The sequence below is a fragment of the Carlito syrichta genome, unplaced genomic scaffold, assembly GCF_000164805.1.
Source record: "Carlito syrichta isolate Samal-C Ts95f unplaced genomic scaffold, Tarsius_syrichta-2.0.1 Scaffold308855, whole genome shotgun sequence".
In the NCBI taxonomy this organism is placed as follows: Eukaryota; Metazoa; Chordata; class Mammalia; order Primates; family Tarsiidae; genus Carlito; species Carlito syrichta.
The window spans coordinates 1-222,576 of NW_007252951.1; the positions used below are offsets into that span (position 1 = coordinate 1).

At 36.6% G+C, this 222,576-nt stretch overlaps 1 protein-coding gene across 1 annotated transcript; it reads left to right on the forward strand.

The window, feature by feature from the left end:
- Positions 1–1,838: 1,838 nt before the first annotated feature.
- LOC103268612 (disintegrin and metalloproteinase domain-containing protein 22) lies at positions 1,839–219,510 on the forward strand (the record flags this gene model as incomplete). The annotated part of the gene is made up of 31 exons (XM_021716649.1): positions 1,839–1,915; positions 100,318–100,384; positions 127,289–127,371; positions 134,866–134,929; positions 136,564–136,633; positions 146,879–146,949; positions 150,264–150,338; positions 151,988–152,059; positions 152,863–153,029; positions 154,425–154,509; positions 155,527–155,617; positions 157,303–157,354; positions 162,573–162,672; positions 165,876–165,947; positions 166,165–166,257; positions 170,257–170,337; positions 173,749–173,799; positions 174,013–174,076; positions 176,069–176,174; positions 178,695–178,814; positions 182,195–182,363; positions 186,514–186,628; positions 189,070–189,160; positions 192,754–192,771; positions 199,756–199,863; positions 202,387–202,487; positions 202,827–202,893; positions 205,140–205,250; positions 207,443–207,529; positions 213,325–213,448; positions 217,014–219,510. Coding segments are annotated over 31 exons (2,673 nt in total), but the record flags the coding sequence as incomplete, so codon positions are not given.
- Between the last annotated feature and the right edge of the window lie 3,066 nt (positions 219,511–222,576).

Sequence of the window (222,576 nt, forward strand, 5' to 3'; positions counted from 1 at the left end):
AGGATTGACAGTGGTGGGAAACTATGGGGGGGGAGGGGAAGGGAGGTGGGATTAATGGTAGTAAATATCTGTCTGGGGATGGGGAGACACCCCTTATCATCAAGGGTGCCTGAACAAAACATATTTATATGCCTAACCCTTAACTGTACCCCACAATACCAAAATAAAAAATATTGATTAATTAAAAAAAAAAAAAAGGAGGAACTTAACCAAAGTCTTGAAGGATAGGTAGGACCATATCTGGGAAACAGCTTTGGTGAAGGGTCTGGTTCAGAAAGGGACTCAGTCAAAGTAGTGAATACAGGTCACAGAAAATGTTGGAATGAATATAGCTTTTGGATGAAAGAGTAGGGGTAAGATGTGAGTGGGTGCTTGGGAACTAGAGAGGTGGTTTGTATTTGATTCTGTAGAAAACGTGGGGCTTATATATGGGGTTTTGGTAAGGAGTCAACTTTAGAAAGATAGGGAGGCATATGATCAGTGACAGAGGTGGAAATAAAGACTAAGATGTGGCTCCAAGAACAAATGAAGAAGAAAAAAAAAAAAAAGGAAAAGAAAAGAACAAATGAAGTTTGGTTGGGCCTGGGTGTTAGCTGGGAAGAGTTAGGAGTTAGGGTTGAATGGTTAGTGAGGCTGACAGGTTTCCCGGTAGTTCTTCATCTTTGGGATTTTATGAGGGTTGAAATATGTTAGTAACTGAGTTATGACATTCTCTTACTTCCACTTCTTTCATAGATTGTTACAACAGAAGAATTATCCTTTCCCCAAAGCTTCATTATTATTACTCAAGCTCTCCCCTTTCACCTAACCTTGCAGTTCACTGTGTGTGAAATCCCAGGGATGGTTTATGCCCATAGCATTCTATGATGTTCCTTCCTGTGATGTGCTTGTTCTCAAGGAACACAGCATTGTTGTTCACAGACTATGTGCAGTTGCTCAGATGGTTTTTATCTCTACAATAATGTTTGTTGTTTTTTTTTCCTCATTGTAGGAATTATACATGCTTACTTGGATACTATAGAAATATACAAACGAAAATTTCAATAATTCATAGTCTTACTGTTTGGATATGGCTATTGATGGTATTTGAGGAGTCAAATGGAACGGACAGTTTTGCTTCCACCTTTCTTTTTAGTTAATGCACATGATTATTACATATCCTAGTATTAATATTATTGTTAACACTAATTTTTTTGTGATTCTCTCCAGAAGTTCCTAGGAGAGCATGGAAAATAGTGATATATATATTTTTAATCCTAGAAATTTTTGATAGGTGGTATTTCCCATAGATATGCAGAGATTCAGTTTTGCTTTTAGAAAGATGTGGAAGCCTCTATGAAATTAGGTTTGGTAAATTAGAACTGAAATATTATTTTTAGAGTACATATTTGAGATACATGTTAAAGTTTTTTTTAGAGGTTTAGGTATCTTTTTTGTAAATAGATCATATTCATCATATTATTTTACTCTTGAATTTAGCATATTTAATCTTTTTTTCTTTTTGAATGTTCAAAGCTTAATTTTAAAGGGACTGATTATTTAATATAGAAAAAGATGAATGAAATGCAGTATTCTTGGAATTGAAATGTTTAACAACTTGAGATGACCCAGAAAAGCACTTGTTCTCCTTCATTGGGTGGTAATTTACTTCGGATTGGTGAATGCTTGGCTTCTAAGGAGGTGCAAATTTTACTTTAATATATTTTCATGTATTCTCCTTGTGGAATTGATTTTTTCACTTATGATACTGTAAATCTTCTAGAATAATCATATGAAACACTTGTTGTCTGATTGCTCTGGCTGAGTAATAAATGCCTTTTATCTGTTTGGTATTGTAGTTGACTCACATTGACCGGGCAAGCTTCCAGGTTGATGCCTTTGGAACATCATTCATTCTTGATGTCGTGCTAAACCAGTAAGTGTTGAGCTGCACTTTTGTCACATACACATTGAATTCACTTTCTTATCCTTCTGAGAAGTTCTTACTGTATTTTACTTCATCTTCCCATACCTGTTAAATACTACATTTACAATTATACCTTTTGGTTATAAATTATAAAGTCTGACAGATAATAAGAGATAGATATTCATTAGAAATTGAACAGCTGTAACAGATTTAAGAATATAAAACGAAGGGCAAGAGTCACTCCAGAATTTTGCATAACAATATATGTGTACTAAGTTTCCTATGAATAACTATAAATTGTAAAAATAATGCTCTGGATACTGAAGCATCTCTCTTAAGAATAGCAGGAAAGAATAAGTTTTACCTTTTGATTAATGATTCAGATGACTGACTGCATGATATGTGATGCGAAATAATGAGATTTAAGGTACAGGGATTATTCTGCAAATACAGTATAATTTTGGAAATAGTCATTTGTCTACCTAGAATTTTGAGTTTGGAAAGATTTTTGATAAATCACTGGATTTCATCTCTTGTGTTTGTGTAAATGTAGTGTTTAATAAATCTGGTTAGTTATCTGTTCACTTTTTTTTTTTTTTTTTTAGAAAACTCTTCTATCCCATTTCTTATGGGAAAGTGGGAGAGATCAGGGTTCTGCTAAGCCCATGTTTCTGAACTGGGCAGCAATAGGCCATCGTTTGGCTGGATACATCCATACAACAGTTCAGGAAGAAAGATTGAGGCCAGAAGGTTAGATGAAATGACTGGCAGAATTTGAGTTGTCTATGCTGAGGAACCAGCTAGATGGAAGATAACTGCCAGTTAGTTTTCAAAAGGATGTAAGAGGCAGGATTTAAGACTGTGTTATCTGGCTGAATAGATAACTAGTAGCCACTTATGTCTGCTTAAGTTTAAATTATTTAATTTAAATAAAATTAAAAGTTCTGTTTCTCAGTTGCATTAGCCACATTTCAAATATTCTGTAACCCTCTCTGCCCTCACGCTCCCATCCAGCCTACTACTTGTCCTCCTTTTCTGCTTCATTTAAAAAATGATAGTCATTGTTACTTAATATATGGATTGACTCATATGACATCGCCTTTTTTGTAGGTCAAAAAGTTTGACTGCCTGCATTGACATCCAATACGTGAGGCTGTAATTATTTATTTTGTTTGCTGTCTTTTCTTCTCACTAGAAAGTAAGCTCCTTTAGGGCAGATATTTTCTTTCCTTTACTACTGTATCCTTAGCACAGCATAGAAGCTAGATTCCAAGCTGGGAGGCCATATTGATACAGAAACCAGAGAATAGGATTAACCAGGAGAAATGAGATGAGTTGACCAGATGAGAAAAACCAAAACAGCAAAAAGGAAAAAGAAAATAAATGTTTGGTACTAGCTTCTAAGCTAAGCATGTATATCTAAGTGTGATTTGGAAAGTCAGGTTCCTAGGTCTCTATTTAAATGACTCTTGTCCATCCTCTTTTAAATCATTGTTCCTGTTAGATAGTCCCCTGTGTTTTCTGGTCCCTGGCATTTGTAATTCCTTGACGTTCATTACTCAAAGAAAGGATGTCCATTCTGTCCAAACTGTTTCACTTCCTTTGAAGACATCTGAGTCTGTTCCTGAAGGAGAAACACATATGGCCATACTTATCAGACCATGAAACTTAGAATAGTGGGAGTGAGGTAGAATTTATTTTGCAATTTTGGCAGAAGCCTCTATTGGGCATTTTTATTTTTATTTCAATGAAAATTTTACGTTACATAAAGTATGAAGTATAAAATAATAGCATAAATGGAGGTTTCCTGGCTGAGAAACATGCAGTGTGCTCATTTTTGTTTTTACCTGGGAACTATATTAAACATGGTGGCAGGTGACTACTTCTTTATGCTGTAAAAACTACAATGATGTGGTACAAAATATTTAATCTTATTATTATGCAGAATGTTTTTATTTCATAATTTTAATTTGTATATTGTCTTGTAGTTCTGTTGGTTAAGGAGCAGGAAGGTGAAAAATTGAATATGCTTTTTAAATGCTTTTTTCTTATGAAGCAATTATGGGGCTGTAGAATATGTAGAATTTAGTTTTAACTGGAGAAAAATTAAATAAGTCAATATGGAGCTGGATTCCAGTTGTACATTGGATCCAGTAATGTGTATTTTTGGATCGGAAGGGATGGGAAAGTATCATTACATAATATTCTTTTTAATATTCAGTAAACAAAATGACCTATAATTAGATTATATACAGGAAGCAGATAAAAATATGGAAAGGTTAAAAATGAAAAAAGCACAGCCAATTTCTGTTTTGTCAAAGTTATGAAGGAAAGGGTGGGAAGCAGTTTTTTCTCATGAGGTCATAGTTGTGAAATTTCATTCTTAAGGCAGATGTATTTTTTTTTTTTTTTTGAGTTGGAGTCTCACTCTGTCGCCCAGACTGGAGTGCAGTGGCCGCTCCTGGCCACCGCAGCCTCGACCTGATGGGCTCCCGCGATCCTTCCGCCTCAGCCTTCCGAGTAGCCGGCATGCGCTACCACACCCGGTTGATTTTTTGATTTATTGCAGAGATGAGGTCTCGCTGCCCAGGCGGGTCTCGAAACCTTGGGCTCAGGCAATTCACTGACCTCAGCCTCCCAAAGGTGCGGGATTACTGGTTGAGCCACCGAACCCGGCTAGGACAGATGTATTAATAAAACCATACATATGGCCCAGACACACTAGTCCTGAGGCCACTTTGGATCTTTCCAGAGATCATCAACGGGTATTGCGTTATACTTTTTTGTGAAACATTTCTCAGAAAGAGTAGGCTCAATAAAGACATTTAACTCTATTAGCTGAGCAATTCAGGGCAAGTTTTTTCTTATGAATCTCTCTCCTGTTCTTCAAGAAATGGGTAAACTTCCAGCAATGCAAGAATATTGGAAAAAAATTTCCTTTCAATGTTATTCCTTGATCCTTTTACAAGTGACTTGACAAAAACCACACACTCATCCCACAAAGAAGCAAACACTGCATGTCAATTGTGGTTGGTTTTTTAATGATGTGAAATATATAATATAATTAGAAAGAAGCCATCTTGTATAGCCTACTTTTTTTGAAAGAATTCTCTTATAGAGCTCTCAGATCTTGGATGATCCAACTCCTAAAATTTGAGTGTATTTTACTGATATTTTAATGAGTTGGACTCTCACTCTGTCACTCGGGCTGGAGTGCAGTGGCACGATTGTAACTTACCATAGCCTCTAACTTCTGGGCTGAGGCGATCCTCCAGCCTCAGCCTCCTGAGTAGCTGGGACTACAGGTGTGTATCTGGTGAATGTTTTAATCTTTTGTAGAGAAGAGATCTCACAAAGCCTGGTCTCAGACTTCTAGACTCAAGCTATCCTCCTGCCTAGGCTGGTCTCAAACTTCTACACTCAAGCTATCATCCTGCCTTGGCCTCCCAAAGTGCTAGGATTATAGGTGTGAGCCACCTTGCTGGTCAGATTTCCATCTTCTTCTTATTTCAATAAAAACAAAATGGTTCTTCTCACTTTAAGATCCTTACAGCAGTTTCTTTCTTCCTATTTAGCAGTAAGAGAATGGGAGGACAACTAAACACTCAATTGTGACAGATGTCAACAGACAGGGTTGCCCATGCAGAGTGGGAGGTGGCGTGGACATGGGAGAGAGAGTGAGGGAGAAGTAGGAACAAGATGAGAAAAGAAACACCCAATTTCTGCTCAAATTTAGTGTCTTGTCTTCTCTCATTTAGGGGAATCATATCTTGATTGGTCACCTCTTGCTTCCTTTATGCTGAGGCTGCTGAATTTGTAGAGGAGGTAGGAATCACAGTGGGTTAAAGACAGGGTATGATTCAACTGGAATTGAAAGTTAGCTCTGGAAGAGTCTCATGTACTTAATGGTGCTCTGTTTACAGTGTGATTGATGATGATGATGATAAAAATAAGTGATGAGGATAAGAATATAATTTTAAAAATTATTTTATTTTAAAAATGTGGGGTACAAATTAGGGTTAGGTACATACGTGGTCATTGTACAGGTAAAGTGTGGGTACTCTTATTGATGTTATGTGCTCCCCCAGCTGTGTTGCACTACTGCCAATCCCTTTCTTATAGTATTATGATAAATGTCCAAGGTCCGCTTATGAGTGAGTACATGTGGTACTCACATCGTTGTTTCTGTGAGTATTATAGACTTGAATTCCATCCAGGTTGCTGCAAAGTTCATAATTTTGTTTTTCTTTATGGCTGCATAATATTCCATTGTGTAAATGTACCACATTTTCTTTATCCAGTCCACTTTCGGTAGGCAGCACGATTGGGTCCATGTTTTTGCTATTGTGAATAATGCTGCAATAAACATGCATGTGCAGGTATCTTTATTATGGAATGATTTGAGTTCCTCTGGGTATATTACCAGCGGGGGATTGCTGGGTTGTATGGAAGGTCAATTTTCAGATTTTTTAGAAATCGCTACAGAGGTTGTACTAGTTTACATTTCCACCAACAGTGTAGAAGTAATCCCTTTTCCTCACATCCTCTCCAGCATGTTGATTTTTGAGTTATTGATGATGGTCATCCTGACTGGAGTTAGGTGGTATCTCAGTGTGGTTTTAATTTGCATTTCTTTGATGATTAATAAGGCTGAGCACTTTTTCATGTATCTATTGGCTGTTCGTATGACTTTGGGAAGTGTCTATTCATATCTTTTGCCCATTTTTTAATAGAATTGTTCATTTTTTTCCCTTTTGGCATGTTTGAGTTCCTTGTAGATCCTGGATGTTAGGCCTTTGTCAGATTTACAGTTGGCAAATATTTTTTCCCATTCCGTGGGCTGTCTTCTCACTCTCTTGATAGTTTCTTTTGCTTTGCATAAGGTTTTTGGTTTGATGAAGTCCCACTTGTCTATCTTATCATTTATGGGCCTTTGCTTTTGGAGAATTAATCAGGATTGTTTGCCTATTCCAATTTCCATAAGGGTATTACCTACAATTTTTTCCTAGGATTCTTATAGTTTGAGGTTTTTACATTAAGGTCTTTGATCCATTTAGAGCTGATTTTTGTGTATGGTGATAGGTAGGGATCCTGTTTCGGTCTTCTGCATGTGGTCAGTCAGTTTTCAAAGCAACATTTACTGAATAGGTTCTCCTCTGCCTAGTGGTTGTTGGTGGAGGCTTTGTTGAAGATAACTTGGTTGAGAAATTGAGGTTTTGCTTCCAGAGTCTCTATCCTGTTCCATTGGTCTATATACCTGTTCTTATACCAATACCACACTGTTTTGATTAATGTAGTTTTATAGCAAAGTTTGAAGTCTGGAAGTGTGTTACCTCCTGCTTTGTTTCTTTTACTAAGGATTATTTTGGCTATTCATGGTCTTTTATGTTTCCATATGAATTTCTGTATTGTTATTTCTAGGTCTGAGGAGAATGACGTTGGTAATTTAATGGGTATTGTGTTAAATTTGTAAATTGCTTTTGGTAGGCTGGACATCTTAACAATGTTAATTCTTCCAATCCATGAACATGGAATATTTTTTCATTTGTTTGTGTCTTCTTGGATTTCTTTGAGCAGTGCTTTGTAGTTTTCATTGTAAAGGTCTTTTACTTCTTTGGTTAGGAAGATGCCAAGGTATTTCATTTTTTTGTGTGACTGTTGTGAATGGGTTATACTTTTTATTTGGGGTTCTGTCTGTTTATTGTTGGTATATAGGAATGTGACTGTCTTTGCACATTTATTTTATACCCTGAGACTTTGCCAAAGTCCTTTATCAGTGCAAGGAGGTTTTTGAAAGATTCTCTTGGGTTTTTAAGGTATAGGATCATGTCATCCACAAAGAGGAATGAGTTAAGTTTCTCTTTTCCTATTTGGATACACTTGATTTCCTTCTCTTGTCTAATCGCTTTAGCTAGGACTTCCAACACAATGTTCAACAGGAAGGGTGAGAGTGGGTAGCCTTGTCTTGTTCCGGTTTTCAGGTGAAATGTTTCCAATTTGTTCTTTCAGCAATATGTTGGCTGTGGGTTTATCATAGATGGGTCTTACTATTTTGAAGTATGTTCCATTTATGTCTAGGTGTTCAAGGGTTTTTATCAACAAGGGATGCTGGATTTTATCAAAAGCTTTTTCTGCATCTAATGATATACTGATTGCTATTTTTATATCTGCCGATGTATTTAATTATGTTTATGGGGTTGTGAATGTTTAACCAGTCCTACATCCTGGGAATGAAGCCTACTTGGTCATGGTGAATGATTTTTGAGATGAGTTGTTGGATCTGGTTTGCTAGAATCTTGTTGAGAATTTTTGCATCTATGTTTATTAAGGTTATTGGCTTGTAGTTTTCTTTCTTTGTTGAATCTTTGCCTGGTTTGGTATCAATGTGATGTTAGCTTCATAAGATGATTTGGGAAGAGTTTCATCTTTCTCAATTGTCTGGAATACTTTCAATAGGATTGGTATTAGCTCCTCCTTGTATGTTTTATAGAATTTTCTGCTGGAAAACCATCTGGTCCAGAGCTTTATTTTGTGGGTAGTTTTCTTATGACGAAGTCCATTTCCTGGATTGTTATTGGTCAATTTAGGTTCTCTATTTCTTCTTGTTTCAGCCTGGGGAAGTTGTGTGCTGTCAGAAAGTCCTCCATTTCACTTAGGTTTTCAAGTTTGTTTCCATACAAGTGTACATAGTAATCTCTGATAATCTTTTGTATTTCTTCAGGGTCAGTTGTGATTTCGTCCTTTGCATTTCTGATTGTGTTTATTTGAACTTTTTCTCTCCTTTTCTTGTTTAGTCATGCTAAGGGTCCATCAATCTTGTTTATCCTCTCAAAGAACCAGCTTTTTGTTTCGTTGACTTTTTTCTATGATATTTTTGTCTTCTGTATCCTGTACTTGACTTTTATTTTGGTGATCTGGATTCTCTTCTGCTGAAGTTAGGGTTTTAGTGGTCTTATTTTTCCAATGCCCTTAGGTGACTTGTTAGGCTGTTAACTTGTGATCCTACCATTTTCTTCATGTGTTTCTAGAGGTATGAATTCCCTTTTAGCACTACTTTCATGGCATCCCAGAGGTTTTGGTAAGATGTTTCTTCATTTTCATATTTTCCAGGAATCTTTTAATTTATTCTTTGATTTCCATGTTGATCCAGGAGTTGTTAAAGCATCATGCTGTCCATGTCTTTGTGGGTTTTGGGGGAACCTTGTTGGTGTTGATATTTATTTTTATTCCACTGTTTTCTCAGAAGGTGCATGACAGTATTTCGATCTTATGAAATTTGTTTATACTTGATTAATGGTCAAGGATGTGGTCGCTCTTGGAGTACATTCCATGAGGTGATGAGTAGAATGTATATTCTATGGTTGTTTGGTGTAGTGTTCTGTAGGTATCTTTTAGGTTCATTTGATCAGGTGTCAAGTTGAGGTTCTGGATCTGCCTTGATGATCTATCTAGGGTTGATATTGGGGTATTAAAGTCCCCAGCTATAATAGTGTTTTGGTCAATATCTTTTTAAAGCTTTCTTTATAAAAGCTTTTTCTCCTGTGTTTGTGCAAATATGTTTAGGGTGAATATTTCTTGTTGATGAATCAAACCTTTTTTTTTTTTTTGAGTTGGAGTCTCACTCGGTCATCCAGACTGGAGTGCAGTGGCCGCTCCCAGCCACCACAGCCTTGCCTACTGGGCTCCGGCAATCCTTCCACCTCAGCCTTCCGAGTAGCCGGAATTACAGGCATGCGCTACCATGCTCGACTGATTTTTTTGATTTATTGTAGAGATGAGGTCTCGCTACCCAGGCGGATCTCGAACCCGCGGTCTCAGGCAATCCACTCACCTCAGCCTCCCAAAGGCACGGGATTACAGGCTGAGTCACCGAGCCCGGCGAATCAAACCTTTTATCCTTATGTAGTATCTGTCTGTATCTTTTACATTTTTGATAACATAAAGGTTATTTTGTCTCATATTAAGATTGTGACTCCTGCTTTCTTTTATATTCTGTTCACCTGAAAATTTGTTTTCCATTCTTTAACTTTGAGTCTTCGTTGGATAAAGCCTCTGGACTAGTTCAATTTTTGGAGCCAGGTTGGAGCAGGGGAGCTATGTTACTCCCTTGCAGATTTGAGATTTGAATGAGGTGTGTTAGGGGCTGCTAAGATTCAAAAGTGATCACAAGGATTATAATTAAATGATGATGTTATATGATGATAAAAGAATAACAATAGAGCTGTCACTGTTATTACTAACTGTAACTAGAGATCTTGCTGTTCTACTAAACTCACTGTGGTGGATTTTTGTTTGTGTAAACATTTAATACAAAATTATTATATAGAAGACAAATCTTTGTTGAATGGTTTGCAATCCTTATCTTCATTTCATATATGTATACACACATACAAAGATACACATATATAAAGAGACATATACACACACACATATACATACACACACACACATACATATGAATTTTTAAACCCCTATAAGTGCTGAGAACTCTTCTAGACCCTGAGAACTCAGAAGAAACAAGAAAATAAGGGCTTCATTCTTTCACTCTTAGGGAATTTGTATCTAGTCAGAGAGATTAACAACGGACATGTTAAATAATGTAATTTTGGAGGTAGAGTGTCAGTGCCTTTAATAGAGAGTGCCTGGTATGAGGATGAGAATAGCACATTTGAGCAGTGGTTGTCGGAGACAGACCATTTCTAAGGAGGTGATATTTGAAAGTAAGGGGCCCCCATGCACAGGGAACAGAAAGGGTTAGATCCCTGAGATGAGAATAAGCTTAGCAGGTTTGAGAGACTGAAAGGTGGCTTAAGAAGCTGGAACAGGGCAAGCCAAGAGAGTTACTAGATATTGATTTGTGTTGCACCTTAGTGAACTTTTTTATTATTGCCAGTGGCTCTACATTGTTTCTCTTGGGTTTGACAATAACATTTTAGTCTGAAAATAACCTGAATGACAAATCATGAGAGTTTTTCTTTTCTTTTCAAAGTGATACTTCTTGTTACTATTTCCCACTTTAATGCTTTTTCTAAAAGTTTCTGAATTGTATAATTTGGTGATAATAGTATTTTTGTCTTGATTCTGTAGTATTAGGAATATCTCTAGTATTCACTATTAAGTAGAATGTTGATTATTGATTTGTGAGAGCTGGACTTTATCATGCTAAAGATGTATCCTATATCTTATTTATTATTTTTCTAAAGGAATGGGTATTAGATTTTGTTATTATTATTATTATTTTGAGTCAGAATTTCAATTCTGTCATCCAAGCTAGAGTGCAGTGACATGATCACAGACCTCACTGCAGCTTTGACCTCCTGGACTCAGACAATCCTTCAACTTCAGCCTTCTGAGTAGTAGGGACTACAGACGTGCATCAACATGCCTGGCTAATTTTTTTAATTTTTCAAAGAGACAAGGTTTTGCTATGTTGCTTAGACCAGTCTTGAACTCCTGGGCACAAGCAGTCCTTCCACCTTGACCTCCCAAAGTGCTGGGATTACAGGTGGGAGCTACCGCGCCTGGCCAAGACTTTATTGAAAGCCTTTCTAGTCGATCAAAGTTAACATATGCATTTTTTAATTTGACCTCTTATTGTGATTTATTATATTAGTATTTTCTATTATTAAAAATTACTCTTCACTGCAGAGAATAAACTCTACTTTCATATGTTGGATAATTCATCGTTGTGTCCTACATGTGGCTAACCTTTGTAGCTGTGACTTATAAAATGGAATTACAATTCCTGTTTTTTTTAGTTGGAGTCTCACTTCGTCACTCAGGCTGGAGTGCAGTGGCATGCTCACAGCCACCCCAACGTGGACCTGCTGGGCTCCAGTGATCCTTCTGCCTCAGCCTTTCAAGTAGTTGGAACTACAGGCACATGCTACCGTGCCTGGCTAATTTTTTGATTTATTGTAGAGATGAGGTCTCCCTGTGTTGCCCAGGTTGGTCTCAAACCTGTGGGCTCAGGCAGTCCTCTTGCTTTGGCCTCCCAAAGTGCTGGGATTACGGGCTTGAGCCACCGCATCTGGCCTTGTTTTTTTGGGGGGTTAAGGTCTCACTCTGTTGCCCAGGCTAGAGTATGGTGGCATGATCATGGCGATTGTAGCCTTGACCTGCTGGGCTCAGGGGAATCTTCCACCTTAGCCTCCCAAGTAGCTGGGGTTATAGGCATGAGCTACCACGCCTGGCTAATTTTTTGATTTATTATATAGACAGGGTCTCCCTATGTTGCCCAGGCTGGTCTCAAACTCCTGGGCTCAGGCCATCCTCTTACTGTGATCTCCCAAAGTGCTGGGATTACAGGCATGAGCCACCTTGTCTGTTCACAATTCCTGTTTTTTTAATCTCAATGATTATAACAAAAGCCCCTGCTGACCTTCCTGCTATATATTACCTCTATCCCCAAGTGTTTTCCTTGACTATTTCCGAAATTTGTTTTCTAGTCTTTTATCTTACCACTACATTTCTGCCCCTGATCGATCCCCTGAAGTGACCCTCATGACAGCTGCTCTGCTGGGCACAGTTGCCCTTCACCAGTGATGGCTGTTAACATTTGCCAGACTGGTTACTTCAAGAACTCACAAACCCAAACCCAAACCCAAACCCATCCACCTTCTGGTTTGTGTCACTGAGAGCACAAAGATATATCCTCTGCTCGGAGCCAGGCAGAGGAAAGGGCAACTCCTTTCTTTCCCTGGTTCAAGGCACCTTACATTCTTTCTCAGGGTGAAAAGCAGTGGGGACATCCACTCCAGAAAGTGAACTTGGACCCTACTCTAAGAGTTATGATCTGACTCCTACATCAGGACAGTACCTTTCCCAAAGTATGGCTTACTCAACTTTAAGAGATACTCAACTTTAAGTGTCACTGGCCTATAGCCCAGACCACCAAATACATTTTGGGTCAGTCTTTCTTCTATTGTGAGGTGAAGAATGGATCAGATTATACAACCTTCCTGCTTTACTCTCTGATTAATGGCAAGGACAGACAGTAGCTTTTAGGAAAGGGGAAAACTCATAAACAGCACACTTGGAGAAGCACAACTTTGCAACTAACATTTTGAAGCAGATTGCAGGTGCTTTTTTCTGCTGGTTCAAGCTTTCCCAAGGATTTGGAGAACTCTGAGGATTTAACTAGGGATTTGCCTCCAAAAAAAGTGAGGGCTGCCCAGTTGCAAATTCTAGTTTCTACTGTAGAATGCTGCAACTGATTGTATTTTAAGGCAGTTTCTGGCTTAAAATATTAAGATTCAGTTTCTCCAGGTACCCCACTACTAACTGTAGAAATACATTTACTGTTATATTATTTAGAGCTTTTGCATCTACAATAACGGAGATTAGTATTAGTCTTTTTTTGTATCAGAGTTAAAAAGCTGCATGAAATGAATTTTTTTACTTACAAAAAATTCCCTAAACATAGCCTTGTGTAGTATATCAAATATATATGTGTGTGTATATATATGTGTGTGTATGTATATATATATATATTTTTCTCATATATATAATTTAAAACACATATATACATACTGGTTCAAGTGGTAACATGCTCTCACAAATCAGTTATTAACATTCTACTTCACATGAGTGCTAGAGATATTCCTATTACCAAAAGAACCAAGACAAAAATGCTATTATCACCAAGTAATATTGTTCAGAACTAAATGTACATGTGTTTTATATATATATTTAAATATATACTTTATATACATATTATTTTAATGTTTAAAAGTCCTTATCTTTACCCTGACTAGTCCTGGGAACTTTTAAAGATATAAATCTTTGATAAATAATTTTTTAAATGATTATTGATGTTATTCAGATTTTCTACTTTTTAGCCCAATTTTGAGAAATTGTATTTTTACAAGGAATTGTCCACATCATGGAGTGTTTTACCCCCTTATCCATGTGTGTACTTTAAAAAAATTTTTTTTGAAAATTTCCCTTGTTCCTGTTGTTATATCTTTTTTCTAATCACTACTTTTATTTCTGGTTGTCTTATTAAATATCACCTGAAATATAACATATAGACTTTTAGGAACATATTTATTTCATAAAGTAAAATACTTTTACTTTTTAAGACAATTTTATTTATATGTCACAAAATTCACCCATTTCAACTGCATAATCCAGAGACTTTATAACTTTACTAAGTGATACAACAATCACTATAAGTAAGTTTAAAGCACTTTTCATTTCTCCTTTATCCCCAGCCCCAGACAATCACTTATCTACTTTCTGTCTTTATAAATTTGTCTTTTCTGGACATTTCTTATAAAGGAAATCATACAACATATGTTCCTGTGTCTAGCTTTTTTCACTTGGCATGTTTTGGAGTTCATCTGTGATGCAGCATGTATCAGTTGTTCTTTCCTTTTTAATTAGTGAATATTGTTTCATTGTATTGGTACATCATACTGTGTTTATGCATTTGCCTAGTGATAGGCATTTAGGTTTTTTCCAATTTTTGGCTATTATGAATAATTTTGCTATGGACATTCACATACAAGTCTTTGTGTGCATATGTGTTTTCATTTCTCTTGGATACATACTTATAAGTGGAATGGTTGGGTCATAGGGTAGTTTAATACTAAACTGTTTTCTGAAGTGGACTTTTGATTTTTTAATGGTGTGATAACAGCTGTTTTTCTAAAATTTAATTTTGTAGGAGGGATGTTGTTGAGTGTAAATAGTTACTAAAGCTTTGGGTTTTCAGTTTCATGTCCATTGCAAGTCTGGAAAGAGTTCTCATACTTCTCATGGCTATGATCTTATGATTTTGATTTATAATAAAACTCTACCTTTAAAATCTATTTTGAACTTTTGAAACTTTTTAAGGGGTAACATTCTACCATTGGTGGAATACCCCAAGGAACTTTATGTAGATCTCACTTTTTTTATGCCTTAACTGAAGTATATTTCATTTCCAGTTGTATGTTCCAAGTTGAAAAGTGGTAGTTTTAAATTGTGAATACCAAAATTAGACTTTTAGAGGTCCTCTCACAGGCAGAAAGTCTCCTGGGCTCAGCCCAGGGTGGCCTTGGTTATTAGTGGGACAACCTTTGGCTACAAATCCTGGAGCAAACGGGAAGTGGACTGAAAGGCACTGGAGGGTCCATGGATATGTCTGGCACAGAACTGAAGAATGATCCCAGAAGGGACCAACACTAAAGCCAAAACCCGGGAAATTGTTTCTGAAGGGGCATCTGGAGGAATCGAAGAGCCAACAGGAACCCAGGGCTGGAGCCTCTTGTGGTATTCAGAAGGCCAATTTTATGGTTGGGAAGGATACTGTGCAAGGCATGAGTTGAATTTTTTATAAGGATGGATCAGAGTTGACCAGAGTGGAGTCAGGCCCCTATACACCTGCATATTTCTGGTCTATTTACACTTTCTGCGTTCTCATTTGTTTTTAAAAATACAACCTTAGAGCAGACACATTGTCTTTCATATAATTGCTTAATATGACTTCAAGATGTATTTGGCATTACCTGTTCTTTTCCTTTAATAGAAAAATCTGGAGATTTTAGCACTCTTACAAGCATATTATTTAAATTATAAATACAATAATTGCAGAATTATTTAACAGAACCAAAACTATTTATGGTCCTTAGTTTTTCAAGGAAATACCATATAAATGCAATTTTTATACTTGAAATGATTGCTGTATATTTTTGTTACAGATCTATTAGATGAGTTTAATATGTAACACTTTTAATGTGAAACAATGAAACATGTAATATAATTAAATGTTTTTGCATAATGGGCATAGAAACTTTTAAAGCTTGATTAGGAGACATGTTGATGATTAACACATCAGAGCTCCCTGCTATTTTTCTCCCAGGTGTCAAATTATTGAACTCTGTTAAATTATCTAGTAGAGGTAGCAGTACAGCTCAACCATGGGGAACTTTGCTAAGTACAGAAAATTGGGTTCTCAGACATATTTAATATAATTTGATTTTTTGATATGGCTGTTAAAATACCAGGTGAGCAGAATCTTTCCAAAGTAAAAGATCCAATATGAGTCATTGGAAACTTGTTCTGTAATAGTTATATTTGCTTTATACTAAAGACTTTTAGAGTGAGGTATAAGGTGCGTGCTTACCCTGGGTGATGCAATCTGCACAGAGCTGACTTGTTGCTCTTATGTCTCTGAAATTTTTCTCTCTCTCTCTCTCTCTCTCTCTCTATATATATATATATATATATATATATATATGAGTCTGTTACTGCACACTATATATATATGAGTCTGTTACTGCACACTTTGAGTATTTGTATGTTTTCTTGTGATCACCCTGCTGGCATATCTTCTTAGGCCAATGAGACCTGGTGTGGCAGATGGTACTGAATGCCCTTGTCCCTTGAGCATTAACTATAACCTTTCTCAAAGAGGGAGTGTGGCTACCTTATTTTCAGCTGACTTTTTTTTTTTGAGTTGGAGTCTCACTCTGTCGCCCAGGCTGGACCTGCTGGGCTCCAGCTATCCTTCCGTCTCAGACTTCCAAGTAGCTGGATCTACAGGCACCTGCTACCATGCCCAGCTAATTTTTGGATTTATTGTAGAGATGAGGTCTCACCATGTTGCCCAGGCGGGTTGTGAACTCGTGGGCTCAGGCAGTCCTCTTACCTCAGCTTCCCAAAGTGCTGGGATTACAAGTCAGCTGACTTTTATTTTGCTTAAAATTGAACAGTTTTGACCTATATTGCTGTTGAAGTGATAATACTGATATTCTACAAAAAACAAAACAAAACAAAGAAAGATTAATGTCCCAGTTATGAAAATGAAAGCTTTAGAGAGACTCAAGGTTCTTCTTGAAAACTGGTAGAGGATAAGGATCAACTTGAACTTTCTTTGAGGAAATGGTTCCAGAAGATAGAATAAGAATCTACAAGCAACAAGGGGTGGCATCATGGTCCTTTGTTAACAAGGGTGTCCTACACATTGTTGTAGCATGTTAACTTGGTCACTGTCATATGGACAGTACCTGGGAGGACTTATAGCTAAGTGACAGGTATGAAGCTATGAGATTTTGCAGAGGAAGGCACTGTGATGCACCTCTGTGAGGAGTGTGTTATAGCAACCCCGTGTGGGACTCATTTGTTAGTGCATTCCCGTTTGCTAGCTCACATCCCTGGCTCTCAGGTGTAAAAAGTTAGAAACTTGTCTCATAGTAGGATACATGTTAAGTTAATGTTTTTTTAATTTAATTTTAATTTTTATTTTTGATTTGGAGTCTCACTCTGTCACCCAGGCTGGAGTACAGTGGCTGCTCCCGGCCACCGCAGCCTCGATCTGCTGGGCTCCGGCGATCCTTCCGCCTCAGCCTTCCAAGCAGCCGGAATTACAGGCGCGCGCTACCACGCCTGGCTAATTTTTTTGATTTATTGTAGAGATGAGGTCTCGCCTGCCCAGGCGGGTCTCGAACCCGCGGGCTCAGGCAATCCACTCACCTCAGCCTTCCAAAGGCGCGGGATTACAGGCTGAGCTACTGAGCCCGGCTTAAGTTAATGTTTTATGAATGTGTGCATATTTTGTTTTAAAAAATCTTGAGACGATTTAATGCAATAATTACCTTATCTTAACTTCATCTGTATCCAATCCAGAGATGTTGGAGAGGTAGGGACAGTAGAGACTTTAGGATTCTTCTTCACCCTCCCTTGCTCTTTTCTCTTACCCTGGTTCTCAGGGGGCTTCAAGTATCCTTTTCAGTACTGGTAGATGCAGCAGGGAGGCCTCTTAAATTCACAAACACACATATCCCTCTCCAGTAGACATGGTAAAATAACTCTGCTACAGGCAACTTCCCTTAAATCTTTGTCTTAGAGAATTAGCTTCCCACTGTATTCTTTTATGTATGTATTTATTTAAAATTTTTATTTTAAAGATGTGAGGTACAATTCAGGGATAGGTATACAAATGGTCACTGTATAGGCAAAATTTGGGTTTCACTTTGGTCCCCACTTCACCTGGCTTGAGATCAGGTACCCTTATTGATGATGTATGCTTCCCTCACCCCCTGGAAGTTTCTCACTACTACCAATCCCTTTCTTACAGTACTATAGTAAATGTTTAGGGTCTACTTATGAGTGAGAACATGTGGTACTTTGTTTCTGTGATACATTACTGAGTATTAGAGACTCTAAGTCTATCCAAGTTGCTGTGAAGTTCATAATTTTGTTTTTCTTTATGGCTGCATAATATTCCATCATGTATGTACCACTTTAAAAAAATCCAGTCCACTTTCAATGGGCAGCATAGTTGGTACCATATTTTTGCTATTGTGAATAATGCTGCAATAAACTTGCATGTGCAGGTATCCTTTTCACAGAGTGATTTGAGTTCCTCTGGGTATATTCCCAGAAGGGAGATTGCTGGGTTGTATGGAAGGTTGATTTTTAGATCTTTTAAGAATCACTGCACTGTTTTCCATGGAGGTTGTACTAGTTTGCATTTCCACCAAGAGTGTAGAAGTGTTCCCTTTTCCCCACATCCTCCTCTCCAGCATCTGTTGTTTTTTAGTTATTGATGATGGCTGTCCTGACTGAAGTTAGGTGGTATCCCAGTGTGGTTTTTGTTTGTTTTTGTTTTTTTCTTGAATCAGTGTCTTACTCTGTCGGCCAGACTGGAGTGCAGTGGCACGCTCATGGCCACCCCAGTATCGATCTGCTGGGCTCAGGTGATCCTTCTGTCTCAGCCTTCCCAGTAGTTGCAACTACAGGTGCATGCTACTATGCCAGGCTAATTTTTTTGACATATTATAGAGACAAGGTCTTATCAAGTTGCCCAGGCTGTTCTTGAACCCCTGGGCTCAGGAAATCCTCTCGCCTTGGCCTCCCAAAGTGCTGAGATTACAGGCTTCAGCCACCTTGCCCAGCCTTAATGTGGTTTTAGTTTGCATTTCTTTGATGATTAGTGAGGCTGAGCATTTTCATGTATCTGTTGGTTGCTCATATATCTTCTTTTGAGAATGTCTATTCATATCTTTTGCTCACTTTCTAATAGGGCTGTTTTTTTTTTCTTTTTTCTTTTCAGCATATTTGAGTTTCTTATAGATGCTAGATGTTAGGCCTTTGTTGGATATGCATTTGACAAATACTTTTTTCCCATTCTGAGGGCTGTCTCCCCGCTCTCTTGATGGTTTCTTTTGCTTTGCAGAAGCTTTTCAGTTTAATGAGGTCTCACTTGTCTATCTTATCTCTTATGGCATGGGCACTTGGGGTTTTGAACAGGAATTGGTTGCCAATTCCAATTTCCATAAGAGTGTCTCCTGCATTTTCTAGGGTTCTTATAGTTTGAGGTTTTAAGTTTAGGTCTTTGATCCATTTAGAGTTGATTTTTGTGTATGGTGGTAGGTAAGGATCCTGTTTTACTCTTCTGCATGTGGTCAGCCAGTTTTCCCATCACCATTTGCTAAATAAGTTCTCCAACCCACTGTCTTCTTTTAAAAGAGAAGCTGTAGTTGCAGAAACAAAAATGGAAGATTTTTCCTAAAAAATTGGTGTATTGTGTTTTCTCCATTAATATCCCCAAGAAATAATTAGCAAATGAATGGTTAATTCTGCTGTTTGCTTTTGCTTTATTTCTAGGGTCTAAAATTAAAAATAGTCAAGCCTTATGCTTTAATCATAGATGCTTCCACATAAAAGTTTAAGTTTGGTTCTTAAAGGTGAAATATAAGATATAGGATATTAGAATAAACTTAGGATATGCCATCATGCTTTCATTTTTGAACAGAGTCTTTAATTGAAACATACTTCCCTCCCTCCCTCCCTCCTTCCCTCCCTTCCTCCTTTCTTTCTCTGTCTCTCGTCTTTTATGAAAACCTCACTCTGTAGTCCAGACTGGAGTGCAGGGGCATGATCATAGCTACTGCAGCCTTGACTGTTGGGTCCAGGCGGAAAGATCCTTCCTCCTCAGCATTAGGACTACAAGTTGCTGGGACTACAGGCACATGCCACCAGGCCCAGCTGATTTTTATATTTATTGTAGAGATGAGGTCTCACCATGTTGCCCAGGCATGACCCAAATGTCTGGGCTCAGGCAGTCCTCTCGCCTCAGCCTTACAAAGTGTTGGGATTATGGACATGAGCCAACGTACCCAGCCAAAAACTTTATTTATTAGATAAAAACTGGCTATGATAAGTTTTGGTATGTATGGGATAGAAACAGATGGAAAGTTTAAATAACTGATTTTTATCCTGACTCATTTTTGCCAAGAGATTAACAAAAGGAAAATATAAAGAAAGCTAATATAAATAATTTAAATTAGTTGAAGTAACATCTACCATATAGTCAGAGGACTGTATAGACTGAGCCTAATCTTTCACACATTTTATATTTGTAGCATGGTACAGTCATAATTTCTATTCATAACTATTGACCTGGAACACCCTATGATCCTGAAATAGCTTCAGAAACAAAAATAAAACATTAGGCTATTTTGTGTACAAGTATGTTTTTATTGTATTCATAGACAGTATTTTTTGATATTTAAATTTTGTGGCTAAATTATTGTATGCCATTTATTTTTATTTATTTATGTTTTTAACAGATAGGGTCTTACTATGTTGCCCAGACTGGAGTGCAGTGGCTGTTCACAGACATGATCATCTGGCACTAAAGCGTGGAACTCCTGGACTCAAGTGATCTTTCCATATATAGTATTAACACTTATAACATGCTATATCCAGATTAATAGAAAACTACTGACATTTACTTTTCTTTGCTACTATTATCAAATCATTGTCAGAGATAATATGTAATTAAACAAAAATGAACTCTTGGATGGGTGCAGTGGCTCATGCCTTTAATTCTAGTACTTTGGGAGACTGAGATGGGGGATTACTTGAGCCCAGGAATTTCAGACCCAGCCTAGGTGACATAGTGGGACCTTGTCACTATAAAATAATCAGAAAATTATCCAGGCATGATGGTAAGTACCTAGAGTCCCAGCTACTTGGAAGGATGAGGCGGGAAATTCCTTGAGCCCAGGATTTCAAGGCTGCAGTGAGCTGTGATTATGTCCCTGCACCCCAGCATGGACAACAGAATGAGACTTGACTCAATAAATAAATAAAATAAAAAATGAACTCTTTATATCCTATTTAATGTATTAGTGCTGATTATTTCTTGAGTAAATAACTTGAAGCTTCAAAGAATCAGAAGAGTATTTGTTTAATACTACCAGCTCATTTGTTCATTTATTTGATCATTCATTTATTCACTCACTCATCTATCCATCTGTCAAGTGCTTATAGAGCACTTACCACATGCTGTACACTGTTGGGTTTTGGGGTTAGAAATATGAAAAGATAAGGTCCCTCCCTGTTCTCAAGGACATGACAGCTTAGACTGGGCAGAAATGCAAACAGCCATGGTTCAGTGTGTAAAGGGACATAACAGAGGTGTGGGCTGGTGGCAGTGGGAGTACGACAGAACTTTATTGAACAGAAGTATATCATCTGTTGGAGATATTTACTGTTAACTTTCCTGTAGACACAATCTTTATTTGCTAGTTCTATATTTTGACTGATTAAAACTCTCATTTGTTTTAAATACTTTTGAAATATTGAAGTATAACATACACATAAAGTAGTGTAATAACAAATATGAACAGTTTAAACATAATCATAAAGAGAACACCTGTATAATCCTCCCCAGGTAAAGAATATTCCCAGTATTCCACACACCAGCAGTATATTTTCTCCCTTCCTCACTGTTAGAAACAACCACCCTGACTTCTGTGATAATCATTTCAATTTTCTTTATAGTTTTTATCACCTATATATATCCATCCCCAAACACAAAGGCATATCTTTATCTTTTAAAAAATTTGAACTTGTGGTATATCTTTATCTTCTAAAAAACTTGAACTTGTTGGACTTGTGGATTTTTATTTATGCAGGATTTACATTCAATCACAGTCATTATTCTTTGTGATGCTCAAATTGTCCTAAAGTTGGCTTGTAGGATCCCTTTTGCTTCCAGTGCCCTTTGACATGACTCCATTAATTTTTAAGTGCTTCTTTGCATTCTGGGGCAGCAAGACAGCCTTCTTACTTTCTGGGACAACCAGGTTTTTTTACTTAAGACTTAATTTCTAGTTCTTTATAGTGACTAGTTTATAGACTGATCCTTGTCTTCATTTTGTTATTTCAATATATCATCTTTATCTTAACTTGTTACATTAAAAGTCAAAGATGGATAGCTACCCCTATTTCTTATTTTTAATCACATTTTGAACCAACACATGAATCAATGACAAAAGCATTTCAATTCTTTGACTTTTAGAAGATTGCCTTGCACATATTAATTAAATTGAGTGAAATGTAAGATCTAAGATATAGCACCTTTTAGAATGCAGTGTCAGATAACCATAAATGAGGTTTGAGGTGATAATCAGGACTTTAAAGAGACATTAAAATTTTAAGAGAGTAAGTTCTTACTATCCCTAAGATTGACACAGTCTTGAAACCCGCTAGTGAAATACTTAATGTCTTTTTTTCTCACAACCAAAAGACAGAGATATGTAAACCCTAATCAGATTCAATTCAGATCAGAGAAGTGATCTTTATAGCCAGGTGTGGTGGTTCTTGCCTTTAACCCCAGCACTTTGGGAGGCAGAGACAAGAGGACTGCATAAGCTCAGGGGTCTGAAACCAACCTGGGCAATATGGCAAGACCTTGTCTCTACAATAAATTAAAACAAAACAGAAAAATGAGCTGGACATGGTGGTGTGCACCTGTGGTCCTGGCTACTTGAAAGGCTGAGGTGGAAGAATTGCCTGGGCCCAGCAAGTTGAGGCTGTGGTAGCCTTGAGTATGCTACTGCAGCGTGGACAACAGAGTGAGATGCTGACTTAAAAACAAAAGAGAGAAGTGATCGCTGTGTTCAAGCCACTCTTAACCATGTAGAAGAAATGGATATTCATTCAGTGATCTATAGTGCAAGATGATACAAACTATTATTTTAGCGATACATTAGCCTAGGCGAAGAATAAGCAGTCTTGCCTGGTAAAGGGCTTCTGATAAAAGTCATAGTAGCTTTTTTTTTTTTCTGGATTTTATCTGTGTGAGATTCTGCTATGGCAGGGTTATCTAAAGCAGTGGGAAGAGACAAAATTATGATATGGTGTTATGAAAGAGCCCCTGAGGAGAATCATTTAAAGTTTGGACTGGGAGACCAAGATGCCTTCTTAAGCTGAGGCCTAAAAGAGGTCTTGAATGCTATACTAATGACTGTGAACTTTGGTAATGGAGGACTGTCACAGAGTTTTAAAGTGAGTTAAAATCAGTACTGTGTTCAGAAAAATAACTTTGATAGTGTTATGGAAGTTTGATTAATCATGAAAAGAAACACTGAGTATATTTTAAACTATTTCATAAGAAGCTTGCTTTGAGTAGTGGTTTTGATTCTCAAAATAATTTCTGATTTACACAGATATTATTAGTTTCCAAGTCTACTAAAAGTAGTGATTTTACTTATTCATATTATTTTTTGCTTAGTCATACATTATTTTCCTATAGCACATTTTGATAATACTTTGGGCTGAAAGTAACAGAAAAGTCTGACCAAAATGTTCTTTAAAAAAAAGGAGATTTGGTCAGACTTGGTGGCTCAGCCTGTAATCTCAGCACTTTGGGAGGCCGAGGCAAGTGGATTGCCTGAGCCCGCGGGTTCGAGATCCACCCAGGCAACTTGGCGAGACTTCGTCTCTACAATAAACCAAAACTTAGCCGGGCATGGTAGTGCGCACCTGTAGTTCCGGCTACTTGGAAGACTGGGGTTTCGGAAGGATTGCCGGAGTCTAGCAGGTTGAGGCTGTGGTGGCCAGGAGCATGCCACTGCACTCCAGTCTGGGTGACAGAATGAGACTCCAACTCAAAAAAAAAAAAAAAAAAGAGGGAGAGATTCATTATCTCATGTAAAGAGGCTGGGCAGTTCCACATGTGGTTCTAGCTGTGCTGCTTTGTCAGTCTTGGGTATAGAAAGACAAAAAGGCCACCTCTTCCTCTATCTCACTGTAGGGGACCAGGGAACATTTCTACCAAAACTTGGGAGGTCTTGTTGGACAGAACTGGGTCAAATCACCTCCTAAACCAATCCTTGATATAGGGAAAGGTACCTCTGTGGTTAGTTGATACTGATCAGGATCACCCTGGAGCTGGGTGAGTTCACCTTTCCCTGAGTCATATGGGAAAAGAGGGGATCTCTGACCAGTTCAGGATTCTGTTAGCTAGTGGCATATGGGGTAGATTTTGGAGAGATAGCCAACAAAGTCTTCCAAAGGGAGTATAAATAAAGGTGACCTTCATAGAATAAATAGACTTGGGTGCTATTATAATACTACTGCTGAGTTTATTCCACAGACTTACTGAAATGAGAACCCTCTATCTGCTAAATGTACCCCCCTTTACACTTGATTCAACAGTAGCTTACTTTGTTAAAAATATTGAGTCATGTAACAGTAAAACCTGGGAATTCTTACTGAATTTTATTCATTGGTAATCCATGCACATTGTTCATCTCCACTGAGAGCTTGTAATGAACTGCTTTAAATTTTTTCATTTTAGTAACTTTTGCTGTAAATAGAATAATCAGATTAAAAGTATTGAATGTCAGGCAACATAATAATAGCTCTGGTCACACTGTGAAATTCAGCCCTCTGGCTCCCTGATTCTGGAAACCACCTGAGCCAATAGCTTCCCTCTATGGGAAAGAGCGTACGCCTCAGGCCATTCTAGCCCTTGCTTGACTCCTTCCATCTCCTTATCCATCGTGTGCATTCTGTCCTGTTCTCTGCTGTCCAGATACCTTAGTCCTGTTGATCGCCTGTTCTCTGACACATTAATTAATCCATGCATTGGCTGGTTCTAGTCCCCTTCTTAGTTCATGCATACGACTTTTTAAGAGATATTCTTGCCTCTTTGGGATACCTCAAAGAATTAATACTAAAAAGTGGTGTTTCAGGACAGGAAGAAGGACAGAGTAGGATGTTGAGCACTGTGATATCTCTTAAACTTTACTGTTTAAAAAAAAGTATGATATACACAGAACTAGCCCTACTCAGAGGATGATTGAGCCCATGAATCCATATTTATACCAGACTTCTCAGAGAGATTCCAGACACTCAAGCAATAATGATTTAGAGCAAGAGAAAAGTCAAATGATCAATTAATAACTAATATTATTAATTAATAATCAATAGTTTGTGAAAGCTTCTGAAGTTTCTGATTATAAACAACATACTAAAACCCCATCTTTTTACAAAAATTATTTTGTAGTTTTGTATTAATTGAAGTCTCTTTCACAGTTGTGAAAATGGGTGATTGTGATTCTTCAGCCAAAGTTTGGGGAGATCTGGTATCTTTGTGGTAGCTTGAGTAATTTTTCCCCCCATATTTCCTTGCTTCTCTAGATCTAATTTTGATATGAGTCTAATGCATATCTCTTCTTTTAAAAATGTTCTTTTTCTGTCTCTGGTCCCATCCTGATTCTTCTTCTAAAGCTTGTTGCTCAGATTATAACAGACAACAAAGCTTAATAGAGGTCACAGAAAATTCCACTTCTCACTTTGCTTTATTTAAAGTGCATATTATACAGATTTCCTAATTAAAATTTATCATATGTATGAATAGATATTCTTCAAAGCTAATGTGGTGAAATGGCTTTGAAATGGCTTTCTGGCAATGACTTTTTTTTTTTAAAGGGCTCTTTAGTTAACTAGTAATACATGACTGTGGATATGAATACCAGAGAATTTTAGACAAATAACAGATGTTGATCTATCTTTCCCTCTCCAAAAATGATCTTAGGAATCACAGTGACTAGATGAGTGGGGTAGGGTTTTCCCTCATGTACAAGGAGAGACCCCCCCAAAAAAACCAGAATTATTTTTTGGAGGCTGGGCCCCTTTTATTATAGGTCTTTCCCACTAGGTAGATGTCCTAGGAACCCATAGGCAGGCATCAATGTACACAGTTGGCCTCTCACAGTTGTGAGAGACTGTGTTTGGCTTCAGTGAAAATTTTTTTTGAGATTCTTTCAATACATTTGCCCATTTCATGATTGGTGTTTTACAAGCACACCTGCCCACACCATGCTGAGTGTTCAGCAGCTTTTGATCAAAAACAGTGTGACCCCCCCTATGCCCCACCCTCTCTATTCACTCTATCTCACCTCTAGTGACTTTTTTTGGTTTGTTTCCATGGATGAAAAAAGTTATCAAAGGAAAACATTTTGCTGATGTGGAAGAGGTGAAACAAAAATGGCAGAAGCACTAAAAGGCATCAAAATTCATGAGTTAAAAAACTGTTTTGAACAGTTGAAAAAGCGTCTTGATAGGTATATTGCATCAAATGGGGAATATTTTGAAGATGACTGAAGTTTAAACACGTAAGAATAAATACACATTTTTAAAATAAATAAACTCCAGGGTTTTGGGGTTCCCCCTACACACCGTGATTACTGCTGGGCAGTACCTGAAAGGGCTTTAGATAACCTTTTGAGTCCAAACCTCTCACAGGTTATAAATTAGCTTGTGATCTGAAGGCCATCTTACCCTTTGTGACAAGTTATCCTAGCCATACAAAATCAGTTTCTACTGTGTCTGCCTTATTAACTGTTTTCCTAGCCCAGTGTAACCCTGGCTACATGTTACAATAACCTGAGAAGTTAAAAAAAACTGCCAATACCTGCCCCACACCTCTAGACCAAATAATGCAGTGATTTCCCAGTATGGTCCCTGGGAACACAGGCATCATCTTGGAAATTTGTTAGAAATGTACAGTCAAGTTCCTCACTCAGACCTGCTGACTCTTTGAAGGATGGGACCTAAAAAAAATTGTTTTAAGAAGCTCTCTGGGTGATTTGGCTCAAGTTTGAAAACCATTCATGCTTATTTGACCTAGTGTTTTACCCCATGTATACCCCAGGGTCTTACTCTGATTCCCAAGCTGGGAGGCAGTGGTACAATCATGGCTTACTGCAGCCTCCAGCTCTTGGGCTCAGGTCTCAGCCTCTCTACTAGCTTGGGCTACAGGTGCATGCTGCCATGCCTGGGTGATTTTTTTTTTAACTTTTTGTGGAGATGAGGGTCTTGTTATATTGTCCAGGCTGGTCTTGAACTTCTGGCCTCAAGCATTCCTCCTATCTTGGCATCCCAATGTTCTGGGATTACAAGCATGAGCCACCACACCCAGCTCTCTTCTCTGTATCCTGATATAGTTCAAATTTCAACCCTGCGTTTATATACCACATAAATTTTTGTAGGAACATTTTTAAATTTCAGCAACTAAAAACTGTTCTCACTCATATTCTAACAAAGATAGTATCTTCTGGATAAATCCTGTTGAAAACCATGAGCAGTTATTTGTTTGTTTTAAACATGTTTGGCCATTATGAATTAGATCAAAAAGATCCCTGCTGGGCCCTCTGTAACTTTTTCTGCCCTGAGGTGCTCTTGAGTTAGAAAATTGTGAATTACCCATTCAGCTGGTCACCATGAGTTTATTCCTCAATAATAGGGACATGGACTGGTACCAGGTTATTTGAGATTTTAGACCTAATAGGAGGCACAAATTTCTAGAGGTTTGTAATATAATCAGGGGGAAAAGGAAGCACAACAGGAAACCCTGGGTAGCAGATTATACAGGTTGGCTGACTGTGTACTGTGTGCCACCCCATGTCTTAGTCAGCTCAGGTTGCTGTAACAAAAATACTGTAAGGACTGGGTGGCTTAAACAACAGAAACTTATTGCTTACATAGCCAAAGTCTGAGGAATCCAGGATCAAGGGACAGGCCTATTTGGTTCTTCGTGAGGGCCCTCTTCCTGATTTGCAGATGGCTGCCACCTTGCTGTATTCTCATGTGTCAAAGAGAAAAAAACATTTTTCCTGTCTTTTCTTCTAAGGGCACTGATCCTAATACAAGCTTGTGACCTAATCACCTCCCAAAGACCCTATCTCCTCATACTGTCATCATATTGGAGATTTAGGATTTCAACATAGGAATTTGGGGGAAGCACAAACACTCAGTTCATAACACTGAAGGAAATGGTATTGGGATGTGGCCTTACAAAAAGTGATCAGTGTGAGTTTGTATAGAAAAAAATTTAACCTACAAATTCTGGGGAAGCAGATACCTTGTATTTGTTGTGCCAGTTGTAGATTTGGCTAATTGGTTAAATGGTGTCTGTATCAACAGAGAAGCTGTGGGAGCCAAAGCAACTCCATCTTGGTGTTAAGCTTCCATGTTGTCTCCTAATGAATTCCAGTTCTGGAAAGGCCTCTCAGATTTCTAGTTTATCTGTTGTTCCTTGTGTAAGAGCACCTACTTACCTAAATCTTTAGGTTAAAACAACTTTGATGATATCATGCTTACCATAAGTCCTGCCCTTAAACAATTGTCTTACACATCCCTCCTGAGTCGCATATACCCTTCCCATGCAGTATATAAGCTCTGTGTCTGAGGATTAATGGCGAGAGCCCACCATCTTTTCTCATCACTGCCCAATACACAGATATGACTTCTATACTAAGTCCCTATTTAATGTTTCTCTCTAAGAAATTGGATATGTCAGTCCCTTTCTTTGGCCTAGCATCTTCCTCAGACTTCTGGGGATAGGTCTGCATAGGCCTCTCCAACACAGAGCAGCAGCCATGTGGTTAGCAGCACAGACTTTGTAGTCAGACCGCCTGAGTTTAAATTCTATATCAGTTACAAGCTGTGTGGGTTTGGGCAAGTCAGTTAACTGCTCAGCGCCTGGATGTCTCCACCTGTAAAACAGGGATGGTAGAAGTACCTGTCTCACAGGATAGTTGGCAGATTTAGTGGGTTAATGCATGTGAAGCACCCAAATCAGTGCCTGGCCTATGAAGTTCCTCAATTACTATTTAATTATTATTAGTAAACAGAGGCTCTTTTCTTTAAAAAAGTTGCTATGAAGTGAGCTGTTTTGAAGGGGTGGCTAACTTTGAAATCTTTAGGTTTAAAAGGGAATTAGACACTGAGATAGTGCTGGAGTTTGTTTGTTTTTTAAAAGCATATCTAATAAGGTTTTAGTAAAAGTTCCAAAGCTTTATCAGTGTTTATTAATTTGGTAAGCTTACTGAACATATTTAAATAACAGAATTAAATAGTTCCAAATCCCTTCAGTGCAATTCTGAAACCCCAAAGCTCTGAAAACAGAAACATTTTGTGAATTTGGAGTAACTCATTTAGCATTAAAAAGAAAAAACAAAACCTCACTTAATATGCATACATTAGTTTTGTGTTGCTGCTGTTAAATGTAGCAGCTGACAACAACACACATTTATCATCTCACAATTTCCATGTATCAGATGTCTGGGTACAGTGTAACTCAGTAGGATTCTCTGCTTAGAGTTGAACAAGCCTAAATCAAGGTGTCCTTTGGGCTGTGTGCTCTTTTGTAGACACTCTGGAGGAGAAGCTAATTCCAGATAATTTTAGGTTGATGGCAAAATCCAATCCTTGAGATTATAGGACTGAGGTTTCCACTCCCTTGCTGGCTGTTGGCCATGGATAGTTCTTCTAGTGGCTGCCTGCATTCCTTGTCTAGTGGCCCCCTTCCTCCATCTTCAGAGGCAATAATAGCACGTCACTTCCCTCTCAGGCTTTGAATCTCTTGTATCCCCCCTTCTGCTCCATCTTTCCTCTGCCATCTTCTTCCACTATGTCTTTCTTACCAAGTCTTCTGCTTTCCTGTTCTGCTTTTAAGTGCTCATATGATACATTGGGCCCACTCAGACAATCTAGGATAATCTCCCTATTTTAAAGTCAGCTGGTTAGTATCCTTCATGCCATCTGCAGAGTCTCTTTATGCAGTACTTAGATTAGCATTTGATTGAATAATGGGAATGGGAATCTTGGAGAACATCTTACGAATTCTGCCTACCACAATACATTAGACTATTTATAGCCTTTATTTATTCCACTTAATGTGAACATCATTTGGCACAAAAATATCAGTATGTTTGATTATAGGTTGTTGTCCTTCATTCTGCTGGGGACATTATGTAATCTATGACATAGACATATTGTTACCTTTCTAAAATTAAACAGTTCTCGACTTTCAAAACACATCTGGCCTCAAGGGATATTGAAGGGATTATGGATGTGTTATAAAAAGTTACTGGTGAAAGATATTTTTGAAAGCGTTTATATTTATATTTTAAAATGCTGTGAAATGGTACATGTGTAGCACTCACTACTTGAGAGAGGTTGTTAATGTGCTGTCCAGATTTAAATTTAGAGAACTAAAAAGGACTTGGGAAACAGATTCATTAAAGATTCAGAAGGAAGTGTCAATATTATAGGTAGAAAGGGAAAGGATGGAAGATAATAATATTTATGAAACACTGTTCTATTCACCTTACACACAGCACAGGTGGGGTATATATATAATTTAATCCTTATAATCTATGTAGGTTATTATTTTCCCCATTTTTACAAGTACTGGAATTAAGAATCAGGGAGACTAATTTGCTCAAGGTCATGTGAGTAGTCAGCATGGGGAACTGGAATTTGAACTTCGTTCTGACTTTAAAGTCTGTTTTCTGTTCATCAAAGAATGGTGACAGATCTGGGATTTAAACTCAGCTTCCTGTTTCACTCTAAAAACACCCATATAGTTGTTTTTAATACATAATTACAGATTTACAAGTACTTTTTGAAGTATTTAAGACATTAAAAAATTTTTTACAGGGGAAACAGGATGCTTGACGTGTTTCCTAGATTAATTTGGATTTAGGATATTAGTTATATGAGATTAAAATTCTCCATTATTTTAGGATATTTTAAAAAATCAGTTAAACCTTAATATTAGATTATCAATTGAATATTTTATTTTCGGATAAATTATTTATTAAAAGTTGTTTACTAACTGGAGGCAGTGGTAGACACCTATAGTTCCTGCTATTCAGAGGCTTAGGTGGGAGGATCACTAGAGACCAAGAGTTTGAGCTGTAGTGCATGATGATTGTGCCTGTGAATAGCCCGGGCAACATAGTAAGACCCTGTCTCTTAAAAAAAAAAATCATTTACCATAAAATGCCATCTCTCAAAATGACACAGTTGATTACTTTAACAGTCATTGTTAAGTGCTGGAAGTAATACGTTTTCTAATACTGGAACATTTATCAACATTCAATGATAAGTAATCTCTTACTGTTCTTTAGATATCCAGTTTGTTATTCTTTCTATATAAATATTCTCTTTGAAAAATAAACAGCTCCCCTGCTGTTTTATGTTTAAACTCCTCTGTTTTGGTCTCTGTTTTCTTTATGTAGTAAAGTGTTGACAGTAACAGTACAGAGAGATAAAAATATGCATCAATTAGAACAGCAAATCACAGTGTAGTGTTCAAGCTAAGTATTTTAGTTAGGGCATAGGAAAGAAACATAGCTGTTATACATGTCTAAATAGAAATTTTTTTGAATTGTTGCTAAAATTATATTTTATGATTGTTATAATAGATTAAAAAAACTGGAATAGACGTGCATGTTCAGAATTGTGCATCATTTTGAAAAATAAATGTAAAGTATAGACTAGTGATTGTAACTAATGTCTTCATTCTGTTCTTACTATTTAGTTTTCATATCCACAGAGGAAATATTCTAGTTTTGCATTATTTGTTGCAATGTATTTTTAAAAAATATTGGTTTTTAAGGACCAACTTAATAATTCAACAAAATAAATTTCAGCTTACATAATATGCATGTCTTTTTTTTTTTTCTTTTAAAATATGGGGTACAATTCAGGGTCGGGTATACAAATAACACGTGTTTCTCAATAACAAAAATAACTTTACAAATGAAATTATGTGATGGATGCCCATACTGATGACGATAATTTGAATATTTGTCCATTTAGACTGAAGTTTAGGAAAATTCACATTTCTTTCAGCAGAAATAAATACAATTGTAATTGACTGTGGTATGCTGGGAAGTAAAGAAGTAGAATGACTGAGGAGAAGAGAACGAGGCTTTGATTTTAACCTGGTCTTGAGGAAGATTGTTCTCTGTCTCTTTTGTTTGCTGTTTATTGTTTGCTTCCGTTTTATGGACAAATTCCAGGTCAGGCACTGAAATTGTATTATGTTGCAATTGTTTCTATCTTTTGGGGCTCAGAAGAATTGAGACTGGTCAAATTTTATGTAATATCCTCCAAAGAAGGCTCGTCACACTCTGGCATGTGTATCTTTCAGCCAAAATGTATAGAAGCATATGCAGGAAAATAATGCACAGGCTGAGTATTCCTTATCCAAAATGCTTGGATTTTTGAATATTTGCATATACATAATGAGATATCTTGGAAGTGGCATGCAAGTCTACACATGAAATTCATTCATGTTTCATTTATACCTTATACACATAACCTGAAGTTCATTTATACAGTGTTTTAAGTAATTTTGTGCATGTGCATGTAACAGGCTTTGTGTTAAATACTTATGTGTGGACTTTTACACTTGTGGTGTAATGCTGATGCTCAAAAAGTTTTAGATTTTGCAGCATTTTGTGTTTTTGAATCAAGGATGCTCAGCCTGCATAAGCTTTTGGCCAAAATAGCACATGAAAGGCAGTAGAGATTGAAAAAATAATATGTGGAAATAAATAAATAAATAAATAAAACTTAGGAATAAATAATTACTTTTGTTTAGAGATCTAGTATGTCATTGTTTCTTGAGAGAGGGGCTGAGGCTGTCTGATTGTGTAGGTCTTCGTTTATACCTGGGGCATGTGCTTATTACAAAGTGGGAGGGTAGTATTTTGAGCTTTAAGGCCAGAATTGATGTGTGGTATGTAATAACTTTATTTTTAAGACCAAGCTTACAGTATTGTGGACAGTGATCCTTTCTCCTTGGCATGGTGGCCTAATAATGTCCTTAATTCTCTTAACTATCAGCAGGTGAACACTTGGGTGCAGAATGAGCAAGCAGGAGCAAGAACATTGGGAATTTCTATAATATGTCTATAGAAAAGTAAAAATTGTGATAGAGTAGGGACTTAAAAGATCCAGGTTTGAGCTGTAGCTCTGAGACTTACTAGTTAAGTAACCTTGGCCATGCTGTGTCATCTCTCTGGAGGTTGGTGTTTTTTCTTTTTTTTCTTTAAAATGGCAAATGTTCTTGTTCTGCTTGACCTGGCACGGTTGTTGTGAAAAGCTAATGTTATCAACTTTGCCAAGTATTCAAGCTGATGTGTATCATTTGGAAATCTTGCAGTTGCAAATAACAAAAATTTAACTCAAATTTGCAGAGAAAGATGGGGTGTATTGACTAATGTGACTGAAATCCGGGCTAGTTCTGGATTTCTCCAGGACACTGTTGCTCTCTATCCCTGGTGTCTGACTCAAGTTGTACCTCTGGCCAGTTACCTGATGGGTCTTCAGGTTCAGTCTAGTAGGGAGGACTGCTTGCTTCTGTCTCATTGTCTGATTGAGTCTCAGTTGTCTTGAACCAGCTTTGACTGAGTCACAGATCCAGTCCTAAACAGTGCACCTTAACCAGGAAATGTGGCATAAACCTTGGCTGAGACAAGTCTGCATCCACCCTGGGAATTGGATGTGGAATCCATCCCTCCCATACCACAAGAGTGGAGTGTGGGGAGGGGGAATTTCTGAAAGACTTTAGGGAATACTGTGCCACAAGAACAGCAGATCACTGAGCAAGATACTGTTATTTTCTTCTCTGTGAAGAAAATGTTTAATTGCTTAAAAGGAAAGTATAAAAATAATAGTTGGTGGGCATTTATAAAAGTCAAGACAGGATCGCATTTCAGAGACATTTTAGTTAACAAATCAGACAGTAAAAGGACCAGAAATTTAATGGGGACAGATCAGTATAATAATCTGTGTGAGGCAGAGCCTTTTTAAAAAATGCAACTTGAAAGACAGTCGTCATAGCTAGTGGTACTAACCTCCACCGTATTAGATGACTGTTTTATGAGACTTTTTACTTCCTTTTTGATCTTGACCCAAGACATAATTAATTTCTAAGGAGACTGTGTTTGGTCCAAAAGAGTAAGATTAGGAAAATTTCCTCCTTAAATGAAATAAGAGGATGTTATTTGTGGAGTGTTGGAAACTTTGGCAAAACTAACAATACTTTGTCAGAAATGTACTCATATGGCCAAAAAAGTAGCTACACAAATTGAGAAATTGATTAATTTTCAGTGACTAAGTGGGGTCAGAATGAAAAGAGTTGAAGCTGGGAAAATTATGAAAAGACTAATAAAATTTTATTTGGGAAAGGCTGACAGCTGCAGAAGGTGTGTTGTTGCTGTCCCTGAGGAGAACTGTGAGTCTTAGGAGATTTGGAATAAAAAAACTTAAGAGACTTAGAAAGGCAGAAAGTTAAACAGCTATAAACTCAGGAAATAAGTTGACAATTTAAAATTTTCTTCTTTGTTCCAGAAACTTTATATTCATTATCTCAGTTAAACCTCATGATAATTCTATTTTAGAAAGAGGAAACTCAAACTTCGAGGAGTTAAGTGATTTACGCAGGGTTCTACGACTCCTCAGTAGAAGTGGGACTTTCACAGAGAATCAGGTGGATCAGTGATGCTGCTGCTGTAACTCAGGTATTCCTTGGAACTTCTTGGAAATTAGAGTGAACTTTACACATCTGGGTTCATCCCTCAAATTTGATATATCATGAGAATCACTTTTTGAATTTTTCCAGAAGACAGAGTTATATGGCACAATTAAATAAGATTTTGTGAAATATTTAGCTATTTCAAATTTGGGAAGCAAAGAGAAGACAGATCACATTCTCCAAATGCAGGGAAATCTTGTTCTTTAAGACAAGGAAACTCTGAGTCAAAAGACAAGTATTTCCAGAAATCTTAAAAAAAAAATCAACAGACAAAAAACTTGTCACTGTTTAATGGCAACTGGTATTTCTTGAGATGATTTTAAATGTTCCTTAAAAAAGTTTCTAGGGCCAGAAAGTTTGAGGAAAGCACTGTGTTGTGTCTACCACTTGGGTTCGTACGTAGATGAGCATGTTGGACCTGGGAAGTTGCCCTTGCTCCACTGAGTCTCTAGTGATCGCTTGAGAGTGAACTGAGTTCTTACGGTTGCTTGCACCTGGTGAATGGTATGTGCAGGTGTGAGCCTGCAGAAAGTTAGGACGGTCTCAAAAGAAATCTAATAAAAAAGACTTGAAAATCTAAATGGATTTTTTTTAACTTTTAATTTTTTTATTTTAAAGACGTGGGGGCAATTCAGGGTTAGGTATACAAATGTTCATTATGCAGGTACCCTTGTTGATGAGGTGTGCTCCCCCTTCCCCAGGCAGATTCCTACTACTGCCAATTCATCTCCCTATCCCCCACACCCCCGCAGTTTCCCGCTTCTGCCAATCCTTTTCTTACAGTATTACGATAGTTGTTCAAGGTCCACTTATGAGTGAGAACATGTGATACTCAGTTCTTTGTTTCTGTGAAAGATCATTCAGTATTATAGACTCTAAGTCCATCCAGATTGCTATGAAGTTCACTAAGTCATTGTTGATAGTATCTTGCTGTTTACTCTAATACACAATTCCCTCTTATTTCTCTTACTTCTTTGAATATATCAAACATGCTAATTTAAAATTTTATATCCAGTAATTCCGATATCTACATTTTTTGTGGGTCTAATTTTGGAGTTTGCTACTTTTGCTAATTCTTACTCATAGTTTTTATTTCCTTATGTGTTTTAAAGTTTTATATTGTGAGCTCAAGTTTGGTGGAATGCCATATTAATTACATTGTGCCAGTCAAGAAGGACCTTTCCTGCTCCTTATTTGCCTTCCCTCGCTCCAAAATACCTTCACATATACTCAGAATTCGTTCCCAGAAGGCTCAAGAGGAATGACTGATTGAGTAAAGGAGTAGATATGCTGGGTAGAAAAAAAAAAGTAAAAAAACACATACGTGTATTTCTTGCTGATGGAAGCTCTAGACTGGAAAAAAATATCTTAAGATGGGGGACAAAAATCTGAAAATCTAAATGGATCTTTAGCCATTTAAGTAGAGACTTCAGTAGCTGGATTTGAAGTCCTGGGGAGCCAAATTCTCTTCCTGGAGTACTGCTGTGTCGCCCGCCCTAAGAGCCCTCTTCCTGCCATAAACACCTAGGATGATTTTTCTGTGCCTTGGTATCTATGAGTTTGTCAGATCAGTGACAAATGCCCACATGTTAAAGGCTCTGAGAACTTCCAAGGTGGAGAGGCTTGCTTAACTCAGTATTTCTCAAACTTTCTTGATCACGTGTTCTCTCTCTCTTTCTCTCTCTCTCTCTCTCTCTCTCTCTCTCTCTCTCTGTGTCTCTGTGTGTGTGTGTGTGTGTGTGTGTGTGTGTGTGAACATCTATTAACATCTTTGGGACCACAGTTAGGGGAGTGAAGGCCCAAGATGTGACCAGGGTCAGACTATGACATATGAGGCCCAAAGTACTGAAGAGAAAATGATGGTCTTGTCAGATGTAACTCAAAATAAGAGAGCACTAAACTATAAAATTAGGTGAGAATGTTCCAAAGAGTGTTCTAAATGATGAAAGCACCTTAGCCCTTACCAAGCTAGGCACCATTTTAAGCACTGCCGGTATATAAAACTCACATCAGTAAACTGAGGCACAGAGAGATTAAGTAAATCGTATAAGACCACCCCTGGCGTATATGGTAAAACTGAGATTCAAAATGAGGCAATTTGGTGTCAGAGTTTGTGATCTTAAACAATGCATAGTTTGCCTTTCAGATTAATGACTTTGATTCTTTTGAAAGAAATGATGAGGTTTTTTTTCCAGAAAACTTTTTCTTATTTTCTTGATGGGGGATATCTTGCTTTTCAAGAGCCCTAAGTTCAGTATAGTTTGACTTTTGGATAATCTAGCACTGAATGTGGGAATTTTGTGCTATTTTATTATAAAACCTTAGGTGTTTGGGGTGATGGAAGCTCTAGACTGGAAAAGTATGGCTGCATACTTTCTAATCATTTCTCTTAATATGACAGTCATTTTGAAATAGTATTTTCTATACTAAGATATGGTGATAACTTAGCCTTTCCAGAGCATAGTTGCTTGAAATTTATTTTCAGTTATTGATCAGAAAAACTTCTTTCAGTATATCACCTTATTATTAGTAATGTGTTATAAATTTTGTGGATTTTGGTCAAATTTGAGAAAACCTATATCATAGTGAACTCTAAAATGCTATGACATTTCATGCCTATAGTAGTCTCAGCTACTCGGGAAGCTGAGGCTAGAGGATTGCTTGACCGCAGAAGTTTGAGCCCAGCCTGGACAATGTAGCAAGGCCTCATCTCTAAAAGCAAACAAACAAACAAAACCCAGTATTGTGCCTTGTGTTCACCCACTCATCTCATCCCACATACTACGCAGCCATAAAAAAGAACAAAATCATGAATGTCGCAGTAACCTGGATGGAACTAGAGTCTATAATACTGAATGACCTCTCACAGAAACAGAGATCCGAATATCACATGTTCTCACTCATATAATGGACCTTGAACATCCAATGTAATACTATAAGAAAATGACTGACGGTACTGGGAAACTATGGGGGGGGGAGGGGGATGGGATTGACAGTAGCAAATATCTGTCTAGGGATAGGAAAACACCTCTTATCAACAGGGTGCCTGAATGAAACGTAATTGTACACCTAACCCTTAACTGTACCCCACAAAACCATAATAAAAAATATTGATTAATTAAAAAAAAAATTTTGTGTACTATAGGGATAGGAGACCGCCTGAGCTGATTGCCAGAAAAGAAATTTGGGAAGGTTGCAGCTCCTTAACTTTATTTACCAGGATACAATAAAAGGCTGTGATCTGGCTGTCAGGGTATAGGGAGGCAAGGAGCACTCTGGGCACTGCAGGGGTGGTGGAAGCTGTCTGGATAAGCAGATGGTTCCTATTGAGTAGGCAGATTTTAGAGGCTGCAGGCCCAGGGCTGGCACCATCACAGTAGTGGGATCTACTACCTTCAAACACTTGAGCTTTAGGGCAGCAGAAAAGTACTCTTTCCAGTTCCACCTTGTTCTTGTGAAAGTTTGTATCAGAACATTGGGCAGGTTTAGATCTTGGTTCTAGGACTGGGTAGATGTAAGTTCATAGGGTCTAGTGAGCACCTATAATACACAGACGCTAAAGGTGGGTGGGTGAAGGGATCAGGCAGAGAGAGAAAATCTGCTACAATAACTATATTAAGCTAATGTAGGCTTAACTTGCAATTTTGCTACTATGATATGAGGCTGGATCCAGGCTCTGTAAGACCTGAAAGTTATATAATTTTAAAGGCTCGTTTTAAGAAAGAAATGCAAATTTATAATTACAAAGTTGGGTAATGTGAATATTTATACCAAATAAGAGATGTTACATTTTGAAAAAGCAGACAAATATAACAAACATCCCAAAATCTAGAAATATATGACATTTTGAAAATTCGTTTCCTAATACACTACTTTAATATTTCGTTTCAATTTACATGTTGTGGTTGCATACTTTCTAATCATTTCTCTTAATATGACAATCATTTTGAAATAGTGTTTTCTATACGAAGATATGGTGATAACTTCGCCTTTCCAGAGCATAGTTGCTTGAAATTTATTTTCAGTTATTGATCAGAAAAATTTCTTTCAGTATATCACCTTATTATTAGTAATGTGTTGTAAATTTTGTGGATTTTGGTCAGATTTGAGAAAACCTATATCATAGTGAACTCTAAAATGTTATGGCTTTTCAAATTTTGGGGGGACAGTGACTAATCTTAAACTGTGAATTAATGACCCTTGTTAAATATTTGTTGTCAGTATCCTAATTTATAGTAGCTACTATGAGTTTTGCATTATATTAATTGATGTAGTATTTTATGAAAAACCAGAAGAAATTTACATTTTCTAGTGTGTTCATGTGATTAATTTCTCTTCATAATTAGATTGTTAAACAACCCAATAGCCTATTTATTAATTTTATTTATTCTTGATAGATTGTTGCTTTTGGTATAGTCTGAAAAAAGTTTATAACATTTACTTCTCATTGCCAAAATAATTTCAATTGGTTACATGACAATTCCTTGTCACTTTTGTTTTATATTTGATGAATTTTTAGTCTGAATTTTCTTTTAGTTGTTTAATAGATTTTAAAATGACAAAAGAAGGGCCCTTTGTATATATCTGAAGTATCACAATTTTTCAATAGTTCTATTGAAATGTCTTTTTAAATTGCAGTTAAAATGATTCTAGCTTTATCAAATATACTATTCTCATCAAAAAAGAAAAGTATTGTGCATTTTTATTGAGTACTTTAAATTTTGACAGGAGAGCACTTTAAATTTTGACTAAGCCTCAGTGATACTGGAATCTTCTGTTTATTATTTCAGGCATCTGGTGACTGGAAAAATTTCCTACAAACTAGCTTTTATTTCAGAACTTTATCTCTACTGCCTGTGTCCTTCGGTGTGAGACATCACAGGACACATCCCTGTGGTGTTAGGTCTTTGGTTCTGCACCTTTCTGTTGTATGGACTGTTGAGTCAGCACAGTAGGTTCCAGGAGTGTACCTAGAGGCCATTCCTATACCACTAAGGCTAGCAGTAACTTAGCTATACATGAAAGTGATGTGAACCACATTGGAACTTTCCTAACTCTACTTCTCCTTTTTCTGGATGCTAAAAATGCCCACAGCCTTTCCAGCCCAATATGGTTAAATCTCTGTCTCTCTTTTTTCTGCAAATGTAAATAATGGAAGACCATGTGAACATATTACTAAGGTTCTCTCATAGAACCTGGAAGGAAGCTGTGCTTGGAGAGGCTCTTAGACTCACGGCAAACCTACTTCTTGCTGTGCTTTACATGGAACAAAATCATTTAGGAGAGCCATGAAAGGACAGGCCACAGGACACTCTGGCTGGAGGGTACCAGAACTGACCTAATTTCAAATGTGTCTCATGAAATTATCAGAAGTTTCTCATCTGGTTTATGTGTATATATTTGTCTCCAGGCTTTTTTTGGTTGCAGATGACAGACACCCAATTTCAAGTAGTCATGGCTTTGGTAGAAAGAATTTATTGTTTCAGGTAGCAAACCTCTGGAAGGTAAGCAGGTTGGGGGATAGCTAAGGGTCACCTGGATTTAGAGAGTTGAACGGCATTATACCTGCTCATCTGTTTTTATTCCTATCTTCATTTCTCTATGTTAGTTTTATTTCCTATTTTTGAAAATAGCCTTTTTCTGAAAAAAAAAAAAAATGATTGCAGACGGTGTGGGGTTCTATTGCCAGAAAGGCAAAGTAACTTCCTTTTTAGCTCCTATATGGAAACTTTCTTTAGAGTGACCTCTGGCCCATCTTGGGTGATATGCCTACTTCTTAGATCAGTGACTTTTCTATACCACCCCATGAGTCTAACAAGGGTGACTGGCATGTGGTGGTTGGAAGGTGTGGTCCTCCAGAGAAGCAGGGTATCATTTTGGACAGACAAAACTGTAATTTTCACTACAGTAGCTAAGACTAAGGCTTGGTGTGGAGTTGGGCATGGAAGTCACCAACTGATGAAACCTGCTATGTGGAGTGTGCCACTCCTCACATGGACCAGTAACTTTTCCTCATTTTGAAGATAATTTAGCTCAGAAAGCATCTTCTATAGCTCAGAAAGTGTCTTCTCTGTGTGGTAAAATATGGTATGCTTTTAAAAGTGTGTCATGGAATATTGAGTTAATTCACATAATCCTTCATTAACATATGGGTAAAATGGAACTAAATTAGTTCCAAATCCATTTAAGGCTCTAACCCATTTAATTTGGAGCTCAAGAGAGCTGGTAGTTGTGAAACAAAGCGATGAGAAGGCCAGGAAACTTTCAGAAGCAACCTTGTTTATGTTTATACTAAAATGGTAAAAAAAAAGTGAATGTATAAATTAATCTATTATTGATTTAAACTCATCATATAAGACAACTGATATGGGACATTGAAATTAAAGATTCTGCATTTTTGTTCTTAAGTTGACTTTCTGGAGAACATTGAGAGTTGGATAATAAAGGGAAGATAGGTGGTGACCCCCCAAAATAACCATCTTTCTATATTAATGTGTTGTTTTTTTTCCCTCTTTCTCTCTAGCTTCTTTCATGATTTTCTCTTTGTCTTTGGTTTGCTGCAGTTTGAATATGATATTCCTAGGTGTAGACATTTTGATATTTATTCTCTTTGGTGTTTTCTGAGCTTTCTGGAACTGTAGTTTGACCATTAACTTTGGAAAATTCTTGACTATTATTATTTCAAATATTTCGTCTCTATTTTATCTTCCTTGCTTTTCTGTTATTCCAGTTTTATCCCTTTGGGAATTGTCTCATAGTTCTTGGATAGTCTGTGCTGGTTTTTTCATTATTTTTTGTCTTTACATTTTTATATTAGAAGTTTCTATGGACATAACTTCAAACTCGCTGATTCTTTTCTCATTGGTGTTCAGTCTACTGATCAGCCTATTAAAGACCTTCTTCTTTTCTGTTAACAATGTTTTTGATTGCTAACATTTCCTTTTCTTTCTTAGACTTTTAGTCTTTCTTAGACTTTTCATCTCTTTGCTTACATTACTTATCAGTTCTTGCATATTTTCTACTTATTCCATTAAAGCATTTAACCTCAGTCATAGTTATTTTAAATTTTCTGATAATTCCAAAATCTATGTCATATCTGAGTCTGGTTCTGATGCTTGCTTTGTCTCTTAGGACTGTTTTTTTTCTTCTCTTTTCTTTTATGCCTTTTAGCATGCCTTGTAATTTTTGTTAAAGCCAGAAATGAGGTATTAGGTAATAGGAACTGAGGTTGAATAGGCCTTGAAATATTTAGTTTGATGTTAATCTGGCTAGGAGTTGTGTAGTTTTAATGATTAAGCTTTAGTCCTTGTCTTGGTTTTGCTGTTTTCTTTGTAAAAACAGTAACTTTTTGAACAGAATCTATACCTTGCAGCTCATTCCACTGTAATTCACTGTTACTATACTAGAGCCCTGTTCGTATGGTGATAAGGTATGGGAGAAGAGGAAGTGTCCTGTAATCTTATGATTAGATCACAGTCTTTTAGTAGGCTCATGGCCCCCCCTCTGCTATGACCTTACTTCCTTAGGTAAGAGTAGAAGACTAGAGGAGTCTTTCCCCAGGTAGGTTAAAGTTCTTTCTCCTGAAGAGTAGTCCTTTATTATGGGGAATGCTGTGGGAATATTTCTCAATGTTTACTTTTCCCCTCTCCCTACCAGGGGGTCTTAGAGAAGTTCTCCACCATGAGAATCTGGTGAGGTTCCTAGAGGTAAAGCCCTCAAATGTGTGGGACTCCCCCACCCCCTGCAAGACGGTGACCCTCAGGTGTCTCTTACTGTCATGCTAGTCTATACTCAGCCCTTGGCAATTCATCAAAGTCACTACTCAAGTATTCTACCAGTTTATAGCTCCAGTGGTTTCTGCCCCACATAAGATGACCTTTCTGGCAGAAGGAGCTTTTGCAGAGGTAACATTTACCAAGCCAAGTTCTACTGAGATATGTGGTTTTCTAAGTAATTCCCAAATGCTGGTCTTTAGATTGGCTGCGGCAGAATGTCCTAAAGAACTTTTGAAGAAACAATTCCCAAGCCAAGCCCCACCCACAGAGATTCTGAGTAGATCTGATGGAGGAGAGCCTTGAAGTCTGCAGGTCTGTAGAGTCCCCACCCCCGCCCCCATGATTCTGATACAGAGCCATGGCTATGTATGCTGTAGTTTATGCAGACCATTGATATAGGGTAGAACTTTAAAGAGTTCAGCATACAATGTGACATCTTTTCTTCTCATTCTAAATAAAGTAACAAGAATTTAATTTTACATAGAGAAAGAAGTATATTATGGATACTGAATTCTTCTGAAGAGGATATCAGAAGAGCTTTAAAACCCAACTTGAAGGAGTTAGGGGTTAAATGTGGTTGAGTTTATTTGAACCCTAATAAATGTTATCTGTGAACTGGGAAGCATTTCATAAGTATTAATTGTGAAGTCGACAAATTTTATCTTGCTTTTACAGAGGTGGAAAGAGAATAGCAGAATGCCTAAATAATTTCTCCATATCATAGCAAAATAAAACAACTGTGGATTGTTTCTGCTCATTGTAATAGGCTATCTCCACCATCCCTGATGCCCTCAGATGTGCATTTGGAATCAATCATCACAGGCATGCATAGCTACAAGCATTTGGCAGGAAAGAGGTTCAGGAAAGCTAAGTGGTGAAAGGAATATGGTTGGCTCAAATAAAAAAGCTGCATTGATGAAACTGGAGGAGGAAATGGAAATAGACCGCCAACCATCACATTTCGCCTTAGTACATTAAATGTCTTTTTACCAAAGCCAAGCAAAGCCAGAAAACACTAAAAGCTTGGCTTCAGAAGCCAGGCAGCTTGGATTTTTCTTTAAGCACTATGTACCAACAGATGATGAAGTTTAAGATTCTCATGTATTGTTCTTTTATTACTAACCTAAGAACTTAGGATTCATTTTGCACCAGTGACCTTTGTGTGGCAGAGCAGAGGTGTTTATTGTATTTCCCCTTGGAGTTTTTATTTTGTTCAAAGTTATTTATGTACTTTTTTTAGTGAAGGTAATAATTGTTCACCTTTCCTATGAGGCAACTGCTTCCAAACTCTTTTTCTTTAAAAAAAATTCCCTCACATATAACATATGTAGAAAGAATAAGACTGGAAAATCCCCCTTTTTGCTTTTTCCTAAAACTGTATTTCTCAAGGTATGTTCCCTGAGTACTTTCATTGGAATTGGCTGGGATAATTGTTAAAAATGAGAAGTCTGGGTCATATTCCAGACTTACTGGGGTGTGGGACAGAGGCATCTGTATTTTAAATAGCCTCTAAGTGATCCTTATGCAAATTGAAGTTTGAAAGTCACTTTCCTAATACTTCTTGATTCTTGCCAGAGAATATGACATTTTCTAATTGCATTTCTGTCTTCCTATCCATTGTCCTGTGGTTCGAGTCCTGCTTGACAAAGATTATAACTTTTACCAATTACATTAATGCAAACAAGACAAAATAGTAAGTTCACCTTTCCTGAAATAGTGAAAAATGGTTCTAGAGACTGATATTTGGCTCCTAGATGTGCTTATTGCTACTGGAGTATTGATTCTAGACCCTTTTGTGGGCAGATTTGAAAATTGTGCTATTTTGAATTAGAATTATTAATAGGTACATTACCATTTATTAAATTGTCCTTTTTTCTTATATGAAAATTTATACTTCTTAAAAACAGTAATATAATTATTTCTGGTTAATCATAAAACTGCTGAATGATGTTTAAGATTACTTTGCATCTCCTTTGGATCTTAGAATATTTCCTCCTAAGGAAGTGCAAAGTAATATCTTCTGTGTTCTTATTAATGTGCGAGAGCTAAAAAAAGAAGTTGAGCTTGTAGAAGAAAGTAGAATTGTTATTAGAGACTGGGAAAAGCAGCAGGGTGGGGGGTAGAAAGATTGGTTAACAAATTCAAAATTACAGCTAGGTAGGAACAATAAGTTCTAGTGTTCTACAGCACTATAGGGTAAATATGGTTAACAATTATTTACCGTATATCTTCAAAAAGCTAGAAGAGAGGATTTTGAATGTTCCCAACACAAACAAATAATAGGTGATATGATTTATATGCTAGTTGAGATGATAGATATGCTAGTTACCCTTATTTGATTATTACACATTGTATACGTGTATCAAAATGTCACTGTGTATGCCAAAAATATGTACAATTATAGTGAATTTTGCTTGTGAGTGTTTGTATTCCAGTTACTTGGGAGGCTTAGGATTACTTGAGCCCAGGAGTTCGTGTCCAACCAGGGCAACCTAGCAAGACCTCCTCTTTTAAAAAACAAAAACAAACATGGGCACAGTGGTCTATGCCTCTAATACCAGCACTTTGTTAGGCTAAAGCAGGAGGCTCACTCAAGGCCAGGAGTTCGAGAATAGCCTGGGCAACATAGTGAGACCCTGTTTCTACAAAAAAAAAAAAATTATCCAGGCATGTGGTAGTATACACCCGTAGTTCCAGCTACTTAGGTGGCTGAGGTTGGAGAATCTTTTGAGCACTGGAGGTTGAACCTGCCGTGAGTATTGCTCATGCCACTGCACCCTAACCTGGGAGACAGAGAAAGATTTTGTCTCAAAACAAACTCCCCCACAGAACAATAAACATATACAATTATTGAATGTCAACTAAAAATAAAAGGAAAAAAAGTACTATGATCTGAAGTGACCTTAAATATTTTCTCTGTTTAGTTACATTATCATTTTGTTATATATGTAGGTTTATTTGTTTCAGTTTGTTTTCAAATAGGGCTGGCCTTTTTCTTTTTAATTTAATTTAATTAATGAAATATTTAATGAAATATATAAGGCATATATATGTTCAAAACTATATAAAATATATAAAATATGTACTCAGAAGTTTTATTTACACCTATTCCCTCCACCTAGTATCTACCCTGTCCTTTTTTATAAATAACCATTTTAATTAATTTCTGACTTTTCCATTTATAAATGCAAGGATATAGGTATACATATTCTGTTTCTCCTAATTTTTCACAAAAAAATGCAAAATATATTTGTTCTTCATTTTTCCTCCACATATATATCATGGAGATCAAGGAGAACCCTTGTAAACTACCCCTTTCTTCCAAACTCCCCAAAGACTCTGAGATGGTCTCATTGAGTCACTGGTTCATCTTTATCTTAGGTCCTCTCTTGTTTCAGTTCTCCAGACTGGAACCTTTAACAAAGATCTGTTGTCCAAAGTCAGTGTTTATTACCTGAGGTTAATGAAAAAGAATTGAGAAATCACACAGTTATCCTGGGTGTGTGCTAAGTCATTCATAGATTATCCAAACAATATTGATGTCCTGTGGCCAAGCAGAAAGTGATGTTGCCTTCCTTATTCTCTAAAAACAAAAGATCCAGATGCAGAACTAGGAAACCACCATTTATTTGTTGTTTCATTTTGTTTGAGATGCCACAGTATCCTCTTCTGTGCTTTTTCTTCCTTAAAACGTTGAGAACCATGACAGAGTGGTGTCATTATTAGACTTCTCTGTGAGGGACCTTTTATTTTGTAGGTAAAATATATGAGATAATCAAGATCCCCCCACCACATCACTGTTGTACCAAATTAGCATGTTTATACTAACTAGAGCAGAGATATACCAGTATGTATAAAAAATATGAAGAAGCCAAATCTAATAGAACAGTTGATATGATTGAGTAGAAATACAGAGCATCTACTTTTCTTCCTTATTTGCAACTTTCATTGACAAAAAGGTATATAGTGTGAAGAAAAAGCAATCTTTCCAAAGAAAGATTTTTCAGTCAAACTTACTCTGCAAGACTCCTGATGGTATTTTCATTTCCTGTTTTACTGTTTAAGGCACACAAAGTTGGAACAGGAAAATCCCTGGAGGTCAAATGTTATTTAAGTGGTTTATTAGCATTGAATAATGGCTCCTTTGTGATAAATATCTCTATTTTTACAAGGTAATCTATAAAAAAACAAATTACATAATTAATTTCCAAGAAATGATTGGATATAATGCTTATAAAGCTTGGGACAAAGGTGGTATCAGTACACATTCCTTTTGATAGATAACTTAGAGCTCCATGGCTTTTTTATATGAAAATTTTAGTTATGATATCATAAATATATATCTCATGACATATCATACGTAGTGCTTTTCTTTTCTGAAATCTATAGAAATGTGTAAACCTGAAAAAGATTAGCTTCAAAAGTATTTCATTTTTATTTGGTGCAATAAAGTTTCAAACAATTTAACATCAACTCAGGAAGAAGACACATAAGCCTTTTTGAAGTTTGGTATACTAATTTTGAAATTTTTAATGGTGTGAACTTCTAAATATATTTTGTTTTTAAAATAAGATTAAACCTTAAACCATGAAATCTATGTTAGTGTTCTATCATCTTCCATAACACTGATGAAAATGGAATAAGGGTTAAGTTCCTGAACCTTTATGAGAGTTTGCAAAAAATAGTGAAGTCATCTCTTATGTGGATAGTAAATTTTTTTTTTTTGTAAAATACTAATGATCTGGTGATACACCTGTGAGTTACTGCATTCTCATGAGTACTGGTATTTTGGTGTAAATGTGCAGGCATGGAATATTAGTCATGGTGAGGGACAAATGCATGCCCTCTAACTGCCAATGTAAAAGAAATTGACAATGAGAATGACAAGCTCTTTAGTATATTTTATTCCTAGGGCCTCATTCAGGTCAGAACCATAGTCTCCTTTCATTGGAAGTTGGGATTGGCTGGCTAAGGCCTGACATATTGGGTTTTTAAATGACTCTACCCATGCCAAGAAGGGAGGGCTGTGCCACAGTTACATGTGACAGCACTCATTAGGAGGATGCTGTCTTACACCAGGCGTCTCCATGCTTGGAGGAGGATACATGTCTACCAGGTGGGTGGATGTTGTGATTTGTATTTCCCGCTTCCCCTGGGAGAGCAAAGGCAGCACTGTTGTCCTGGTCTGTTTCTTCCCTACTTCTCCATTCCAGTCTACCCTGGCAGTACTGTTTCTGAAATTCCACAGGGTGAGTTCTTATTAAATCTTCGATGTCCCAATGAAATAGGCCCAGGTAATCACCAAGGTCTGCAGATTATTTGAGCCAAGATAACATATTTTTAAAATTTAAAATGTTGTTTATTTTATGTTCCCATTATATAATTCAAAACGTAAAAAACAGTGAATCAGGCAAGGGCCTAGCAGAGAATAAATAACATTCTAAATAGGATTATTTCAGGAAAGCTTATTTACAGTGAGACCATTTACAAAAGACTGGAGGTAAGGGAACCCCAATGGATAATGCAGTAACCTGGCTTTTAGTACCAGCTTACTTGGGAATGAGGAAAAGGGCTGGGTTCTGGAACTTAGGGGGTGAATTCTGGAATTTAGGAGGTGAATTCTGCCATGGAGTCGACAGCCCTTGAGAAGTGCCACAATCGTCTTTGGAAAGACAGCCAACTTCAGGGAACCTTGGTCAAGAGAGCTGAGGAATGCAGTCTTTGTCTTCACTCATTTTTCTCCTGATCTTCTGTCCTGCTTTCCATTGTCCAACCCTACCAGAAGGCAGAAGGCAGGAAACCCTTTACTATGAACCATAAAGGTCAGCCTTCTGAGGCATACGGCAGGGTGGCAAGTGGGTCACAAGGAGCAAATGAAAATACCTAGCATTAAAAAGTATGGTGAAAGTCTCTTTCTAGACTTGGCACCTTGTTCTCTGCAAGAACAGCCATTTTACCAGAGCCGTCTGGAGATCTCAATTCACTCTTGTTGTTTTGTAAGTAAACTGAGTAGTTGGGACTATTTATCATAGACTTTTAATTGCCTAGAGTGAGCTTGTTGCTTAGAAGGAGCCTCTGATGTATGCCAAAGATTTGCTGAGGGTCATTTAAGATAATACATATCCTGTTCCTGTATTCTGGGTGCTTTGTATAGTCCATTTCGGTCTTAAAAATACTGAATAGCTTAAATTTTGTATTATTGCCTTATGTTTTCTATTAGCGATCTGGCTCAGAAATAAAACATTTAAAATACATTGGCTCTTTTAGAAAAGTGATTATAGCATTTTTTCTTTCTTTCTTTCTTTCTTTCTTTTTTTTTTTTTTTTTTTGAGTTAGAGTCTCACTCTCTTGCCCAGGCTAGAGTGCAGTGGCACTCTCACGGCCATCACGGCCTCAACCTGCTGGGCTCAGGTGATCCTTCCACCTCAATCTTCCAAGTAGTTGGAACTACAGGTGCCCACCACCATGCCCAGCTAATTTTTTGATTTATTGTAGAAATGAGGTCTCACCAAGTTGCCCAGGCTGGTTTCAAACCCATAAGCTCAGGCAATTCTCTCATCTGGACCTCCCAAAGTGCTGGGATTACAGGCGTGAGCCACTGTGCCTGGTCCAGCATTTTTTTTTTCTTAAATGGACTTTTCAATGGTTCTAAAGCAGTTTCCTAACCTGCTAACCATGGATGAATACTGAATTTCAGGGATGACTGAAATTGCATTCAAAATGTTATGTATTGTGCACACATGCAATTTTCAGGAGAGTGAAGCTATGACTTTCATCAGATTCTCACAGAGATTTTTGACATATGAGACACAGAAACATTAGTATAAAGAAAGTTGGATTTATTTAGAGTTTCTTCTTCCTCTCATTACACATTTTTAATGTGAACTCTGCTATCTTAGGGTTCAGTAGGTTGGACAAAGGGAATGATACCAGACATTTAATGAAATTGAAATTTGAAAGTTCTAAGTAACTTGAAATGAAAATTCTTTAGTGTAGTGGATTAGTGTGTGCTAAATGATTCTTAAAATATAAAACAGTGTGATCTTGGTCAAGAAATCCTTTGGACTATGATTACTGCTCAGTGAGAATATTTCCATTGGATTTTATCAAGAGAAAAATGTTTTACTTAAGTGATAGGAAAGAGGATTTATGTTCATGAAAAAGTGCATACCGTTTTTTTTTCCCTGTGGAAAACTGTCCAGAAATTTTAGGTTTAGTTATGTAAAATTCACCTGATTTCTTGCCTATAAGTAGATTTGACAAATTAAGCTAAATATACTGACACCTTTCTTTGATTGTCTTTTTTTTAAAATAAAATTTCTTTTTCATATATGATTTTAAAGGCTTACCATATTTTTGATTCCTGCTTTATATACTGTGTCCTGTGGCCAAATATTTTTTCTGAGAAAATAATTATAATTTAATGTTAAAATCACTGAGTAAACTCAGCATATGGTATTCTAGCAGCATTTTTTAAAAAGTTTAATTTATTTTAAAGATTTGGAGTACAGTTCAGGATTAGATATACAAGTTGTCATTGTACAGGTAAAGTTTGGGCCTACTTTTGATCCCCATTTTGCCTAGTTTGAAATCAGGTACCCTTATTAATGTTATGTGCCTCTACCCCCAGCAATTTCTGGCTACTGCCAATCCCTTTTTTATAGTATTGTGGTAAATGATCAGGGTCTGCATATGAGTGAGAACATATGGTACTCAGTTCTTTTTTTCTGTGATAAATCAGAGTATTGTAGACTCTGAAACCATCCAAGTTGCTGTGAAGTCCATAATTTTGTTCTTCATTATGGCTTTGTAATATTTCATCATGTATATGTACCACTTTTAAAAAATCCAGTTCAGTTTCGATGGGCAGTAAGGTTCGTTCCATGTTTTTGCTATTGTAAATAGCAGTCCTTCAATAAATGTGCAAGTATCTTTATTGTAGACTGATTTAAGTTCCTCTGGGTATATTTCCAGAGGATCGGTGGGTCGTATGGAAGGTCATTTTCTAGTTCTTTTAGGGATTGTCACATTGTTTTCAATATATGTTGAACTAGTTTGCATTCCCACCAACAATGTAGAAGGTTTCCCTTTTCTCCACATCCTTACCAGCATCTTTTGCTTTTTGTTTTGTTAATGATGGCTATTCTTACTAGTGTTAAGTGGTGTGTCAGTGTAGTTTTGATTTGCATTTCTCTGGTGATTAGTGAGGCTGTACATTTTTTCATGTGTCTGTTGGCTAAGCATATGTCTTCTTTTGAGAAATGTCTATTCATGTCTTTTGCCCACTTTTTAATGGGGCTGTCTATTTTTTTTTCTTTTCAGCACGTTTGAGTTCCTTGTAGATCCTGGATGTTAGGCCTTTGTCAGATATACAGTTGGCAAATATTTTTTCTCATTCTGTGGTCTGCTTTGCAGAAGCTTTTCAATATGATGAAGTGCCACTTGCCTATCTTATCTCTTGTGGCATGGACACTTAGAGTTTTGATCAGGAATTCGTTGCCTATTCCAATTTCTGTAAAGATGTCTCCTGCATTTTATAAGATTCTCAAAGTTTAGGGTTTTATGTTTAGTATTTGATTCATTTAGAGTTGATTTTATGTATGGTGATTGATAGGGATCCTGTTTCATTCTTTTGCATATGGTCAGCCAGTTTTCCCAGCACCATTTACTGAATAGGTTCTCCTCTCCCCATTTGTTGTTGGTGGAGGCTTTGTCGAAGATGAGTTGGTTGAGAAATTGAGGTTTTGCTTCTGAAATATCTATCCTTTTCCATTGGTCTATATGCCTGTTCTTGCACCATACCAGGTTGTTTTGATTATTGTAGCCTTATAATAAAGTTTAAAGTCTGGAAGTGGATTACCTCCTGATTTGTTCCTTTTGCTAAGGATTGTTTTGGCTATTCATGGTCATTTATGTTTCCAAATGAATTTCTGTATTGTTGATCCCAGGTCTGAAAATAATGATGTTGGTAATTTAATGGGTATAACATTGAATCTGTTGATTGCCTTTGGTAGGATGTACATCTTCACAATGTTGATTTTTTTCTATCCTTGAGCATAGAATATTTTTCCATTTGTTTGTGTCATCTTTGAGCAGTGTTTTGTAGTTTTTGTTGTAAAGATCTTTCACTTTTCTGTTTAGGAAGATGCAGAAATATTCCATTTTTTGTGTTGCTATTGTGATTGGGATTGTGCTTTTTATTTGGTTCTCAGCCTGTTTGTTGTTGATGTATAAGAATGTGACTGTCTTTTGCATATTTATTTTGTATCCTGAGACTTTATCAAAGTCCTTTATCAGTGCAAGGAGATGTTTAACAAATTCTCTTGGATTTTTGAGGTATAGGATCAGATCGTTAGCAAAGAGGGATAACTTGACTTCTTTTTTTCCTATACCCTTAATTTCCTTCTCTTGTCTAATTGCTCTAGCTAGAAATTCCAACACTGTTGAATAGGAGTGGTGAGAGTGGGCAGCCTTGTCTTGTTCTGGTTTTCAGGGAAAATGCTTCCAATTTCTGTCCATTTAGCAATATGTTGGCTGTGGGTTTATCATAGATGGCTCTTACTGTTTTAAGGTACGTTCTCTCTATCCCTAGGTTTTCGAGCGTTTTTATCAAGAAGGGATGCTGAATTTTATCTAAAGCTTTTTCTGCATCTAATGATATAATCATTTGATTGTTGTTTTTACATCTGTCGAGGTATTTAACTACATTTATGGTCTTGTGGATGTTGAACCAGCCCTGCATCCCAGGGATGAAGCCTACTTGGTCATGTTGGATGATTTTTGAGATGTGTTGTTGGATCCAGTTTGCTAGAATCTTGTTGAGAGTTTTTGCACCTGTGTTCATCAGGGATATTGACCTGTAGTTTTCTTTCTTTGTTGGATCTTTACCCAGTTTGGGTATCAGTGTGATGTTAGCTTCATCAAATGATTTAAGTAGAGTTCTATCTTTCTCAATTGCTTGGAATACTTTCAATAGGATTGAAATTAACTTCTCCTTGTATGTTTTGTGGAATTCTGCTAGAAATCTGTCTGGTCCAAGGCTTTTTTTTTTTTTTTTTGTAGGTAGTTTTCTTATGATAGAGTCAATTTCCTTGTTGTTATTGGTCTATTTAGGATCTCAATCTCTTTTTGTTTCAACCATGGGAAGTTGTGTGATGTTAAAAAGTCCTCCATTTCATTTAATCACGTTTGTTTTCATACAGATGTGTATAGTAATCTCTGATAATCTTTTGTATAATCATATGATTGTATATTTGCTAGAGTCCAGCTCCAACAAGAGAGTCAGGGCCTGACTGGGGAGAATCAGGAAGCGGCAAAAAAGAAAAGACGTCTTTCAGGTCCCTTTTACCTTACTTTTACTAGTAATTGCGGCTCCCGGCATATATTCTTTTAGGAATTTGATGTCGGGGAAGGATTTTAATTCTCCATTGCTGATGAAGCTTATCTTGACTGGGTTGAAAATTCTTGGTTGAAATGGTTTATCTTTTAGAACATTAAAGATTGGCGTCCAATTCCTTCTGGCCTGTAGTGTTTCTGCAAATAAGTCTGTAGCAATTCTGATTAGTCTCCCCAGTAGGTAGTCTGACCTTTTTTCCTCTGCTGCTTTAGGATTTTTATATCTACTTTGTGTAGGCAAATTACTATGTGTCTAGGGGTTGGTCTTCTCATAAGATGTCTTGCAGGGGTTCTTTTGATCTCTTGTGCTAGTATTGTCATCTCTGTGACCAGATGAAGGAGGTTTTCTGGAATGAACTCATGGAATGTTTGTTCCAAGGTGTTTCCTGTTTCTCTTTTTATTTTAGATATTCCAAGCAGATGTAGGTTTGGCTTCTTGATAAAATTGTACATCTCTTGGAGAGTTTAATCTTTCTTCTTAATTTTTTTCTATACTTTTAATAGATTAGGTTAATTCCAAATTTTGGTCTTCTGGCTCTGAGATTCTTTCTTCTACTTGGTCAATTCTGCTTCCCTTACTTGTCAGTTTGTTGTTTTTTGGATGGAGTTCTTTATTTCTGTTTTTTCTAAGTACACTTTCTTGAGCCTGTCTAGTTCTGTTACAATTTCATTTAGTTTTAGTCCTTGCATTTCTTGATTTTTATTCATTCTATTCAACGACTCTCTGATCTCCATAAGTACCTTATAGGTACTGTTATTCTGGGAGATAGCCATTGTTTGTGTACTAGTAGCTGTTCTTTCTAGCACTGACTCTTTGCTGGGACTATGATGGTTACCAGCAGTATTTTGTTGGTTTTACTTCATTTGTAGCAGTTCTCCTACCTTTCTCTTTAATTCCATTGCTCAGTGGAAAATGGAGAGGCAGTCATGTCTTATATTTGCCCTACCTTTTGTCCTTCCTTAAGCTGGGGCTCTGGGTTTGTTCAACTATGAAGTAGGACTGGGGGTGGGGTGTTGTGCTATCTCTTTACAATTTTGAGTACCTACTAGAGGGTGGGGAGGGGGCTGCAAAGATTTTGAACCTATTGGCAGGTCATAATGTTTGCTATCTGGTGAATGGGCCAGCTGGGACTTGCACTTTGTCTCTGCTCAATATGACCATACAGTGGATATGCTTACATAGCCCATGAGTCCAAGACAGGGTATAAGAAGGAAAAGAAAGAATATGAGAAAGGAGGAGAAAGAGAGAAAAAGAGGAAAGAAAAATAGAAAAAGAAATAAAGAAAGAAGAAAACAGATAGAAAGAAAAATAGAAGAAGCAAAGAAAAGAGAAAACCAACCAACAAAAAAAGCAACCAAACAAGATAATCAAACAAGCAAACCAATACCCCTCCAAAACCAACAAGAACAATTACAACAACAACAATACCACCACACTGATAAAGAGTTCTCCACTTTAGTATGTCTTTTTGGGGATGGGGCCTCCCTCTTGTGATAGGTTCTGCGACTGCAGAGCTGTTACTGCAGGTTCCCTATTCACTGTTGGAACTTAAGATGTTAGAAGTCTTCACCCCCTGCTGCCTGCAATTGGTAGCTGTCACACGCCCATGTGAGGGAAGGGAGCTGAAATAACTTGACACAGCATCTGTTGGGATCTCACTCCTTTCTTTCCTTTCCCAGCTTTGTCACAGCTCCCAAGGCATCCAGTTCACAGCAGGGAAATGGGGCCTTATGTCTCTACTCTGCCCTCTCAATTTTTTTCATTGTTGCTAGTGGGGGTTGGCCAATTAGGTACTCATCAGCCTCCTTCTCAGGGGTTCTGCTGTCTGTGTCTATCGCCCAGCAACTGGTTCAGGGTGGAGGGTGGATCATCTGGGGTTCCTGCATCTGCCATTACCCACCAGGACTTGTGCACTGGGGCAATGTTCTCTGAGGTTACAAAGAGCAGCCCCAGCACAATACAGAGATGCCATCTGGTCTCAAGATGCAGTTCTGCTGTTCTGGAGAGGCTGCCCTGGAGCACCTCTCTGCCTAGGCGTTAAGAGTCTGGTCAGTTTCTCTGCTGGCTGCTGTTCCTGTCACCAGTGGGGTTGATAGCTCCCTCTCCAGCAGTTACCACAGTCTCTGGATCTCGGGACCCAGTGGCAAGGCTCTGGAGCCTAGTCTAGGCTTAGGGTGAATTCTGCTTGCTGTTTCCCTGGGACCCTACCTCAGATTCCCTTTCTGCATTCCCTTCATGGCCCTCACTACTAGCATTCAGCCGACGCTGTGGTTTGGGGTCGGCAATCCCTCCAGCCATTCTTCTCAGGAAAAACTCTGCTGATTTTAGAAAATGGCACTCAATTTCTGCACTCCAGAAAGTGCTAGGGTCCAAGCAGAGCAGCTGTGGCACCAGCGGTTTCACCAGGAGGGCCCTGGGTACTTGCTCTGGAGTCCCCACTTAATCAGCCTCTCACTCTCCCACTTACACACAGAAACACATGCAGAATTATCCATACAATCATTCTCACACACAGTCAGACTCATGAAGTCTGACTGGTTATGCCCTCATCTTCCTAGAAATCCCTCTGGCAGCATTTTAAAGGATTTTTTTTCTCTTTAATAAGGCACCCACAAACTATTGAAACTATTAGTGGAGCAGTATAATTCTTGTTACACTTGGTAAGATATTGCTAGGCTAGATGAGGTAAGTCAGCCCTTTTCCTCATCCTTACTTTTCTTTTGCGTGCATCCAGGACCCCTGTTATATCAGGTCTCTTGATCTTTATTTCATGACTCTACTGTGTCTGTGTTGGCCTTACTCTCTTTTAATATAGTTTTCTTTAAGCTGCGAAAGAGACTATGACCACATCTTATCACATTCCAGCCAGCAAACAATGTAGAAAAGAAAACTCTTCTTCCTACTTAATAATATATTAAAAACCCAAGGGAAAGCTGTTGATTGGCCTGGATTGGTCACATGTCCATTTGGGTCTATTGATACAGCTAGCAGCTTATCCCACATTCATGGTGGAGCCGTTTCCCAAAGGAAGGAGAGGAGTAGTATTACCAGAGTAAGGGGGTAAGGTTGCTGGGCTGGTATAACGGTGGATTTCCAGCACACTGTATTAAGTATACAGTCGACCCTCAGTCTTTGTGAATTCCACATCCGTGGATTCAACCAAGTATGGATCAAAAATATTTTTTAAAAATGGATGTTTACATCTATACTGAACATGTATGGTCTTTCTCCTGTTTTATTTCCCTAATAAAGTATAACAACTATTTTCATAGCATTTATGTTGTTTTAGGTATTTTAAGTAATCTACAGATGTTTTAAAGTACACGGAGGATGTGTATAGGGTATATGCAAATACTGTGCCACTTCATATAAAAAACTTAAGCATCCTCTTATATGTGGAGTTTGATATCTGTATGGGGTCTTGGAACCAATCCCTCCAGGATACTGAGGGACAAATGTAGTTGTCAGAAAATGCTGCTAAATAATTAGTAGTTTAGCTGGGCACAGTAGCTAATGTGTAATCCCAGTACTTTGGGAGGCCTGGAGGGTGGATTGCTTGAGCCCAGGGTTTCAAGACCTGCCTGAGCAACATAGTGAGGACTTGTCTCCAAAAAAAATTTTAAAAATTAGCAGGGTGTGGTAGCTCAAACCTGTAGTCCCAACTACTCCAGAGGCTGAGGCAGGAGGATTGCCTGAGCCCAGGAAGTCAAAGCTGTGGTGAGCTATGATTGTGCCACTGTACTCTAGCCTGGGCAACAGAGTGAGAAAAAAAAAGAAAAAGAAAAAGAAAAAGTACCCAGAATGCTGTCCTCTGGGCTTTATAAGCTAGAAATTAAACTGCTTGTTCTTTTTTAACTATAAAAAGCACAAAGTCTGGAAAAATATGAAACTGTTTGATCTCCACCTGTTCTTGTTCTTTCTGTATAAGAATGTCAAGTAGATAATACTTAAATATAATCATCACATAATCTTTATTGATGTAGAACGCTTTTAAGTTGCTAACTGTTAAAATTAAATATGAATTCAAATGAAAAATAAGTAGCACAGTACGTCTTATGCTTCTCACACATTTGGAAATAATTCTCGCATTCATATTTTGAATACAATAGACTTTACTGCTTATTTTTTCCATATAATCCCTCCTCTTTCTTTTGGAAATTGCTAAAACCTTCACTAAAGAAAGAAAAAAAATCCAAGAGTTGTAATTGATATGTTTATCTCCTTTCCCAGAGTCCAGATATCCTCCTGGGTGAATGTCTTTATTTCCTTAATTCTTTTGGTGGGAAAAATTAATAATACCTTTCTTCTGTTGCAGCATTCTAATTAGCGCTTGGACAGACCAAAAAAGAATAAAGATGTAAAATGTTTTTCACAATCTCAGTTTTTCACAATCTCAGTTTTAATATAGCAATCTATTTTTCTGCCATGTTATCATAATGTATTATTACATTTGCAAAAAATTAGCAATGCATTAACAGTACAATCAGCTGTACAAACAACCAACACAGCAAAGGTATGTGGCAGTTTCCTTACTTTAGCACTCTACTAGAATAGACAGTACTGTATCTGTTTCCCATTTGATATAAAACCTCTGGATGAATTGAGCCCATTGGTGGTTTCTTTTGATTTTAATGACTATTTCCCCCTATCTTTCCATACTACCTCGATATTAGTGAATTAAATAAAATGAAAAAGTTTCCTGATTTACTCACTTTTTGAGTATTATTTTGTAAAAATATGTCTGCAATGTTTAGTAACAATAACAGAAATAAAAAGAAAGAAAGAGTCTTCCATCTACTTTTACCATCCAAAGAAAAAGATTGGCTTTTTCTTCTTCATTTCTTTCTTTTCCTTTCCCAGTGAGAATATGCATACTTTACATCATTGTGATTATACTTAGGCTGAATTTGTATTCTGCTCTCTTAAGCATTCGTCTTAAGCATTTCCATATATTCCAACATTCAATTATGACTATGTAAGATCTTATTTGCTGATATCCCTTAATGTGAAAAATAATTCATATTTTATTGCACATTTATGTTATTTTCAGAACTTTATAAATGATGCTATTATGAACATATTTGTGCAGTAAAATTTCTCTTTTCTGTGATTCTTTCTTCAAGAAAAAGTCTAAATAATGGAGTGAATGGATCCAAGAGTAGAAGCATTCTTTTTTTTCCCCCCCAAAGCTATTTTCTCATTTCTTGCTTTAGGAGACTTCCAATGACTTGCTTCTGTGTTTGTGTATAGAGTAAACTGAAGGATTTGAGCATGCCAAAGCCAGACCACTAAGGCCTTTACTAAGGACACACATATATGTGTGCATATGTACATGCTTCTGCAGGCACAAGACTTATGCAACTTCAAATTAGATGCGGTCTCATATCATATATAAGAATAAACGAATACATTCCCCCTCTTCTTTATTGTTTCTTCCTTTCTTTAAAAAAAATTATTTCAGAATTGTGAGGTCCATGTGAGAATTTGCTACGTAAGTCAGTTGCGGGAAGATGAGGTTTGGGCTTCTAGCGAACCCTCTTGCCCCCTAGCAGTGGGCATGGTACTGAATGGGTGGTTGTATGTCCCTTATCCCTTCTTCCTCCTTTAGCAGTGCCCAGCATCTGTTATTCCTGCCTTTGTGCTCGTGTGCCCAATGTATAGGGCCCACTCATGAGTCATTCTTTATAACCCAATTTTACAATGAATTATAGATGTTTTTGAAATTTGGAAATATGTAGCTATAGTGTTATAGGTTTTTTCTTTTTTTATACATTTAAGTCTTTTAAAAATGTACGCTCTATTATTTATTGAACCTATCCTATCTACTCTACAAAATTATTTCCTTTCATTCTGTTTCATGAGGGAGGAAAAAACTGAAAGTTTAAAGCCTAGATTCATGTATGAAAGAAATAAAAGGGAGAGAAAGGTGAGAGGGCATATATTGATTTTTTTTTCATCCTGCTGTCTAATTTCCACTAGATTGGCTTGCTGTATAATTTCCATTAGGTCTGCCTCGATGTTTTTAATCCATTTTTTGCCTATGGATAAGAGCTTATTTTGTGCCTCCATCTATGTGTTAACCTTTAAACCTAGTCATGGTCAATAAAGAATGATGTTTGATATTTTCCTACCGTCTTCCTTTCATGAGAAGTTTTTGGATGATTATCCCTGCCCTCCACACCCGACATACATACTCTCTCTCTTTTCTGGGAATACTTTTATAAAACTGGGTCTCTTGAATTTTCTGTGACAACATAATCACATATACCAGCACTTTAAGCTTTGCGTTGGAAACTCTTGTGCCAATATTCAATGAAGTCTTAAGTACTCATGAAAAACCAAAGATAATGAGATGGGTCTGAATTTGTATCTCATACACAGTTTTTTGCACCCATGGACATTGTGACATATCCCAGTTGGCATGGAGTTGTGAGCTGCTTAATTATGAGTCTTGGGAGACTTCTTGTATTTTTTTTTTTTTTGGTGTGTTTATGTGTCCCTAGAGCCTACCTCAGTTCCTGGCAGGTAGGATTTTTCACATTTTCTGTGGCAAAAATGTAGATAAGGGACAAGTTCCATGAACAATTGGCTTATTTTGACTTAGAATAAAATATTATTAAAAATTAGCCAAGTCTGTCAATTTTTTTTTTTTTTTTGAGTTGGAGTCTCTCTCCATCGCCCAAACTAGAGTGCAATGGCCGCTCCCGGCCACCGCAGCCTCCACCTGCTGACCTCCGGCGATCCTCCACCTCAGCCTTCCAAGTAGCTGGAACTATAGGCGCACGCTACCACACCCGGCTAATTTTTTTGATTTACTGTAGAGATGAGGTCTCGCCAAGTTGCCCAGGTGGGTCTCGAGCCCGCAGGCTCAGGCAATCCACTCACCTCAGCCTCCCAAGTCGCGGATTACAGGCTGAGCCACCGAGCCCGGCTGTCTGTGAAATTTTTAACATCCAGTGCAGTTTTTAGAATGCATTGGCTTATGGTTGTCAGACTTATTCATTGCCTAATACACTACAGAATCTCTGGATGAAAACATACACTGGAGCTTCCATTTATCAGCATGTTCTAAAAAATGTCACAGAAACAGAAAAATACATGCTTGTTTTTCTACATAGTAATTGCATAATGAGTTTTATTTTGTATGTATGTATTTATTTATTTATTACAGAGTCCTGGGATAGAAGTGAGGATTAACTACATAAGTAGGCTGCATGCAGGTGAAGTTTGCACTCTAACTGGTCCTCACTTCCCCTAGTAGTGACCTAGGCACCCTTTGTGCTGTCATGTGCCCTTTCGCCTCCTCCCTCCCTCCCCTAGCAGTGCCTAGCAACTGCCAATCCCACTTTTGTGCTATTGTGACTAGTGTTCAGGGCCCACGTATGAGTGAGAACGTGCTGTATTTGGTTGTTTCTGTGATAGTTCACTTAGCATTTGATGACCTCCAACTTCAACCGAGTTGCTGCAAAGTCCATAATTTTGCTCTTCTTTATGGCTGCATAATACTTCATCATGTATATGTACCATTTTTCTTTATCCAGTCCACTTTTGACACGCAGCAGGGTTGGTTCCATGTTTTTACTATTGTGAAGAGTGTGGCAATAAACATGCGTGAGCAGGTGACTTTTTCTTAGACTGATTTATGTTCCTTTGGTTATGTTCCCAGGAGAGGGATTACTCATATGGAAGATCAATTTTTTAGTTCTTATAGGAATTGCTACACTGTTTTCCAGAAGTTGAACTAGCTTACCTTCCCATTAACAGTGTAGAAGTGTTTCCTTTTCTGTGCACCTGTGCCAGAACCTGTTGTTTCTTGACTCATTAATGATAGCCATCTTTACCAGAGTTAGGTGGTATCTCATTGTACTTTTGATTTGCGTTCTCTGATATGTCTGTTCATGTCCTTTGCCCACTTTTTAATGGGATTTTTTTTCTTTCACTTCATTTGAGTTTTTTGTATATCTGAATATGGTCTCCTTTTCCTAATGATTGTTATTAATTGCTTTGTTGAAGATGAGTTGGTTGAGAGACTGTGTTTTTACTTCTTGAGTCTGATTGCTCTGGCTGGAACTTCCAGGACTATGTTGAACAGGGAGAGTGAGAGTGGACATTCTTGTCTTGTTCTAGTTCTTAGGGGGAATGCTTCCATTAGCCTATGTGCCTATTCCTGTACCAATGCCATGCCGTCTTGGTTACTGTAGCTTTGTAATAAAGTTTGAAGTCTGAAAGTGTGATACCTCCTGCGTTGTTCCTTTTGCTGAGGATTGTTTTGGTTATTTGTGCTGTTTTTGTTTCCATATGAATTTCTTTATTGCCATTTACAGGTCTGTGAAAAATGATGTTGGCAATTTGATGGGTATTGCATTGAATCTATAGACTGCCTTGGGTAGGATGGACATCTTGACTCTCATCCACAAGCATGGAATTTTTTCCATTTGTTCGTGTCATCCTTGATTTCTTTGAGCAGTGTTTTGTAGTTCTCATTGAAAAGGCCTTTTTCTTCTCCAGTTAGGTGGATGCCAAGGTATTTCGTTTTTTGATGTGGCTATCGTGAATGGGGCTGTGCTTTTTATTTGGTTATCTGATTGCTTGTTGATGCTGTATAGAAATGCAGCTGTCTTTTGCATGTTGATTTTGTAAACTGAGACTTTACTAAAGTCATATAAGTGTGAGGAGCCTTTTGATAGACTCCCTAGAGTTTTCTAGGTGTAGAATCATGTTGTCCATAAAAAGGGATAAATTAACTTCCTCTTTTCCTATTTACATACTCCTTATTTCCTTCTTTTGGTTGATTGTTCTGGCTAGGACTTCCAGTACTATGTTGAATAGGGAGAGTGAGAGTGGGCATTCTTGTCTTGTTGTAGTTTTTAGGGGGAATGCTTCCAGCTTCTGCCCATTGGGTAAAATATTGGCTGTGGGTTTATCATAGATGGTTCTTAATTGTTTTGAGGAATATTCCTCCAGTGCCTAGGTGCCCAAGGGTTTTTTAAGTCAAGAATGGATGCTAGATTTTGTCAAATTCTTTTTCTGCATCGAATGAGATAATCATTTGGTTCTTGGTTTTACATCTGTTAATTTGCTGAGTTATGTTTATGGTCTTATAAATGTTGAACCAACCTTACATCCTGGAAGTGAAGCCCATATGGTCATGGTAAATGTCCTTGAGATGTGTTGTTGGGTCTGATTTGCCAGAATCTTGATGAAAGCTTTTGCATCTATGTTCATTAAGGACATTGACCTATAATTATCTTTCCCTGTGGGTCTTTACCAGACTTGGGTATCAGTATGATGTTAGTGTCATAAAATGAGTTGGGAAACTAACAATCTCAATTGCCTGGAATACTTTCAATAAGATTGGTATCTGTTCCTCCTTGCATGTCTTGTAGAATTCAACTGGGAAGCATTCTGCTCCAGGGCTTTTTTTTGGGTGGAGTTGTGTTATGGCTGAGTTGTGTTCCTGGATTGTTATTGAATTGTTTAGAATTTTAAGTTTCTTCTTGTTCTAACCTTGGGAGGTTGTGTAATGACATAAAGTCCTCCATCCCCTTTAGATTTTCTAGTTTATTTGCATAAAGGTGTTCATAGTAATCTCCAATAATCTTTTGAATTTCTTCAGGGTCAGTTGTGACTTTGCCTTTTTTGTTTCTAATTGTGTTTGTTTGGATTTTCTCTCTTTTTTAGTCATTCTGGCCAGGTGTCAATCATTCTTATTTATCCTTTCAAAGAATCAACTTTTTGTCTTGTTGATCATTTCTGTGGTATTTTTTTGTCTTCTATATCCTAGAATTGTGATTTTATCTTAGCAATCTGTATTTTTCTACTGAAATTAGGATTTAGATTATCTTACCTTTCCAGCTCCCTTGTGTGTGACATTAGGCTGTTTCTTGTGATCTTTCTGTTTTCTTGATGTGTGTGTGCAATGTTTTTAATTTTCCTTTTTAATGCTGTTTTCATGGCATCTCAGAGATTCAGATAAGGTGTGTCTTTGTTTTCATTTGTTTCCAGGAGTCTTTTGATTTCTGTGTTGATCCAGAAGTTGTTCAGCAGCATGTTGTTTAGTGTCCATGTCTTTGTGTGTTGTGAGGGGGATCTTTTGGTGGTGATATTTGCTTTTGTTTCACTGTGATCTGAGAAGATGCTTGGTATTATTTTAACCATTTGGAATTTTTTCATACTTGAGTTATGCCCAAGAATTTGATCAATCTTGTATATGTTCTATGTGCTGATTAGTAGAATATATACTCTGTAGTTGTTGGATTGGATGTTCTGTAGATGTCTATTAAAGCCATTGATCAAGTGTTGAGTTAAGGTTCTGGATCACCTTGTTGGTTTTTTGCCTCGATGATTTGTCTAGGGCTGTTAGTGAGATATTTAAGTCTCCAGTAATGATTGTGTGAGTGTCAGTGTCCTCTCTTTGTTTAGTTAGTAGTTGTTTTATAAAATCTGGTACTCCTGTGTTGGGTGCATATATGTTTCAGATGGATAAGTTCTTGCTGGTGGATTGAGTCTTTTATCATTGGGTAGTGTCCTTCCATGTCCTTTTTAACTTTTGATGGCTTGAGGTCTGCTTTGTCTGATATCAAAATAGCTACACCATTCTCTTCTGTTTTCCATTTGCCTGAAAGATCATTTTTCAGCCTTTAATTTTGAGACTGTGGGTGTCTTTTTCATTGAGATTAGTTTCCCGAAGGCAGCAGACCATTTGATCATGTTTTTGTTATCCAGTTTGCCACTCTATGTCTCTTCAGTGGCACATTTAAATTAATTATTGAAATGTGAGAATTTATCTTTGTCATAGGGCTCATAGGATGTTGCTTTCCTTCCCTTTTACTTTTATATTAATATATGTATTTTCATTTTTGTGACTACTCTGTTAACTCGCTGCTTACCTGTATTTTTTTTTTTTTGAGTTGGAGTCTCACTCTGTCGCCCAGACTGGAGTGCAGTGGCCACTCCCGGCCACCGCAGCCTCGACCTGCTGGGCTCTGGTGATCCTTCCACCTCAGCCTTCCAAGTAGCCGGAATTACAGGCATGCGCTACCACACCCAGCTGATTTTGTGATTTATTGTAGAGATGAGGTCTCACTGCCCAGGCAGGTCTTGAACCCACGGGCTCAGGCAATCCACTCACCTCAGCCTCCCAAAGGCATGGGATTACATGCTGAGCCACTGAGCCTGGCTGCCTGTATTTTTGTGAAGAGTATGACTGTTCTTTTTTTTCTGTGTTCAACACCTTCTTAATTATCTCTTCAAGGGCTAGTCTGGAGGTGGCATATTCTCTTAGAAACTGGATGTCTGAGAAGTATTTTAATTCTCCATCACTGATGAAGCTTAGTTTGGTAGAGTAGGAGATTCTTGACTGGAATTTCTTATCTTTAAGAATGTTTAAAATAGGACTCTAGTCCCTTTTGGCTTGTAGTGTTTCTGCAGATAAGTATGGAGTGTTTCTGATGGGTCTTCCCTGGTAGGTGGTCTGACCTCTCTCTCTCTCTCACTGCCTTTAGGATTTTTTCCTTCATGCTCACTTTGTAGAGGTGGATTACTGTGTGTCTTTGGAATGGTCTTCTCAAGTGATACCTTGCAGCAGTTTTCTGAATGTCTTGCACTTGAATGGTTGCCTCTCTCACAAGATGGGGAAAGTTTTCTTGGTTCACCTCATAAAATACTTGTTTCATGCTATTCTCAATTTCCCTTTTTGCTTCAGGGGTACCTACTAGGTGCAGATTTGGCTTCTTCACATAGTTCCACATTTCTTGGGGGCTTTGCTCATTTTTTTTTAGCCTTCTATATTTTTGACACACTGGGTTAGTTCCATATTTTTGTCTTCAAGTTCTGAGATTCTTTCCTCTGCCTGGTTGATCCTGCTCCCTGTGCTTGTTACTATGTTTTTAATTTCCGGGATGAAGTCATTATTTTTATTATTTCAGAATGGGTCTTTCCAAAATTAGCCAACTCTGCTTTTACTTCCTGTATGATTTTGGTGAGTTTTGCTTCTGGTTTCTTCTGGTTATCTTTATTCATTTTAGCCATCCAATCCCTGATTTCTGTGACTGTCATCTGGGACAAGTCATTTGGGGGCCTTCCATTGTTTGTGCTCTGATAGCTGCTTTTTTGGGTGCCATCTCTTTAAGACTCTGAGGATTGTATATATATTTTTTGTTGATTCTTCCTCATTTGTGATAAACCTCTCTTCCCTCTCTATTTTTCCTCTTTGGCTTTGTTTTTCTTAAGCTAGTCAATGAACTTCTGTTCTAGGGCCCTTTCTGTCATTTAATATAGGTCACTCAATGAGAGAGAGAGAGAGGCACTCACTTCTGCTCCATGCTCCACCCTGTGAAAAGCATCTCTGCTGCAGATTTTTTCTCCTGCAATTAATCCAGTCAGGTTGGTTTTCAGACCCTATTGAAAGTAGGACTTCATTTTTTGTATGAGCCTTGTGCACAGTGGGACATGGGGAACCTGGATTCCAGCATCTGCTGTCTTTTTCTGGTCTTTATGTTCAGATAGACCTTTGTTGGGTGAAGGGTGCTTCACCCATCCAAAACTTTTCACAATGTCTCTGTCTATTGGTGACAGGGTCCCTACTCTGCCTCACTTGGTGAGAGAGGCGCTGCGATGCTGCTCTGTAGTGGCTATCTTGGATGTCATTGATCTCACACCCTCAAAACTCTGAATAGTAATTATTTTCTATTCCATTTCACAGCTTCCGTGGTGTCTCAGAATCTTCCCTTCAAGTCTCCCAGTACCTGTGGTCACAGGGTAGACAGAGACTGTGGGAGCGTCACCTCTGCATGCTGGTTAGTAGGATATGGAGCAGTGGAGGTGGGACCAAGGAAGATGTCAGGCACCACATTTCTTAATCCAACTGGAAAGCTCCAGATTTTTGCAAGAGTGTGGATCTGCAAAGATGGTAGCCATAATCATCAAATTTATGAGGAATACTTTTCTTTTTAAAATTTTCTTTCCTTTTTTTTTTTAACCACAAGAGAATTCAGAAGATAATAAGAAGGAATTTTAAATTAGAAAACAGTTTGAACCTGATGTTGTTTTCTTATCTTTCCAGATACTGCAGATTTCATGGACTGAAACAAATAATAGAATTATAGTAGAAATGCATGCGTATGTGTGGAATGGTCAGTGCTGATTACTGTCAGGTATTTATTACCTGTCTTAAAAAAATAGAACCACTTTTCTTTTTCTCACTATTTTGTTTCTGCCAGTATTATTCTACTGAACATACTCTCACCCATGTTACCTGTAACATACTAGCCATTTAATAAAAATTTAATGACTTTTCTTTGTCTTTGTCTTCTCTATAGGTACTTGAAAAGGTTGATTCTCACACCCTCAAAACTCTGAATAGTAATCCATCCTTCCTTTTCTCATGCTTTTAAAATATAGCTTCATACTTCTTTTAAATGTGGGAATATCCAAGTCTGAGTCAATGTCATTTTCACTCCCAGACTCACCATCATAACTCAACCCTATTTCTGTAGATATATCCTAAACCTGACTATTTTCAGTAGTTTTCTCCCCACACCTCCATTTCCTATTGCATAACCCCCAAAGGTTCTCAGATATCACTTTAAGATCAGCTTACCACACCCTCCACCTAAGTCTTGCAGCTTTTCACATATCTGTAAGTGGTTCTACCTCCTCCCCAGTAATCCAGGCTTATTAAATATTTGTTGCAGATGATGTGATAAGAAGAAAATTAGAATTTTGGTTAGGATTAGTTTGCTGTTGCTGTGCAACAAACTATCACAAGCATAATGGCTTAAAATAACATGCATTTATTAATTATCTCACAGTATCTGTTTTCAGATTAGCTGGGTCCCTGCTCATGGCGGAAACAAGTGGTAGTTTGGGAGCTGATCACATTTGAAGTTTGGGGTTCTCTTCTGAACTCATTCAGGTTATTGGCAACATTTAGCATTCCTGGTGGTTGGAGGATTAAAGTTTCTGTTTTCTTGCTAGCTGTTGGCTGAGAACCTCTCCCACTCCTAAAAGTCACCCTTGGGTCTTGCCCCATGACCCTTGCCGTAGGCAGTTTATGATATGCTATTGTTTTTTCTAGGGTAGCAGGAGAGCTTTTGCTGTTGCTTCTGTCCTGATTAAGGGCTCACCTGATTCAGTTAGGTCTACTCAAGGTTATCTCCCTTTTCTTTACCTCAAAGTCAGCTAGTAAGGGACCTTAATTACATCTGCAGAATCCCCTCTTCTATATATTGCAACATAATCATGGGAGTGGTATCCCTTGTATTTACAGTCCCACATACACTCAAGGGAAAAGGATTATGTGGGGTGTATATAACATGTAGTGGGAATCTTGAGGGTTCTCTTAGAATTCTGCTTACCACAGGACAGATGGAAGCAAGAATGGTAGTGAATGCTATCATTAGTTATGTAAATGAAGACATTAAAATAGTTATACTAACATAGGTGGTGCTAATAGAGTGTCAACTTGGGATTATGTTTGTGTGTGTGTGTGTGTGTGTGAAAAATTATACTAATTGTACATCCATATTGCTATATATATATTAAAAATATCTACAAAATGTTTTAAAATACATTCATCTGCATGTATACACTAATTGTGTCTTAAATCAATCTTTGATTCCTCTTGGTAAATCTTTCCCACAACTCAACCATATTTGATTGTGGCATTTAAGATTAATTTTAGAAGTATTACGTTTTTATTGAGAGACACATGCCAGCACTTTTTGCCCTTATTCTTTGTTCTAAAATTCTGGATGATTTTGCATGTTTTTTTTCCTAGCTCAGGTAAAGTGTAATATCTAAAGTGACTGTCTTCATCTGTCTTCCCAGATAAGGATAATTGCCTTTGCTGAATAATCAAATTATGGCTTTCATCTATTTCATCCTCTGACCTTTGGAGAATAGCATTCCTCTTATTTTAAGTTGCTTTTGTGTGTATGTGTATGTGCCAAACCACATTTTGAAATGCTGTTTTTCTTAGAAGCCAATCTGTTGAGAAATGAAATAAAAATGTAGATTTTTTTACTTGAATAAAGAGAATAGTGTTTCTGCTCTGGTTTCTTAGAATGTATTTATAAATGGCATCTGTTTCTATGTAAATATAGAGATTTGTTGTTAATTCTTTTCTGGTGGTGTTGCTAAAACTGGTGATAGGGCTTTCTTTGAGTCATAACTCTTTTGATTGTTTGCTCTACTGTCTAAACCATTTCTCCAATCTAGGAAGAAAGTTTCTCTTCAGGGGAGTTCTTTCTCACTGATTTTCATTGATTTGGAATACATCAAGGCCTCTTGTTAGTTTTTGATTATAGTTCAGTAGTTTGTAAGAAAGGTTCAGTTTTCCATATCACAGAGGAGGATATTAAAAATTTATATAATTTTTCCATGTATGGCATATTAGCTGGAGTACCTTATAGGAAAAGAAAGGAAGGAGTGAACTTTGGTTTTATTTTCAAATTGGTGGATCCTGTTGACCTGGTATTTAGCTGATATGACACTTGAGGACTTGTTTTGTTTACTTGTTTGTTTAATTTGGAACTGTGTGAAGGTGTCATGACCATCATGTGGAATGGTATTTTGTATATATGCTCTTAGATTACTCTGCTATCGGCCCTCTAGCTTTATACTTGATATGAAGGCATTTAAAATGAAATTGGAAATTAACATTTTAAAATTTGCCCACATATACATTCAGTCCTTATTCTCTTGGTTGACTTAGCATTTCTCTTATCTTAGGGGAAAAAAAATAGGCTAATGGCTCAGTCAATAATTATACTCATCCTCCAATTCAAGTCTTTCCCCTTTTTTTTCTGGTCAAGGTTATATTTTGCCCTCAATTAAGGGAGACGTGATGGTATATATGAATCCACAATATCTTGTCTTGTTCTTGAGTGTGATTAAAATATGCTTTTAGGCTGGTCTCAGTGGCTCAGCCTGTAATCCCAGAACTCTGGGAAGCTGAGGCGAGTGGATTGCCTGAGACCACAGGTTTGAGACCAGCCAGGGCAACTTGACGAGACCTCGTCTCTACGATAAAAATAAAAAATAGCTGGGCGTGGTAGTGCACCTCTGTAGTTCCTGCTACTTGGAAGACTGAAGTGGAAGGATCACCAGAGCCCAGCAGGGCGACACTGGGGTCCCGTGAGTGTGCGTACCACTGTACTCCATCCAGCCTGGGCAAAGGAGTGAGACTCCAACTAAAAAAAAAAACAAAACACTTTTAATCCAATCTTAAGGTGTGCTAGTTGTCTTATTAATTCATTGATGCTTATTCCTGTTTCCTGGGTATACCAGATCACACTTTGTGTATATTAATAGCCTTCTAAGGAAAGCTATATACCATAGCTGTTAAATAAAATATTTTTTGCTTCCAGTAGCAAGAAGTTGGAGTACATAAACTTCCTTGCACAATGGTCACTTTTCAGGTAGCTTACCTGTTTAAGTTTCTAGTGCATTATGATTGTGTCTATAAATCACCAGTACACTACAGTCTATGCATCAAAGTGAGATTCCATTTATTTTATTTTTTTAAATTTTTATTTATTTATTTTTTGAGTTGGAGTCTCACTCTGTCACCCAAACTGGAGTGCAGTGGCTGCTCCTGGCCACCGCAGCCTCGACCTGCTGGGCTCCGGCGATCCTTCTGCCTCAACCTTCCAAGTAGCTGGAACTACAAGCGCACACTACCATGCCCGGCTAATTTTTTGATTTATTGTAGAGATGAGGTCTCGCCAAGTTGCCCAGGTGGGTCTCGAACCCGCGCACTCAGGCAATCCACTCACCTCAGCCTCCCAAAGGCGCGGGATTACAGACTGAGCCACTGAGCCCGGCTGAGATTCCATTTCTTAAAAAAGAAAATAAAATATATACTTAGGCATTTACAATTTTTTCCTATTTGAATCAGTGAAAAAGTTGAATAAAGGTATAGGCAAAATAAGAAGAAGAGCATTTGCATTATTTATTTCAGATACATTCATGCAAATCCACAAAAATCCATATGTGGGTGGAAATTGGGGGGAGTTTTTTCATCAGTGTTCATACCATATAACAGTTTAAACGATCATAGGGAAAATAATTTCCATCCTTAACATCAAAGATATTTCTCTTCATCTATTTTTATGTATGTGTGTATTATATAAATCAAATCTACCATTCTTCTTATTGCTACAATATGGTATACGTTAAATCCAAAGACAAGTACTCCTTTCTGAAGTTAAAACGGGCAAGCTAAACAACATGTCATTTATTAAAAAGCAGATATTTTAAAATGTTTTTCAAAATTGTAGTCATGTAATTGCCCTTTACAGCTTTCAAATATTATACCAAATTTCCATTCTTTTAAAAGTTGCCACACTGTTTTTCATAGAGGTTGGGCTAATTTGTACTCCAATAACAGTGTAGAAGTGTTCCCTTTCTCCACTCTCTCTCCAGCATCTGTTGTTTTTTGACTTATTAATGATAGCCATCCTTACTGGAGTTAGGTGGTATCTCAATGTGGTTTTAATTTACTTCTCTGATGGTAAGTAAGGCTGAAGCATTTTTTTCATGTGTCTGTTGGATGCTCTTATGTCTTCTCTTGAGAAGTGTCTACTCATGTATTTTGCCCACTTTTTAATAGGGTTTTTTTTTCTTTTGGTTCATTTGAGTTCCTTGTAGATCTTGGATGTCAAGAGCTTTATCTTTCACAAAAATTTGTTTTTAAAGTGCTATGCTTAGATTACATATATGCAGAACACTTAATAAATAAATGAGTCAAATAGATAAATGCAAAAAATGTACACATTAAAATAAAAGTATGTGTGTGCATATATATGAAAAGTTAAATACAGTTTTTTTAAAAAGAATAATATACATGGTGGACTATTATGCAGCCATAAAAAAGGACAGACTTATAGACTTTGCAGCAACTTGGATAGATTTAGAGTCTATAATACTCAGTGATCTAGAACAGAAACAAAGAATTGGGTACCACATGTTTTCACCTGAACATTTAACATAATACTATAAGAAAGGGACTGGCAGTAGCTGGAAACTGTCAGGGAAGGGGGTAGCATATGACATCAATAAGGGTACTTGATCTCAAATCAGGCAAATGTAGGGACCAAAGGGAGGTCCAAACTTTACCTGTACAATGACCACTTGTATACTTAATTCTAAATTATACCCCACATCTTTAAAATAAGAATAATAATTAAAAATAAATAAATAAAGTTAAAATGGAAGTTCCTTAAACATCTCTCCCACCTGGAATTCTTCTCTGGTCATGGTTTCTCCTTGTGCTCTACCCTATTTTTGGACTTCCACCAACATTTGAAAAAAAGTATTTTCTCTATTATATTTATGTAAGGGATAATATTTGTGCTGGTTTGTGTCCTGCTTTTTTTGCTAACTACATTTTATAAAAATTTTCATGTTAATAAGTAGATCCATGTGATTATTTTTAACAGTTTCATAGTATGCCAGTGTATGTACTGTAATTTGTTCTGTAATTTATTAAACAATTAACTCAGTAGATATTCAGTTTCTAGTATTTTGCTATTGTATTATGAATATCTTTGTTCATATATTTTAGTGTTTTTGGCTGGTTATTTTCTTTGTACTTTTTCTTAATTGTACTTTTTCTTAATTGAGGAATATATCCTTTATTTATGCTGTATATGGCCAAGTTGTCTTCTGTAAAGTTTATACCAATATATTCACTTAAGATTAACCTGTATTTCCTAGTTTTTATTAATCTTTTAACATCCTTACTTATGACATATAAAAAATTTCTTTACTCTTTTAATATTCTTTGTTTAATTTTTCAATTCTGGAAAGGCTGAACTGTTTTGAAATGTTTATTGGCCATTTTTTAGGCATTTTATGAATTGCTTCCTTATAGACTCTTTCCGTTTTCTATCAGAATGTTCACATTTTTCTTATTGATTTATAAGTATCCTTTATACCTTAAAGATAGTAACTATTTGTTTGATATGCAGGGTGGTTTCCAAGTCTAGAAACACAAGGAATATATAACAAATGATTTTTGGATATTTTATTAATAGCTCATGGTAAAATAATATCTGCTTCCAGATTTTTATAGCCACTCTGTACATTCTACAGATAGTTCTGTCTTCCCTCCTACCTCCCAGTATATCATTTGTCATAAACTGAGTTTAGAGTCATTTGTCAAGGGGAATGTTTAGATTTGCATGTAGCCAAGTCTGTAGAAATGTTTTATTTCAGCTTTGGCTTTGGTGTATGTATGTATGTATGTATTCATTCTTTATTTCAGTAACTTTAGGGGGTACAAATTTTTTTAGTTTGGAGTTTCAGTGAACCCACCATCCCCACCTGTACACCTGTGTATGTTGTACTTGATAGGTGATATTTTGTTCCTCCACTCCTTCTCCCCTCCTCCCCCGAGTCTCTAGTGTCCATTATACCATTCTCTGTGTCTTTGTAGATTCTTGGTTTTAGCTCCCACTTATAAATGAGAACATGCAGTGTTTGGTTTTCTGTTCCTATGTTAGTTCACTTAGGATGATGTTTTCCAATTCCATCCAAGTTTCTGCAAGACATTATTTCATTCTTTTTGATAGCTGAATAGTATTCCATAGTGTATATATACCACATTTTCTCTATCTGCTGATCAGTTGATAGGTTGATTCCATATCTTTGCAATTGTGAATTGTGCTGCACGGGATTCAGCTGGGTTTTTTTGTTTTTTTTTAATTAAATTTTTAGAGAAGTTGTCATTCAAGTCCCAAATAATTTTTTCAATTTCTTATGTTGATTTTCAATTTTCTTCTGAAGCTTGTTGAACAGTTTTATAACCAACCTTTTGAATTTTATATCTGGAATTTCAAAGATTTCATTTTGGGTAGTCCATTGCTGAAGAGTTAGTGTGATCTTTTAGGGGTATTGGATAACTCTGTTTCTCAATTTCCAGATGCTGGGTACCTGCATTAGCTCACAGCATCCTGTGTGGCTGAAGTGACTTGGAAAGTGGTGTTAGCTGGTATCTGGGATCAGGCCGTCCTCAAAGCTAAGGTTTTATATCTGATATATAGTGGGTTGTACTGTTGACCTTCATCCGGGAGGTGGTGCTTCTGGGAGAAAGCTAGCTACTATGGTGGCTGTGAGGTTTCTTCTTGGCAAGTCTTACTCCAAGGAAGTGCCCTGCCAACCTAGGCAGAGGTGGGGGCTCTGGGGATTACCCAAGTTCTCTATCCATTTTGAGCCTTTGAAGGGAGTTCAAGCACCCCACAAGAATGCACACTTGTCTACCCCAGTTCAAGCACCCCACAAGGAAAGGAGTTCAAGCACCCCACAAGAATGCACACTTGTCTACCCCAGTGGGGATTTAGAGGGAGTCCCAGGCCTCTGAAGTAATATTGTTATGGTGCAGGGCAGACATAGAAGAGCTTACTCGGGAAGAGGCTGCTATGGCAAAGCATCCCACCAGGCTTCCCATCTTGCCCTCAGGCAGTTTTTCTTGTGAATGTCTAAGTGCAGCCAGCCTCAGGGCGTTTCAGGGGTTCTCACAACAGCCTGTGGCAGATAGAAACTGCTGGCTAATGAGTAGTTTGCCCTTGGGGCTCATCCCCTCCTAGGCCTAGGAATTCAACACAGGGGTTGAATTCCTGGGATATGGCAGCTGGAGCTGCTCGGGGCTTTCTTTTTTCCTACACCAATCCATGTGGGACTTCAGCAGAGCACTGCTGATAATAAGGCAGTTTTCCATGAGGGTCTGAAGTCCTGGAAGGCTCAGGGCACCCTCCAAGTTCATGGCAGGAGCACAGAACTCCGAATTCCCCTCATTCACCTTTCCCGTTACATCTGGAGCCTGCTGCTTGTCACTGTTAGTCCAGACAAGAATCTGGATAGTTCCAGTCCAGGTTGATGGATTTTTCTCTTTTTTGCTCTGTATGGTTATCACTTCTTTGGAGAATTGTGGGACATGATATTGTTCCTGATCCTCTCTGGGTGCTGAGGAAACTGTATCCTTGCTTCATTGGAGAGAATCTCACTGTCTCATGCTGGCCCTCTTAATTCCTCTCTGGCTTTGGTTTTAGAAAGACTCTCTTCATTGAGGAAATATTCTTCCAAATTTTACTCACTACTTTAATGATTTTATTTTTAATATTTGATATTTAACCCATTTAGAATTTACATAGGTATTAGTATGAAGCAAGGCTCCAGCTTTTGTTTTTTTCCAAATGGCCTGCCAGTTCTTAGAAGAGGTGTCTACCTGAAGTTTTAGTCCCTATCAGTTAAGCTCTTGGGAAATCCCTTAACCTCTCTGAATCTCAGTTTTCTCACCTGTAAAATAAGAAATTAAAATATTTTTTATCTCATATTGAAATCGGTGTGGGATAAATAACTTGTCCAGGGTTTAACATTTTATCTCATTTGAAATAGAACTATTTCCTATGCACCCTTCCATGTGCCATTTGGATAACTTAAGTTTGGGATGAAAGGGATTTGTCTATTTTTACATTAATCATAAATTAATAAGTAGAAGGTTAGAGTCCGTGAGTGGTACACTTCTTTTTTGGGGGTTAGCAGATGTTATTTTAAACTGACTGATGAAATATGATATTGTTTTATATAAAATCCTTTTTATAACAAACTTTGAAATATGAAGTGTTTTCAGAAGAATAAATAGTAATGTTACTTTGTAAAAAAACACAAGAAAAGATGAACTCAGAAATAAAACAGGTAAAGTACAGATATGGAACATAGTTTTTATTTTGCTTTTCTATTAAAAACTCTTGTCTAACTGATTTTTTATTTACTAAATATATTTTAATTTTTGAAATAAATATAAAGAATTAAACAAGAAAAATGTCCAGAGTCAGTCTTAGAGATTTCAATAGGATAACTTCAAAAAAAGAAACTGAGTAAAAAAGATGATTGGGTTTAATAATACAGTCACTCAAGTCAGAGCCAGAAAAGACCTTAAATTATCTGAATTTTCTGTAAAAAGACTATATATCTCTAATAGTCTGTCTGTTGTTATTTGTTAACAATATTTACAGAGTCTTGGCCCTACTTATATCCTCATTTCCTAATGACCAATGAAAGGATCTTATCATACCATACCCATTAGTACCCAGTTGGAATCAGAGGATTAAAGTTGTTACTCTGCTCTTTTTATTTTGGTATAATTAGTTTTTTGGATTTTTACCTTTGCCTCTCAAAAGGAGATTGTTAAATATCCCCTGATATTCAGAATATGAAGTTTAACTTACCAGATGTGAGACTGCTTGAAGCTCTCTGTCAATTGAACTTATTTCAGATATATCATTTATTGCAACTTTGTTGTGTTCATTTCACTTGTCAGTCACCATAAGACATTTTACTGCCTACTACTTGGGGTGTCCCGCTACTCACTTCACTTTGTGAACATTGGAAAGTAGTTGAATATCCATGAAGCAAGCAAAGACAGTGGGCATTTTCTTAAAAAAAAAAAAAAAAAAAATCCAGAAATGCTGCCATTTGATCAGATTATCTAATTTTTCATAATTTCAGAATCTTTAGCATGATACCTAAAATTTCAGTATTTCTTTAATCTTCCTTGTGATAACTTTTGCTTCTTTTCCCAAGCATATTGAGGGCCTGTATGATCGTTTCCTTGTTTAACTTTACTCTTTCTTCTCTTTATACCCACATGGCATTTATTTTACTTATTATCCACTGAGAGAGAAGGTTAACTTCCCCGGGGATTTTCTCCTCCCTTCATCTGTCCTGTTGCCATAGACTCTATTGTCCTTCACTTGGATTGGCTCTTTCAGGCCTTCAAAAAAATAAACACTCTCTCCATACATCTTCTCACATGCCATTATTCATATAAAAGCTTTAGTCAATTAAAAAAATTATACTTGAACTTAAATTTTATACTTTATTGTTCAATTTACTTTATGAACTAAAAGTGAATTGATTTTTTGAAAATATAATATGGGCACAGGTACAGGGTTTTAAAAAGTTTCTTTACATTTCTGTCATCCAGCTACCCCATTATTCATTTCAGCAGCATTCTTTTTTCTTTTCTTTTTTTAAAACTTTTTTATTTTAAAGATGTGGGGTACAATTCAGGATTAGGTATACAAATGTTCATTATGCAGGTACTCCTGTTGATGAGGTGTGCTCCCCCCACCCCTGCAGATTCCCACTACTGCCAATCCCACATCTCATCCCCGCCCCCTGGCAGTTTCCCGCTATGCCAATCTTTTTCTTATAGTATTACGATAATTGTTCAAGGTCCTCAGCAGCATTTGTTATTGTAATTATTGTATCCTTCCTGTGATAGCCTATGTATGCATGCATATGTGTGTGTGTGTGTGCACACACACACAATTGTATTTTTTCTACATGGATGTTGCAATGTTAAGTACATGTTTTGACCTTTCTCACTTAGCAAAGTACATTGGAGATATTTCCCTCTCCGTTTGTATAGAAGTGCCTGATTATTTTCACAGGCAGTTTAGTATGCCATTTGATGGATTTACTATAATTTACTAAGTAGAACTCTGTTGCCAGTTGTTTAGGTTTCCACTTTTTTATTGTCACAAATGGCACATTTTTTGAACTTGTGAGATTATATATCTGACATAAGTTATAGAAGTTAAATTTCTAGGTTAAAGGGAATACACAATTTATATTCTCACCAGAACCATGTGAAAGTGCCTATTTAATCACGTTGTGTATCCATCACATACAACTTTGTTCTAACTGTTTTTGACTTCCCTGTAGGACCCTGAGAGGGTCATGTTCTCTCAGACGTCTCTCAGTTTGCATCCTCTTATACTATTGGAAAGCTCTGCCAACCGTGTGCCTTGTCCCACCACTGCCCTCTCCCTTCCTCCAGTCTCTTTTCTGTCCAGACTCAGACTCATAAGTTTCTCTTAGAAACATCCTTGCTCCATAATCACTTTTCTGTCCCTCTTTCCCAGAACTTTCCAGGCCCACTTAGGTGCCCTCCTTTTTGTGTGCATGAGACTCCTCCATACTTGTGTTACAGTGCTCATCACTTTAAATTGTATTCATTGATTCATTGTACTTCCATTCAACTGGTCTTTAGGGCATGGAATAGACCATACCATTTTCATCCAAAACACCTTTTCTATATCAACATGTAACAAAGGCTCAGTAAATGTTTTTGGATGGGAACTTAGTGATGATTTAATTCTACATGTTTACTTTATTAGTGAAAAATAGAGTTCTTAATTTTAATGTTCTAAATTCAAAATTGTGCAATTTGTTGATTACATTTCTTTAAGGAAATAAAAAACTAAAGTCAGTAGTTTTTTACTTGCCTATAACTCTTTTTCCCCTGGGATCAAATCAAAACCTTACTATTGCAATCCTTGATCTATACGTTTTTATAATGAACTGTGCTGTTGTTTCATCAAATTCAACAAAGATACGTCTTTTGTTTCTATCCATTATTCTACTGCACAGTTGTCCTTTGTTTTCAGGACCTGCCCAAATTTGGAAACACTAAGCGATAGGAAGCTGGAAAGTAAAGAGTCACTTTTTTTAAAGTGATAAAACTGTTGGAAAACATTGTGCCTTGAGTGTGCAGGTCAAGTGATCCTATTAGTGCTCCTTGTCCCCATTTCCTTCTTTACAGTCTAGACTTTGATATTTAGGGACCATTTGAGTCTACAGGACAGATACAGTTTCTCATAATCTCCATATTCATATTGAGCTAAGGCAGAGAGGAAAAGGAAAGTTCTTGCTATTTATAAACTTTTAAAAGATTAACTACACCTAGTTGAGAAATGTAGACTGCCATTCATAGATACCTCTGTCTTTCTCTATAAGAGGTATAAGAATCCATGAAAATACCAGTGCAAATTTCTCCACATGAAAACAAATAGTATTAGAAGGGAAATGAAGCTACCTAATACATCTTTCTTAACCCTTTCCATGCTTATGTATGTTTTCTTTTTATTGCACATACCTTTTTGGTGTTTTTGATGTTCATCCCCACATCCTTCAGTTATTTCTCTTTGAAAGTGATAACCCAGTTTTCTTAGTTCCCGACCTCTACTGCCAGTCATCGCTCAAGACTTTTATAGCTATAATACCATTTCTCATGGTCCAGGAATCTTCACATAATAAAAACCCCAGCTGATTCTCACTCATTTTGAGAAATAATTCCATTAGTTCTGTGCAGTACTTAGTTCTCACATCCATTTACTTTCATTTCATTGCAATATTTAAACTATTTATGGAGTCCCTGTTAATGCTGAGAGTTTTGTACTTCTTGGTACATCTGCATAGAATATTCATAGATTTGTTCTTCTTCGTACTCTTTAGGCAAGGACAATGCTTAGTTTTTTACTAAAATAGTCCCCCCAAATGCCTAATTAATTTGGTACTGATATCTAAAATTAAACAAAAACTAGAGAGAGCCATGGGAGAACTATGCCCATCAATGTAGATATATCTTGGGTCTTTTTCAGTTGGATACTTGTATAAAGATTATTTTGTTTCAGGATCTCTTATTTTCTAGGAGCCAAACATAAAGCCTTACAGTTATGCGTTGACTTCTCTTTCATAAAAACATAATTTGAAATTTAAGGTTGAAAAACAGCAATGAGAAAAAAAACACTGTTTCTCTTTTTGTTGGCTGAATCTAGATGGAGAGGAATACAATGGGTCATCAGATAATTGTGAAAAGAGGTGCCATGTCCAAAGGCCTTAGATAAGCAATCCTCTGTGTCTGGAGTATAGACATTCACAATTGATATATATGGTACTTTCTCCTTTTCCTTCTTATCTTCTTTTGCATATTTCAGATGGAAAATATTTAGTAATTTTCCACAAGAAAAGTCACTCCTAAAAGACTTTCCTAGAAGTAATTTTGTAAAATTGGAGAGAATGCTGTGAGCAAAGCATATTTAATTTTTATGTTTGCAGTTTTGATATGATTATTAGCTCTTAATATAGGAAACTAATTCAGGGTAGGTCATAATATCAAGATCTGATTGGTTTTAGTTTTAGGAGTGATTATGAAGTAATGAGACTTTTTAAAAAGCTTTTCTAAACGTGGATAGCCAGGTAAGCTGTCTCTTTGAAGTTGTCACTGTAGGAGGGCGTTGCATTTATTACAATAAAAGCTGTATTGCTCAAGCCAATTTTTGAGCCAATGCTCAAACTCTTTTGGAGGGATTTGCTGTTAAAGTCTGTAGCAAAATTTTGAATCTTTTTAACGGTAGAATAACATCAATAGGGGATATTTGAAATTTGGAAGCAACCAACAGCCATTGAGAATAATTTTTCACCAGTATGGGTGATTAGCCTGACTAATTTTTATTCACAAAATATGGTTAGGAAATAAGAAAACAGGTTTTCTTATGTGTCACATAAAAAGTCTATGGAGGTAATTCCAAAATAGAAGTTTTAACATTTTGAGCAATTGCAGCATCATTAGCATTAAGAAGTCACCATGACAGTTTTGAAAGTGACAACACTCAGGTGACTATTTAGTTCTATTATAATAAGGAAAAACACCCATTCCATTATTTATTGTAGCATTCTGTATAGTGAAGAAACAAGACATTTTAGTGAAACCAAAATAAAATAGGTTGACTTGGTATGATTAACATTTGCTCATCAAAAGTAATTGTAAATTGGCTGATATTAGCTTGAAATGGCCCTTGGAACTGAAAGGTCAGAAAGTGACAGTTAATGGAACAGACTAAAATGTGAGAGCAGAAAGGTCACCTTTTATGGATTTATTGCTAGAGTCTTGAGGCAAATGGTGAAGTATAGTTTTCTACTTTTTGGTGTCTATTTCAAACCCATGTTACCTAAATTTTCCTGGCCTAGTTTTAACCCAATAATTTTCCATCATAAAAATTATATACTCATGTTAGAAAAATAAACATTTAACATGACCTACATATTTCTGATTAGATATGGCAGGTTGAACTCTTGCATGTATCTTTCCTCCATTGTAATGATAGGCTATAATAAACTCACAAGAGCAAAGCAGATGAAAGATAATGATAAAATTTTGGAAATATAATAATGGACAAGCAGTAACTGATTTAACAGAGTAGAAAAAGCTGATTCCTAATTTTAAAAAGTAAAACTTGGGAAAGATTTTAGAAACAGAGGTACCAGATACCCCAGAAAATGGGTATGGTTTGAGTCTGAAAATAGAAGGCAGTAATATTAATTTTATAAGATATTGAACTTTAAAACTTTGTTTTAAAATTGGAAATTTTGGGCCAGACACAGTGGCTCATGCCTGTAATCCCAGTGCTTTGGGAGGCTGAGGTGGGAGAATTGCTTGAGGCAGGAGTTCAAGATAAACCTAGACAACAAAGTGAGACCTGGTCTCTACAAAAAATAGAAAAATTAGCCAAGCATGGTAGTGCATGCCTGTGGTACCAACTATACAGGAGGTTGAGGCAGGAACATCACCTGAGTCCAGGAGGCTGCAGTGAGCCATGATTGTGCCACTGCACTTCAGCCTGGGTGACAGAGTGAAACCTTGATTTAAAAAAAAAAAGGAAATCTGACAATCATAGTTTTTATTTTGTTTCACACTGATAAGCATATGGGAGAAGAAAGAAGTTCCAGTTCTCCTCTTTTGGCTTATAAATTGTTTATGCTTTACAGAAAACAGAGAAATCTGTTTAAATATTCTTAATAGGATAATAGATTATTAAGGAAACCAAATAGAGTTACAGACTTCTTAGAGGTTGTACTGATTTTCATAGGAAATAACACCACATTTTCATGTCTGGGTTATGGACAAGGATTCACTGGTTGAAATAATGTAGCATAGATTAGTACTTATTTTCCTGCTAATATAAAAGAAGGGATGTTTTCTTTTCATCTTTATGGACTTCCTTACCCCAACCACTGGAAGAGCCTATAGTGTTACAGCTAATTATTAGAATTTCACTAGGTAGGAAAAAAGCGAGCTTAAAATCATAAAACTTATAATATGGAAGTGAAAATTTCAGAAAGAGAATTTTAATAGATGGAATAAATAGAATATAGAACATGTAATGCATTGCATTTAGAGTTTGAATCTTCATAAGGAGCTCTTTCTTAGGAGGATGCATCTAGAATGGTGAGTCCTTTCTCATTTACTTGACGTTTCTCATTTACTTGATCCCAGATCCTTCAGAGGAATCACTAACGGTGGAAGCTATATATATAGGGTGTATATATATATATATATATATATATATATATATATATATACCCTTAACAAAATGTTATTTAAATAATAATATTTGAAAATGGAGATTACTTCTGATCTCTAGGGCTTCAGAATGAATATGATATTAGCAAGCATGAAGAAAATATTAATCTCCTTGCACATCTCCATCAGAGCTCTTGAGTGACTAGGGCATTATCAATGAACAGTAATATTTTGAAAATAATCTTTTTTTCTGACCAGTAGCTCTCAACAGTAGGCTTAAAATATTCAGTAAACCATGCTATAAACAGACATGGTACCATCCAGGCTTTGTTCTTTCATTTATGGAGCATAAGCTGAGTGTATTTAACATAATCCTAAATGGTCCTAGGATTTTTGGAATGATAAATGATTATTGGCTTCATCTTAAAGTCACCAGCTGCATTAACCCAAACAAGAGAGTCAGCCTCTCCTTTGAATCTTTGAAGCTAGTTGTTGACTTCTCTTTGGCTATGAAAGTCTTTTTCCAATAGAAGGCTGTTTTGTCTATTGAAAATCTGTTGTTTAGTGTAGTCACCTCTGTCAAATATCTTCGCTAGGTGTAGCTTCTATATCAGCACTTGCTGTTTCATCTTGCACTTCTATGTTGTAGAGACAGCTTCTTTCCTTAAACCTCATGAACTAGCCTCTGGTAGCTTCAAATGTTTCTCCTGCAGCTGTCTTATTTCTCAACCTTAATAGAATTGGAGAGCGTTGGGGCCTTACTCTGGATTAGACTTTGGTTTAAGGGAATGTTGTGGCTGATTTGGTCTTCTATCCGGACCACTAAAACTTTCTTCATATCAGTAATAAGGCTGTTTTGCTTTCTTTTAATTTCCTTCAAGAACTTTTCCTTTACATTCATAACTTGGCTGCTATGTACAAGAGGCTTAGCTTTGGTATTGTTTGGGCTTTTAACATGCTTTCCAACTAACTTAATCATTTCTAGCATTTTTTTTTTTTTTGAGTGAGGATCTCACTCTGTCTCCCAGACTGGAGTGCAGCAGTGGCATGATCACAGCTTACCACAGCCTCAAACTCCTGGGCTTAAAAATATTTCTAGATTTTGATTTAAAGTCAGAGATGTGTGACTCTTCCTTTTACCTGGACACTTAGAGGCCATTATGAGATTATTAATTGACCTAGTGTCAATATTGTTGTGTCTCAGGGCATAGGGAAGCCTGAGGAGATTGAGAGAGATGCGTGAATGGCTGGTTGGTGGAGCAGTCAGAACACATCAACATTTATTGATTAAGTTTACCATCATATATGGATGTGATTAATTGTGTCTCTAAACAATTATAATAGTAACATCAAAGATTATTGATTACAGATCACCTCAACAAATATAATTATGAAAAAGTTTGGAATATTGTGAGAATTATTAAAATGTGGCAAAGATATGAAGCAAGCAAATGCTGTTGGAAAATGGCACCGATAGACTTGCTTGATGCTAGATTGTCACAAACCTTCATTGGTGAAAAACAGATTATCTGTGAAGTACAATAAAATGAAGCACAATAAAATAAGGTATGCCTGCATTCAGAGAGATAATTACTGCATCTATGAAATATGAAAATGGTACTAAAATTCCAAAGAAAAACACTTAGAAAAGAAAGTGAAAACAATAAAAAAAAGTCAGTAGAAAGGTTGAAACATATGGTTTTTCAGCCATATGGTTGAAACAGAGTTCCAGAAAATAGTACAAAAGATAAAGAAATGGAAAAATAGGAGCGACAAGATTAAACATTTAGAAGGCTAATCCAGGAGATTAAACATCTGACTAGTAGGAGTCATAGAAAGATGATAGAGAGAAAGCAGAAAGAGGAAATTATCAAAGGAATAATAGGAAAGACTTTATAGCTGAAGGACATGAATTTCTAGACTGAAAGCACCCACTGGATGCCTAGGACAGTGAATGAAAGAAGATCCACATGAAGACCCACAGTTTTGAGGTTTTAGAAGGGTGGTGGCAAACGAGAAAATCAGAAAGGCTTCTGGGAAGTGGGGTAGGGAGGGAGAGAGAGAAACAGGTCACATTGGAAAGATCAGAATCAGAAAGTAATCAAACTTCTTTTTTTTTTGAGCTGGAGTCTCACTCTGTCCCCAAGACTGGAGTGCAGTGGCTGCTCCCGGCCACCACAGCCTCCACATGCTGGGCTCCGGCAATCCTTCCTCCTCAGCCTTCCAAGTAGCTGGAACTACAGGCGTGCACTACCACACCCGGCTAATTTTTTTGATTTATTGTAGAGATGAGGTCTCGCCAAGTTGCCCAGGTGGGTCTTGAACCTGCAGGCTTAGGCAATTCACTCACCTCAACCTCCCAAAGTGCGGGATTACAGGCTGAGCCACCGAGCCCGGTGTAATCAAACTTCTTATTAGCAATGCTAGCAACGTGGAGACAGTAGAGCAGTACTGTGTAAATTCTGCAGGACTTCTGTACTTACAAATCCAAACCATCAGTCAATGGTGAATTCTCAGAAAATGTACATAGAAGGTCTAAAACAAATGAACCTTATACATACATTGCTGATTTACAAGGTACTGGAGATGGGGCTTCACTAAAATAAATGGGAGAAGGTCAAGAAAGATGAAGTTGTAAGATACAGGAGATAGGGTTTGAGGAGAGAAACCAAGGGAATTACCAGGATCATAGATTCTAGGATTATAGCTGTACAACCAACCTAAGTGCAGGGTTAGTACAGATGTGAGCAGAAGGATGGAAGGTCATAGGGGGCTAAGGAAAAAAAAATTAGAATTAGTACATAACCTGATGTATTTGCCCATATTGAAGTCTTTACATTTCTCTTCAAAAGCTTGGAACTGTTTTACTTATGTATGTAGAAAACTAAACAAATGAAAATAGAAGAAAATTATGAGAGGAAGAAAAATACATGTTGAGGTTGAGTTTAGTGGTCGAGAGAATGAGCTCTATAGTTAGGCTGTCTGAATTTGAATCCTGGCTATAATATTTGCTACTGCCTGCATGCTCTTAAATAAGTTACTTACCTCTCTGTCCTTCGGTTTCCTCATCTCTATGGAGCCACTAATAATACCTGTCTTAGTCTGTTCCTGTTGCTATAACAAAATACCACTGACTGGATAATTTCTAAATAACACAAATTTATTTCTCATAGTTTTAGAGACTGAGATGTCCAAGATCAAGGTACCAGAAGATTTGGTGTTTGGTGAAGGCTTGTTCTGTGCTTCCAAGATGGTGCCCTTGCTGTGGCCTCCAAAGGGGACAGATTCATTGTCTTAATATGATGGAAGAGATGAAAGGACAAAAGAGACTAACTTTCTCAAGCTATTTTATATGGGCACTAATCTGTTTCATGAAGACAGAGCCCTCATGACCTAGTCACTTCCCAATTGTCCCACCTCTTAATATCATCACTTTGGGAGTTAAATTCCAACATAGGAATTTTGGAGGGACACATACATTCAAACCATAGCATCTACTTAGCAAATTGTTACATGGATTAAATGTGTTAATTCCTGTAAAATTGTTACATCAGTAGTAACATTATTATTACTAATAGTAGTGGTAGAGATAGCAGTTGTAATAGTAGTAAGAGCTCAAAGTTGTTAACTATTATTGTTATTATTATTATTCTGAGTTGGAGTCTCACTCTGTTGCCCAGGCTGGAGGGCAGTGGCACGCTTCCAGCCACTGAAGCCTCTACCTACTGGGCTCAGGCAATCCTTCCACCTCAGCCTTCCAAGTAATGCGCCACTACACCCAGCTAATTTATTTATTTATATTGTAGAGATGAGGTCTCACTAGGTTGCCCAGGCTGTTCTTGAACCCGTGGGCTCTGGCAATCTTCTTACCTCATCCTCCCAAAGTGCTGAAGTTATTGGCATGAGTCCCTGTGCCTGGCCAACTATTACTTTATTATTGCTATTAACTTTAAATTGAAAAATAACCAAGAAATAACAAGTTTAATACTTGTTTTTAAGAAATGAGGTGATAAATACCTAGAAGAAATTGTTTAAAAGAATGAAGAAAAAATTTTAATGATCTATAGTGCCACCACTCGAAGGTGACCTTTTAAAATATTTGAGTGATATTGAGAAACCAATGATCACTTCATTGTTTTTGGCCCGTAACTGGAAAAATGAAGTAGCCATTTATGAAGATGAGAAGATTGTGGAAAGATTGTCAAGCGTGATTAAGAGCTCAATTTACACTTGTAAAGAGTGATATGCTTATTTGATAAACAAGAGAAGTTATGGAGAATATATTTGGATATATGATTCTGGTGTTCGGAAGAGAACTCTAAGCTGTAGTTATAAATCGGAGGGTCAAAAAAAGAAATCTGAGGGTCATCAGCATATAGTTTTTATTTAAAAGAAATAACTAAATGAAATCACCGAGAGAGAGAGTGTAAAAAGAAAATAAGTGGAGCAAGTATTGAACCCAGGGACACCACCGCAATGTTTGGGGGTAGGGGAGATGAGAAGAAACCAGAAAAGGAGATTGAGAAGCTGAAGCAAGAGACAAAGGAGAAAAACCAGGAGAGTGTTGTGTCTGGCAGGAAATTGAAGGATATATTTCCAAAAAGAGGGGGTGATTAGCTGTGTCAAATGCTGCTTATGGGTCAAGCAAGATGAGGCTTGAGAATTGACCATTAGATTTAGCAACATGGAGGTAGATAGTTATTGACCTTGAAAGAGAATTATTGTGGTGAAAATCTGATTAAATGAGCTCATGAGATTAGGGAGGAGAAAAAGGAAAGCTATTGACTATGTGTAATTCTCTTGAGTGACTTTGCTTAATGGATGGAAGGAAATATAGTCATAGTTGTTAGGGAAATGGTACTGAGAGAATTTTGTTTTTCTACATGGGAGAAATAACGAAGTTTATAAGTGATAGGAAAGACCTAGTACAAAGGAAGAATTTGGTGATACAGGAGGGGGAAGAATGTCTGGTGTTATGTCTGTGAGTAGGCAAGAAGGGACAGATTATGGTACATGACATGGGGGATTGGCTTTGGATAATTACATAGACAGCTATCCTTAGGAACAATGAGTACAGATGCTGGTAGGGGCAGAGATGTGGTGGTAGGAGTCTGTGGGAGTTAGATTTTGAGTGCTTCTAGGAGAAGGCATGGAATACATTGAGACACCGAGGAAGAGTGAATGCACAGGAAAATGGGACATGATTCCCAGGCAACTCTAAGAGACGACTTGAGGTTGATGTTTATCAGTGTAAAGTGAGCATACTAGCATGATGATATGCTGTTCTTCAGCTTTTTTCAGTTGTATTGAGCAGGTATAGAGTAGGTATAGAGTTTGTTTTAGCCAGGATTGATTTAGCCAAGGGAGTACATCACGTGTTAGGGGATGGATAGGGCCATTTGTAGTAGTAAATATTAAGACTAAATTTAAGCTGAGCAAGGAAGGGAGTGGGACATGAGGGAGGTGAGGGATAGTGAAATGGTAGTAAGGTAGTAATGGTAGTATGGGTCTTACTAGGGTCAAAGAATTGAAATGGAGTATGGTAAGTCCCCTACATATGAACCTTCAAGTTATGAACTTTAACGATGCACACCTGCATTTTTAAATGTGTTATTTTTCTCTATCAGATGTCAGTATAGCCTGTTAAATACATACAGTACTGTATAGCTGATTGTGTTCATTGGGTACCTAGGCTAACTTTGTTGAACTGAAAACAAATTTGACTTACAAATGTGCTCTTGTAACAAACTCTTGTTTGTATGTTGGGGACCTCCTACATTGAAGGAAAAAGCTGGAATGGTTGGAAGTGGTCTGAGAGTGAGTAGCAAGAAATTGAGAATGTGATAGGTGAAAGATTAGGGCATGGTCATGGTCATGGGTGGGTGAGATATACAATGGTGTTGTAGATCATTGAAGGAGAGGTGAGAAGCCAGAATTGAAAGATCACCTAAGTACGTATCAAAATCAGTTAAGTACAACAGGAATGTTGTTAGAGAGTGTGTTGTAAACCAGGAGCTAAAATATTCTGAGAATGAAGTGACTGGGAGTTGACAAATTACACAAGGATGGGTGATAGGTAATGTATAGTCCGATGACATATAGTTTGGCGTGATTTTCAGTGGAATGAGGGAGAATGGCACAACATGGCAATGATGAGGAAGAAGGACATCCCCCAATATCAGGCCCTCATTATAAGTGATGCGCAGCCTTCATTTGAGGGGTCTTCAGGACAAACAGTGCCTGTAGGAGAGAGCTGGTTCTCAGAATGAGATGGTGAAGGAAGTATTCAAAAAGGAGTTTGGATAGAGGAGATTTTGCTAATGACCATGTGTGAGTTCCAGAAGGCATCATCAAAGGGTACCTGGAGATGGGGAGTGGTGAGAGAAGGGGTCAGAGTCATATGGGGATTAGAGAACTGGAGATGAGGGGTGATGTGGGAGTCTGAGTTTCTGAGGTGACAGACATGAACTGGGCTAACTGACCTGATTAGATTAATTTAGATGATTCTAAAGAGGATTGACATGATGAGGCTGTGAGTATTCATGATAGGTAGGTTCTATATTGCCAGGAAATGGCAGAATCCGGCACTCCCACTTCTGCTTGTGGGGTCATGCGTGTGGTGGGAGAGTGGATGCAGTTTTACCTTGAGCATATGGCTTTTGATTTCTGATGGTGGAGTCTGGCTGAGGTATATGGGCTTAATGCCAGAAAGGAGACAAAGAAAGGTAAAGATGCCTATCAGGCAGTTGGCAATCTATGAAGAGAATTTGAGGCTAGATTTGCCTTGCTGAGTCTAATTTTCAAGTAATTGCTATTACAAAAATATAAACCCTTAATGACTATAAATAATTTATTTGAACCACACTCAAGAATTTTGTTGTTTTTTTTTTTTAATACTAAAATCTCCATTTCTAGGGCGCTTTTAGGAAGTCTAAGTAAATTCTGAAGTAAGTCTGGCAACTTTCTTCTTAAAAAATTAATCCTTCGTTTGGCTATAATGGAGAGAAATATGTTTCCCTCTGTTGATTGTCTGCAATCAGTTTCACCAGGGAATCTCTTTAATTGCTTTGCTATAGCATGTTCCCTGGTACCTTGGCTTTTACAGTGGTAATGAGTCATAAGGATCAGAATATGCCAACAGATCATTAATAGAATTTTACTAGCATATTTGTAGACTGTTAATTTGATTATATTTTCATATCCTGGTAATAATTTTTTGTATATCAGAATAAACCCAGGAGATTCTGATTTGGTAGATCTGGGGGTACCCAGATTTTGTTTTGTTTTGAGTTGGAGGTCTCACTCTGTTGCCCAGGCTAGAATGCAGTGAGATAATCACTATTCACTGTAGCCTCACCTCCTGGGCTCCAGTGATTGTTTTTTTAATTTTAATTTTATTTTTAAATTCTTTGATTCTGCTTCAAAGCCAGTCTTGGAAACCTTGCTTTATTAGAAGCAATGAGTCTATAAATAAGAACTAACATAATTGACAGTACTCGTTTCAACTTTTACCTAATCACATTTATTGTAAGTGCCCTAGGACTAACATACACATTGAGAGCTCTCTGATAATTCTCATCAGATTATGACTTCCTCAATAGAACATAACTAAAATAGCCTCACCTTTAGGCACAAGGTATACAGAAAATCTGTTGTACATGCCTAAGCAGGAAAGGAACTATGTTTACAAATTGGAAAGTAACAAAATGAAACTTTCATGAAAAAAAAACAGACCCTGGATAAGGATTGAATTTTTTTCTTTTGTAGTTTCCCTTTAATTTAGCTTAAACAAAATAGAAACCGTAAATACTCATTATTATATACTGAGAATATAGACAACAGTTCTGGCGTAAAACAGAGCTGAAAAGTGGTTGATTAATTCTCAGTGTTATGAAGGTCCAGAGTATTTGTCCATTTTCTCTAGTGAGAATTCTTAGTAAGATGTTAGTTTGTCAGGAGGATCTGGGGAATTAATACTTGGCTATGGAGAGTAAAAAATAAAAGCTGAGGAAGATAAAATGGGGGTGGGTAGAATTCATAGAATGGAGAGAATGGGAAGAGTATTTAACCAAACTTTCTACTCTCAAACTTTTTTTTCTTCTTCTAGTCAGGGTCTCACTCTGTCACCCAGGCTAGAGTGAAATGGCACAATCATGGCTTACCACAGCCTTGACCTACCGGGCTTAAGTGATCCTCCTGCCTCAGCCGCCTGAGTAGTTGGGACTACCATGCTTGGCTAATTTTTCTATTTTTTTGTAAAGGTAAGGTCTTGCTTTGTTGCCCAGGCTGGTATTAAACTCCTGGCTACGAGCGATCCTCTTTCCTTGTCCCAAAGTGCTGGGATTACAGGCGTGACTACCATGTCCAGTTTTATGCCAGAACTGTCTATATTCTCAGCATATAATAATCAGTATTTAAAATTGTTTTTTGTTTTAAACTACAAAAAAAAGGTTTTGATAGAGATGAGGTATTGCTATATTGCCCAGGCTGGTCTCAAATTCCTGGCATCAAGTGAGACACCCACCTCAGACTCCCAAAGTGCTAGGACTACAGGCATAAGCCACCATGCCCAGCTCATAATTTCTAATTCCTCTTAAATAAAATAATGAAATTTGGATTCTTGAAGCTTTCATTTTCCCATTTCTGTTCTTCTGAAAAGCTTTTCATAGTTAAATACCTAATGAAATATTTGATTTTTCTATTGTAACCTATTACCTATGGGACTTTTTCCTATTTTCACTGGATTATAATATTTGAAGCTTTTATGATTCTTTTGTATTTATATTATGCAAAATAAGTTACACTGAACATTTGGCAAGTGCTCTGAGGAAATTGTGATGTTAATTTTGTGCAACATAATCATTGCAGTTAGAATAAGAAGGCATGGTCAGCTTATTACAGTCTACTATCTCCTTAATAGTGTATTACTTTGTGTAGTTTTGTAAATTGACTCGGCAGATATGCTTCATGTGGTATCAGCAGGGACACTATTATGTCTGGAAGGTCCAAAATGGCCTCAATTTCATTGCATGGTTGGAAGTTCCCAGTGTTGGCTGGGAATTCAACTGGGTCTGTCAGCTAGGGACTTGGTTCTCCTCCACATGCAAAATGTATTTTTTATGTGTTTTCTTGGGCTTCCTGACAGCAGTGTAGGTGGATTCCCCATGCATCAGAGTAGAAGCAGCAGCTCTCAGATATTACACAGTGATATGGTTTGAATGTTTGCCCTTTTTAGAACTCATTTTGAAATTTAATTGCTGTTGTAACAGTATTAAGAGATAGGACCTTTAAGAGATGATTAGGCCCTGAAGACTGCACCTTCGTGGGTGAGATTAGTATCTTAAAAAGGGTGAATTTAGTCTGTTTTTGCTTGCTTGTTCTCTCATTCTCTCTTTCTTTCCATTTCCCCCTCCTTCCTTTTCTCCCTTTCTTTCCCTTCCTCTCTTTCTTTCTCTTCTCTGCCAAGTGGTGACATAGCAAGAAGGCCCTCTCACCAGATGCCAGCCTCAGTGTTTTTTAATGTCCACTGCACAGAAAAGCCAATGTACTGTGACAGCTATTGTTACAGCAGAGAAAGAATTTAATAATTGTGGGTCAGCCTAGTGGGAAGATGGGAGCTATTTCTGAAATTCACCTCCCTGATAGCTCTGCGGTTAGAGTTTTAAAGATTATTTGGTGGACAAGGGTCTAGGGAATTGGGATTGCTAATTGATTGAGGATAAAGTCAGTGATTCCTGGATTGGTGGTGGTGGAGGGTTCAAAGGACCAATTGAGTCAGTTCCTTGGTCCTTTGTATGAGTCACAGGTTCAGGTGTGGGTTTTTGGTCCACCAGAATGCAAAGTCTGAAAAATATCTTAAAGATCAGTATTAGGCTTATGCTATCTTATAGGAACAATGGGGAAGTTACAAATCTTGTGATCACCAGTAGATGACTTCAGAGCTGTAAGCAATTAGGGAACAATGACTGATTATCATTTAATGATGAAAGATATGCAGGGAGATCCCTGGTTATCTTGCTCACAAGATGCTCACACTCTTCAGCCTATCAAACTTCTGGATGCCATCAAGAGGTCTGCATGACTCAAAGACGTATTGTTTTTTAGGAGAAAATAAGCTCATTAATCTCATGGACAGCTCCCTCCTCAAAGTCCCTATTTCCATCAGGACTTGAAGATAATGCTGCATAAAGGAAGGGAATGTATAACATGCAGGTTCCTATCGGAATTCTAACTTTGTGACATTTTACTTTTATAAAGTACAAAAGCAGTTTTAGAAGTCAACTGTGAGTCAATAAATTTCTGTCCGTGGTACGTTACCTAGCTGCAGAATTCTGTTATAGCAGCATGAAGCAGACTAAGACACACAGTATCATGTTTGCCTCAATGTATTTTCCACAGGTTCAGTTTAGAATCAAGGAGAAGAGAAATGGCTTCTACTTTGCCTTGAGAAGAGTGACAAAGAATTTGTAGATATCTTGAATCAACCACAGTCTATCCTTTGGCCACAAATCATTTGCATTCCTCTCATATGCAAAATGTACTAAATTCCTCCAGCAATCCCTGAAAAATCTTATTCTGTTATAGTATCAAGCTGACGACCAAAATTAATGACTGACATATAAGTCTTAGATCATCGAGGTTTATTGAGACAGTTTGAGGGTGTGCCCAGGAAAAATGTAAGTCACAGAGGCATCTGTGGCTTTATTTTCCCCAAAAGGCTCTCAGGAGGTTTAGTGTTTGTTTATTTTTCTTAAAAGGGGGACAGGGGCAGTGAGGTGAATGTTTACTCATGAGACTTTATAGTTAGTGCCCAATAAGTTTACATTTTACACAAGGTGAGCATTTGAAGAAAAAGGGAATAGAGGAAACTGACCTCTCAGGGAGGGGTGAAGGAATGTTTAATCTCACCTTGTCTTTGTACTGGCAAGAAAGCTAGTAGTCTTTTGAAAGGGCTGATTTCTGTTTAGCTCTTAGGGAAGAATGCCTGTTAGTGAGAGAGGAAGTATACTGAGACATGTCCAATCTGATATCCCATCCCATCTTGGTTGAGAATTCAGTTTTTAAAGTTTCTCTGACATTCCTTTGACCAAGAGGGGTCCATTCAGTCAGTTGGGGCTTATAATTTTATTTTAATTTTCTCAAGGCTTATACTTGAGGTTCAGGCTCTCATCATCTGAATCAGGTTCAGGTGTGAATAAGGATTTTTAGGTGAGGTAGCACTTAAACCAAAAAGATAAGTTATTTATTTCATATATACTTAAGATGTGGGAGAGACAGGGATAGAATAACTGCAGTAGACACTCCTGTAAAAAGGGAAGACATAGGAGCTACCTAGCAGTCGCTGGTCCTTTGAAATTCTGATATTGAACCATGTGTGTCACCAGTTCCTCCTGTTTTGGGAAAGAGAATGCATGTTAAGGCTGTGTTCTGCTTTTCTGGGAGTGGTTCTTGGGTCCACCTTCTGAATAATCATTTCTTTGTTCTTAAGAAATTCAAGATTATTACTTTTTTAGGTCTGTTTTCTGACTATGAAAGGTTTGACTGCCCATTTTCCATTTTGGTCCAGTCTTCTGGTGGTTCCAATGATATAATTCTTTTAAGAACTTGGTAGGTCACATGTGGATCTCATTGGGATTTACCCCATTAGACAAAAACACACCCACAAATCCCCTTCTACTCTGGCCTGTGAATTAAGGTGCCGTGGCAATGTCCTTAAGATACTTAGAAATTCTTCTGTCTAGCTGAGCAGGCAGGCCCTTAAGAATCTTTTCCTTTTTGGTTGGAATCTCACTCCCAGACTGGAGTGCAGTGGCTCACTCACGGTCACCCCAACATCGACCTGCTGGGCTCAGGCAATCCTTCTACCTCAGCCTTCCAAGTAACCTGAACTACAGGCACTCGCTACCATACCCGGCCAGTTTTTTTCATTTATTGTAGAGATGAGGTCTTGCCAAGTTGCCTAGGCTGTTCTCGAACCCATAGGCTCAGGCAATCCCCTTACCTCTGCCTTCCAAAGTGCTGGGATTACAGGCTTGAGCCACTGTGCCCAGTCAAGAATATTACAAACTCTTTTTTATATAGATTATTTGGTCTAGGCAAAACAACCTTTAGTCTTTCTGAGGTCTTAAAGGATCTTATAACCCATCATTGATTTGATCTTGACCTTGAGGTCATATTTTACTGACAGAATTAGATCTTTGATCTGAAGCTGGTTCAGGTTTCTTTGTTATTCATGTGTTGCACTAAGAAGGACACACCACATACAGTATTCTTACATATTCTTACTGTAAGTGGTATCCTTCTTAGTATATCACTTCAGAAGCTCATGAGTTGGGTTTCTTCTGTTGTTGGTGACATTAACTGATCATTTGGTTCAAGTGATGTCCCCAAGTTTTCTTCACTGTGAAGTTATTACGAGGATACATTTTGAATATAGAATTGAATGTTGGGTTTTGACTGGGAGAGTTATGCATTAGACATGTTGAATTTAGTATGCCTATTTGACATATTAATAGAGTCTGGTTCAATGACGGGGTGTTGGTAGATTGGAAAGATGAGGTAGTCTTCTGTTTTCATTTCCTCAGCAAATACAAAGATGAGGTCATTATCAGGGAATAATGTTGAGGGAGTACTTTGGACATTTGAGGAGAGATTTGGAAGGGTCAACTCAAAGTAAATTGACTGGGAAAGTGTAGTGGACTTATGGGCAGTGTTAAGATGAGGGATCACTTGATAACTGTAATCACAAATCACCTTATGACCATTCAAGATGTTCTGCTTCTTGGGGTCAGACTTCAGTTAGTGGAAGATTTAAGTTATACTGTGGTTGAGTTTCAGCCAAGAGAGTATAACGGAGAGAGGGGTAAGGAAGTCCAGAGTATGTTCGAGTGAGTTATTATCATGATGGATCATGGATTATAAGCTGGGTTAAGTGGGAGGTAAGGAGACTGAAAAAGTGGTAGTTAGGGTCAATAGTGTCAAAGTCCCAAAGCAGGGTGAAAGTTGTAGAGAAAGATGAGTAGATATGAGATGGTGAATAGGGAATGGTTGAAATCATGATTTGGGAGGCATTTCTCCTATGTCCTGATTTAATACCATGCCAACTTTTTGAAGTAAGTGTTTATTAACTCCATTTTAGACATGAGCAAATTATTTTCATAAAGATTTAAATAACTTGACCAAGGGCACACAGCTGGTAAGTGGCAGAGCTTGGATGAAAAATTAAACTGCTTTTGTTTTAACTCCCAAACCTTTGTACTATACCAGCTGCTTCTGATTCATGACAGTTGCCTACTAGACAAAAACTAATCATTATTACCACTGCAAACATTTACATTGTATTTGCTTTGCTTTTTCATGTTTATTATGGCATGCAAATGAAAAAAAAGTCCCCAGAAAACATTTCTAATTTTGAAAACATATACTTACTCCCTTTAGAAAGTGAATGGCCTTTAGAATTTGGTTGAAAATTATTTTTAAAAGTATTGAAAGAATCATTCACACATCAGTATTGAGTAAGCTATTAAAATGGAGTGCATTCTACCCCATCCATTACAGTAATATAAAATTTCTTCTATAGTATGGAGAGCTTCCATTTTCTTACTCTTATAATAGTTTCTTTTTTCTTTTTTTTGAGTTGTAGTCTCACTCTGTCACCCAGGCTGGAGTGCAGTGGCACACTCTTGGCCACCCCAGCATCAACTGCTGTACTCTGGTGATCCTTCCACCTCAGCCTTCCAAGTAGCCAGAATTATAGGCATGTGCTACCATGCCTGGCTAATTTTTATTTATTATAGAGACTAGGTCTCACCAAGTTGTCCAAACTGGTCTCGAACCCACAGGCTCAGGCATTCTCAATGTGTGGGATTACAGGCTGAGCCACAAAGCCTAACTTTCTTTTTTTTTGAGTCTGTGGTCTCACTCTGTCATCCAGGTTGGAGTGCAGTGGCATAGATCATAGCTCACTGCAACCTTGACCTCCTGGGCTCAAGCGATCCTCCTGTCTCAGCCTCTGGAATAGCTGAGGCTAAAGGCATGCACCACCATACCTGGCTAATTTTTAAAATTTTTTTGTAGAGACAAGGTCTTACTATGTTGCCTAGATTGATCTCGAACTCCTGGACTCAAGTGATCTTCCCACCTCAGCCTCTCAAAGTTCTGCGATTACAGGTGTGAGCCACATGCCTGGCCTACACTTAAAATAATTTAAGGCTGGGCAAGGTGGCTCATGGCTGTAATCCAAACAGTTGGGGAGGCCCAGATGGGAAGACTGCTTGAGTCCAAGAGTTTGAGACCAGCCTAGGCAACATGGTAAGACTCTATCTCTAAAAAACAATAATTATTATTATTTAAGAAGAGCTCTACTTAATGATAAACAGTGATGTTCTAAGGAAAAGAACTTAAAGTAATTTTGTTTATTTCTGCTTCAGGAAACTTCAAGAAAATTTACTTCAGTTCTAACTTGATGGTAGTAAGGATTCTATGGTTTAGTGGAGGGAAAAGTACCATTTTAAATAGAAGGGTTTTCACCCTAATAATTAAAATAACAATACTCAGCAGACTTTGCAATACTGCAAACAAAACCAAATTGCATAGGCTGTTTTTGGTTTAAATTACATGGAGCCCCAAGCAATACTTGTATATAGAGGCTTGATTGAAATAGCTGCACAGAGCAATTCCTGAGCAGAGGGTTTCTTTCCTTTAATTACATTTGTGCAGTGACTCATACTCTGCTAATGCCTACATTTTATAATTCAAAGGAAAATGTTCTCTTGAAATTTGAAAACCTGGAAGACTAAAGAGTTGTTTTTTTTAAATTGTTATAATTATTACTATTACTACTACAACAACTGTGATTTCCCTGAGGATTATTTTACTTGGGCGATTTTGGTTTCACTCATGCTGGCTCCAAAATTGGGGTTTACTTAGGTGACAGAGACAGAGAAAGGATCCCAGAGGTGGTATAGACTGTTTTGGATTCAAGACCATCAGCAGCAGAGATTTGGGATTTTTACCCTGGTATTCACCACTGGTATAACTGAATTTATCTTAAGAGTTTGCTTACTTTTGACTTTGTTTCTCTTTTCTTCATCAGCTTGTTGGCAAAAAAGATGCCAAACTCTGTAAAACACTTTAAGATGGTTTATTTAGAACCAAACTTGAGGACATAGACCTATGACCCATGGCAGGAGGTTCTGAGAACATGTGCCTACTGTGGTTGAATGGTGGCTTGGTTATATAGAGTTATACAGTGGCAGAAACTACAAAAAGCATAAATCAACACATGTGAGATTTAGTCAGTGAAGGAGGAACATTCTCAAGCAAGGCTCTGTAGGTCATAGTTGTATTCAAAGATTTCTTGACCAGGTGTGGTGGCTTAAGCCTGTAAACCCAGCACTGAGAGGCTGAGGCGAGAGGATTGCCTGAGCCCAGGGGTTCGAGACCAGCTCGGGCAACTTGGTGAGACCTCGTCTCTACAGTATATAAAAAAATTAGCCAGATGTGGTGGTGCATGCTTGTAGTTACAGCTACTTGGAAGGCTGAGGTGGAAGGATCACCTGAGCCCTGCAGATCAACACTGGGGTGGCCCAGAGCATGCCACTGCACTCCAGCCTGGGCAACAGAGTGAAACTCTGACTAAAAAAAAAATTTCTTGACTGGTAATTTATAATTCCTATCTAAGGAATTTTGGAAATCAGAAGAGGGTATGTTTTACTGAGATAAAGGGATGGAAAGACTCTAGGCTTGTTGATACGTAGATATGAAGTCCTATAGGTGACAGACTTATGTATAGAGAGGATAGATGAGTGTGTTACAGGTTTCCTAAGTCTGGGAGTCCCCAGGAGATGGCTTTTCAGGACCACAAAATACTTTGCCTTCCTTCAGGTTTGTTGTTGTTGTTGTTGTTGTTGTTGTTATATGATGTTATCCTGGAGTCTAAAAAACAAACCTTAGTATATGGGGTAAATAGCTTAATAACACCCTGTCTTGTGAGTCCTTATCAGGTATGACTCCTGAAGCCTCTTAGGAATTTGGATATGAGAAAAATTTAGTTCTCAAGTTGAGTGAGTTTTTCTGAATTTACTAGTTCAGATCTCAAGAGAGGGAACCTGGCTGGCTCTGCTAATAAGCATACCCCTGTATAGTAATGCTTCTCTCCTACTTCTGGAGAAGTTGTTAAAGACTGATAGCAAGACTGAGGGACAATCCTTTGCAAACTTTTGACTGTATCTCTCTTGTTTTGGGTAACAGGGTGTGATGTGCATACTGGAGCAATTACCAGTTTTGTCTGAGGCAGGTCTTTACCATGCAACTTCACTATTTTGTTATAAACCCTTGAAAATTTGTGAAATATATCACATAATCATAGAGAAAGAAAGACAACCGTTGGTTGACTATAAATGGCTGCTCTCTCTACCACTTACCTTTCCACCAATATTGTTCAACTTTCTCTGAGTTGCCATGATATTCAAGGGAGACTAGGGAGGAAAATCGCAATTGTTCATAGACAAATGTCCTTGTCAAAAGGTTGGTTTAGGTGTGACCATGTAATGTAATTCTGACAAAAGATACTTGAGAAGATGAATGGTAGGAACTTTTTGTGGCCAGAAAAGGCTTACTCACTTTTAAAAATAAATACAAGGGGCCAGGTGCAGTGGCTCATGCATGTAATCTCAGCACTTTGGGAGGCTGAGGCAGGAGGATTGCTTGAGCCCATGAGTTCAAGACCAGCGAGACCTACGTTGGGTGTGATGGCACACTCCTATAGTCTTAGCTACTCAGGAGGCTGAGGCAGAAGGGTCTCTTGAGCCCAGGAGGTTGAGGCTGCAGTGAGCTGTGAACATGAACTCCAGCCCGGGCAACAGAGTGATAACCCTGACTCAAAACAAAACACAAAGCAACAAAACAAAGCAAAAAAACTAAAAAAACTAGGCTTTCATCTTAAATATAAGGGGTATAAAAAAAAGAAAGATAAACCGAAAAATAAATACAAGCTTTTTTTGTTTGTTCGTTTTTAACCTTTGAATATTTTTATCTGCGTGAGATGCTTAGAATTGCAGCAGGCCCATGTTAGGGTCATGAGAGGAGCCAGTTAAGAGAACAGGCCAATCACTAGGCAGAGCAGAAAGTGGAACACACTCTTGGTCTCCTTAATGTTCCTGAGTCACCATATGAACCAACCCTGGAAATGCCATGATGTCAGGTGGGAAATTACTCTGATGCAATGGTAGCCTCCAAGTATGCTACCAGGCAAGCAATCACAGAGGTAGAGGAACTAGAAGCTCATACAGACTAAATTCCAATCCTCAAGTCATGTGGTTTGCTAAGTTAATGTAAAGCACACAGTGAGAAGCAAAAGGAAAGAGATTGGTAGGTTAGCACTCTTGGGATAGGTGCATGCAGGGTGGAGGGACCATGCCAGCTAATCCTGAGGAACATGGTGTTCATAAGTCCTGCTTCCTTTCCTGCTGCATATGCTTTCCCTGCTGATGGTGTGGTCACAAGAACCAGAGTTGAAGTTTGGGTAAGACTCATATATGGCAGGTGCCCCAAACTAATGACATGCACGTGTGTATTTGAGAGACACTGGGACACATATGCCTGGTCAGTGGCTGTGACTTGCCAGTTAACCTGGCAAATAGTCATGAGTTCTCTCTGTGTTTCTTGGACAGAGAGCATATGGGCAGGAATGAATATCAGCAATTTTTAACCAGGGTGACTTTGTCCTGCAGTGTACATTTAGCAATGCTGGGAGATATTTTTGATTGTCATGGGTGGTAGGTGTAAGAAATTCTAGTAGTATATAGTGGGTAGAAGCCCAGGATGCTGCTAAACATGCTATGATGAATAAAACAGGCCCCAAATGCCAGTAGTGTTGAAGTTGAGAATTTCTTGGTTATCACCAGTGGGTATTTGAATTAAGACCCCATAAATATTAAGTGCTTATGTATAACCAGTGTATCCTGGATATTTAGTGTCTCTTGTACATCTAGTATATCTAGTCTCATGTATATCTAGTATTATCATTCAGGTGCCTCATGAATATTTAGTATCTCTTGGTTTTTCATTCTTTTTTATCAAGAAGATAGAACCCAGAAGTTATCTTTTTATTTATACTTTACGCATCCTATTAATTCGATCCACATCTAACAAAATTTTGCTGGCTAACTACTCATATACACTTAAAACATCTTAAAAGAGTTTGCCTATGTTTTATAAACCTTAAATTTATTTATCTTAATAAAACTGAATATGCTCAAAAGCAAATTCACATTATACTTGCTCTGGAATTTCAAACAGTAAATGTATTGATTGTCTAAGCCGCTTTTTATTGTGTTTTCTGCAGCTTAAAGCTTAGAGCATTCTAGTTGGTTCCCACATAAAGTCAATAGGAAAATGTATTGTAAAGATAAATGAAGTATGGACTTAGGTTATAAGTTTCCTAAATGGAAATATAAGCATCAGATACTACAGGATTTTGGTGCCTATGTTAATGTAATACTTGCTTGGTCATTCTGTTTATGAAGCAACTATGCTTCATATGCATCATGATATGATGGGCCTCTGTGCTAAAAAATTCACATTTTTTAATGATAGGAACAGTTTTGGCTTGGTGACCTTCAGTGCACTTTAGAAAAGGTTTTTATTTGGTTCAATGTTTATTAATAGAGAAGCATTAGAAATTTATAGCTTCATGTATTTTTAATTATTAATAATTTTATTTATATTTTAGTACTTTAAAAGCTTAAAGATATTATATGAAAGTTGTGTCTTGAGGTACCTCTGTTAAAGGGAAAGTTTTGCACATATATGAAATTAAAGAGATGCATATTTAAGATTACATAGAAACATTAAAATTATATAAGAAGGTTGCTTAGGATAGATTTTAAGAGAGACTATTTTCAAATACTGATAGACTATCTCTTCTCATTTTAACTTTCTTTTCTTCTTATTTTTGTGATGGAAACTAATATTTTGTCAGATAAAAATTTTGCACTTAACACATAAAGAAATGGTACAGTATGATAGACAGATTAAAACCATTTGATAAAAAGCTAGAGAAAAAGAAGAAGAGAATGTCTTAAAAATAATGATGTGTGTTTGGTAGTTTCCTAGAACTGTTGTTGGCTGGATCAGCAGAGCAACTCTACTAAGCAATGGGATGACAGGTGGTATAGGCAGTTCTACCTCATATCTTTTTAGAAATACTAGGCTCTGTGTGTGTGTGTGTGTGTGTGTGTGTGTGTGTGTGTGTGTGTGTGTGTGTGAGAGAGAGAGAGAGAGAGAAAGAGAGAGAGAGAGAGAGAGAGAGAGAGAGAGAGAGAGAGAGAGAGACCTGTAATGTGTTGATTTTGGAGTTAAGTAATTGTTAAAGCAGATATGTGTAAACTTGATCTTGATTTTCAAATGTTTTACATTTTCATGGTCCGCATTAATCATTATTTCTTTTTATTGTTGCAGTGATTTGCTGTCTTCTGAATACATAGAGAGACACATTGATCATGGAGGCAAAACTGTGGAAGTTAAAGTAAGTTAAATTCTTTCATCTGTGGGGGTAATTTATTGAGAATCTTTTAAATACTACCGACTATGGATTTAATTTTCAGTGATACTTCCAATGAACAGTTTTGAGTTTTAAGCAACATTTTATAATTTATTATGAAATTTTATCATCTACCTGTGAAAAAATAAAACTTCACTTGTAGTTATCAGAAAAATAATTTTCAATGTACTGTAGGAATTGTTGGAGTTACATTTTATAGGATTGCTATTGCTGCAAGTAGTTGTTTTTTAAATGACATCAAGAACATAGTTTCTGAAATTGGCCTTTAAGATTAGTACTGAGAACCAAGAGGTGAAATCTTGGGTCCAGGGTAGATGTGTGGCTTTGCATTCAGTTTTGAAAGACACCCCCTGGTAAAATGTAAAATTATTAGATCTACAGGGAAATCTTGGGTCATTAAAAATACTTGGTGATAGAAGTCTCAGGATGCTGTTCATGACAGATAAGCTCTGAGAATATTAACATACTTCCACCTATAGGCATAAGAATGTGTTTTCTCCCCAGTCTACTGACAGTGTAATCTAAGGTCATATGAGATCTACCCAAGTGTTGGGCTTCTTTTTGCTCAATGTTTAGTGTAGTGAGTTTTGTCCAAGTGCTTGTTTTCTTTTGAACAGTGTTCAGGGTGTATGTTCTACTTTATCTGAATTATAATGCTATTTGTTCATATTTGCTTCTTTTTCCAACTATAAATGTTATACATGATCGTTATAGAAAACATGTAAGCAGAGAAAAGTACAACAAAAAAGGAAAAATTTCCCTTAAACTCATCAATGAGAAATAAACTTTGTTTTCAGTTTGTTTTATTTCCTTTTAGTGTTTTTTGTCTTATGTTCTATTTATATATTTCTTCTTGTATAGTATCATATATATCTATAATATTGTATCTTGTTTGCTTTTTAGTAGACATTGTATCATAGCATAAACATTTTTGCAAGTTACTTTCCCATAAAGCCTATGTTCACTGTTTTTTTATTTACAAATATTACTAATAAAGTTTTTTTATTCAAATTAAACTGCTATCAATAACCAAAATAAATTACATTGTCCCAGTCAAATGGATAATTGACTTTTTCAAATGCGCACACACACACACACACACACACACACAAAGAAAACTTTACATTTTAGAAAATTTCAAACATTTTCTGAAGTAAAAGAATAATATAATAAAGTCCCTCATGCCTATTGTCCAGCATCAACAATTAGTAACATTTTGACAATCTTTTCTTTTTTACTTTTTGTGTGTATGCAACTGTGTATGTATAGTATTTTAAAGCAGATACCAGATATTATGGCATTTTTCCAATAAATGTATCTCTATATATCTATACATTTATAACTGAGAAAGATGTAAAACAAAAGTGATCTTGATAATAATATTTATGCTGATCTTTCCAGAAAGTTATTCAAAACCTAATATTGAAGAATTGAATGGTGGATTTATTTGTATTACTGTCTTCTTGCAGAAAGGATACCAGGATTCTTCTAGATATGACATCGGAAAATAGTCATTTTGCTTATAGCTGAGAAATAAAATTACCTAGGGTTTGAATCTCCAGTTCCTTTTATTCTCATAAATGTGCATTTGGCATGTTTTTCTGAATGCAGAGTATCTTGTATTCCCTTGGTAAGGAAGAAAGGAAACAGGTAGTTCACTATCTGTTTTCATCTTTGTCCTTCAGCGGAATGATAAAATGCAAATAGGAGCGTGGAGGGTGGATCCAGTGAACAGCTCTCTGCTGTCTCTACAGTAATATCCCTTTTCTGAAAACTCTCAATCACAAAGTGTACTCCAATCTAAGATGTTATGGCTCCAAGGGTATGCATAACACACAAAGCGCTGATTTAGCTGCATAGTCTTTCTTGATTTTCTAAGCGGAGAATTGCAATTTCTTTGCTGATGCTTTTCCTAACCTCTAGGCCTATCAAACAGGGAAATGACAAATACAAACTTTGTCCAAACCCAAGGGCTAAAAGGATGTTTCCAGTTCATTAAAAAATCTAACGCAAAATTTTCCTCAGGGTATTGGGCATGGTGACTCAGGCTGGTAATCTTAGCACTTTGGAAGGCCAAGGAGGGAGGATTGCCTGGACCCAGGAGTTTGAAACTAGCCTGGACAGCATAGCAAGCCCTCATCTCTATAAAAATTTAAAAATTTGCTGAACACGGTGGCACTCACCTGTAGTCCCAGCTACTCGGGAGTCTGAAGTGGAAGAATTGTGAGCCCAGGAAGTTGAGGCTGTGTGATTCATGATAGCACCACTGCACTCTAGCCTGAGCAACAGAGTGAGACCCTGACTATAAATAAATAAATAAATAAATACACATATTAGTAAAAATTAAATTCTCTGGGTTTTTTCCAGGAACCACATTGAAAGTGCTGAGTCCCACCCATCAATCCAAAATCAGTATTCATTTACTTTCGTGCTAGTTCTGGCTTGCCCTCTGTGCTTAGCTCTTCAGGGTGTTTCTTTTCACATAAAATCTGATAGCATTCTTTTCTTTATTAATGATTCAATTTTCTCAAGATTTTCTTTTTACTATACATTCTAAGTCAAATAAAATTGTAGCATTTTATATTTTTTGTTTTCCTTCCCTCCATTACCTCTTTAAAAGACAAGGCTTAAAAACTTTTGACTTGGTGCAGTGGCTCAGGCCTGTAATTTCAGCATTTTGGGAAGCCGGGGCAGGAGGATCCTCTGAGACCAGGAGTTCGAGTGAGCTGTGATGGTGCCTCTATACTCCAGCGTAGGTGACAAATGAAACCCTGTCGCCAAAAAAACCAAAACATAAGAAGACAAAAAACTGTTACTTCTCCTTTACCTTCTATATTAGTTTGCTAGGGCAAAATGCCAAAGTTTGGGTGGCTAAACAACAGAAATTTATTTTCTTATACTTCTGGAGGCCAAAAGTCCAAGATCAAGATGTTGACAGGATTGGTTTATTCGGAGGTCTTTCCCTTTGGTTTGTACATGGCATTTTTCCTGTGTCTTCACATGATCATTTCTCTGTATATATCTGTGTCCTAATATCTTCTTGTAAGGACATCATTCATATTGGCTTAGGGCCTACCCAAATGCCCCCTTTTTAGCTTAATGACATCTTTGACCCTATCTCCAAATACAGTTATATTGTGAGATACTGGAGGTAAGGACTTCAGCATATGTATTTTGGGAGAACAAAATCCAGCCCATAATACTTTGCTTTAAGAGCCCTGTAAGATTTTTTGTTCTTCTTAAAGTTGACTTTTCTCTGGATACTGAGGTAAATGAAAGAGAATATGAAATCAAAGCTAAACTCTAAGAACTTTTTATATCAGTTGACACAAGTATGGCTATATATATATCGTAAGGATACAAAATTAACATCAAAATTATTTTTCTAGATTTAGCAATGGCTAGAAATCAGTCCATAAATGGCTGTGCTCAGGTGTCATTGAACTTTTGTTTGTGACAATTCAGGTGCAATACATAATGATTTAAGGGTGTGAATGTGGGAAAAGGAATACATTTGCAGGAAAAAATTTTAAAATAAAAAGAGAAGTAGAACTGGTCATGGTGGCATGTGCCTGTAATCCCAGCTGCTCAGGAGGCTGAGATAGGTGGATTGCTTAAGCCCAGGAGTTACAGGTCAGCTGGGGCAACATAGTGAGACCCTGTCTTTAATAAAAAATAAAAAAGATGCTTTGGTAATCTTTTAGATTGTAATTTTATTTTAAAAGCCTTTTTATTGTGAAATATGCCATTGACATAGAAATTCACCAAAAAAATAGTATGAGTTGAAGAAATGCTAAAGGCAAACACTCTTATAACCACCGTTCAGTTCAAGAAATAGAGATTGGACCAGCCCTTTTATTTGCTACTTTCCAACCCAAACCCCTCCCTCCTCTTATTGTAAGACTTATAAACACTGTCCTTTTATAGTAATTCCCTCCTTAGTTTTGTCACCAAACCATGTACTATACTTTATTTTTGCCTCTTTAGGTTTTAAAAATGATCTTTTCCTTTGTTCCCCTTGCAGTTTGTGTTGAAGAAACCAGATTGTTTATCCTATACAGTTTCCTACAATCTGGGTTTTGCTGTTGATTGTAATTTTGTATTTAGAGTAAAAATAAATATGTTTTAGTGATTGTTCCTTAAACATAACAATTTGTATTATCTGTAGGCATATTATAAATCTCACTAGGCTTCGCACGGTGGTTCAAAACTGTAATCCCAGCATTTTGGAAGGCAGAGGCAAGAGGATTGCCTGAGCCCATGGTTTCAAGACCAGCATGGGCAACATGGTGAGACATTGTCTCTACAATAAATAAAAAAGTTAGCTGGGCATGGTAGTGCATGCCTGTAGTTCCGACTACTTGGAAAGTTGAGGCCGAAAGATCACCAGAGCCCAGCAGGTCAATGCTGGGGTGACCATGAGTGTGCCACTGCACTCCAACCTGGGCGACAGAGTGAGGCTACAACTCAAAAAAAACAAAAACAAATACTCACTGACTTCAATTTTATCCTGTTTAGTTAGGTGTGCATAATATGGATTTTAAAGTTCTATGAAAACTTTTTCTTTTTAATGTTATGAAGATAAAGTCTTTATGCAGGAAAAAAATGATAGATGCTTTTTGTTACTTTGATAAGACATATTCGTCTCATCTTTTTCTTGCATTTATTTTCAATTCATTTAAAAATTGAATTCTAAATTTACCCCTCTGTTTAGGGAGAATGTGTATGTGTTTGATGTGTACTTTAAAGTGAATTTCATTTCTTTTTCTTTTTTTATTTTTTGAGTTGGAGTTTCACTTTGTTGTCCAGGCTGGAGTACAGTGGCAGGATCTTAGTTCGCTGCAGCCTTGAGCTCCTGGATTCAGGCAATCCTTCTGCCTTAGCCTCCTGAGTAGCTGGGACTATAGGCATATGCCACCACATCTGGCTTATTTGTTTAATTAATTAATTAATTAATTAATTTTTGTAAAGACAAGGTCTTGCTACCTTGCTGAAGCTGGTCTTGATTTCCTGGGCTCAAGCAATCCTCTTGCCTCAGGCTCCCAAAGTGCTAGAATTACAGGCATGATCCAGTGCACCCAGGCTTAAAACAAATTTTAATGCCTCAACTAATCAGAATACCTTTGGAATGCAATTTTTAATTTTGATTGTGAATTACTGGGGCACTGGATTCAAAAGGCAAAGGAAACTGGGATTGATGAATAATGGCAATAGAGTCTAAACTATGCAGTTTGCTGTTTTATATATTTTTTATTTTTCCTGTGTTTCTTTATTTAAAATTTATTTATTTATATTTTATTTTAAAGATGTGGGGTATAATTCAGGATTAGGTATACAAGTGTACATCATACAGGTAAAGTTTGGGCCTCCCTTTGGTCTTCCCTTTGCCTGATTTGAAATCAGGTACCCTTATTGATATGTTCTCCCCCTCCCACCCCCACCCCAGCAGCATCCAGCTGCTACCAATCCCTTTCTTGTGGTATTATGATAAATGTTCAGGGTCTGCTTGCAGTTTGCTCTTTTATAGTTAGCTAGCTTTTTTTTCCCCTTTGTCTTGAAACAGAAAGATGCCAGTATGCAGGTTAATTGACATTTTCAGTTATGTAGGTTTTAGTTAGCAGTATTAAAATAATAAAATAGTAATAGCTAACATTTTTTGCATAAGATAGGCACATGAATTTATATGTACAGTTGTAATTGAGTATCTCAGCCTTAAAATTTGAAGTTTTTTTCTTCTAGCTTTCTTAGTTTTAAGCCTTGAAATATGTTTTAGTAACTTCTTTTCACCATACACACTTATCTGGCCTAATGCTTGCTTAGAAATCCCAAGGGCTAATCTTAAAACAGCTTGATTACAGGACCCTTCCACTTGGGTAAGTCACAAGACAGTTGATCCATAACCTGACTGCAGCTGGAAATAACACCAACCAGACCTCCTGGAGAAACACTCAAGATAAGCCGTCAAGACACTTCCTGTGCCGCGCTTGCATGTTTCCCCATACGACATTTCCCTTTTTAAACCCTTGCACTCAGCCTAAAAATCTGAAATATTTTCTTTGAGGCATGACCCTGGCTATTTCTCCACCTGCTGGCTTTTGGAATAAAGTTGCTTTCTTTGCACTATCTCTCATTTCTTGAGTTTAGCTTTGGGCAACCAGTGGCTGAACTTGCATCTGTTACTCTATTCAACAACCTGTGATTATAAATATAACTATAATCCTACTTTACATAAACTGAGGCACAGAGAGGTTACTTAACTTGCTGGAAGTATCACATTGAGGAGTAGTGGAGTTGCAGTTTGAATCTAGATTATCTAAATCTAGAGCTGACTCTACACCGTGTTATCTACCATACATTCTGTATTATGTAAAAATAAGATAGGCATAAGCTTGAAATATATTTTATTTGTACTTATTATATACATATCTAATTCATTTTGGAGGTACCTAATAATTTCTTCTTTTTAGCCTTTAATCCTTAAACATAAATGGTGGTCTACATAATGACACCTTAGGTATTTCTCTCAAATTTGCTTATGTATTTGAGTAATTTTTCTTATGTCAGTTGCCCTGGGCAAAAATGGTAAAGGCATACTCCAGTCCAAAGCTTGTTTTATTTTTCTTTGAGTTAGCATCTCAGGAAAATAGTTATACTATGAATGTTAGAACACTAAGAGAAGAATGGTAAATCATTTATATATGTCAAGGACATATATAGGTGGGAGAAGGAGCAGATTCTTTTCAAAAAAGTTGAAATAGACATCTTTGTAGAGATATGATTTATAATATCACCAATGAAAAAACACAACCGGCCAGTAATGAAAGAGTGTGACCAGTCAGCAATAGTCAATCAGCAACAGTTCTGAGAGTATTTTGTGAGTGGGCAGGGTTAAATTATTTGATCTCTTATGAAAATAATAAAAAGTAATGGCCACTGAATATCTGTTTTTATTAATTCAAATTATTTCTAAACTACTGTATATGAGCATTCCCAGCTTGTCATTGGATTAGGGTCCTAATCCTTAAAGATGGGTGTAAACAGAGACACCATTATACAATATTGACTTTTGACTGGCAAGTAACTGGTTACTACCTATGATTTGATTGAATTGACTGCACTCAAGAATCATTATCTCAAAGTCTTAATTATATTCTTAGCAGCAGTAAAAAGATGAGTGAAAAACCAAAGGAGTGTCAGTCAACACCGAAGTCTGGAAATGGGTACAGGAGTTGGAGAGAGTATTATGTGGTGGCGAGCAGGTGTCAGAGAAGAAAGTAACACTTAGGGGTGGGAGGGGCTGTTGTGACTCCAGGAAACATTTTGTTCTGATGGAATCGTAGTATAATTTACTTTAAAATAATTTTTTTGGCAAACTGAAATGGCCACTGTCATTTCTAGAAACAGATTAAGAGGAAAGTTTATTTAGAAGCAAGGAGGAAGCTGGAGATTTTCTCCTGCTATTCCCATCTCTCTTCCCTCTCTGGGGCTGGAATTCTATGAAAGATTTCTAACTTAGCACAGTATTATCTCCCAGCAGACCCCTGTGCTACTGGCAGTGTTTCTAGAACCCTTTTGCATTCATTTTTCGAAGTCAGATTTCCATTTCTTTCTTTAGAAAGGGACAGCTTTTAAAATTCTGCCTTAATCTTTTTGTTTTCCCCAATGAATATGTCAGTGACAGGAACAAAGTAGTAGTAGGGGACAGCTGTAAGAAATCACATAGAAAATTTTGAATATGGGTGACTTTCAGGACAACAGATACCTCTCTGGCTAACTTTGTAGTTCCTGTTTGAATTATATTCAAGATTTCTCAAGACGTCTTTTCTAGATTTTCCCACAAGGACTATAATTCTCAACACTTGAATAATTCGAAAAGTATATATTGTGTTAAATAAATGATATTTCTTTTTTTTCAATTTTTTTCTTTTTTTTTTTTTTTTTTGAGATGGGTTCTGACTATGTTACCAAAGCTGGAGTGCGATGATATACTGTAGCTTCAAATTCCTGGCCTTAAGTGGTCCTCCTGCCTCAGCCTCTGAGTTGCTTAGACTACAGGTACACACCACCATGCCCAGCAAAATATAATGTTTTTTTAAAATTTTATTTTAAAGATGTGGGGTACAATTCAGGTTTAGGAATACAAACGTTAATTATACAGGTACCCTTGTTGATGAGGTGTGCCCTTCCCTCTCTAGCAGTTTCCCTCAACTGCCAACCCCCCCCCCCTCCCCTGAGAGTTTCCCACTACTGCCAATCCCTTTCTTATAGTATTATGATAATTGTTCATGGTCTGCTTATGAGTGAGAACATATGGTACTCTGTTCTTTGTTTCTGTAATAGATCACTGAGTATGATCGACTCTAAATCCATCCAAGTTGCTGCAAAGTCCATATATTTGGCCTTCTTTATGGCTGCATAATATTCCATTGTGTATATGTACCACATTTTTTTTTATCCGGTCCAGCTTTGATGGGCAGCATGGTTGGTTCCATGTTTTTGCTATTGTGAATACAGCTGCAACAAACACACGTGTGCAGGTGTCTTTTGTAGAATGATTTGAGTTCCTCCGTGTATATTCCCAAAAGGGGAGTTGCTGGGTCATATGAAAGGCCAGTTTCTAGTTCTTTCAGAAATCGCCACACTGTCTTCCAAAGAGGTTGCACTAGTTTGCATTCTTACCAGCAGTGTAGAAGCATTCCTTTTTCTCCACATCCTTGCCAGCATCTGTTGTTGTTTGTTTTATTAATGATGGCCAATTTCACTGGGATTAGGTGGTATCTCAATGTAGTTTTGATTTGCATTTCTCTGATGAAGAATGAGGCTGAGCACTTTTTCATGTGTTTGTTGGCTGACCATATATCTTCTTTTGAGAAGTGTCTGTTCATGTCTTTTGCCTACTTTTTAATGGGGCTGTTTGTTTTTTTCCTTTTGGCACGTTTGAGTTCCTTGTAGAACCTAGATGTTAAGCCTTTGTCAGATATACAGTTGGCAAATATTTTTCCCATTCTGTGGGCTGTCTCCCTTCTCTCTTGATGATTTCTTTGGTTTTGTAGAAGCTTGTCATTGTGATGAGGTCCCATTTGTCTATCTTATTTCTTATGGTATGGGCACTTTAGGGTTCTGATCAGGAATTGGTTACCAGTTTCAATTTCCGTAAGGGTGTCTCCTGCATTTTCTAAGAGTCTTGTTGTTTGAGGTTTTATGTTTAGGTCTTTGATCTTTTTAGTGTTAATTTTTGTGTATGATGATAGGTAGGGGTCCTGTTTCAATCTTCTGTATGTGATCAGCCAGTTTTCCCAGCACCATTTACTGAATAGGTTCTCTTCTCCCCAGTGGTTGTTGTTGGAGGCTTTGTCGAAGATGCGTTGGTTGAGAAATTGAGACTTTGTTTCCAGAATCTCTATCCTGTTCCATTGGTCTATATGCCTGTTTTTGTACCAATACCAGGCTGTTTTGATTATTGTAACCTTATAGTAAAGTTTGAAGTCTGGAAGTGTGATGCCTCCTGCTTTGTTTCTTTTGCTAGGGATTGTTTTGGCTATTCATGGTCATTTATGTTTCTGTATGAATTTCTGTATTGTCATTTCCAGGTCTGAGAAGAATCATGATGGTAATTTAATGGGTATTATATTGATTCTGTAGTTTGCCTTTGGTAGGATGGACATTTTAACAAGGTAGATTCTTCCTATCCTTGAGCACGGGATATTTTTCCATTTGTTTCTGTCTTCTTGGATTTCTCTGAGCAGAGTTTTATCATTCTCATTGTAAAAGTCTTTCATTTCTCTGGTTAGGAAGATGTTGAGGTATTTCATTTTTTGTGTGGCTATTGTGGATAGGATTGTGCTTTTTATTTGGGTCTGTGCCTGCTTGTTGTTGGTGTATAGGAAGGCAACTGTCTTTTACACATTTATTTTGTACCCTGAGACTTTGCCAAAGTCCTTTATCAGTGCAAGCAAGTTTTTACAGATTTTTATTGAATTTTCAAGGTATAGGTTATCATCAGCAAAGAGGGATAATTTGACTTCCTCTTTTCCTATTTGATACCCCTGATTTCATTCTCTTGTCTATTTGTGCTAGCTAGGACTTCCAACACAATGTTGAACAAGAGGGGTGAGAGATGGCAACCTTGTCTTGTTCCACTTTTCAGGGGAAATGTTTCCAGTTTCTGTTCATTTAGCAATATGTTAGCAGTGAGTTTATCTTAGATGGCACTTACTAGTTTTAGGTATGTTCCTTTTATACCTAGGTGCTTGCAGGTTTTTATCAAGAAGAGATGCTGAATTTTATCAAAAGCTTTTTCAACATCTAATGACACAACCATGTGGTTCTTATTTTTACATCTCTTGATGTATTTAATTATATATATGGTCTTGCGAATGTTGAACCAGCCCCTCATCTTGGGGATGAAGTCTACTTGGTCATGGTGGATGATTTTTGAGATGTATTTTTGGATCCAATTTGCTAGAATATTGTTGAGAATTTTTGCATCTGTTTTCCTAAGGGATATTGGCCAGTAGTTCTCTCTTTTTGTTGGGTCTTTACCCAGTTTGGGTATCAGTGTGATGTTAGCTTTGTAAAATGATTTGGGGAGAATTTCATCTTTCTCAATTGCCTGGAATACTTTCAATAGGATTGGTATCAGCTCCTCTTTGTACATTTTGTAGAATTCTGCTGGAAAGCCATCCAGTTCAGGGCTTTTTTTGGTAGGTTTTCATATGACAGAGTCAATTTCCTGGGTTGTTATTGGTCTATTTAGTGTCTCAGTGTCTTCTTGTTTCAATGTAGGGAGGTTGTGTGATGTCAGAAAGTCCTCCACTTCATTTAGGTTATCAAGTTTGTTTCCATATAGGTATACACAGCAATCTCTGATAATCTTTTGTAGTTCTTCAGGGTCAGTTGTGATTTGGTCTTTTGTATTTCTGATTGTGTTTATTTGGGCTTCTTCTCTCTTTTTCATGGTCATTCAGGCTAGGGGTCCATCAATCTTGTTAATTCTTTTAAAGAACCAGCTTTTTGTTTTGATGTTTTCTATCATATTTTTTCTTCTGTTTCCTGTATTTGGGCTCTTATTTTGGTGGTTTGAATTCTGCTAAAGTTGGGGTTTTGGTGTTATTCTCTTTCCAGCTTTCTTAGGTGATTTGTTAGGCCAACAACTTGTGAACTTTCTATTTTCTTGATGTGTATTCATAGAGATATACATTCTCCTCTTAAAACTGCTTTCATGGCATCCCAGAGGTTTTGGTAAGATGTTTCTTCATTTTTATTTGTTTCCAGGAGTCTTTTAATTTCTGCTTTGTTTTCAGTGTTGACCCAGTAGTTGTTCAGCATCATGCTGGTTAATGTCCATGTCTTTTTGGGCTTTTGGGAAGTTTTGTTGGTGTTGATAATTATTTTTATTCCACTTTGATCTGAGAAGGTACATGGCAATATTTCAACCTCATGGAATTTTTTTATGCTTGATTTATGGCCAAGGATGTGATTGATCTTGGAGTACATTCCATGTGGTCATGAGTAGAATGTATATTCTGTGGTGGTTGGGTATCTATTAAGTGCATTGGTTGAGTGTCAAGTTTAGGTTGTGAATCTCTTTGTTGATTTTTTGCCTTGATGATCTATCTAGGGATGTTAGTGGGGTATTGAAGTCCCCTGCTATGATAGTGTTAGTGTCACTGTCTTTTTTTTAGTTTATTTAGTAGTTATAAATGCTGGTGCTCCTGTTTGGGTGCATATATGTTTAGGATGGACATTTCTTGTTGATGGATTGAACCTTTTATCATTATGTTCTTTTGTAACTTTTAAAATTTTTAATAGCTTAAAGAATGTTTTGTCTGATACTAAGTTTGCGACTCCTGCCTTCTCTTGTGATCCATTTGCCTAGAAACTTGTTTTCCATCTTTTAACTTTGAGTCTGTGTGATCTCTTGTGGTGAGATGAGTCTCCTGTGTATTTTCAGTGGTGCATTTAGTCCGTTCACATTCAGGCTGATCATTGAAATGTGATTGTTTATCCCTGACATGAGGTTCTTACAAAGTTTTTTCTTAGCTTGTTTTCTTTTGGCTTTGAAGTATGTGTGTATTTTCAAGTTTCTTGTCTTGCTGTATTCTCTGTTGGTTCTGTGCTCTGCTGTTCTCTTGGGAAGTGTGTGGTTGCTCTTTTTCTTTCTTCTGTGCTTAATACCTTTTTAAGTGTCTCCTGTAGAGCTGGTCTGGAAGCTTCATAATCTCTTAGGGATTAGATGTCTTGGAAGGAATTTAATTCTCCATCACTGATGAAGCTGAGCTTGGCTGGGTAAGAAATTTTTGGTTGAAATTGTTTACCTTTGAGAACTTTTAATATTGGATTCCAGTCCCTTCTTGTTTGTAGTGTTTCTGCTGATAGGTCTGCTGCTTTTCTGATTAGTTTTCCCCTTTCCCCTATAGTTAATCTTACCTTTCTCTCTTGCTGCCTTTAGGATTTTTTCTTTTGTTCCTACTTTGTGTAGACTAATTACTATTTGTCTAGGGATTGATCTTCTCATTTGATATCTTATGGGGGTTCTCTGTCTCTCTTGTGCTTGACTGGTCTCATCTCTGGTAAGATGGGGAAAGTTTTTTGGATTACTTCCTGCAATACTTGCTCCAAGATGTTCCCCATTTCCCCTTCTTCTTCTGGGATACCAATCAGGCGTAGGTTCAGCTTCTTGATAAAATCACACATCTCTTATATGTTTTGTTCTTTCTTTCTGAGTCTTCTTTCTGTGTTTTTTACAGATCAAGTTAATTCCATGTTCTGGTCTTAAAGTTTTGAGATTCTTTCTTCAGCTAGATTAATTCTGCTTTCCATGGTTGTCATCTTGGTATTTATTTCCTGGATGAATTTTTTTATTGTGAAAATCTCTGTTACAAGTTCTTTCAGTATTGCATCTTGTCTTTCTTGAGTCTTACTCACTCTTTCCTTCCATTCCCTAATCCCTGTTGTATTCTGGGGCCAACTGTTGGTGACTTCCATTGTTTGGGCTCCAAGGTCTGATTTTTCAGGAGTTTTCTGTTTGTCACACTTGAAATTGCCTGTAGTCTTCCTTTGTCTTCTCCTCATTCGTGGCAGATCTGTTGTTTTTCTCTTTAGTTCTGTTGTTCAGTTTCAGTGGGAGAGGCTTTCCCTTCTTATTTTTGTTCAACCCTCTATTCTTCCCTGATCTGGGCTCTGGATTTGTTCTATTTTGAAATATGACACTGATCTCTTTGGAGTTCTTCCTTGTCCTTTTCTGGCCACACCCTTTGTCCCTCAGCTGGATTAGGGTAGAGGATGGGGCACCTGGGACTCAGCACTCATCAGGTCCCTCTGAAGTTTTATCAGGATATTCCCTGTGGGTCTCAATCAACCCCTGAGTAGTTGATCTGCCAGTCACAGAGATCAGGTCTGTTGCTTTGTGGTGAGCAAGTTGGAGCATTTTCCTGCCCTGCCTTCAAGATGGTGGCGGAGTGCCTTTCTTGCCCTCTCTGGTGGGACTCCGCCTCTGGGCTCCCAGGCACTGAAGTGGTGAGGCAAACCCTGGAGCCAGCAGTCTCACCTACTGCAGTGATGAGGCAGAGTCTGTGACGGTAGTCTCTCCCTGCTGCTACTTCACAGGAAAACTTTTGTCTGTTTAAAAAAAAATGGTGCTTGGCTTCTGCAACCTGGGAAGAACCAGGACCAAGCAGAGAAGCTGCAGCACCAGCTCTTGCGCCAGGGTCCTGGCCACTTGCTCAGGAGTCCCCACTTAGTCAGTGTCTCCCAACATTTTCGTCCCAGGGAGGGAATTGTCGATTTAAAAAAAAAAGTCACTTGGCTTCTGCGTCCCAAGAATCGCTAGGGTCTAAGCTGAGCAACTGTGGCAGCAGCAACTGCACCAGGAGAGCCCTGGCTGCTAGACCTTAGCCCTCACTCACTCAGCCACTAACATACACTCACTCACTAGCACATACACAAAATTTTTCATACATTCACTTACACTGGGACTCGGATAGTCTGACTAACTCGGCTGCCATCTTCCCGACCTCCTAAAAAATAATGTTTCTTAAGATATCTTTTAAGATTTGAGTTGAGAGTTCTCACTCTGTTGCCCAGGCTGGAGTAAAATGACATAATCATGGCTCACCTCAGCATCAAACTCTTGGACTCAAGTTATCCTTCTTCCTCAGCCTCCCAAGTGTCTGGGACTACAGGCATGTACCACCACATCTGGCTAATTTTTTATTTTATTTTTTATGTTTTGTTGAAATGAGGTCTTGCTATGTTTCCCAGGCTGGTTGTGAACTCCTGGGTTCAGCTGATCCTTCTGCCTCATCATCCCAAAATGCTGGTATTATAGGCATAAGCCACCACACCTGGTCAGGATATTTTGTTTGTTAAAAAAAGAATCCCCAAAATAATTATATGGTACTATATAATATTGTGGATTTCTTAAGTAAAACATGTTCTAGAATTTCATTTATCTAAGATATAGGTTATAGTTTAGTGCTGCATTGTTTCTTCTTTTATTTAATAACAACACCTTTATATACATTATCCTATTATGAGACAAAAGTTTTTCTCAAATTCCATTGAAAATAATTGAACAGTACAGAAATGCTTGAGTTGTTTCTTTTTTGGCCATGGGGAGCACAAAAAATAGCTCTTAAACTGTCAAAGTGTCTCATACATATATTTATTGCAACAGAAAAAGTGAACACGGGTTAATCTGCTTTTACGTATCCTGGATATCAAATTTCCTTATTTCTTCTTAAAACTGCATTACCATACAGAATCTTGGTTCTTTCTTTAGGAGCAAGATGTGTAAACAATTAAAAAGAAAGGAAAGACCAGACCTTAGTGTGCAGTAAATTTTGCTGCATGCATTAGTACAGAGCCATCCATACCATTGCATCAATGATGAATTTTCTGAAATAGAAACTTGTGTTTTTTTTTTAAGTAGCTTGTTAGGTAATCTTTTTGTTTTGGAGGCTGTCCTTGAGTCAAAATGCATGCAACTGCCACTGCTACTGTTGCCAAGTGAGCTATATTAAGGCTTTTCCTTTTTATCTCATTCTCTCTCTCCTTTTTTTTTTTTTAGTAGAACAACTCAGCAACAGCATTTCTCTTCCAAAATTTCTTCTTTATTTACAACTTTCTCATACATTTGAGAAACATGCTTTCTGTCTCAAATTCTCACTACGGTAGCTTTTTCCAGAGACTCTTGGATAAGGCTCTTGGATAATACTTAGTCACCTAGATGGTAATTAAGTCATATGGTCTGGGGAGCTAGCTTTAGAAAGGATTTTTTTTTTGAAGGGGATCTATTTCTAGAAGTTGTCATTTAAGCTCCTAATTTTATCACCAAATTTCAGATACAAGTTTCAGGCATTTTCCTTGGCTCTGTGGAGTTGGGAAGGCCTCTATGCAAATAAAGAAACTCAAGGATGTGCATTTTAAGGCAAGCTGATGGGCAGAATGTCAATTGAAGACCCTTAGTCTTTGAAGGGTCTCCTGCTGCCACAGTAACTGAGATTTTTTTTTTTAGCAGCTTTATTGAGAGGTAGTTTACATACCATGAACTGAGGTGGGTTTTGGTCTCCATTTTGTCTGTAAGGGATCATAGGTTCTTTAACAGAGTGTATGTAAATAGAGTTGACTATAATGATCACAAACAATTAATGAAGCACTTCATAGGGATGTTTGGCAGAAGCAACTACCTATATGTTAAAAATCTATATTTTTGCTTTTCTTTCTGCACTTTTGGGGATATTTAGGTTAAGGATTCTCCCCACAGAACTCAGACTCTGAGAGCAGAGCATTTGGTGCAGGTTGAAGGGAAACTTCATGGGTGTTACAGGTTGTGGCATGAATATGCAAGTAGTTCTCTTTGACAGGAAAGAAAATTTCAAATGGCATAGCTATGGGCATGTGTACTCACCAAAACCAAACTAACTCACAAATACACAAACTTTAAAATGAGATTGCCTGGAATAATTTCTTCACCAGTCATTCTCTGCAACAATTTAGCCATGATTTAATGTCAATCTAATAATAAAAGTAAAATGATTTAAAAAAATTTATCAATAGAGCTTCATACATGAATATTTAGTTATTAGCTACAACTAGACTAGCTTTAAGTTTTAGTATATCTTAATGATTTCATTAACCCTTAATTACTGACATAAAATGAGTCTTTAATCTCAGGATAAAGATCCTACAAAAATGAGATCCTGATTTTTGAAAAATGTATACATATATGCAAGTAGAATTCACCTAACGATAATTTGATAAAAAAATTATTGAATATCAATAATGGTGGTGGGAATCAATTTTAGGATCTTCTGATTTGAGATGACACTATAATTGCAATTCAGGCCAGCATAGGAAACCTTGTCCCTTGGGGCCTGTGGATTTGAACTGCTACTCATTTGTAAGTATTTTTATTTTTAGATAGTGAATTGTATGAGAAGGAGGACACATTAATTTTCCTTTTTACTTGTGCAAGAGCAGTGATATTCTCACAGAAGTATTTTAAGCCCTGAACAAAAGTATAGCTGGAAATACCATATTTTTGACATTTAGTGTATGGGAGGCCTAGTGAGCTAGTTTCATTGATTGATAATTGCTATACATTGCTGTCCTATAGAAAGATTATGCTCCTACATACTATTAACTCAGGCTCCATGACTAAGTCTTATCTTAGGGACAAATAACTGTTGCCTGTGGTTTAATGCTAGTTGTTTGGAAGAGTTAACCTCTTCTCTTTAAAAATTTGAACTCATTTTGCTTCCTTGAGGCTACTGATGAAATATTTTTTCCAGTGAATGAAATACTCATTTTAATGGAACTAAAAAAAAATGATGACTCCTTGTACTTCTGTTTTACATCATTCTGAAAGTTTTGTATCTTTACAAATAACTGTTATATCCTTATTGATATCATCATGTGATATTCAGATGAGTTCAATACTAGTACTGGACTGAGGAATAGTAAGACTAAAATTACTGGTAGTAGTTGGAGTAATAGTAAACACTAGTATGGTATTTGCTATGTTCTAGGTGCTAGTCTAAATGTTTCACATATGTTAAGTCATTTCATCCCCAAGTAATGCCTTTGTTATCCTCATTTTGCAGTTGAGGAAACTGAGGCACAGAAAGTTTGACTAACTAGCTCAAGAATTTGGAGCCAGAAAATCTGGCACCAGAATTCATGGTATTGTTACCAGATTGCAGGTTCTTGGGCTCCTGTGTAATAGAAATTGACACAAGGCCAAACAGTTTCCCAGACAAGGCTTATGCTCAAGCATAAGGTAGACAGCACAGGAGGAAGAGTTCTCCACTGGCTCTCCTATGATGTAAGGGAAGGGGTGTAACATCAAAGGAAAGGTTTATTAGCATAGTGTAGATACATATTTCTTTGTACATGGCATGTATACAAAATAGAGGATAAGTTCCTCCATTATTTTAGTAGAATAATGAGGCAAGGGGTGAGGATCGGTCATTTTTTTCTGGACTTGTGTGCAGGAAAAGGGGTTAACTCTTCTTGAGTAAAATTTGTGACAAAATGTTGCTTATCTCAGTTTCTAGAGATAACTTGCAAGGTCTGACCATCAGTGAGTATGTGTGGAGGCATACCTTAGTGGAGTGGGGGCCAAGTCCCATCCCTATTCTGTTTCACTATAGTTTATCCTCTTTATGGAGACAAATAATAGCAGAGGAATTAAAATGTAAGTATTTTAACTATAGCACTTCTACCATTTATCATTTGCATTGTTGTATTTCCTTTAACAGTTGTTTTAATAAATTAAAATTGAAGAGGTAATTGTTTGGTTCAGGTGACTCTTAATTTCTCCAATATAAAATTTTCTTTATTCCAAAGAAGACAATGCTTCTAAGGATGTGCTGGGGTTTTTTGTTGTTGTTGTTGTTGTTCTTGTTGTTTGTTTGTTTTTTAACCATTTTTAAATGGTTTATTTTTAGTCCTTCTTTGTCCTCTCTAGGAGTTAGATTATGCATTGTTCAGCACAGGGGAGCACCATGACTTCTAAACTATTACATTTGAAATATGTTGGGATCTTGCACATGGCAAACACATGGCTTAGTTCTTGTGCCCATCTTATGCCTATGATAAATTTATCTGCATCTGGAGCAAATGTGAAGTTTTATGGGCAAGAGTAACTAAGCTGAAACATATCATTCTGCCAAAAGACTAGAAGATATTTGGTTGTATTCTTGCCAGGGTGCTTCAAAATACCCATCCCCTCTCCTCTTCCCTCCCCTCCCCTCCCCATACACTCACCCCACATACACGACAGGAAAAGAGCAAAAGCTACTCAAATCTAATAAACTGATAAAGGGTTTGCTTCTTTCTCACATGTAACATTAGTTGTTTCAGGTATCTTTCCTAACTTTACTTGTGATTATCTACCACTAAGCATCTATTTAGTGTCTTCTGGGCCAGCTTGGCGGTGTGTGCATTTTCCCCTTGGCAGACTTATGCAGACATATGCTGTTCTGCCATCTTGTAATCAGTGTGGCTTTAGGAAGGTCTCAGATTTCATGATTTAATTGTCTTTGTATTATAGGAAAAATTCTCTGGGGATTAAGTAAATTTTGCTTGTCCTTGGGACTGAAGCAAGGTTGCTCTAGGTCCATCATCATGTATAATGCATTAGTTGCCTTAATGGCATTGGTAAGATTGCAACAGTGTCTTAACTTAGTAACCCACAGAAAATATATTGGCCCATTGCCATCTTATACAGGTCAGGTGTCTTAGTGCTAGGAATAAAGAAAAACGAAAAATGACAGCTGCTGTCAGCATGAGTTCTGTTCCTAAGCTCTGTTTGTAACCTATTTGAGTATAAAGTCCTGTTTATTTTCTTTCTGCTGTAAGATTTTTTTCCCTCAATTAAATATCTTACAGGGTTATTTCATCTGTTAATATTCAAGATGCTGTCCATAAACTTAGAAGATATATTCAGCCATAAGTTTTAAAAAATCAAAGTAGCACTAACTAATCATATTACTATATATGAAACTAATTAACTATTTTATAATAGAATTTCTTTTCTATTTTAATTCTAATTGTAGAATTAACCTTCTTATTATGTAATTTTTTTCTAAATCTATTGTTGCAAATTTTTTTGAAATCAGAGTGAACATATTAGAATAATTATAGTTGAACAGAAAGTAATAGAAATGTGGTTTTTGAGAAGTTTTAACTGATTTGAGGCAAAAAAAAAATCACAAATGATTCCTCTGGCATTTTCTCAAACTACAGTTATTGTTCATTAATAAAATTTTTATGTTCTAGTGAATAAGTGGCCACTATAAAAATAAAAGCAGATAATAAAGATCAGAGAATAAGTACCTTTGGTATTAAGTGGTTTAAGTATATACAGCCATTTTTGAGGGGGTAATTGATCAGGGCTCCACCTTTATTTTTATTTTATTTTTTTAGAGACAGAGTCTTGTTCTGTTGCACAGGCTGGAGTGCGATGGCGTGATCACAAGCTTACTACAGCCTCAAACTCCCAGGCTCAAGTTTGTACCACTATGCTTGGCTAATTTTTCAATTTTTTGTAGAGATCATTTATGAGTGGGAGCAATAGGTATTTCAATTTTTTGTAGAGACTGCTGTGTTGGTCTCAAGCTCCTAGCCTCAAGAGATCATCCTACATAGTCCTCTCAAAGTGCTAGGATTACAGGCATGAGCCACCTCGTCAAGACTATTTTTACTTTTTACAATTAAATTCTGGCACAATATAGATTAGAGTTCCATTTGATGGTATATTATAGCAGCCTTTTCTTTGTACCTATGATGTAGAAAAGGAGGTTCATGCAGGTGGACTTGATGATTTTCATAGGAAACTCCTCAAAACTCAGGCACGTGGGGTTTCAGTGGCTAGAAAGTCAATATTACGGATTTATAGTGGAATAGAAAAAAGCCCAAATTCTGTTACCCTACTTATGTTCTCAATCCTCATTCATTATGTATGAGTTGCCATGGGCCAGGCATAGGGGTAGATCCATAAACAATGGGTGATGCAATGCTTGCTGTCATGAGGCTTGTACGTTGGTTGAAGTGAAAGGCATGATACAAACAACTACCAAAAAGTCTTTGTAAATTACAGAAATGGTAAGTTCCAGGCCAGACCTGGTGACTCACACCTATATTCCTGCCTCGGCCTCTCAAAGTGTTGGGATTACAAGCTTGAGCCACTATACCCACCCTATCTTTTCCTTTCTTGTGAAAACTTGCTGCAATATATTCTTATATATCTTTTTCTCTTCAACAGGAACCATGCATCTTTTAAATGAAATTATTTTTTGTCAGCTAGATTTATCTCTTTTTAGCTTTTGAAATGTTTTCTTTTTGGTTGATGACTATGCTATGAGATCCTGGTGTTCATCAATGAATATTAATATAGAGTAGAGATTTTGAATAACCACTTGGCTTTATATGTTGTTGGATGCAGCTTGAGCAAGAGTATCCTGAAATGGCGGGGGGGCAAACACTAATACCCAGAGGTGTCAACCAGTAGTATAAATGAGAGTCAAGCAAGCTGTGATAAAATGGACAATATGTATCTTATTTATCTTCAGTTGACTTTTGTCCTGTGGGAAATGTGGGAATGGAGTCTTACTGCTAACACATAAAGTTTCAAGAACTGTGAAAGTCTGATATTTTATCCTACTTGCAAGTTAACAGGGTTTAACTTGCTGTAATTTCGTCTATGCTGGTGGAAGACAAGAGACTCTTGGGTCAGAGATGAAGGATTTCATTACTTACAGCATTAGCAGTAACCAGAATATTAACATCTTGAATCTTGATCCTTGATTTTCAGAGGGTAACAGAGAAAAGCACCAAGCGATTCCTGAGCACACAGTATATTATGCTACTACAAAAAAATTCTGAATTTGGGAAATGTGAGTCTTTTATAATGGGAATTACACATGCCTGCCCTTTGCTCTGGAAGAAGACTGTCTTTATCATCCAAGGCTACTCACTATTTGAAAGAATAGTCCAGGATAATCTTAGGCAATATCAGTTCTAGATTTTTATTAAAGTGAAATGTTACCAAGTATCTTTCAGAATTTATTTCCATGTTATATTAAATATTACATTTTGATCAGTCATTTAAATTAAACCTAGTGACATAAGGATCATTTATTGTTTTAATCTTTTGAAAACTTACAGTGCTAAGTTAAAGTTTAGGAAGAATGCATTTATATTCTTGGTTTTACACTTTTATATTTCATAAATAAGTATACTAACAACAATTTTTAGTATCAACATAGGGCTGCCAATCCTTCCATTTTGCCATATATAGAAACAGCCCTCTCAAAATGTCTGACTATTTACTATTGCTACCAGTTTTTAAAAAAATGAGTATAACAGCTAATGCAATATTGTACCCTGGATTGGACCCTGGAACAGAAGTAGGAAATTAATGGAAAAACTGGTGAAATCTAATTGTTATGAGCCTAGTAAACAGTAACATACTCATATCTGTTTCTTGTTTTTGACAGATTTACTTAGGAAATATAAGATGTTAATGGGAAAAACTGAGTGATAGTTATACTGTCATTCTCTGTCCCGTCTTTACAACTTTTCTGTATATCTAAAATCATTCCAAAATAAAGTCTATGTAAAAAAAGAAAAATAAGTGGATTTTTAAAATGAATTAAAGATAAGAAACTAAACTTAGAACAAAGGATAGTTTTTCAGAAATTAAATGCACTAAACTTAATGAAAAAATTGAATGCACTATACTTATTTTTCTCATTTTGGCATAAACTGGTAAAGATTTTGACATGCATTATTAGAGATTCGTGGATTATTGGCATCTGGGAACCATGGTGTGATAGCTTTCTTTTTAATTTACTGTAAGGTGAAATAAGATGGTCTTTCTCTCTACTTTTCTTAGAGATCCTTGTAGAATCAGGTACCATTATACTCTGTGCCTGAACAGATACTTAAACCATGTTCCTTCTGCGAATCCAGTCTGATTTTATACAATCCCAGGTTATGAGTTTTAATCAAGACGGGTTGAGATCTTCTTCAATGTTAGATTCAGCTTTTCTGGGAATTTTCTTTATGCAGATGGCCCCAGGGAGACTCGCTATTGGGAAGGAGGGCTGAGGATAGAGGGGCGAGTGGGAAGTGATTCCTCATGTCCTTATCAAGGAAGATGAGACCAGGAGAGCAGCATGGATTTGGTAGGAAAGTGCCTGGTGGAACAGACTGCAGCCATGCAGCTGCCCACATATCTGAGATCTTGCTCGCTGTTTAATAAAAATGTGGTGTGCCTTTGTGCCATTGAATTGTACAAATAAATTATTATTTTGACTTCCCTAGAATAAAAAATTGCAATAAGCTCTTTTTCTACTGGTAGGATAAACCAATAAATAGATATATGAACTCTTATATAGCTCATTTTTATAGAGGTGGATATTATTTTAGCTATAACTATATAATAAGATAAAAATAAACATCTGTACCTTATATGACTCTGTTATTAAATCAGTGAGTATGAAGAAGGTTTCAAGGACAATGGATTTGTTTCTGGAACAAAGGAGACAATAAGGAAAAAAGCGATGACTGGCAGCCTGATAAAGAGCCCAACTCTATTAGAGTTTGCTGGCTTTTCTCCTTTCCCACAACATCTGTCTTAGATTATTATATATAATACCTACTTACATACAGCCATACTTTTGACTTCCTCAAAAGTCATATGAAAATATGGAGAACTTTTATAATTGATAAGATTTCAGAAAGCTGGCTTAAGTTAGTGGTCTTTATTGAAGATACATTTTAAAATTTAAATGCAGTATATTATAATGCAATGCCTGTTTTAAAACACATAAGTGCAAAGAAATACAATTGCATTTGTCCATTTAATTATCTATTAAAATTTAAAATGCACCTATTATTTGAACTACTCTTTCATGTCTAGTCATCTCTCCTGTATATATACTGGCAAAACTGCACAGAAATATATGAAAGGATGTTTATTGCAACATTATGACTGCAAAAAAAAGGAGCTTATCTAAATGTCCATTTGTACATTTTAATGCCTGTTAAAATGAATTATGTTTCACCCCTATAATGCAATATTATGCCATCATTGAAAAATAAAATATTGATACAGAAGGATGCCAAGCTTATCTTCAGGGGAAAAAAATCAAGTGATCGAACAGTGTGCATAGTGTAAAACTATTTGTGAACTGAAAAGGAGATATGTGTATTTATGTATATATATACATCTACTTGAATATCCATAGAGTATTCCTGACATGGTGCACAAAATGTGCCAAAAATGCTTACCTGTTAGAAGGCAACTACAGCTTGAATAGTATATATGAGAGGGGTATTTTTACTCTTCACCAAGTACCCTCTTAGTTCTTAGAATTTTTGCCCAGTGTGTACTATCTAAAAGTAATAGGTAAAATAATGATTTAAAAAAATAAAAATCTATTAAATTTATTTAGATTACATTTAATATAGAGTTATGTAAATTAAGGAGGCCCTTTAACATTAAAACCTCTATCTTGGACTAAAAAATAGTTCTAGATATGTTAAAGGAAAAATATTTTCATTACTTCTTAGTATAAATAATGATTGATTTATGGTGAATAATCCCTGAAAGATATTACAACATGAGTAAAAATGAACTTCTACCACTATTTATAAAAATTACACATACCACCAGTTGAGAGCCTCAAAATTTGAGTTACAGTAACCCAATCTGAAAAGAACTTTTCCCCTGGTGTTGATGCTTCTTTTGAAGTGTCATGGAAACATTTGATAATGATTCAGCCATACTGAGTGCTTCATTTCATTTGCAGTGTTTGGCTTTTATGCAGATGGGTCCTTGATCATATGCTGTTTTTGGATTGACGCCTTGTTTTTCCAAATCAGAGATTTGTGAAAGATTGTTTTCCATTATTGGATCATCTATTTAACTCTCCCCAGTCTAATGGAGGAATATTTTGCAATAAAAAATAATAGCTGGGCCTGGTAGCACACACTTGTAGTTCTGGCTACTTGGAAGGCTGAGGTGGAAGTATTGCCTGAGCCCAGCAGGGCGACAGCTGGAGTGACTGTGAGTGTGCCACTGCACTCCAACCTGGGCAATGGAGTAAGACTCTAACTCTTCAACTCAAAAAAAAAAAAAGAAATTAATTCCTTGTCCTTTTATAATTTAATATGATGTTTCCTGGGTGTTTTTTTATAACTTTAGTAATTTATAAAATGCTTTGCCATTGTCTGTCCCTCCACATACAATGACTAACAACTTCCATTGTTTCCTATCTAATACCATAATTCTTGTGATTATCTTCGTTTTTACTGTCTTTATATGTTACTGTTCACTGTGAGCCTTAGACTTCTGAGAGGATGAGGTCAGATTGGGTTAGTCACATTCCAGAACAGGGAAACACAGTGTTTCCTCTATACACTCATTGACTGCTCACCTCATTGACTGTCAACCTTTCGTGTCTGGCCAATGCAAAGCTAGAGTGTTGATCTCTGGTCCAGTCAGATGTGTTCAGGAAATCAGGGTCATCTGAATCATAATGTCTTCTCATGCACTTAGAATCTATGGACAGTTCACCAACAAAAGATATTTTAACATCTGTTAAATTTACCTTTTGTCCGACTCAAAAATTAGAGTAGAATAGAAATAGAATAGAATAATAAGCCAGCCTTGGGAAGTTTAAATTTGCATCGCATAACCCACAGATGCTAGGTTCAAGTCATAAATAGTATAGGGGAAAGGACACAGGCCTTGCATTCACATAAAGTTTTCATCCCTACTTAACAACTTCCCAGCTGGACGACCTTGGCCCTCTGCATAGGAGATTGTGGCCTCCTGTGTTGAATGGGGTTAGCAATATTTCTTTGTAGGATTGATAGGAGGATTTATTGTGGTTGTTTATGTACACTAAGTAGAACACTAACTGATACATAGCAATTTTCTAATTTTAAAGATGTGGGGTACAATTCAGGTTTCAGTACCTAAGTCGTTATCATACAAGTGAAGTTTTGGTCTCCCATTGGTCCTCACTTCACCTGGTTTGGCATCAGGTATGCTTGTTAATGTTCTGTGCTCTCCTGTCCCCTAGGCAGTGATCTGCTACTGCCAATCTCTTTGATGTAGTATTATGATAAATGTTCAGAGTTTACTTATGGGTGAGAACAAATGGTACTCAGTTCTTTGTTTCTGTGATAGATGACTGAGGATACACAGCAATTATAATAGTAGCAAACATTTATTGAGTGCTTACCATAGGCTGAGCATTATGCTAAATCCTTTATGTCTATTAGCTCATTTAATCCTTATGAAGTTCTATGAGATCATTATCCTCATTTGACAGATGAGGAAACTGAGGCACAGACAGGTTCTGTAACTTGCTTAAGGTTACACAGCTCTTAAGGGAAGGAGTCAATAGTTCATACTGTTAGCATCCACACTACACTGACCATCCTCATGAAGTCACCCTACATCCTAGTGTCCAGGACTTGTTTCTGCCCCCAAGTCCCCATGGCCTTCTGGGTTCTATCTCATGTCCGACCCAGATGTGAAGTCTATCTTCTCCATCAAATCCAACCACAACCTTGAGTTCATGATACTCAGTGACTCCCCAGAGAATTTGGATGTGTCATAGGGTCAGGGATTGCATCGCGTGTCATTCATTTTACCCACTTTCCATCGCTCCCCAAAGCTGAAGTTTACCAGCTTCTGCAGAATTATCTCATGAGCAGCAGTAATTTTAGGCCAGGTTGCTTTCCTTGGAATTCCTATGAAGAAAATTTATTCAGCCCTGTTAAATGTCCATGTCTTTCTGTTATCTCTCTTCTATTTGTGAAGCACTGAATATTTTAAGATGGGTTAGTCCTTAAGCCAGTCTGTGAAGTAGGTAACATTTGCCCCTTTAAGCCATCACTATTTCACTCTTTTATATCTTAGTATTTCAATTTAATTAGAAGCTTTCAGCTACTGAAGAAATAGAAGATTAGTGGGAGAATGGGAAAAGGTCATTTAGAGCAGATCTTCTCAAACTTTAATGTGCCTATGAATCACCCAGGGACTTGTTAAAATATAGATCCTGATATAGTAGATCTAGGGTGGGACCTGAGATTCTGCATTTCTAACAAGCTCCTAGTGATGTCAATGCTTCTGGTCTCTGAACCACACTCTTAGTAGCATGTATTTAAAGGTGACACCCTAAAGAGGAGATTTACCTTACTACCATTTCCAGGCACATGTAATCCAAATAAATGAATCTCTTTTGGCAGAATTAGTTAATGCCATTGGCTGCTAAAGGAAGCTTCACAATTTCAAACCCTACTCATAAACTGCTTACCAGTAAAGCCATTGCTGTTTTGGAAAAGATTAGTATAAACTTGTCGGCTTGGCAGTCAAGTTTTGACATAAATACTGTAAAAGCATGCATATTTCTCCATCAGTATAATTTAATGACTCTCAAATGATTTATATTCATTTTTATGTAGCTTTATGTGAAAGAACATTGTTTTGCTGCTACTCAAACTTGAGTTTCTTGTAACTGGGGAAATAGCTGATTAAACTTATTCTGGTGCAAGGGCCACATGTGTATTTCTATATCTGTTTCTTTGTTCGTCTAATATCACCTACATAAAAGGAAAGTTAAGTCAACTTTTATTTCCCTGTCTTTTGATTTGGAGTCAGTTCACTAGGAGTGTTTATGAATAATTCTGTTAGAAATGGTTTTATAATGCTAATCTGATTAATGAAATATTGTACAGGGCTCTAGATATGGAGGTGCAGTGTGAGTAGAAACCACCTGTGAAATGATGCAGCTGATTCTCCTTGTGATGGCATAGGCTTACATCCTTTATTCCTGTTTCTAGGGAGGAGAGCACTGTTACTACCAGGGTCATATCCGAGGAAACCCTGCTTCGTTTGTTGCATTGTCAACATGCCATGGACTTCAGTAAGTGTTCAAAAAATTATTTGTATTGTTAATTCTTTCAGTGACTTATTTTCTTTTTAATTAATGCACCATAGTAGAAATCACTACTTTGTTTCAAGATACAATTTTAAATTGGCGATGGATCTGATTTTTTCTCTTTTGTATTTTATAGAACAAGCAGATGTTAAATTAGAGTTGCAGAGAACATAAACTTTGGAATTATAACATGATACCTCATAGTGATATCTGAAGCATTTTTCTAGTTTCATCTACATTCAGACAGTAGTCGTTTCTCTTTCTTTGGCTGTTTAGCCTCTTGATTCCATTTCTATCCCTTCTTCTCCCTGATGTTAGTTTTTATGGTTTCTAGGAATAATAGAAATCTTGGTAGATTGGATGTACCAAGAGTTTCCGAAAGGCTGCAGGTGACCTCACAAACGCGTGTGTTTTAGCCCTTTGTTTCAGTCAGTGTCACACCTAACCCATAGCACATTTGTGGAGGGTCTGTCTTTCTCAGAGATCTCCAAGGAATAGAGTTCATCCTTCCTTGGGGCCTCGCTTCCTTTCTCATAACCTTTATTATCTAAGAGTGTTTGCTGATGTTTAACATGGGAATACATCCACTTCCTCCGTCCTGTCGATAATGATGATACACAGTTGGCCATCTCTTACTTGTTTTGTCACCCCTTATTAAGTTACCGTGTCATTCTTCAGCATTCTATTTAGACCACATTATCCCATTTCCTTCTTGTTTGTTTTACTTTTTTGGCAAAGAACAAGTCAGCACTTTAGTTCTGTGAAGTTTTAGGGGAAAACTCTAAAATACTTCCTTTCTGTTACCAAGTTAGAGGTATGACTTCTTACCTAACAAGCAGTTATTGAGTATCTGCTGGGTGCCAACCACTGGGAATATTAAGGTGATTGAAACACAAGTTCTGAAGCTCATAGTCTTGGAGGGGGAGGCCAAGTCTAGCCCAGCTTCCTGCAGTAGAGTGTGATAGGTTTATTTGTTTTCTCTGAAAGAGGAAAACAGAGTGGGAAAAGTGCAAGAGGAATGTTGTCATTTTAGAAGAGGTGACACTTTAGGTCTCCAGAGATATGTCACCTGAAGATGGTAGAATGCAATAGGCTTTGTTAATATTAACCAAGGGAAGGGGGTTAGAACAACAGATCTTAGATTTAGGAAAGAGATAATGGGCAAGGCCAGAAGGTTTAGCTAGTCTACCTAAGTAGATCCTCTGGTTAGGATCTGGGAGTATGTTAGTCATAAAGAAGAGTCCAAAGATGAATTACATAACCAGAGAAGGGAGGCAATGTGACTGAGATTATGGAAGACTTCCATTTCCTTGTTGTTTGTTCTAAAAGACTATTTCACTTACTGTAAGTAAATGTATACATTTGGCCAGGCACGGTGACTCATGCCTGTAATCCCAGCACTTTGGAAGTCTGAGATGGGAGAATTGCTTGAGCCTAAGATTTTGATACTAGCCTAGGCAACATAGTGAGACCGTGTTTCTACAGAAAACAAACAAAAAAATTTAGCTGGGCATGGTGCATGCCTGTAGTTCTTTACTGGGGAGGCTAACGTGGAAGGATCGTCTAAGCCCAAGAGGTTGAGGCTTCAGTGAACTGTGACTGTGCCACTGCACTCCATCCTGGGCAACAGAGTGAGACCCCGACTTTTTTTAATTTTAAATACATCTTTGAATAAAGAGATTTTTTACAAACATGGAATTCATGCTTAATATCTGAGCCTCTGTTTTCTTAATAGGGAAAAGAAACATTGAAGTTCTTTTCAGCAATAAAATTGTTATATCTGATCTCAAGACAAGCACAGCTGTCACCTAGGAATAGTACAGTTGGACCTGTCAGCATTTGTGACAGCAGATGTATGTTGGAGGGAAGGGTGATATAAAAAAATGAGGGTTTTTTTTCCCTCTCTCTCTTCCTCTTAAAATCTCAATCCCAAATCACAGTGTGAGCATCTTGCTTGGTACTTGTTCCAATTTGCCTTCTGGTTTCCCAAATGGACTCAATATTGTATCAGAGAGAAGATACCACTGCCTTCTAAGGCACTAATTGACCTGAGAACCTAAGAATAATATCTTGCTACTAATTCTATTATAGTCATTTAAAGAAGAATTGAAAAATAACTTTTAGGAAATTTTATAGTAATTGGATCAGGTGTAGGACTCAGAATCCTGCCTCAGTTGTTTTAACTAAGTAAATTTGACTTCTACTTTAAGAAACTTTTTCATTTAAAACTGCACAAAAATGGAAAGATAACCCTTGTGTGTCTTAGAACATTGCACAATTGTGTACAGCCATTTTGGATTTTCTTAGACTTTTATATTGGATAAATATATTTTTGTATTGGTTTGTTATTTATTATTACTTCTCATTTGATTTTACCTCTGAACAAAAATTGCTGGAAGAAATATTTTGATGGGATATTATTAAATACTCAATAATGTATGTTGTCTCAATTATAGTGATTTAGAAATGAGATATATTATTTTATCTGTGATATTCTTTATAAACGACCAAGCATATATTGAGATTTTTTTTTTCTTTTTTCGGATTTATTGAATTCAGTTGAAGAACATTAAGGGGGAAAATCAGGTTCATATGTCTTTTCCATAAAGAATATGCAAGGGCACATTTCTTCAAATTTAAAAGACTAACAGGCATTATTTTGTTTTGGTATGTTTGATGTTATGACAAAATCCTGTAACTATGGGAACCTTGAAGAATGGAGTCAATTCATGAGTTTATTGCCCTCTTGTGGAAATTTGTAAGAATGACAGTTTCTTTTCAAAACCTTGTTTTAATGCAGCCTTTTAAAAATTATGCTTAACTGGTCTGTGATAACTTGGTTCTAGCTATAGGTTTTTATCAAGTATATATTGTTATGGACTCAATATTAGTTAGAATTCATATGAATAAAACAAAAAGGTGCCAATCCTCAAACAAAACAAAACATGTATTTTTTAGTTATTAAAGAATTAATAATGGCATATTATATAGCAATCCAGATTCTTCTAAAATATAGTGTTAGAATGTTTCATTCCTTCCCTCCCTTCCACTTTCCTTCCTTCTTTCATTTGTCTTTCTCTCTCTCTCTCTCTCTCTCTCTCTCTCTCTCTCTCTTTCTCTTTCTCTCTCTCTCTCTCTCTCTTCAGGGTCTCAATTGTGCTGCCCAGGCTGGAGTGCAGGGGCGCTATAATGGCTCACTGCTTCTTTGAACTGCCGGGCTCAGATGATCCTTCTACCTCAGCCTCCCAAGTAGCTAAGACTGCAGACATACAAACCACACCTGGCTAGTTTTGTTGTTGTTGTTGTTCTTGTTGTAGAGACAAGGTCTCACTGTGTTGCTTAGACTGATTTTGAACTCCTGGGCTCAAGCAATCCTGCCTCAGCCTCCCAAAGTGCTGAGATTGTAGGTGTGAGCCATTGTGTCTGGGCAAGAATCTGTTTTCTTTACACTGTATGCGTGATGTTTAAGCCCAATACAAAGAAGTGTTTTTCCCATTGGACATTAACCTAATAAAGTACTATTTAAACAAAATAATCTATTTGCTACTTTGTTAGTGTTGCCATGTGAACTTCGGCAATTAGTGATGGTTTTATGTCATTTTCTAGATGGCTCTGGCCAGTTCTCAGCTTGTGTGCAGAGAATGTTCACTGCCACATTTGGTCTACTGTTTTGAAAAGATCCCCCCTCTGATTCCTTAGGCATACTATGTTGTCAGCAATATCTTATAAACTGCATCCATTTATCTTTAAATTCCAAGTGTTCTGTCATGCAAATTCAGAAAATACATGTGGTTAAAAACTGCAGATGTGAGAATAACCATTTTATGGGTATATAAAAGTTGAAGACATGTGGAAGATATTACAGCAGGAATGAAAGAATTTGGATAAAGGTTGAATGAATGTCATTATAATTATGTCTTAGAGAGGCCAACTGATTTTACTAAGGCATCAATGAAAGGCAAATACTATTCTATGTTTAATAGCTTGACTGTCATGCATTCATTTTTACCTACAACTGAAAAACTACTGCAGAAGGTCACGACAGCTTTGCTACCTTCAGTTGCCTGAATGATAATATTCCGGTAGAACTAGACTGACTGCTCTTCCTCATGGTCAGTCAGAAATGAGAGGCAAAGGGCTGGAAGAAAATGCAGTTTAAGTCGGGCTCGGTGGCTCAGCCTGTAATCCCACGCCTTTGGGAGGCTGAGGTGAGTGGATTGCCTGAGCCCGCGGGTTCGACACCTGCCTGGGCAGCGAGACCTCATCTCTACAATAAATCAAAAAATCAGCCGGGCGTGGTAGCGCGTGCCTGTAATTCCGCCTACTTGGAAGGCTGAGGCGGAAAGATCACCAGAGCCCAGCAGGTCGAGGCTGTGGTGGCCGGGAGCGGCCACTGCACTCCAGTCTGGGTGACAGAGTGAGACTCCAACTCAAAAAAAAAAAAAAAAGAAAATGCAGTTTATTCTGTAGCCAAGGTAACAGGGAACAAGTCCACATCATTGCTGGAACTCATTCAAGGAGACACACTTTTATTTTCAGTATTTATAATTAAGCATTTGGCTCTTATCTACCTTAACTAACAGGACCAATGTATAATAAGACCATCACTCAGTGTCTTAGCTGGTTTTTTTGTGTGTGTGTGACCATTGACACATACTAGTATTCAGATAACATCTGAAACAGCAGGCTACATTAAAAAAATTTTTTTTTAATTTTAAATATGTGGGATACAATTCAGGATTAGGTATACAAATGTTCATTACACAGCTACTCTTGTTGATGAGGTGTGTCCCCCTACTTTTTTAAAAACTAATCTTGCTTTTTTGAGGTTACCTTTCCTTTTAATAATTCTCGTATACTACACTTTCTGTTCTTTAAGAATTATTACACATAAAACAATAAGTGTGTAATATATTACATCTGACTAATGGTTAAAGTAAAATTTAAACATTTAAAGTTACATAGGAGAGGGAGTGTACACTCAGAAGGTTAATTAATACTCCTAAGGATCTAAAGATTTTAACAAAGTCCTGGACATGGCACTTTGGAGGAGTTCGGAGACTTATCTAAATTTTAGCTACTTTTTTAAAGTACACCCTGCTCCTCCATGCTCTGTAAATTTCTGGAGGTCTGGTGCCAGGTTTTTTTAGTCACCAGCAGTTTTATTAGATAAAATCAGCCTTCAAGCAGGTTTAGAGCTCTTTAACAAAGGAAGGGAGGAGGGGTGTAACATCCTGAGGGCAGTACAAAGTGGGGAAAAATGTATACTTTTAAATCTAAGCAGCCTCTGTATTACCTGATTAATCATTGTCAAATAAAAAAGGGATGAGTTTCTATTATTTTAACAGTTTTCTTTTTTCCTTTTTTTTTGTTGTCTTAAACAAATAACCCTTGATTTTTAGCCTATTGCAATAAGATAAGTTTCTTCAGCATCATAAGGGACTTGAACTCAGTAGAAGGGACATGCCCTCCTAAGAAGAGTGACTATCAGGATCTCACTGAGTGGGAGTTAAGGCCATTTGTAGATTTAAATGCTCTCCAGAGGGTGGTAGTCACATCCAACCTAAGATGTCCAAAACCGAACTCTTGATTTGTGCCCTGCACCCTGCTTCTGTGACCTGCCTCGTTAGGCCCTTCCTGGAGCCTTTTTCATCTTGTTAAATGGCTCCTCCATCTTCCAGTTGCTTGAGTCAAAAGCCTGGAGTCCTTGCTGACTCTTTCTTGCATACTCCCATTTCAGTCCATCAACAAATTCTGTTGATTCTACTTTCAAAATATATCCCAAACTGACAAATTCTCACCACCTCCACCATTATTTCTCTTATCTAAGTCACCATATTCTTTCATTGGATTATTGCAATAACTTCCCTGCTTCTATCCTTGCTGTCCTAAAGATTATTGTAACACAGTAGTTGGGGTGATCATTTTAAAACTTAAAGGAGATCGTTTCCTCTCTGCTTAGAATGTTGCAGTGGCTCCTCAACTCTCTTGGAGAAAAACCAGGCCCTGAGTATAGCCTACTTATAGCCCTATGACCCCTCTGATCACGTTGCCTAGAACTTTGCCCCTCACTGACTCTACTCTAGCCAACCGTCTTCTTGCTGTTCCTGGACAACACCAAGATTTTCTTATCTTGGGCTTGCATCTGAAATGTCCTTTGCTTTGATATCCTTATGATTCATCCCTTGACTTCATTCATTTCTTTGCCTAAGTGTCATCTCTGTGAAGCCTTCTTCTGAACCCTTATATGTCAACACCCAGTTCTTTGATACCATTACTGCTCCTAATCTTTCATTTAAATTAATTGCTTTAATTTCCTTCCCAGAATTTGTCACTATCTAATGTACATTTACTTGTTTATTATATAGTTATTGCCTGTTCTCTCAGGAATGCATGTCAGTACCATCAGGACAACAGTAGCGTCTGTCTGTTTTGTTTGCTACTATACCCCTAGTTTCTAGAACAGTGCATTGTAGGTGCTCTATAAACATGTATTGAATGAAGGAATGAAGGTGGGTAGCAGATTGCAAATGGGTACCTCATGGACCCATCTGCCTGGACTTTATTCCTACCTCTGCTCTTGCTGGCTAATGTGTTACTTCATCTCTTTGGGCTTCAGTTTCCTTACCTGTAAAATGAGGATAGTCATTATACCTCCCTCGTAGACTTATGGAAAAGATTAAATGAGTGTAAAGTATTTATCTCATGTCAGGTTGTTCAAATGTGTTAGCTCTTGTTACTAGAGCATCTAACAGATGTGTATTCACTAGGCCATTCTCAGTATAGTCCCTGACAACCTACATCAGGAGCACCTGGGATTTGTTTAAAATGCAGATTCCTGGGTCCCAGCCCAGAAATCTGGGGAGGGTCCTGAAAGACCTGCATTTTTACAAGCTTTCCAGGCGACTTTTTGCATATTAAAGTCTTAGAATTTGATTGCTTGAGCCCGGGAATTCAAGACCAGTCCGGGCAACATAGCAAGACCTCACTTCTATAGCAAAATAAATAAATAAAAATAAAATAAATAAATTAGCCAAATGTGGTGGTGCTCATTTGTAGTCCCAGCTACTTGGGAGGCTGAGGCAGAAGGATCCCTTGAGCCCAGGAAGTTAAGGCTGCAGAGAGCCTTAACTACACTCAGCCTGGGCAACAGTGAGACCTTGACTCAAAAACAAAAACAAACAAAAAATAAAGTCTTAGAATTATATGTTAAAGGTAGGAGTAATGGACAATATCTAGTGAGTGACTGTCCTTAGCGTGAAGTTGCATCAGGATGAGGAGACCCTACTTATGGGGATTCAGAGGAAGATGCCTTTCTTTCTCAGTGGTGTGTATGTGGTGTGTCTAGTGGTGATGGGTGAGACTGGGAAATGGTCACTGAGAAGTAAGCTGGTCCTCTGGCTGCTGCTAATTTTAAAATGAGCTTGTTCTGAGGAGCAGGTCAATAGCCACACCTAATTACTTTCTTGTACTTGTCAGTGGGATGTTCTGTGATGGGAACCACACATATCTCATTGAGCCGGAAGAAAATGACACTTCTCAAGTAAGTGCTCCTATTTGCTGTGACAAATGGAAATATTTATGCTGAGGGCTTTTTTTCTCTCCACTTCATTTCATTTTCATTTTTTAAGGATTAATATAGTAAATATATATATAGATGCTCCTTGACTTATGATGGGCTATGTTCCAATAAACCTATCATAAATCAAAAAATTGTAAGTTGAACCATTGTAAGTCCTGATGCTCCTCAACTTTTGATAGGTTAAATCTTAAACCCATTGTAAAGTTGAATAATTATAAGTTGTAAACTGTCTGTATATTTTAATTTAAATATTGAATAGTAAAAAAACCCACAAGTTTTGTAAACAAAAACACAAAGTTTTGTTTCTTCCTCTTTTATGCTAGAAATATAATATTTTTCTCTGAGGTGTTCTAAAGCTTTTGTTTCTATCTCCAACCTAATGTGCTATGATCTATCTTAGTCTGATTGGGCTGCCATAACAAAATACCATAGATTGAGCTGCTTAAACTACAGAAATTTATTTTATACAGTTTTGGGAACTAGAAGTCCAAGATCAAGGTGCCAGCAGGATTGGTATCTGGTGAGGATTTTCTCTTTGGGTTGCATATGACTGCCTTCTCACCTGTCTCCAGATAAAGTCATGCTTGGGGACTTCAACATGGAATTTTAGAAGACATAAACACTCAGTCCATTACAAATCAAATCCACAGATATTTGATTTTTCACCCTCTTCTCTTTATTAGATTTTAGATTTTTCTCTATTGTGCATTGCTTTTAAGGCTGTATAAAGAAACCTAGATTTTTAAAATTCTCTCTCTCATTTTCCACAAATTAGGAAAGAATTAAATTGATATTATAGACTTTCTAGCTCCATGCAACTTTGGCCAAATGCTTAGAGAGGTAAATAATTTCAAGAAACGCACATTGTTTTGTCACCCTTAAGCAGTCTTGTTTGGGAAAACTCTCTATGTTGTATATTATTTTCTGGGTACCCACTGCTGCCTGTCCTGTCACTTTGCTTGGCAGTGTGATTTTTTATGGCAATATCATGAAGCTTAACTATTTATACATTCGATTTTCTTTTTAATAATTAGATAAGTTAGATGAAATTATATTTGAATGTTTATTAATTTCTCTTAGAAGAAAACTGTGACTTTCTATCTCATTTTTTTCATAGACATCTTTCAGCAAAGTGATATATTTTTCTTTTTAATAGAACTTTGTGTAACAATTGGGTTTTAGAGCAGCTTCCACTTTGGGCATCAGCTTATATCAGTCATTCTGCTCCCCTGTACCAGAAAGATTGTTAGCTCTACTGTCTTTGCCTACCAAAGCCATCTGACTTTTAAAAGGGGGCAGGGATCTATGAAAGGAACTAGTCATAAAAAGCATTAACCCATTATCCCAGATGTCTTGCTTGTCCTTGGGGGAATAGATCCATGCGTTTATTTTCCATTACTGCAAGCTTTGGCTTCTCTGTCTGTGAAGGCATTTTGCATTTAATTGAATATTGCTCTGGTATTGGGAGAATACAGGAGTGAGTAGGAAGGATTGTGCAATGGTTCATCACCTCTCCAAACCTGGGAGCTACAGTTTCCTGAGGCTGTAGATAACTGGTTGTACATGCTTAATCTCTGTTGCTTGTGTCATTCCAGGAGGATTTCCATTTTCATTCAGTTTACAAATCCAGACTGTTTGAATTTCCCTTGGATGATCTTCCATCTGGTATGCTGTTCATATAGTGACTTTTTAAAAAAGAGGATAATGTCAATGATTCATTTAATGCTTTAGAGCTAATCTATATGTGAAATATTATTAACCCACATCTGCTCATGACATTTTTAGAGGGAAAGCCAAGTCACATCAAGGGAGAGAATAAATACAAACTGGCCTTATGGATTTGGAAAGATGTGGCTTAAGCATATTGAAGGGAAACTCAAAAAAAAAATTAAGGTTCAAGTAAGGTATTAAAGGAGAAACAAGGTTAGAGCAAGAATTGAACTGTATAGGTGAGACATAAAAATCCACTCTTAGTGAATTATTAGTTTCATAAACGTAGGGATGAACTTTTAATCATTTTTCCACTTGTTGTTTTCCTCATCTCTTTTTTTGTCTGGCATTTTTAAGAAAGAGGTATTATAGACTAAACTTTATTATTTTTATGTGCTATCAGTGAAATGAGTCTTTTCTTTTCAAGTATGTATGTAGATACATTTATGTATAGATGCTGATTTGAGAGCTGCTTCCAAGTCTTCACATGACAAGAAGGGCAGCACATGCTTACTTTGCCCTCCTTAGCAGAGCAGTGCTTATGCAGGATACACTTGTTTTTGGCTATATTGGACTCATTCATTTTCTCCTGAAAGCAGGGTACACTGGGATATATGGTGTGGTGATACGTCCTACCCTAATTAGTGAATGCTGATTATTCTCATTTTTAATCTTATTTTAATCTTTGCAATAGTTCTGTAAGATTGGTATTATTCCCACTTTATGGATGAAGAAACAGAAGCTCAGCTGGTTTGTCTTTTACAGGGACCCACAGTTAGTAATGGATGAAGTTGAGTTTTGGGTTATGACACTATGAAAATGTACTCTGGGAGAAAGGCACAAGGGGACATTGGAAAATTGCCAACCTGAGAGCAATCCTAAACTAATGCTGAGGAAATCCTTATCTCTTCCTCAGAAAATGAAATAAGTGTTTTCTAACGTCCCTTCCTCTCTAAAATAAGTTTATAACTCCATGGCTTCTTAAAATTCTCCAAAAGAGAGAGAAACACTCTCCCCATCTCACCTGCTGCCAAAGGAATAGAAGATTTAATAGAATTCAATTTTTTGAGGCTGGGCACAGTGGCTCACGCCTGTAATCCCAGCACTTTGGGATGCCGAGGCGGGAGAATCACTTAAGCCTAGTTCAAGACCAGCCTAGGCAACATAGCGAGACTTCATCTCTACAAAAAAATCAAAATATTAGCTAAGTGTGGTGGCACATGCCTGTAGTCCCAGCTCCTTGGGAGGCTGAGGCAGGAAGATCACTTGAACCCAGGAATTCGAGGTCACAGTGAGCCAAGTTTGGGCCACTGCACTCCACCTGGGCAAAAAAGCCAGACCCTATCTCTAAAAATAAAAACAAAATTAACAATAACAGAATTCAGTATTCTGAAAAATCTACAAATGGGTGTATAGATGCTCTTATTTCACACAGACTATTTAGACTGTTCCTTCAGTGACATTATGAAACTTTTTATAGTCCCTATTATGGGAAGAAAGTAAATCATGACTACCTGCCTGGGAGTAAAACTACAATTTAATAAGTGTTCCTGGAAGCAATCAACATTAATTAATATTTAAAGTAATAGGTGTAGGGGAGGGACACAACATCAATAACAGTACCTCATCTCAAACCAGACAAAGTGGGGACTAAAAGGGAGGCCCAAAATTTACCTGTACGATGAACACTTTTATACCCAATCCTGAATTGTACTCCACATCTTTAAAATAAAAAAAGAAGTTTTTTCATAAAAAATAAAACATTAAAAAAATAAAGTAATAAAGATTCTCACTCCTCAAGACTTGATTGTAGGTTTGCTATGATATAACCCTACAATTTTTTAAAGACGTTGTTCCTTTACTGCAGAAACTTTATAGGTGACTTGGCAGTTTTGCTGTTATTGAAATGATTTTTAGATATATTCTTTGATAACTATCAGTCTCAGTTTCTAGTTTTCTTTTTTCATCAGAAGTTGGCACTGTCAATTTTAAGAGTGGCATTTTTCTCTCAAGATTACTTATGATTTACTATGATACATTAGAAGAAAACATGAAATAGACAAATAAATGACAAAACTGTAATTTCTGTGTCATATCCTCAGAAGTAAGCTTATTTATTTTAGGTTGAATAAAGTTTAACTGGGTTGTGCATTATCAGCACCATTATCTTGCTGTATGTTGTTTTTTCCAAGAGATAGAAATATGATCTGAGATAGAAACTTGTTTAGCCGTAGAGGCTTTTGTTTTACATGGCATATCTCTCAGGACTAGTGTTTCTAGGAACACATTTTGGAAAAAACTATTTCTGATGGCTCCCTTAGCATCCCGTTTTAAACAAATTATATGCAATGAAAAGCACAAATCTGGTGTACTACTCAATACATTTTTATATACACACACTCATGCTGAGTATAGAACATTCCCATTACATCAGTAACTTCTTTTGTGCACTTCCTAGTCAGTTCCTCCTACCTCTGCAATTCCTTTTCTGCCTTTTTTTTTTTTTGACCATAGATTAGTTGTGTCTGTTATAGAAGTTCATACAAATGGAATCATGTAGTATGTCCAGCTTCTTTTCTTTAGCATATGCCTGTGAGATTTATGTTGCTAGGTGTAGCAGTAGTTCATTCTTTTACATTATTGAGTATATTGTATTGTTGGAATACACTTCCGTTTTTTATCTCTTACATTGATGGACATTTGGGTTGTTTCCAGTTTTTGGCTATTATGAGTAAAGCAGCTTTGAACATTCTTGTGCAAGTCTTCTTTTGTGGGCACATATTTTCATGGTAATATCTAGGAATAACATTGGTAAATATCTAGGAATAACATTGCTGGACCAAGGGATAGTTATATGTTTGACTTTATGACAGTGTTCATAAATTTTAGCATGCATCAGAATCACCTGGATGACTGGTAACCACAGATTGCTTTTCCTATCTCCAGAGCTGTTAATTCAATATATTATGGGTGGATTTTGAGAATTTACATTTTCAAGTTACAGGTGATGTTGATGCTACTTGTTTAATCAAACTTTGTAACCACCATTTTATGAAAAATTGCTGAATCTTTTCTCAAAATGATTATATTTGATATTTGCATCAGCTCTGTATGAGAGTTTTAACTACTCCACATTTTGACCAATATGGACTGTGTCATTCTTTACTTTTAACTATTATTCCTAGTACATGTGGTCATATCTAACGTTGGTTTAAATTTGTATTTTTCTTATGAATAATGATGTGTAGATAGCCATTAATCATACTCTTTATAGTTTATATTTTCTGCTTATTAGCCATTAATCAAAATATTTATATTTTTGTTATTGAGTCATAGGAGTACTTACATATTCTGGACATAAGGCCTTTTGCCTGATATGTCTCATGAATATATTTAGAGTCTTTGACTTGCTTATTCACTTACTTTATGTTGCCTTGTCAATGAGCAGATGTTTTAATTTTGATGAAGTCTAATGTCAGTTTTTATGATTATTACTTTCTTTCTCCAAATAAATCTTTTCCTGCCCCAAGTTGTGAAGATATTTCCCAATGTTCTCTTCTAAAAATTCTATAGTTTTATTTTTTATGTTTAGACCTATGATCCTTCTCAAATTACTTTTTGTGCATGGTAAAAAGTAGAAATTGAGGGTTTTTTTTTTAAATATATGAATATTAAGCAATTCTAACATCATTTGTTGAAAAGAGTTTCCTTTCATCATTGGGTTGCTTTGATGTCTTTGTCAAAAGGTATTAAATGGATCTATTCCTTGATCTGTTTGGCTATTCTTATCACACTTTTTGCTTACCGTGGCTTATAGTTTTGAAATCAGATTACATAAATCCTTCAATTTAAAAAAATTTGTTTTGACTATGCTAGGTCCTTTGCATTTCCATACAAATTTTAGAACTAGCTTGTCAATTTTACAGCTCTTCTGGGATTTTGATTAGAATTGTATTTGGTGTATAGATTAATTGGAGAAAAACAGACATCTTATTACTGAATCTTCCAGTTCATGCGTATAGTATATCTCCTCATTTATTTAGGACTTTAAAAATTTCTCTCAGTGTTTGGTTATTTTTAATGTTGAGGTTATATTAGTTATTTACTGCTGTATTAGAAATTACTTTAAAATGTAGTTGCCTTAAGCAACAAACCTTTACTGCCTCACAGTTTCTGAGAGTCAGGAACCCAAGTGTGATTTAACTGGGTGTTTCTGGCCCAAGGTCTCTCATGAGTTTGTGATTTAACTGTCAGCTGGGATTAAAATCTCATCTGAAGGCTCAACTGGGAAGAATTCACTTCTAAGTTCACTTATAGGATTGGTGGCAGGCCTCGGTACCTAGCACATGGGCCTCTCCAGACGGTTACTCCCCACATGGCAGCTAACTTGTTCCAGAAAAGAGTAAGAGAGCAAGAGAAGAGAAAGAGAGAGGATGCCTAAGATGGAAGCCACAATTTCTTTGTTAACCTAATCTCAAAAGTGATATCCCATCACTTTTGCTATATATTAGAAACAAGTCACAAGGGCCAGCTTTCTATCAAGGGATGGTATTATTCTATGGGATTGTATTGTATTGGTTACCATTGCTGAGTAAATAGTTGCCACAAAATTTGCATCTTAAGACAACACATGTTTATTATCTCACAGTTTCTGTGAAATCAGGAGTTCAGGTATGGGCTTAGATTCTTCATGGGAGGTCAAAGTGGAAGGATTGCTTGAATCCAGGAGATTGAGGCTAGGGTAAGCCATGATCATGTCTCTGCACTCCAGCCTGGGTGACAGCATGAGACTCCAACTCAAAATAGTAGTAGTAGTAATAATAATGATGATGATGATGATGATGGTGATGCCCATTTTGACTGGTGTGAGATGGTATCTCATTGTGGTTTTAATTTGCATTTCTCTGATAACTAATGATGTTTAGCAGTTTTTCGTAAGCTTGTATTTTTTTTTTTTTTTGAGAATTATCTGTTCATGACCTTTGCCCACTTTTTAATGGGGTTATTTACTTTTTGTATGTGTTGATTTGTATAAGTTCCTTACAGATTCTGGATATTAGTCCTTTGTAGGATGCATAATTTTCAAATATTTTCTGTCATTCTGTAGCTTGTCTGTTTACTCTGTTGACTATTTCTTTTGCTGTGCAGAGAGGTTCTTTAGTTTATAAGTCCCATTTGTCATTTTTTGTTTTTGTTGTAATTGATTTGAGGTCTTAGTCATAAATTATTTACTTAGGCCAAAATAATTTTTCCTAGATTTTCTTGTAGGGTTTTTATAGCTTGAGATCTTAGATTTAAGTCTTGGTCTATCTTGAGTGAGTTTTTGTAGTTGCTGAGAGGTAGGAGTCATTTCTCAAATAACTAAAAATAGAGCTATCATTCGACCCAGCAATCTCACTACTGAAGATCTACCCAAATGCTCATTTTATCGGGAAGATACCTGCACTTGTATGTTTATCGCATCCTTATTCACAATACCAAAGTTATGGAATCAACATAAGTGTCCATCAGTGGTAGACTGGATAAAGAAAGTGTGGTACACATACAGCCATGAAAAAGAATGAAATCATGTCCTTCGTAGCAACATGGGTGTAGTTGGAGACCATTAAATGTAAATGAACACAGAAATAGAAAATCAAATACCGCATTTTTCACTCAAAAGAGGGAGCTAAATAGTGTATACACATAAGCATAAAGATGGAAACAGTAGACACTGGGAACTCCAAAAGGAGGAAGGGAGAGAGGGAGGAAAGCAAGGGTTGAAAAGCTAATTATTGGGTACTATATTCCCCATTTGGGTGAGGGGTTCAATGGAAGCCCAGACCTCAGCATTATTCAATATACACTTGCACATGTGCCCCTGAGTCTAAACTACAATGAAATAATATGTGTATATGTCAGAGCTTTAATATGCTTTAAAATTATATAATTAAGAGACTGTAAGGTATATACCACTATGTTATGAGACGTTTTCTCTGGATGTTAAAATTAAAGGCAATTTTTATTTTCTTTTGCAAAATCAAAAACATTAGAAAACCACAAAAACAAACAAAAAAGAGGGGAATTGGAGGAACAAGAAGACACTGATATAGCAATTCCGAAATTCTGCTGGGCAAATGGTGACTCTTACCTTAAGTTTCAAGGCCTGGAAATAATTCTTCATGACTTGACTGTACCTTCTCAGCTTTTGATTCTGCTTATCCTTCCTTTTCCATGAAAGGTGGCGCATGTTTGAGCTGAGTAGTTTTATCAGCCTGTTTTGTAGATTGCTAAGTTTTTTTTTTTAAATCAAGAATACATGTTGAATTTTGTCAGATACTTTCTCTGCATCTGTTGAGATGATCATATTTTCTTTTTTAGTATGTTAATATGGCAAATTGTAAAAACTGATTTTTTGCATATGAAACTAATTTCATCCTTAAATGAATCTCACTTGGTTATGGTAAGTTATATTTTTATATATTGCTAGATTTAATTTGCTTGTATTTTGTTAAGCATTTTTTATGTATAGATTCAGGAAAGTTACTGGGCGGTAGTTTTCTTTTCTGGTTTTAGTATCAGGGTTATGCTGGTCTTATAAAATGTGTTGGGAAAAGTTCCCACCTCTTCTGCTTTTTGAGTTTGCTTAAGATTGGTATTTATCTTTAAGTGTTTGACAGAATTCATCAGTGAAGCCATCTGGGCTTGTAGTTTCCTTGGAGAGTGTTAATAACAAATTTTATCTAATAGATACAAGATTTTAAAGATTTTCTCTATATACACTTGTGTTCATGGAATTTTATCAAATTATTGAATTTATTAGCATAAAGCACTTTCTAATATCTACTTATCCTTTTGATGTCTGTAGGATCTGTATTGACTTTTTAAAAATTGGCCAATTACCATTGATCAATTTATTGATATTTTCACACTTTTCTACTTGATTTGGTTTTTATTTGCTTGCTCTTATTATTCTAGCTTCTTAAGATGTAAGCTTAGACCACTGATTTTACATATTTTTTCTATCTAATGTAACCACTTAAAGATACACATTTCCCTTCAAGTACTGAGGCCCTTACCTGAATTCCTCATATTTCAACTTGTTATATCTTCTTTATCTCTAGGTCAAAACATTTTATAAATTCTCATGTGATTTCTTCTTTTTCCCATAGGTTATTTTGAAATGTGTAATTAATGCCAAAAAATTTGACTATTTTTTTCCAGACTTCTTTTTGTTAATTTTTTTTTTTTTTTTTTTGGAGTTGAGTTCTCACTCTATCGTCCAGGCTGGAGTACAGTGTCATGCATGATCATTTCTTTGTTTTGGAGTCGAGGTCTCTGTCATCTAGGCTGGAGTGCAGTGGCATGCATGACTATAACCTTGACCTCCTGGGCAAAGGTGATCCTCTTGCCTCAGCCTCCCAAGTAGCTGCACATGCTACTATGCCTGGCTAACTTTTCCTTTCTTTCTTTCTTTCTTTCTTTCTTTCTTTCTTTCTCTTTCTTTCTCTCTGTCTCTCTCTCTCTTTCCTTCTTTCTTTCTTTCTCCCTCCTTCCTTCCTTCCTTCCTTCCTTCCTTCCTTCCTCCTTCCCTCCCTCCCTCCCTTCCTTCTTTTTGTAGAGATGAGATCTTGCTTTGTTGCCCAGGCAGGTCTCGAACTCCTGGTCTCAAGCAATCCTCTCGCCTCAGCCTCCCAAGTGCTAGGATTACAGGTGTGAACTACCATGCCCAACTTGTTATAGGTTTTTAGTGGAATTGAATTGCAGTAAGAGAAAATACTATGTGCCATTTCAGTTTCTTTAGATTTATTGGGGCTTACTTTATGATCTAGCATATTGTCTGTCTTGCTGAATGTTTCATGTATTGCTGAAAAATATCTATGTTTTGCAGTTGTTGGGTGAAGTCTTTAAAAAATGCCAATTTAGGCAGATTGGTTAATAACATTGTCTTCTATATCCTCATGAGTCTGGTTCCTTTTTTCTGTCAATAACTGAGAATACTTAAAATCTTCAAGTATAACTTTGAATTTGTCTGTTTCTTCTTTCAGTTCTGTCAGGAGTTGCTTTATGTATATTGAAACTCTGTTATTAGTTGAATAAACATTTAGGAGTGCTGTGTCTTTTTGATGAGTTGATCCTTTTATTATTATGAAACAGTACTCTTTCTTCCTGTTAATATCTATTGTCCTGAAGTTACATTGTCTGATATTACTATTACCTTCATAGCTTTCTTATCATTAATGTTTATAAGGTATATCTTCTTCCATATTTTATATTTAAAGTGCCTCTATTGTTAAAACCACATAGATAGGGCATGCATTTAAAAAAATTCATTCTGGCAATCGGTGCCTTTTAGCTGTAGCATTTTGGGTTTTTTACATTTAATATAATTATTGACATGATTTGGCTTAATTTTGTCATCCTGTTTTTCTTTCTTTTTTTTTTTGAGTTGGAGTCTCACTCTGTCACCCAGACTGGAGTGCAGTGGCCGCTCCCGGCCACCACAGCCTCGACCTGCTGGGCTCTAGCAATCCTTCCACCTCAGCCTTCCAAGTAGCCGGAATTACAGGCATGTGCTACCATGCCCGGCTGATTTTTTGATTTATTATAGAGATGAGGTCTTGCTGCCCAGGCGGGTCTCGAACCCGCGGGCTCAGGCAATCCACTCACCTCAGCCTCCCAAAGGCGTGGGATTACAGGCTGAGCCACCAAGCCCGGCTTGTTTTTCTTTCTTCTTGTCTTATCAGTTAATTGTAACAGACAACTTATCCCTTCCTCACAAAATCTCTTGTATACCCAAACCATAACATTCTCCAAAGCAACATGATGGGAAAATATTTGAAAATGAAATGATTAGTAGCCAATATATTAATTTTCTTATCCCAATTTCATTATTCAGCTTCTTTGTCACAGATTTCTTTCTTTTTTATTTTGTTTTTGAGTTGGGATCTCTGTCATTCAGGCTGGAGTGCAATGACATAGTCACACCTCATGGTAGCTTTGACATCCTGAGTTCAGGCGATCCTTCTGCATAAACCTCCTGAGTAGCTGGGACTATAGGCATGTGCCAACACACCTGACTAATGTTTTTAAATTTTTTTGTGGAGACAAGGACTCACTATGTTGCCTAGTCTGTGTCACAGACTTCCCTAACCACGATTATCTCTCACTTTCAACAATGTTGTTTATGCTATCCCATATATATTAAAAATTCAGAAAATAGTTTAATTAGTTATTATCTATGAATTTAATCATGGTAATGAAAAGAATCTGGATAAGTTACTTAAATGAGTCATGGACACAACTTTAAATAGATTCTTAAAAACTTTCATAATTTTAAAAAAATCACATAGGTTGATAATATAGAGTACATTTTCTTATTAATATTTAAGTTAATGTAATAACTCATTCATTTGAAAAGCAAGCACTTTTTTTTTCACATTTTGGGACAATGGTATGATTTCAGAGAACTTTTCAATTTAAGTAAACGGTATTCAAGAATAATGATAGTGGTTCACCATTAGTGTTGTACAGTGTTACTCCCACAGAAAACCTCTTCATGTTGTTCAGTCAACTATCAAAGTTTTAGGAAATCTGCACCACAGGGAATGATTTTAAAAATTTTCATTTCACTTTGTAGAAAAATCCTGCCTTACAAATAACTTAATCTTATATCCGGAAATGTCTCTATATGCATAAACAATTGTATAATTTTCACATCTGCTCTCAAAAGCAGACAAAACTTGAGGTTAATTTGGTTATGGGCAAAGAAAAATGTTAATTGATTAGAAAAAAGTAACAAACTTTGGTGCTCTAAAATAATTTCTTAATAATTAAGAAATTGTGAATGCGCAATTACTTATTCTACTTGCTTCTCTTTTTCAATGTATTTTGCTGCCTCTAGAAGGTTAGTAATGGAGGTGAAAGTCAATTTTGCTTTTTAGAAGATTTCTGAAAATGATCGTTATATATTTATAGGAGAAATATGAAAAAATTGTGAGATAAATTATAACAGAAATAATGTTTGAGATTTGGCAAATTGTATTCATTCATTTTATGTTTATTCATTATTAATATAATATAGATACTTAGATTCATGTTCTCTATGATCATTAAGTAAATATTGAGTATTATAAAATTCGTAAGAAAGAGGGCAGGTAGAATTGTTTGAAAGAAATCTGACAAATGCACTAAGTTAAATTAAATTATATTTTCTTCTAGAATTCCAACAAGTAAACATCACTCTACCAAAATTTATTTTGAAACCAAGACCAATAAGGAGTAAACGGCAGGTATGTGTTCACAGGGATATGTCATGATATTTTAAAACACTTGGCAACTGCTAATCATTTGAATCTGTGTTAAGTCTCTGTAAGAAGGTAAGTATTAGTTCAGCCATTTGTCTGGGTGTGGTAAACAGTAAGGGTGACAGATCTGTAGGAGCAGAAGAAAGGAGGACATATTATTTTATAGACTCAAAAAGGATTCAAGATAGTGGCAATAATATGGGTTCTCACTGTGGCTTATGAGGGCCCTGCTTGTGGTATCTCAGTTTCTTTCTACCACAGGCTTCTTTCCTTTCCCATATATACACCAAAACGTGGAGTCTGCTTTTATGGTACATATTCTTGTATTTATCTCCTTGAAGATAACCCTTATGTGTGAGTCCATCAGGTTTTGAAACCACAAAATGCATTTGTTTCACTTGAGCTTCTTTGGAGTCCAGAATATGTAAAATTAGGACATAAGCTTTTATGATCGTTCAGCTGGATCTTGAACTGGATAATAACAATTGTTTACACAGTGCTTTAAACCGCATGAAGTAGCTACCATTGTTATCCTTTCACATAAAGAAAAATTATGGCTTTGACATGTGAAAATGACTTACTAGGAATCATAGAGATGATAAATAATTTAGATAAAATAAGAGCTCTGACCATCAGAATCAAGATTTGGTGGTGTACGTGTGTGTGTGTGTGTGTGTGTGTGTGTGTGTGTGTGTGTGTTTTTAAAAAAATATATAAAGAAAATAGATCTTTAGTAAGATCAAGCAGTTGAAGGAACCAGGTATCTTGCATTTATTACCTTGAAATAAAATGTATTTACAGACACATTTCTATTGTAAATAATAGTTACTAAATATTGTTGAATCTTACCATATGCCTAGCCCTACTATCAGAATTTTAACTGTTTAATCACATTTAATCATTATAAAAAAGTTATGAGGAGGCTGTTATTACAGGTTGAGTACCCCTTGTCTGAAATGCTTGGGACCAGAGGAGTTGCAGATCTTGAATTTTTTTTTTTTTGATTTTGGAATATTTGCATTATATTTACTGGTTCAACATTCCTAATCTGAAAATCTGAAATATGAAATCCATGAGGATTGCCTTTGAGAATCATGATGATGCCCAAAGAGTTTTGAATCTTGGAACATTTCAGATTTTGGATTTTGGGATTAGGAATACTTAACCTGTGTTATCTTCACTTTACTGGTAAGGACAATGAAGCTAAGAGCCTTAAGCAACTTGCCTGTAGTCACATAGGATGACCCAGTGGGGGAATTGAGATTCTGACCTAGGAAAAAATCTGTTCTCAGATAGATGCTTATAGCCACATATGCCTATCTGTTACCTCTCAGAAGCCCATATTTTCCATTAATCACTACCATGAGTTCATATATCTTGTGAATGTTTATACATATAATAAATATTATGTGTATAGACACACATTAAATGTGAATATGTGTATATACATATAGATGTGTGTGTGTATACACACACACACACACACACTAGTAGAGACTGAGACATACTCGTGTATATCTTGAGGCCCAGTTAGGTAGATAAAAATAATTACCATCAAGATTTAATTGAAAGTAGTATTTATTTTCATGAATTATGAACTGAGAGAACTAAGAGAATAGGGTAATATTCTTTTGACATATCCCTTGAAGTTCTCCATAAACAGTTCAACATTTAGTTATTTGCTAAGCACACAAGCCCTTGATTTCTCTTTCTAAGAAAGCTGTGGAGCCATGTAGGTGAAGTTCTATAAAACTGTGTAGTCAATATGACAACTCTCTGACTTTACAAAAATGTTGGGACTTGTTAGAAAGTCTACTGTGTTAACTAGTAAGTCTTTCCCATGATTAGCAAAGCAGATCATATCATCATATCATCCTGAAAACATCCTTTAAAAAAAATGATTCATGTTATTGATCATTGGATATAGTTTAATGTTACTCATTAACAGAATTAACAGTCTATTATTTCCCATCAGCTTGGCATTGTAATTTTTATTTTAAAGTTTATAAGTCTAGGAATGCAGTTAGCAATGGCACAATATCAATGCGATGCCTTTTTTTTTTACAGTTTTATGCATGTATGTATGTATGTATGTATGTATGTATGTATGTATGTATTTTTGAGTTGGGATCTCACTCTGTTGCCCAGCAGAGGTGCAGTGGCATGATCATGGCTCACTGCAGCTTCAACCTCCTGGGCTCAGGCGATCCTTCCACCATAGCCTCCCAAATAGCTGGGGCTACAGGGATGTGCCGCCACACCTGACTAATTTTTTCACTGGTCTGTTTAGATTTTTTTGTAGAGCCAAGGTCTTACTATGTTGCCCAGGGCACTCTTCAGCTCCTGGGTGCGAGCAATCCTTACACCTTAGCCTCCCAAAGTGCTTGAATCACAGGTGTGAGCTATTGCACCTGGTGAGCTTGTTTTAAATGCAGCTCTCAAACCAAACATACGTGTATCAATTTAACATTGATTGTATACCCTCATTACAAAAATGGCCCATGGGCAAGTGAAGAAAAGATTTCCTGAAAAAATGTGTTTTGAACTATAGCATAAAGGAAAACGTTTTACATACCTTGTTAATGATTCTAACTGCAGAGAACAAAGGGAATGGCTGCTTTAGTGGCTCTTATCTGTAACTTTCATTGGTCATGATTTTGAAGGTGGAGAAAATGAATTGTTGAGTAGAGAGAGCTCACTATAATAGATAACCCCAGATTGCCTAGGAGTTCCCAAAGCTGACAAAGCCTTGTGTCATTTGGGGGTATCCCCTGAACCATACCAGAGGAAGGGCACATCTCATTCTTTTGGAGATGAAAGAATAAAAGTACCGCCACTTCCTGTGCCCCTCTTTAAGATCCTCAGGACCCTAAATTATACCTGAAAGACTGCTCTTCATGTGTTACTATTTCCAGGACATATTGTTAAATAAAAATAACCTGATGCAAAATAGAGTGAAATAAACGGAAGTACAAAATAAAGTATATATTGATGTTTCATTTTATATTGCATAAGTATTTCTGGATAAAACCAGTAACTCTCTATACCCATTGTGGACTTGTGGGGACTGAGGTGAGAGGAAGACAATCACTTTGTGCCTTTTTATACTATAATTTTTTGAACAATATACATTTATTACCTACCAAAAAACTAAGTAACTTGGTCCAAATTTCAGGAAATGCTAAAGGAATAAAATGGGAGGAATTTTGTTTTGTTGATTTCTTTCTTTTTTTTTTTTAGTTTTTCAGAGCCAAGTTTATAGGGCTCATTTGGGTGCTGTTTTATTTACTATATTACAGCTTCGTCGACATCCTCGTAATGTAGAAGAAGAAACCAAATACATTGAACTGATGATTGTGAATGATCATCTTATGGTAGGATTTGCTTTTTTTTTTTTTTTTTTTTCCTTTAACTTGTGTGTGCCTAGAGTAAAGCTGGTAAGCCCCCAAAATATGTTTAGAAGGACCAAAAAGCCCATCAAGCTGCAACCTGGAGAAGGTATTTCTTAACCAGCAACAGCGTGCAAGTAGGAAACATTCTTAAGTGGGAATATCTAGCAATAATTTCTGATGTTTCAAAAATATTTCTGAGTTATAATGTCAACTCTTTGAATTTGCTTGATTTATAATATAGGTGCTGATGTTTGAATCTCCACTTACTAAAATGACAAAGTTTAGGAGAAGTAGAAATTTCCATTTTATATTGAAAATGTAAGTGAGGCACCGATTATGTGATGCCTTTAGTTTGTAACATATAGCTTTATCTTAATAAAGAAAAAGCATTTTTTTTTACTCCATCTTGCTGGGTAGAAAACCATATGGAAATGCTTATATAGCTAAGTAGTGAAGACTCTTAGAATGAGAACTTGGCAAAACTTTCTTCTTGTTAAATCAAATTATTTTGACCCGTAGAGTGTATATTCAATTCATGTGCATGTTGCACTCAGTATGGTTACATTCATAGCACAGATGTGAGTTATGATGTTAATTGTTCCATGTAACCAGAGTTTTAAACTAAAAATGTGTACTGATGCACACTGCTGAATTTTCCTTGATTTATGGTAGAAGTGCATTTTAATTTACTTTAAATGATTTATTTGAAGAAAAATGTGTCTTTTTAATGTATGATTAAATAAATAATATTGATATTCTTAATTATTACTGTTGCTAATAATAATAATAATAATCAGGGTTTAGTGCTGCTTCCTTTAGGTAAGGTCTATGTGTTATGTTTCTACCTATTTGAATCCATTGTTTCCTGGGATTTTCATAAAATCAGAATAAGCTTCAAGAACATATATTTTGAACATTTTAGATACTCACAAATTCGGTTATCTATAAATATCTATAGGCAGATAACATAGATAACATAGTGAAGTGAACAAGGTATAAGACAATAGGGATGGGTGAGGGGTCTGTGGTAAAAGTGAAGGAACATGGTATATTTAAAGGGAGCAGCAGCCACCTGCCAGATATTACCATGTGTGCTAATTTTAAGTGAAGCCAGAAATCAGGTTTTACATGATATTTCCTGATTTTTAAGATACCACTGAGACCATACAATAGATATAAGTTATTCATCGGCCCACTATGCCACCTCATTGTGACCTTTATCTTGGAGTTTTCTTCTTACTAAGTCTTGTAGAACCTGTAGTTTTTTGCTGGCTATACCCCTATTTAGATTTGTATACCTTTCAGTTTATAGGCAACATTTGAATGTTTTATCATTTTGAATAACCTGATAAAAATAAACATGTGAAATCGATGGAATGGGTCTTTTTAACTTCATCTCACAGATAAGTAAACTGAGGCGTCAAGTGTTTCATATCCTTGAATCAGGGTACACAGCACATAAAGAACTAGGTCTCAACACTGACTTTTTTTTATAAAAGTGGTATTTTTATAGAAAAAAACTTTTTAAAAGGCATTTTTAGGAATTTTTCAATTATACCTTGTTTTTTCTGCTGAGATGATTATTTCCTGGTAGTGTTGAAAGTCCTTCACTTGTTTTCTTTTGTTTTCAGTTTAAAAAACATCGACTTTCCATTGTATATACCAATACCTATGCAAAATCTGTGGTGAATATTGCAGATTTGGTAAGTATCAACCTGGTTTGATATTGTGCTAGAGGAATTTTGTTTCCGGATTGCTAATAAAGTGGATAGTAATACGGCTCTTATATTTTCGTTGCTGTAAGTTGCACTTTAGCCAAGGTGTCCCATAAGTTCTTTTTGACCTTGCATCTCTGGCTGGGCAGAGGAAGTGGTCAGTTATCCACAGATATGCCTGGAATTCCTTCTTGTGTTTTTCACACTGTAAAGATCCCTAACAAATATGTTCCTAGTGACTTCTAACAATGGAACACAACAGTTGTGCCTTTTTTCAAGAGTATCTGGTGCTTTGGCAGTGATGCAACTAAATAATTCCACTGTACCTCTGTGTTTTCCAAATCTTCCTTCAACAAGGCAATGCCAGTACTTTCTTCACAAGTTTAATCAGAGTCAATCAGGTTGTATGGAAATTATTTGTTTGGAGAATCTTCATGGTTCCATTTTATACTAGGATGACTCAAAACACAAAAGAATTCTTTTTCCAGGATGCCAGAAAATAGATTCAGGGGGAGCCTTGAATAGGGTACAAGTATTTGCCAAAAAGAGATCTTTTGTTTCTAAAAAGTGCTTTGTTCTTTGGGCATTACTTGGTAAACAATTTGATTCTGTGTTACTCAGAGAAATGTATGTAAAATAGAAAAATAATTATCTCCCTTAAAAACAGTAATGTTTCCTATCTTTAACTAAAACTCAAGAGGTTTCTGTGAAAAAAACTTTGTAATCCTGTTCATAAATGATTTGGTTTTATCACATATACAGCTGATGTTTTCATTTTATTAATATACTAGATATATCAAGACCAACTTAAGACCAGGATAGTATTGGTTGCCATGGAAACCTGGGCAACTGACAACAAGTTTGCCATTTCTGAAAATCCCCTGATCACCCTACGTGAGTTTATGAAATACAGGAGAGATTTTATCAAAGAGAAAAGTGATGCAGTTCACCTTTTTTCGTACGTAACTTTTGCAATGATTTATTACTTTTTTGATTCCATGTTGAATGCATTATATTTGTGACTGAAATGTTTCCTTCTGCAACAAAATACAATAAAGATTTGATATGGCAGATATATTTGGAAGAAGTTCTAAAGTATAGGTTGTTTGAAAATTTAAGAGATCTAATTTTGAGTTATTTTATTGTTGTATGTCTGTTTAATTTTTCGGTGCATTTACTGAGTAAAAGTACTGCCAATACTCATAGATATAAGGTATTCTTAACAACAGATAAATTATTTTCTTTAAGGTTGCTGAATGTTAATGTTCTCCCTGCTTTTGGTTCTAAGGAAAGAGCTTACTTAGTATTTCTGGAGTTTATTTTATTTTATCTTTTTGTACTCTTAATTTTTTAGGGGGTAACATATCTTTGATGCAATAGCAAATTATATAGAGTAGCATTTTAAAATACAATCTAAATCAGGACGGTTGAAGAAAGTTATAAATGGAAGGAAACATTTTTGGGTAACTTTTTATTTTTTTATAATTTCAAATTTAAAGAAAAGTTACAAGAATACTACAAGGAAATTACATATGTCCTTTATCCAGATCCATTAGTTATTCACATTTCCCTCCATTTGTTTTATATCTTCTTTCCTCCTCCCCTCTTTTCCTTCCTTCCACCCATCCATCCATTGACCTTTTTTTTGAACCTTTAGAAAAATAAGTTGAAGACACTTAATGACGATGTACTACTAATTACTTCAGTGTGTATTATCTAAGAACAAAGACATTTTCTGTATAACCTCAGTAAATTATTAAAACTAGAGAATTTAACATTAACACAATACTCTTATGTAATCCATAGTCTGTATTTTACCAATTGTCTCAATAATATCTTTTATTGCTCATTTCCCCCAAACAGAATCCAATCCAGGATCACACATTGCATTTAATTATCATGTCTCTTGTTAGTCTTCTTTAATTTTAAATATTTCCTCAGCCTCTATCTATTTTGAACTTAACACCTTTAAAGGGTTTAGGCCATTATTTTATAGACTGTTCCTCATTGTGGGACTGATATTTTCTCATTATGGGATTCAAGTTATGTATTTTGGGCAGAAATACCAGAGAAGTGATTTTGTATCGTTCACAGAGTACATTATATCACAGTTCTTTCTTAATAGTTATACTTCAATTTAAGATATTTACTGATCTTGTGTGAAAACTTCCCTCAGAAACTTTTTTTTTTGGTTATTTGTGTAAACAATTTTCACATTTTCTCTTTACCTCCTGAATATGTTGCAGGGCAATTTTATGTACATTGAGAAAATAAGTGCAGTAAATTAATAATAACAGTTGCTATGATGTTTGAACTGTGAGCAGTAAGCATTTTTCATTTCCTTTTCTAAAAGGGGAAGTCAATTTGAGAGTAGCCGGAGCGGGGCAGCTTATATTGGTGGGATTTGCTCGTTGCTGAAAGGAGGAGGCGTGAATGAAGTAGGTGTGAACATCTGTATAATACAAAGTGGTATGATGGCTGAAAATGTTTTCCTAATATTTAAGCGATCATTTTTCAGTATTCCACATACTCTAGATGGCAATTGTTATATTAACAATAATACAGTTACTGTAAGTGACCAAAGGACAGAACAGGAAAATAATGGGAGATAATGTGTGATAGTTCTGTTCATGTCCTATGTAGATTAATTTCCATATTAAGCTATTTACAGATTATATAGAGAGCATCTTTACCTTTACCTTCATCTAAAATAAGGCCCTACTTATCACTTTGAATGTCTCCCTAGGAAACTGAGTGATTACCTGAAGCATTGGGTTTTAACCTAACAACCCAATTAGATATTTTCTTCTTTATTTAGCATTTGACAATTAGGGGAGAAAAAAATAGAGTGAGTTTTCCAAAGAGTCCCTTTTACTCCTGAGGCACTAAACCTGACAGAAGTGATCTAAAAGAAAAATATTTGTATCTTTAGGAGGCTACATATTAAAAAATATACACTTAGTTCTTCTTAAGTATCTATTAGCCAAGGCCATCACTACTTCCTGTTACCCATTCCATTTTTTCCTGAAATCACATTCTGTTCTGTTTGAGGGGGAATTTCAGGAGAACAAGTAGACACATAAAGATAAACAAGTTCTAAATAATTTTTTACACATTTATTTATTTGTTTATTGTTCAAAAGACTGATTTAATCATATGTAAGTCTTGAATTTTCAAGAATGTCATTGGTGAAATTTGGACTCAGAATGAAATTTAAGCTTCCAGATTCAAAAGCTGATTATTCCCAGACTTGTAGACTTCTCTGTAAGACTTATTCAAACATAAATTTATTTCTTCTTTTCAAATGCATGTTCAGCACTAGTTACAACAGATTTAGCCTATGCTAAAGAGGATGCTTAGAAGTTACTTATTTTCAGTTATATTGTGACATTTTTTCTGGTCTATCTTAAATGAAAACAACGTGTATTTATATGTATTTTGTTTTTGTCTTTCAGTTTGGGAAAACTGACTTAATGGCTGTTACACTTGCCCAGTCATTAGCCCATAATATTGGTATTATCTCAGACAAAAGAAAGTTAGCAAGTGGTAAGCGTTACTACGTGTGTGATTTAGTTGTATTTAAAATACACTATTTGTAAAATATTTTAGAGCATGAGATTCTTTGATTCAGTTGCTTGATAGTAAGAATTTAGATGGCAGTAAAAGATAAATAGAACACAAAATGTTGTTATCATAAGTAACACAAGGGAATATTGACATTATAGAAGAAAACTTCTGCATATATAATACACATTTAAAGCCATGTAATAATAAATTCATAGCTGAATTTAAAGGAGGGCAAAATAAGCTCAGTTTGGTAGTTTTAAATGGTCAAGTGGAGAGTTCTATGCATATAGGTTTCAGATAGTCTTTTTTATTATGGTTTATTTAAAACATCTCCAAGTACAGCTACAGAGGTAGAACTTACATGCCAGCATCAGACCTAATAAAAAGCTTCACAAAATATGGACCTAGGGACTGGGCACAGTGGCTTATGCCTATAATTCCAGCACTTTAGGAGGTCATGGTAGAAAGATCACTTAGACCCAGTAGTTTCAGACCAGCCTAGGTCTTAATAGCAAGGCCTTCTCTCTACAAAAAATAAAAACAGTAACTGGGCTGGTGGTGCATACCTGTAGTCCCAGCTGCTCAGGAGTTTGAGGCAGAAGGATCCCCTGAGCCCAGGAAGTCAAAACTGTGGTGAACATTGATCATGTCACTGCATTCCAGCCTGATGACAGAGTGAGACTTTGACACACACACACACACACACACACACACACACACACACACACACACACACACACACACACACACACACGTATGGCCCCAGGTAAAATATGCTTGGTTTAGCATCTACAAAGAATTTCTTTTCCCAAATAGGTAAAGTTACTTTACCATAAATGATCAAATATTATATATTTAGAGTAAAAATTTGATTATAATTATATTTATTTCATTTTAGTAATACATATTATGAATGTGATTTTTATAATAACTATTATCATGTCTAGAGCATTCATTATATGCTAGATGATCAAATGCCAGTATTACCTATATCTAATATTAATTTAATCCTAAAGATAATTCTACAAAATACCTACTTTTAGCCCCATTTTACAGATGAAGTGACTAGATAAACAAATAAAAGACAATGTCTCCAAAATTACACATACTTTAAGTGAGAAACCCAGGTTTTTAAATCCGGGTATTTCTGATTCTGAAGTTCTTCTGCTTGACCAATATTCTATATTGCCTTCTACCAGAAGCCTTGGTACAGAGGCTTTTAAAAATAGACAAGAAATTGTGTGGTTATCAGTTAACTCAGTTGGTTAGAGCATGGTGCTTATAAAAATAGACCCCAAAATGGTAATAATTCCCGTAAAGTCCTATCAAACTGAGATCCTATAATGGTGCCATAAAGTTCTTTACTATTTCATTGGTGTTTGATTCTTTCACTTAAGCCATTTTAAGTGAATGGTTTAAATATAGCCATTTGTTAAAATATAAGATTTTTTTAAAAGTAAAAATGATGTAAACTTGATAGGGTCAAAGTATATTTTTATTGTTATATGTTGCATAAAAACTTCAAGTATAAGAAGAATTAGAAAGCATGCATTACTTTTAAAAACATATTTAAGAAATAAAGTGAAGACAATGTTTTTAAAGGTGAAATTACTTTAATGCAGGCATGTCCACTTTGTAAGGTATGTGTATTCATTTTCCCTTAGGTGAGTGTAAATGTGAGGACACGTGGTCCGGATGCATAATGGGAGACACTGGGTGAGCCACTTCTATTGGAAAATAACTCACTCTTCTTTTCCCTGCTGTGTTATTGTCTTCTTAGGAATATGGCAGTCAATAACTTGGTGCATGGGACCTCACCACAGGCATTTATTAGAAAATCAGAAGTAAATACTTTTAATGTCTCTGTATATAAAATGTTTTCACAAGGTAACTTCTTATTTATGAAAGCAGTTGATATCAATTAAGTTAGTAGACCTCAGAGATTTTTTTACAGCCTTGAATTTAGGCTGAAAATGCAAGAAATGAGGAACCACTTTGTTTTTGATGACTTGCCTACCAATTCCTTTACCTTTTATCTCCTCGAATTCTAATTGAATTAGATAAATAGTAGTGTGCTGGTAAGTTGACTCTCAAAAACAAAAATAAAAAAACAGCCTGGATTTTGAGCTTTCTCTATTACCATGGTGTAAATACTCCTGCAATGCCTGATATTTGGCCTTCATTGATGGCTTCATAGTATATCACTGAACAAGGAGTTAGGAAGTTAAGTGTACATTTTGCTATCCTGAGAATAGTTTTCATTTTTATACTCTTCTACCTTTCACACACCATAATTCCTGCCCTTTTAAAATTGTTTCCAGCCGGGCTCGGTGGCTCAGCCTGTAATCCCGCGCCTTTGGGAGGCTGAGGTGAGTGGATTGCCTGAGTCCACGGGTTCGAGACCCGCCTGGGCTGGTGAGATCTCATCTCTACAATAAAATAAAAAAATTAGCCGGGCGTGGTAGCGCGCGCCTGTAATTCCGGCTACTCGGAAGGCTGAGGCGGAAGGATCGCCGGAGCCCAGCAGGTCGAGGCTGTGGTGTCCGGGAGCGGCCACTGCATTCCAGTCTGGGCGACAGAGTGAGACGCCAACTAAAAAAAAATAAAAAATAAAATAAAGTAAAAAATAAAATTGTTTCCAAATAAATTTTACAACTATTCCTTTTACTCCAAGCTTATCACTACTGGCCCTGCTTTAAACTTTGATCATCTTGTGCTGTTATTATTTCAGTAACATTCCAAATACTCAGGCAGCTTTCAGGCTCTATCTCTCCCCTCCTGAGCCCACTTTCATCATTGTTAAAAAAGGTATAAGGAATCAGTGACACTTGTGTACACATTATCAAGCTTAAAAAAAGTAAAATACTGCCTCCATAGTTAAATCCCCTTGTGTTCTCCCTTATTTATCCCCAGTCCCAGCCAAGATAGCTGCTGTCTCGAATTTGCTGCATATCATTCACATGTCTTTCTTTACACTTGTGCTGTATATATGCATATGTTTTAGAGTAGAATTTAACATGCCTTGCATGTTTTCAATTTATATGAAGGGTGTCATAATATGTGTTCTTCTGTGACTTGCTTTTTCTTGACCAACATGATATTTGTGAGATTTATTTATCCTGTGAATACATAACTCTTGTCCATTAAATGCCATTTTCTGACTCAGAACTTTTGTGAGTCTCTGTTGTCTAAAGAATAAGGTTCAAATCTCTTACTCCAGTATTTAGATGTTCATAATCGTTCTTCATCCTCATTTGCAATCCAATTTTCCCTTACTATTCATGATTGGTTTGCTTACCATAATTGCACTTGCATTTCTACCTTTTTTTCATTTGCTAACCATAATCCTACATAGATTTTCAACTTCTCAAAAATTTGCTTATCATAATAGTACGTAAATTTCCAACTTATTTTGATTTCCTCTATATTTTCTCTTCATCTGGAATACCTTTCCTTTTTTTCTCTATCTAACCACTTTTCTAACCATCTGAGATTTATTATAATCTTAACCCTTGTATTATAATTTAATTCTATATGAACTTATGATTCCTCTGACCAATCAGTTTTACATTTTTGAGGGATTGCATATTATACTAATTTATATTTCAGACCTCACACAATAATCCTTTACAGACTTGATTTTTAATAAATCTCTATTGATGGCATTTGAATTTTGACTTGCAGAATATGTATAACAAAGAAAATAAATGATGGAGGTAATGTATATGCAAACAGTTTTTTACAACATTTTTCAAAATAGCTTTGGACTTATTTTTAGTAATGAAAGGAAATGATAAAAGTCCTTGTTCTATAGTTGTAGTTTTTCTTTTCATATTTATTCATTTAGTCAGAGTCTTACTCTGTCACCCTGGCTGGAGTGCACTGGCACAATCACAGCTTACCACAGACTCCTGGGTTCAGACATCTTTTTTTTTTTTTGAGTTGGAGTCTCACTCTGTCGCCTAGACTGGAGTGCAGTGGCCGCTCCCGGCCAACGCAGCCTCGACCTGCTGGACTCCGGCGATCCTTCCGCCTCAGCCTTCCGGGTAGCCGAAATTACAAGTGCGTGCTACGACGCCCGGCTGATTTTTGATTTATTATAGAGAGGAGGTCTCGCCAAGTTGCCCAGACGGGTCTCGAACCCGTAGGCTCAGGCAATTCACTCACCTCAGCCTCCTAAAGGCGCGGGATTACAGGCTGAGCCACAGAGCCCGGCTCAGACATCTTTCCACCTAAACTTCCATAGTAGCTGAATCTATAGATGCACGCCACCATACCCGGCTAATTTTTTTATATTTTGTAGGGACGTGATCTTGCTATGCTGCCTAAGCCCAGCTTGAACTCCTGGGCTCAGGCAGTCTTCCCACCTCTGCCTCTCAAAGTGTTGGGATTATAGATGTGAGACACCGTGCCCAGCCCAGTTTTCAACAATTGACAAATTTTATGCTAGAAGTTCTTGTCTTTTAAAAGTGATTTTGTTTGTTGTATTTCATTCTTCTGTTTAATTAAAAAATTTTATAGATAATCTGCAAAGCACTAGGCAAAATATACAGTGAAATCAAATGACTACCTTTAGATATGTAGAGCTGTGTGCATTAGAACTCTTCTTATGTTAAATAGATGCATGCAGGAGAAAAGCCCTTTATAGAAACATTCTCTGATATTATACTATCATTTGATCCAAATATCACCTAACAGCAGTCAGTATGGACATATGTTCCCATGGGTACATTCCCTTCCATTTCAACTTTCTGAAGTTCCTCTGAACTGCTTAATGTTGGAAAGCATGGTTGAAATGAATGGACACAGTTTTTACAGGCTATTGGGAGAGATTTTATAAAAAGTATTTGGTTGTTTTTTTTTTTTTGCTTTTTATCAAAGTTCAGTATAAAACAATTTTTGAAAAATATAGAAAATAAAATTTTTATCACTGCTTTTCTTCAGTGGTAACCATGATATTAAAATACTGCTGTATTTTAATCTAGTATTTTTATTATTGTTTTATAAAGTTTGGTTCCTACTGGATATGTAATTGTTTATTCATTTTTTACTTAGCACTACAAAGTCAGCATTTTTCTGAATCTATTCTTCGACACTGATTATTAATAATTACATAGTATTCTATTTATTTATATATCACAGTTTAGGTAACAATTCTCTTACTGTTGAGCATTTAGATTACATCTTTGTGCACATAGCTAATTATTTCCTCAAGAAAAATTTTTATAAGTAGTATGACTAGAGGTAAGAGTGTGCTCATTTTGAAGATTCTTAATGCATATTGCCAAATTGTTCTCTAAATGAGTTTCTTTTTCCATTGACTTTTTTTTTGAGTTGGAGTCTCACCCTGTGGTCCAGACTGGAGTGCAGTGGCCGCTCCCGGCCACCGCAGCCTCGACCTGCTGGGCTCCGGCGATCCTTCTGCCTCAGCCTTCCAAGCAGCCGGAATTACAGGCATGTGCTACCACGCCCGGCTGATTTTTTGATTTACTGTAGAGATGAGGTCTCGCTGCCCAGGTGGGTCTCGAACCCGCGGGCTCAGGCAATTCACTCACCTCAGCCTCCCAAAGGCGCAGGATTACAGGCTGAGCCATCGAGCCCAGCTTCCATTGACTTTTTCTTACTTTTTTGGAATACATTTTATTTTTGACTCGGAGTCTCACTCTGTTGCCCAGGCTAGAGTATAGTGGCATGATCACAATGATCATGTCTCATGGTAGCCTTGACCTCCTGGGCTAGATCCTTCCATGTCAGCATCCCATGATTCTACAGGTGCACATCACCATGCCCAGTTAATTTTTATTTTTATTTTTTTTGTAGAAATGAGGTCTTGCTCTATTGCCCAGGCTGGTCTTGAATTCCTGGGCTTAAACAATTTGCCACCTCGGCCTCCCAAAGTGCTGGGATTGCAGGTGTGAGCCATTGCACCTGGCCTGGAATACATTTTTTTTTTAATCTCAAACTAGAAAAGTCACAAGATTAGTTACAACTATTGTCCGGCCGGGCACGGTAGCTCAAGCCTATAATCCCAGCACTTCGGGAGGCCGAGGCAAGAGGATTGCCTGACCTCAGGGGTTCAAGATCAGCCTGGAAAACTTGGTGAGACCTTGTCTCTATAATAAATCAAAAAATAAGCCGGGCATGGTAGTGCATGCCTGTAGTTCCAGCTACTTGGAAGGCTGAGGTGGAAGGAAGGATTGCCTGAACCTAGCAGGTCAAGGCTGCGGTGGCCGTGTGTGTGCCACTGCACTCCAGCCTGTGTGACAGAGTGAGACTCCAATGCACATATACACACAAAGTCCTTTGTGTCATAAGTTTCTCCCTGTCACTACCAAACACCTTAATGTGCATTTTTTACAATATGTACCTCCTCTTACACAACCACAATACAATGAGTATAATCATCTAATTCTTAGCTTTTCTCATTCAAGATTGTCCGTGTTTCAATATGCCATCTATAGCAAAAGGTTTAGGATAAGGCATCACATTTCACTTTTATGTCTCTTTAGCTTCCTTCATTCTGAAATAGTACCTGTCTTTCTTTGACTTTCATGACCTGACACATTTATAGACTATAGGTCAGGTATCTTGTAGCATGATCTGCAGTTTGGATTCTAGCCTAGTTTTAATATTTAGGAAAGACTCATTATGAATTAATTTTTTTCTCACTTTTCCTGCTTTAAGTTACAGGTACTGTATGGTGTGTGGGTTTCCTTTCAAAGAATATTCAAATCATGGTTAGTCACCAAGTGAAGAGTTTTTAAAATGTTGATTGAATAAAACTGTGAATTGAGTGCAAATGTTGAACTTAAGTGAAATTTATTCTTTCATTTTAAAGAATAATGTACAATTTTAACAATGTTCAATTTCAAAGGTAATTCACAAACAAGGGAGACAAATTGTACCCGGCTGTTTATTTTCTTCTCTCTTACAGCTATTATCTTCCTAAAAAGTTCACCCAGTGTAGTATTGAAGAGTATCATGATTTTCTGAATAGTGGAGGTGGTGCCTGTCTTTTCAACAAACCTTCTAAGGTAATGTGTGATCATGAGTTATTAATTATTAATCTTTCTGAAATATTATAAACACATTTTAAGCTATCACATATTATTGTTATTATTAATTTTTTTTTTTTTTTTTTGAGTAGAGGTCTCACTTTGTTTTCCAGGCTGGAGTGCAGTGGTATGCTCATGGCACCACACCCTCGACCTGCTGGGGTCAGGTGATTCTTCTGCCTCAGCCTCCCAAGTAGCTGGGACTACTGGCACATGCTACTGCTCCTGGCTAATTTATTGAATTGTTGTAGAGATGCGGTCTTGCCATATTGTCCAGGCTGGTCTTGAACTCCTGGGCTCAGACAATCCTCTCTTCTTGGCTTCTCAAAATCCCGGTCTATTATATCTTATAAAAGAGAGCTTTTCAACTTGGCCTATATGTTCATATTCTAGATATGCTAAATATCTTCATTTTAAAAGTCAGCTTTTTTTTTCCTTTTTTTCTGAGTTGGAGTCTCACTCTGTCGCCCAGACTGGAGTGCAGTGGCCGCTCCCGGCCACCGCAGCCTCGACCTGCTGGGCTCCAGCAATCCTTCCACCTCAGCCTTCCGAGTAGCCAGAATTACAGGCGCGCGCTACCACGCCCGGCTGATTTTTTTGGATTGATTGTAGAGATGAGGTCTTGCCTGCCTGGGCGGGCCTCGAACCCGCGGGCTCAGGCAATCCACTCACCTCAGCCTCCCAAAGGCACGGGATTACAGGCTGAGCCACTGAGCCCGGCTTAAAAATCAGCTTTAATGGTGGGCATTTGGGATTATTCTGCTAAGACTAGAAAGCAAGTAGAAATGAGAGCATTTGCTGTCTAAAAAATTTCCATTTTCTTTTTATATAGCCAAATGATGTTTCAGTTAGCTTATAAAAATGTTTGTATTTTACTTTGTTTTTTCATTTTCTTGGTGCTTTTTTTTTTTTTTCCTTGGATACCTAATCACAATTCATACAGGTAGAAAGGGGAGTGGTAGAATGAAGAATGAATGGTGTAATTAAAATTACAAGTGCTTTTGAACTTGAAAACCAAGTCTTCTTAAAGCAGAAACGGAGAAAGTCTTTCTGTACTTGGACTTTGTCATAGGCTTTTACAACTTACAGAGTACCTCCAACTACTGACTAGAAAGCAGGACTTCCTCCCGCATTTTGAAGACTTTGCATGTTTAAAAAAATGATTTGTCCTTGTTAATTATGCAAACTATGAAATGCTCCTGTGTACCACAGGAATATGCAAAATTACCTTCATAATCATTTACTTGGTTTTATTCTCTGTTCATCCCAGTACAATTTAGAAAATGTATAATATTGCATTAAAAAGCAAATTGGTAATTTTAAGACTTTCAAAAAACTTTGGAAGAGATGCTGAAGAATATCACTGCTGCCATAAATGTTGAACAATTCAAGTAATCTTACCAAATAATTATTCTAAACCCAGACTAAGAAATAAGTATATTTTTAATCTGGATAAGTTTCTTTTTTGACTTTTTTTTCATTCATTATGATCACTTTCAGTTGAAAATGAAATATAGAGAAGAATTGATTCTTTTGTAAGAGAAGAGGGAATATTTGAAATTAGGTGGGGCGTTTTTGTTTATTTTGTTTTGTTTGTTTCCCTTAGTTAAGTATGAAAGTGTGTTTGTGTGTGTTTATGTGTGTGTGTGTGTGTGTGTGTGTGTCCCTGTCTGTTTGCAGTTGTATATATACTTTCATTCTATAATATGTAAACTTTGATTAAGTTTTGAATGGTTATTACATATCTGGTATATAACAATTATGTAATGTTTACTAATTTTGCCTATCCCCATAGGATAAAATCACCAAAAGATAATAAAATGGATGGAGAGTTAAAAAATAAAGCAAGATCAGTTATGGTGACTCACACCTGTTATCCCAGCACTTTGGGAGGCTGAGACAGGAGGATTGCTTGAGCCCAGGAGTTTGAGATCAGCCTAAGCATAGTGAGACCTTGTCTCCTCTATAAGATATAAAAAAAAAAATTAGCCAGGTGTGGTGACTCATGCCTGTAGTTCCAGCTACTCGGGAGGCTGAGGCAGGAGGATCACCTGAGCCCAGAAAGTTGGGGCTATGGTGACCCATGATCCTGCCATTCCATTCCAGCCTTGGTGACACAGTGAGTCACTGAGTCAGAAAGAACAGAACTAAAATTTACTTTTGGACAGGTGAAAAATTACTTCAATTTCTGAGGCAAAATTGTTGTTCTCTGCAAAGCTATGTTACATATGGTAGGAACTATGTTTTATATTAAGTAGATCAGTGGACATATTCACTTTTGTGATGTTTTTCTCTTGTCTGTGAAATAATTTTCTGTTTCAGGAGGAGATATAATTAATAAAGGACTTTCCACAGATTATCAAACTTGATCTTCACAATTATTTTGTGATATAGATGGACATGTAATATTTTTATTTCTGTTTTGTATATGATATTAAAGTCTCTGAGATGTTAGTTTGCCCAAGATAAGCAGTTAAGCCAAGATTTTAATCTAGACATTCTGGCTCCAAATCCCTTGTTTCCTGTTTGAAATGAAATTTCAAGAGTCAGTCTGGCTTGGTTTTAGTCAATGGCTAGATTGTCTTTAATTTGGGTGATATTTACCAGACCTATGTGGTATGTATGCTATAAATGTAAATACAAACCGGGCTCGGTGGCTCAGCCTATAATCCCGCGCCTTGGGAGGCTAAGGATTGCCTGAGCCCACAGGTTCGAGACCCACCTGGGCAACTTGGTGAGACCTCATCTCTACAATAAGTCAAAAATCAGCTGGGCGTGGTAGCACGCACCTGTAGTTCCAGCTACTTGGAAGGCTGAGGTGGAAGGATTGCCGGAGCCCAGCAGGTCAAGGCTGCAGTGGCCAAGAGCGGCCACTGCACTCCAGTCTGGGCGACAGAGTGAGACTCCAACTCAAAAAAAAACAAACAAAAACAAAAAAACCAAAATGTAAATACATATGTAAAGTTATATGCCATGTATATTAAATATAAAATGGAAGCAGAACTTCTTTTGTAAAATTCCAAGTTCTAAAGTCATGCTTTCTAGTTTAGGAAAATAAAAATATATTTTGAAATGACTGGCAGGAATACCAACTATTTATAGGTGTTACACATATGATCTCTCGAAACCTTTGATGCTTATTTTTCTATATTTTCGTTCCCTTTCTGACTTTCCTCCCGCAGCTTCTCGATCCTCCTGAGTGTGGCAATGGCTTCATTGAAACTGGAGAGGAGTGTGACTGTGGGACCACAGCTGTAAGTCTCTGATTGTTTTGATGATTTTTTTTTTTTTTAGGTAATTCAAGGCCATTCCAGGTCCACACACTAAGACTTACAGAGCAAGTGTCATACCTGGACATTTTCTGGGTTTTGTGTAAGAAATATTATTATTGTGAATTTATAAAAAGTATATTGGCATTTTTAGGATTATGGCACCATTTCCTGATATTTAGCAAATGTTTATGTTTCTTAGGAATGTGTCCTGGAAGGAGCAGAGTGTTGTAAGAAATGCACCTTGACTCAAGACTCTCAATGCAGTGACGGTCTTTGCTGTAAAAAGTGCAAGGTAAATACATGTTGATTAATGATCATTTGACAGAAAAAAAGGACGAATTTTATTAAATCATCAAGGTTAGGTAAATATAATCTGATAACAATAGTAGTATCTAACACATATTAAGTGACCAGGTGCCAGGCGCTTTACAGTATCCTTACAAAATCTTGTGAGGTGTAGTTGCTATTATTATCCCCCTCTAACAGATGAGAACACTGTGACTTGTAATAGTTAAGCACTTTGCCCAAAGTCTTACACCAAGTACGTCAGGGAGCTAGGGCCTACATCTTGCTCTTCCCCAGAGGCTGTTGTCTCCTTATTGTGTGCACATGAATTTTGTGTGCATGTTAAATTAAGCAAGTGTTACTAATCTTTGAATGATATTTGCCTTTCTTTGTGTAGCCAAGGGGATGTTCAGTAGATTTTTCTTTTCTTGTTGCTCAGGTTGGTATATCGCTTGCCTTAGCTACTTAGGGAACAACGGGAATACCCTTGGACATGATAATACTTTACGTGTGTTATTGTGCATGCAAGTTTAGAATGCATCTTTACACACTCCATCTGTTTTCATCCTCCCAACACATCCTTATACCTGTCTCCAAATATTTAAGTCTTTACATCGATACGAACAGTTAAATGGAACTTAACTTTATTAAATAAATCTAATTCTTTTTTCTCTTCCCATATAAAACCTGGCATAATATTCTACATTGTTTCTGAGGTTTAATATCTCTCTCTCTCTCTCCAGTCTAGACGTTTCATGGAGTAGAGCCAGGCCAGTTATTAGTGTAGGTTCTCAGAAAATATTTGTTGAATGACTGAAAAAATAGCACAGCGTTCTCTTATTGATGATTTGCTGATTAGTAACTTTAGTCTAATGAGTAAAAATAGGGTGGGATATGAAACTATTATAGTAAGTATTTTTGCGTACCAGAGATTGTGCTAAGTACTTTTAATTTATATCATTCTATATCTGTATTTCCATTTGGCTGGATAATTCTTTTTTGTAAAGATGTGTCTTGTGCACTGTAGAATATTTGGCAGTATCCCTGGATTCTGCTTATTAGGTGCTAGCAGCATCCCTCCCAGTTGTGATAACCAAAAATGTTTCCAGATATTATCAGACATCCCCTCAGATTGAGACCACTGATTGAGACCACTGTTTTATATAATGCTCACAAGCATACTTTTAGGATAGGCATTATTATCTTGATGTTTACAGTTAAGTGATCCCAGTCTCAGGAAGTTAAATAACGAGCATAGGCTCACTTAGCTGTAAGGTATAGATGTGCAGTTTCACTGCAGATCTGCTGGCAGCAGTGCCTGTCATCTTCACTCTACCACTATGTCTCCTGGCAGCTTTTAAAGACAAGCGGCACTGGCAGAGATCTCTGAAAGCACGCTCTAAAAAGGCAGATTAAACTAATGTGAAATAGACATTCTTTATTTGGCTATCACAACTGTTTATCCTGTCATCTTCTCCTACTGCCATAACAAGGGATCTTGAATCACTTATCTTATTCCTTGATGTTTTAAGTCTGCCAATCTATAAATGCATTTTTGTTTTTTAGAGTTGGAATCTCACTCTGTCAACCAGGCTAGAGTGCAGTGGTATGATCACGGCTCAGCACACTCTCAACCACTCTGTCACCCAGGCTAGAGCGCAGTGGTATGATCACAGCTCAGCACACTCTCAACCTCCTGGGCTCAGGTGGTCTTTCTACCTCAGCCTCCCAAGTAACTAGGACTACAGGCACATGCCACCATGCCCAGCTAACTTTTTTATTTTTTGTAGATATGAGATCTCACTATGTTGCCCAGGCTGATCTCAAACAAACGATCCTCCTACCTTGGTCTCCCAAAGTGCTGGAATTGCAGATGTGAGCTACCATGCCTGGCCTATAAATGCATTTAATTATACCTTTCTTCCCTTTGATCTATAAAATAGGGCTCTCTGTGATATAGTTATTTCAAGTAACAAATACAAAATAACAAAATTAAAATACATAAAACAGAATGGCGTGATTAACTGCTATTCCTCAAAATGAGTTACAGCTGTACCAGTCAAGTAAGATCTTTTACCACTTTCTCTAGTGTGCGCACTTCCACTCTCATCCCCATTCTAGTCTCCTGGGGGAGTCAGAGGCAGGTTAATGAATAGATGAGGGGGATAGAAGAACAAGATGAGAAATGGTGTGTATCTCTATTTTTTTTTTTTTAACAGAGGTGGGGTTTTGCTATGTGCCTGGACTGGTCTTAAACTCCTGGGCTCAAGCAGTTCTTCTGCCTTGGTCTCCCAAAGTGGTGGGATTACAGATGTGAATCACAGGAGATACACACACACACACACACACACACACACACACACACACACACACACACACACACACACACACACATATTAACATATGCTTATAATAATGTATTTATAAGCCAGGAGTTGTTAAATGTTTTCTGTGAAAGGCCAAATAGTAAATAGTTTAGGCTTTGTGGGTCGAAAATTCTCTGTTGCAGTTATGCAGTCTTGCCTTTGAAAGCAGCCATCAAAAATATAGAAACAATTGGCATGGCTGTGTTCCAATAAAACTTTACTTATAAAGATAAGCAGCCTGCCAGATTTGGCCCTCAGGCCATAATTTGCAGACTCTGTCTGTAAAATAGTGCTTGTTTACTTGTTTATTATTTTTCTTCCATTACAATGTCAGTTCCAGTAGGGTAAGGATTTTGGTAGTTTTATTTATTGCTGTATCCCAGCACTTACTGCAAATCCTCCCTGAATATGCTTCCTTTCAGAAGTTTCTTGGAAGTTTTTGAACATTAATGCTCTCCTCTAAACTCTACCCCAAATCTGTTCATATTTTTACCCCAGATATTCTAAAATTGTGGCTTGGTCCAATCCCAAGGAAGCAGAGCACCAGAACATGTAATTAAATTAACTTGCCTATTTCCTTATTTTATGGCACATTTACTGCCTTTAAAAAATTCAAGTTCCTTGTGAACAGAGTTCTTGTGTTCTGTTCTTCACTGAGATTGAGTGGGTAGACCAGTGCTTGGCACACTGTAAGTGCTTAGTAAGTGCTTGAAGAATGGATGAATAAACACAAATTTTGCTTAGATTTTCTCAAAAATAAGTGTTGAATTCCTGATTGGAGTTGGCAGTGGGCTGTGCATGTTCTAGGAACAGCAGGAGATTCAAATGCCTGCAGGGTTCTAAGCAGAGAGAGAAAATGAGGTTTATACAGAAAGTGGGGACAGATGAATATTATGTACCTTTGTGAGAGCAGAGACAAAAGCATGTAACAATTCAGCCTTAAATGCTAACATTCTGGAGAGAGAAGAAAGAACAATTGAAGAGGGATTGGGAAGTATGGTCACCATGTATTTCTGTTCTGTTGTGTTATAATGAGTACTCTTGAATTTATAAATCTAGTGAGATTAAAAATTTGTACAACTCCCACACTTACAAGAAGTATTTGAGGTGGTTGAAAACAGAAAAACACAACAAAAACTTCCTACATACGGTACCAAATAGTAGAAACATTGAAAAGAATAAAAGACTAATATTTAGATCTATGTAATAATGAGACAGGGGAGAAAAAAAGAAGGGAAAGTATGAGAGGAAATAGCTTTGGCAGAAAATCTAACTTTTGTGATTCAGCCCAAAATGCAACTTCCAAATTTTGGCAGATAAGGCAAAAAAGAGTAAAAGAATTACTAGAAGCTAGACTAGCACGTCCTTCTTGTGGGGATGTGCCATCAAGAAGTGACTGATGTTAGCAGGATATTATAGGGCTTATGTGTGTTGGCTATGGAAGTTACTTCATATACAACAAGCTCTCTTAAAACTATCAGAATAGCATTTTATTCAGTAACTGTGGTTTCACAGACTACCACTGTAAAATAGTTTCAGGTATTTCTAATCAAACAATTTTCATTTTGCTTTTTTTAAAAGATGATATCATAAGAGACTTTTCCTTCCACGGTTTTACACATTGATTTTGTTAATTTTAGTTTCAGCCTATGGGCACTGTGTGCCGAGAAGCAGTAAATGATTGTGATATTCGTGAAACATGCTCAGGAAATTCAAGCCAGGTAATTTACAAAGTAATTACTCTAAACCCTACAGGAAAATGTGGCAGTATCTTTAGTGCATTGATCTCAAGGAGAAATGTCAGTGGACAAGGTGATCATGTTTCTCTTTCACATCATTTCTCACTCTATTTTTTATGAATTTAAGTTTCAGTCATCGAAGCTTACGCAGATATTCAGTGTAATTTTGTCTTAATGTTGAACTAACCTAAGACTGCTTTAACTATTTTGTTTTTGTTTTAAGTAGGTAATACAAAACATTTCCTTCCTTCCCTTCCTCCCTTCCTCTCTCCCTTCTTTTGAGACCTAGTTTTGCTTTGTCATTCAGGATGGAGTGCGGTGGTGCAATCATGACTCACTGCAGTCTCAACCTCCTGCTCAAGTGATCCTTCCACCTCATCCTTTCTGGTAGCTGTGAATACAGGCACCCGCCACCATACCTGGCTAAATTTTTATTTCTATAGAGATGGGCTCTCTCTGTGTTGCCCAGGCTGCTCTCAAACTCCTCAAGCAAGCCTCTTAAAGTGCTGGGGTTACAGGCATGAGCCACTACACCTGGGCACAGGTCATTTTCTTTTTATCTACTTAGTGAAGGACTCTTGTCTCTTCAACTGGGTGAAACAGGAGTCAGCTGAAGCAGAAAGCCCACAGAACATTGGGTTCTTAGAGAGGACTGTTTTTCTGGACTCTCACTTATCTGAGATAGCTTGTGTCTCCTCAGCCATTAATAGCTGCTGCTGAATTTGACAGCATTTAATTGTAAATAGACAAGCTGGGAGATTGAATAAACTTTGGTGAGGCTTCACAGATTTCAAAATGGTCAGCATAAATACAGGCAAGCAGTCCTTGTTTTACGTGGTAATGCTGAACATTAAAAATGACTGTGCACTCTAAGACAATGTAAAGTGGTCTTAGTAATCAAAAGAAATTATTGTAGTTGTTCTGTGATCACTAAAAAATGCTGTCAAACTGACTAGGCATGGTGGCTTATGCCTGTAATCCCATCACTTTGGGAAGCCAAGATGAAAGAATTACCTGAACTCAGGAGTTCATGACCAGCCTAGGCAACATAGTGAGCCCTTGTCTATTAAAAAATAATAAGAAATTAGCCAAGCATAGTGACATGCACCTGTAGTCCCAACTACTCGGGAGGTTGAGTTGGAAGGATCACCTGAACCCAGGAGGTTGAGGCTGTGGTGAATCATGATTGTGCCACTGTACTCCAGCCTGGGTGACGGAATGAGACCTGACTCAAAAAAAAAAAAAGAAAAAAAAATTCATAACACGTAAACTTTCTTACTGGTTTTAAATGCAAAGGGAAATAAAATAAATTAATATTTACTTAGCATACTGTAAATTAAAACAGAAACATTGAGAAATAAAGTATTTTATTTCTTTGTATAAAACTTGTCAGTAGTTTGAACTGCCTTGTCTTCTTCTTGTGATGCAGAGTGTTTTTTCTATATCTTGTTGAATTGTCACATGCCTTCTAAGTTTGGATCAGCTTTCAATGTTGTATTCTTTGTGCTTTCAATGTCATAAGATATCAGTGGGAGATGTGAAGATGTGAATGTGAAGTTTATTGCCAGCATCATCTTTTCTGGGACATCTTTACCCACTATGTCACTATCATCTCATTCACTGATGTTGTTAAGGCTTTCTTCACCAGGGTCCTCTGGCTGCATGTCTAGAGGCTCTTGAGCAGCAGTCTTTGTGTTCCCATGGTCAGCTGTTTTTTCCTAGGACTCCATTTGCATTCAATTCCCATTTCACTTCTAGTGTCATCACTTTCACTTCTTTGCTGCACTTCCATCTTTGTTGACGAGTTCCCTCTTCTGATCACCCATTTAAAAAAAAATCACACAGTATCACCAGAAGACAAAGAGGCAACACAATTACACGCTTCACCGTTTGTGTTTGAGTTGAATAAACGGGTAATGACCCTTCACTTGACCAACTTTGAAAGAAGTGACAAGATGGGTGACCCATCATGACGGGCATCTGTTATTTGCCTCAGGATCATTGACTGAGGGCTGGAGCAAAGTTTGTGCTTTATGCAATTACTCACAGCAATATACTATGGTAACTGAAACTGGAGTCATGTTGTTGAAGGATTGGTGTTATTTAACAAAATCGTATAAACAGAAATTCATGTATACGAGAGCTGTGCAAAGTGAGGACTGCTTACATATTTTTTTTAATCCAGAGAAGAGGAATATAATAGTGGCATACCTACATTGACCATTAAAAATGATTTATTTAAAAAGAAGTCTCCTTAAGAGATTTAAGATTTTTCATGTGCAAATATTTTTTCTTTCTTCCTATCTTATGGAAATGTTTTCTAAGCTAACTCCTAGAGTGATGAGGATTTGATGAATGATTGCCTCTAAGTCTCCCAGGCAGAAAGTATTTTAGAGCAACTTCTTTGTAATGATTATAAATAAGTAGAAATGTTAAAATAATCCAAAAATGATGTATGGACAAAGATGATTTTGCTACATTAGTTGTAAATGCATAAATTAATTGGATATAATTAGAAGTGATTGTTGTAGCACAATGTTAGCTCAATGCGTGTGTTATAGCCATTAAAAATGGTACCGACAAAAAGTTCATGATAACATGAGGAAATTTGTATGATGAAAGTAGAGGAAAGAAGCAGAACATAAAATATTATGTACAATTTGCTCATATTTGTGTTTAAAAATACCCATTTTAATAGAAAAAGGTGGAGAGAAAATGTACCCGAATATAAAATAGAACTGCCTTTGGGTGGTGCCTTTCATTTCTTTTCTACTTTTTACATTTTCCAATTTTCTTCAGGTGACTCTATAATTACTATATAATAACAGAAAAATCATATAACAAAATTAAAAATTACTGTCTGTATCCACACAAGAAAGCGTTGTAATTTTCTAGAATTGCTGCAAGGAAAAAATGGGGTTATAAAGCATGTCTTCTTTTAACATCCTCAAAATAGACTTCTACTTCAGAGTCATTATTTTGAGTGTCAGGGCTATGTTGCTTCTCAGGGCAAAAAAAGAAGAAACTGTAGTTGTGCTTTATCTATGTGGGCATTTGCCTTGCTTTTGTTTTATGCCCTTTTTCTTGCTCTGAGGAATAGTGTGTCTATATGAAGCCAGATGCTCTTAAATGTATCATTAGCTGAGTCTGTTGCACTCAGATCTTTTTATTTACTGCTGTGTAATCAACTGTTTTTGCCTCTGGTAGATTTTTAGGGGAAAGTGCACCAATTGTTGTATTTCATCTTGCTTTCTCTTGATCTTTGTTTTTATATTTGGATGTTTTGGGACTAGCCATATTATTGGACGTGATTTTAAAACTGAAAACGTTATTGAGGTTAGCTTAGCCTGATATTTTGCTCTGCTCTATTCACAATTTGTTCTCTTTTTCTAGTGTGCCCCTAATATTCATAAAATGGATGGATATTCCTGTGATGGTGTTCAGGTGGGTCACTTCATTTTTACCTGAATTTTTCCCATGTACCAGCATGAAAGAAGTACTGAAATCTCATCAAAATAGGAATGTCAATTTAAATGTCTTATAATTAATTTTGAAGAGAAAAGACCCTTATTATTTTTCCCAATCTTAGTTTCGTTTTCACATACCTGAGATAAGCAGAAATTGCCTCGCTAATGGGTATTTGCTTTTCCATTTTAGGGAATTTGCTTTGGAGGAAGATGTAAAACCAGGGATAGACAATGCAAATACGTCTGGGGGCAAAGTAAGTAAATAGTCTGGCTTTATCATTTTTAATATGAGATCAGGCAGGTTTCTCGAGGACGTGTGTGCTGGAAGTACATTTTTGAGCGATCCTCAAAGTTACTGCAGGTCTTAGTAGGGGCACATTTCTGGAAGTCAGAGTAAGGCGCCTCCTTTGAGAAGACACAACTCCACACATCTTGGCTAGTTGGCAGTATCTGTGGATGAAACAGAAGGTGCCTTTGCTGCCAGGCAGGTGAAGCCCATGCCAGACTCACAGCTTGGTAGAGCAAAACTGCATTTCAGCTCCACACATGCTCCCCTCAGCTGAGTGCTCATAAGCAAAACCTGGGCAACCATATGGGGTGGACATGGACCCTGGACAGGGCATCCTTGACTTAGAACTGCAGGATGCTAGAGTCATTTTTTTCTCCTTTACTGTCTTTGTTAAACTCTCACTGGCTTTTCTAGTTATAGGTGACCTTCTGCTGAGGTTGCTTTCCTATAGCAGAAAAAAATTTTGATATTATTACCTTCAAAGTTTGTCATATTTTCATAGAAAAATATATAACATTTATATTTAAATCACATTATTTAAATTATATTTTATTTAAATTTATATTTAAATGCTGAGCAATATATTGTTTTCCAGAAGTACTACTGGCTTAAACTTTTTAGAGCAGTTTTTGTTCTAAATTCTTTCAGAAGACAATCTGTATTAGAAAAATAGTTATTAAAATAATGATAATTCTTTTTTTTTTTTTTTTTTTTTTTTTCTTTTTTTTTGAGTTGGAGTCTCACTCTGTCGCCCAGACTGGAGTGCAGTGGCCGCTCCCGGCCACCGCAGCCTCGACCTGCTGGACTTCAGTGATCCTTCCGACTCAGCCTTCCAAGTAGCTGGAATTACAGGCATGCGTTACCATGCCCGGCTGATTTTTTTGATTTATTGTAGAGATGAGGTCTCGCTGCCCAGGCGGGTCTCGAACCCACGGGCTCAGGCAATCCACTCACCCCAGCCTCCCAAAGGCGCGGGATTACAGGCTGAGCCACCGAGCCCGGCTAATGATAATTCTTAATTGTCATAGGTAGTGACTATAATCCTTTTAGGAGGGTAAGTGTATGCTTTCTTTCAACAACTAGAAACATTGGGATGGGGAAAAATTTAGTTATGCATGTTTGACTCTGAACAAAGAGATATAATTTTTGTTTCCTCAACTTGAACAAAAATAGTAGTTGGTAACAAGAAGTAGGGAAAGAAACTACTGACATAATGTAGTGTATGCACACATACAGATATACACACATGCACACAAACACACAAACCAACACTTGTCTTTTGATTGGTTACTAAAGTCATTTTGATTTAATTCTTAGATAACTGTATCAACCAACCCTGGTTTCAGAAAAGATAAAAACCTGAAAAGGATGCTAGCGTACCTTAATATGTTATTTGATTCTCAGAAATTTAGCATGAATTCAAGCCTGTTTAAAAGCAAAATAAAATTGTTTTTGATACTGTTATAAATTAATGAGCAAGGTAGAAATTATACCACTGATTCTCAAATCTAATTATAACACGTAACTATTTCAATAAAGTTGATTTGATTTATTTAAATTATTTAAATATGAATTATAAAAATTGCTGGGGGAGATATTTATGCATTATATTTGGCACTGAGATTAAAATATGGGATATTTATTTAAGGAACCATTTGGTATTATCTTTTCCTAATTGTTGACTAAATTCTAAGGAGTGTTGTTCTTGCAGCCTATAGCCTGAATCCCAACAGAGATCTAAATACATTTATTATCTAAATTTCAAAGGATCATTCATGTAAACTTATCTGAGTCATGGATGTTTATGATATAGGAGAACTCTTGTGAATCACAGGAACAATTTTTGGAATTGATAACACTGTAGTAAAGAAGAGTCTTTAAATTGTAATTTTCATTTTCCGCAAACATTTTGAGCAGTCATATTACCTCACTGATAGAAAATTTTATTCTGCTTCAGAGGTGACGGCATCAGACAAATACTGCTATGAGAAACTGAATATTGAAGGAACTGAGAAGGGTAACTGTGGGAAAGACAAAGACACATGGATACAGTGCAACAAACGGTAAGGTGGAGAAGTCAGCCCAGAATTCATCCCTCAGTCAATTACAAGTGTTATTTCTTGAGTGACTAGGAAGTTCCTGTTTTCTGCATCCCATCAAGTATGCTCTTGCCTACTCACCTCATCTCTTCCCAGAGTTCCAGCATCACCTCTGCAGAGGGTTTCCAAATCTTGATGTGTATCCTCACCTCCCTCCTAAGGCTCAGGTCATGCTTGCAGCTGCCTCAGACTTTCTTACCTACTTGACACCTTCCAGCATCTCAGAAGCAAAAGAAGTTAAAGGCACCAGAATATGTACTCAGTGCTGTTGAATTGAATTAATTGACTCTAACTTTTCCAACCACCTCCTTTTTTGGCCAAACGTCTCAAGATTTCATTGTCTTTCTGTTTAGATGCTTCAGAGTGATCCTTGACTCAGCCTTCCCTCTGCATATTGTCCAAATACAAAATCATATCCATTCTTCCCTTTGCTCGCCCATCATTCATGCACTCATTTTAATTTCTATTGCCATTACCCCAACTAAGACCTATATTAACTCTTCAACTGTTATTAAATTCTCTTCATAGTTTTCTATGTTAGTATTCCCTAGCATACTACCATCAAAATAATCTGAATCTTTTTTGACAATTCTTTGTTCAAATGTCACTGGTTACACATAGCTCATTAATAGTAAGAATGATACCTAACATTTGTTGAGTGCACATTATTTGCTAAGCACTGTATCATGCTTTACATAAGCCATGCCATTTACTCTTTATGATAGTCCTCCCATTTTATAGAGGAGGAAACAGACACATTGAATTAATTTGCCCAAGATCATGTATATAGGATGTAATAATAAGCAGAATTATAATTCAGGCAGTCTGATTTCAGAATTCTTCACTACTTTGGTGAATGCCATAGTCTTGTTTAACAAATAAAATGTAGCCTTAACTTGGCACTGCACCTCTTCTACAATTTGTCCCAATCTACTTATTTTGTCTTTTCTTCTCTGTTCTTCCAAGTCTAGCAAAACTTACCATTCCTAATATGTGTGTTATGTGTATGCCTATGTTTGTGTTCTTCATATGTGTATTATGTGTATGGCTATGTTTGTGTTCTCCATTTCTCAGGAATCACCCTTTCTGTCATACTGTCATCCATCAAAAATTTACACATCCTTCAAAGCCCAGCTTGAACAATATTTTCTCTATAAATTATTTCCTGATTTACTCCAGAAATAAGCCATCTTTCCCTTCTCCTCTGAACTCCCCCAGCCCTTTGTACTTGGCCTCTGTCCCCATTTTTTTTTTTTTTTTGAGTTGGTATCTCATTCTGTCTCCTGGCTAGAGTGCAGTTGTATGAGCCCAGCTCACTGTACCCTTTAACTCGGGGGCTCAGAGGATTCCACCTCAACTTCCCGAGTAGTTGGGACTTACAGGTGCATGGTACCACACTTGGCTAATTGTTTTTTCTTAGAGACAAGGTCTTACTATGTTGTTCAGGCTGGTCTTGAACTTCTAGTCTCAAGCAGTCCTCTTGTCTCAACCTTCCAGAGTGCTGAGATTATGGGTGTAAGCCACCATACCTGGCCTTATAATTGTTTATGTACATGATTTATCTTCTCATCTGGAGTATAATTTCCTTGAGGGTAAAGATCATCTAGTTTTTTTTTATATAGTCTAAATTACTAAGTAAGTTTCATACATACAAGTGACACTCAAAAAATTTTGAATGAATATTTCTTCTATGTTGAAAAGCATTTTTACAGTGAAATGATTATATAATTTAAAATGTTTAAATAATAATATATTCTGTGTTGGTAGATACAGATTCTAACTTTTCTTTTTCTCTGATAAAGTCTGTTGTTTATGTATATAATCTTGCTGACCTACTAATTAATGTTCAGAAGATAGTTACTAAAACATATTTATCATTATCTCTATTAGTAATTAAAATGTGTGGGACATAAAGAATATATGAGATAGCATTTAATACCAGTAAAAGTGTCTTATAAGTTAAATTGGAATCATTGATTCCAGTTGGAGAGGTAGTGACATATACTGAAGAAAGGATAACGTGCCTCTGTATTTGAGAATCTACAAAATATGTACAATATTTAATTCTGGGGCAACGAATTGAAGAAATATTCACTCCAAAAGGATGCCTATCTGAAAGTTATTCATTCACTTACCAAATATTAAAAAATAATGTAGCATATCCAGTGATGTATTATTGGAAAAGAGGTTCTGACATAAAAGATATCTACTTGGTGGATAATTTTTTTTAAATAGTTGAACTTATGAATAGTAAAGGAAAAGCTAAAAAGTTGAGATTTTGGTGCACCAATAAGAGCTTTCAAGAATATATTTTTTTAGACAGGAGGAAAACTGTTTGGGGCTTATTTCATTTTGCTTGATATAAGTAAATAATATAGTTGATTTAAAAATATGCTAAAATGAGAGAAGATTTTCATTCTAACTGCATATGGTTTACTATATCTTTGAGAAAATAAGTAAATAATTGGTACTCTTTTGACACAGGGATGTGCTGTGTGGTTACCTTTTGTGTACCAATATCGGTAATATCCCAAGGCTTGGAGAACTCGATGGTGAAATCACATCTACTTTAGTTGTGCAGCAGGGAAGAACATTAAACTGCAGGTAATTATCTAACTATTCTATGAGGACATTAGTCATCTAATTTCTCTGGAATTCAGTTTTGGACTATTTTTGTTTTCAGTGCATGTGCATGTTAGTAAGTCATGTGCCTCTAGTCCATAGAGGTGACTGAGTAAATCCTGACAGAAAATAGTTAAAAAGAATGTTAAAACATAGTTGAATGTAGAATGTTATGTGGCTGCTAGAGTTATGTTTGGTTGGTCAGTAAAGTCTTGTAGGGTTTCATTTACATTTAATTCTTACTAAAAAATAAATGAGGATGTCTGGGTGAAGTTAGTGTATTAAATATATGTACCTACTTTTGCTCTCTTCTGATATCCTAGTAAAATGACACTAAATGAAGCTTTCTTAGAATTCATACATTTACAGAGAGGCATAGAAAGGGAGGAGAGACAACAGCAACAAAAAAGTTTGAATGTATAAAGCAACTGAATATGTGACACATGACTTACCAAGGTGAAGAAAGCTGAATTCCTGTGTCAGTAATGAGGAAAACTGAGAACCAATCCAAGATACACTATTACTTCTCAGAAGGCTCAGAAATTGGAGGGAAGGATTGGGGAAAAGGGTCTAAAATAAAGAAGATAAATTTGAGACACAGAGAATGGGCAAGCCAGGCCCATGGGAGAATCAAAACAGATAGGAGATAGGAGTAGGTCCGAAACTCCAGGAGAGATTTCTACGGAAGGTGAACTGATATCCATACACATCTTGAGTGGCGATTTTGGCAACCAGCAGAGACATTAGATTAGTTCTGGTAAAGAAGCAGTGAGATATTCAACACATATTACTTTCCCAACCTAGCTAAACTGAGGATTACCCACCCTTCCGTGGAAGATTGGAGCTTAGTACTCTGAGAGAATATAAGAGATTTCCAAGCCAGAGGACAATAAGCAATATTGATATCAGGGTTGTAAGGAAGTGGTCCAACTCATTGGTGTTTAGTCAGAAAGCCCTAGAATTTCAATCATTTATGTGGTGCCCCAACTCAAATATGAGAAGGTTATCTGAGATGTGAAGAAAATCTCTAACATGAAAATAAAAGAGAGACAAAAACAAGGGGGAAAACCACCTATCAATATTTATGAGAGGTAAAAGATTTCTGTCATGAAACAAGAAAATAGGGTACTATTGTTTTAAACAACAGGGAGCATTCAGAGAGGAAAACATACTATTGGAAATTAAAGATATGATGGCAGAAATGAAATTTAGTGGTTGAAATTATCTGCTAGAAAGCAGGACAGAATAAGCAAAGAAGGAACATAAAGAAAAACTCACCCAATTGGGAGAGAAATAATAATAGAGAACACAGCAAGGAGGAAATGGTCAATGAATGACTCAAGAGTATTGTCTAGAACTGAAGGACTTGAGTTTTCATATTATCAGGATCACAAGTACCAGATACAGTGAGTGAAATTAGAGGCAAATCTAAACATATCATTATGATATTTTAGAATTTTAAGACAAAGAGAAGAATCCCTAAAATTTCCGGAGAAGAGAAAAAAGCAAAGACTTGGGAATCACAGTGGTCTAGGATTTATCCTCAGGAGCCCTGGGAATCAGCAAACAATGGAGAAATTTATTTTTAAACTAGAATTTTGTACCCTGGCAAAAATTTCAATCAAATGTGAGGGTAGAAAATAAAGATATTTTTAGATAAGCAAATTTCTCCAAAACTTACCCTCCTGCACCCTTTTTCAGGTAGCTCCTGGAAATTGTGCCCCAACAAAATGAAGGCATAAACCAAGAATGAGAAAGACAGGAAATATAAATAATAATATAGCCACCACAGAAAGAGGTAGGACAGTCCCCAGATTGACAGTGATGGAGGAAATCCAAGATTTACAGTGCTATGAAGCACACAGGGAAAACTAGAACAGATAGGAGCAGGAGAGATTTCTATAGAAAGGTGAAATTCATACACATCTTGCGGTTTTAACAGCCAGCAGAGACATTAGATTAGTTTTGAATTAATGATACGTTCTTAGAAAAGTAAGCAAATAAATATCAAAGTAAGATACTTGTTAATCTGAAGGAAAACTAAAAGTTTTATGGAAAAAAGGGTTTAATCATGACACTGTATTGCTCAATGAAATAACATATGGTTATAATAAAGTACATATTTATTATTGATTCGACTGTTCATTATTGATTTGACTGTTCATTAATTTATAATGAGAAGATAGGAAAAAGGGAAAATTGTATGTGAGGGAGAAGAAAGAGTTAAATTCTCATATTCCATAGAGGAAAGACAGTTGATAATAACTAAAATTGAAGAATGAAAATAGTAATCCAAAGATGGGTATGGTGGCTCATACCTGTAATCTTGGCCCTTTGGGAGACTGAGTCAAGAGGATTGTTTGAGTCCAGGAGTTGCAGACCAGCCTAGGCAACAGAGCAAGACCACATCTCTACAGAAAACAAAAAAATTAGCCTGGTGTGGTGGCATGCACCTGTAGTCCCAGCTATTCGGGAAGCTAAGGCAGATGGTTCACCTGAGCCCAGGAGGTCGAGGCTGTGGCAAGCTGTGATCGTGCCATTGCACTCTAGCCTGAGCAGCAGAGTGAGACCCCCAACTCAAAAAAATTAAAAAAAAAAAGTAATCCAAACTCATGGATTTAAAGATGTGTACATAAAGAACAAAATAGTCAATTAAGAATCCCGGGTATCTGGAGGAGAACCTACTGAAGAAGCAGAGATCTACTTTATTGCATTAAAAAAAGTTTATCTGTTCAACTCTTTATATATAATTTTGTGCATATATAATTTTGATAAAAATTACTAAAAATAATGGGGACTTTTTAATAGTAGCATTGACATGGTACTGTATGAATAAATAGATTATGGATGTACATTTTCAATTCTTACTGTGTTTTTTAAAAAATTGCTATATAACATGGGCTTGCTGTACTGAATAGCAAAACTACAATAGTTTCGTCATTCTCCAATTTAATTTGTACATATGCAGTCTTTTTGAGTAGCATAAACTGAATCTAGTTCTCATCTTTGTTTGAAACATACTTGAAATCCTGAAACCTACTTATCAAATCGAATACTAGTAATAATGACTTATTTAACTTGTACATGGTAGCCAAGGCAAGATGATAGAGCTGTTTCAATTCAGGTTCAATAATTATGTTTAAATCCTAAATTATACCAATGATTCAAGAACAATTAGTTCAAAAGATTCCATTGCTTTCTCCATTTAGAAATTGAAAATGCCTACGCTACTGGTTTTTGTTAAAGAATAAATAGAAAATGGAGAGAGTGGTGTTGCCCATTCTGAAGTTTTTGAGCATGTTCTCAAGATGAATGTGACTTAATGGAATCTCATTTTGTTTTTGCTCCCAATTTATTTTTAGTGGCGGGCACGTTAAGCTTGAAGAAGATGTAGATCTTGGCTATGTGGAAGATGGGACACCTTGTGGTCCCCAAATGATGTGCTTAGAACATAGGTGTCTTCCTGTGGCATCCTTCAACTTTAGTACTTGCTTAAGCAGTAAAGAAGGCACTATTTGTTCGGGAAATGGAGTGAGTACTCAGTACCTTGCCTTGGGAAACTGTTCATTTCTTTTGTATCACAGAAATAGATATGGCCCTAAACTGCTTATTTCTCTAATTATAGAAAACTTGATTATCCATGTTTCAAGCTGGTATGTAAGCACTAATTTATTCATAGCTATTTGAATATTTCTGTTGTATAATGTGAGAAAGCCTGGGAATAAGAATAAGATAATTTTCATAATGAAATCTTTCCATCTTCCTTTCTTATGTTAATGTGATCTCAAATAATGTGATGCCAATTTTCTACAAGTGAACTAATAGATAAATTTTAACAAACCATAATGGGATTTCTTAAAAGGGAATAAAAAGCATGGGGTGATGGCCACATATTTAACAATTAGAGTGATCTGGGCACTGACCAGTCTCAACAGAACATAAACAACTGCTATAGCCACACCAGTGTGTGCCAGCTGAGGATAAGCCCTAGAAATAATTTAGGGAATTGTTTTTTATTGGTGAGTAAAAAGAATGGCATTTGAAAGACTTTCAATTCTGTTCTCTCAGTTGTATATCAGATAGTGTAGGTCCTACATAAATAAGTTTATAGGTTAAATATTCTTTTTCTATTGGTGATAACACATTTTGTCTTTTTCAGTTAGGAATTCCTATACAAACAAAACATTTTATAGTTGTTTTATTTTTAGCATGTGCTGTGATTTTCTTTTTGCCCTCATTCCAGATTCCTTGTGTGAATTGTTGTATTATCCAGTTAAGATAAAGGATTCCCGTTTTGGAATTGTAAACCTTCAATCCCTGTCATTCTGTATCTATCCCATAGAGAAGTAACTAATTGTTACTCTTTGTCAAAGGATAGTAATTCTTGTGTCATCTAGTAAGTAGCTCTTCTTCCATAAAGGTGTCTGCTAAATTTATTTCCTTAATCATTAAGAGGATCTTAGGGAGAAACACTTCTTTAGGGGGTTAGGAGAAAAGAATAATGGAATTATTTCTGATCATTTTTACTAATAAATATCTTATTCATCTTAAAATTCTGAATACTAAACACAGAGACCAAAAATAGTTGTGTTATGCTTAGTAACCATCTGTTTAATGAATTAGTAAAAGAGTAATAGACACAAGTAAATCAGATGGCAAATAGCATCCAGACAATTTATAATAATTATGCATAATACAGAGATATTATATTCTGTGTAAGTTTCACTTACAGTAACTCAAATATATATATGTGACAAAAATTAATACAATAAATATAATAAATATTCTATATATACTATATATCATGTAGTTAAGAATGTGGTCTTACTATCAGATGGACTGGGTTTGAGTCCCAGCTCTGATTCTTATTGGCTGGGTGACATTGGGCGAATCACTTAGCCTCTGTGATTCACTTTCTTCTCTGTAAAATGAAGATAAGTAGTACCTACAGTATAAGATTGTGTGAAGAATAAATGAGCTAATATTTGTAAGACATTTAAAACAATGTCTGGGTTATAGTGAGTGTTCCATAAACGTTAACTATGGTATTTATTATGATCGCTGTTCATTCTTGTCACTGTATCACTGGTACTTGTATTGTTACAACCTGACCAGCTTCTTATGCTGCCTAGAAAAACTGAGACTGACAGCAGCTGTTACAGTGGAGAAAGAGTTTAATATTGCAAAGCAATTGAGTCAGGAGGATGAAAAATTTTAGATTAGAGTTTTTAAAGGAATAATTTGGCAGGCATGATACTAGAGAATGGGCGCTGCTACTTGGTTGAAGATGAAGTCATGGGGGGTGTTAAAACTGTCTTCATGTGTAGATCCGGTTTCTAGGAGGAGTTCACAGACTTGTGGAGCCAGCTCCTTGGTATGTGACCTGGGTCTGGGTGGGGCCACAGGCCCATCAGAGTAAAAAGTGTGGAAAATATCTCAAACATCATTCTTAGGTCTTGTGATAGAGAGGGTATCTATACAGCAAGTCCATGACTGGCCCTTGGCAGTAAGCCATTGCAGAGATGAGGTATGCAGGAGGTAAGTTCCCAGAGATTAAACCTGCTCTCTTTTGACCTTTGGGGGATCAAACTTCAGGATGCCATCAGGGAGATTTGAACAATCTGGGGCTCATTATTTAAGGGAAGATACGTTTATCAACCTTACAAGAAGCCTCCCCTCTCCCCAGAGGTCAGGACATGATAATCAATTGCTCTCTATTGACATAAAAGCAAATTCAGAAACAACAGATTTGTTAATTTCTAACCATAACTGCAACTTTGTAGTGTTAAGGTCTTTTCTATAGTTTTTATCCTGTGGCCCTATATTAATTTTACAAAGATAGTTTCAATGATACAGAAGCTGATGCTTGAAGAAGCCAGGTGACCTGATTAAGGTCCCTTAGTAAAACAGGAGTGAAATGAGGACTCTAATCCAGGCCTTTTGATTTTAAGCCTAAACCTTTTTTTCTGCATATTTGTTCTTCTGTAGCTCATAATGGGGCTTTTTAAAAAGTTATATTTATTGAGTGAATTGCCTGAGCCCATGGGTTCGAGACCCGCCTGGGCAACTTGGCGAGACCTCATCTCTACAATAAAAATAAAAAATCAGCCGGGCATGGTAGCGTACGCCTATAGTTCCTGCTACTGGGAAGGCTGAGGCGGAAGGATCACTGGAGCCCAGCAGGTTGAGGCTGCGGTGGCCGGGAGTGGCCACTGCACTCCAGTCTGGGCGACAGAGTGAGACTCCAACTCAAAAATAAATAAATAAATAAATAAATAAATAAATAAATAAATAAATAAATAAATAAATAAAAAGTTATATTTAGATGTGAATGCATGTTGTTTCCTGAAAATTAGTTCAGATAAGACAGAAAACCCTGTAGTGAAAACCTGCTGTGGGAGGAAATTCAATGATCTTGAACCTAAATTGATCCACTCCTAATTCTCACTCCATTGAGTTGTTTGGAATGATATGATATAGATGTAAATTCTGTTTCCTGGATGAGTAAGTGAAGAGATTATTTTCCTATAATTTTTAAAATTTTGGTGTAGCTGGATGTGGTGGCTCATGCCTGTAATCCCAGCTGCTTGAGAGGCAGGCAGGAGGATTGCTTGCTCCTAGGTGTTTGAAACCAGCATGGGCAACATAGCAAGACCTCACTCTTAAAAAAAAAAAGTTGTTAATTTTTATTTATTTATTTTTTTATATCAATATTTTTTATTTTGATATTGTGGGGTACAGTTAAGGGTTAGGTATACAAATATGCTTCGTTCAGGCACCCTTGTTGATAAGGGGTGTTTCCCCATCCCCAAACAAATATTAGTACCGTTAATTCCACCTCCCTTCCCCTCCCCCCCAATAGTTTCCCACCACTGTCAGTCCTTTCCTTATAGTATTAAAAGCTGTCAATTTTTAAAAAATGTTTTATCTGTAGGCGTTCTTAGTTCCCCTGACCCTAAGGCTGTGACTTGGGTTGAGGTGAGGTGCCAAGGTAATATAGCCTTCTGAAGTTTTCTTCTCAGACCACTGCAAAACATCAGGTCTCCTCACTTCTTTGTCGAACTTTATGTATCTCATTCTCTTTTATTTCATTTATCTCATTAATAAGATTTTTGCACAGAGACACTTACTTTGGAAGGAAAACAAAAGGCTTTGATTGGATAATTGATAGGTGATTGTATTTCTGCTTAGTTTTAAAAAATATCCTTCATAAAATTTAAGTTAATAAAAGCCAAAACAAAATTACCTAGGTGTGGTAGTGCATGCCTGTAGTCCCAGCTACTCAGGAGGCTAAGGCCAAAGGTTCGCTTGAGCACTGGAAGTTAAACTTGCGGTGAGTAATGTTCATGCTACTGCACTCCATCCTGGGGGACAGAGTAAGACCCTGACTTAAAAAAAAAAAAAAAAGAAAAAAGAAAATAATAATTTTATTGATTTGTTTAAAAAGATGTAGATCGATTCCTCTGTTAAAATTTATTGTTCATTTTGGGTCAATCATTGGTCCGTAGAAATTTTTTTTAGGCCCTGAAGTAAGAAATAAGGTAATTAGTATTAGCAAGAAAGTACCAATAATATTTCAGTGTTGTCAAAATCTAAGCTTATGATAATTAGAAATTAATGTTTATCTTTCATGCCTCTGTACCAAAGTTGACTTTTACTCTAGCTTGATTTTGAATTTCAGGTTTGCAGTAATGAGCTGAAGTGTGTGTGTAACAGACACTGGATAGGTCCTGACTGCAACACTTATTTCCCTCACAATGATGATGCAAAGGCTGGTATCACTCTGTCTGGCAATGGTAGGTACTTAATTTGGTATTATTACTTAGTCTTTATAAACTGCCATTTGGACGTTTTTATTTAAGTTATTTTTATGATAAAAAACATTATATCCATATAATAATGAATTATAAATTATAACTGGAGTCTATCTTGTGAAACTGATCATTTCCATTAGATTATAATGATACATAATATTGCATGTAACTGAGACTACTGATTTAACCTTATCTTGTCTTACTACAGACTGAAATTTTTTCAAGTATTATACTTGTCTGAGGCTATCAACAAACCCTAACATTTCTTCTAGATGAAGAAAGTAGTCATAACTCTTAACTGTCTGAATTTAAAGGGAGACGTTTATATTTTGGGACTAAATAAGAAAAAGAAACAACTGAATAATTTATTTCTAATTTATTATTTTAATATTCTTTATAATAGCATTTGCTGATATTCAACCCCAATTCAGTAGCCTGTGTTAGAAGTAGTAACCTTGGCCAAGATGTCTGGAAGGATTTTAAGGACATAGATAAGAAATAATAGGTGTAGTTCTAAAAGCTAGGGAGACTCAAATGGAGAAGTAGAAATTAAATGCACATAGTTGAAAGAACTTGGAGACTTGTCCTTTTAAACTTTCTTCATTTTGTTGTTGAGTATTCTTTTGCATGAAATAATGCTCAAATCATGAAGTTCGTTTACCTCTGAAGGTTTAGAAAAAGGAATGTGTTAATTCCAATCATTCAGACAGATAAAAAAAGTCTTAGCTAATATGACTTTTATAAAGAAAGCCACAGGGTGATTAAGATTTTGGAGTCCTCAGTCTTAGCAATGACAATGTGAAATTCGTTCCAGTAGTTAATGCAGAGATGCAGATATTAAGTACATAGATTTAAGTGGCTTGTCAAAAGTCATATCACCTGGGTGCAGTGGCTCATGCCTGTAATCCCAGCACTTTGGGAGGCCAAGGTGAGAAGATTGCTTGAGTCTGGGAGTTCGAGACCAGCCTGGGCAACATAGTGAGACCTCGTCTCTACGAAAAATGAAAAAATTATCTGTGATTGTGCCACTGCACTCCAGCCTGGGTGATAGAGTGACCTTCCAACTTAAAAAAAAAAAAGTCATTACTTCAAAATAATAAGACTAGCATCTAAGTTTATCGGTCCCTGTTAAATCCCTAGAAGAAAAGGAAGGGAGGACAGACGTGCTAGGTCTTAGAGTAAGAACATCCCTTACACAGGTTATCCTCTGGCATCTGCATCTACCCATTCCTCAAGGTCCTGGAAAGTTGGAATCCATCAGTCTGCTCAGATGCCCTAGCCCTGCTGTCTGACATGACTGCTGAGGGCTCCTAGACAGAGACTTGCATTTTTATCATGGGGAATTGGAATTTCTCCAGTTGCCCACGATTACTAACCTTTGATGTCTAGAAAGATGCCTCAGGAGTGCAGCAGACAAGGAGGGATCTGAGTTGCTCTGAATGAAAGCCCTGCCATTAAACATGTGGTATAAATCATTATCACCAAAATGGGTTTCCCATGTCAGAGCAAGATCACAATCAGATCAGCCTTTTCTGCTCTTGGGCCCCCAAGCTTATTGACCAAGCCTGACTCACTGTGCCATTCTCGCTGCCAAGATTGTCTTAAAGGGTTCCACCTCAGCCAGTCTGACAATGGATGCTTATACCACAATACCATCACTGAGTCCTGAACTTTGGCCTTGCCTTGGATGCTACCTGCCTGTCTCTGTCAGTCTGACACTGCCTCCCTCTCATGCCACAACAACACCAGTCTCCAGCTTACTAGACTCTTTTTTCCTGTGGGCTTTCCTTTTCTAGAATGCCACAGCCATCCCTGCCCAGAGTGGGAATTACAAGCCCAGTTCTGTTATCATTTGCACCACCGATGATACCAGCCTGTAGACAAAGTTTTCTCCATTAAAAAGCTTATATTCACTTTGAGAGACAAACTGTCACACACATGCACCCAAATGAGAGAATAAGGACCTTGCTTTAGTTGTAATAATGGAGTGATATGCACAATAACATTTTTAGAATTTCTAAGTGCTAAGGGTCAAAAGGAACACAGATTTTTCTACATGCTCCTCCCTAAAGGGTAGTATGCCACTATATGTAGTAACATCCCCCTCCCCCCCATACCCTTTTTGGTATCATTACTCTTCCCTCTTTTAGTTTAATGAGTTATTTTTCAGAAATGTACATGGAAAATACAACTGTGAAAATGCACTCGGACAGGAATAAATATTGAAACATACACCAGAAATTATTTTTTAAAAAAATTATTGATGTGGATTGCTGAATGATGGTTGATTTTGTTTTCCTTTGAAAAATACCCATTTATAAAAACAGATAGTGTTATTTGTGTGATGATTACAAGTTTGGAGAATAAATGTCCTGAAAGAATTGTGTATCACCGATTTTCCTTGTTTCTTTTTTTCCTCCCAGGTGTTGCTGGCACCAATATCATAATAGGCATAATTGCTGGCACCATTTTAGTGCTGGCCCTCATTTTAGGAATAACTGCGTGGGGCTATAAGTAAGTTAATTGTCTCAGTCTTGTTACTATCAAAATATACTTGTAAACATTTTAATTACATGAAAACATCTAGAAAGTTTTATATCATTGGATAAATATACTTGCAATGAAAATCACCCTGACTCAGTAGTCAACCAATGATTATTCTTGGCATGGTTAGAAGTAATAATAATTGATCATTTTTTAGATTTTGAGACAACTTCCTTCTATTTTGAAAGTACTGAATATTGTTTTACAATCAATGAAGTGAGTTAAAAATCAGTCTAAATTATGTCTTATAAAAAGGCTGAGTTTGTTTGCTCATATGTGATAGAACATCTCTTGACTTAAACCCATACCCTAAAATCTAGGCAAGACAGTCTGTTAGAGAGCTTAGTGGTTTACTAACAGTGGCAATAACAACAGTGATAACAATAAGAACAATATTACCATGTCTGTTACTGACTGTTTGCTATGTCCATGCATCATGCTAAGGGCAAAATCTCTTTATTTCATAACTTTATGAAGGAGACACTATTATTTTTTCAATGTGTGAATGTATTTGTGTGAGCAAAAGACTGTTGTGAGATTTCATCTGTTAGTTAAAATTTAACCTCAAGTTACGAATTTGAAAAGTCAGATTCTTTCTTAAGTTTCAATTCAACTTACAATTTTTTTGGTCCTATATATATTTTTAAAAAGTAATGTCATACAACTTTTGAATAGTATTTGATACCCCTAAACATTTTGCTAAGTAAATGCCTCAAATATTCTAAACTTACTTATATATTTAATGTGTTCAATTCTCTTGTTATGATTTACATGATCTGAAGAGAAACCAGAGTATTCAGTTTCATTTTTAAGTACTTCATTCTTACAATGTGAAAAATTTCCTTAGTATTTAAATAACTAATTTCAGTTTTAATAAGTGAAAATTTAAATATGGTGAACCTTAATTTCTCTCTAATACTTCAACTTAAAATCATATTCTCCTGATCTCTGATGATGACTTTCCAGTCTGCAGGCCTAGGGTTTTTCTCCATTTGGAAGACCTGCACCTTTTTTTTTTTTGAATACCTGGCATTTTCCTCATGGAAATATTCTTCCTCATGGATCAAACTTAGGCCACTAAAATTCCTGGGAATTAGACTATTTTAGACTTTAAAATTATGCCATACCTTTCAATAAACTCATCTTTGTTCTTTAAGTTAATATAGTAAACACTCAGAGTAAGTACTATGTGATTGCTATTATCAACATCCCTGATATCACTTGGTATGCTTTTAAATCAATTGAATCAAAGGAAACACCTTTAAAAGTGTATATGGCAATTGCTTGTGAGGTCAAAAACCCGAAAGAGCATCTTTGACTGAAAAGGGAGAGCAGGTAGTTTACTTCCAGGGTAAATTTTGTATGCCACAGGCATTAAAATACAGGTATCTGTGGAAGATAAGCGGACATACAGCATTGAAAAGCTTAGAATAGAGGAAATAGCATAGCATAGTGAAGGAGAGAACAACGCACTGGTCATCTTTGCCCCGAGTGAGTACCAGTTCATAGCAGATGCTCAGTACCTATGGGCCTCTTTGGTGTGCAGGCTATTAGGTATATCGCCCACTTAGATTCACACAGTCTGTCTTCAGCATAAGATTTGGAGTTACAGAATTATATGTCTGAAAGGAACACATTTCTGTTTATCATTTGATTTCTCCTCACACCACAGGTTAATTAGTCCTATCTTGGAGTTACATCATTTCTCGACTTCCCTGATGCAGGACTGAAATCATAATTGCTATCATGAGCATTGTTGTTTTGAAGTAGCTCAGTGGTTTCATTTGGTCACATGAAAACAGAAAGGAAAAGTGTTACCTCTGTAGTGTGTGATTTTCTGCCAGCTACTAATACAAGTAGATATTTCATTTTGACAATCTTGGAAAAACTTAACTTTCAGAAAATATGAAACCTAAACACTTACTCCTATTACTTATGAAATTACTTGTGTATATTTGTTTTAATGATTTAGAATTAAAGGTACTTCTTTCTGTATGTGACTTCTTATTTTTATAACATTCTTCTGAGATTTTTCATTTCTGAATATATGTTCTTAGCAGATTTAGGAAAAAGACACATCTTGCTCATACTGTAGCGTTCTCTTTTTTAATAATTTGAATCTAAATGACTAAATCTTTAATGTCTCTAAAATTATCAGAATATGTTTAAAATAGAATGAGAATGTAGAAATTTTAATAAAGAAATTAAATTTATGAATATGATGTTTCACATATTCTATTTGAAATTGAAAAACAGGTTTAAGACCTGAGAACTAATTTTCTTATTAGTCCTTTCAATTAAACTTTCCACATCTTCTCCAAGCCTTAATGTGGGGGAAATAGCAGTAATAAGAAATTTGGAATGTTCATTTGGAACTGCACAGTTCAGGCAATCAGATTCAGGGAATAAAAAGTAAAAAATGTTGAATAGAAAAATATCAGGCTTATTTTTCTCCAACCTGATAGTTTTCAGAATGAAAAATAATAACAAATTGGCAGTTTTATTCCCATGTGCCCATTATTAAACATAATACTTAGATGGACTAGATTGGAAGACGAGGGTACTACGAACAAAATCCATATGGAAACATTTTTCTTGATGTTACTGAAAACAACTCAAATTATTCAGTTGCTTGACCTTTCTAACATGTCTTCAAAATCCTAACACTTAATTATGCCAAGATAGAAAGCTAACAGTTTGGTCCAGTTGCAGTGGCTAATGCCTGTAATTTCAGCACTTTGAGAAGCTGAGGTAGAAGGATGCCTGAAGTGGGAGAATCTTTCTAGGCCAGGAGTTCAAGTCCATTCTAGGCAACAGAGCAAGACCCCCATGTCTACAAAAAATAAAATAAAGTAAAATAAAAATTACAATAAAAAAAGAAAGTTAACAATTAATAGTCAGTTAATGCAGTACCGCACCCTTCAGAGCAAAATTTTGTAACTGATAGTCAAATAAAAAACAGAATAAACATCGAACAGATGTTACTAATATGAAGCTTTAGTGAATAAGTAGTAATAACTTAGGAGATCCATAGCAGCTGTGAATTAGCTTCTATTTATCATACCTGATCAAATAAAATATTCTGGTGTACATTTATGTTCTTCTATTTGGAATTCTTAGAAATGGCTATAGCTTGAGGTTTCTATTCCAACAAGAATGCATTATTACTCATATTTCTATGAAAATACAGCTAATTTATATAAGTAACTTGATTCATTAATTTTATTATTTAAATTAATGTATGTCCTGGATTTGAAATAGGATTGACTTTTAAACACTACTAAATGTTTAGTGCAGTACAATTGGTGTTGAGGAAATAGTTACTCTTTAATGATTTCAAGCTTATTTATGCTTTTAAATATAGATGACAATATTGTTGCTAATTCTGTCGCCTCTCCAAATGATAAAGTGAAATTTTTGTGTGCACATTCCCTATTTTAATTCTGGAATTCAAAATCCTCTAGTAAGACCTTCCAATGAATGCTAGAGCTTTTATGTTTGTGTCCTTCCATGTGTAACTAATTCTTGTGTTTTCCCCTCTTTTTCTCCTTAATCATGAAAAGAAACTATCGAGAACAGAGGTATGTGATGAGAATAATCTGAATATATAACTGAAAGGTTTAACTCCTATTAACATAGTTGGAATTTATGTATACAATTGTAAATCAAGTTCACCTTGTATGCTATAATGACTATATACTAATCATGATTTTTCATGAGGAAATTATAATTTTAATTATGGTGCTATAAAATATATTAATTTAAAATAGATCTGTCATTATTTAATTTTAGTGGTTCATTTATCCAGTAATACTACAATTAGTAGAGATTCTTATTTGTGTTATTTTTATAGTTAAATATATATGTATAGAAATTGATATTTTTTCCATCTAAAGCAAACTTTCTCTATGTTAAGGTGTCATATTTGTTTACATTAGTATTGGCTTTCTTTCATGTTTATAACATTCTTATTGCCTAATACTTTCTGAGGGAATTTATTTTTTGTTTGTTACTGTTGTTATATTCATAAGTGACAAAGTTTATTTGGGCAGTGTCGCTGTCAGGGGAACGTTCCAGCACTTGATAAGCCTGTTTATCTCCACATAAGAAAATTTTTTTGTGTGTTGATTAGGGAATCCCACAGGTAGTTAAAGAATTTGCATTGTTGGAATCTCTTATAGTCTTATGTACTTTTTAAAAAATAAAAATGCCTGTATTTTTTAGAAAGTCGGACATCTTGTTCATCATAACCTTTAAATCTATGTTTAACCAGCAGCATAAAAAGAGATACAAAGCATTTATGTTGTACTATAACAATGATCCCTTTTATCTAAATCTAAATTAGCACATAATATTGGAATGCACCCTTCGCTTTTCACATTTAAAAAGTTGCTAATGCTATTAGCTGTTGATAAAAAAATATTAAAATGTTATCTTGGAAAGGGACAACCCAGACCAGGTCTTGCACATCATATAGAATTTAGTTCTGTGTTAAGGTATTTATACAGATTCCTATTTACTTAGCTTTTCCCATTGTTCAATTAAATGTCTGTGGCATATTACAAATAAGGTGTAATAAAAACATGGTGATACTTTCTTAGGCTCCAACCACAGCTTTCTTTTTTTTCCCATAAATCAGAATTTTAAACTTTACTCTTCTGCTTGAATGTAAAGTTTCTTAAGGCTTTAGCCATAAGTATCTATAGAATCAGTATAAATATATGGTGCCCTCAGGTACCAATTGAAATTCTGGTCTGCTAATGTAGATATTAGAAAATATTGACCTTGTCCTAAAATAACTAATTCTTCATTAATAAAAAAATAGAATGGAGACAAAATTAATTACATTTTAAAACCACTAGATTTCTCCATGACATGTTTTAAACTCTTGTGTCCATTTCAAGCACTTGAGTAGACCAGGAGCCATTTAGGCTTTCTGTTGAATAGAAGTTGATTAGGAATATCAGAAATCTAAGTTTGGTGTCTTTCTTTAATAGAAAATACAATGAGGCAAATAAGATAAAAAATTAATGATTCAGCTTTATTTCCATAGGAGCTAATGCTATGATGTAATTTAATATGGCTGCATGTATAAAAAGGAACGTAAAATATCTCAAATATGTAACATAAGCAAAACTAATCTTATTTTGCTGTAAGATACTTTCTAGAATAAGGGAATTACCCACACACTAAAAAATGATTAATATTACAAGTATGTACAAATTTCTTATTCTAACTCAACATATGCATAGGTGTAGTTAAGGACATTTCCACATTAATAATTTCCCTTATGTGCCTAATATAATTTCATATCTCTTAGTATTACTGAGTCATCATTTCATCAATCTGCTACTCTTTTGGAATCTAGTATATATTTTGGAAGTTGCCACATCTTCAGTGGGTATTACTTTTATGTATTTTTGGTATATTTCAATACAATCCTTGTTTTTGGCCTTTTCCCATAGCTAATGAATATTAAGTTTGTACAATAGTTCTCAATATGGAGGAGTAGCAAATAGACTTTAGATCAGGAAGTCATAAATGTATTAGTATCTTGAAAAGGATTTCTTGTTTTGAGAAGTATGTTAGTGATTATAGAGAAAATGGTGAGGCCAAGAGACCAAAGCATGTATTATGACTTTCGATATTGTAAAAATATCTGCAGACATTCAAATAAAGATTGGCTCAATTCCAAAAGATATCAGGAAGTAGAGTTAAGAATTTTGAAGAGTCATTGCCTTTAAATTAGGTTTTTCTTTGAGGTTCTATGGTAGGAGAACCAATCAACAAGGAATCAGAAATCTATTAGCATGTGGTATTGAAAAATCACTTAAACTTTCTGAACTCTAAAATCAATAAGGTTCCTTGTCATCTGTACAACATTATGGTGAAGAGCAGTTGTTAGTATGTGATCTTGGAAGACTGTGTTTCTCTGATTTTTAACAAAAGAGGTGGATGTGGTTGTTCTCAAAGGGAACGGCAGCACTATATTCATTGACATGAGGGAGGCCCACACATACTGGCTGAGCTGGTGAAAGTGTTGATACATACAATTTTGCTTTGATACTAAATATAAGACATATTAAATCAATAGCCAGTTATCAGATTCTTATTAATGTTCTAATGGCTCAGAAATACCAAGCTGGGCATAGCTTTCACATTATTGGAGACGACAGGCAAGTAATTCTGTGACTGAATGTGATAACCAAATAAATTTTTCTCCCTGAGAATGTGTCCTATTGAAGGATTATGTTACACGTCTACTTGCAAGTTTGACAGAAAGATGAGAAGCAGACCCATTTTTTTCCTTTTTGTTTACAAACTACTTAATAAAAAAGTAGAAGCCCCATTCTGGGGCATAGTGGAGGCAGAACCCCACACACGTACAGCATCGCTTTAAATCTGCCAGTGTCATCGTGTGAGGAGTGGATCTATGGAATCCAGTAATTAGAAGGATGCAATGAGACATCCAGTAATTAGATGGATGGCTGTTTATCCTTTTCTTTAAAATCTTCAGGAAAGAAAGCTTCCACAGTTTTTTTGGTTGACATTATTGTTTACATGATAGCATAATTACTCTAGGACTTAACAGCTTTGTGGTTAATAACAAGAATTAAAAGTGGGTTTTAGTTTTCAGGGCAGGTTTGCAAATAGCAATAGAATAAGAACTTAGATTTATAAAGCATCTATATTCAGCTGAAATCTTATTATCTTCCTTTGTCTGAAATGAACACATCATTATGATTAATGAGAAATAGAATAAATAATTAGATCATATCTTTCTGATGTATGGTTTTACTTTAAGTGGAACCCCATCCCTACCCCATTTCTCTCCTCTCTCACATGTTTTAAGCCACTTTATTTTCTGCTTGTGAACTTCTAACCTTTTTTCAAACCTTCCTTGGTTTTCTTTTATATTATTATTATTATTTCAGTGATATTTATGCATCTGTCAATGTGACTTGGTACACGTTATACAGTATATCTTAAAATAGTTAATTAAGAATTCCAGTAAGAGACAGCCCAGATACCAACCAAGCATTGGAGAAATGCCTCCTTCAGCATTAAAGTTGACTTGGTTAAATTTTTTTTTCATTTCTCTCATTTTAAGGATTATTTTAATAATCCTTATTATCTTAAGGGTTATTAAGATAAATACTATAAATCAGCGGAAGCTTTTAGGAAAGATCATTCTTCTCTCCTAACAACACCAACCATTTACCTAAAGATTTTGGATTGATCCAAGAAACAGCCTTACTTAATGTTTAAATTTAGAATGCTAACATGAAAACTCGGTGATTTATAATTATGAACACATTAAGAGTTGTACTGTCTTTGTCTTCTGAAGTAGAATTAGAACAAGCAAGCAATAAGCATGGTATTGTAGACCTGGAGAGAAATAATAAATTCAGTTTGTATAAATCAACTCCTCCAGAATTATTAAGTTAAAGGAGTTGATCCTTATCTTGGAGATTAGGAAAACCTTCAAATCAATGTTATTTAATGGGATATATCAATTGAAAACAGAATGAATTGCTGAGGTTTTACAGGGAAGAAAAAGACAACTTGTAATAAATGTAGGAAGGGGTCTTTTGGGAGGAAAAAATACTTAGTTACATAAGTGTTTATTTTATTTTGGTTGTTGTTTACCAAAAAATCATTCATATGTCTAAAATATTTGCATATAATAGGAAAAATATGAGGGAATTTTCCCATTATAAAATTTAACATTGATCAGGCCACCTAGTGTGATGACCACTTTTAATTTCCAAAATTTGATGAAACAAGGAAGACACTCAAAATTTAGGAAGAAATTAATAAAGATAATAAAGGACTAGAAAAAGAAGTTAAATTTTTTTAAAATGTTAAAAGGATAATTTAATTGATCATTTATGATATTTTGTGACAAATAATGAAAAGTTATTTTATTGATTGCAGGGACCTGATAATTCTCTGTCTTCACTAAAGCAAGAAAAAATAGGCTTTTAAATAATATGTAATGAGTATCGTTAAAAAGGATATATTTCTGGATAATGTAGGCCATTAAATATTATTATTAAGAGATCTTTAACAAAATTCATAATCTATTATTGACATTTATTATGTGAAGAAAGTTATACGCATTCCTTGTGGAATGGGAAGTATAGTGATGTAGTTTCTGTGTTTTGGAGACTTTGCAATGGAGAAGGACATGGATCTTATCTGCTTTGGGTGATAAAATTGAGGCAGTGCTCCAGAAGTACATTGAACTGAAACTCCTTTAAGACCCCTTGACTGAAGCTCATAGTTTATGATATATTCAGTGTTTAGGATGTTTGGGCACTGTATAAAAAATGACCATGGGCAACAGAGAAGTTACATTGAAGGGATGGTACAATGTGCTCAGTTAAAAATCAAAACACAACTGGATCCCATCTGTTGTGAAAGGCAGGCCATTCATGTCTCAGTATAGCTAAGTGAGGCCTTGGTAATTGCCAGGGCAAATGCCAGGATGCTGGACCCATGGAAAGTGAAGGATAGACTCATGGGTAAAGTCAAGTGTAGTTCGGAGCTCTTACATAATACCTTGTCTTTATTTAATTTGAATTTGGTGAGGCACATATCATCAGCTTGTAAAGATTATCATTAAAGGTAATAGGAGACAAAAAGGATTTCGTAACTCTAAAGATTATTGTTGGAAATGTGATGTTTATGAGATTCTTTTATGATGCAAAAGGGAAGTTCTCTCCTCAAGGCAATATATAGAACTCTGATTTTATTGAGAGCATTTTTTCAAGTATTGCTAGGATATTTTACTGATATGAAGTAAAACAATATATGATTATAGAAATCAAAGGGCTTTTGAATGGAGAGATACTATTTGTCATGTAACTACATATGAGGTCATATTATTTTTCCTACAAAATTGATATTTCATAATGCATAATGAGCTGAAGTCACTTATGGAATTAACTTTTGGAGGAACCTATATCAAAGAGTTGTAGGTGGAATTTGTCTTACATAGTAATTTTGTGAGAAATTCTACTGTTTTTTAGTTAAGTGAGAAGTAGATTAAATCACACAAATTAAAATGTATGTTTTCTACCCATTGAAAAATCGTTTTTAGATTTGTGGAGATATGTGAATATATGGCATTAAAATAATATGGGAGAAGGTATTCATCCAATACCTGTATTTTAAAGGATCAATACCTGTATTTCAAAGGACCAAGTATTTTAAACATTTGCAACATGGGAATCAATATAAACAAGCAAACCTCTGAAAGAGGCATTTTTTGGGTTAAAAGTTAACATCAGAAAGTAACCAAGACTATAATGACAAATAAGGAGAAACAAAACCAAATAGGAAAAAAGTTAACACATTTGTGTTTTTGTGGAAGATTTAATAAGTTTAGCTCTGTTTAAAATTCTGAGTTCAGCACTATTTTGTGGCACCTCCAACAATAGTACTGAATATAACTAAAGTTTTGAATATAGTTGGCTGTTAGGGGCCACACATTGACAAATAACCAGATTAGCTACTGCAGGAGAGTTGACTGGGGCCCTATCTAAAACTTTCTATATACTTGCCTTAGGAGAAGTGATAAAAATGTATTCCAATCTAAGCTAATGAAAAATCAGATTAGCAGAGTCAGTAACAGGGCAGACCGTTCCTTGTTGCACACTTCGGTTTTTTGTTGTTGTTGTTGTTTTTTGAGGTTAGAACATATAGTTTATTTAGAAAGTAAATTAGAGAGAAAGAGGAGATTTACCTCCCCAAGGTAGGGGAGGGGGTCCAAAGCTCCTGTTGCACACTTCTAATACAGTGTAGTTAGGCAACTCAGGTTGCTCACCAAACTACCTATCAATATCCTCCTATAGTCTTAACAAAAATTCAGTTATTTTCTCTCAACCCTTTATTTCTCTTGCTAAATTATGTACTTTTACATATTTTACTGAACAGTTATAAAATTGCCTTTTTGATTCAACTGTATCTTTTTCAATTTCCTCATATTTCTGTTAAATGAACAATGATCCTCTAAATTGTACCCCAAGCTCTGATAAGGGTTTATTTGGATTAAATTATAGAATAGCTGAGAAATCAATCAGTTCTTCTAAGACCAAATCCAGGATACAGTATATAAAATTTAGAAATCATATTTAATTTATTTACCATAGTGGAAGAAAAGCAAAAACAAAAACAAAAAAATCTATGCTTTAATCTGCTGGAACTGGCTGTCCTAACACATCTTCTTCAACATCATTTTTTTTTTTTGGAAGACAAAATTGCCATCAACATCTCCAAGTATAATGAGGTTACAATGAAACACTCATCTTTCCATATTTTTCCCCTAAAGCAAGGCTTTGTTCATTCAAACTATAAAGACTTCCGTGATTGCATTTCTGACCTCTATAGTTAGAATGACTTTAACTTGTCACATTTATTAATAATCTTACGTGTTGTTATAGATTTGATTCATGTAGATCATTATCCCTACCTCTCTTTTTCCTGAAATAATATTTGTATATGTCTGTGTTCATGTGTGTGTCTTGTTTTCTGACTTTGAAATGTTTATTATGCCTTAGACAGTTACCCCAGGGAGATTATGTAAAAAAGCCTGGAGATGGCGACTCTTTTTATAGCGACATTCCTCCTGGAGTCAGCACAAACTCAGCATCTAGTTCTAAGAAGAGGTCTGCTTTTCTGTCGCATTTTCAGATTTCTACCTGTTCCATCACACATTATTCCATTAGTCAGAACATTTCATTATTTTGCAGCAGGTTTGATTACTTCTTCCTTCTTTCTTGAATGTTAAAAAATAGTATCCTTTGTTCTTTGATTACTCTACTTCTAAATGCCATATGCTCAGAACCACTTGTTATACAAATCAGGCCACAAAATTGAAACAAAACAAAACAGGCAATAGCCCTAAATCTATATAGAAACCCTAGGGTTTTTCAGTCTTGTTCTTACATGGCTTAAGAAACTATACGTAGTATTTAATAATATTTTAAATGGTGAGCTTTATGACATGTTTGGTAGTCAAAGAAAAAGGTTACTGTCATGCTTCAATAAAAGCAGTTGTTAACATAAATTGGTGATATAAGTGCTGCATTGAATATTTTTAAATTATATATATATATATATCAAAGCTAAGCTCGCTGTGAAACAAAGATTGCTTCTCTGTGAATCATATATTTGAATATGATGACTGCGTTTTTTTCTGGGATGATTATTTCTAGACTATAATTTATCTTAGTTGAAAAGCTAAATATGCTTAATATTAGTCTGAGTTTTATAATAGTACAGATGGAATTAATATATTATTTGTGTCTTAAACTTTGATGCTATATTGCTATTCTAGCATCTTAAGGTGTTGTGACACCATTTAAAATTTTGCATGCTTTATAATCGCTTAATAAATTAAATGAATGGAAGAAATAAATAGTTGGACTATTTTGGGGAATGAGACCTATATTCTCATTGAAGGAAGCTAAAATATTCTTGTGGAAGAATTGTTTTAAAGTTGCTAACAAGGGTGTAATGGTTAGGGAAAAAAGTTTGGTAGCACTGCTCTTCACTTTGGGCACCTTAGTTACTTTGTAGAGTGAAGGGAAAATTACTAGTTATTGATAGGAAATATGGTCTGCTCTGGAGTTCTATATAGAGCAAATTATCTTTAAATATTCTGCACTGACTCTCAGTCTTTATAAACGTTAATCAGAAAGGAAAATAGAAGGAATTAATCAGATCTGGGAACACTATGTGGAACTTTCTTAAGCATGAAGGACAGTTTTCACTTAGATAACATAGCTTGAAGCAAAAGTAGAAACACTAGTTTTTGCCCAAAGAGTACAGTTTTATAGAAGGATGTTGTTTTTAAAAATTTATTATTTTATTGAGGGCTTATTGGTTAAGAGAAGAAGAAGATTGGGGATCTACTTGAATTCTCACTTGTAAATATTTTCTTGATCAAATATTAAATTTGACATTAAATAACATAGTAAATAAGTGGAGAGAAACCAGTGAGTTCCAGCAGATTTTTTGTTGCCCTTTTGTACAAAATAGGAATCATTTTATAAGTTGCAAATTATGTTGAAAAATTTCAACCTAAGGAATTAATATGTTATCATTGTGCTGAATTTCATTTATTTTCACTCATCAGTAGATGGTTCCTTTTAAATTAGACATTATTAGCAATTAATTAGAATAATATGTGAAAAAGATTTTTAAGTATAGTGCTATTTTCTAAAGTACCTACAAAAGAGCTTAAAATATCCACTTGAATAATTCCTATATTTTAGAAAAATATCAATGGATTATTATTTTTAAGTAGTCATAATTTGCATCAAATCATTAGACATCTCTTAAGTATATGGAATTTGTCAAGATTTATTTCTGGGCAACCCCCTCGGGTCCCCTCCCAAATGTGAGAACTTTTCTGTCCTCTCAATAAATCCTGCTTTCTCAAAAACAAACAAAAAAATCATTTCTTGTGTGTTACAAGGTAGGTGTGTAAATTTTGCTTCTTGTTGCCAAATCATTTAAAGATGGTAGGACACAAATAGCAAAAGGGCTCAATGGTACATGGGCTTTGTGAGAGATTCTTTTAGGCAAAACATCTGATTCAGTTCTGTTATTGGACAATTAACCAACATGCATTATATTTTTTTGGACCATACTTGTGGAGAAAAATGCCAATTCTCAGAAAGTAATTTTGTCATTTAAGAAAACAAAAATATTACTTTGATAAAGGTTAACCAGGTTCAATTGAGCAAATCTTAATGTAGTCTCTTGGAAGTCCATGTTCTCATAATATTTGAATGGAAACCATTGCTTTACAATTAAGAAACATCTACGGTGGGACCCCATTATAACTCTGCTCCTGAGGTTATATGACTGAAATACATAGTGAATTTGCTATGTGATTGCTGTGTTCTGGGGAATGTAAATTGGTTTGCATTTTGTCTTGATACTTTTCATTTATAGACTATTGTAATGGGGTTCCATTGTATTTGACTTTTCTTAAATTGAATGTTGTGTAATTCTGCCTTCTTCATGAAGACTTTCATGTTCTCTTCATTATTTCATTTCAGATTTTTCTTTCTCGATTTATTTGATTTAATGCACAGTAATGCTTAGAAATGTTGCTTACTGATTTTAAAACATTCATTTGATTACATTTTTGAACAGTATGTCAATATTTTCCATTTCAGGTCAAATGGGCTCTCTCATTCTTGGAGTGAAAGGATTCCAGACACAAAACATATTTCAGACATCTGTGAAAATGGGCGACCTCGAAGTAACTCTTGGCAAGGTAGAGAGCCTAGCATTCTGATTCCATCTGTCCATACAATCCAAGTTCTATATTCTGTGGTCCCTGGTTGTGAAGACTGATTCTTTCCTGGCAGCTCTTTAGTGCTTTTCCCAACAGAAAGGAGAGTATCTAGAATAGGAGTCTGGTTTTCATCCTTGGATGGGTAGTGATGGGGTTTGGTAGCACCAGGACATCAGATTCTTTGAGAAGGCTGCACAGTACCATGCAGCCCAGTGTTCCAGGGTGCTTATGAATTGCACCTATTTGAAATGTCATGTTATTAGACAGAGGGCAATTGCTTATTTACATGGAATTCTAGCTCTAAACCATCTTTTTCAGGTAACCTGGGAGGCAACAGAAAGAAAATCAGAGGCAAAAGATTCAGACCTCGGTCTAATTCAACTGAGTAAGTCAGAAACTCTAATGGAAAAAGGCACTCCAAGGTCTTGTGCAATTAGTATCAAAAGTTAATTAAGCAGATAGTCAAAGAACCGTAAACCAAGCCTCTGGTCTTGGTTTTGTCTTTTTAATTATTTTTGGCCCTTTGAAAATTAACCATGGCTTTTCTCTTTTACATAGGCATCTCCGCAACTGTGCCCATACCAATATTCACTGATAGTGGGGGTCTCACCTTGGCTGCAGGCTTTTTCCTCCAGTCACCTGCCATTGTGGGGTTTGGTTCTGTTTGAAGGGAATTTTGATAACATTCTTTTCTTCTCATCACCTGGGGTCCAGTCATTTCAAAGGATTACCCTTCCTCTCCCCAGTACTCACACAGCCTAAAAGCATCGGGAAAAATTCCCATCGTACTAGAGCATGATACTGCTCACAATCTGAAACCACTGCTCTGAGGTCTTCATGGCTGCAATCTAAGCATTCTCTCAGACTAATGGAATAAGTTTCCCTTTTAAATTTTCTTTCTCAGGACATTTAAAAGGGCATTTACCTAAACCTGCTCTTTAACTAAATCATTGTCACTAAATGCAACATTATCTGTTTTAAATGATAGCCATACTTTTTTTAAGTGGGAGTGGGGTCGGAAGTTACATTTAAAGTCATTTATAATGAAGTAAACACCATGTCCTTTTTTTTTGTTTGTTTGCTTCTCCACTTAAGAAAGTACAAGTGAAATAAAACCTCCTCAAGGGAGCCTTTATCTCCCTGGTGAAATAAAACACATCCTTAATATCCAAAAGGACCGACCTTGCCACTCGGGTTCAATTACCCATACTTTTTAACCCACCTAAAAGTTTTTACTTATTTCTCACTGTAATGGTAGTTGTTATTTCCAGGATCTCTGTTGCTTCTTCATGCCTCAATACTTAAAAAGTCTGAATAGCAGGTATTTGTTAACTGCTTGTCAAAAACTTATGTTAGCTTTTCCATCATATACCCTGCCTTTTTCAGTCCAGGAATATTAACATTACCCTGAAATTTGGACCCTCCGCCTGAATGGTATTGTCTTGTAAGTGGCTTGTCAAAGTTTACTAGAGGTTACTTTATCTTAGAAACAATAGACAATTTCAAGAAATACCATTGCATGGTCCAGAATGGCATCATAGAACTTCATCGTAAATAACTAATCTGTTAGAGTTTATCTTACATATTCCCAAAGCACTTGGATGCTTTAGGGTTCATTGTTGATAAACTCTTCTTGGAATGTTGTTTGATTTGTTTTGCATGAGGTCACCTAGTAAGAGTTCCTTAACTTATCTCAGTTGCTCATAAGAGTACAGATAAAATCACAAAATGTTGTTTAGAACTTCCTTCGTGTATTGTTTAGTGTTCTAACAGTATTTACTATAACAAGGCTTTGAAGACTCCTAAGTGAAAAAAATTCAGTAGTATATTAAAGTTACGACTTTAGGACCCAAAGAACATTTGGTGTTTAGCAATATTCATATAATATTTTCTAGAGCAATCACTTATTTTTTAAAATGTATAAATTTTCCACTTATGTCATGTGATAAAAATTATACTACTACAAATAGCCTTTGAGAAATATTGCTTGTGAGATAATTAAATTATAGTATTTAATAAGACACTATAATAGAATAATTTTTGTGAGGGAGAAGTATTAAGGACTCCCTCAAATTTTTCAGACTTCTCTGATTTTGGTTACATACTCATGTTAATTAAATGGAGCCAAGTCTGTGAAGCTGACCACTATTCTCATATATCTTCTTGTATGGAAACTGTGTCTGTCTTTATACATGCATATATATCTTTTTTTCCCCTCTTATAAGGATTCCTGAGACATGGCATATTAAGAATTATATCAACAGATTTTTTTATACTTTCCGTATTTAAGTAATCCCATTTGCTTCTGGTATAATAATACCATTTGTGTGACTATAAGAGAAGCAGAATGACCACAGAAAAACATATAATTTTAAGTTTTTTACAATAAGAGGTGTTTCAAGTCCATTATTTCAACATTCCTCTTAGTACCTCGTCATCCCAAAAGATGATGAAAAATTGGGACATGAATTAAAACATACACCACAAATGCATTCTCTGTTAGTTAAGAAATTAAAATGTCCTTGTTTACTGTATTGTTTTTTCACTCAAATTTTGCATCTTCCTCACTGTTGTACATAATGTAAAAAAATTTTTGGCTTAGACGTTGTATTATATATTGTGTTTTTACAGGAGGGAGCCCCAAGCTCCTGAGCCTGGGCACTCCCTCGCCCAGACAGTCCCATCCCAAGGCATAAGCCCAGGGGGCTCTGACAGCCCCCAGACAGGGAGTCTGGATCACAGGTCAGTCTCCACCTGCCCCTCCATTCTGGGCTGCCACTTAATTTTCCTCCAAATCCCTTCCTTGGCTGAGAACAGGGTCATTTGATCTTTGACCGAGCCCCCATGTCTGCTCGGAGGTGCTTCTGGTCCAGCCAGCACCAGCTAATTTTCTTCTGCCTTTCCATCCTGGAGAACACAAAGAACTCCCCTACCCCATCTAATGCATTTTTTTTTTTTTTTTTGCATGTTGCACTATAAGCCAAGTCCAGCCACCTAGGCAGGATTACTGCAGTTGGATAAAACCCCATCACCCCAGCCACCACAACCTTGAGATGTTAGGAAACTCACTATGAAGACTTTCATGGGTAGATCCCCGGAAGGAACAAGCAATTGAGAGTTAATTTCAGCGGCCTATAGTGAAGTGATCACAGCCGCCTAAACTGCCCCCTGAGATGGAGGAAAAAAATCCTTCAGGTGCAAATCAAGCCATGTGGTTGTAGCATTCATGGAACAGCCATGGCACCAGTTTTTTGAGTTTCTAAGATTGTCAGTGAAAGGAACAAATGTCTCCTCCTAGTAGTGGTTGTCTGCCTGTGGGTGACTCAGTTTGCTGTGTGGCTACATTTCACCTGATTACAGCTGCATGGGCTTTTTCTACAGTTTTCCCCAGGCCAGAGCATTCACTAGCCTTCATCTGTGGCTGCACTTGCTTTTTGACTTCTTTTTGTTCAGAGTCTCAGTGAAAATCTTTATGCAAGTTATAATTGGCTATCTGTGAAAGCACAAGTTGGCAATGATTGTGGCTAAAGGCAAAACTGTCATGAGTTGTTCATGAGTCAGGAGAAATCATCTTAGCAAAAATGGTCTTATAAGCATAAAAAGCAACCAAACCCTCTGTCAGGAGGGAATTTCATGATGTTATTTTGTGGAGTACGTTGGTGATGACTAAAAATAAGGGAAAGGACTGGGGGAAAATAACCTAATTATTTTATATAACTGGAAATGTAGTCTTGGTTTAAATGTGTTTACAAACAGTTTGAAAACTAAATGTGGGGGAAAGAAGCAAACTTTAACCAAAAGCAAATAATGTATTTTATAATTTCCCCTGGTTTGGTTCCAAATAACTTCAGTTTTATAGAGACTGGCTCTTCATTGTTACAATATCTTGAGAACTTTTGAATGAGAAGGCCTAGGAAGATGTTCCGGTTTTTCCAATACTGAATTTCTTAAATCTATATTATTTTACAAGGGTAAATTTTAAAGAGATGTGTTTTTGCTTTGCTCCCCGGGTAAAAATCAAAGGAAACTCTGGGGAGAAACAATTTGCATCTTCAGTTCTACTACCTTTAAAATTTGCACAGTAATTCTGATGGAGACTTTGTCAGATCCATCAGGGAAATGCTAACTAAGGCCTTTATTATTCTCTGGCAGTCATTCACACAACTCATGATCAGACACTTGAAAGACAAGTTCTGAGGGCCATTTCCTAGTGGAAACAAGAACACTTTAGTCTAGAGTGCACAAAGAAGAGGGAGAACATTACAGCTGCAACTAAATTAGTAAACCCAGCTTCAAGATCATGGAGTCCTGTTTGGACCACACTTAATGTGCATTAAGGCTCCCAGATCAGAAGAATAGGACCCTTTCTGCTCCTCACAGAGCTGAGTGGAGCATACTTTCTTGTTGACTCCAGCTTGGGATCTGCTATAGGGAGGAAGACAGTGCCATAAAAGCCTTCTTCTCATATTGAAAAGAGAACTTTGCCCCTTTTAACTGTTCTTGGGGTATAATACGTCCAAATGCCAGGCTGGAATTGTAGCCATTTGACTATTTTCAAAAAGCACTGTTATCATTTAAAAGCCAAGGAACCAAATGAGAGGTGCCCTGGAAAAAGCCACTTTGGAGGTGGGTGAATGGGACTGCTGTCAGTACTGTGATTGAAAGGGAGCTTCTGATTCACTTTGGGAAGCCACTGGAAAAGACTTTCCCAGAAATGTTAAATGTGTTCTAGAATGCCTTGAGCCTTGTTGTAGCTGAGATTATTCTCATGTCATTGTATAGACTGCCTCATAATCACCCAACATCCATCCTGGTTTATTTGCCATGGTCACTTGCATTTGGAGGGTGAAGACATCCTTGCTAAGCTTGTGCTGTGTATTTTCAGATTTTCTATCTTGTTCTGCTTTCTTTGTTCCTTCCATTGCTTTCTGCAGGTATTTAAACCCATGGTTCAAAAGAGACTATAATGTAGCTAAGTGGGTAGAAGATGTGAATAAAAACACTGAAGGACCATACTTTAGGTATTTTATGAATTAATTTTATATCCTTTTTCAACTCTCCCAGCACAAACAAATACTGTAGTGTGACTGGTTCTCTATCTTGTATCTCCCAATACAAGTTCCTATAGGTGGAAAGGGGCCTTGTTTATTTGCTGCCTTTTGACCTCTGTTTTTAGTTTCATGAGCAAGTCTGGTTCTTTTCTGAATGTTTCAAATGAAGCCATTTGAAAGGGTTTCCATTTAGTGCATGTCCCTATCACCATCCTGAGCTTTTTAGTAGCTTTCTCTTCATTTTATGCTATGTAGTGTTCTATGGGCATGAAACATACTTTCCACTAATAAAGAAGTACTATTAACTTAAACAATTTAATTTCTAGATTCTAGCAGTTTTATAATGCATTTTTTCTATTTACTGCCTAAGAGTGCACAGTGCATATGAAACTTCAAGGAAAAGCCTAAAAAACTAAATGAAATGTAGTAGAATTTTACTTGGACTAGAACAGTGATTTGATCTAACTGGAAAATTATTGTGATAATGTTGATCAGAGGGAGTACGTAGAATGAGTTTAGGTTTTATTTGTTCAATGCACCCATTTGCTACTAGAGAAGGTCTATGGTGAGAAGAGTATTTTACAGATTCTCCACAAAGCATCTAAGGAATTTTTATGCTAATAAAAATGTTGTACAATACTTTAGATACATCAGGAAGCAGTTGGAAATATTTCTCAACTCACAAAAGAGAACAGTATGTCTACATTTTAGAAACTATCAGATTTACTCAATTCATTACAGCTCTGTAACATTAAAGAGCCAAGAGAATTTCCAAGAGTTCTTAATGGTATTTTTCACTCTTTATAATATCAAAGTGATTTCCTAGAAGTAAATGTTCACTTTATATCTGACTACTTTGTGGACAACTAATGTAAAGAAGAAATATAGACTCAATCACTACCTTTTCTGAACACAATTTAACAAGAAGCTTTCATATTACTTATTGTCATGACTTGAGTTAACGTTGAACAGCTATCAAAAGATATATGTGTATTCAACTCTCAGCACCCATATAAGGTGGACTCTCTCTTCCAGTGTACCATTTAGTTTAGTCATGTATAGTTTGAGAAAATGATTAGACCTACCTGCATTTTAATTTTAATCCATAACATTGCATATGACCCAAGGAAAGCATAACTCCTGCCTGCTCACAACAATATATCCTGCTTTTATACCCCATCTTTCCCTCCTGCCCTGTCTTTCTGCTTGTCCCACACTTTCCCACACTGAACCTCATACATATACACTCACATTCAAACGTCCCACCCTCACCTGTAGCTCCCAAGATGACCAACATCAGGAAGACAGGTAAGATGATTTTGAATGCTATTTGGAATCTTGGCTCACCTGCAGTCCCATTTCTCCTTTCTATTTTCCTCAGGCTTGTGGGCAGATTGTAATTTGTACCAGCCATGGAACCAAAAAAGAATGACTTTGGTCCTATGAGGGTTAAGGATTTTATTCCTAAACAGATTTAGCATTTTTGCAGCAATAATTTGTAAAATGGTACCCCGGAAGAGTTGATTCACCTCCCCTGGGTGAACTGAGTAGTTTTTGTGGCTCCCAGAGAAGAGTTCACATTTCTTAAAATCAGCACCCAGGTCTGCCCAGAAGCTGCATGACTAAACGCAATTTGGATGGGGAAATGCTTTAGCACCCCAGGTTGCACGTGCAAAACTGCAAAGACAATTTTAGAGGGTTCCTTTATCTCCTCCTTTAATATGAGATATTGTTTCCTACAGTAATAGTAATGCTAATAATTATTAAAAATCATATTTGTATTTAAAGGCTAGGTAAAGTTCAGTGGATAGTTATAATTTAACTGTCATTATTTTTGGATTAATAAGGATTATGCTGGTAAGACTTGAAAGTCAACATAGAATTTCTGTGGCAGTAGTGAATAATTGAGATGGTCCAGAGCTTTTAACAAAATGATTCTAATGCAGTAGAGAGAATTTCATACTACTCTCCATGCAAGCTAAGCCTCACATAGGAGGCCCAAAATGCTTATGCTTCACCAACTCTCTGCTTAAGTTCAGATCTGCTTCATATGCAGCCAGGACATTCAGGATGACCATTCCTGCCAAAACCACCAATGAAGGCAAAGGTCACCTTATTATTAACCCATGTGGTATTGGGTTTGTGGCATGCTTATCAAAATACAGTCGGGACTTCATGACTACAGCAAATTGGTCCTAAATATAGTCCAGTATTTAAAATATAGGCTCCACATCACTACAAAGAGCAAGGCAAATGCCTAAAGAGTTTGAGAGATCAGAGCACCTCCACTGTGCTCTTTATCCAGTCTGATATGACAGTGGCTGCTCAGATTGTCCTCAGCATGTATTCAGGTCATCAGGAAGAAGCAAGTGAGATCAGGGAAAGAGCATTATCTCAGCACACAGATCCTGGGTGCAGCTCTATTGGTGACAGTGCTTTACAAGCTCTTAGAAGGTATATTCACTCTCGGGTATTAGCCAGTTGATTAGTCACTTTATTAGTGGTCTTTGAGTCCACTTTCATGATCTTATGGAAGATTTGGTGACTCTGAAAGGAAACAGATAATAATATATGTAACTATCATGTATCAAGTATCTGTTATATATCTTTATTTCTCATATCATGAAGTATTCATCTTTCTGTGGATGAAGGAAACTGAGGTACAAAGAGTAACTCAAGATAGCACAGCTAGTAAGGGTCAGAATTAGAGCCTGGCTCTGAGTCTAAAATCTGTTCCTTCTCCATTTCATCGTACTTAAAAGTAGCAGGGTACATACTGACTGCTTAAATCCTATTCTAGGACACTTTATAAATCCTTCTAGATCAGCCTACTATAAAATTCACATATGAGGGCTGGGCGTGGGGGTTCATGCATGTAATCCCCACCATTTGGGAAGCTGAGATGGAAGGATTATTTGAGATTGGGAGTTCAAGACCAGCCTAAGCAATATAACAAGACCCCCATCTCTGCACATATACACAAATAGACACACACAATAAAAAAATATTCACATATGAATGCAAGTGAATAAGGGGTGGACTTGTGTCCTTCTAATGTGAATGGTCTGGTTTTAGCCTGTCCTTGGGGCCAGAGCTGAACTGAGATTGGCTTTACCAGTTTGTCTGCAAAAGGAGAGCCCAGACCCCAAGATGCACCGTAATGCATTGGCACACAAACATACCTTCACTGTATAATTTTAATAGGGCACCCACTATGGTTTCTTAAAAGGTAGTAATAATAATGGCTAGCATTTATCTGGCCAGGGATGGTGGCTCACACCTATAATCCCAGCACTTTGAGAGACTGAACTGAGAGGATTGCTTGAGCTCAGGAGTACGAAGCCAGCCTGGGCAATATAGGGAGACCCTGTCTTTACAAAAAATAAAATAAAATAAAAATTAATATTTATCCAAAAATGTGCTTCACTTTGTCAGTGAATGAGCTGGGCTGATGCTTGACTTTAAGTGCAAGCCAGGATGGAATTGCCAAGGTCAGAAAAGAGCCTGGGGCAGTTTGGAAGAAATGTCTTCTTTAGACATTTGTGAGAAATTTTGCGTTTATTTTTTCTAAACTCATTTACCCTGCCTTGTTCTCTACTCCTATTCTGACTCCTGCTCTGGTGCTCTCTCCATCCTCCGAAGATAATCACCTTTATGCTGTCACACACCACCCAACCTCTAGGACTGCTTGCCCCTTTCCCTGCTAAAACTGTACTGCTCAGCTTCTCTTCTTCTCCTCAGAGGCCAAAGTGTCAATTAACTAGCATGTTATTGTCAGAAGTAGTGTATGTGCAATTTTTACAAGGTTCTGGAGAATACTTTCTGTTTTTCAACTCATTATTGACTTTGCCCATAAAAAGGTATTTTAGGGCAATACTGGACTTTCAGCACCCCTTGCTGGAGTGACTTTGTATTTGTACCAGGCTGGCCATTTGGACTCATAACCAAGTTAAGGCTGGCATGACTGTGAAGCTGTAAGCTAGTTACTAATGCTGTGGGCACACACGCTGAGGCAAAGTAAAAAGAGGCCCCATTTTGCATGGTCACCTAAAGAAAACAAGATTTAGTTGTTTGTGTACCTTATTAGCTTTCCCTTACTTGAATGTTTTAATCAATAATGGTTAGTCTAGAAAGCTGAACCCAGGTTAATATCCCTCATTTTAGAAAGATGCATTTAAATATCTAAATGCAAAAGCTTGCCCTCATTTTAACCATACTGGCTTTGTTTCTTAAAGAACATAGTCCTATTTAAAATGCCTTTCTAAAATAAAACAATTAATCACTGAAGTAGCAAAAATATGTAGTACTGTATTGCTTTAATAGAACTTTAGAGAATTTGAATTATTAGTATTCTTAGTTACAACCATTGCTCAGCTGTGGAGAGCATTAACATAAGAGAAATCAAACTGCTATCAAACTGTGTTCTAACAGTTTATGCTAAGGAGTGGTCCTGGCCATTTTTCTAAACTAGAGGAGACATTAGAGTCACAGATTAGAGTGAACTGAACACTCTGACTTTTTCAAAATCAGTCAAGAATGTTCACTTGGATCTCAGGGTGTGTAGGAAAAATTATTTTACTTGAATTCAATGTGCATAAAATGGAAACTAGTCTGAAGACTATGGAAGAACTAGAGGAAAGGAAATTGTATGGATGGGAACCAATATTTAAAATGAGGAGGGAAAAGAGCATCATTATGCTGTTGAATGCAGCACAGGCAGTAGATCTTGACCTGCTCAATGCTACCCTCACCAGCACTCCCAGCCTGAGTCAGCCACAGCAGGTGAGGTGCGTCCTAGTGAAATAAGTGCTTATGCTATCATCTGGCAGTGCAAACAGTTCATTAATGTAAGTCATTACTGCCTTGCACCAGGAATTAAGGCATAATGGATGTGTAGTGGTGGTAACATTTGTGAATGTAATAGCCATGGCACTTATCGCATCTGTTTTCTATCGATATGTTGTGAGTAGACATTTTTCACTCAGCTGTTTTTTTCACTTTCAAGATAAGTGAGCAGCAGGTATGGGCTATTCTAGTGTCCAGCTTAGTCACAAATATTACCACTACAAATGCAAAGTCAAACAAGTGCAGCATAATACACCTACAGCTTATATAGAAATGCTGATTGCAGGAACTAATCAGACCATTTTTGTATGTTCTCATCAGACTTTGTTTGGCTGGAGCTCTGCACTCCTTACTGCTTGCATGTTTACTAATTTAGTATTAAAACCCTTGTATTTGCCTTTGTTCCTTTACAACTAACACAGTGGCCTCTGAATGCATGAGTTTTGCGTAAACTGTTGTGTGACTTAGCAACTAATAAATATATCAGTTAAAATGTATCTTAAGATATAGTTGGAATTATTGTACTTAAACAGTTTTACATTAAGTGGTAAAAATAAGGCAGAACATTAATATTTTTGTACACTTAATTTGCCATTATGAGCTTTTATAATAATTTGATCCCTTCTCCATTTTTGCTGTTTATCTATTCTATAGGAGACTTTGTTGTTGACTTTCTAGTTAAAAAGTATGATTCTGTGTACTAACATTTGAACGATTCATTGCCATCATGAAATTAGGAAGATAAAATTCCAGCATTTCGGTGTTGGAATGGCAGAGTATCTTCCCAGTAGTAGAACCTTTACAGTAGTGTCTTATGAAAGTAGAAGTCAGAGGGTTTATTCTGAACCCACTTTTCAGATATTTGAAAAAGATGTTAGGCAATCACATGATATTTATTTCATATGTTCTCAACGTCTCAGGACTTTATCTCCTGCCAAGTCTCCTTCTTCATCAACTGGGTCTATAGCCTCCAGTAGAAAATACCCTTATCCAATGCCTCCACTGCCCGATGAGGAGAAGAAAGTGAACCGACAAAGTGCCAGGGTACGTGGGAACTTCTTCCATATGCTTACATACTCAGTCATAATCATTTATCTATTTTAAGAGAGAGAACCATCTTTTCTTCTTTATCCATAAGAACATGAAAGAAGTAAATTTGAAAATTAGGAGATTCTTGGACTTTGAAGTTCAGATTTATATTTACAAATTAGTTTATTGGGTATATATTAATTACTCATTGCTGTATATTTCTATCTTAGTATTCATTGGAGTGAATATATTAGCACCTGAAATAGACAAACCAAAGGGATTATATTTTGTTTTGTCAGTTTTTTAATGTACCTGGAAATGCTTGAGATTGAGTAAATTAGCCTCCTTTCCATGGCAATTTGCTTACTCAGGCCTTTCACTGGCCAGTAACACCCAATTGGACTTCAGGAATAGGAACCTGTGACAGAAAATCAGATCAATGTTTTGGAGATGGGACTTGAATTTGGATACAAGGAAAGAGGATTTGAAAAATCTGTAATATCAAAAGAATGTAGCAAAGGGTGTGGCAAAATTTAACAGCCTTTTATACTTAAAAAAAAAAGACTGAATTTAAAAACAAATATAGAGTGTTGATTATTTTTATAAAAAATATAATTCACCAAAAGTCATATGTATTAAGTTACCTTTACATGTTAATTACACAACCTCTCTGTCTCACAGCATTCCTGGAACATATCCAGCCTGTGAAATATACATATCCGGTATAGTGGAGTTTAGAGAGGCATACTAACCTTCAGAGACTTGAGTGAGATTGCAACCAAAGAATAAATTACTGTTATTGATGTCCAGGTTCTGTTATGGTCAATTACACTGTAAAGTTGATCTTCTTAGAAATAATGCAGAAAAATAGAGCTTTAAAAAGCCTTGGCAGATTTAGCTCTGATGGGTCCAGGACCCGTGGGTTCCTAGACTTTTGTGGTCACGATGAAGGATGTTTTAGAGCCTCTTTGACCCTACACCTGAATTATGTGGTTCAAGGTTAACACAGATCATTCAAATTTTAACTTGATCAACTCAGTCAGAAAACACAAATTCATAGAAACTGTTTAGATCACTATAATCAAAGTATTTAAAAACAATCAGTGGGCTGGGTGTGGCAGCGCACACCTGTAATCCCAGCACTTTGGGAGGCTGAGGTGGGAAGATTGCTTGAACCCGAGTTTGAGACCAGTCTGGGCAACATGGCAAGACCTTGTCTCTACAAAGAATTTAAAAGACAAGCCGGGCATGGTGGCATGGGCCTGTAATCCTAGCTGCTCTGGAGGCTGAGGCAGAAGGATCACCGGAGCCTAGGAAGTCAAGGCTGTGGTGAGCTGTGATCAGTGCCACTGTACTCCAGTCTGGGAGACAAAGTGAGACCTGACTCAAAAAAATAAAAAATAAAAATCAGTGATGTTTTGCTAATCATAAAAAGTTATCTTTGTATGTTGATATGAGAAATGGCAAAAGATAAAAAGAAAGAAAGAAAGAAAACTCAGTTTCCCAGCACTCAGCTTCCTTACCTAAAAAAAAAAAAAAAAAGACTTCTCTGTAGACAGTTGTTCATGATGTGGTATGTGATAATGAAATCCAAGGTTGATGTCGTTCCTTCCCTCCTCAGAGAATTGTCTAAGGTCAGCACTCCACTTTTTTTCCTGCTGAATTGTCTATATTGCTGTCTTGCTCCATCAAGTTGGGGACATTCTCTTAGCTGTTTTTTTGCCAGGATGTGGGTTATTACAAATGTTAACACACAAGTTCTCCAGAAGTAACTGGCCCATGGCCCCTTCCCTGGGCTGAGCAGATAGCCATGAAGACTCTGGCTGCTGGGATGGTTAAGCAAAATATCTGATTTGTTTTACTCACAGTGGAACAGCCACATAAGCATTTGGCAGAATCCTGCAGAATATGTGGCCCCTGTCTCTGGGCTGTCTTTGTGGGTTGTAAAGAATGGAACAAGCAGATCGTCCCACCAGCAGCCCCTCTTTTACAGCAGCAAGATGTGGGTAAAGTCATGCCTAATGTTAAAATTAATGTTTGGCAATTCTTTGCTCATTTTTTCTCACTGAGATATAATCATTTAGGTTTTTCCCAGTGTTATTCATGTGTTCCTCCCTTCTTTCTGCAAGGTGTCACTTATATAATCTTCATAACAATATTTAGGAAACTTTGGCTTTCTGAAGCTGAAGTATAAGTCCTTTATTACTCCAGAATATTATCTGAACATCAATCCAGATTTTTCTTGCTCCAGACACCCTGCAAGTCCCATTTAACTCCTCTCCACCACCAAGTGTCATCCATTTACAGAGATCCTCACAGTTGAGAGTGAGATCCCTTTGATTTCCAAAGGACAAGGGGATGGCTGTCTTTTTAATGAAACAGACATACAAAGCAAACCTAATATAGATGGCACAGGTGGTTCTTGCCACAGTTCTGGGGAGTAAACCAGCATGGCTATTCAGAACCAGATTTGTGAAGATTTGAGAGAACATATGAAGAGAACCTGTGTAGAAACACTTAGTCACCTAACTTTTTATCTTTTTACTTTCCCCAAAACTTATTATATATACAATGACATGCCCCCAGTGTCCAGTAAAATGGAATTTTGGATACAGCCTAAGTCATTATGGTTATAGGCTTTCTTTGTTCATGTTCATAATGACTATACCTAGATTATATTGCCTGGAAACATATTTCATCAGCTTGACCTTTTTTTACAATTACTCTTCCTTAATCTGGTGAACTGAGTTGCATTCATATCTGATCACTCTACCAAGGTGATTACTGCACATTGTGGAACTTGGATCTGAACAGGACCATACAAAAGCAAAAGCAAGGAGAGGGTAGGAGCAAGGGAATTCAAGAGGGGATATCCTGTCATAAATGCATCCGTCTACTTTGATACATTAGCTCCTGAGAGAGAACTATTTTCTAGGAGGCAGTGATGGAGTTGGAGCACATGACCTGGTCATAGACTGAGGGCAGTGATTTTTATGTGGGTGGGATATTGGTGGAATTATTCTTTTCTTATGTCAGTGGTTCTCTGCCTTGGCTGAGCAAGGGAATCATCTGAGGAGCTCTAAAAATATCCTGATGACTGAGTCCCACCCAGAGAGATTTTGATTTTGTTGACCTGGTGTGTTGTCTGAGCAGTGGGAACTTGAAAACGTCCCCAGATCGATGTAATGTATAGCTGGGGTTGAGAATCACTGCTCTAGCTGACTTCAGTTAAATCTTAGGGGAAAAAAGGGCATGTGTAGTTTTAACAAGTAACAGTTTGAATTCTTTTATTTTAGACACAGTATGTACTTTATTTACAATTTCAAGTAACATTTCATGAGGATGTGATTTTTTTGTATCTAAAGGTGGCAGTTGTTTAAAAGGTTGAGAAATAGGTTTAGAGGAAATAGAGCTAAAAGTTGGAGTGCTTATTTTATCCATTTATTAGATTTTGCAAGAGTATACATCCATAGTCACATATTTATATGGATGGAATCACCAAATCTTTTTATCTTTATAGTTTAGAATGCTTCTGCTTCCTATTTCACAATGTACAATTTTGCTTTTCTCTGTTGTGCAGCTATGGGAGACATCCATTTAAGATCAACTGTTTACATGTGACACATCGAAATTGTTTACTTCAACTTTTATAGAAACCCAGCCTCACGGAATCACTGCAAATCTATCTGCTCTTCAGACAATACAAAGACCCTCTGAAATGCCACAGAGGAGAGGAAGCCGAGTCTCACATCTGGATACCATTTTCTTTTTGTCATTGGCTTAGGATTTAACTGAACCATGAAAAGAACTACTGAAAAGTTACACTATAACATGGAACAATAAAGGTACTGGTATGTTAATGGATAATTCGCATGACAGGTAATATGTAGAAATATCAATAAAGTTAACTCATATGACCCAAATGTAGCAAGTTTCCTAAGGGACAATAATGGATTCAGAACTTGACATTCTGAAGCACATCCTCATTGTAAACAGTAATGCTATATGCATGAAGCTTCTGTTTATTTTGTTTTCCATATTTAAGGAAACAACATCCCATAATAGAAACTAGCATGCAGGGCTATGGCATATAGGATTTTTCTGCAGGACTTTAAAGCTTTGAGAGGCCAATATCTCATATGCTAACTTTAATCATGTATTTTTATTTTTGTTTTTTTACTTTTCATGTTTATATCAGCATACAAAGACAATTGTATATATGTAAACATTTTTAAAATTAAAAAAAGCAACTGTTACATACAAGTGTATTTTGCCAAATGCCTAAAAACAGTCACAGTCACATCAGTGTCATCCATCCAATGGTCTTCAAAGATTATAAGCAGATGATATTGTAAATATAGTGGTCAGTGCTATAAATGTGTCTCTTCATAATTGGTATTTGTCCAAAACATGTGATGTTCCTTTAAACTGTGCACAGTCTGGAGGCAGGTTTATTGAGTAACTAATTGAGTGAGAGGATAAAATGCCCAGCAGAACTTCTGGTCTCCATAGCTTGCTGAAGCAGGAGACTGGTAGTTCAGCTGCTGTGTTGCCTTAAAACACTCTGCAGCTAATGGGCGGCTCCCTGGGAGTCATCCCACTTGTCCACTGTCTTCTGGGAGCAAATAGCGTCTGCCTGGGCGGCAGCTGTTATTTTTCAGTACCAGGGCGCACATGTTAGGCTCACCCTGCAGGCCGGTGAACCCCTCAGCAGTGTGTCCTGCTGAGATGAAACAAGTGCACCAAAGACACGAGACCACAGACCGCCAGTAAACTTGCCAATACTCTAAGCTTTTGTGGTCTGAAGTTTTGCTCCCTAGTAAAGCTTTTAAGTCACCCTTATCTGTGAAATGAATGACTTGTTTTAGCAGAAGCAACTTTTACACTGTTGATTAAGGATATTTGTCATCACTGGGGTGAGTTTCAACAAGTTATTCTTTATTGGCTTTGAAGCAACATGATGGAAGATTCATGAGCTGGAAAGCCCTAACAGTTCACAAAGGGATAAATGGAATCTGAAACCACAAAGATGCAACAACTCTGAAGTTACACAAACAGCTGGCAGGGGAGAGTCTGATATTTTGAACTGTATGTATTTTAATCTTTAGGAAAATGAGAATTCTGTGTTGAAAACTCCTTCTTAACAACCAAAGCTTGATGGCTGTTAAAATTGCAGCCCTGTCATTCCAAAAGAAAGCTATCCTAGTGAGGTTGGAATTGATAGAATCAATTACATGGTATGCTGTGAAAGTGTACTTCTGATTTCCTCTTTTTCTCTGCTTTTTCTTGAGAGGAATGGGATCTACAGAGAAGATTTTAGAGATGCTCTCTAAATTTGATCTGTCCCAGTAGTGTCCATGGACAAAATCCCCTTCATCTTCATGTGTAATTGTCTTAGATGCCCAAACTGAAGGGCCATGTTCGAAGGCAGCGTTTTATACTCTGTGTTTATGTCTTTTGTAATGGACCTCTCTTCTGAAAGGCTTTGAAGATGTTTGAAAAGCAGTTTAATCATCCAAAACTACACAGTGCAAAACAGCACTTGTCACAACAGCAAGGGATGTGATTGTTGATGCTACAGTAAAACAATCCATCAGACCAAGGTTTGGGTGAGTGTTGGGTAGCGTTTCCACATAGTGCAAGCCAAGGACAAAAGGGCAGACAGATGAAAGATGTAGCAAATAAAGTGACTTTTGAGCAAGATCACTTTAATGTGCACTGAATGTTTTCTGGTGTTGAGTGTATAAAAGGCTAATGTTATAAGGTGTATTTTCATTATAAAAGAATTTATAGATTTGAATGTAAGGTGCCTCATGTAAATATGCTTCCTAGTTACCATTACACAAGCCCTATTTTGAAAGAATCCACAATGGCTAGCTAAGTAGTCAACACATCTCTTTTCATCCATCTGTCTGTCTTTCCTCACCTCAATTACTTTTACATGAAATTTTTATTTCAAATGAAAATCATTCATGTGCCTTTTGGAAGACATGGTTGCTCTAAGGTATGCAGTTTGTAATCATCCTCCTTGGTGATGACTTCATAGGGAACTGAATGAAAAAATTGTTTTATTTGTAGAGATTATGACTTTAGCTTTAATGTTCTATTTTAAAAATCTACTCTATGTCCCATGTTTAAAGATTCTTAGAGCCATTTGTGGAATTATTTGACAAGTTTATAATCTCAAGGGAAAATTTCAAGAAGTAGCTCTAGGTGTACTCATGGTTGGAATTCTAGAGGCATTACATCTAAATATTTGTGACTTTTCATCCACTGAGGTAGATAGAATGGACCCATGGCACTAAATACAAGCACAGCATTATTTTTTAAAAATATCTATTTTGGAGAGAAACTTTGAGGCCACATAGCAGTTTGTATCAAGCAACTAATATTTATATTTCCCAATCCACTATAGGATCATTACTAAGCAGAGATACTGCTTTATTTTCCATTGTATGCCTTTTCCCCCTTTCTAAAGTTTTGTGCATGGTAAGACTGCAGATTCACAACCCTGCTGACTGAGATGTTCCATTTATCCTTTGTCATTATGGTGCAGTAACCCTGATTTAAAGGAATGTTTAAATCTCCACTAAGTGTCAACAGGAAGCTGTGGGGTAGCAGGAAGCAATTAACAAATGGGTTGGCTGGACTCACTATCCTTTGCAACCAGCTGCTCTTTCTTTAGATGGGAAGTGGCATCCTCCTGAACTCTGTGAGCTGGAAAATGATCCCCAAGGCACATGCAGTCTGTGGAAAGGAAGAAATCAGTGCTTCTCAGACAGTGCAGCATAATCCATTTGCTGTAATTGCTGCATTTTTAAAGAAACCCAGCACTTCAATTAGGAATAACCTATCATTAGATTTATTCCTTTAAAAAATGTTGACTGACAAAACCAATGTGGGCTTCACATGCCAAACTTATTTTTCACTTTGATATTGGTGCTTTATTAAGGATGCCGCAGTTCCTTTTTTCCTTTTGCTTTAAAAAGGCTTTTAAAAATGTGTTTGTACCCAAGGTACATACACAAGCATAAAATTTTTAAACATAAGATGAATAGGGCTTTAAAACAAGTTGCTAGAAAGATGAAGTTAAATGTACACTTACAGATAAAGCCTACTTATGTTTGAATTTCATAACAGGCTTATATTTCTTATCTTTTGATTCCCTTGCATATTTGCATAATCTAATCCTGTCCATGGTCCCAGATCTCTTGCGGCTACTTTACCTGTTACCTTTTTTGGGGATTTTGTTCTTTACTTTTTACAGTTACCTTTGGGCTAAAGGAAATATTCTATTTCTATTCACTTATTTCAGTGTTTCAGAAATCAAGTTTGTTCATGTATTCATTTCTTGTTGTCATGTAGTTCTACTTTAACCTTATATATAGTGCTTTAAATATTTCCTTATGTCATTATTTAATGTGATAATAAATCCTTACTAAAGAAAAGACTAATTTATCTTATTTAAACTTAAAGGAGAGGGAATTTATCGGCAGGATACTGAGTAGCTTGCAGAATGTATGGGAAAGGGAGAAACAAGTTTGGAACTGACAGGAGTGAGGGGAGGCAAGGCAGCCCCTGCACAGACTGATCAGGGTACCTCTGGTGCTGCCATTGGACGCCCTGGATGGGCATATATTGTAAACATTGTCCTACTAGTTGGTAAGTTGGCATGAATTTCCCATGAAATGCTTTGACGCCCATTTGTTGCATATTGTCTACTTTTTGTCCTCCTAATTATCTTTTTCCCTTTTTCTTTTATGTTTTCCTTTAAGATTGCCACCTAAATACCTTTTCCCCTCTTAAGTGTATGAAGTCAAGATGAGTTTCTCATTGTCACCCTACTAGCTTGACGTATATTAGAAGCAGACAGTTCTGGGGAATAGGGCTTAATTTGGGGCTCAAATGTTTTGTTTTGTTTCCTCCTCTGAGATATTATCTGAATGGATAAGACTGCTCTGATTTTGGATGCAGCAACTTTTCTCCTGGCATGAGAGAACTGAGGACTTTTGTAAACAGCCTCTCCTGTTTATTGTATTGTGAGGCCCCCAGTCTGCTCTGGTGAAAATCAGCTGAGACGGCAGCTCATCCTGGCTGTGTGTGAGCAGCTGTGCTGTGAAAGTACACCTGCTGGGAATGTTGGCACATGCTCGTAGCATATGCTCTGTGGGGCAGGAACTTTTGATTCCAAGAGGAGCTTTTCTGGCACACCTGCATATGCAAAGCTACAGTGAATCTTTAGAAAACAGGATAGTATTTCTATTCACATTTTATTCACCATTTTGTTAGTCCCCCAAATGAAGCATATTCTGCCTAATGAGTATTTTTGTCTTTTATGTCCCTAGTCTGACAAACAGTAAGCATCCTCACTATGGGATTTGAGGATGCTTTTAGAACCTTCCTACTTCCAAAGTCGCTGCCCCTTCAGTAGCTGTGCAGCCCTTTCCTCTTGATTAGCAATTTTTACTGTTAGTTCCTTTGGCATTTGGGAGAACCCTAGGGATGCCTTAGGGAGCAGGGGTGGCAGTCATCTTTAGTCTTCTCCCATTGTCACGATCACGCAACGTAGGAAGTCACTGGGAGATGGATCCTAAGAGTATGAATTTCAGGGTGGGGAGAATATAACAGCAGTAAACTTTGGGAGGTCATGAGGCATTTGGTCCTGGCATAGGGACAGAATGGCCATCCATATGAAGTGGAAGCCAAGTGTGATGAAGTGCACAAGTTGGTCACTTAGGGTGAGGCAGGGAGAGAGGGACTGGATGCCTCAGACAGACTTGGCTCCATAAATACTTCGGGGACCAGTCCATAATGGGTTGGTCACTCCTGCCTGTTGTGTCCATCCTGTACTGTTCATGGAATCTGTATCATACTGGGAGATGCTTCAAGACTGCCAGGGTTTTGGTCAGGGGATCATCATTTCATGTTCATAAGGTATCCTTGAAATCAAAACCAGGCAACATATATGTTTTCAGTTTTGTTTGACAAAAAGGCATACAATGAGACTCATCAATCTTAAGATAATGCACATATGAAATCATCAAAGTTTCAGTTTATGAAGAAAAGGGTATTTTCTTTTTTGTTAAAAAAATGTGTGTGTGTATATATATATATATATATATATATATATATATATATATATA